The following is a 226,874-nucleotide window of genomic DNA, read 5'->3' on the forward strand; positions in this document are numbered from 1 at the left end:
GGCGCTGTATGTTGGTTAAATATAGTCAACCTAACGGACTGTCTTCAAAGAAGAGTAGAAATCTCTAATCATCCTCTCGGTTCTAATTTATATTAGGTTAGTATAGTTAATCAGTTCGCCTTACAATGGCAGCACTGATGGAGATGGGACATGCAGTAATGGTGGGATTCAAATAATTTCGAACATTTACATTATAATACTAGGGCACAGCGTTCATGTATTTATCCTCCGTCAAATTCAATATAATTTCTTTGCTTTACTAAAGCAATAAGAATTTAATTTTTAGGCTGCTCTCATCTCCAAATTTGATGCAGTGTAACAATATCCGGTTAAATAAGAGATTTGGATAAAAACATGTAAGAGTAAAGCTTCTCAGAAGAGTGGCGATTGTGATAATAAATGGAAGGACGATGTTTCGATTAAAATTTATCGCTGCATTTGACTGCGTATAGTCTTTAGCAAACGATGCTCGTTTGTTACTCGTTGTGCCATAGATTCGCTACGTCCCACTTTGTCATGTAATGGAGGTTCAAATAAATTGCCCCCAGGGGAGGAAATTGGTGTCGCGAAGTTTCAACTGTCGGGCAGCAGCGTGAGAGGCTATGGGAAGGGCAAGAATTAGGCTGATGTTAGGAAAAAGAAAAGTTGTAATCGCTTCTGATACTCGACTGCCGACGGGTATTCGAAAAAAGATAACCCAAAATCAATGTCCAGTGGGTCGCCTCCACAAGAACAACCGCAAGCACGAGGTTGCTGGAAGTGTGCCAATTTATATTAGGTTATCGCGAATCGATGCAATCAGCATAATCCCGACCCATTTGAAATCAAACGGGGTCTCGCTCCCCCGCCACTCATTAGGGAACATTTCAAAGGAGGAGAGAAGCAAAATCTGGGAAAAGAAAGATTCGATGACTTTGAGAAGGAACCGTGAGGGAAGGAAGGGTGGAGGGCGGCTCGGTACGAATGTTGGCACAAATACGAAGACCAAACGGGCAGTTGAAAATGCCGCCATTTAAGTTTCTAGCTTATAGTTATAGTAATATTACTCGTGTCACCAAGAGAGAAAAAAAAAAAAGACGAATGCAGTAAACCTAGCATAGTTATTTCTAGCAGTTTTTATTCTTTTGCAGATTTCAAAGGTCATGCAGTCCTGTCAACAATGTTCAACTCTACAGCCGCCGTCTAAATATATTATTGAAAGTTATTCATAGCCACAAAGAAACACGGGGCAGCATAAGAAGAAATGGATACGCATAGTTTGGTGACGCCACCAAAAAGAAGGAAAAATAAGATGTCTCTACCGGGGCCACAAGTATATCTATGATGAACCAACAAGCCAGCCACTACGTATTAAGCAAGTGTAAATGACTTAGAAAATGGATACAGTGGTTTTAAACATCGTAACTAAAAATTCATTACTTAAGGAGCAAAAGAGAAAAAGGAAAAAAAGAAAACAGTCTAACGCTCGAACCGCATGGCCATCGCCTAGCGCATGCTCCAGCTGGCTGGACTGGATGATCTCAGGCCGCTGTTTGCCTCACCCCCGTTCCCAAACTTCTCCATATAACTCCTCCCCACCTCCCCTCCTCCCTACTTCCCCTTACATTTAGTGTAGGTTCTGGGTCTGTTCTTACTTCATGGAACTCCGTAGCCGCCCGCACGCTACGACCTTCCGCACTGCCGGATGACGCCAACACCGGTGGTCTCCGTTAGGGAGGCTCTGCCAAATTCAGCAGCACCGATGAGAATGACGTGGAGGATTGGCTCACATTCTTTGAGCAGGTGCGTGCACACAATAAATAGAACGCTGCAAACAAACCGAAAAAAGCGATATTTTATCTGACTGGAGTAGCAAATCTTCGGCATCGAAAACAAGAGACTGATATCAGATCATGGCCCGTTTTCAAAACTAGCTTCTTAGAAATCTTTTCAGAAGACTCCGCGCCGAACAGCGATTGTGCGCGCGGTCTCAGCGGGTCGGTAAGAACTTTACGAGTTGCATCGAGCATGTTTTCGTTCTGTGCAAGCGAGTAGACACATATACGGGAGAAGCCGACAAGGTCAGGCACATTTTAAACGGCATCGAATACAACGCATTTCGGATGCAGAACATCGCTGAACTGCGCAAACAAAAAGTTCTTACTCGTGGGGACTCCACGCACATCGATTCGCCTTCTGGCCTGACAGATGCCTGCGGCCAGTCCTCGCTGCAGCCGCACATCAAAAGCATCATACGCGAAGAAGTTGCTTGAATGTTCGCTCTTATTTCCCGCCATCAAGAGCCATCAGCACACCTGACTCCCAGTCTCCGCCGGATTATTCAGGAACAGGTCATCGAAGCTCTTCTGCAACTACGAGCGCGGGTTAAAAGAAAAAAGTAGTTAACTAAGTTCCCCGCTTCATACTTAACCACAACGCAGGTCCTTCATAGGAGGAAAGCAAAGGAGTGCGCGAATGACCTGTGTGAGCCATTTTATCATTAGGGATTTTCACAAGTAGACATGGAGAGTTAGCTCAACACGACCACCTCTTTTAAGCCCGAATTTGTCGATCCATCGTGCAGATCGATATCCAAACGTTGGGAAATAGCAAACAGAATAAGACAGCTTAGGTTTCAGTGTAGAATGAATAGCGCAAACGGAAACTTTGAGCCAACAAAAATTTGCCAAAGTGAGTGGCGCAGGATTTCGCACATCGTTAAGGCTGCGGAATCCCTTGAGAAACTCGTTAGAGGAGGCTGCGTTGTATACATGAGCTCAGTGCAAAGACGAATTTCTGGACGCGGTGGAAGCACGAGATCTAACAGCCTTCTTTTCCTGTCATGTCTGTCCACCGGTTAACCTAACCTTACGCTTTGCTACGGACGCCGTACATAGAAAAGAGTATTTACCGAGCACTAGCGCTAGCACCCAGAGTTTTCTTTTTTTTTTTCTCGGATAAAACTTGTGAGCCAGAATTATTTAATCTAGGTATACGATTGAAAATGGTTCGCAAGTGCATTTTTTTTTTTTTAGAGAGAAGAAAAGTAAATAGATTTCCTGAGGAATAGAATGAGAATTAGGTGGAAAGAATTTCAGTTGAAAGCTTTAGTGAGCGTTTTTAAAGTCTCGGGGTTGCCGTCTTCACACTGCTGTCAAGGAAGGCGGCTAAAATTCACACTGAATTCTGATCTATATACGACTACACGTTGACCTTTCAAGGTTCCCATTGACAAAAGTATTGTTTGCGAAGAAAATGCAAACATGAATCGTTGTTTTCATAAGTTATACCAAATAATTCCCCAGAGCTCAGGAAGCGGAGTTGCTCTCAGGCGTTATAAAGTCGATGCTTGACACTATTAAGGTGCACTCTCTTTCTTCAGGTCTATTACCAGAAATTTTTACAATACGTATCATATTATCGTATCCTTTTCGTTCATGACACTGACCTTCGTTACTATTAAATAATTATATAGAGATTACACGCCTCTTCATCAAGATGCTTGTTACGCACGCATACACACAGCTTCTTGGCACCAGAAGTGGCCCCTGTCGAGAATTACACTGACGTTTCCTTCTTTCCTTTACCTGAACCAAACGTATGCTAACTATCACTAACTGCATCACGATGTCGAGCAAGCACTGGGCGCAACACGTCCTTCCCGCCTTCTGGCCTGTCGAGACACGGGTCACCTCATTACCACTGTCGAGCTCGTTTGTTGTTTGCGCATTCAAGGGCGCCGTCACGCATGCACACAGACACAGAGGGCTCACTGTACTTACAACCGGGGTCCCAGCTCACCGGCCCATCCTGAATGTGGAAGCTCCCACCCTAAATCCCCAGAATCCCGTTGCGAGTTTTAAGGAAGGAATCGTGCTCCCGAAAACCAAGCTCAATGCTCGTTTCTTCCCCTCTTGCCCCGTCCCATCTGACCTGGATGGTCCGGTGCACTCGACAAAGCAATTAAGTGGCTCCTTCGACCGGAACAGAGCCTTCGAATTCGTCAGGGAACCCTAACTCGGGTTTCCCCATCGCACACTGCTCCCTCGTTTTCCATAACGGCATGCCCATGCTCTAGGGTTCCTATAATTATATGCGGCGTGAAGAAACAAAAGGGAAGAGTAGGGAACAAAAGGCACCCACGCCCAGGCAGGGGCGCTGCGAACTAAAAAGTACCTGGAACGGAGGGGCCGGGAACACTGGGATTTTCCGGATGGAAGTAGATAGCAGGAGCTAGAAAAAGCGAAAAAAAAAAGAAAGAAACAAGACAGAAAAGTAGAGGCGAAGGGGAGAGCACACCTGGAGTTAATAGTGAGCCGCATATGAACGGGGCGCATCTCACAGCTTCCCGGTTGGATATCTGGCGAGGAATTCTCTTTAGCGCAACTTTTTTTTCGTTTGCTTTTTGTTTTTGCTCATCCTTTGTTTCATGGTACGGTTAACACCACCTTGCAGAGGTTAGGAGTTGAGAGGCCAGTTTTTTTTTTTTTTTTCTTTGTCGGTGCTCGTTGTATTGCACGCAGACATTCCCTAGAGTCACTTTAACTCGTGGGGCAAGGTGCGTTGCCCGGAGCGTTAGTATCTAACTTCCTTCCACAACGAGGAGCATAAACATTTCTTGCTCACGTAAACAAAAAGAAAATGTTGAAAAGTTTTGCGAAGTTAAGTTTTATCTCGTGAAGTCAAGTGTCGACGCAATTTTTATTGCCGTGAGTGTGGCGCTGTCGATGAGAAAATTTTCGTTAGCGGTAAGCTTGAAAACACGTTTATTGCAGGAATGGGTACAGGTGGGTTCTTCGTCTACAGGAATTTGATGCAAACGTAGCGCTCTGGCTGCAAGCATCAAGACGTCGATGCCCTTTCTCGCTGCTACCTTTCAACTGACGTCGCCAGCCTTTCCACCTTGGACGCCTCGGCAACGTCACTTCCTATCAATGCCATTTCTTCTGCGCAGCCAAGAGACCCCTGGGTCGCTTCTCTTATCGAGCTCCTCTCAGATCCATCGGTTGCTTCTCCATCACGTGCGCTTCGCCGCCAAGCATCACACTTCTCCATTCGCGACAACCTTCTTTATCGCCGCAACTACAGTGCTGGTGTCCGCAAATGGTTGCTAGTCATTCCTCGCCACCTACGCTCGCAAGCCTGCGACTCACGCTGACCCACAATGCAGCCATGCGAGAGTGTTCAAGACCGACCATCGCCTACGCTTACGATACTACTTCACGTACAACTTCGTCCTGAAATACGTTCGCTCATGCCTCGTCTGTCAACGTCGCAAGTCCCCTACTCATCTTTCTGCTGGCGAGTTTCAGCCGTTACCATGCCCATCACGTCTATTTGATCGCGTCGGTATTGATTTATACGGCCCGCTCCCGTACACTGCCGCTGGAAATCGTTGGGCCATCGTCGCGGTTGACCACCTGACGAGATATGCAAAAACCGCTGCCCTTACGTCTTCCACAACGTCAGACGTAGCCTCATTAATTTTGCAGAGGTTCGTCCTACGCCAGGGCGCACCTCGTGGACTACTCAGTGACCGAGGACGCGTCTTTTTTTCTGACGTTGTATCAGCTCTACTCAAAAAGTGCAGAATGCGGCACTCAGGCTATCGCCTTTCACTACTTTAGTCGCTAAAGTCCCAATTTTTTTTTTTACTTTGGCTTGGTCAGTGTCTGTTCTGCTCTTTATTCAAGCATGCTTGACCAGTCCAACTTTCGTCGAGCCCTTGACTGTTTCCAGTGACTATTAAATAATATTAATACAGATTCCAAATAAGAGAGGTGTATTTCAGCTATGATCTGACTAGTGCATTGTGCACCAGGAGTTTTGTGACAGATGTGGCCGTGTAGAGCGTTTTTCGTATTAATCCTAGCGATTTACTTGCCTTGCTGGGGATGTGCTCTATGCGCTGATTCTATGTTAATTTGGTTGACATGACGACACCGAGGTATTTCAGTTGACTTACCCACTAAAAGTTCAATTACTTAGCAAAAACAAATTGATATTACAAGATGAGCGGCAAGTCATGAATGTTATTGCCTTGTCCTGTTAATGTGAATACGTATTAGCCACTGGTCTTTCTGCTGGAGATGAGAATGGCTAGGTTTAGTATTCTGGCGAAAAATGATACAGTAATCTCCATAAGACAAATTTAAGGTATGATTTAGATATAAATTTATATGCAACAGGGATAGTAGTGGGCTTAATATGGATCTCTTAGGAACACCATATTTATCAGCAGTAAAGGTTGAAACAACGTTGTCAATTGTATAGGAAAGCCTGTGATCCATCTGGCAAAAACGTTATAGATACAAATTAAGTCGTTTTCATTACGATTGTAAGTTCGAAGTTTTACAAGTAGGCTTTGATATGGAACCTAGCCCAACGATCCCGGAAAATCTATAAACCCGGTATAATTTTTTTTAATGGGTGGATAATAACGGAGTGAATATGTATGATAAGTTCAAAAACCTGTATGTTCGAGGAATTATCACACTGAAAGGCACGCTGGTTTGAGAAAAAGCTAATTATTGTTAGTAAGTGCTGCATATAATTACTGTACAGTAGGCATTCAACAATTCTACGTGAGGTAAAGGTTAATAATTTCGGTCTATAGTTACTGCAGTTATTGCGACCGCCGGTTTTGTAGATGGGAATGGCGAATTAACAATCATAGGTCAGATGCTCGCCTCTATGAATTGCTGAAATAGCTTGAAAAGAAAAGCGAATTACTGGGGAGCACTAATTTTCAGTATTTTATTGGACATAATGTCAGAATTTCACTGCATTAGTGGGCATGTGCGGAGTCACCTTCAACTCTGAGGCGTTGTAAGAAAAAAATATGACTGGTCTGCGGGAGCGTTTTTGCTCCAACACCAGCCAACGCTTAAACATTCGTTTTAAGCAGTCACAACCACATTGTGCGTTTATTTAACATTACAACAGTTGTGCTCTTAAAACGGACGGTATCGCATTACTAATCGGTTTAGTATTACGAAAATGATTTTATTATTAGGGGATAAAAAATAGGCACATTTCCCGCTTATAATTTTTTTTTAAATGTTGTCTATTCTGAGGAAATAAGAATGGAATCTCTACTACTTTCTCCATACGACTATTGTCAAAATTGTCTAGTACTGCACTCTGTTTATTTGACCCTTCGCAGTTAGTTTAACGGCAATGGCGTTCCGCTGTTCAGAATGAACTTATGTGTTTCATCCTGGTTGGCGCAGCAAAATTACGACCAAGGTAATTGAGTAAACTGCAAAGACTCCTCGTACTGAGAAGCTCTGTGCATGCCACAAAATACCGTGTGATCGAAACTAATTGGGATAGTATAATTACGGCGTTACTCAATATCCACGATTTCATTTCGGCACGTGAAAGGTTATTAATCAAGCTTCATCTTTTTAGATACCTGTTTCGTTCATGTGCTGCTTCTGTAGCCGCACTAACGCACTGGCCAAGAGCGGAAGAGCGCGAAAAGCGTGATTCCCAAGAGCAAACAGTGCAGACAGTGCACGAACAAGGCTTCCGGGTTTCGGCATTGCGCAAAGGGGAACCTAGCGGCACTGCTTATCGGGTCCTCGCGTTCGTGCCTGGCAAAGCCCTCCGACTGTCGGGCTCTGCAGCGCGCTGCTGCCTTTTGTAATAAATGCTTTCCAGCACCACCACCTCGGCTTCGCCGACATATAGAAGCAGTGACGTTCCCCAGGCGTGGAGGCAGGTACTGGAGAAACGACAGCCAAAGATAACGCTCCTATGGGCACACCGTGAGACCAAAGTACAAAGAAGTCGATGGTGCACCAGCCCATGTTTGGCTTTGTGGATGTATGCATGTACGCGCTTGCGTGGGGTAAACGAAGTCTTCAAAAGAGAACACATCTTCCGCTCTTTCGTGTTCTTTCCAATGTGTCATGAACAGAAGCTTCCCCCTTATCTTGTATAACTTACGATGTCTCATTTTCCTCATTTTCTAATTGCTGTTTTTTTTTTCTCTTCTTGTTTAGGCAAATCATGGCGAGGTTTCTGCTCTTTCTTTGCGACTTGAAGAACCGGTTGAAGAAGTCAGTATACAAGAGCGAGAGCTGCAGATGGAGGGCTGAAGAAGAAAGTGGAGTTGGCGGCATCCATACCCAGAGTGTTTTCATAGAAGATAATTACCTTCATATTAAAAATATTCAAAGCAAACGAGAAAATAAAAGCTCACAGGCACAAATGCTTTTTGTTACTGGAACGCGCTTTTTAGCAGCCTTGATTTCAGTTGCTAACAGAGAAACCACATTTAAGTTCGGCATCACAGTAAATTTGGAGACATTTTCTTCACGTAAAAATTTAAAGCTCTGGTTGAAGAAATGGGCTCATAATTTACTATACATTATTAACTAACCATAAAAGTGATGCTGTCGAAGCACTTCGAGTTTATAAAAAGTTCAGCATATCTGCTCAACTCACACTAACCAGCCTTCATATCACCGCAGTAGGGATGATCACCGCCTACATGCCCACTTGTTGCTGACTACATCACTGGGCACAAAGAGATGGGTAGAAATATGTCACTTTATAGCCCGAGTGTTACGCCTCATTCTGCCTACTATAAGGGCTGAAAATAGATCAGTAGGTTTCCTCTGAAAGTCGAGGACATGTACCTAAATTATCGCGCAGCTTCTTGCCATTCGCTTTGGAGTACCCGCGGTTAGCACAAACCTAGCGTCACGGCAGCTAAACACAAGGAACGGAGTTGCAAAACAGTAAATAAACATTCAGGTGACATTTATGCATGATCGTGTTATCATTAAAACCTGAAGTCCTCTCAGCCTGCTCTTTCTCTGTCAATGGGGGTCGAACGGTGCGTTGAGTCTGAGCAGCCGCCGATACTCCGTCTTTCGTGGTCGTCCTCACCTCTAGCAGGATTCTTTTTTTTTTTTTTTTTACTGTGGTAGACACCGCTGGTGCTGACTCTGACGCCATTCCTGCCTGGTACGAGGACGACTGTACGCTACCAAGCGTAGCTGCCCACTTCAGCCGATACCTCCACCATACTCGGCAATGCCCCAAGACCGGCGCACATGCCAACTACAAATTTCCACCTGCCATCTGCCAACACTACCTAGACTACTACAAGGCCTGTGCAAGCTTATGTGACGTCATCGTAGCGAGATCATACTGAAAGTCGGCTTCACCCTACGCGGTTGCGTTTTTTATTGCGAAAGCTATACTACTCGCACTTTCAAGCCTTCGCGTGATGCGGCCGCAGTTAAGTCTAACCCACGTGACGCTGTGACGTCACATCCCACGTGACACACGGGCTGGCAGGAGCTGCCAACTTGGGTCTCTCGTATCACATGGGACGGTTATGTCAGAATCAGCATGCTAGGACCCTGGCATTCACGTTACCCCTATAAGCCACTAAGGCACGTCCATATGGGTTGAGTAAAGCTTTATATATGGGCTGAGGAAGAAGAAAAAGAGAAGAAGAAGAACATTCGGTCATCCGCAGCTAATAATTTCGCTCAATATTTGGTTCAGCAGCGTTGAACCCTTGTAATTTTTTCTATTCAACGCTGCTCTGGAGCTACCTCTTGAAATTTTTAGTGCTAGTGACGAAGAGTGTTATACTTGTGTTACCTGTGTTATCTAACATTGCCAGTCATTTGAAGTATATGGGAAGTTTAACCCAATCCACTTGGCATTTATTTCAATAGCAGAAAGGAAGTTGGGAGGAAATTTTCATCTTCATTCAGGGTTGCTTGAATAAACATTAAGACAGGCACAAAATTTATCTGAGAGCGCATTTGTTGTTAGATGGATAGATAAAGCTAAGAATGGTAGGCAGAGATATTACTCGGAACGGTGACCTTGACGACACTCGATGTAGCTTGGCGTGAATACGAGGTCGCTTTCACAGAAGTGCTGCTCACAAAGCTGTAACGTAAATATAAAAAACGCCGCTTAAGCTGAGAGCAGCGATTGCCATGAGTATATTAACGCAGCGAGCAGCTAACTCGGCTTTAAATTAGTCATTTACTACGGCAACTACGATCCCGTGGCCACTAGCGAAATAAATTTGTTTCCATAAAAAATAATTTAGGTTGCAAAACAATTTTGTTCCGCATACAAAACAGGCCGAATGCTGCTCGATTATTAGTAGCTGTGCTGTCTAAATTGTGTACTCGATATAGGCGTGCCTACGTTTTAATACACTGTGCTAAATCAAACAGTGGTGAAAAGCAGTACGAGTATTAGGAAGCAAACAAGAACGCTTCCTTACCCCAGTGCACTTATCGGTATGAAGTTTTTCCATGGCCCAGCCTTTATCCACGCTGCATTTTGAGCCGAGTCCGGCGGAAACTTGCACACTTGCGCTTTGGATCCATTGGCATAGTTAGAGCAACAGTTTAGCGCACAACACTAAGACGACATTGTAGATACCTTGCTCGCAAGCGCCTATGCATCACGGATTAGGAACACATCAAACACAGGCTGAAAACATGCACACTCAGGCCGCGTCGTTCCAGATCGCCTTGCTTGCGTACGCTTGCGCTCGGCGCCGTCGATCTATCCCCGGATCTCACTGTCGTGACGTAGGACTAGTGGAAAGAAGGACTTGCGCTAGCCTTCTCTTAATCTAGGGGGTGTTCCATCTGCCCGCGAATGTGGCAAGAGTTCCGGGAAGTTAACACATGTCCTGTATATATGTTTTCTCCCCATTACTTGATGACGTCACTATCAGGTGGTGACGCTCAATTAATGAAAATTAAGTGATAGCAGGGCGCCAGACCTATGCTGGCTTCCCATCAGTCCGTGGCGTAACTTTGCGTGATGGCGTCACAACCCTCTCAGTAAATGGGAACTAAGTGAGCCAGCATTCTTTCCCGCCAAGATTTTCAATTTTATCGCACTGAAATGAATTAAGAACGGTTTAATCCATGTCAACTAAACAAATCAGGGCAGGTGGACGTTTGGACGTTATTTTTTTAAAATGGAAGAAAACCTTCAATCTTGTTTTACATGCCAAACTGATGCATAAACTTGAAAATATCGGGCCTCCTTCTTTTATAGTTACCTGGGGTACCGCTTACCTTTCTAACCGCGCCTAGTTCGTCAGTATTGATGCCCATTGTTCAAACTGCCTTCCTGTATCTTCTGGTGCGCCGCAAGGAAGTGTATTGGGACCGTTACTGTTTTTGGTCTACATCAGTGACATTGTGGGTGTAATTAGTTAACCAGTGCAAAATAGTCTTTTGCTGATTATTGTGTTTTGTTTCATGAAATCAGACCTTGTTACGACCGAGTCATTCTTAACTCTAACCATCGGAACATTCACTCATGGCGTAGTCGATGGGAGGTGAAACTTAGCTATGGCAAAACAGTCTTTATGAAAGTGACCAATAAACAAAGTAACCTATCATTTCCATATGCCCTTCCAAATCATCTGCTTGAGGAAGATAGTGAATGCAAATACCTAAGTGTTACTATAACCAATAGTCTTAGCAGGCATAAACATATAACCAATATATGTACGTCATCCTTTCGGAAACTTGATCTCCTCGGGCATAGATTAAAAGGTGCCCCTTCTAGGGCGAAACATTTAGCTTAAATGTCCATCATCAGACCCAAACTTTAGTACGCATGTACCATCTGGGACCGTGACCCTTACACAAAACATAACATCGAGGCACTGGAAATGATCCAGCAAAAACCTGCACGAATAATCTTTAATAAATATTGTTCTACTGACTCTCCAACCACACTTATTACGCAACATAACATATAGACATTACAAACACGAAGAAAAGTTCAGATGGAAATTTATTTCTTCGCTCAAAAATAACACTCTCCGTGAGCCCTGATTTATTTCTTAAGCCGATCACAACGCGACTAACATGAAATCGTCACACGGAATCACTAACACCGTACAGCGCTAGAATCAATGCTTTCAAATGCTGATTTTTTCCTCGCACAATAGCTGAGTGGATTGAACTCTCATCTGAGATTGTAAACAGCATCGATGCCATTGACAAAGTAGCTTATTGATAGTAGCTGAGTTGTGTTTTCCTGTTCTCTATTATGTCCTGTATTACTCGTATGTTTTCTGCGATGTAATTTGCCGCGTTTCTCTTATGTACTTTTACCCCTCCATTTTGGACCCATTTAATGGCCTGCAGTATTCTATAAATATCAATAAATACCGGTACACGAGGGAAGGCACGCGGTATATCATCCAAGCCGTGTCAGACACGACGCATGAGCAGGATCGGAGCGCATATTTAGCCATAACTCGTCTGATAAATCACCAACACAGCAGCGGTGACTGTACAAGTGGGCTGATCCGTAAAATACGAGTAACTCACACATTGAAATAACGCCCTTATTCATGAAACTTTTTTTTTTAGCCATGTGTACAGGTAAGCTAGCGCCCTAAGCAAAGAAGGGCCTAAAATTAAAAGGCGACAACTCTATCTTAACAGATAAGTTTCAGCAATATATGGGCCGCCATAACACGTAGCATATGAGGTTATTACCGAAAAATAATAGCTACAAAATGTTACAAAACAGTGTTTCACATGTTTATAAAAAACGCAGGCCGTAATCATTGGCACAGAGCATTGGTACTGGAAATCGTTTTTGTTCATATATTCCTGTTCTGATTGTGTGTGTGTGTGTGTGTGTGTGTGTGTGTGTGTGTGTGTGTGTGTGTGTGTGTGTGTGTGTGTGTGCGTGTGTGTGCGTGTGTGCGCGCGTGTGTGTGTGTGTGTGTGTGTGTGCGTGCGTGTGTGCGTGTGTGCGTGTGTGTGCGTGTGTGCGCGTGTGTGTGTGTGTGTGTGTGTGTGTGTGTGTGTGTGTGTGTGTGTGTGTGTGTGTGTGTGTGTGTGTGTGTGTGTGTGTGTGTGTGTGTGTGTGTGTGTGTGTGTGTGTGTGTGTGTGTGTGTGTGTGTGTGTGTGTGTGTGTGTGTGTGTGTGTGTGTGTGTGTGTGTGTGTGTGTGTGTGTGTGTGTGTGTGTGTGTGTGTGTGTGAGAGTGAGTGAGTGAGTGAGTGAGTGAGTCGCGCGCACGCACGCACTCAATGACTCACTGCAGCGACTTGCTCACGGCCGACGTTTCCACTAGCGACAGGTCATTAGGTTTTACGTTCATTGTAATGATTGACATACGCAGGCTAATGACCATGTTCTCGAGCATAACATTCCCTGCGTATTCATCCTCTTTAATCGTGGCATCAAGTAGACCACGTCACCGTAAAAGAGGTTAAAATTTAATACTCAGAAAAATACGCTGTCAATGCTTTTGCAAAGATTTCGCTCTAGGCTTGAGATAAGGCGGCCGATGCTCTTCGCAACCCAGTGTGGCCATGTTCATGGTTGGGCTGCTCTTAGAAAACGGCCGGTGGGCTCTTATCGACAAGCCTGACTGCAAGCAGTCCATCCGACGTTATGGGTACGGTGGACGGATATCACTTAGGCGCGAGCTTGATGATCCGCAATATTTCTGTATTCGTGACGTCGACTTTTCTTCGGCGTATTTCAGTCGGAAAGAAAATGCATTAGCTTGGCTGTCCCAGCCAAACTTATCCTTGTACAACTTGCTTTACCACTGCAGTCAAAATTAATGAACTACAGAAAAAGTTTAAGACGGAAGAAGGTACTGCGGCGACTTAAGTGAAGGCTTTCGATCTTGGCGCTTTAGTAGTGGAGGGAATGATTCGCTATAGAAAAGACATTCTCGTGAACAAAGCACAATAAATTTTTCAGAATCCTTCATTCAGAGAAAGGCTACTAGTGCTCAAGCAGCGCGATTTGGAGAGAAGCGAAATGAATAAAAACACTATATTTGACAACTTTGCGGATATAAATGACGGCTAAAGAAACGTTGCGAGCACCGATACTCAGAGTTTTGATCTGCGATTTTCGTAGTTGCGAAGACTCATTGAAGAATTGCGTATGCCTCCTATGCTAGAACGTTTTGGTTTTGTAATATGTTTGACTGCAAGCAGTTTTATAAAGCATTAAATTATTGCGGGCGTATTCTTAGCAATTGCAAGAAAACATGTCTTTCTCAGTTTCAAGGAAACGTAGTCTCTCACGGTGCTTTTACACCGGTTAACAGCAAACAGATTCCGAGACAACTGTAGAATCTACACTGCAGAAATGTGAAAGTCTGAGTGTTGCTGGTGCTCACGGTGCATCTCGTTTGTTTTCATTATTATTATAAACTAAATGCACCATCATTATCACTAATTGCAGCATCATTATATTGTTACGGTACGCAGTGAAAGAGACGATGACGAAGTGCTGGGCTAGTAGAGAAAGACGACGCTGCAGCTACGTCTGGTTCTCCTGTGAGTGTGTCCCTGACTGTGAACTATTGCGGCTACGACGTACCATCGCCTCCTAATATCTCGACGCGCCTCGTAACATCTTGGTGGAGGTGCTGGGTAGACACCAATACCACAAGCTGGATCTCCGTAGTGGCCGCCAACTTGGTGCTAGCACTATGCAGTCCGATGCAGCTACCTCTACCGCGGCACAACCAGCGCCCACTGTCGTCGTTGCGCAGCCTCGTGATCCGGGAACCTTTTGCGGCACCGATGACATCGACGTCGAAGACTGGCTCGCTATGTACGAGCGAGTCAGTAAGCACAACCGATGGGACGCAACGTTGATGCTTGCAAATGTCATTTTCTACCTGGCTGGTACGGCGCGCGTCTGGTTCGAGACGCACGAAGAAGATCTAACATCCTGGGACATGTGCAAAGAGAAGCTTCGGGATCTCTTTGGCAAGCCAATCGGACGCAAGCTCGGCGCTAAAAAGGACCTGGCATCGCGAGCACAGTCGTCGACCGAATCATATCTGTCGTACATACAAGACGTACTAGCTCTATGCCGCAAAGTGAACAGCGCCATGCCCGAGTGTGACAAGGTGGGCCACATCTTAAAGGGCACTGCTGACGACGCTTTTAACCTTCTATTTTGCAAAGATTGTACGACGGTCGACTCCGTCCTCGAGGTATGCCGGCGGTTTGAGCAAGCTAAACATCGTCGTATTGCTCCCCGCTTCGACCGCTTGCCAAACACAGTTGCTACGTCTTCGTGCGAAGATCTGCCAATACTACAGCAGCCGTCCCATGAGCCAAACTTGACCAGGATCGTTCGCAGAGAGCTGGAGGCAATGGCCCCCGTCGCATTCACCCTCAGCCGGCGGATGCTACTATAGCACTGATCCAAGCTGTCGTTCGGCAAGAATTCGCGAACGTGGGCCTTAATGCGAGCGTAAGCCAGAGCTCTGGTCAGCCGTCCGCACAGCCATCTGTCCAGCCCTCCATTCCGGTGGTAGCTGCTGCGGCTCCGACTGCGCGCTTCCCGACGCGATACCCCGAATCTACCCGACGCTACCGCAACCCAGAAGAATGGCGGACCTTCGGCAATCGACCCATCTGCTTCAACTGCTCACGTGCCGGCCACATTTCTCGCCATTGCCGCAGCCGTTGGGTTCCGCCACCTCGACCTCGCTACTATCATGATCGCAGCACCGCCTACGGACCACACCCAACCTCTCTCCGTGATATGCCCTCTCGTGACTTTAACCCGCCATCCCCGCGCATGTCCAGCCGATCGCCGTCTCCCCAGACTCGCCATTCCCGCTCACCCCTACCTCACCGTTCCTCGTCCCCTAACTTATCTGGCCCGCTCCCGGAAAACTGATCAATGCAGCTCCCGGAGGTGAAGCTGCATTGACGACCCGGCCCGAAAATCCTCTGCTGACCCTCGCTCATCGCCGCAATCTTCTAGATATCTGTGTATATGGTGTGCCTGTTACCGCCCTCATTGACACTGGTGCCCAAATTTCCGTCCTCAGCTCTTCGTTTCGCCGCCGACTCAAAAAGTTGTCACACCCGCCTCTTCATCAGCCGTTCGTGTCGCCGACGGAGGCGTCGCTGCCGTCGTGGGACTTTGCACTGCGCGCGTGAGCATTTGTGGTCGAACTACCCCTGTGCTCTTCACTGTAATCGACCGCTGCCCTCACGATGTGATCCTCGGCATCGACCTTTTAACGGCGCACTCTGCCCTGATTGATTGTTCAAGTGGCCTCCTTCGCTTAGACCTGCCTTTCTGCTCCGACCGCACAGATATCAAGCCACGCCTCTGCTCCGCCGAGTTTGTTCGCCTACCGCCCGAAGCTGCCATGTATGTTCCTTTGGCCCCGTTTCCTGCTATTCCTGATGGTACATACGTCACTTGTCCAATCACCGATGTTGTTCTCCCCCGTAACGTCATACTCCCTCACACTGTCCTGACCGTCACGGATAACAGAACCTATCTTCCCGTCCTTAACTTTAGCCGCTCTGTCCAAGTTTTGCCCCATGGCATTGCACTCGCTGACTTGCTTCCGTTGGCTGACTGCGAAGTTTCTGCCCTCAAGCCTGTGCCTCTGTCTGAACCTCCCGTATCAGCTTCTCGTTCAACCCTTTTTACTCCCATGATAGCACCGGATTTGACACCTCAGCAAGCCGGTGCTCTCTCCGACCTTTTGCTTTCGTACAAGGACATTTTTGATTTTGCCGACCGACCTTTGGCCCAGACATCTGTCGTTACCCATCGCATCAATACTGGTGATGCCAGCCCTATTCACAGAAGGCCTTATCGAGTCTCTCTTGCTGAGCGCCACGTGATACAGAAGGAGGTCGACAAGATGTTGACAAATAATATTATTGAGCCTTCCTGCAGTCCCTGGGCGTCTCCTATCGTTTTAGTCAAAAAGAAAGATCAAACTTGGAGATTCTGTGTAGATTACCGCCACCTCAATCAGATCACTAAAAAAGACGTTTATCCGCTCCCGAGAATTGACGACGCCCTCGACTGCTTGCATGGTGCCAGCTATTTTTCCTCGATCGACATGCGTTCCGGCTACTGGCAAATAGCTGTCGACGAACGGGATCGAGAGAAAACCGCATTTGTCACCCCTGACGGACTATACCAATTCAAGGTCATGCCATTTGGCCTCTGTAACGCTCCTGCAACCTTCGAGCGCATGATGGACTCGCTTCTCCGTGGCTTCAAGTGGACAACGTGCTTATGCTACTTAGATGACGTTGTCGTGTTCTCTCCCACGTTCACAAGTCACCTTGAACGGCTTTCTACGATACTGGCAGTCTTTCGCCGCGCCGGTCTTCAACTCAACGCAAAAAAATGCAGCTTCGGCCGCCGCCACATCAAAATCCTGGGACATTTGGTTGACGAAAATGGTGTGCAGCCCGACCCTGATAAAGTTCGTGTCCGCGAGTTCCCTACACCACGTAATACAAGTGATGTGCGAAGTTTTCTCGGGCTCTGCTCCTACTTCCGTCGCTTCATTCGGAACTTCGCTGACCTAGAACGTCCCCTTACCTCCCTTTTGCAGAAAAACGTGAATTTCTCGTGGAGCCATGAACAAGCTCAGTCCTTCACAACGCTCATTTCCGCGCTCACCGCTCCTCCTGTACTGGCGCACTTCGACCCGTCTGCGCCTACAGAACTGCGCACCGACGCTAGCGGACATGGTATTGGCGCCATCCTTGCCCAGTACCAGCACGGCCACTCTCGTGTGATTGCCTATGCCAGCCGCCTTCTATCTCAGTCCGAGCGCAATTATTCCATTGCGGAGCGCGAATGCCTTGCACTTGTTTGGGCGTTGACCAAATTCCGCCCTTATTTGTTTGGGCGGCCCTTCAGCGTAGTGACGGACCATCATGCCTTGTGTTGGTTGTCATCGCTTAAGGACCCTACTGGCCGCTTAGGTCGCTGGGCCTTGCGATTACAAGAATACACGTTGACTGTTGTGTACAAGTCAGGCCGTCTACATCAAGACGCCGACTGCTTGTCCTGCCACCCCGTTGACCCTCCTGAACTTCCTGACAATACTGCTGACGACTGCGTTTTGTCCATTTCGAACTTTCTCCACATCGGCGTCGAACAGAGTCGTGATCCTTCCCTGCGCCCCATTATTGATCACCTGCGCAACGACAGCACTGATCCGCCCATCAGTATGTTTGTGCTGCTTAATAACACATTATACCGACGCAATATGCGCCCAGATGGTGTAGACCTTTTGCTTGTTGTCCCGACACATCTACGCTCTGCTGTTCTTGCGCACCTTCATGATGCTCCTACTGCAGGGCACCTAGGAGTGTCCCGCACATACGACAATGTTCGACGGCGATTCTACTGGCCTGGCCTCTACCGCTCTGTCCGTCGCTACGTCACCGCCTGTGAGCTGTGCTAGCGCAGGAAGACCCCGTCTCTTCAACCTAGTGGGCCCCTGCAACCACTCGCAGTTCCAACTGAGCCCTTTTCTCGAGTTGGTCTCGACCTACTCGGGCCATTCCCCACATCGACTTCAGGGAACAAATGGATTGCCGTAGCGACCGATTACGCCACCCGGTATGCCATAACCAGAGCTATCCCCACCAGCTGTGCCTTCGACGTTGCAGACTTTCTTTTGCATGACGTCATCTTGCTTCATGGTGCTCCTCGTCAACTGCTCACCGATCGTGGTCGCTGCTTCCTTTCCAAAGTTGTTAATGACCTTCTGCGCTCATGCGCTACGCGCCACAACTTCACAACGGCCTACCATTCGCAAACGAACGGTCTTACTGAGCGCCTTAATCGTACCCTGACCGATATGATGTCAATGTATGTTTCTGACCATCACCGTGACTGGGACATCTCTTTACCTTCCATAACATTCGCTTATAACTCCTCACGACATGATACCGCCGGATACTCTCCCTTTTATCTACTCTTCGGCCGTGACCCTCTACTTCCCTTCGACACCTTGCTGCCTCTTGACGATTCCTCCTGCAGTTACGCTTCTGACGCCATCGCCCGCGCTGATGCCGCCCGTCATATTGCTCGAGACCGGCTTCGTGCGTCCCAGCGTTCTCAAAAGCACCGTTACGATCTCCAGCACCGTGACGCCTACTACCCTCCTGGCTCCCTCGTACTCCTCTGGCTCCCTGCTCGACGTGTAGGCATGTGCGAGAAGCTTCTGCCCCGCTACGTGGGCCCTTACCAGGTCTTGCGGCAACTTACCGACGTGACGTACGAGATTATCCCTGTGAACCGCCACTCTCCGGCAAACCATCATCCAGAAGTCGTGCATGTCGCCCGTCTCAAACCTTATATCTCGCGCTCACCTGTGTAGTCTACGCACCGGGACTGTGCTTATTCCGCAGGGGGGTATTGTTACGGTACGCAGTGAAAGAGACGATGACGAAGTGCTGGGCTAGTAGAGAAAGACGATGCTGCAGCTGCGTCTGGTTCTCCTGTGAGTGTGTCCCTGACTGTGAACTGCTGCGGCTACGACGTACCATCGCCTCCTAATATCTCGACGTGCCTCGTAATAATATCATCGCTAGACAAGGAGAATTATGATGCTCATTTCACGATCCCCGACGTGGCGCAGTTGGTTAAGGCGCTCGGCTGGGGATTAAAGTGTTGGTGGTACGGTTCCTGGTGGAGATGGGATTTGTTTATTTATTAGCTATCTTCCTCATGACAGGAAAGGAGAATTATGCCGTGCGTTTCACGATCCGGGGCGTGGCGCAGTTAAAGCTCTCGGCTGTGGATCAGGGATGGAGGTTCGATCCGCAGTCGTTCGATCCCTGCAAAGCATCCAATGTCGCCAGTGCAGATCAGAACACTCACCCAGCATTACTACTATCATTAGCTTGATTCCACGAGATTAGCTAGCTGCATTTCTTTTTGCAAGTCGTTACGCGTGCAATCGCACGTTCATATTTCCTAAACTCACTGAGTGAGCGCTATTGCTTTCCACCTCCAAACTGAAAAGTTGAATGGCTGGAATATACATATGTGTGTGTGTGTGTGTGTGTGTGTGTGTGTGTGTGTGTGTGTGTGTGTGTGTGTGTGTGTGTGTGTGTGTGTGTGTGTGTGTGTGTGTGTGTGTGTGTGTGTGTGTGTGTGTGTGTGTGTGTGTGTGTGTGTGTGTGTGTGTGTGTGTGTGTGTGTGTGTGTCTGTGTGTGTGTGTGTGTGTGTGTGTGTGTGTGTGTGTGTGTGTGTGTGTGTGTGTGTATGTGTGTGTGTGTGTGTATGTGTGTGTGTGTGTGTGTGTGTGTGTGTGTGTGTGTGTGTGTGTGTGTGTGTGTGTGTGTGTGTGTGTGTGTGTGTGTGTGTGGATAATTTGGCACACTTTCTTTCTTCACCCCTTCATGCGACGCCACAATTTTGCAGGGGCTTATTTTGCCAATCTGGCTCGGCACTTCTCCCTCCTCTTGCGGTTGTCTTCGGGGGACGCTCGACAGAGCAGTTACAAGTGAAACAAATCGTCCACCTCGTCAAGCAGGGAAGGCGCCAGAAAAAAGTTATTGATAAAACAAATGCAGCCCACATACGCATACATAGAAAAGAACAGAACCCACGTGAGCCCCGATCGACGCCGGCGCGGTAGGCGCAGTAAGGCGTGAAGTTTCTCTGCGCCCCCCCCCCCCCCTCTACTCCCTGCCACCTTTCATTCTTCTAGAATCACTGTGGGAGACTTTGTGGGATAGGGGAGGAAGAAAGAAAGGGACTGACCGGCGAAACGGCAAAAATAACGTAAATATAATACTGACACAATGGGGGGCGGTGGGGGATGGCCATTTGGGCGAGATAGAGCACTGTACGTGGGCGAGACAGATTAAAAAAGGAAACAAAACGAAGAAAAAGAGACAGCAAGGGAGAGAATCTTGGTCCCAGCATCTGTATTGTCGGTGTGTTGTACGCTGCATATTTTTCCATTATACTCGTATAGTGGTACTCAAGAAGGCTAGGAAATCTTCGAGTGCATTTTGTTTTTTATTTTCGCTAGGTCTGTTCTTCTTAAAAGTTCTGTGATTTTGTTTACTTTTTGTACGTCTTTCTTATTGATGTCATAAAGAGCTCACGATAAGGGTAGATAAGGAGCTTGCGTAAACACTTAAGGCCAGCCCATGCCTTCAGCGCTTGGCCGGCTTCCCGGGAGAATCACGTCCATGGTTGCTCAGAAAGAAACGAAAATACACGAAGCACGCCCTTACTATGCACTGCTGTTCCCGAAGAAAACGCAATCACCAAATACACGTTGGTGGCGTGAAACCGAAAACAGGAAAGAAAAGGCTCCGGGATCCCTGCTCCGCCCTGGCGTACGGCACCAAAAATGCGTCGCTCGGCGCTGCAGAACATACTAGCCCTTATGGCAGCAACAGCAGAAGCAAGAACACAGGCTGCAGGCGCTGACCGGCAGCGTGGCCGATGCCTTCTTCCGAAAGCAATCCCGCTCGCTGTGTTCGTCTGCTGACTTGAATGTTCAAAATGAGGAGAAGAAATAAGAAGACCAAAGCGATCACCACGCCAGCCGCGTGGATTTTCAGTTTTTCGGCCCACTCAGCCTTAGCGGCGGTGCGGTCAGCAAGAAATACGCCTGATATCGCGCCCACCGCCGCCGCCATGTTTTTTGCCCCCTATCTTGTTTTGTGGGCTAAAAGTCACGCCACCATCAATGGCTCCAGACCTTCACCACCAAGTTTTTTGTTTTTGGTTATTTTGTTCCCGGATAGGGGGAGGATCCGGCGTAAGAATATGTTTTGTATTTGGAGGACGGTTGGGGATGTTGAGCGCGCTGTTTTTCGCAGACCGCACTCCATGGTTCTGTAGCGGCTGCTTTTACTTTATATGCTTACCTCGGCCCCTATGCACCGCCCACAGTTACTCCGAATAAGTATGCAATACACAATGTAGAGAATGTAATAAAATAGATAGTCGAAGAGGTAAGCAGTATCTCTGGGCAATTAACAACGCCAACCATTGCAAGTTAATTTTGTTCGTGTGACAGTTTTAATCCCCCCCACACACACGTTTTCGGTATTTCTCTGTGTCTTTAGAACTTTTTCTTTGTCAAAATGGAGTCGATTGTATAGACAGTACAAAGCTATCGACCTCTGGCATGTTTGCAAACAAAAGAGGTGGGGATGTGTCGACAGCGGGCTCGTGGTAGGCGGTAAGCAAGGAGCAGCATTGCGTGGAGATCTCAAGCACAGGTCTTCAAGACGTCTATAGGTGTGTTTTTAACTCCTTCGAATCGCAAGAGTAGGTGCCACGCTGAACTTAATAGTTTGGCTCGAAGTACACTGGAGTGCGTTGACAACTTGCGGCTTGTACTCGGAAATAGTTTGACGCTGTGTATTCTAATGTTTGTTGGTAAGCGGAAAGCCTAGCTGGCGCGGATTTTCCCCCAATGTAGAGAATAGAAGCACTAATCTGCGGCGTTCTGTACACATAGGCAGGACCTTGTTACGGCCGAAAGTGGTGAGGACTACTGGTATTGCCTGGGCTGAGCAGACGTTGTCTTCGGACACACCTGCCGCGTAGTGTGCATGGTAGCTCCCAGTCGAAAAAAACTACAGAACTATATCAAAAATACGACAAAATATTCTGTAGTTCTGTCGTAAATGTGAGATTTTTTTGTAGCTCTGTAGTACTTTTCTGTAGTTCTGCAGTTTTTCTGTAGTATATTTCTGTTGTCTGTAGTTCTGCGGCACTTTTCTGATGTAACTACAGAAATTTCTGGTGTAACTGCAGAACATTCTGTTGTCCCAACAAGTTTCCTGTCAAAAACCGCACAGAAATTCTGTCGTAACAACCGAAAAAGTCCTGTAGTTCTTTTCCGACAGTGTTTGAAATGCTCAAGCGCCAATACCTGGCTCAGTGCTTCATAAGGAAATTACTTCTATTTTTTCTCCAAAGCATCGGTTGCCGAGCAACAAGAGTCTTTAAAAGCCGCCAGTAGCTCAGAAAGAGAAAGACCACTCACCTGCGAAAAACCTATGCTGGACCCATGGTAAGCGTGACCGGATTTGTTCTCTCTCGCTTTAGGCTACCCATTGCCCGCCACTTCCATGCGATGGCAAAAACGGAAACAAAAAACAAGCTGCAGCTCGGACATTACCCGCCCGTGGCCGTTTGCTGCGAACAAGGTTGGCGATCACGCACCGCTTCCTGAAACAACTTATGACAAATCATACGATTATCCCTACCCTGCCCTATCTCCCTATCGCCCCCCTTTTTTATTTCCTTGCACTGTCTACTCACTGCTGCTTTGCTTCCGCCACCGCAGATGAGATGCCTCCGAGCTCGAAGGCAGATGCCGCAGCTGTCACAAATCTTTTCCTTCATTACTTTAGTTCATTGCAATAAAACCACTTTATGATGATGACATCATGAAATAGAAATGACTTAACATCCTCACGTGGCTTGTAGTGCCCGGGAAAAAGCAGGTGCGTCGAATAAAAACATAGTACGCAAGCGGGTCAAGAATTTTTTCGAACGCGTTGTAGCAGGAGAAGCGCGTATAGGTAGCCAGAGTCCGGAAGACCAGTCCTGCGGTTCTGATACTCGGTTTGTGGACGGCACTAGCGCAGCAGCGCTGCTTCCATCAGCGTTGCTCAAGGGTGATTTCAACGCTTCATGCGAGAGTTTATCTATGTTAAGCCATGATTCATTGTTTTGAGAATAACCACAAAACGAAACGCGAACCACGGTAGGCACGCAGCAGGCACACTGAAAGTGGTCGCACAGCCAGAGACAACCTCTTTCGGCGCGATGAATGGCAACGGTAAATCCCGGAGTGAAGCACTAAAAACGCCCCTAGCGGGCACTAGTGGAAGAAGCGCGGTTTCACTCCCATGCCGGCTATGAGGAAGATACCAAAACAGTAGGTTGGGTCCGCGGGACTCTCGAAGTCCGCATGTTCTTTTACTGCTGGAGCACGCTGCAAAGCAGTTTGTCTACATTCCGCGAGCACAGTTTTGCATTTATTTCCTCCGCGCGCTACTAGAAATGCACCAACGTGACTGTGCTATAGTGACACAATTTAGCAAGCTTCTTTCGACACGAATCAATGCAAGAAACTGCTCATATTAAGAACAATTCGAAATTACAAGGCCACGCTCGTATATATTAATGTAAATTCATCCCGCGTTCAATACAGCTTAATGTATATGTGCTAATATATAGACGAATATTGGCGATAACTTTGCCGCGTGCACTGGTTGACAGCGGCGATTGAGACCAGGATTTCATGGTCTACATACTACAGCCCATTGTTATGATCGGGCTTCTAGCCGTGGTTCGCGCGGCTGCTGCAAAAGAAGGCGCGCTGCCGCTTGTCGAGAGAAACCATCGTAAGCTTCCGTCGAGTGCTGTGCTGCATGCTTGCTCAGAGGGGACATGGCGAAATCTACCTGGCCGAAGCTGAAAGCGAAAGAAGCTTTGACACCCAGAACCGAATCGTAATACCATGGCTTCTGTGGTATTTGTGAGCGAGAAATGTGCTTAGGCCTACTTATTCTTGCTTATTGCTGTTCTGTTTCTGTTTTAATGCAGCGTGGCGCTTCCTAAAGGGACACAGTTGGTCAATACATGCTGCTTGTGCAGTGCAATGGCCCGATGCAGCCACGTAGTAGGCACGGACTGGCGGCAGGCGGAGCATATAGCTGTTTTGCCTGACAATCGCCTTGAAATAGGCTGGTTGGCAGAAAACAGCACGTAGAGACGGAGTAAAACAGCTGTCTCTCTAGTCCCGTTTCTACGCGACGTTTTCAGATGTCTGCAATATTTACCGTTTTACATATGGTGCGAAAGGCGTTATACTGATATCAGCGCCGACACATCTTCGTGAAGCCACGATGGGAAAGGAGTGTTCACATAAACTTGGGTCGGATCTACTATCTGCAGGGCCATGAGACACCGGTCTTTTGACGTCGAAATATTGAAAGCAAATATACTTCACAGTGGCCCGTGAGATGTAAGTTCAGCGAACGCCTCTTCAAATGTATTAAAATTTCCCATGGATTTACAGCAAGTTGGTGAATAGAAGAAATAAACACGACTTACAATATTTGAAAGACGGCAGATATTCTCCAAAAATCTCATATACGGGCTAGACACTGTTGCGCAGAAGATGGTCTTTCTGACTTCGATGCTCCCGGTTCGTAAAAAAAAAAAAAAAAAAAAAAAAAACACCTTAATAGCGTGGCTTTATTTAGGCATTAAAGAACTCAGAACAGGGTGAATGCAATGCGGCATGAATACAGGATATCTTTCGTGAGAACAGAGCATTTCCTCGATTCGGTTTTGCTGGGCCTTCTTTGCCCCAGCGTCGTGACCGTGAAGATTGTAACAAAAACGAATGCAATCTCACCCCTGATGTTTCCGAACGGAATGATTTCCTTTTGGTGTGAGCGACAAGCCACTCATAACAAAGAAAAAATAACCAAAATTGAAGTTATAATTGTTTTATAAAAAGTAATTGAAAATATAAAAAAGCACGGATAATTAAATAAGCGAAAGAGGTAGAAAAGACCTTCAAAATTCCCCCTGCTCCATGAATCCAAGTTGTTCCTCGGCGCCGATGGAGCATCAGCCCCTCTTTCTTTCTTTCTGAAACGGGAAAACTTCCGGTTGACCGGAGGTGCTAACGAGAAATTTTCACGACAAACAACGCCATATCTACACGGACAGGGATCGAACAACGGGAATAGAAGCAACTGGTTCCTTTTGGCCAAAGTGAATTTCTTTCGAACAAAGGGGGTCCTGATGAAGGATCATTGTCTCCGCCAGCAAGGTAAACAAAAAATTATACACATTATTGTAGTCGTCGCTGAATCAAACTTAAACCATCCAGTTTCTGCAGCCTGTGGATTGGTATGTCTTTGGAAAACTCTGAAAGCAACGAGCGCAGCAGTACCAACAGTAACAAGAACGGAGTCATGCGCGAAGTGCGTTAGCCAAAGCGCAAAAAAAGCAAGCTAAAAAAAAGGGGGACTGCCGGAAGCTAAACGTAAACAGGAAAGGGCAGAGCACAATAGGTGCGAACAAACATAAAGTAAGTCACAACCAGTTGTGTACTGAACAATAAAGACGTCGGCAACGCGGCTTGCCAACTGTAATGACGCCCACGGCGCGTCTCCCTCTGCACTCGCCTGCCTGCTTTGCCGCTTCCTGTGTCTGGTGCGCGTCTTTCGCACTGGCTGTTCTTTCTTTCTCTTTTTTTTTTTTTTCGTGACCACCGAAGCGTCTATTGGAAAGCAGGAAAAGAATAAACCTGTCATCTCGATTGTACACCTGGCTCGCAGCAGTAGGATAAAGAACGAAAGACGAAAACTGGAAATAGAGCACACGTCACATGAAGCGTTTGCTTTGTAGGGTTGTAAACATGTACATGCAGCTAGTCTCTGTTTTAACCTTTTGTTAGCCTCGTAGTAGGAACGAATTGCGCGGTTATGATCGAGTCGTACGATTATCAGTCGATACAGAATTGCGAGCAGTGGTCTATCTCGTAAACAGTTTGCTGAAAGGAAGCAGGCGCATCACTACTTTCGGAACAGAAACCAAAATAACGTATACCTACTACCAGATTAAATTCATATTTGCACAGACAAGTGCAACATAAATACAAAAAGACACCCACATTAGCTGCTTGAGAGGAAATACAAGCGAATTGAATTAATTAATGTTTTGAAAGTGAAGTCCGCAAATTATAGCAGTGAACATGATCTTCTCCAGCATTCCGTATTCAATTTCATTTTTGTGATTGTATTGAACTTGATGCTTACTACAAATGTTCATTTATTCTTCTAATTTGCACCTTCGTACATGTTAAATGAAATATAGATGTTGATTTCATTGTTCAATGGTAGATTACAGTACACATTCCTGCTTGCACTATAGGATCACGGTATTGAGCGAGCACACTGGAGACGCATATACTTCCACGGGGTTCTACAATTTTCATAAATTGTGCACAGCTCTCTCCGTCAGTTGTTTTGGAGCCAGAGTGCCTTAAAGAATGCTCCATATTGTACTACATCGATAGTGCGCACGTTTATATGAAAAAGTCTCTTCTGCACTCATTATTAACTTAAACAGCGCGAACAAGAAGACAAAGGACAAGGTAAAACGAAGCTGCAGCCCCTGTAGCACAGGTAATCGCAAGAAATTGAGTTCGGATCCAGAGATGGGAAAATTGGCATAAGTTGATGCGTTTAGATGCACACAAGAACAAAGGAGGAGAAAATATACGCATAGGACGAAGATGCACACGACATGTGCAAGAACTCGGAGAAAAGCAGCACGCCAGTATTTGTTCATCTACGCAGTTGCTCTGCTGCAGGAAGGTACAGTCTTTCTCAAAGGTATAGATGTCAAGGTGTTTGCTTCTAAGCCCTGTATAGGGCTAGCTGATCCTCTCTAGCCTCCATAATCTCTCAGGTGATGATAAACCAAGTCCTCACCATTCTATAGCTGAAGTGTTTCAGGAGAGCGGCCTGAAGTTCGGTTACATGTTTCAGGGTCGAACTTGTATATTTATGGTAAATGCTTGTGCTCAAATATATGTTGTGCCGTAACATTCTGGGTACATTAAGTAATACGCAGGCTCCAATTTAAAGCAGCATATTTGTTTATTGGTTATCTTAGCGAACGTATTGTTGTTGCGTGTGACAATATTAAATTTGTTGTATTACACAGCTTCGGATGTGCACCGGTGGCGTGGCGGCTACTTCCCATAAGCGTATCGGTAACCAAGACCTCGGAAGTGTTCCGGTATAAGGATACTCGGGTCGAAGCACAGTCCTTCTTCGACGTGGGGGAAGTCTCCCCTGGAGATGCAGATGCAGTTTCTTCCGCAGCGGTCGTAGGCATCACACTACAAGGAAATGATTTGTTCAAAGTAACTGTCGCAGCGAATTTCAATGCAAAAACTTTCGCTACACTTTATAAGAAAAATGAGCCCAGATGGTGATCAACTTATCCTTGAAATGGACTCTCAAACGTTTTCTGCTGTGCTTTTCTTTACTCTCGCTCTGTCATCTTTCTACGAAAGTTAAAGCAGAGACAACGTAGTAAAATGTTTTCGGTGATTCACGTTCGTGCCGCCCAAACAGCGAAATGAATTGCTCTGCCAGCCTGTCATCACTGTGGACGACAATTGGTGTAGCAAAAAGTTTTGCTTTTCCTGTTGGTCTCATAGCCTGCTCATTACCGTGAACGCTTTAGTTCACGGTGATTACAATACTATGAGGCCAACAGGAAAAGCAAACCTTGACAGTGAAGGAGGCTGATTAATGCTACCTCTGTAACAAAATTTACAATTGCACTGCAGAATTCTAATTGGCCATATGTATGCGCCAACCAGCTCACTTATGGCTTAGGTTTATGCTTTTCTTTTAGTCTTCGGTCTTTCATCGCACTTCGCTTAAATATGAGTTACCACCCTACCTGAAGACATGCTCGTTTTCTCTTATTCTTACTGTCTATTTTCTTTGCAATAGCGCTGCTACAATATATTATGGAAGGAAGTACAGTAGAATAAAATCCGTACTCTTCGAAGGCAGTGGCTGTGTCGCAGGTAGAGCTCGTAGTCCCTTTGGTTTTGTGACCTGAAATGAAAGAAGCTTCTTCCTTAGTGCACCGGTGTTCCTGGGCAAAAAGTTTCACCGCATACAGTCCTCACAAGTTACTTAGTTATTTGCAGGAGATGCATCAGGCCTTTCGCAAGATGGTCACGAGGATATTTTGTTTCTACTGTGTTGCAAAGCTACATTGTATCCATCCTTTTCGTAGCTTTAAGCACTAATGCTTTTTATCTCTATTATCATTCGTCTTAAGGCCCGAAGTAAATGTTACAGTGCATGTAACCAGTTTGGGTGAGTTTGCTTTTGCCTCTCAACAAGTGTCGCCTCCTTTTAAGAAGAGAAGCCTGAGAAGCCTGAGTCGAGTATTTATGAGTCGCACTGGCCCCCTGACTTCATGCGATGGTGATAACGCGTCATGGTTGGTAGTTAGTAGATAAATTGGTGCGACACATTATTACTTTCCGTGCTTTCGATCGCTTACGCTTCATGCTAAGACTGCACGTCTTACCCAGCAACGTAACTGTTGACGTCCGTGGTGTTCACAGTAAATGTACAGTGATGCCCTCTTGCGTATATAACACTAAATCCTGCTGTGCTGAATTCATCCTCATTACAAGTCTGAGTGAAATTTGAGAGCAGAATTTCAGGGTAACGCGTTTAAGACAGCAAAAGACTGATCTATACAGCTTTCCCGCCAATGTCCCGTGCTGCCATTGCGTTGGCCATTTCCCACCATAACGTGCCAATCTAACGGCAGACTATGCGACAAAGTCGCGTGCCAGACGTGCCTCGTAGGAGTATGACAGAGTTGCACTTATAGACGTGCATATATGGGCTATAGCCACTGGTATATCGTCCACTAATATGCTTAAATTAGCCGGCTCGGTACACAAATGTCGTAAAGCAATACAAATAGCCAGTTATCGAGTTGCAGCGAACAGTCAAAAATGCACGACATAAAAAAATCATCCCAGCATTGTTTTTTTTTTTTTTTTTCAGCGGTAGAGCTCCGCCAGCTTTTCCTTAGACGCCCGTCTAACAAGCAGAACCAGGTATGAAAGACTAAAAACTCTTTACCTCATTATCAATAATTATCTAAAAATTAATAAATCATACTACTTTGAGATCAAAACTAATGAGACATCAAGGCATCGTCATAGTAGGTTCATTCCATTGCCGGCTATAAGAAATAATTGCTTCAAGTTTAGTTATTTCCCGCGAACTTGTAAGGACTGGAAATCTCTTCCAGATTCTGCTGTTCGATCATCATCATTATCTGAATTTGTACGCCATTTAGAAAATTTCATCTATGGCACTACCACAGGGTGATGAGGTTCTATTGCTGTTGTTTAGGATGGCTGTTGTTCCGATTTCGGTGTAATTCATTTTTGTTTTGTTTGTGTGTGCATTCAGAGAAAATTTTTGATTGACTATTGATTTTCATCGTGTTCTATATTGCTCATTTTTCATTTTGTATTTTCCACTCCTGTTACAGCCCCTTATGGTGGCTGACAGTATTAATAAATGAAATGAAATGAAATGCAAATAGCGACATTTATAAAGCTCAGAAAAGAAATGACAGCACGAAGTATACAGTCAGCTTGAATATCTAACGCAGATGTCCCAAAAAATATCCCCACATATGTCGAACCACTGTACGACTTGCAGCGACGCAGATTTGCGATGAAAACTAAAATAAATATACGCTGATAGTAAGTGCGTTGCTTTGCGCATAATACATACGGGTATGGCTCCGGGTATCGGTATCGATATGGGCTTCGCTGGGCTGCCACCGCGAAGGCACTCAGTACCACGCAAAGGGTTACGGCAGGAAGTAACTTCATGCTTAATACTATTGGTGCAAAGTACTTGCTGCGGTCTTCTCTCTTTCAGGCACTGTGGCTGTGACTAACGACCGGTCTTCTCTCTTTCAGGCACTGTGGCTGTGACTAACGACCGACCCGCTTTTTATTCTGGCCGTATCCTTTTTTACAATGACTAGATAGGCCGTCTTAGTACATTGTTTTCCTCAACGTCCGAAGTGACATGTGGGATTGTGAAGGAATGTATTGTGCGATTTAACTCTATCTTTAAAATTGCGGCCCACTTTGATATCGCCGAACCATGTGTTCGCTTATGTTTTGATCTATAATAGCAATGCGCAGCCATTGTTTCCCAAGTTTCTTTTAAACTTCCTATAAAGCACAGACGCTGTAGAGAGGTTCATAAGAACTGTGCTCTTACCTGTTTTAAATGCAGTGTAAACTCCGAGTACGCTTGTCCTAATTATATGGAGCAATAAAAATCAAATGAAAAGATTACGGGCTGTAGTGTTAGCAATCGATGATAGGAGCCTGCAGCAGCTCAGCTGAGGAGGATCGTCTCAGAAAATATACGCAGCCTCTATAAGCTTGCCAGAGCACAATAGGTTTTGCGATTACTATACTGCTTTTTTGAGATACTGTCTGCTATCAGGTGGCTACGCCGGTTATGACGCTTATGTTCTTGGCTAAGTAAATACATTTGTCAATACAAGGAAAAGGAGAAGTCTAGGGATTGAAAGGAATGCCACTTGTACAGTTTTTATTGTGTTCTTTTCTTTCGCTACACTTTATCACTTAGTAAGTCTCATCAACTTGCACAACAACCAAAGCTTTTGTTCGTTTCTGGTTTACGGAAGCCATGGTTCACGCGTAGACTTTATTTCCGACGATGCTACTAATCCACGGCCAGTGGTTTCAGCTTGCAGCTGTGGTATGACACTGAGCAAATAAACAAAGAAGTCGAGAATAAGTCGAGAACAAGTCGCATTTTTTTTTTTTTTTTAACGGCGTGTGCCTGTAGGTAATACACGAATAGCCCATTTTTCAGCTCTGAATGTTTTAATGTAAGCAGTGAAATATATATAGTCTATCGGAAACGGTTACTGATTGTTGGGTAAAATAGCACACATATGAAAAAGCTGGCTCTAGTGCTCGTTTATCGGAAGCTTGAATTTCGACCGGGACTATTAGAAAGACGTGCTGACGTATTGTGTTTTACGCAACAGTACCTTTGCCTCTAGCAGTTTTCTTTAACAAGTTTTCTGCAGCATGCATTTACCGATTTCAATAGTGTAACGCTCTTCTCGGCATGACGGCGGGCACTTCCCACTAAGCCATGCTATCCTTTACCGGATCGCAGCATTGTTCGGATAAGTTTCGCTGCTTCGCGTCTAGAACACATGTCACAATTGCGGCAAAAATCTGTAGCGATTGTAAGTCTGTAAGGCGATTGTAAGTCTCGTCCTACTTGCGCTCTCGGCGCTCTAATAAACATTGGTTCGGTGAAAGTAGAATAGATATTGAAATTTCCAGTCATCGAAAGTAGCCGTTCGTTAATTTAATGTTAGAGTGCTAGCCCACATCATAAGCCGTGCCACCTATATTTGTGTGTTGTTTGCAGAAACTGATTGCAGTTCATGCCCAAATTTTTATCTTGGTGCCATCACCTATGATACATCCTAGAGCGTGTAAAGCCCTCCTTGCAATGAATTTCATCCCTGCATATGTGCACTTCACACCCAAATAGACTAGAACTTTTTTTTTGTTAGAAAGTACAACTGCTAGTGCTATTAAATTATATTTATCCTACATTACAGCCTCACTAAGGGTTGGCTCTATTTTCGAATTCTGTCCCCCGCTCAAGTTAGTACAATTCCTGACGAAGCCATGGCAGCCTTCTGTTGGCATGTGTCTACTGTGCAATCACTACTTCCCTTATTGGCGACCAGCTCACGACAAGTGTTGCCGTACTTGTACTCTTGCGGCAAAGCACAAAACTCCTTTGAAGTGAGAGAAGTTTGCTCTCCAGACGCAGATGCAGTTTCTGCGGCAGAGGTCGTTGGCTTCACACGGGAGAAATAGATAATTCACAACCACCATCGCCGAGGTTTTCTACGCGAGGAGTGAGGTTTGGCTTTGCTGTCGTTATGAAAACTCCGTAGAATTTCTAAACACGCTTGATGATCACGAAAGCTTGTCTGATGAAGTTAATTGCTGGGGCCATTCGTTGCAGAGCCGGCTACAACTTTTCAAACGAATGCACTACAAATTAGTTTGGTTTGGCTTATGTGGTTTAACGTTCTCAGGCTATGAGAGAGGCTGTAGTGGAGGGCTCCGGAAGTTTCGACCACCTGGAGTTCTTTAACGAGCACTGACATCGCACAGCACATGGGCGCCTTACTTTTCACCTCCATCGAAAAGCGAATGCCGAGGCCGGGATTCGATCCCGCATCCTTGGACACACTAGTCGAGCGCCGTAACCACTACGCCACCCCGGTAGGGGACACTGCAATTTATTTTGATCTAAGCATGATGGCCTAGTTTTGACCCGTTATTTCAACATTTCCAATGCAGGCCGGAGTAAAGCCGACTCCGCCGTTTGACCACAGCTCCTCTCGGTGATATTTTGTTAATGCGCGATTTTACTCAGACGATCACCGACTTTACCAAAATAGTGAGTAAAGGTTCAGTTCAGTTCAGTTCAGTTCAGTCGCTCAGTCGTGTCCGACTCTTCGTGACCCTATGGACCATGTCACGCCACGCTTTCCGGTCTCTCGCTATCTTCCTAACATCACATAATTTCATCTGCAGTGCCTCGAGGATGCCATCTAACCATCGCGTTCGCTGCCTACCCCTTCTCCGGCGACCCTCAACCTTTCCCAGCATCAAATCTTTCTCCAGCGACTCGACCAAAGTAGCTGAGCTTTAACTTTAGAATTTGACCCTCCAATGAGCAGTCAGGGTTTATGGTCGACAATATCGACTGATTTGATCTTCTGGCAGTCCAAGGAACTTTCAAGTCTTCGCCAGCACCACAATTCAAACGCGTCAATTCTTCGGCAGTCAGCCTTTTTCACAGTCCAACTCTCGCATCCATACATCACAACTGGAAAGACCATAGCACGAGGTATACGGATCTTAGTTGGCAGACTAATGTCTCTGCTCTTTACTAGGCGGTCAAGGCTAACCATTGCTCTCTTTCCCAGAAGCAGGTGTCTCCTAATGTCATGGCTGCAGTCTCCTTCCGAGGTAATCTTGGAGCCCAAGAAGAGAAAATCTGTCACAGCTTCCACTTCTTTTCCAATGATGCTCCAGGACTTGATAGGGCAAGACGCCATGATCTTTGTCTTTTTAATGTTCAGTTTAAGCCCAAACTTCTCACTCTCTTCTTGTACGCGCATCAGAAGTCTCTTGAGTTCCACTTCACTTTGTGCCATTAAAGTGGTATCATCCGCATATCTAAGGTTGCTGATACGTTTTCCAGCAATCTTCACTCCAGCTGAAGACTCGTCCAGGCCGGCCTTCCTCATGATGCACTCTGCATATAGGTTAAATTGGCAGGGCGACAGTATGCAGCCTTGCCTCACTCCTTTCTCAATAGGAAACCAATCAGTAAGACCATGCCTAGTTCTGACTGTGGCCTCTTGCCCTTCATACAGGCTCCTGAGGAGACAGATGAGGTGAATTGGGACTCCCATCTCTTGGAGAGCTCGCCACAATCTGCTGTGATCTACGCAGTCAAACGCTTTCGCATAATCAATAAAGCAGAAGTAGATGGGTTTCTGGAACTCTCTTGCTTTTTCCATGATCCAGCGAAGGTTGGTAATTTGGTCTCTAGTTCCTCGGTCCTTGCGAAAACCAGCTTGCACGTCCGGAAGCTCCCGATCCACATACTGCTGCAGCCTACCTTGGAGGATTTTCAACATCACCTTGCTAGCATGCGAAATAAGCGCGATCGTGCGGTAGTTGGAACAATCTTTGGCACTGCCTTTCTTTGGAATGGGGATGTAAACTGACCTCCTCCAATCCTGTGGCCACTGCAGGGTTGTCCAAATCTTCTGACATAATGCATGCAGAATGTTAACAGCGTCATGGTTGAGGTTTTGAAGCAACTCAGCTGGAATGCCATCAATTCCGCTAGCTTTGTCCTTAGCAAGGCTGGCTAAGGCCCATTCAACTTCACTATTCAGGATGCCCGGCTCGAGATCAGTAATCACAACCGTCTTATGTTATATGGGTTTGCACATTCGGGTCCTTCTTGTACAGTTCTTCTGTGTATTCCTGCCACCTCTTTATCTCTGAGGCTTCAGTGAGGTCCTTGCCTCGTTTGTCCTTTATCACGCCCAGCTTAGCACAGAAGCTTCCTTTGATATCTTTGATTGTCTTATACAGAGCTCTTGTGTTCCTTAATTGGCTGTTGTCCTCAACTGCTTGGCACTGTATGTTCAGGAAGGCATTCTTATCTCTCCTTGCTATTTTCTGAAAATCCGCATTGAGAACATTGTATCTTTCTCTTTCCCCCATAACTTTTGCCATCCTCCTTTCTTCAGCTATTTGCAAAGCCTCTTCAGATAACCAGTTTGCTTTCTTGCGTTTCTTTTGCTTTGGAACTACCTTAGTAGCAACTTCTTGTATTATATCACGAACATCAGTCCACATCTCTTCGGGCTCTCTGTCTTCTAGATCTAATTCTTGAAATCGATTCCTCACTTCCACAGCATATTCTAATGGAATTTGATCCAGATCATACCTGAAAGGCCTTCTAGTTTTCTGCGTTTTCCTCAATCAAAGCTTAATTTTGGCAACAAGAAGCTGATGATCGGTGCCACAATCGGCCCCAGGCCTTGTTTTTACTGCTTGTATAGCGCTTCTCCATATCTGCCGGCAAAGAATATAATCGATCTGATTCCTGTACAGACCGTCCGGTGAAGTCCATGTGTACAGGCGCCTCTTGTGCTGTTGAAAATGAGTATTCGCTATGGTCAGGTTGTTTTCTTGACAAAACTCTACTAGCCTCTGCCCAGCTTCATTTGGCTCGACAAGACCGAACTTACCTATAATTCCCGTAGTTCCTCGTTAATAAGCGACCATGTTCTGGGAACCAAAATTTAGTTCCGAGCACACTGAAGTCAACCATTCATTATTGCATCGACAGCTTTATTCCTGCTGAGCAAGTTCGAGTCAACAAATCAATCCGCTGGATGACCTGGGAAACGATACATAATCGCATACTTAAACTCTCTAAAAGATTGACAAACACCTTGCTGCAGCCCTGGGTGAGTTAACACACGCGCGCGCGCGCACACACACACACACACACACACACACACACACACACACACACACACACACACACACACACACACACACACACACACACACACACACACACACACACACACACACACACACACACACACACACACACACACACACACACACACACACACACACACACACACACACACACACACACACACACACACACACACACACACACACACACACACACACACACACACACACTTGCGGCGCCTCCCCTGTTCTTGTTTATTTCCTGAGTTTGCTTCCGCAGCGTGTCTCCTTGGTGCTGGTAGAATGAAAGGAAGAAGATGGTTTGGACGGTACGAAGTTGAACTGAACAAGGGTAAATGGGGTACGCCTCAGTTCGCAGATGAGCCAACGTTTCGACAAGTGGACTTGTCTTCGTCTGGGCATATAGCGATCATCACTGGCAGGAGTTTAAATACGCTTTTGCTTCCGGAGAAGAAAAGCTGGGGAGGGGAAAGTAGGTGGGAAGGAGTGGGGAGGAGAGGATGGGTGAGAAGAAAGTGGGTCATGAAGTGAAAGAAAAAGAAAATCTTTAGTATGTATTTATCAGCCTGGAACAGGGATTCTGTGGCCTAGGCACATACGAATTCAAGTCCTCCTTCTTGCGACTAGCCGAGTCAGCGAATTGTCTCTCGACCTTTCCTGCTGCAATGCTCGTATACTCTCGGTAGTCAGTGAACGAAGCCTCGTTTCTTTAGCTGCATTCGAACCCACACTGCTGCTCACTCTGGTGGCGTACACTGCGCCGTGGAAGTGGATTGAGATTGAGAGTTACGAATACGAATGGGCAACAGCGAGGAACCATGCGTAGGCAATGTTGCCGGAAATGGTTTGGCGGATCAACATGGTCTTTCTGAAAGGATAAACATTTTCGCTTTCACTTCCTTCTTGGGCCAGGACAAGTGTGAGCTTGCCATTTTTACCGAGCACTAAGAGTTGGCCTCTCCTCATTTTTAATCTTTATCTTATACACTTGCTATACTCATTAAGAAAGCCGTTATAGATGTTGCTAACTCTTCCTGTGAGCATGCTCAGTGATGTATGTTTTGTTTGTTGTTATGGTTCACCATCTCGACGCGCTTTCTATGTTGTGTCCCGTCGCCGCACGAGGACTGCTCACAACTAGGAAACAGCGGAGCTTTGTTAACTTTGTTCGCTTGCAGGTCTATTTACCGGCTTAGTTGGCTGGTTGGATTTCTTACTTTTGCAGCACTGCCCAGGATATTTGTCCTTGAAAGACTTCTTTCTGTTCTTCTGCGAAGCTTCCGCGCATTATTCGCCAATGCAAAGTCGTGCATGTGGGCAGAGCAGGAAGTGTTATACTTTCCAATGTTTTCATCACAGAGTATCCGTTTTGATAGCTTAGAGTCCCAGTGAGATAGTACGCTCACATGAACGCATCGCTCTATATATACCGCGCGTTTCTGCGAACGCTTTCATAAATGCCGAAAGGAAATATAAATAGAAAGTTAATTCAAAGAAATCTGACACCAGCGGCAGAAGTTATTTACTGTAAAATATTACAATATATGCATAAATAGGTGAAATTCTGTAAGGTTTTAACTAATTCATTCAGTTCAGTGGTTAACGCCAACGTGGGCAAAACGATGCCAGGTTAGTTTCTGTAACGAAAAAAATTTTCATTTTTAAAAGACCTGTAGTGAGCGTGAATCAGGTGCTTTTTTCTGCACAAAACAGAAACTGAGCTCATCAGACACGCAGGAAGGTAGATCGAAACGCGACGTCAGCTGATAATGCCCCGTAGTGACTACGGTGTCCAGTTCAAATTTCAGGCGCTATTGTGCCGCGTATTATGTATTATTTTGCTTTTCAGATCCTCGCAAGGAATATCGGATGATCATTGTACACTACGTGCTCGTTTCTTCTTGTGAAGGACGCAACAAAATAATGTCTATGGAACTTCAAAACAGCGCAGGCTGTTCAAATATGACACCGTGGTCGCTTCTACAGGTCAGCAGCGGACGTCTACTTCCCACCGAGCTAACTGCGCGTCTGATGCTCCCAGTTTCGAATTTGTGCGGGAAAAATGCAGTATGGTTACAGAATATGTCTTTTTTTTTTTGTGTGTGTTTCAACAATTACATGGCATGATTCTTGCACACGGCTTCAAAATTCCGACTGGCACTAACCACCAAACAGGCTTGATTAAAAGGTTCTTTTTGAGTTTTTCGTAGTAAGCAGTATTGATAGAAGAGCTTTGACAGTAAAATAGATCCGTAGCTGTTGAGGAAATATTTTGTTTCTATTTCGAGCTTCTTGTCTTCCTTGCCTATTTTCGGGAATTTCGAAAGTGTTTGCTTAAACGCCCGCCGTACAGAGCTCCGGCCCGAGGATGGAGGTATCTGGCTTCGTTCTGAACCTGCCAACAAAGTATTTTTATTTCAGATTTTATTTGTTTTATTTACTTTAGTTGCCTCATTTTCACTATGATGTATCCGTTTTGTAAGTGCCGCTCTGTCCTGAAATGCATATTACTGCAGTGAAATTATATCAGCTGTGTTTTTTTTTTCCTTTTTTGTTTTCATAGTTTGTCAGATTCTAGACAGTTACTCAAGCTTTCACAGCGGCAAGAGTGAGGCACGTTTTATGTCTCACCCCCCCCCCCCCCCCCCCCCCCCCTTGAGATAACCGATATTTATGAAACTCGTGCAACTGTTTGCATTCGACGACTAGCACAGCAATGAGTTCGACCTTTTTATTCGATCTCCGATTTCTATAGTACAACGGAAACCGATCACAGTGTTGGGCTACATAAAGGCTGCAAAGTCAAAAGTACGAAGGAGAGGTGAAGGAGGAAAGGGCAGGCGGGATGTGCTTTTCGGAATCGCGAGATCTCATCAGGGCTTATTTTGTTGCCTTTGTTTCCCTCTTTTGACGGACGCTCGTTTGAGGCATATAACGGCATTAGCTGGTCGGCGCTTCAGAAGCGGCCGCGGGCCGGGAAACAGTTGTCAGGGAGGAGCCGGTCAATGGTCCGTGTTTGTCCAAGCAGCACCAAACACCTGCGGCCTGACAGGCCACGCCCCTTCACCGACCGTGCCGCACAAGGCTCCCGGTCATGGATCCCGCGATTTGCGGCACTTAACTAACAGGCATCACACTGAGAACCGATATCGCTGAAATTCAATTTGTCGTAATTCGCCATTTAAAGGATTAAAGAGCAATTTTACTTCCTAATAAAGTGTGCTTCGTCACATTCGATAGTTTTCACTGCGGTGTTGTTTCTTTCGGATAACACGAAATGTGAGTTAGTAAGAAAGCATAAGGAACAGTTTACAAATTTCCGTCAGGATAGATTTAAAAAAGCAAAAGCCACCCCTGAATAAATATTTACTGCTCTGAAAGTTTTAAGAAATGTCCTGTGAATTCCGCAGAGAGAAAGTTGACAGGAAGGACAGGCATTAACTATGCATTCTGTTCTCAAGGCATCAAGGCCCTTTAGTGAAGCATCATGCCAATCTATCGGAGAACGCAGCACAGAATAATGTGAATAGATAGAGCATACCCGGTAGCAGACTCTCGGGATTATCCCAGACAAATCTTTCTGTCATTGGTTCGAAGCTCCTCATCATGACAATCATGCAGAGTCAAGCAAGTTTCCGTTGGATAACCATGTCTGTCTGTCTGAAGCTCGGTATCTCAGTGGTACGTCTCCGCCGCTTGCTTTTATTTACGGCGGATTTAACCTAAACGTACCCTACGGAAACCGATCAAAGGGTCAGGCACCCATTCGCAACTTTGAGCCGAACCAGCCGATTTGACCGCCAGCCTTGGGCGCTCAATAAGCTTTCTCCCCTTGTTACCTCAGCAAGTGAGTCAGACATGCCAGAAGAAAGACAGAAACCAAGCGCCTATCCAAAGGTGAGCGAACGCGACCTACATACGAATCGGTCGTTCAGAAATATAGAGCGGCGTCTGCTAGGAAAAGATTCCGCTTTCCTAGCGTCCCACGCTCCGTCACGTTTCAGTTGCTTCTTTGTCTTTTCAATGACGTCGGCTCCGTGCCACTCTTGATCGTGCTTCAGCAGCAGGAAGCCTTTGTCTTGCGCCTGCTCAGTTCGCCAATCAATCGGCTTCGACGCGCCGACACCCTCGCCATCTCTCCCAACGGGGCTATAGACGCGACCGGCGAGCCAATGGGAAATTCCATTATACTCACTTCTCCCCTCTCCCGCCTATACTGAGCAGTCTGCTCCGCTCGATTGAAAAGAAATTTCTCGCTCTTTACGAAGCTCTATTTCAAGCCGTTATAAGTGAAGAACCTTCCATCCAATAAGCGCAAGCAACTCATACAAAGAAGAATCGACAGCAGCTTTGCTTTGAGCCATCTCATTCGCTCTTCGGCTTCCAGAGGGCGCTCCCGTTCCTTTGGGCTTTATTTGCACCGACGAAGGTAACAAGCAAGGCTGATTTACTTTCATTGGGCTCATAGCTTCCGATTGTCTCCAGAGCTCTTTTCGCTACATCGGTTCAACACGGACGTGTACGCACACAAATCCACTCTTCTCTCCGAACAGTACAGTCCAATTGACTCCGCCTTAGAGTTCGTCGCTCGATTTTTTGGCGTTTAGGAACTTCTCTTTCCGCCGCTTACTTTCTTTTCTCATCTTTCGTTATTTGATCAGCCATACAGCTTTTCTATTTTAGTTCGGGTTAGAAAGTGGGTGTTTTATTACGTCCTGTGATGTATTGGCTGTAAAAGAGAAAAGAATCAATAAAGAAAACGCGAAATATAGGCGACCGGAAACATCTTCTGCTAGATAGATACAGCGCGTACCTCGATCTTGCCTTGTAGAAGACTTCCAGCAGAGCACACTGGCAGATGTGAGAGGTAAATGGTCGTTTCGTTCAGTGACTTTAACTACCGGCAGATAAGTACATGGTAAACGCACGGCATTTTGGTCACAGCTAAATGTGCCGTGAAAGAAACAAACTGCCGTCGAGTGAGCAGAATTGAAATCTTGAAATGTTCGTCGCCACTTCAGTCGGTGACTTGTTCTGTGCCTACCGCTATCTTCTTCAAGGTTGAGTAGCCGCACAGAACGGTGTGCATAAGTTTCTCCAGTATGTTTCATGTATGTCTATATTACATTTACGCCGAAAACTACTTTTCTCACCGGGCACCAAAAGATTGCGTTTATATGTCGAAACATAGCGAATAGCTCGGTTATCCTTGCATGACCTTTAATACAGCGGCTGTTATCGCAAATATTTACGCAGGAATAGCATTAACAACAGTCATGTACAATATGTGTCGCAGTGTTAACTTGAATGATCTTCAATTGGTCTTTGTGTTGATATAGTGTTGACATAGGCAGACTTGTGCATGTTGAGTCAATCCCCCTAAAATGATTATAAATACCTGTTTCTTCAAAGCAAGTGTGCCATAATATATATATATATACTTCTCAAGCCTTAAAACAACGATGTCAAGCCAAGCCTTACGACAAAGGCAACAGACGAGAGATCGTTTCATTGGATGAATGACCTGAGAATACAAAAAAAAAAAAAAAAAAAATCTGGCGGATTTGAAATGCATTAGGAAACGTTGCGAACTCCTGTTTCCTCTTCAGCGTGACCGAGTCCTGAGCTATGTTATTAACTGATGCTTCTAAAACAAAATATCAGTTTAAGGACAAAGTCAAAGCAATATAAACTAAAAAGTGGATTTTGTCTCGTTTCTTTAAGATCAGAACAACGTCTGGCTTGTATCTCTTGCTATGAGCGACCACTAATAGGCATTAACGCACAGAAATTTTCGCGCAGCGATAAATATTCTAAAAATTCTAAAATTACCTCTGCTTAGGCTTATTGATCGCAAATCACGGAGTGCAACGAGTGTGAGCATGAACGTTTTTTTTTTTCTTTAAATGTCAGCTCCTTTGACCTCTTAATCGCTTCACGGCACAATAAAAGTGCAGACACACTAAAAAACTGATAAAAATTATCTTCCTTATAATTCCTTACAACACATATACAGACGCACACATAACGCCTGACAGCTGTTTCGAAGCGTTTGACCTTGTTTTGCGACCCGGTGCCTCACCCTATGACATCAAAGTTTGCAAGGAGCCGCTAGGCCAACACCACCTGGTAGTGCTGGCTAGGCAATGGTTGTGTGCGCAGGCTGGTCTCTTCATCGCGGACAATATCTACGCCTAGTCCCGTGACCACAAAGGGCAAAGGTGAAGTAGTACGTGCCCGAAGTGGCCACGTGCTTAAGAAGGAAGGTACGCGCAGGCATAGGGAACGTCGGAGAGACAGCGCTCGATGGCTCCAAAATGGCAGGAATATAAATTTTGAGAATAATTTGCTTTTCTGATTTATGACAGGTAAGTCCAGCCCCAGGTCCATTTTGGTACTTAGGGGCTGTTGCATTGTCCTGGTAGCTTCATAACCGGAGACACGCGCCGCTCCAAGCGATTCACACCCGACTGTATTGCTAGTCACCATGAACGGCTTGCAACGTGTCTCAACAGTGTGTGCTTTGCGTGAATTCTCCTGAAACGACAATGAAATGAATGCTATCAGCATGATCAGCATACACCTACACAGAGCATCGCGTCAGGCAAACGTTCCAAATATTCCAGCGCAAATATTCCGCATAAGATGATGATAATGATGACGAATTTTAGGAATTAGACATGCACATCGGGAAGTTTATTTCCTTAAAATTGTTGCTAGCTGAATGAAATCATACAGCCCGATCCATTCTTTCTAAATCTGTTGTTTTTTCTAAGATTTCACGCTTCTTTCTAGCTGTGAATGCTAAGCATAGAGGAAAAACACCGTAAGCTTTTCCGCCTGCTTGTCACGGCGGTCAACTTGGCAGAAGAGTCTAAAGTGGTTTTTCTTCTCTCTAACACCCACGTGTACAATTGAATAAATTTGTCATGCCTATCGCTTTCGACAGTTCTAAAAGAATTAGACCTGATTCGCCGTCTTCAGTGACTCGTGCCTGAATACTTAAAGCACTGCTGTGTTTAAAATAGGTCTGATTTCTGTAAAACTTTCATACTGCGTTACCAACACTGTAAAATGTACCCATGTTTAATTTAGTCTTGATGCGACACAATTAGGTACATGAAATATGCACAAAAGCTGAATTTGATCGAAATTACCAGTCTGAGAATAACGCAACTGAAAGTTTTAAAAAGATTCAAGAAATAAGCTCAGTTTTGGAACTGAAAATCTTCCATTACTCTTTGTATTATCTCCTGGGAGTGTGATGCAGCAAAGCCGGCCTTGGGGATACAAAACACAGGCCTATACCTACCTGCGAAACGCGTGACTGCGGGCGGTGCCGTGATTTCACGCATCACGCGTTTGAAAGTGGTATAGTACCTGCATCTCATCTATCTTTGCCACCACAAGTGCTTTAATCGAGTTTTTAAGATATTTTCCCGATGGCCTCTGACTATGCGTCTTATTTGTGAAATAAAAACGATCAGGGCCCGCTTGCAAAAAACAATCTTAAGACTGTCTTAGCTAAGTCCAGACTTAACTGGAGTCTAAAGAATAGGCCACTAGCATGGCCGCTTAAGACTGGAGTCAAGACTGGGCTTCAGTCCTGACTTGAATAAGTCGCTTGCATGATTACGACTCTAGTGCTGTCTTGGTTAAGACACAAGGACGCCAGGTGTCTAAGTAGAGAAATTAGGGAAATACAGGGATGCGCTGGCACTGTCCTTGCTGTACGATGTACACATTCCGTCAATTTTGCGTTGTGTAAAATCCGTGCCATTGCTTTTTGCGGCTTAAGATTGTGTTACGAGGAAAAATGCCCCAAGTGGTTGCTGAGGCCGTTCTGGGAAGCCACTCTGGTGAACATGAACCCGAAGCGTTCAACGTTCGGAACACGAGCCGTCTTAAATAAGCTTGGTCTTTCTAAAGACACCATTTAAGTCTGGACTTAGCTCGGACTTTATCGTGCAAGCCGGCCCAGGTTTGCTCAAAGCGTTCAAGCTAAGAAGACTCAATTTTGAAAACGAAATTGCCGCTTTTTCATGCGCCTCCCATCCTTTTTGGTGTACGAATAGCCTTAGCCAGCTTCACCGAACAGTGCAACGGCATAAGGTATACTTCACGGACACAGGTATATGCGAGGCGCCACAATGAAAATAATCCTTTTATACAAGAGCCGCAGCAAAAAGCGTCGTGAAAAATGTCTTTTTTTTTGTTCTTCTATTTCGTTCAACAAATGTAACATTCACAATGATCGCCACTTAAGCAGCAATTGCTCATTGACCCTCTGCTTTTTTTCTTCCCCATTCATGAAGCAAGCATCCTGAAATCAGTCTCGAATGACTTGGATGCAGTTCGGAGCAGCTAAGTTTATCCACAAGGGTCGCACGTAGCTTTCTCTTCATCGTTTGATTGCAGAGAAATATAGGGGAAAAGGGGCGTAGCACTTATGGCAGATTCGCGAGCCGCACGTACAGGTCGCAAGGACACCCATGCCGCTCGAGATCAAGTTCGGTCTCCTATGGTGTATTCTAGAGCTTTAAGAACCGCATAAAGAACTTGATTGTGAAAAATATTGGACGAAATGTTTCTTTTTTCATCACATATTTACAGGATCCATCTACAGCGTATATTAAGTTTTCAGCAATTCTGATTACATTTCAACATGTTTAAACTTTTGCTTACAGGGTTTACACGACAATCAGAAAACATTTGCTTTTCGAGCTTCGCTATAAAAAGCAAAAATTAAAAAGCCACTGGTTAATTAAAATATAAAGGATCGCTAAATAATTCAGGGTCCATAAAATATGCTGCATTGTCTGGCATCAGTAGTCACCACACAGTTTTCACAGCGTCCACATCAGTAAAATGCAGTGAAGCTTATTACCGAGATTATTACTTTGTGGGGGAGTACGTCCATCTTGAAGTTGTACTGTTGTAATAAAATTGCCAAACTGCAGTTGACGTTCGTTTACAACTAGGTTTTCTACTCATAGCAAAGCTTACAATTCTTTCGTTTTTGCCTCTATGAAGATTTTGGGGTTAAATGTCCGGCCAAGGAATGCTAGCTGGCTTTCATCAAGATTGAAAATCTGCGTAAAGTGTTCTTCTTTGAAAGCAAGTTGTTCAATCTCCTTCTCGATGTGTATGAAAATTTTCAAACTTGATTGATATTTTGTAGAAGCTACAACACTTAGCTTCTTTTCTTGTGACTGCTGACTCGTATAGTCCATTCCTGCTACTTGTAGGAACAACAATAAATTTATGAAATGGTTTCGCAGCATTTTGCGTAGCGGGCGGAGACCATGTAGAAACTTGTCACATTCCATTATATAGCGATACCTGTGTATACACTTAGACCAATTTACTATCTCGCTGGTAGCATTCCTTCCAGGATCCATGCGAGCGAGCATGGGTAGGTTTTTCTAAAATGTAAGCCCATGCATATGTATTCTTGTCAGTGCAAACAGTTTCATTGCCCCGAGTTGCGAAAAACAGAATAAAGGAGCCAGAAAGCTGAGAGAAATATTCTCCCTCCTTTTCTGAGCACCACGACCACATGGTCGCCCCGGTACACGCCAGCTTCCCGTCTCGGCAGAATTGCGATACGCAATTAAGCCAGCTGCATTTTACTGCCGCCACAGAATGCTGAAACTCTATCGAAAAAAGATATAACCGTGGGAACTTGCAGTCAGCATGCGGAACTCCTCAATAGCAAGCTGAAAACAAAATTATGCTCACCTTGATGCACAAGCTGACAATATCGACTGATCGTCAGCTGAATGTTCATTGGAGCTGAAGTCGCCTACGAGAAAGACCTCTTGCAAAAGTCTCTAATTCTGCCTGTGTGACGATAGCTGAAAACATATCTTCAAAGGGTTTTTAATCTCATTTACTTTCACAGCGAGAGCAATAGTAGAACACAAAGACAAGGAGGTTAACTAGGCGGTGTACAGTAGGCTAGCGTACACGTGTGGGGGGGGGGGGGGGGGGGGGGGAGAGAGCAAAGAGAGAAAAAGGAAAGGAAGAGTTGCAATGAGATGAATTTTTCCAGTTTTCATAGACTCCTATGATAAACGGACAGAGGGAGCACAAGTCGAAGCGGCGGAGTGTAGCAGCCAGTAGGGTACTTTCTCGCTTAAACCGAGGGCAGCCACATAGTATGTACCCAATCGTTCCGTAACACCCGCGTTGCTCACACCTTGGAGAGTCTGCCATTGCGATAGGAGGGGAATAGGCATCAGTAAACGCCCCTCTCAGCAACAAGTGGCATCACAGTGGGGAAGGTTGAATTGTATTTGCAGTTGAAGTAATTGATCAAATTGATGCGAACGGAATGTCCAGCCTTCAGGGGTAGATCATGACTGTGTAGTCACGTTTCGGGAAGCAGTCGAAGGTGTCTTGCTGTGTCGGCTGTTGTCAGTGGTATCTGGACAATGTTGGTTGTATCGTAAGCAGATCGAGCAGCATCGACATCGAAGTCGTTGCCAACGATGCTACAATGACCTTGCAGCCACTGGAATAATATTTTATTATTTATTTACTTTTATTTTTGATAATGCCAATGCCATCAGGGAACGTAACAGGGAAGACATTCAAATGCACACTGATATACAGATATAACAATGATGATTAATCAAAGCATATATCCATACATTACATAAAACTGTACATCAGATAATACGTATATGCATGCGTTAAACAAGAATGAGGAATATGTGACAAGAATTAGGCGGAGAGAAGGTTATACCACGAGAGAAACAAGAAAGGTAGGAACAAATTCGCAATGACATAAGAACGCGAATATTACTGATATAAGCAGTTCATTTTTAAACAGTGTAATGAAAGCATTTAATGCTGGACAACTAACAACGTGCGCGTTCAAAAAAGTTCCATTCGCGGCGTATAGCACGAGGAAAGTACTAATATTTGAAAGAGTCAGTGCAGAATGAAACCTCCTTTAGTGCATGAAAGTGGTTATAATGTGTTTGTCGCGTTCGTGATTTTGATAGGTATTTTGAACTGCCGATTTTTAATTATTGTGTATGAGTTGCCACATAGCATTAAAGCGCAATATTTTTACTCTGTTTCGATGGTTTAGCAGTTTTGCTGGTTTGAGTAGTTCTTTTGGTGAGTATTTTAACACTGATTTGTTCCTCTTCCTCTCCACTGCTAATTGCTCAACAAGGTTGTTAGTGGAAGGAAATCAAACTGCATTAGCATGTTCTGAAACTGACCTGACAACAGTGTTTTATATTCAAGTAACTATGCTTCATATGGTGCTAGTTCCAGGCATCTGTCATTAAAAAATAACTGTTTTAAGGCGATTTATGTGGCATTGTTAGAGTGGGAATCTCATCTCAGGTTAGAGGTAAGTGCTTTGCTTTTAGTATTCGCACACCGATGCAAGAAGAATTTTGAGTAGGGTGCACTCAAAAATTGAACTAACTCTCTTTCTTTTTGCTTATTGGTAAAGCAAGTGATTTTTTTACGTTGATCTGCCATTCTTCACACCACTTGGGGACTGCTGTTAAAATGTTATGTAAAGCTATATGGTCATTGACACGGGTAATATCCTGGTAAAATACAAGGTCATTGGCAAAGGTTCAATATTGCGGGAAATACTCGCCGGTAAATAGTTTATAAACATTAAAAATAATAGGGGCTAGAACACTTCCTTGTGGTACACCGGATGTTACTGAGGCGGTTGCGGACTTCTCGGTGTTAATTTGAAGAAATTGAGTATACGATCAGTAAGATAATCAGCAATTCAAACGACCATGAGGCCAGCGCCTGCTACCCTGTGGCAGCAGAAAAAAAGTTATATGTTTATTATGTGACACACAGTCGAAGGCTTTCGAAAAGTCTACGAAAATGAGGTCAGTTTAGTTCAGCTGATCAACAGCGATAGATATATGTTAGTTCAATTGGTGGGGTGAATATAGAAAATATTTTACCAAAGCTGCACTGAAAAGGTGGTATTATTCAATTTTCTTCCAAATAAGCTGTTATTTGCTTTAAGATAATGTGCTCGAGTAGCTTGCATAGTGCTGGTTAGTGAAATTGGTCTGAAGTTTGAGGGATCTGACTTGCTTCCTGATTTGTGTATTGGTGCTACCAGGTGTTACTTCAGTTGTTGTTCATCCTTTGGGAAGGGTGTGGAATGACAAGGACTTGTTAAGCAGTATTACTAAGAATTTTGCTACCTATTGCGGGAATATCTACGCAAAAAAATGTTAGAGATGTTATCAGGCCCTGATCCTTTCTTCATGTCAAAGTTTAGCAAAAGGTTAAATAGGTTAGAACAGATGCTTGGGCGTGTTGGTGTGACATTTTGAAAAAGAGCACCACGACTTAGACGAGGTGTTTTCCTGGTGTGTCTTCCTTCCGCCCACGGCTAAGTGGCGCTGCTCTTCTTCAAAAAGTTTAACTCCGGCCTCTGTTACAGTAAGGGTCCCTACATAAATAATTGTCTGTGCAGCAGCTGCTATGAGGCGTATTTCCGTTATGTGTAGTAAAAGCAGAGGAAAGCTTGGTCGCAATATTTCGGTTTTCTCTGGAGACGCTTGGTTTCCATTTCGCGTTTCAGCGTTTGGGTTACGCCAGAACGTTTGCGGACAATTTTTTAAAGACATGGGTATGCCTATTTGTAAATAAAGTAAAATGTTTTAGCTGTTTTTATTCTGAATCTAGAATCATCGATGGGCAAAGTTAATTTTGCAACTGCTCTTTGTGAAGAATGGCGTTTCTGCGGTTTTCTTTTTCAGTCATGGAACTTCTTACTTGGCGTATATTACGGTTCGAATTGCCAATGAATTATGCTTTCGTGTTTTCTTAACTTGGTACGTATGTTGATAATGCTAATGCTGTATAACACGATCTTATTTTTTAACTTTATTTTTTAGAACTTGTCTTTCCAGGGAGAGGGGGGGGGGGGGGGGGGGTCAAGTTCAAAGCGTAGAAATGTCTGACAGCACCTCTGCCCCTCGTACGTATATTAAGCGCAAAAAAAAAAAAAAGAAAAATCGATGAATACAATTCGGCAAGCGGAACTTCTGCCACAATGTTTCCATATATATATATATATTAATTCTTGTGATAAGGTATCAAATATGGTAGTGTCTGTCGTCAGCTGCCGTACTTGACACCTTAGGGAGCAAAATGGAGGTCCTTGAGAAAACTCAGACTTCGCATTGTTGCAAATCGGTTGAGGTGTATGTCATACCCCAGAAACTGTTCGCTTGTTACATTCATTACGAATAAGGCAGAAAACACGGGGATTGAAAAACCCCGCGCGCTCAAATGTGACAGCTAGGGCAACGTAGCTGCCGCCATCGCGCGGCGGTTTTGCCAATCTCTCTGTGCGATATTTGCAGCGGGTGGTTTCAAATGCCTAAAAAAATAACGGAGGTGACAATGGACTATTAATTGGATGCAATAAAGTATTCGCGAGAGCTGTAACATTACAACTAGATGTAAAAACATAAATGACTGCGACAAGAAGTAACCGCTTTTCCGCACTAGTTGCTATGTCGCAATTTGCTTAATAGCAAACAATTTTAAACGCGTATTTGACAAATTAGCGTTTGCTGAAGCCCTTTCCCTAGCTACGCCCAGGCTAAGAAAGGGAAACCCTTCATTGTGAAGTCGCCAACTATGGCGAACAATGTGAAAGTTGTTTTCACGTTTCAAGAGTGCAAATTTCATTTCCAACGAGACCTTTACTTTAGCCGTATAAGCAGACAAATAGGACAGATCAAGAGCTCGCTCGTATGCATGCACAAGTAGAGTAAGCATTCTTTCCAACCGAAGCTTATTTGAGATAGGAAATAGTGAAGTAACCACAGAAGTAGTATCTTAAAAGATGAGTTAATTAAGTCATTCTACTTTTTATAAATTTAATTACTCTCAACACGCTGCATATTTTTTCTGGCTATAACGAGGAGTCACGTGTCACACACATTATAATGCATCACTTTCTTGCAGGCAAGTCTCAGAATATTCTAAATTACTAATGATAAGTGCTTTGTGATCGTCTTCAAACACATGTAATTTTTGCTACGTATAGAGACATTCGGAGCAATAATGCTTGTCATATTGCACGTTTTAGCTTCACATTCTAGGGAACAGTGACGCCAATGAATACACTTCCGACTGCGCGTTTTGCTTATGTGAACACTCAAGGAAGTGTCGCCCGATATGCGGCTGTCTGTGCATATTACGATGGTCAGCGATGTATTTCAGTTATGCTCGAGCATTCTTTTTGTCGCTAGCGATACGCTACGCTCTTCCTTGCACTTTCGCGTTAAAGGCTCTTCTTCAGATGCAGATATGGAAATGCACCGCAAGATTGGATGAGCTGCAGCGACTATTGCACGCGCAAAAGGGATGCAGTGCGCGTATGTACTACTTACTTGCTAACTTACACTTCGGTGGCTTCATATCTTCGAGGTATTGTAAACAGAGAAGTTTTAATGTATGTTGAGTATGCATTCATACTTATTTGCGCGCTGGCATGCTCCGGCATAGTCATTCTGGTTAAGCTTAATCGCTCGGTCCGGCTTGAGTTGAGAAGCGGAAATACTCTGCCCGGTATCAGTTACATAAATGACAGGTTCGTCCGGTGTGAGTGAAGCCGCACATGGTCTGCCCGGTATATAAGCTCCACACCGCGCCGGTCCGTTCGGTTTCAGATCCATACCGGACCACCTTGTCCGGTTTAAGATGATTACCGGACACGGTTAGTTCGGTATAAGCAAGCTTCATACCGGACTTGTATAAACCTGTTTAAATTTCATAGAGGACTAGTCACACCGGTACGAGACTTATGCCGAATAATACAACAGTGGTAAAAATCGGTAGGGGGCCATACGGGATTTTTCACTAGGGTCTGGTATATGAAGTCTAAGGCCATGTTAAACGACATGGGCCAAGGTGAAGGACCCACCCTGTTGTTACTGTGGTTTGACTTTTAAGTTTTGATTGTGAGGTTGGCTGAAGGTCAGATGTGCGGCATTACATGAAACTGGTTAGCGTTGGATAGTTATTTCTCTGGCATACAGCTGTAACGTTAAATAAGACGAATTCAGATAGCAAAATGGGTCAGCGAATAAAGACTTGAGTTATTTGCACCTTAGTATAACTGAACAAAATAAACGGTCATGAATAGGGCATGCATTGTAGCAATGTCATCGATGGCAGTTAAGGGCAAATAACTGGATTCCAAGAGAAAGCATGCTTACCACTGGGCGCCAGAAAGTTGGGGATATTATTGGGAAGTTTTCGGGGATGAGGTTGCCGCAGGTGGATTGGGTTAATTGTAGGCATGTGTTGTGGCAGAGCAGTTTGTCTTGCTATACACCTATTCAACTGATGGTGATGAATAATTGAAATCGGCGTTGCGTAGGAGCATGTGCAGCTCTGTACTTTCGGCTGCAATTTAAAAAAAAAATAACCAGAGAAGTATAGATATCCATGCACTTCTTAGTGCCTATGTTTAGCCGGATCAGCTGGTCGGTCACGTATTTAGCGCACAGGAGAGGGCTGACTGCGGAGAAACCTTTTTCTGTTCGAAACTTTTCTACCCAACGTGCAGTCCTTCTGCTTGTAAGAAAAACTGCGTTGAGCCTTTTCTGGTCAAGCCGTCGTACGTGCAGCCGGACTTTCGACTACAAATTTGCACGAGCCTTGTATGCGAGGTTCGAGCCTGTACCTTTCTCTGGGCTCGACAGTGGGTCTCTGCCCTAGTTAAAAGTTTCACATGACTAATTCTTTAATTCTATAAGCATACCATAAGGACTAGGCATGTTAAAAAAATTAAAACCATATAACAGTCGCAAAGAACTTATAGGGAAAGCATATGGAAACTATTCTGAATGGAGGCCCTATACGACAGCATGTAGATAAGAGGCAACTTTAAATGCGAGTGCCGATGGGGAACATGATGCCACTAGCACGCTCACACGACTAGAATACAGCGTAGATAAGAATTAGTCTATAAAGGTGTAAGAAAGAGATAATAATTTCTCTAGAGCGCTCCCTAAACGAGGCCCGGTACGCCTACCTGGCGCTGAGGTAGCTTTAGATCAGCAAACATGAAGAATGCTAAACTGATGGCAACACAGACATATTTCCGCCTCAAGTCACATTCATTTGAGGCGGTTAGCAATGCAAGGAGCTTTTAAACGTGGTATCATAAGTCTTGACGTTTCATCGTGAGGCAGTTTAACCTAAGATAAATACTTTGTAATTACAACAAATTCTCACGTTTTGATAACATAATGTGCTTCCGCTGCCTGCCGGTATTTGATATTTTCAGTGATGGCTTTGTAGCACAGAGCATGGGTAGCTTGCCCAGCTCCAATTAGAGAATATGCTATAGAGCACGTGTTCTGAAGCGAAAGTTTCACTGGCATAGTTAACTCAAGGTCATCGGCTCCGTGTTGTTCGTTTCGCAATTGGACAACCGTAAATCCGCCTACTGCAATAGAAGCCCATTATGTGCTTCTTTTTTTAAATGACTTCTTTTGGACCGTCACCCCTTTCCCCAGCATTTCCCCTAGAAGAGCCGAGGACCAGGCCGTGGGGATTCTTGTACCCATTGGAAACCAGTGGGTACCCGGCGGCACCAGGAATCGAACCTGGTACCTCCCGAATGCGACGTGGGTGCTCTACCACAAGGCCACAGTTTCGGAATTCACTCGCACTCGGAAAAGAAAGCGCGCGTGAGAGTGCACGGCGCATAGGATAGTGTGCCGAGGCGTCAGTGGGTGAGGAGGGCCACAAAAATAATGATTAAGAGAGCGCAAAGGGCAATCCTCAAGGGCAGCATGCAAGCAGAAACCATTATCATTGTCGTTACATGGTCCTAAAAGCGGGGCTTAGGTGTCCTCTAAATGTTTCCACAGCCCAAGTTGTCGTACTGTTCACCATCGACCAGGATGGGCTCACATTAACCGATAAGCCTGGAGAAGCCCCAGACAGTTATTTCGAATGTAGAAAGAACTCTGTGTCATGCTTTTGCCAGTGGGAAGACATGCTTCCTATTTTTACTGCAAAGAAAAATCGCATAGAGCCATTGTTCATTTATTCATTGTCCTGCTTCTTTCGTCTAAAAATATTTTTATCTTCACTGCCAACTTTCGGTTCGCCGTGTTTGGTTTAAAATTTTAACGATCCAAAGCCCAAGTGCCTATGGGGAATGCGGCAGTGGAAATATCTGCAAATTTCGACCACATGGAGCTCTTAGCATGCACTAGCATCGTCATTTCACCTGCATAACGCAAAAATGCTTACACACACACAAAAAAAAAAAAACAGCATAGACAGAGGTCTATTTATGTTTATGAACGCGAAAGCGTTAGTGTCGCGGGTGGATGTTTTCGGGTGAGGTATTCGACACTCCCTTTCTTGCCCTGTGCGTCTTCTGCAGACTGCCATAGGTCTTGGAGACCCATTGGATGTAGATAAATTGGGGGTTCGAATCATTGTCGCGAGCTGTCCTTCTATTACCTAGACGCGATATGTGCTATAAACAAACAGAAATCGTATGGCACTACACGGAACGGTTTGCCATGAACGGCTGCGTCACAGGTTTGATATCATACTTTGGAAAACTGCTCCCGCATGGAGGTCCGCCAGTGGCGAGCATACAGATGTTCAAGCTAACTTAAGCCAATGATTAGAAAGTGAAATAATTTAGGGAGGTTAGTGAAACCTGATGATGGGTTGGTGAATTATGTGGCTTTGCGCAAGCCACTTTCGGGTGTCAACACCTCTTTCCATCTGACAATAGTAACGAGTTCTTTATACAGCTACTAGACATCTTGTGCATAAGACCCAATTTTCTTTTCGCAGTTAGTGAATGTTACATTTAGAGTAATTTTCCTAAACCTATAAATATTAACATTTGAAAATAAATGGGATATGCAAAGAGGGAGAGCACCTTGTGAAACCCGGTCCCCTTCTATTATCAGCGATAATGAAGACTTGACGAGCACCCTTTTTTTTTCTTTTCTTTTTTTTCATGCTCGAAAAGAAAGCCCGCGAATAGCAAGAAAGAAAACCCTCGTGACTAGAGCCTTCGCGCTATCCAGTTTATGCTACTCGCAATCGTGATTTCAGCTAACGAAATCAGCTGCGGTCGTAGGTTTACGGCCTGTTAAAGCGGCAGGCCGATATGTTTGCTATGGTTTCGTATCCGTGTGTAGGGGGTACTGTGTAGGGGGTAATGTGTAGGGGGTAACGTGTAGGGGATAACGTGTAGGGGGTGGGGGTTTAAGGGTGGCCTGCTGAAACCTCCGAGGGTGGTGAGAATCAGGCGTTGAGAGCCGGCTTGCGAGGGGTGCTTCAATGATCAACTTACAGTATAGAAGTTATGACAAAATAAAGGACCCGATTACTGGGCCGGTTAACGCTGTACGATTTGTAGACTGCGCCATACTGTATTTATGCAGCAGGTGCAGTTCCGACTGAAGTTGCTGGTGCTCATGATCATTAATTTAGGACTCATAACTAACACTGTATCAGAATATGCTGTAAAGTTTTTATTTTGACTGTTAAGTGCGCACGGCCAGATTGCTGCCAGACATCAGTGATATGGATGAAGTATCATGAGAGAGGTGGTTCCTCTGTGAGGGGTGAATGGAATATCTTCCTTATCCTGGTACCAATATAATTGTGGTCTATAAGGCCGATGCCTTGACCCCTTGATGATGACTGAGTCTGGAAGGCAAAGGATCATTGTTCAGGAGATGTGAAATGTCTTGATTGTTAGGACGAGGTCGGTTCTGAGAGGACAACAGTTACTAAAAGGGTCCTGGACGAATCTTGAAAAGTGGACAAAATTCCACTTGGCAAACAGGGCCTGAAATGAGTCGCCCCTGAATAAATGAAAGAGGATATCCAGGTTAACTATACCACCTGCCACAAGCAAGCCCGTGATTTTTTGTTCGCAACGCTGGAATTCTGGCCAGTTTGCGAACTGCCGCTTAAAATCCCTGGACCCTGACCTTAAGCTCCGGCTTCCACCTGGCCTACCCCGACGCGAAGAAACTTTACTGTGCCGCCTGTGGGTTGGTGTAGCATTCACAAACTCGTATTCTTTTATGATAGGCATGGGAAACAGCACTGCATGTACAAACTGTGGATGCTAAGAGTCTATAGGCCACATTCTTTGCGAGTGCCCCATATACAGTGAGGAAAGACAGTGTCTATGCCGTGCCTGGAGCATCTAAATGGACGCCCATTGATTGAAATTAAGACTTTAGGTCCCTGACCACGGCGATCTTCTGCGGTGAAGGCCTCCCAGGCACTGCTCCGCTTTATGAAAAGCACAGGCCTAATCGAAATACTATGAGTTTGCTGTTATCTTACGTGATATGACTGTGACGTGATGTGATGTGGTATGTCTGTGGTGTGACTGTACTAACTTCACCCATCCCTCTCTCACAACTTTTATATCCACTCACCCCCTTTCCCCAGTGCAGGGTAGCAAACCAGTTTGTTTCACGGGTTAACCTCCCTGCCTTTCCTTCTCATCTTCCTCCTCCTCCTGTTGTCACACACAGAACCAAAGTCGACGCTCCAGACGACTGCTGAGAACGAAAATCGTCTTTAGCGGCGAAGCTACGGAGTGCATGCTCTCGCTGTGTGACCTGCGCCGGGAGGGCGCACCCTCGCGTTCACATTAAATGGTTCTTGGGTGCGCGACTACACGGCGCCATACAAGGACGCCGACAGGGGATTTTGTGGAAAACGATGCCTTTTTGACACTGTCGCGTTAAACTCGGAGGAGACGTTAGACTTCACTTTAAGAATATTACGCAATATCATTATAATATTCTTTTCCGTCGGCGCTCTTGTGAGTTATAGATATAAATGTGCATCTCGCGCGCCACAAGGCGGGCACGCCTTCTGAGCTTCTTGCCTTTCTTCTCCCGCTGTCCCCTTCATTGCACAGAGACAATGATTCTGACGGTCTAGAACACTCTAACGGAAGTGGAACCTTCGCTTGACGAATGGCAGCACTCTTATGGCGTGAAGGCTGCATACGCGCGTAATTTGCAACTTTGCGTTTCCTCAAGATTTTAATCAGTTATATTTTGCTGCCCGTGGTGTCTAAATATGATAGCCTCTTCGCGAGAAGTGGGGTAACATTTTTTTTTTTCAATAAATGTAATTTCACGGATTTAAATCATGGCCGAACTGGTCGCCTTTAAACAGAAGCGAAATGCAATATAGCTGACTCATTCGTGGTGTGTCTCAAGACTGTAAACGGCCTAAATTAATATGTTCTTTTTGAGTAAATTTCTAATAGTGTAGAGTTATGACAGACAGACGAAAATTCACACTGCCGTACTCAGTCCGAATCCGCGCGAGTCTACCCGCATGCTTACGACCACTGCGATTTGGATTCTATGGCCCCATAAAGCCCCTTTGGTGATGATGATGATGATGATGATGATGTGAATTTCCCCTTTGCATCGGGTGGGCGCAAAAATGTATCTTAACCGAAGAAAAAAATGTACCCCGGGGCACCGACCGCAAACAGAATCGCTCCGCCTGTCGGAGATCAGGCACAGCGAAAAGTACGCATCTCCATGGAGCGTCTCTGACGCGTACGCTACTGTGTCGATCGTCTGTGCGCACGTCACTACGTACCGTTGCACCGATGTCAAAGAAAAAAAAGCAGAGACCGCAGAGACGGCGCGAAAGGTAGTTCCGGAAGTCGCTAGAACTCCATCTCCTGACGCCAGACGAAAACTGGCGAGCCTCTTCCGGCGCCAGCGCGAGCGCGCAGCGAGCGCCGCGGAAATATCTGATATGGACTGATACCTGCTCCGCGCTCGCGCCTGGCACCTCACGCATGTGCAAACCGACTCCAGCATACGCTCGTGCGCGTAGGCGCGCCGCTCGTACGCCCCGTGGAGCGGGGCCTTCCAACACCATGGAAATGGACACCATGGTAAGGGGAAATACAATATTTTTTGAAAACGACGCAAACTGGCGATGAAGTTCCGGTGGCTGCCGCATTGCGTGACGGCGGCATTCAAATGTTTGCGCCGGCACAAATTGGAGTCCTCATTGAAAGCTTCCTCTCAAACTAAGGTGCGGCGACTGCTTTTTCACGCCACGAGAACAGAACGCTACGCGTTATATTCGGCATATAGCGCGAAAAATCTAAGGAACGGACCAAGGCGAAGCAATACTGAGCGACCACAGACAGCGCTTGTTATAGGGTGCCTCGATACCCTCGCCTCCGCGCTGGCCGTCGAGGCACGCCATTATGAGCGCGCGTTGGGAAGCGGATGACCTGTAACATACTCCCTCGCTCGCCGCTTCCACCTGGGCGCTGCGAAAATACCACAAGATAAGCGCATCTAAGGGCGTCTCGGACTGGTACTGACTCCGGCTGCACAATTTTGCTTCCGCCGGACACTGAAAATTTTTAAACACTCCATACACTCTCCATAGACTTCTTTTATTAAGCTCCATTGATTATCTATAGATTTATGGCCCTGTACTATTCTTTATTAGGAATGTTTTAAGAATTTAAGACTGTCTATAGATGGCACATAAATTGCGAATAGAGAAAATGAAATCAAGACTGTTATCGACTTTATTCTAAGGGATGTCTACAGATTGTCTATAGACAAGAGGACTATGGACTTTACCCGATACGTATTCCATAGAAAAAAAAAAAGCAATAGATCCAAAGGATGACAATACAGACTATGAAAAGTAAGTAGTCAGTTTATAGGCCATTTTTATGAGTGCGCCCCAAAATACATTTCGCCGTAGCTACGAAGAATACGGCATTTTCGAAAATCTAAAAACTAACAGTCTTTACTTGCTGCAGGCTACAAATCTTTCAATAAATAAATGGCCTAACAGTAATGTGTAAAGACGAAAACATTAGTCAAATAGCCTGCTAATTAGTATCACATAGCTGTATTCTGATAGCCCTCTACAGCACCGCTGAAATATGACGCCGAGGAAAGCGTTTTTCTAACTCAACATTTTCTGAAATGCTGACAGTTGACACTTTTATGTAAACACACTGTTTAAAGCCAGTTATACCATCAGAATATTGTCTTACATTAGCAGCATCCTAAAACTGAGGCTCTTGTGATTAACAGGGTCGACGCAGCTTTTGATAGAAGTAAATGGGACGAGCGGCAGTTGCAGGCACTATGGATCAGAAAATGAAGCGAGATTGAAAAAGGAAGTCTTTCTTCTTTCAGAGCTTTCTGCCTCAATCTGCGGCTCGAGGGTCACGCGCTCTCCCATTAGTAATAATTACAATTATTAACCGGAACGATGAGGGCGATACTTCCCATCGCCCATCTGTAGGCCTTTTCACTCAAAGCGTCTTTAGAATACCGTTGATGTTTAGAGTATTACGCGATTGTTGAGCAACGTACGCAGAGGAAATGCACAAGGAAGGGTAGAAAGTCGACACTATATTTTTTTCATGAATTGCTTTCCTTTCTACGCGTGCCGGCGTAAAATTCCCCAATAAAAAAAAATGCCCTTATGAAGTCAGGAAGGGTGACGCCGGCGACGGCTGGGAGATAAACGATGTTTCTTTTTTTGTGTCTGCGTGCTTTTGATGATCTCAGCGGAAGGCGGCTGCGCATGGCTCTCCCATAGCGTGCTCGTGGGGTTGTCAGCGTCTGCAGTAGCTGCGGCGAAGAGAAGGCCACATATCGAAGGAAACACAGCGAAAAGAACAGAGCTCCTAACAACGGTGAGTATATATAACAGCAAATGAGGAGCGTATAGGTGCGTTAAGAATTTGCGCATCTTTTCAGTGGGCTAGTGTCAGCCTCGCGTTTGAATTTCAGACTGATAGTGTAGTTTAAATGAATTGTGGCAGCTGTCGAATCATCCAGGCATGAAGCTACGACAATTTCAGGTGGAATAACTTCGACTTGATGTTCGAACGCATGCATGCCGAATCCTTGCAATATCGAAAGTACTCGAAGGGTGTGGCTACCGAAGAAAATTTAAGTTTAATACTGAACTGAAAAATTTCTTAACTCAAGACAGAGTACAGAAAGAGACGAAGTACAGTGAACAAGGTGTTCCACGTATTGCTTTTTTGTGCTTTGGAAAATTCCCACAATTCAGGTGATCACAGTTAGCCACGAGCATAGAACAAATAATTATTGGAAGCAATTTTTTGACCATAAGATTTAGTGTCAGTCATCGGCAGAGCAAGGCTGTCGCGTGAGGCAAAATTGCAGCCAGCAATAGCGACGACACGCAGCAGACGGCCCGCACATGTTTTGCCCTCGAAAATGCTGCACGTGGGTACGAAACACGCTCGATGCCAGTAAGCTTTATATACAAACTGCAAAAAAAAAAAGAAAAAACGCATTTCGTACATTGAAAACGCAAAACTAAGCCCCTCTAAGAAACATGTTAGCCCTCCTGCTTTGCTCAATTGGAAGAACGACTGCAGTGGGCAGCCGGTGGTCCCGAGTTCGAATCCCAGGTATGGACGAGTCTTCCGACTACGAAATGTATACGTGAAATGTGTATACATAGCTTTTCTCTTTGGCCGTATGATTGTTCTTGGGTCGATGCGTATATGTCATTACTGCAGCATTTAACCTCTGCATTTTCAATAGCTGTTAAGACTGTGCCACCCTCTTCTCCTAGGATATGTTTCTAAATATTACTACAGTAGAATACCACTTGAACGAACGTCCCTTAAAGAAATTATTCAGTTGTGCGAACTTTATTAAGTCCCCACACAGAAGCTCCCTTCATTTCAACGAATTTCAGTATACTGCTCATTTCAGTGCTACGAACATTTTCCGCGGCGCCGCGTCTTACACGTCATACAGAGCACTCCAACAAGCACGACCAGCACATTTTGTTGCATATTTTTACGTTGAGAACCACACTTCATTATCGCGTGACAAAAAATGGCTGTTGTTTAGCTTTAAGGTTAATTGGCTGTCTAAACTATACCTTGTAACCAGCCGAATTCATAGATGTATTTGCACGCCTAATTGGCTGTACAGTCATAACCAGTCATAACCAGCCATAGCCACATCTTCAGCCCTACTAGGCCATTTAGCACCAAGAGTTGCGTACGTATGCATGCTGGTTAACCACGATCTGCTGAAGTAATGATCTGCTTGGAGAAAATGAAAGCCTTTGCTCCTCAATATGCCGTTGTGATGGGCAAGGTTTACGGGAGCTTGCACGCAATGACTGAGTTCAAAACCACTGTAGTCCTCTCAAAAGCGCTGCAAAAGGTTACGCGTTCTTCGCTTGCAAATGAGCGCAGTGGCAAATAAATGGGCTGAGATATGATTTGAACAACCGATGTTATCTTGGGGCTAATGGAAACAACCTTTCATATACTTATTTCCGTTCAACGAACTCTCACGTTAAGAAACTTTTTCCTAAGGTTCCTTGAAGTTCTTTCAAGTGAAGCTTCACTGTATTTGAGTGTTGGCTAATGCAACATTAACTGCCCACTCTAAAACAAAAGACAGAGATAAACACGCAGTCACCTTTGACTGCACATAGATATCAGTATTTCACAAACATGCAAGCGTGCAAACAAGCCCGCACATGTAAGTAAAATTCTTCGAAAAGAAATGAGTTTCGTTTTAGACAGTTAAAAAAAAAAAAAACAAGCTGTCTAGGTTTGAAAAAATAAATAAAACATTCCCGAAAACTATCTAACAGGCTTACCGATTCGGCGCGTCGCCAAACTCGACGCCCGACTTTGCAATGCCTACTCGAGAGTCGCTATTAAGATTGGAGGGATTAGATGCCTATTAAGACACGTTGCCCCAAGGCCACGTAGGCACGTTCGTATGGCGTGTTAAATTTCCCCTGTGGTCTATCAAAACAAACTAGTGCCTTCGCACGTTATACCAAGTTTAGCCAAGTTAAGTATTTGCAATGTTTTCTTAGCAAACCATCATGAAAAACCAAAGTAACAATTCAGACAAACGCTCGAGGCCATAGCGTTGAAGTCCGCAATTTCCTAATTTAGCACGTGTAGCACCTGAAAAAAAAAAAAAAATCGCAACACGTTTACTGGCCCTTATTTATTTTATAGTTTTTTTTTTTTTTTTTTTACATTTCAGGCGATCGTTTTCAAGACGTCGTTTATGTTAGTTTGTGCTATTTCGAAGTCAGCGACGTCGACGAAAGGGTCTGCGCACGGTCACTCAAAACGGCTGGCGACTGACAACTTGACGCCGATGAAAAAAAAAAAAAAAACAGTCTGGATAGCTGCGCCTCTCCCTTCCTTATCCGTGTGTCAAATAGGCGAAAATAGAGACGTGCTGCACTCCATAGGCTCCTGCGTCGACACTCGCTGGCGGTAAACACTTACCTGATATTTATATTTTCCTCGATTTCGGCTTCGTCTGTGTGACGTAGACTTATTGTACAGGTGAATTCACGTGTTTTAGAGAATGAAACTAGTCGTTGAACGTATACAGGTTTGACATATGCAGTGGACGAGATTAGTTTGTTTTAAACATATCTCACTGTCGACAGAGAGGTGCTAATAGGACTTTCAGTAGCAGCTGGCGTCGCTTGCGGACAAAAAAAAAAAAAAAAAGGCAGTTGTAAAAAAAGTGAATGGCCGTTGAACATTCTTGGGTAGAAAACAGCTTAAAATGGAGTGGTATTCACAGTGAAATTGGCCTAGCCGTCGCTGAGTTCCATGCATACCAAGCAAACAAACAGCATCTTTCTGTAGCCGAAACTATGTGAACAATACGGCAAATGTGCAGTCTTTGTAATCGGGGCATTCCTTGGCGAAATACTGTACGACCGCGGCAAACGCTACTAAGTGATAGGTGTGTGCAACCATTAATTTTGCGAATGCATAGAAGCTGGTTGGTTTATGGGGTTCAAAGTGTTAAAGCAATCAGGCTACAAGAGACACCGTAGTGAAGGGCTCCGGATATTTCGATCCCCTGGGGTTGTTCAATGGGCATTGACATCGCAGCGTGAATCGCAGAGAAGTTATTTTCGAAACAAGCACTAAAGGAAAACCGAGCAATATATATATCGCTGTTAGCAGCCACTAGGTCAGGATCACCACGCGACACGTTTGTGGATGAGCGAAGTGGACGGCAACGGCTACTGGTCGATGGACACAAAAAAATTGCGACTCTATTTATAGACCGTCTGCCTCCTGCGGTCGGCTTGGTCCGCAAAAGTAGATTAAGGTCGATAATAAGCATTCTGGCTACCAGCTTATTGTTCATAATACGGACAGTGTCAATGCCATAACAAACCAACGTTCCCATTCTGATCTTTTCGTCAGCATCGCCGCTCCTCGTGCAGGACGGTTTGGTTTGGTTTGTGAGGTTTAACGTCCCAAAGCGACTCAGGCTATGAGAGACGCCGTAGTGGAGGACTCCGGAAATTTCGACCACCTGGGGTTCTTTAACGTGCACTGACATCGCACAGCACACGGGCGCCTTGCTTTTCGCCTCCATCGAAAAGCGGCCGCCGAGCCCGGGATTCGATCCCGCGTCCTTGGGAACAGAGGTCGGGCGCCGTAACCACTGTGCCACTCCGGCGTGGCCGTACAGAACGGGAACGTGCTCTGTGGTTAGATATCGCTCTGCATCGGAACAAACCCATTGAATATGTGTAAATTTGTCGCAGTGAATATTGCAATAGATCTTCCTTTTTTTATATAATAATGACAACATTCCGACCTAAAATCAGTGAACTAAAATGCTTACTCCTCACAATACCTGAAAACTTATATTGGCTTGAGCAAACCCATTAGATATGCGGTTCAGCTCATTGAAAACTCAGCTTCTTAAAACAGGGACTGAAATATACAACACCGAATGCTAAGTTTCATGCATATTAGAGCGTTCAACCAAAATGAGACTATAGTAGCATAATATGGAACCCGTATTGCCAAATTTCAGAAGGTGCAAAGTGAGCTTTAGAATAAAGGCTTGCGGGGAGAGTTGGTGCATAATACCCAGAACTGGGGCGCAACGTATACAAACACGTAGATAGAAACACAACACAGGCGCACACGTGGGCGCACACTACCGAGTTACAAAACGGAACCCGAACTTCCTCTTTCACACTCAACCACAACTTCCTCCTCTACTCCCAAGTACATGACACTCGCACACCACTTCCTTCCCAAGCAGATATGGCACGATGATGATGATGATGATGATGATGATGATATGGCCCAAACCCTTTTCAACGGGTGATCACAGTCAGTTCTGAATCAGAACTAAAACAAACGTTCCATACAACGCTAGTGCGTTGTTCACAAACAATTATTGTCCAGACGTCCTCGCCACGCTACCTCGGATGTGAGGGTTGCTAACATTTATTGTTGGATATACATATACGCTTGGGAGGGAAGAGGTGTGCGAATGTGATGTACTTGGGAGTAGAGGAGGAAGTTGTGGCTGAGTGTGAAAGAGGAAGCTCGTGTTCCGTTTTGTATTACAGTTGATAGTGTGTGCCTGTGTTTTGTTTCTCTCTACGTGTTTGTCTAAGTTTCGCCGCAGTTCTAGGTGAGCTTTAGAACTTATATATTCTGCTTACCGAAAAACACAGCCAGTGACAGCTTTACGCATCCAAGTTCATTTTCTCCAACTAGTCACACGCAGAAAAACAGATTTTCTCACATTTGTTTATGTTTGTTAGATTTGTATAGATAATTGTAATATACATTGCGTTGTGTACATACCCGATCCCAGGTATCGTCAAGCCTCTTCGCTATTAAGCCGTATATAGCCTAGCTGTATATGTAGTGTTGACCTTGTCAAAAAGGTCTCATTTATTTTTAAAACCATTGTTGCTTTTAGTAACCTGGATCCGCACATGTTTTGACGCCTATTCAGCAGAGATGCCTGAAAATAAAAACTGGAATTGTGCTTATTTGGAAATTTCTTGTTCTTTTCCATTTCTTCTTTCCTTCGCGAAGGACATAGAAGCCTTTAAAGCAAAATAGAGAAAACGAGACGACTGATTATTTGGTCCCGCTGTCAGAGAGGGAGTGTGGTGCAAATGTTTAGAGAAGAAGACAGCGATGATCGTACGATCACACTACGATAGTTGGGAAGACGAGAAATGGGCTGGAATTGGTCAAGAAAACTTCTCACGTCATAGGTGTCTCAGTTTAAGTCATCAGGAACACGTTATCGAGTCGGCCATGACGACAAAGCTCTACAAAGCTGGCAGTGACTAAAACAAAATCAAAATAAATATAGTTTGAAATTATTAACGCTGCGCTCCGGTTATTCCAGCTCATTTCAGCACCAACTAGGTCTGTTGGCCTCTGTCAGGGCACAATGAAAAAAAAAAAAAAATCCTATAAAAGCTTATCATTTTAGAGAATTATGCGACGACAAAGAGCCGGGCGGGCATTTTCGCGTTGGAATACACATTGGAACGAGCAGAACGCTCGTCAGGGCCTGACTAACAATGCAATTGCTTTAAAGTCATAGCAGAACAGTGAACCGAAGATAATTGGCGTAATGTTTATACAAAGCCAACAAAGCAGGCCTCGTGATCCTTCAAGTTCGATATAACTTTATTGCCGTCGTTGTAGAGGCCCCTCCGCTCCCTCAGGAAGACCCTAGGGGGCTTCAAGGGAGAGGGAGCCCCGCAATGTCCCGTGCCCGTGCCAGACGGATTACTCGAGCTTGTTGCTCCAGGGCCCGGCTCCGGAGGAGGGCATCCCAGGTTTCTTTGCGACCATCTGGCGCGGCTAAAAATCAAACGGAACACTCACCTCTTAAAGCCGATGATAATAAACGTTTTCCCATCCATCCGTCTCTCTGGTTCCCTCAATATGACCGGGAGAATCAGGGCATTCCCAAATGAGATGGTCCTGATTGGCTATTATCCCGCATTTGGTGCAGAACTTTGGAGGTTCCTCTCCCTCCCTGTATAGATAAGATGGAAAGAATCGGTTTGTTTGTAATTTTCTCCAGTCTCTGCACTCGTTAGGTGTGAGAAACCCATCTGGAGGTGGGAGGTCTAATCTTTCACTCCTGTGTGCAGCCGGGATTTCAGTGTACGTTATGAGCGGATCCTTCGACCCGGGTAAGGGTGATTCCACGGCCGCCCGGGTGTAGATATCTCGGGCGAGGCTTTTAGCAGCCTCATTTACTGGAAGCTGTTGAACGCGGGGGTACATAATACGTGGCGTGAAATCGCTACAGCGGTGAGGGAGGCGCAACTCTGGAAACTGAGTTCCACGAGGGCAGGAAGAAAGATCCTGGCCAGAATAAGGTAAAACCAGAGGGAGCTGTCATACATGGCATCAGAAATAGACCTTGAGGTTCGAAAAAGACTGAGAGAAAGAGAGAGAGAGAGAGCGAGAAATACTTTATTTAAGAGCGCAAAAAGACTGAAGGTCGCTCCAATTCCGAAGAATAGCACCTGACTCACAACTAGGAGCGCAGGGGACATAGAGTTAAAGTTATAAGAAAAAGACTACGAGGGGTAGACTCTACTCAAATTGCGTACTGATGCGGCATGCGGCCTAGAAGGGGCGGCTGTAATGGCAGTAATCAATGGAGACTACGAGACATAGGTCCCCGGACCCCTCAACTCTAGAAACTCGCTCATAACGGAAGAGGCTGCTCTTGAGTGTGCACCTGACAGCATCGTTCAAATTCAGCGCGCCGTGTGCGCGATCACATGTCAAAGGGAGCTCCGCCTCGAGTGGAATTAGCGCGCGCAAGAATGCATGGCCACCCATGCCGCGCGAGGTCAGACGGGAGAAGGAGCCGGCCGGCAAGCTGCCAGACAGGCAGACGCCCGCTGTGGAGGGTAGAGAAAGGGAAGAGTGTCTGGCCCGCGCAACGGCAGTGGAGAGATTGAAGACGAAAACAAAGAAAAGATGGCTAGAGAGGTCGAACGAAGATAGCGAAAGGGTTTGGAGACAGCGCGGCGCCGCCAACGTCAGACGCAAGCGAGGCATTTGTTTGTAAAGAAAATACGGAACAACATATCGGTCTGTTTTGCAGATGAAAACCTCACAAAACCTATCGCTGAAGCGAGTATCGTCTGTTAGACTGTTCTGCCTAGTGCGAAGCAACCCGTGCTTTTTATCTGTCGCTGAGACACAACCGGGCAGTGGAGCGCCAGCGTTATTTCATTTGGTGGCCGGATACAGTGCTCTGTCTTGCCTTGAAATAAGTCTTAGAGAACAGTTCCAGTCATTCCGAGCAACAACAACCAAACACCACGCGTGCGCTATGAAAAAGCCCGCCCATAACAGCGGTACGATGTTTTCTCCAAACCTCCCCTCCTACTCCTTTTGTGAGCCTTTCATTCACGGTAGTGGTCCATCATATTACAACTGCTACGGCAACAACTCTTTTAACTTTGGTCCCTTCTGAGCGTCCGAGTGACATTTCGAAGCTTTTCGCTGTATCCTGCGATGATGCGTTCCACCCGGTGGCAGCAGGCAGCATCAACGTCGGGCAGCATGCACAAAGCACGGTTTGCGTGCACGGTACGGTCGCGTGATCGCGGTGAAATGACCTGTGGTCTGCGGGAGCTATGCGTGACTAGCGGTTGAACGTGTTACATGTGCAGTTTATGTTCAAAACGAAAGCAAGTTCACGCAAACGCAGCTGACGTGGAGCGTTGTGCTCGGAAAACAACATATGCGACAAGCCAGGGCCACCAACACGTGGTAGGCCGACGAGAGGATGAACGCTGAAACGCGGTAGCCGCCTAACCAAACCAAGCTTACAACCTTACAAGCCGCAGCGGAGGGGTCGGTGTGCATTAAGGACGACAGCATAGCAGACGACGCTCGCATCCAGCCGCATGCTTTGTGTGCCCGACCTCATTCCTGATTTCCTCTCGCCCTTCGCTTTCCGACAGCGCAGTGCCGATCAGACGACGCCCGCAGCATATACCGGATATTAGCCAAAAGTTGGAAAACGCCGCAGCTCCGGTTCGAATAGTAGCAGTATTGTACATTGAAGTAGCCTGTTAGGACCAGCGTACGTGCGGGGCAGCTAACGATTTTCCAAGTGCTTTAGATAACTACACACAGAGGCGGATCTGCTAAATAGGACAAGTTGGGAAACTCCGTTTCAAAAAGCAACCTCTCGAATGACCAAGCTTCGGCGCCTTACCGATAGCAGCGCCACCTGAAAGTTTGGGAAGAAGAGATCTAGTCGAGTAATTTCATCTTTTCTCTTACCTCTTAATTTTTTCATTAGGCTGTTAAATTTGTGCAGCTTTTATAGATTATCTGAGCGAGGGATTTTGTTTCCAGACGGGGATGCGTTTAACAGCAATCTTCAAGTTTGCGTCTTGAACACAGTTAAGCTACTGAACGTGGCGTCGCGACATTCTGTAAAGGCACGAACTTGCCGCCGCCACTTCACCCTTTCTGATACCTTGACCCCGCGTGAAGTTTCGCAACTGTTAGCACAAGGGGAATGGTGACGTCACGTCCCATCGAGTGCAAAAAACGAGACGGAGGAGAGCGTCCGGTCGACTAACCGACGTTTGCTGCTTACTTACCCTGCGTGCCCCCAAATACTGCGAGCGAATGCCAGGTGGTGTAAACGTGCCGCAAACGTGCGCAGTTGGACCTGACTATTCGTGCTGTAAACGTGCCGCAAACGTGCGCAGTTGGACCTGACTATTCGTGCTGTAAACGTGTGCAGGCGGTGCTAGAGGCGGCAACCCTGGCAGAAGCGGCAGCGGCGGCGGATGCATGGAGATAAACAAGTTGCGTTTGTTGCGGTTTTTTTGACGTCTATGGGAGAGGCTAGTGCAGCCTTTCTCATTGCGGCCTTGCGGTGTTGCCGGCAATGCTAGTAGCGGCGAGTCACAGAAGGCCACTTCAATGCGAACGGAGCCAAGAAAATGCACCTCGCTACAACGGTGAGTATATTACCACATAACAAAATTCATAGGCGGAATCAAATCAGCATGCATATTTGAATGCAGAGGCGCGTTAAATATCCGTCTACTTTGTCATGTGCAACTGTCAGTCATGTTGATATTTTAGGCTGATGGTGTAGGCAGGGTACTTGAATTGTGACAGCTATCGAAAGCATCCGAGCATAGATTTGCGACAGAAGTGGTACTGCCGACCATACCCTCGAGCTGGCAACGAAACATTTCAAAGGAAAACTGTGCGGGTAACTCTGTGCCCGCGCTTTTTACTTCATTTGGTAAGTTCCGCTTTGCCTTAGTACAGTATTTAGTATGCCCTAGTCTGCGTTTCATTCCTTCCTATGTTCTGTATGTTTTATGCAAACATTCACTTCAAATGCCATCCTGCATCACCGCACAGACTGCGTTGCCGAAACCTTCCGCACCAAAACATACTCGAAGTCTGTGACAGTATAATGAATTTTCATTTGAGAATTTATATAAACAATGTTTTAAGACTAAGCGAAGATGTAATACCGTGGGGTAAAGGTTCTGACTCACTAAGACACTCTGCCACAATCTCAGAATATATATAGAACCAAGAAGTTGTGTATATATATATATATATATATATATATATATATATATATATATATATATATATATATATATATATATATATATATATATATATATATATACATATATATATATATATATATATATATACACAAGTTGAGCGTCCTTCATTACAGGGCGTCCCAGTTAACTTGAGTCAAGGGTTAAAACTAAAATAGTTGAGCTAGCCCAGGGGAAACCATACATCTGTCAGCCGTATTGCGCACCACATGCAATTTTTGGTTTTGCAATGAATTAATTAGTTAACAAGGTGAACTTTACTAAAATTATTAAACATTTATTTTAGACAGTAAGTTGTTGAGTACCGTCTGAAACCCCCATTACATTATTTGTGACAAAGAAAGCTCCCCTCAAATATTGTATTTTTTTTTTTTGTTCAGTTTAGCTTGGACACCCGGTATATAGCCTACCGAAATATACGTACTTGGGTTCTAAACGGTTATATACAAGTTGAAAAGTACCTCATACTGATTCCTCAATTTTAATGTTGTTTGCAGTCAACAATCCGTCCGGAGCACGGCTTTTGTCATGACTCTTGAGAAAGGCCTGGCTCCGGCCAAAACGCCTACCCCCTATATTATCACAGAATGAGAATGACGCACTTTGCATTTATCACACAAGTATATATATATATATATATATATATATATATATATATATATATATATATAAATATATATGCAAGAAGTCAACAGTCGGCTGAGGTCAAGGAAAGCAAGTGTTTGCTCCTTTCGTTATTGTGTTATTGTATTCGAACGAACCCTTCAGTTCCTTTTCAATTTTCTGCTAAAAGGCCTCTATTTAGCGTGGTGTGTTCAGTTTTATGTCAAAAAGATATAACTAAAGCCACCATGCGCCGAATGCAATGATTGATTAGTCTATCTCGAGGCAGGAAGCTAAAATATCATTATAAGATGTTATAGCCGGTCTAGAAGGTTCTGCATCCTTAAAAAACGAAACACTACCTTTGCTTATGACGTGTTCTTTACAAAATTGCGGGAAACGTCTTTTTGATTATTTTTCCAGGTTTTCTCAGCAATATAGAATCCGCTTTATAGTCACTTCGCAAACAGCTCGTATGTTCGCAGCGCGTCATTTTGACTACCAACTATGGGTCGTGGTTAAATTCGCGGTCACGTTGCTCATTGTAAAAGAAAACGAAATAAATGTTTTGAAATGTAAAAAAATGGTGGACATTATTCTGCTCCATACCTGAAAATAACTGAAAGTACGCAGAAGAGAGCACAAGGGGACGCAAGAAAAGGTACAGTGCGCAATTGCGAGAAAAAAAAAAAAAACGCGTAGTTAATTAGTAAGGACGCAGTGTGCGCAAAAAAAAAATAATAATAATAATACGCAAGCTTGTGTTAGGTGCAGAATACTTAGAAAATCAACGACCATAGTACGAGCGAAATCATTGCAACACAAATAATCCACTTTGGGTGGGCTCTACGTCAGCACTCCTTGCCTTGCAGTATCGGGTAGGGGATTTGAGTACTTGTCAAGGAGTGCAAAGGGCGATTAGCATGAGCTTTCTTGCTTGCTTGAACCTTGTACTCGCCTTTCTTCCTGACGTAAACGGTTTATTTTGTACTTCTGACGTGCAAGCGTTTTTTTGATAACATGTCGGGATAAACAAGGTCAGAGTCTTAGAGATTACTCAAGCAACAGGCAACTCGTGGAATGCATAGGCAAAGTTTTAAAATATTCTTGGAAGTGCGTAGCCTTTTTTATCACAAAGTGAGGTGTGGAGCTGTGGTATGCAGTACATAAGGTTTGACGTTCGAAAGCGGAGCAGGCCGCAGTGGAGAGCTCCGGAATAATTTCCACCACTTGGGAATCTGCAACGTGCACAGACGCTGCAAATCACACTGGCGGTTTGTGCGCGAGGATGCGGGATCTAATCCCGGCCGCGCCGGTCGCTTTTCGACGGAGGAGAAAAGCAAGGCGCCCATGTGCTCTGCGATGTCCGTGTGCGTTGAAGAACCCCAGGTGGTCGAAATTTTCGGAGCCCTCCACTACGGCACAAGTTATAGTATAGGTCCTTTTGGGATGTTAAACCTTATATATAGTACCAAACCAAACCAACCCAAACCAAACACTTCTGGCGTCTTTATTTCACTTCCTGCTGAATGCGGTGGCTGCCGCTGCTAAGATTGATGCTGCGTCCTCGGGCTGACAAGTCGAGAACGCTAACCTCTGAGCCAGAGTGGCGAGGCCATGAAACTTGTTAACTTGTTGTAAGGATGAACCTTGTTAACGCGCACATGACGGATACTCCCCTATTATTGGTACTATCCCTATCCGTGCTTTTTTTTTTTCTTGCACATTGGGTTCACCGAAACTCGTTATCCGTATTACGCCTTACCTTTGAAATGTTATAAACTCGATACAGTTATAGCAAAATAACTGGATCTTTCAGGCTTGCTCCTACCTGGGTGTTGCGAGACTAAACAGAGGGCCCTTTAACGTAATACTACTCATCGCTAGCACAAGAAAATGGACGGGCCAATATTTGTTATTTTGGAATTTTGAATCTGATACCTACTCATTATATTAGCCCATCGAATCAAACAGTACATTTTCTAAATATTCGAAGCTATTCGCCAATTTCTTCACATATCTCAATAGTTTTCCAACAGATAGTATCAAGAGCAGACGTATAGTACGGCGTCCACTCCAACACTGTGCAGCATGTTGTTGCATTCAGTCTATTCTGTTAGGAAGGTTCAGTACTGCGGCACACTGCTTTCGTGCGGCAGCGCTGATATTGTCAAGTAGGGGTTACAATGCCGTTGGTGAGAAAAGAGGAGACGAGTTGCGTTTAAGTGAACTCTTTATTGGGCTGACTTCCCCCGCGAGCAAGCCTGCTCGGTGGTCGTCGATCTACGGATGCCCGTTGCAATCAGCAGCACTCAATTGAAAGTCTCCGCAGAAAAGTGTAGATAAACCAGCCAAGAGATACTGGGAAATTCCGGAAAGGTACGAAAACACTTGCGATTGCCTGCGATCATTCCAGCCTAATCTCGGGCTACAAAAAAGAGCGATAAAGGAGCGTTTCACGATATCAAGCATGAACAAAAATGGAGCACAAAATCGGTCCGTGCGCCACAATCAAAGCGACAAGGTCGCATGCCGGTGGCTGTTGACAAGCAAAAAATAAAGTTTTAAATGACTGGAGGCATTACTCCGCGCTTAAAAGGCATCGCTTCGATGCTTCCGAAATAAACAGAGAGAAGAATGATAACATAAAAAAAAATGAAACAACTCGGGTTTTTAGCGTGCGTAATAAGCTTCAGACGCACAACATGCACGATTTCTAGGCGCACCCTGCGCCGCTGGGATGTGGTCGTGCCGTCCGTCGGTGATGATTCCGTAGTCAAGTTGTCCGATGCGTCGAAGGAAAGTTGTATGGACGGAAGTACTGCCGCAAGGGCTTTTCTCTCAGGTCGCGACGGCGTATCGCCGTCCAAACCAACACTTGGTCTCCTGGGTTGCACTCTGCTTCGGCATAGCGTCGTCGTAAACTGTAGCGTCGGGCGTCGGTGCGTTGCTGGTCTTTAATTCCCATCTGGGCCAGTCGTCGGGCTTCCTCTGCACGCCGAAGGTAGGCGGCGACGTTCAGGTTTTCTTTGTCGGTTACGTGCAGCAGCATTGCGTCCAGTGTCGTTGTGGGCTCCCTGCCGTATACAAGATTGAACGGGGTCGCTCTGGTCGTCTCCTGGACGGCCGTGTTATAGGCGAAGGTCACGTACGGCAGGATAACGTCCCAAGTCTTGAGTTCGGCGTCGACGTACATGGCAATCAGGTCTGCGATCGTTTTGTTGAGGCGTTCCTTAAGGCCGTTGGTCTGGGGATGGTACGCTATTATACGCTGGTGGTCTGTATGACTGTAGGTCAATATGGCTTGCTTCAGCTCCGTCGTAAATGATGATCTCTTGTCCGTGATGAGCACTTCGGGGATTGCGTGTCGTTGGAGAATGCTTTCGACGAAGAACTTGATGACTTTTGCCGCGGTGTCATTAGACAGGGCTTTCGCTTCGACGTAGCGGGTAAGGTAGTCAATGGCCACGATGATCCACTTATTACCCGCAGATGAAGTCGGAAAGGAGCCAAGGAGATCCATGCCAATTTGCTGCAATGACCTATTCGGTGTGGTATATAGGGTTGAGTAGCCCAGTAGGTCTGATTGGAGTGTCTCATGTCGCTGACACTCACGGCATGTTTTTACTAAATGGGCAACATCAGCAGGCAACCACGGTCAGTAGCACTTCTTCTGGATTCGCTGCAATGTGCGCGAAAACCTGAGATGCCCTGCTGTGTGCTCATCGTGCAACGCCTGCAGAATTTCCTGCCGGAGGCTTTTAGGCATAACTAAAAGCTGCGCTGTCCTGTTGGGCGCGAAGTTCTTCTTCATAAAGATGTCATTGCTTAAAGCGAATGACGACAAACGACGCCTGAACACTGCCGAATGGGAAGCGTCTTGCCTTCCAGGTAATCGGCGACGTCTTTCACTCCAGGATCTGAGCGATGCTGTTGTACGAAACTGCTGGCGCTTACCGGTCCCAAGACGGCGTCGTCGTCGTCTTCTCTTGGGGGAGCCTCGACGGGGGCTCGGGATAAGCAGTCTTCATCTAACTGCTTGCAGCCTGACTTGTACACTACATAAATGTCATATTCTTGAAGACGTAGGCTCTATCGGGCAAGATGGCCGGAGCAGTCTGTCAAATTGGCCAGCCAGCACAGCGCGTGGTGGTCGTTTACCAAATTGAATGGTCGAACGTATAGTTACGGGCGGAACTTCGAACTGGCTCAGATGATCGCAAGGCACTGCTTCTCCGTCGTTGAATAATTGGATTTGGTGTTTGAGATGAACCTGCTAGCTTACATGGTAACGTTCTCTTCTTGTCCGACACTCTTCTCAACGATAACGGCGCCTAGGCCCACACTGTTTGTGTCAGTGTGAATATCAGTCTCAGCGTTGTCATCAAATTGACCTAGGACAGGAGGTGGCTGTAGGCGGCGCTTAAATTCTTTGAAGGCTTCTGCTTGCAGTGCTTCCCATCTAAAAGATACGCCAGCCTTTTAGATGGGAAGTTGCGTGAACGGTTCGGCGACGCGCGAAAAGTTCTTGACAAAGGTCAGTATACTAAGCGCATAGACCAATGAATCTGTCACTGCCTTTTTGGCGGCAGGCTGTGGAAACTGTGCCATCGAAATTGTTTTATGCAGGTTTGGGTTAACTCATTCTTTGCTTACAATATGGCCTAAGAACAGCAGCTCCTCGTAGACAAGGGACATTTCTCTGCTTTCAACGTTAAACCTGACAACTTGATTGCGTCAAGCACTATTCGAAGCCTTCTCGGGTGGTATTCAAAGTTCGAAGAGAAAACAACAACGTCGTCTAAGTATACCAGACAAGTTTGCCATTTGAAACCAGCCAGTACGGTATTCAATACTCACTCGAACGCCGCTGGTGCGGAGCAGAGGCCGAATGGCAGTATCTCTTGAACTCGAAGAGGCCGTCTGGTGTGATGAACGCGACCTTCACGCGGTCTTTTTCGTCACCCTCAATTCGCCAGTACCCGATCTTCAGGTCCACGGACAAAAAGCACTTAGCGTTGCAAAGCCGGTCTACTGAGTCATCGATGCTGGGGAGCGGGTAGACATCCTTCTTCGTTACGTTGTTCAAGCGGCGGTAATCTGCAGAAGCAAAGTGTGCTGTCTTCTTCATCAGAAAGACTCATGCCGTCCAGGATCTCTTCAATGGCTGGATGATGTCTTCGCGAAGCATTTGCTCTACTTTATCGCGTATGGCATAGCGTCTTCGGGACGATACATGGTAGGGGCTTCGACGAAGCGGTCTAGCGGGCTCGTTCCTGATAATGCGGTGCTAATTGCCAACGGTGTCTGTCGAACCGTCGACGCTAATGAAAAACACTCGCTGAAGCTCTCAAAAAGAGTGCGAATCCGGTATTGTCTGTCCCAGGGTAGTGCTGGGTTGATGTCGAACGCGGCCTGCTTGGCACGGTTCGCTGCATCGTTAGCGGATTGGCTGGGTAGGACGAAGACATCTCGGGTGTCCGCTAGATCGTCAAGGAAAGCGATCACAATGCTTTTGTTCGGAGGACGGTATTCTTCGGTGAAGTCCAAGACCAGCACCTGAGCTTATACATGTCGGAAAATGACGACACCTCTTGTGATCTTCAGTCCACTTTTCAAAGGCAACTGGATGTTTCCTTGGACGACTTCTTCAGTGGTTTCGATGTCGCCAGTACCCACGGAGACGACGACGCTTGATCGGGGCGGTATGCTCAATATTTCGTCAAGGACGTCTTAGAGCAACGTGACGAGCCGAACTTGCCGCAGAAAGTATGGATTTATCCGTAGAAAGCTTGATGAGCTTTGAGCGAAGGTCGATGTTCGCCCGATGTTCATTGAGAAAGTCCGTGCCCAAAAATCATGTCTCGCGAACATACTACAGGACCACGAAGCTCGTAGAGTAACAGCGTCCATTAACAGTTACTCTTGCTGTGTATCGCCCTGTGGGGGTTCTTATTAAGCCGTCGAGCCTCTTCTGAGGTCTAGGCCGCAAACACAGAGCTCCCGCGATCACACACCACGTGCAGCCGTTCTCACGGCCGCAAAGTAGTAATGCAAAATACGACACAACACAGAACAGGACTTTGCCCGGAACCAGATGTTTATTGGGTCTTCCCAAAAGAACGCTGGTGAAGGTCTTGCTGGAGACCCTATCCTTTTGGATGGGGCCTGACACTTCGAAGGGCAAGATGGCGACAACAAAGAAGTATAGCGGGGAGGTATTTACCTTGCGTCCTTCCGTAGTCGCGGCTCGCTGTCGTCTCTCCTCGGCGGTAGCCGGTTCCCGCCGATCTCGGCGCATCTTGCCCTTTGTCCTTTCTCGGCCAATGAGCGTCGCGTCTGCGACGCCTAGCGGTGCGCTCCTGCGCCCGGCGAGGGAAGAGGGAAACGCGGCGCTATCGAGAAACCCGTTTGGGTTACTCAACCTCGGAACAGAAGGAATACTTTTGTCCCCTTCATCCTCCGCGGCGCGCGGTGCTTCGGAGGGATGCGCGGTTCTCCGCGATCGCTACACTCCTCCTCCCTAAAGACCGAACGTCACCTGAAATCAGGCGACGGTAGGCCGGCAACGACTTCCTTGCCGCCTTGTTGTTTTGCATCCAACGCTCCAACGCCGCTGTCCGGGTGGCTAGTTGGGAAGGGATGGTCGGGTAGTCCGGTCTTCCGTACAGTTCTTCACTGCGCAGGTGTAAGCGCCGCCACGGCGGTTTCGCGACGTCCAGTGCCTGGAGGGTTGGTTGCGCCGTAATCTTTCCGTTCGCTGCTCCACAGCTACTCTGTCTGCCGTGAAGCACGAATTAAGTCCCTTGCCTCGAAGCTCGCGATGATCCCATGGCACCGCTCGTCGGTACGCCGACCGCATGGAAATGCTGTCACACAGCTGCGACGACCGCGGTCACACCCACACGCGCGCACGCACGCACACACGCCACTTGCCGGAAACACGGCGGCGATATCCGAAGCGCTTATCTCGAGAAGTGTCCCTCCATGGCGATCCGGCGCTCGAGAGGCAGCACTGCAGCCGGCAGCTGCTGCTCCTACAGCCGTCCAGAACCGTCGCCGGGCGCTGCTTCCTGACGGCTGGGCGGCGGCGACTTGGGTTGTGGCACGGCCGGTCTCGAGGGAGTGCGCGCTTCTCTTGTGGCGGCTAGAGCTGCGACCGTCGCTGGCACCCAAGGCTTTGTTGCTGCTGACTATCCGATGCTTGTGATGTCGACTGCGTCAGCGAGTTCGCTGGGAGACGACGCCTGTCTTCGCAGCGCCTTCTGGGAGACCCCTTTCGGATTTCCGACTAGTTTTCCTTTGGCGCTCCTAGCCAATAGTTGCCTGCCATTTGGCCAGGTCCCTACGGCAGCGAGTGGAGAGGGGGGACAGCTTGGTAGCGTCTTCGCCACCGCCCGCTTTTCCTTTCCTTCCCCCCCTTTGTTTGGCACGAGGGGACATACTGACAATACTGCTAGATACGACCCTCCCGTAGCCAGCTCGCTTCCTCACAACCGGTTGCTTCCTTGACCACTCGTCTGAGCGGTCGAGGTGTTGTTGTCAGGCCACTCACCCCGTCAAGGTCGCTTTCGCCTAGAGCGGGTATTGTATGGGCGAGCTTTGGGGGTAGGTGGGGGCACTGACCTTTTCCCGCGTCTTCGCGAAATCGGCGCTGCCGCCCTGCCAGCCACTTCCCGTTGGAAGTACTGTTTTAGCTCCCCGACGTGGATCGGCTTGCCGAGTCGACCCGTGTTCGGATCTTTCAGCCTGTAGTTCAACTGCGAGAGCTTCTCAGCAACTATGAACGGCCCAATCCATTTAGGCGCAAGGCCAGCTGCGAACCCCGTGCTCGCATCGCTCTGCACATGGCTACGCTTTAGAACGAAGTCTCCCACTTGAAATTCCACGTTCCGATGCGCGCGATCATAGGCAGCCTTCTGGCTAGCCCTTGCTTTAGCGCGATTTTGGCTGGCCTCGCTCACTGCTTTTTGCAAGCGATCACGCATGCGCCGCGCGTAGTCGGCTATTGCCGTTTCGCCTGACGAAGCATCCTTCCTTTTGGTCAAAATGGTGTCAGTTGGCGTATTTAGTTCCCTCCCGAACATCAGGAAGGCAGGCGTGAAACCTGTGGAGCGATTCTCGCTTGTTCGCAGTGCAAAGGTGATCGCGTCGAGGTGCTCATCCCAGTCGTTGTGCGTCCGGGCGTATGCCCCGAGTAGTGGCTTCACATCGCGATTGCGGCGTTCGGTCACATTTGACTGCGGATGATAACACGTCGTTCGCTGCTGCCGTACGCCCATGGCGGCACACGTATCACGAAAAACTTTCGCCGTGAAATACGAGGCGTTGTCAGTGATCAGCCTCTCCGGAAACCCGTAGCGACAGAACAATCCTGAGAGCTTCGTCAGGATTTCCTTCGTTGTGGCGTTTCGCAGCGGATAGAGTTCAGCGATTCCGCTGAAGTGACATGTCACCACTAACACAAATTTGTGCCCTCTTTTGCTGCGCGGCAGCGGTCCGATCAGATCGCACGCCACAGTTTCCCATGGCTTTGTGCTCACGATCGGTTGGAGCAGGCCAGGCGGTTTTCCACCTCGCGGCTTCCTTTCTTGGCAGACGTGGCAGGTCCGTACGTACTTACATACATCAGCCTTCATTCCTGGCCAGGTAGCGAGCCGACATAGTTTCTTCCATGTCTTTGGTGCGCTTCCGTGACCGTCTGCGTCGTGGTAGTGCTGCAAAGCAGCATGCCTCAGTTGGCCGGGGATGACGGCTTTAAAGCACTCGTTTGAGTCTTCTTTGCCAGGCACGTATTTCAGCAAAGCTCCATCAGCGTCCAACAGGAAGCTCTCCAGCTCACTCGCAGCAATACCAGCTGCACTAGAGCTCGCGCCTACCGCGTTCTCCGCGGATTCTGGGCGCTCTTCGACCAGCGGTGTCGATTGGTCCGTCTCTTCACGCAGACTGGCGACCATCTCACGACAATACGAGTCTTCCTGTTGAGCTTTGATAAGCTCTTCCCTGCTGAATGCAATCTCGATCGGCGTTTTCGCTGTCACGAGATGCGCGTGCTCCGGAGGCAGGAATTTCTCCTTTCGGCCCTCCTTTCCCGACGAGCGGGGAAGTTGCCGCGCCTCCTCTCCCGCGGCTGGGGACGGGTCATTCACCGGCGCGCGCGACAGCGCGTCCGCAACCACGTTTGTGGCACCTTTCCGGTAGCGCACCTCGAAATCGAAGCGCTGTAGCGTCAGTGCCCAGCGCGCGAGCCTCCCGCTCGGCTCGCGTAAGCGGGTCAGCCATGTCAAGGCCATGTGATCGGTTTCGACCGTGAACCTTGTACCTTCCACGTACATCTCGAATTTTCGGAGCGCGAAGATGATAGCGAGGCATTCCTTCTCCGTCACTGAGTAGTTGCGCTCCGCCGGCGTCAGCGCGCGGCTGGCGAACGCCACGGGGCGCAGTTTCTCGTCCTCCTTTTGGAGAAGCACTGCGCCCACTCCGAAATCGCAGGCATCTGTCTGGATCAAAAAGGGCCTATTTAGGTCGGGGAGTTTCAGTGACGCAGTATCGGCGATGGCTTGCGAGAGCTGACGAAAACTCGCCTGCTGTTCCTCTCCCCATTCCCACGGGGCTGCCTTCCTTAACAATTTTGTTAGAGGGGTTTGCAGGCGGATGCAGTTGGGAATGAATTGGCGATAGTAGCCCACCATGCCGAGAAAACGGCGCACGGCCTTTACATCGTTCGGCACCGGGAATTCCAGGATAGCGCGCAGTTTGTCAGGGTCCGGGGCTACTTTTCCTCGCTGAACGCGGTAGCCGAGCAAACTGACTTCAGCCCTGCACAGCTGTGCTTTAGCGGGGTTCAGCGTGAGACCTGCTGTTCTGAGTTTTCCCAGAACGTCTCGGAGGTGTTCGAGGTGTTCCTCGAATGTGCGGGAGTAGATGACGATGTCGTCCAGGTAGGCGAGAGCGTGATGCCATTTGGCGTCGCCCAGTACACGGTCGATCAGCCGCTGAAAGGTGCTCGGACTTCCGGACAGACCGAAGGGCATCCTAACGAATTCGTAGAGACCCCTGTGGCAGGTGAACGCCGTTTTACACTCGTCGCCTGGTCGCATCTCTACTTGGAGATAGCCTTTGCTAGCGTCCAGAGTAGAAAAATACCGCGCTCCGCCGAGGTTCGAAACAATGTCGTCCACGCTCGGGAAGGGGTATGCATCCTTTTGTGTGACCGCATTCAGTCGCCTGTAGTCCACGCACAGCCGTGAGCTACCGTCCTTTTTGGGGACCAGCACCACTGGGAATCCCCAGGGGCTTGATGAGCGGCGAACAATGCCCGCATCGATCAGTTCTTGCAGCGCCGCGTCAATCGCCTGCCTTTTGGCGGGGCTGACCGGTCTCGGGTTGGATTTCCAAGGCTGCGCGTCTCCTGTCTCGATGCGGTGCTGTACAAGCTTGGTACAGCCGGGGCGGTCCGTGAACATCTCTTCGAAGTTTCCTAACAACGAAAAGACGCGGCCGCGCTCGTGGTCTGTCAGGTTATCGGCGTTTGCCAGCAGACCCTGTAAACGCTCTTCCGCGCCCGCGCGCAAGGCATGGGGACGGGCTGCAGCTGCTGTATTCAGCGGCTGAGGGGGAGCGCCGCTTCCTCGGGAGGTATTCCTCCTTTCCACCTCGGAAGCTGTCCTTTCGGCCGTCGTGGTCGGTGCTGTGACGAACGGCTTGAGTGGCGCGAACGGGCTTTCCCGATAGCCACCATTGCCGATATCAACCACGATTCCCGTACGGGACAAGAAATCTCGGCCGAGAATAACTGGTACCGTGAGTCCAGGCAGATGAATGAAACGCTGTCGCCGGGTGCGCTGATTCCAACGCGCGACGAGGCGCACATCACCGCCGGAGCATACTTCTCCGCTCGCCAACTGGAGGGGCAGGCTGCGTTTTCGCACCCGAATGCCTCTCTGTCGAAGGCGGGAAACGACTTCGTCTCCGATTAGAGAAGTGCTAGCACCAGTGTCAAGCAGTGCTCGGAACGTAGTCCCTGCTATCGCAAGGTCTATGAACGGAGCCCTGGTAGTGGTCGGTGTTCCGATCCTGAGAAGTGAGGGTGCCACTATTGCAGCTCCGTCGCTCGGATCAGCTTCGGCCGCCGGCGCTGCTACCGGCGGCCTACCTCGTTTCCCTGACTCGCAGGGCAGGCACGAGCCAAGTGACCAACTTGGCCACAAGAGAAGCATGGCCCGGGATTCCGGGCTCTAGGCAGACGAGGCTGCTCTCGCGTACGGCCGTCCGTGAGAGCTTGTTGAGCCGGTGCCACCGCCATGTTACGCTGCCCGTCCGCACGCGTCACCAGCGCTCGATCATTTGACCGTGTTTGGTAATCTCTGTCGGGCGGTCGGCGTGAGGTTGACCACGTTTCCTCTCGCACAGCTTCGATGATCCTCGGCCCGTTTGAGTAGGGATCAAGAGCGCGATCCGAGATTTCCGGGAAAGCACCCTCACCTGAAACACGTGACGTTCGAGCGTTTTCACTCCATGAACGCGCACTGCCATTCCAGGCGCAGCTGGGCTCCAGACAATCCGATGGGGGTGGCGGGGGCCGGTACGCACGGGCAGCTGAAATTTCGGCTTGCACCCGACGCGCTTCCACGGCAAGCTCATTCAGGTTCCTGCAGCGACTTCCCCGCAGGTAAAGAGCAAAGGTGGGGTGGCTCTGTCGGATTACTCGTTCCACTTGCTCCGTGTTCGAAGCGTTGGGATCGGCGTAATCGTAAAGCTCCTGCATCGCCCTGACATATTCGACGAGCGACTCGTCGGGAGCTTGGGTTCGGAGTTCCAATTCTCGCCGCATTCGCTGCTGGTAGTCGTGAGGAAGGAATTCCTCCCTAAACATACTGCGGAATTCAGCCATAGTGCTCGCTGTGTGACTTACCAAACGGTGCCACCGAGCGGCTTGGTCAACCAGTGCCACTGGTATCACCCTTCGCAGCATGTGGGTCTCACTGCAGCCGTTGACTTGGCCGTACTGGTCTAACGCCAGGAGAAAGCTGTTGGCGCTCATTTGATCGCCGTAGCCGCTGTAAGTTGGGATCGGTGTTCCGATCCGCGGGCTGGGTTGCAAGGACTGCAGCGCTTGCTGGAACGCGTTGGCGAGGACTCCTGCGAGGTTTTCGGCGTTTGCCGCTGCCTCACTCTCGGGTGCCGCGACGAGTGGCGAGATCGTCGGCGGGGTTGGCGCGGCCCCTGTGCTGCCGTTTGGTAGCTGCGAGGGCGGACATGGCGTGCCTGGCGCTTCTCCCCAATCCGTTCGCGCGTAGTGCAGAGGCGCGCCAACTCTTGAGGGTGGCATTTCGCGGCGTCTGCCGGAATCTGCCTGCGGGCGTCGTGTTTCGCTGGCTGCTCCTGCAGCGGCGAATTGTCCCGTCTGTAGAGTCGCGTTGGCGGCGAGCGAGCCGTGGGCCGGGCTTTCCCTGTACTCGGGGCTGAGCTCTGCGAGCCACATCAGATCAGGCAGATTACTCTGCTGGTCTGGCATTGTGTCCGGCGGGAGCGAGTAGCTCAAGTGCTTCTGCACGAGAGAACCACGTTGGGGCGCCAGTTGTGGGGGTTCTTATTAAGCCGTCGAGCCTCTTCTGAGGTCTAGGCCGCAAACACAGAGCTCCCGCGATCACACACCACGTGCAGCCGTTCTCACGGCCGCAAAGTAGTAATGCAAAATACGACACAACACAGAACAGGACTTTGCCCGGAACCAGATGTTTATTGGGTCTTCCCAAAAGAACGCTGGTGAAGGTCTTGCTGGAGACCCTATCCTTTTGGATGGGGCCTGACACTTCGAAGGGCAAGATGGCGACAACAAAGAAGTATAGCGGGGAGGTATTTACCTTGCGTCCTTCCGCAGTCGCGGCTCGCTGTCGTCTCTCCTCGGCGGTAGCCGGTTCCCGCCGATCTCGGCGCATCTTGCCCTTTGTCCTTTCTCGGCCAATGAGCGTCGCGTCTGCGACGCCTAGCGGTGCGCTCCTGCGCCCGGCGAGGGAAGAGGGAAACGCGGCGCTATCGAGAAACCCGTTTGGGTTACTCAACCTCGGAACAGAAGGAATACTTTTGTCCCCTTCATCCTCCGCGGCGCGCGGTGCTTCGGAGGGATGCGCGGTTCTCCGCGATCGCTACAGCCCCGATAGAGTATTGAGGTTACCACAAGCTCTGCGAATCAGCGGGCCATCCCAAAAAGTCGTTACTTTCTTGAGCTGGGAGCCAAACAGTCAACTGATGACTAAATAGTCAGCTCCGGTGTCTACCAGGGTAGTGACGGTGCGATCGTCGACAACAACTTCAGGGTCGCTTGTTCGCGTCCTCGCATTGCGCGTGGGCGTTGGTGTCCGATCTCGGCTCTGTCGTGCACTGTAGTAGTGGCCGGGGCACGCCGTCTTCACTGCGTTGGGCGACGGTGTCGGATTGAACTCTGGTCGGTTGGTCGTCGATGTTGTCGTGTGAAGCGGAGGTGTAATGGCTTGGTCGTCGTCTATCGTCGTCGGTGGCGGAGAATCTTCGTCTTTTCGCCGTTGAGAAACCTCGCCTCCAAAGATTGCTATCTTCAGCTTCCCCTACGAAGGCTGGGGCCCTTCCTTTCGCAGTGCCATCATAGTTGCTTCCCGGCGACGCAAAACGAGCGCTGAACGGAGATGGGGAGCGGTACCGGCGTTTTGTTGACTCTCCCCTGCACAGGAAGGCATAGATTTCCTATGGTCGTTCTCCAGGACGGGGTCGCGGGGCGTCGATGGTGAAACCATGGAATTCAATCCGTCTCTACGGGCAATGAAGCAGGATGTGACTGGCTTCACCGTAGTAGAAGCACAGCGGACGGTTTTTCGAAGTCCTCCAGGCGTCGCCTTTTCATGGGGTTTGAGTGTCGTTTGCAGGCTCGGAGGGCGAAGTCTAAGCGGCTGCTTTAGGGAACGGGGCAGTAGCGGCGAGGGCTCAGTGTTTCACGTTGTTGGGGCGAGCTACGTAGCGCGTCGGCGTAGCTCACGGCTGGTGGCTGCTCATTAATGGCCGCCTGGGCTGGAGTTGTATCAAGGGTCTGCTGTACCTCCTCGCGGACGATGTCTGTAATGTCTCTACTTTGGGCTGTTAACGTGATGGTAGCAGCCGACGCAGTTATTCTCGGACTACTTCGCGTATAAGTTCCGGTAAGGCATTAGTTGTGGTCGCCGCTTCTAGGGTAGCTACGCTGAGTTGTGACGGGATGTTGCACTATCGAGTACGGGCGTCGAGGGGCCGTTCAGTGGAGGACGCTTCTCTGTAAAGTTAGGCCACGGTTCTGGGCGGGCTTCTAACGAGGCAAGCAAAAAGGAACTCTACGCCTCGCGCCAAGAAATTGACTTTATTTTCTCCTGCAATGTTCGGGTTAACGCGGAGAAAGAGGTATTTCATCTCTTCGACATAATTTAGGGCGGACTCGCTTTGGAGCTGGATCTTGGTCTGGAGGAGCATTTTCGCTCTCCCTTTCTCGCAACGCTTGTCAACACGCCTAAGAGCTCCTTCTTGATTCTCATATCAAGTGCGGGCGCCCCTATCCAGTACAAAAAAGACGTTCTCGATCTTTAGTACATCGTCCCAATTGTTAAATGCGGCAACTCGTCCGCACTGATCGAGCCAGTCCTCTGGATCTTTTTCGGGGTGCCATTGAAAATAGGGGCTGTCGGGGGTACTGAATCACAACCGGAACTGGCACTGTGGACTAAGCCATCGTCCCTGCAGGATCCTCCTTCCAGGTTCGGGTGGAGTCCGGTAGTAACCCGCTGGCTCGGTAGGCTGTGGGCAGGTCTCGAGGTGAAACACTAACAGAGCGGTTGTCTCCCCTTGCAGAAGTCCAAATCATGAAGGCTTACCGGATTTCCTATAGTGTTGAAATACCTTTGGCGACAAATGAGAAGTTGCGCTTAAATGAGCTATTTATTAGGCTGACTTGCGCCCGCAAAGAAATAAGGGAACGGCGGCGGCGATAGCAGCAAGTTTGCTTGGCGGTCGTAGGTCTACGAAAGTCTGTTGAAATTGGCAGTGCTTAATTTAAAATCGCGGCAGAAACTTCTAGATAAATCAGCCAAGAGATACCAGAAATTCAGGAATATTAGAGAAACACTTGGGCTTGCTTGTAATCATTCTAGTCTAACCTCGATGCATCTCCGCTACAAAAAGAGCGATGAAGACGCGTTTCACAATACAGAGCATGAATAAACAAAGAGCACAAATTCGTTCCGTGCGCCACAATCACAGTGATAAGGCCGCATGCCGCTGGCTGTTGAAAAGCAACAAAGGTTTGAATGTTTCGCGCAATATACTGTATACGCTCATGGCCTCCAAGAATAATGACGCGACAGGCTCCACTCAAGCTTAAGTAACTTTGTCGCAGTGCTCTATGAGACAACATTTTTCGCATCTCGCGTACCTCTCATCTGCTGAAGTGTGAGCGGGAACAGAAGTTTATTTTACTTTGCTCGTGTGTCACATGGCGTGGTCATAGAATTAATACAGCTACTTTACGTTACGTCTTCACCGCGGAATTGACCATTGATTCCTTAGGTGGTTAAAGTTATATTTCCACAAGTACAACGTCGTACCGCAGAGCCGCGGGAAGCACTTCGGTGTTTTCGCTTTCACGATAGAATTCGAATCGGATATCCTTACGATTATCCGATTGGTACTCGATTCGGTTGTTTGCTGGGCTAGCCTTAGTAGATTCGGTAGAAAAGCTGCGCTATTAGTATTAGTTTGAACTTTGCAGAAATGCTACTCCCACAGCCCTGAAAAACTGTAGGTTGCTCTGGTTGGTAGGAGGGTTGCCAATAACAGAAAAAAGTCAATAATTCCGCTGTATTCGTTTATAGTTGCTCCAGTAGTTTTCTACAGCGGGATTCTACTCCATTATAACAGCGTTTCATTATTATAAACGCACAATGTTAAGCTGCTGTTGTTAATAAGCCTCAGATATACACGCGAACATTACGTCATTTTGCGCAGCCCCTCGTTTTTGTCAGGTAAGAGGGAGTCTAGGCACATGAAATTACCCCGCCTCAATGTGACACACAGCCTCATCGAGTCATGTAGCGACCTTGCTATACATACATATATATATATATATATATATATATATATATATATATATATATATATATATATATATATATATATATATATATATATATATGTTTCCCGGGTTTCGGCACCAAGGATACAGTCGCGGGAGCAGTCAGGTATCACAAGGCAGCTGACAACAAACGTGGAGTTGCGAATTTGGACTCTCGCCGTGCACTGACCGCTCGGAGTTACGACACGTCCGCCAGCGGTTCGAATCTGCGTGCCAGACCATGGCGTCATCACTTTCTTTAGAAGCGCCGCTAGCTTCCCGCTTAAAATTGAAAAATCAGCACCAGTGTCTACCAATGCGCTAACCTTATAGCCGTCGAGGAGCACGGGTATATCCAGCGAGAGTCTGTCTTCCCGTGTACGAACTGTCGTCGGGGCCGTCAAGTCGCGGTCACTCACAGGTCGCGTTGTCGGGGGGTCTTCGTCGCGTCGATTTGAAGCGGCCTCGCCCCCTGAGGTCGCTGTCTTTAGTTTTCCCGGCTCGGACTAGGCGACCGTCGCTGCGCCATCCCGGATGAGCTGGGCTGCGAGGATAGTCGGCGTGGAGACGGAGATCGTGACTGTCGTCTAAAAGTTGGCGCCATGCGCTGCTGGGCTACGTAGTGCTCAATATCCCGGGGTCGTTGGCCTAAAGGAGGGTTACGCATGTCGATGGGGAAACCCTTCAGTCCCAGTTGTCGATATGGGCACTGTCGATACAGGTGACCAGGTTCCCCGCAGTGGAAGCACAGGCGCTGCCGATTTGGGGCACGCCACAGGTCTGCCTTTCGCTGGGGCGGTCGGCGGTTGTCGATGTACGGCTCGGGGTGGGCTGAATAAAGTGAGCCTTGGTCGGGTGGCAGTAATTGCGTGGAATCAGTCGGGGGACGTCGCAAGATGTCCGCATACGTTGGCCGACAGGACTCGGTGGAAAAGGATGGCGGGTTAGCAGCTGGTACCGAAGGCCAAAGTGCTTGCTGGAGTTCTCGGACAATACTAGCGACAGAGCTGACCGTCGGCTGGGGAGCACCGAAAAGCTTCTGGAGCTCTTCACGCAAAATGGAGTGGATGATGTCGCGAAGAAGATCCGGACTAGCCCCGAAGGCCGAATGCGGCTCAGTGAGCGAAGCGGCGAGTACCGGCCTGTCGTAGGTCGCAGACCGCTGCTGGAGCATCCTTTCCATCGTGATTGCTTCCGAAACAAACTCGGCAACTGTGCTCGGCGGGTTGCGCACGAGCCCAGCGAACAGTTGTTCCTTAACGCCGTGCATGAGATGGCGCACCTTTTTCTCTTCGGGCATGGCCGGGTCAGATCGTCGGAACAACCTAGTCATGTCCTCCACGTACATGGTTATGGTCTCGTTCGGCATCTGTATTCGAGAGCGTAAGGTCCTTTCCGCTCGTTCTCGGCGATCCGGGCTGGTGTAGGTGTCCAGGATGCAGCGGCAGAACTCGCGCCACGATGTTAGCACGCCTTCACGATTCTCGTACCAAGTACGAGCGCCATCTTCCAGGCTAAAGAAGACGTTCCTGAGCTTTGCGGCGTCGTCCCACTGATTAAATGCGGCGACCCGTTCAAACTGGGTGAGCCAGTCTTCGACGTCTTCCGTCTCACAGCCGTGGAAAGTCTTAGGCAGTCGTGGGCTCTGTAGAGTGTAGTACGTTGGAGTTTGCATGACAGGTCGAGGGGCGGCTGCGGTGGTGAATTCCAACGGCCCGTGCTCAGGTGGTAGGCCTAGGTTCCTCCGGCTAGCACGGTGAACAGGAGTGTCGATTGGCACAGGACCTGAATCCTGGGTATGCGGAGGAGTGCGGGACATATACTGGGATCGATACCCTGCGCCGACACCAAAATATGTCACGGACAACAGGGCTAGACTTGACTAAAACGCCGGGACGAAGCTGTACCAGCAGGCGAAGTTCGGCACACAGCACGCGAGAGTCAACTTCAGTGTCCTCTTCTTCCAGGCGCAGCAAGAACATGGGGACACCAGGTGGCAATATATATATATATATATATATATATATATATATATATATATATATATATATATATATATATATATATATATATATATATATGTCTCACATTTATATGGCCTCTCACATTTTCCTCCAATAATCCAGTCCTGTGCTAGCTGCATATACTTCACCCCTGCGAATTTCTTGACTTCAACCAACCACCTAATTTTCTGCCGCCCCCTGCTACACTTCCCTTTCCTTGGAATCCATTTAGCTACTTGAGACCTTCGGTTGTCCTATCTTCGCACTGCATGTCCTGCCCATACTGATTCCTTCTTTTTTAATTTTAACTAAGGTGTCAGTAACTTGAGTTATTTCTCTGACCCACTCTGCCCGCTTCCTATCGCTTAACGACACACCTACCGTTTTCCGTTCCATAGCCCTCTGCGTTGTCCTCAACTTAAGCAAAACCATTTTCGTTAATCTCCATGTTTCAGCCCCAAAGGCGAGTACCGGTAGGATGCAACTGTCACACTCTTTCCTCTTGAGTGATACCGGTAAGCTGCTAGTCCGAATGTTTGAGTACCTTCCAAATGCGCTCCATCCCAATCTTATTCTCCCAGTTATTTCCCTTTCGTGGTCCGGATGAGCGGTCAGTACCTGTCCTAAGTAGACATATCCGCCTACCAAAGCGATTCGCTATATACCTATTTTAAACTGCTGTTCCTTTTCCAGGCTGTTCAAGATTACCTTAGCCTTCTGCTATTACTTTTTAAGCTTACCTTTCTGATTTTCCTGTCTAGATCATTAATCTTTAGTTGAGATAGGTCACCTGAGTTACTTAACAAGGCAATGTCATCAGCGAATCGCAGATTACCGAGATATTCTTCATCGATCCTGATGCCTAACTGCCTCTACTCCGTGTCTTTGAATACGCCCTCTAGGCAAGCTGTAAATAGAACTGGACAAATCATATCTCCTTGCCTAACAGCTTTCTTAATAGGAATTTTATTCCTTTATTCATGCAGAACTATATGGTTGCTGTGCTTGCCAGTGTATATATCTTCCAGTACTTTCACATATGGCTCACCTCCAACTTAATCTCGCAATGCCTGCATGGCTGCTGAGGTTTCGACCGAATCAAATGCTTTCTCCTAGTCATTGAATGCTGTCTATAGGGTCTGGTTATATTCCGAAAATTTGCCTATCATCTTGTTGATAGTGTGGATGTGATCGATGGTAGAGTACCCTCTCCTAAGTCCTGCTTGATCCTTTTTTTGATTAAAGTCTAAGGTTGTCCTGATCCTATTAGCGATTACCTTAGTAAATACCTTGTACGTAACGAATAGTAAGCTGATTAGTCTGTAATTTTCCAACTCCTTAGCGTCCCCTTCCTTATGAATTACGATAATCTTAGTGTTTTTCCATGACTCCGGTACTTTCTATGTCATCATGCATTGCGTATACAGGGTGGCCAGTTTTTCTAGCACGATAACCCCTCCGACCTTCAACAAATCTGTAGCTGATCCTCCCTAGCTAATCTCCCCTTTTCATAGCTTCTAAGGCATTCTTAACCTCGTCCTTCGTTACTGGTGGAACGTCTGATTGCTCTTCACTACAGCCAATTTCATTTTTGTCCTGACTACTAGAGGTCCGTATATAAGTCCTCGGCTACCTTGATTATCTTGTTCATGTTAGTAATGACACTGCCCACCTTGTCCATCAGTGCACACATCTATTTTCTGTGTATGCCTAATTTCCTTTTCACCACTTTCAGGATACGACCATTCTTTAGAGCATGCTCAATTTTCCCCATATTAAACTTCCTTAAGTCGGCCAACTTGCACTCATTAATTACTTTTGATATCTCTGCGAGTTCTATCCGGTCTTTTGGGTTGAAGACTTTCGTACTTTGGCGTTTCTTAATCAAATCCTTAGTCTCCGTTGATAGTTTATCAGTACCCTCTCTAAAAATTCTACCTCCTACTTCTACCGCGCACTCAGTAATGATAACTCTGAAATTATTGCTCATTGATTCTAGGCTAAGGTCGGCTTCCTCGGTTAGCACTGAATATCTATTCTGCAATGAGATCCTGGATACTTCTACTTCTCTTTATCTCTAATTTGTTGATGGACTTCTTCCTCCTCACTAGTCTGTTCCATTCCCTCTTCAAATCCAGATTATTTCGGGACCTAACCATTCTGTGGTCACTGCATCGAACATTTCCACTTGCCTCTACATCCTGCACAATTACAGGGTTAGAACAGAGTATAAAGTCAATTTCATTCTTAGTCTCTACTTTAGGGCTTCTTCATGTCCACTTCAGTTCTTCTGTTTGCTGAAGAATGTATTCATGATTCGCAAGTGATTTCATTCAGCAAACTCAACTATAATACCTCCCCCTTGCTATTCCTTAACCCAATGCCATAGTTGCCCACTGCATCGCCTCCAGCTGACTTTCTGCCTACCGTAGCATTGAAGTCGCCCATCAGAACAGTATACTATGTTTTTACTTTTCCTATTGCCAATTCTACATCTTCGTAGAAGCCGCCTCTCTGGTCATCATGACTGCATGTAGGCGCGTATGCTTGTACAACATTCAGTTTATACGGCTTATTAAGCTTAATTACGATGCCTGCCACCCTCTCAATAATTCTATAGAATTCATCTATATTGTTAGCTGTATCCTTATTGATAAGAAGACCTACTCCTAGTTCTCGTCTCTCCGGTAAACCTAAGTAACACAGTATATGCCCGTCCATTAGTACAGTATATGCTTCATTCGGCCTCCTAACTTCACTAAGTCCTTGGATATCCCATTTCATATCCTCTAGTTCCTCTAATAGCACTGCTAAACTAACCTCAAAAACTAGGGTTCTAGCATTAAACGTAGCCAAGGTCAGTTTCTCATGGCGGCCTTTCCGCAGCCAGAAATTCTTAGCACCCCTCCGCTGCGTCACAGGTCCGACCGCTGCAGTGGTAAGTTGCGCCGCAGGCTCTGCTAAATGATTGCCGGGGTTTTATGAGACTATTAGGGGAGGTTGTGGCTAGTTACTGCAATAGGTTGGCCAACTTCTGCTCTGATGAGGGAATGCGTTCCCGGGGGTATTCACCGGTTCCAGGTCGCACTAGATTCTTTTTCACGCGGATTCTTTTTTTTTAATCCGGTGGAGAATTGCGCGGCACCGGGATTCCAACTACGGTCCTCTTGCATGCAAGGCAGATATTCTACCTCTACGCCACCGCTGCACAGAACCCACTGAAGCGCGAATAACTACACAAGTTTCTGTTGTGGCATATCCGTAACTGCATTGCGTTAAAAACAAAGCAAAACACGAATATAAAAAAAAAACTTAGCATCCTGTCAAATTAGTCTGCACGAAATGCCTAATGAATGTTCAGATCATCCTGTGCACAAACCTACTGCTATTGGTGCACCTTTGCTAGCGCAACTTCTTAATGCAAACAAATAACTGTAGAAATAACTTCACTGAATTTTACTTTTCAGCGGTCTAAGATGAGATAAATCTCAGGCTGGGGACATGGACAGCGAAGATATACGAAGTGAGTACACTCTGTTTTTACTAAGCGGTATTTAAAAGCCTAGAAGTCACTTTGAATCAAGATTCATATGATTTTGCGCCACAATAAATACAAGCAAAACTGCAATAAAGGCGTTGACTGACACTTGAGGAGGACAATAAAAAGGAGAAAGACTCTTCTTTGCCATGGAGCTTCATCTGGAGTCTGTCTTCTTTCCTTAAGTGTCCTTCGTGAGATGTAATACTACGTTGAGAATGCACGAAACGTTGCGGGTGGGCAAAAACCACCTACCAGAAGAGAGCGAAGGATTGACCATGTATGAGCAAATATGAACATCGTCAGTGTGTTACCTGTTAAAAGTAAACTTTACGAAACAGGCAAGGCGAACGTTGCGTTTGAAGACACTTTCATTGGAATAATCCACGCTTTACCGGTTTGCAATGGTAAAGAAAATCCTTATGCCGTACACCGTACTATCACGCCTAGAAGTAGCCGAGAGCATCAATGAATCATTTAAATTGGCGTTGTGCAGTGAAGCTTATGTAGCACCGCCGTTGGATCAGGAAAGTCATATCGCAGGTAGATGTCTGAAATACAGGAATAAAAATAATTCACAATAGAAATTTTAACGTAAACTAAAGGTCGGCGCATGTTTAAAACGGCTGAATTTTATATGCATAAATAAATTTGGGTTTAAGTCTAGATCACGACGACGTGGCTGTATGGCTAGTGGGGTTATTTATATTCGTCACTTTATCTTAACTGATGGAGCGCCTCATGAGTGTATGTTAGTAAGTGCGTGTTTAATTAGATACTTCTAATTTCGGAAGTAGTAGTTAAGCGAGAAGCAAAGTGTGTTTTGTTTTCTTGGTCTACAGCTGTATATTGACTGCAATTTAGGTACGTGATACTTGCGCCGGTGTTTAACATACTTCCTATGCACCGGCGCAGATGCACTGTGTCACAGCTAAATGCACCATTAGAAAACAAAAATTGAACAAAGTGCAAACGAATCAGAAGTACATTAAGCGTCAAGTGTTTGTAGAGGATACGGGTGTATCTGTAAAAATTGAAAAGCACCCCTTTGTTTTGAACCACACCCAAATACTTTAACCAGAAAAATTGCATTTGCCTCATTTTACAGCAAAAAAAGACTTCTCCCAAGGCCCTGATGCTCGTTTCTGAGTTAGCAGGCTTGCCAAATAACGATTGTTCATAAACGCGAGCTCATGTTTCAAACTTCGTATTACCTTTGATAACAATAATATAAAACTCACAAGAACATCAGCTGGTAACATGGCTAAATCATATTTACAAAATGTAAAACGTGTGCCTAAAATTGATTCCGCACAGTCAATTGTGTACATCGCAGTTTCTTCGAGGCTTCCCCAAGTATATGGTTGTCAACAATGCGAATTTCTCAGTGGCCTGCCCCTGTGGTCATAGAAAAATACATGAGGTATTTGCGCAAAGCTTTTTCCTGCATTTGCCTGTTTCTGTTCCAGCTTGCTTTCAGTGCAACAGGCAGTTCTTTGAAGGTTCAGGGGGACATGTATTTTCAGTCCGCGGCTGAATTTATTACATGCGGTGTATTCCCCTTCCCCCCGTCTCGCCTTTTTTTTTTTTCCCCTGTGCAACGTGAACTGCCATAAACTGACCAGAAACGCAAAACATCTTGCAAACTTCTTGAAATAGTACTAAATGACTACAAACGTTTTAGACAATAGTAGCATGCATGATACATTTCGGAGCAATATCTTCACTCAGGACTGTTGTCAGAATGCTCCGCTCATGTCCACACGAAGGGCAGTCTTCAAGCGACACTGGGTACCTCTATCTGTACTTAAGACGAAGTATTTATAAGTTAGAAGATGTGGAGAAAACAAAACGCAGGTAGAAGCACCGCCGGATGTTTCTGGAATAAAACTGTATGCGGCGGCAGAGTTATTAGCGCTGGTCTGAGAATCTATGTGCTAACGCTGTTAACCGCGAAACGCTATCACGGAGTCTTTTTCAGCATAGGCGTCGCAAATTTGGATGTATGGTCGGGAAATTTTCAATGTACTTTCCTTAACAATAGGTAGTTGCTGCGGGACAAATATCTAGGCAGCCATAAAAACGATAAAATAGATTTTTGCTTAAATATTCTACACAGGTGTTTTCTGTGTCCCTTTAGCCTTCAAGAAACTGGCAGACAAACAACAGCCATCAATAAGTGTGAGCTACGCCTAAAGAATATGATAGCGTTTTCACATTTGGTTCCTACATATATTTTAGCATATAATAGTTAGGAAATGTGCGACGTATACATGTTTCTCATAAAGGTGAAAACTAACTGCACCGAACGTTTCTTCGAGGCCAATTACTAACGTCACTTCCAAGCTACGTGAGCGTTTCGCTGCTAAGTTCACGTTTATGGGGCACATTGAGCGGCTTTCTAGACCCTACAAGCTTCCATGCAGCAATACGAAGAGAATTTCGCCCGTTTTTAAACCAGTAAGTCTTATGTTATCAATGTGGCGAGGCTGGTACTTATCGCATTGCGGAAGTACGTTACTGATGTCACCAGCTCTTCCACAAACAGTCCAAAAACAGCTTGCACGTCAGTTGGTGCTGCTCCTGGATTGCCATACTTCATGAAGTGCAGTAATGTGTTCCTTTCGCTGTAGGTGCAGCCTTCATCAAAAGTATAAACCCAGAAAGTTTGATTCCGTGCTATGAGGGCAAGTCACTTCGCCTCGTCAGCGTTCCAAATCTCTGGAAGGTGAGAGGGTGAAAGAAGGGGAGAGGTGATCTCCTCCTCTACACTGTGAAGCGGAGGACTGCAGTAATTCAACAAAACAATGCGCAACATGGCATGCATGAAGATGCGACGCACGAAGCTCTGTGTACGTCACATCTTTATGTATCCCGCATTGTGCGCTGTTATCTTAAATTATCGATCAATGTGTACTGGCTAATGTATATAACATTCTTCTTCGAAGGTTTGAGGGGTACTACCAGAGCCCTACTACATGGTCTCAGTCCTTTGGCGTAATGGTTTACGTAGGAAAGCATTTAAAGCCTGCCGTGTTGCCACATTGTGTACATGAATTTTTGTCGGTTAGTCCGAACGCGCCAATAAAGACTTCTTAAAGAGAAAATTTCAAAATGTCTAACTTCACGCTAGACGAAAGGGATCAGCGTGAGCTGAGGAATGGTTATTACGATAATGATGCCTATTATGATGCTTCAACGACCGCGTTTGTCCGAAGGAATAGAACGTTGTGGAATCATTAGAAAGGCTACGACTGTATTTGACCATATAAACACGAATTGTCGCATTGGGGGGATTCGTGGCTGAGGACACTCGTGGCCATGGACGCGTTGGTTAGGTTGCTTGGCTTGCGAACGTGGGATTTGACTCCAAGGGCATTCGTGTCTGACGCCACTCAGTGCTGAAAGGACTCTTGGTTGAGGGGACTCGAGGTTGAGGGCCCTTGGGGCTGTGTTGACTCGTGGCCTATGGGTCTCCAGGCTGAAGTGACACGTCGATTAAGGTTCTAGGGTCTGGGGGACTAACTGCTGATAAACACGCGTTTCCAGTTTGAACTAGATAGCCTTAGGTGGCCTTTGCCGGAAGGGGTAGAGACCGCGACAAAAGCGCGACAGAAGAGACCGCGAAAGGAGCGAAACAAGCAGAATTAGGCAGATCCAGCTATTGTACAATGCATTAGAAATATTTAGGTCTCACTGGAATCAGATTTAAAAGTCACTACGGGCGCCACCTGAACGCTTGTCTGGCAATTAAAAGTGCCCGGTTGTCGACGTCAGGCATTCTGGATGGCTTTTAGGTAGATATTTTCGGTTTTAAAAATTTGCGGACTACGGTGTACAATGAGCAATGAGCAGAAATGAGGAACGTAGCCAAAAAGTGAACCGTAAGTTAAAAACTCCATGAATCACAATAAAGGGCCCTTGAACACAGTCTGGACGAAAAATCTGGTGCACTGCTTCGGTTGTCACGCATCTTCTCAATAATACACTGCTGCAAATATTATGTGAAATGATTAATTAACAGCAGGCTTGCAGACAGATCAGTCAAGTGTTCAGCGTGACATTCGGTCGCAGAGAAAGGGTCCTGCATGACAGCACGAAAGAAATTGTAAGCGCAACAAAATGAGTCGTAGAAAGGTATACATATATATATATATATATATATATATATATATATATATATATATATATATATTTGTGTGTGTGTGGGGGGGGGGGGGGGGCTGATAGCACTCGGTGTGTACTTTAGGTTCAGATAAAGACTTTACGTTCCCAATAAACTCCCAATAGACTTTTAATGAAGCGTTGCTCATAGGCTATTCTTGGCGGTTATAGGCGAACCTGACGACATGGTCTAGCTGACGAGTGGCGGAAAGGAACTGATGGTTAAGATGATTTAAGTAATCATAAGTCTGACTTCGGTGACTGCAGGACCAGGGCCAACCCCTCAGCCCTCCAACTAATCTTGTTCTGTGCCAGCTGCGTTTTTTTTGATCCTCGCAAAATGCATGATTTCATCCTCAACTTGATTGGCGCCCCTGCTTCGCTTACCTCTTCTCGGAATCCAGTTAACTACCCTTAGCGACCAACAGTGTCCTCGCCTTTGATTACCTGTATTTCTCGTACCCATTATTTCTTTTGATTTCGAGTAAAATGCCATAAATTGGTATTTGTTCTTTAAAACACTCCGGTTTAATCCTCTCTCTTCACGTCCGTAATTTTAATTGCCATAGCCTGCCGCGTTATTGTCAATTTAGGTTGAATCCTTTCCCTTACCGTCCACGTTTCTGCCCAGTGCTCTGTGCGACTTTTCCGATAAACAAAATAGGGCGGGCAAGGGTGAAGCGGTCAGTGCTGATTCAGGGAAATGCAGTATGCAACTGAACGAGGCGTAGAATGCTTTCAAGCGACATCCATCCGCCTGTCGTCACTGTTTGAGATCTCTGCCTTTCAGTTTGTATCTGGACCTGTAATTACCTGGTAGGAGTTTTCCTGCGCCCGCGTCATATTTCGCGTAGTTTGAGCTCGCTCAGACACCGTTCTGTGCACGTGGATTAAGGATGGTGCTGTTTTTGATATTCTTCATTACAACGCAGCCGTCAAGTTTCCCTACATCGGTTGCAAGGAATGCGGCGAGTTTCCTCTCATCGGCGCAAGATGGAGGTGCGACGTGTGCCATGAACACGACGCCTGCACCACATGCTACCTGAGTGGCAAGCACAACGCCGACCATACCTTCGTGCGCTTCGATGCTCCTGGTTGTGTAGGGTGAGCGTTGGCCTATTTACCTGGATACCTACGCGGTGCGCACAGAATGGCGAAATCTGCCCAGTCGTAACATGTTGACCCCGGTTAGCACCAGTGGTAAAATGTCTTTCGCTTGCGGGCTCATCCTTCATAGGATTTAGGATAGCAGCATAATCTTTTGTAGAAGAGAGGTTGACTAATGAAGTTGTCTGTTCAGCTTTTTCCTACCAAACATCTTCGGCTCCTAGCTGCTTATTTTAATCTGCGCCACGTATTTTTTCAATGAAAGCACATTGTCTCCTGGTTTAAGAGCAAATACTACAGGTAAACTTTTTTTTTTTTCAGAATAAAGATCATTTCGTTGCAAAGGCAGCAGATAAAACAATACGGAGGCGCGTTCGATGAAGCCTACGCTGAGGAAGGTGTCAAAAAAGGTAAGCGAGGTCGTGTATATATTTTTTTTTTAACAGAAGTTTCACTTCTAGCATGTAAGGCTCACGGTTATGTCATCCGCACCATTAAGCTCGAAAGCGTGCTGCTAACCACGTGACTCGCCGCCTCGCACTCGCTTAATAATAATAATAATAATTGGTGGTGCCCCACCGGGGTGGTGCAGTGGTAAGACGCCCGACTACTGTGTAACAAAAAACAAGTGAGACAGTAACCGTGCCTTTCCCTTCCTATAAAGCAATCAGCAATCACAGGAAGGGAAAGGCGTAGTATCTGTCACACTTGTGTCTCTGGACACCTGAACCGCGCCGTAAGGGAAGGGGGAAGGTGGGTCAAAGTGGAAAGAGAGAAAGAGGAGCCGTAGTGGAGGGCTACGGAGTGATTTCGACCACCTGGGGATCTTTAACGTGCGCTGACATGGCACAGCACACGGACGCCTCTTCGTTTCGCCTCCATCGAAACGCAGCCACCGAGGTCGGGTTCGAACCCGGGAATTCCGGACAGTAGTCGGGCGTCTTACCACTGTACCACCCCGGCGGGGCGTTCTCGCACTCGCTTCGCATAGTGGCCTAACCACGTAACTATAGCCGTTCGGCGGATACAAGCACGGGTGCTGCTTGGTGCTTCGCAGAGCTCTGGAAGAACAGGTTGCAGGTACTGGTCGTTGGGATGTGACGCCAGGCCGAACCTCTGCCCATCAGGTGTTGCGCGCTGCCTAATATTTCAGTTCAGTTCAGTTCAGGCGTTCAGTCGTGTCCGACTCTTCGTGACCCTATGGACCATGTCACGCCACGCTTTCCGGTCTCTCACTATCTTCTTAACATCACATAGCTTCATCTGTAATGCCTCGAGAATGCCAATATTTAGGTATAATAAAAACATTCTGGAATGAAAATGTGATGTGACCATGACCTAATTAAGTGTAGGTGTTCACCCAAAAGTGAGATAGACATGGCGCCTTCCTTTACCACAAAATTAAGTTAAAATAAGAAAAAATGCGGAATGAAAAGGCGGTCCCCACCGCGGATCAGTGGCCAACACGCTCAACTACTCAGCCAGAGTATCCGGATTCGAACCCGACCGCCGACGGCTGTGTTTCGATGCAGGCAAAACGGAAAGGCGGCCGTGTGCTGTGCGATCTCAGTGCACGTTAAAGATCCGCACTTGGTCTAAATTACTCCCATAGCACTCCACAACTTCACTTTCTCTCTTTCCGCTTTCACTCCCACTTCCATCCGTTTCATTACGGCGCGGTACAGGTGCCAACGGAAAAAATGTGACAGATACTGCGCCTTTCTTTTCCTATAAACCAATTTAGTTTATTTAAGGAAGGTGTTAAAGGGCCTATCGCGTCTACTCACAAGGTGAAGCTTGACCGTACCCCTAATTCAAATCGTGAGAACCCTAATTCAAATCACCAAAACACTAACTCAAATCGTCAAACTATGGACAACGATGCTTAACAGACCTTTCGCTGGTATCATGAGGTTCAAATCATGCTTAAACCCACACAATTCTTAGTGTACAGACAAAACACTTAAAGTTGACATCGTCGTCGAGTATAGACGTAAGCGTGAAATACGCCACAGGTAAAGTGCACTGCATTCCAGGGCATGTATAGTCGATGGTATTAGCTGCGTTCATTATGTATAGCCATTGACCACTGCCATTCTGGTACAGAAATTTGACGGCAAATCAGATTGATTCGGAATGCACAGAGGTCCTCTACACTTTCGTACACATCTTGTCTAGGAAGCGGTCCAACTCCGCAGTTTTCGTCCGAAACGTCTACAGTCCCCATAGAGATAGGGGTACTTAAGCGAACGCCCTCCTCAGGAAGGCGCATATTGTCGCCAAGAATGAACGAGATGTTGGTAGTAGAAGGTGACCCAACGCACCACACTCGGCTTGGGGGTATAAAAGATGCAGGAATAAAAGCACTAAGATTTAGGAAGCAGCCCATAATCTAGGCTTCACGCTACTTCTCTATCCTGAGGGACCAACAAGAATTGGTAACAGCGTCACTCAAGATACCTCTCCAGATTTTAACCTTCACCAATAACATCAGAGCCGAACAGTGGGAAGATAGGAAAATGAACATTGGCAGTGATCACCCCGTTCTCTTTACCATGGTCGCGGTGGAGAATTACGGGCCTAAGATATCTAAGTTTAAGAAAAATAGATGGGATACGTTTTGATTCATACGAGGTCAACTCTCATCGACAGCATATTCAATCCTGACAAATGAGCTGATGAGCTGCTTAGTAATGCGGAAAATGCCACTACTGAGACTGAGCAGACGGAGGATGGTCCAGTCCCAAACTCTAGACTTTTACATTTGTGGGAAGCCCAAAAAAAAGCCTCAAAATTAAGCAAAAGTAGAATCGTGGGCTCGGTAAGCGCCTGAGTCAGTTGGAAACGGCCATAGAAACCTACGCCAAAGAATTGAGTCGATACCATTGATATCAGGTTTTGATCACCTGAATGGTCAGCTTGGATGTGAGAACACTTGGCATTTACTTAAGCATTTTCTGGATCCGGAGAATACCAGATCGACGTGTCAAAACAACATTCAAAGAATCATACATGCGTATTACAGGGACAATGACTCCTTGATGGCTGCTCTTAAAGAAACAGCATACTTGAATACCCAGACTTACATTCCTTTGCCACAGGTTTATCAAGGGAACGAGAACCTAGACCTTGGAAAAGATATCACAGAATCCGAAGTCGGAGTCGCTCTTAACCCAATTAAATCTACCGATGCGGCAAGTGAGGACCGTATTACTAACAAAATGCAATGCAATCTGGACAACCAGTCAAAAACGGAGACCACTGATCATTTCAATAGACTTTGGAAGGGCAGTGTTCTTTCTCCAAGCTGGAAATATGACCGGGTCAGCTTTATTCCTAAACCTGGCAAGAAATTCAAACTTTGATGAAATTCAAAATTCGAACACTCAGTGCAGTCGCCCATAGTCTTCTGACCCTTGGAAATAAAGTTTTCTCTTTCTCTCTCTCTCCCTCTCTCTACTCACGTAGGCCGCGCGCGCGCCAGTTGCTGTGGAGAGGAGAGTAGAGGAAGCCTCAATACGAACTCCGTTCTTAGTGTGGCGTCGACTGAAATAGGAGTGGCCCGAGCGGGCTCCAGATTTGACGAGCCAAGCACAGTGTGGGAACAGCGACGGCAAAATGTAGCGGGCAGCCGCCATTTTGTTTCACGAAATTGTAGATTGGTTTATAGGAAGGGAAAGCTCAGTATCTGTCACACTTCTGGATGGACACCTGACCTTCACCGTAATGAAAGAGAAGATGGGATTGAAAGAAGGGCAGGCATAGTGGAAGGCAGTGGAATAATGAAATAAGCACACGGACGCAATTGCATTTCTCCATCGAAACGCGGCCGCCGCGGTCGGATTCGAACTTTTCGACCAATCCAGATTTTGTCCTCGCGCCAGCACCTGTTGTCGGCGCCGCCGGTTTCTCAGCTGACGTGCCTGTGATGTTAACAACAGTTTGTTAGCAAAGAATATTTTGTTACAATGCCTTTGTGAGCGAGTAGCGTAGTTTTGGAAAGTAAGACAGACGGGGGCAAATGAATTAAGAAATAGCGCTTAAACGTCGGTGGCCGCATGGAATGAATTCTGACTTGCAGGCGCATTTTCTCTTGTGTATTTTGCAGATGTAATTTTCAGGACTGTTTACTGCGACGCTTGTGGGCAGCGTGAAATTTTGGGAACACGTTGGAAATGTGCAGAGTGCTTCAATTACGACCTCTGCACGACTTGCCACAGGGCAGGCAAGCACAACCTTGGCCATGTCTTCTTGCGCATCGACATGCCCGGTGTACAGCGTGAGCCCAATACCGCATTTCTCTTCGCGTCGTTGATACATACACTGATCAGAAAAAGAAATAATAAGATCAGTTTCTCCTAGGCGTTTTGGGAAACCAAATTTAGTTTTACTGGGCTGGCAGTGCTATTTTCACGACACCTAATTCATTGCATCACGGGCCTAGTTTTTCCACTGTATGCAATTCTACAGTTGCAAAATTTCACAAAAAGCAAGCGCTGCATCATCCTATGTTACAATAATGCCCCTAAGTGGAAAGCTCGAGGGTGGCAGAGTGTTTTATACAGATGTTTAAAACAAGGGACTAAATGTCGTAAGAGCATTGATGCTGGACAAGTAAGGAAAACACGGTTAGGCTGTATCGGTGCCCGTGAATCCTCACTGTGGAATTTACACAGTTTCAGTGCTGTAGGTAAACTATTGAAGCTATTGAAAACTGTTTTCTATACATGCTCGTAGAACCCAATCACACCAATGCTTTTCAAATATTTAACAAAACTATAAGGCACGTAATTTCAAATTGTGGCGAGAACCGAAATACGAAGAGCGGTAATAAATTTCTGCTGGGTCCGTAGCCAGTACCATACGTGCGCGTAATGACACGACAAAATAAGACTAGTAAAGCAGCTCATAAATATCGCAAGAAGTGTGTATAGTAAACGGAGGCAAGACTGCAAGCTTCATGGGACAACAAAGTAAACAACACACTACTGCAGGATAGGCCATTCGGCGCGTGGAAGCATGTTTTCAGCAAGAATGTTTTATCGAAATTATTTTATGACGTCTTCGCATTCGACATGCATGTCTCGTTTAAATGCATACTTTTGAAAAGGATAAACCTGCAAAGGAAGGATGTATACATGAGCTATCAATTAGATTTTCTCATAAAGTAAGAATTCTGAGAAAATAAGGAACTGTTTTACATGAATGTACTTTTTCTTCTAAAGAAAATGAAGCTTCTAAGTTAACTCACGAATATTACCACTCATCACTGGGCTTGGCATACCTTACAATAAGCAATAAAGCACACAACGACAAAACGACATGTCCATAAGTAGCTTATATATTTTCAATATTTTGTTTGGCAGTGATTTCTTTGGTTAATTATAAAGCGGAATAGCAGCATGGGCTCATTTTGCGATTCAGTAATAGAACGAGCATTAAGTGCTCAATATGAAGCATGTGTGACTTTTTAAAGAATGCGGTGCTCACTATTTCAGGGTTAAGGTGGCACCGAGAAGGGGAGCAGTCACTGCCGAAGGTGAGCCTCAACGAAACTAAAAAGTGTTAACATGTCACCACACATTAAATGCATGTGGAATACGTCATTGAGACGGTCCACTACGAATGTATCACTATAACTCAACACTAACGGCTGCGTCATGAGCCTAGGCCTACGTTACGTACATTGGTCTGATAATTCCGAAGTGCAGCCAACAGCATCAAAATTTAGTCCTAAAGTTTATAATCACGGGGATGAAGCCGTGAGGTATACACTTTGGCATGTGCATTTGCTCAGAAAGAGTCGGAAGTTTCTAAGGTTTCTACATAAATATAGCCTCCACCTATCTTCTCAACGAAACACGCAGCGTTTTGACAGCACAAGGAAAGACCAGCGATGGGGTGATTATCAGGTTTTTCAAGGTATACGCGTGCGCGTCGTTGCTTAATTATGGGACATTTTTCGTCGTACGATTTCATTCAGTTGTAAGTTGTAGCTCTATCCTGTCCTCGTCTTCCTTATCATTTCAAAACGCTACGTTTTTTGTTGAGCCAACGCCTCATCAATTGGTTTCTCAGTATACTCTGTTAAATTTCCTAGCTTATATGCCAAATGTCAACTCCTCGATATAGAAAAAAATAACTTTTCTAACCGCCATGCGAATTTTCCAGCTGTCCAGTTCGAAGGAATCTACTGCGACTCCTGTGAGCAGCGTCCCATAACTGGCACGCGCTGGAAGTGCGCACTGTGCATTGAGTATGACCTCTGCACGACATGCTACGTGGGAGGCCAGCATGACCTCGACCATACGTTTCTACGAGTGGACGCACCGGGAGCTACTGCGTAAGCACTCGTTCGCGTTTCTATTCTAATATGTAGCTCTGTCCACTATAGAGAGGTTAACAAGAGTGCTTCTTTATAAATAATTAGCTATACATAGCGACACGAAAAAAAAAATGTGCGACACATAAGCTCAGCTTTTGAGGGTATGACGTAACAGCGATATTGGCTCCTGTCTACGGGCTCACTCTGGGATACTCGTCCGCCTACATGGACTTTACTATTCGCATATTCACTGATCCCTTAATTTTTTCCTCTATTGTCTCGCATAAACTCGTTAACATACAGCTGTAAGTTACAGCACTATGTGAAAGATCCCTCAACATAGATTCACAACCTGGCTTTACCCTTGTCATACCAACGTGCCTCCATGGCCTACGAGCGTGTCTGACCGTCACCACCGAGATTCTAACAAGGCCTTTGCATCACCCTCTCTTCCATCGAACGTCACGACAAGCGGGCGAGCGATAAGGTGTCAGCCACTGAATCTGCGCGTACAAGCTTGGGTAAAGGGGCGAGATGACATCATGTGACTAGACTCGGATTCGCGCTCGCACCTTCATTTGCTGCTACTTTATCGCCATCCGCCTGTCGTGACGTAGGCTGCTGGGGTGCGCAGGCCTTGTAAAGATCTCGGTGGTGTCGGTCTGACACGTAATTTAAAGGCTCCGGTGGGTTCCACTCCTACAGCACTCACGCATCTCAAAGGAGCAACCTGAGTTCACAGCTCCTGCCAAGTCGGCCTTGCAATTTAGCCTGGTGACGTCACAAAACTCGCCGATCAATCAGTGCTCGGTCATGTTACCCACATGCCAGAGGCCTGCTCGTGATATTTTTGGGGGCAACGGCGACAGATACGACGCACCGGCATTCCTGCAGAACCGCGCCCTTAACGTCCGATTTCTGTTAAAATGGCACAGGACAAAACAGCACGTGTGTGGTCCCCGCACAAAAACAACATATTGATAAAACAGCAATGGCATAAAATATCAAGGCCATAGTTGATACCGCATATATCGAATTATTGCTTATATCGAACTCTCAGAATATTAATTTGAAAACTCCCATGATATTTGCATATTCGTATACGAGTGATATCGTATTTATAGAACTCCCGTTCAGCGGAAAACTGAATATATCGAACTGTGGACCGTGCCCTTGAAAGAGGCGCTTCTCCTAATGGTGCTACCAGTCGCCGCGCGCGGAGTCTGGTCGACAGCGCGGCCTTGGCCTCTGGTCTGACATGATTGTTTTCTAGGCAACATTAGAGCCATGCGATGAAGCCAGGGTTCGGAGCACTGGTTGTCGTGCAGTGAAGCCAGCCTTCCTACCAAATGCTTGCGGCGGCTTTCGCGGGGCTTGCTTCGCTGCTGGAGAAATCAACTATGTCGTATTTGACCTTTTTGTTACATTTATATTGTACCCACAACAGGATTAGACCTCTTGTGATTATCAATGACTTTCTCCGAAGCAGTTTCTGCAGCAGCTTTGATATCATCCCCAAACCCAAAGGCACTTGTGCCACGTGGCGCAAGACGCAAGCATTGACACCTCGATCTGTTGCTATGAAATATTACGAGCGCTTGCTTGCTCCTACGGCATGGCACGTAGAGGTGCGCACCTCTTTTGAACGCCTGGTACGAACTGACACTCGACGCGTGGGTTCGCGCACGTGCACTTCTCAACACGCTGCACTCCTTGAGAGCGGTGGGTAACTAGTAAGCCGGCTGACGAGTACACGCGTAGCTAGCGTGAGTGCGCGTGGACATGCTCATCGGTTACAAAGAGCCAATTAATTCGCACGTTTTATATACCGAAATATTGATATATTGAACTATTTCGCGATCCCCTTCGAGTTCGATATATCCGGAATCGACTACATAACTAAACAGCCCAGGGAACATGCAGCACGCGTAAGAGCTGCAGGGCAGAAAATGACAGCACGACGTCAGCTTGAAAACAGAATGACATAACAAGCCATATTTATAACAAACCTCTGCTTCATTGCTTACTATTTCTATCCGCCGGCTGACTGTAGTTAGCGCCAGCTACCGACAAGCCACGATTAATTCATATTTATCCCCTTATTTATATCTACTTCGCAAATTTTCACCGAAAACATATTTCTGGAGCGCTCAGCAGGGCTGAATACATTGTCAGCCATTTTTTTTTTTGTAGAATGAGCTTTTTGGACGCAGCTTTTGAGATAGGGGTTCATTTGAATGCAACGTGCAGTGATAGCAAACTTTCCTGCTGAGTATTTGCGCTCAGGTAGGAGGTCGCAGGCCACGCAGAATAATAATTATCATCATAGGCCTGACAGCGGCCAATGCACAGCTAATACCTATCTCATATTCCTCCATTTAACCTGGTCCTGTGCAGCTTCATCCGCTTGATCTCCGCCCACTTTTTAATTTCATCCACCTACCTATCGTGACCTTACATCTAATATTATCTGTTCCCGACATAATAATGTGGACCTAAACTCGATGAAGAGCCCTGACACAGTTGTTGCCGACAGCAAATGAATGCTCCAATTACGTCCCCACTGCACGTCCCCGCTGCACGTGTACTGATCCACGTACAGACCTCGCTGGGGTGGCGCAGGGGTTAGGGTGCTCGACTACTGTGCCCAAGGATGCGGGATGGAATACCGGCCTCGGCGGCCACTTTTCTGTGGCGGCAAAAAGCTAGGCGCCCGTGTGCTGTGCGATGTCAGTGCACGGTAAGAACCCCAGGTGGTCGAAAATTTTGGGGCCCTCTATTGCCGGGCGTCTCTCATATAGCATGAGTCGCTTTGGGACGTTAAACCCTAAAACCAAGCCAGACCGAACCTGATCCACGTACAGGGTGAACAACACTGGCGGGAATACGGCTTCTTGTGGCCACGCTTTTGTGGAGCACCATTGCATCTAATCCGGTCACGAATCAATTCACAGTGGCGCACGCGAAAAGTGTCCTCGAGATGGGGCTTCGTGTCGGCTGTCATTTTGCATGAGGCTGCTACCAGCTTGGGGGCAGTGGTGCTCCCCATGGGCGCAGCCACATCGAACAATGTTCGCGCTAAATTTTTGAGAACCTTGTACATTATCATACGTGAGCCTTATGGCAGCTATATACAGAAACGATTTGTGACCGCGCGCTATTTCTCACGTGCGGCAAAGGAGCCTGAAAGCTGGGCTAAGGTGATGTCACCAAGGAGAGGAGCTAAGTTTTGATGCGTCTGGTACAGACACATATAAATGTTTGCGGGAATTAAGGTTGAAGAACTAGGAATAAATAACCAGTTTGCGATAGGGCCAGTTAGTTTTTGTGACGAAGTAAAAGAAAAGATGCATCATTGATTTGCTCGAGCAAATAACAACTCTCTGCAACTAGTTTTTCTACAGACAACCAACTTCCCAAAAACGTTTCTCCTATCGTTTTCAATCTGTCGTTCATTACGATAGAAAGCGTTTTAAACCTACCACAAATCTATCGATATATACTCTATTCGCCTGTAGTTCGTCGTTATAGAATATGTTATGGTACGGTAAGGTATGGTATATGGTATCATATGGTATACCATGCTATTTATGGTAGTCTGTATATAGCAAGACATCTTACGGCATGGTATGGCTTGTTATGTTGTGATATTTACTGATAGGATAGCGTCAGCCGAAGCTTTATGTGGGTTTTGATAGGCTGCAGCATTCTCGACGCGTACGCGCAGCTGTTTACGGTTCTATGTTCATGCTCTTTAATTGTAAAACGGGGATGCGAACCGTTTAAGCTGCGTAAAGGCATCACTTCCTCTTATCTCTTTATGTCCGAAATATGGCAACAAATTCAAGCCATTTACGTTCAGTGAAGGAATCTGGTCAAATGGCGATGGGGGATCCGTCATAGCGCCTGCGACCACGGGCCGCGGCATCGCGACGCCGAGTAGTAGCGAGCAAATTTAGAATAGTGCCGTACTTGTGCTGAAAAGGGGTACGGCAAGTGATCAATGTCGCGAGAATTGTCCGCTCGACAACTGATGTCGTTTCCAGCAGATTGTCGACCATGCGTTCAGCTTGAGAATGGCAGTGGTGCGGCGGTGTCTCGGTGCGTTCAAGGCCCGGCTGTCTTAAATGAGGAAAGTTGCAAGAACGTCAGTTTTGTTAAATGTACATCTACCGGCATATAAAATTCTAAGTAGTGACAGCCTTTGCCTCACCGGCAGCTTCCGACGTCCGCCATGTATCTCCTAATGCCGCTATTCCAGTACTAGTGCTCGTACTAGAACAATTCCGTCGACAAAGTATACTGAAAATGGAGATAAATCGTGACACGGTAGAAGCTCCCGAAATGCTGACTTTATTAAAGGGATTAACAACTTCACCAAATCGAGGAGGTTAGAAAGAAAAAATAGTGTGCTTTCCTTCGATTAAACTACCGAGGGACCTGTATGAAGTCGTTTTTAGTTCGACAGCTGATGTTTTCGTTCAGTTCGGGGCGCATAGCACGCTTTTCGTATCTGTGACCATTCAAGGTATAGTTGCTGACTACTATTTGCCTTGTATTGTTCACCATTTATGCTGATTGAGTTAGGATTCTCGAACAGGCGAGTCGGAGTACCCGATTTTGAACTCGGCCGTGCTACGATAAATACGAAATGCGAAATGTGACTTTGTAAGGTATGACGTCAGCGTACGGCAAATATCCCCATGTGGACGTAATTACGACGGGGCCTTCAAATACGGCGTCCCTGATAAAATGAGTGGTTTCAGGACATCAAATCGCACACGCCGTGTCGCATACCGTACAATCTTGTTAATTCAGCACGTTTATTTTCTCAGGTGCATTACTTGTGGGAACACGAACGAAAAGTTTGCGATAAGGAAGAAGTATTCAGCTTGACGTTTTCTTCGATTCCAGTGAAATGGTGGCCTCGGGAAAAGGATCCCAAGTGCGACAAGTTGAAAACGTACATAACAAAGGTAAGATTGTCAATTTCGAGTGATTTGTATAGGACATTAATTTCGTTAGTTGGTCATGTTCCGTGATATATGGGTTGGTTATGTTACACACTATACAATTCGTAAAAGACGCACAAGCTTTGAAACGGCTAGAACTGCAGAATTGATTGCTTTCCTCATTGGCTCTGGGTAGAGACTCGGAGCAACTTTAAACAGTGGTTGAATCAAGAGCACCAGTCGTTTTGTGTTCAATTCACATATGAAAGAACTCCTCTTAATGGTATGGATTCACATTCGTTGATAATTTCATAACATGGCTAGTCTCTGTTCTTCACAGCAAAGCCTAGTAAATGACTGGTTGACATTGTACATAGCTTAATGTAGTAAGAGTAAACTATAGAAAGCACAGCACTCTACGAGGCTAGAACCCTCGAGTTAGCCAATGACATAGAGAGGAACCGAGCGAGGGAGTAATGAAGTTTCACGCACGAGGACTTCGTTAGTCTGCTGAGAACGTACGCGTGTTGATTTTCATGCATAGAAATATTGATAATTTGGATCTGGAACCGTGCTGCCACCGTAATCACTATGCAATGCAGTTCACGCATTTAATGCTGCGGTGTTGGTCGAATCAGCAGTATCCGTTTGGTTACTTATGTATACTTATGGACGCGCATGTCCCTATACTTTCCACAGAGCGCTTCCCAGTCCTCAAGCGTGACACGGTGTGTGGTCCTTGAACATTAACAGCTTGTTTCCTCAACTAACAGATGTTATATTCTGCGGTGTCAACTGCGACGGCTGTGGGAGACGTGAAATTGTCGGAGCACGCTGGGAGTGCGAAGAGTGCACTGACTACAACCTGTGCACCTGTTGCTACATGGGCAACCGGCACAACCTCGACCACGTCTTCTGGCGTTTTGACTCTCCCAGCAGAGAAGGGTGAGAGCTGATCTGCTTTGTTGACAGCATGCATGGCGTGAACTTGTGTCGGCCGGGTAAAAGTATTTTAAAGACATAATGATCGAGCTTGTTACTGAGAAATTCATTTTATGCATAACGCATAAAATATGGTAAATAATAAATTAAGAATAATGCTCTTATATTCCATGAAAGAGTGCCAGACTGAAAATATTGCTACTTTCTCCGTTTAGCACCTGGACGGTGCGTTGGCCGCCATGTATTGTGTCATGGCAGTTAGTCTAGGGAAATGTTAGGACAAAGTGCTTTTTAGCACTGGGAGCCACTTGGCCCTAGCTGCTCGACTGCACCTGCATCAGCTATACCTCTGTAAATACATTAATCATTCCGTAAATTCGTATATATACAGATCTTTACATTACAACATAAACGCAAAAATATAAAATAGTTTTTTCTAGCGTTGAAACTAATTTTTATTGTCCAAATTTGCACTGGATGTTAAATGGTCCTGGCCACTTTTTAGGCCCATTGTATGGGCGCCCTTGAGGACGAAATTAAACGTTTATCTCAATTGAGTTGCTGTCATACGAGGGCCATAATGAGCCGAAAGAGAGAAAAGTCAGCTTGTTGCCTCATTTATTTGCGTTTCAGGTTAAATATTTCACCGAGGAACAAATCTGCCAAGGTGGATGCCAGAGCAGTCCTCAGAGGTGAGATATAAAAATGTGTGGGACGGGGATTGTTGCGAGTGATGTTTTATTTTTACTTTCTCGCCATAACAATTATTATGCAATCGCGTGCAGTTTGCGTCCGGCAATGTGGCATTTTGTGCACGAGTAGTGCAGATGTGCTGATGATACCACTTTAAAAGCAGAAAGTGAAGTGGAACTCAAGAGACTTCTGATGCGCGTACAAGAAGAGAGTGAGAAGTTTGGGCTTAATATGAATTTTAAAAAGACAAAGATCATGGCTTCTTGCCCTATCAAGTCCTGGAGCATCAAGGGACAAGAAGTGGAAGTTGTGACAGATTTTCTCTTCTTGGGCTCCATGATTACCCGGGAAGGAGACTGCAGCAATGAAATTAGTCTGCCAACCAAGATCCGTATAACTCGTGCTATGGTCTTTCCAGTTGTGATGTATGGATGCGAGAGTTGGACTGTGAAAAAGGCTGACCGCCGAAGAATTGACGCGTTTGAATTGTGGTGCTGGCGAAGACTCTTGAGAGTTCCTTGGACTGCCAGAAGATCAAATCAGTCGATATTGTCGACCATAAACCCTGACTGCTCATTGGAGGGTCAAATTTTAAAGTTAAAGCTCAGCTACTTTGGTCATCGGATGAGAGGTGTCGCTGGAGAAAGATTTGATGTTGGGAAAGGTTGAGGGTCACCGGAGAAGGGGTAGGCAGTGAACGCGATGGTTAGATGACATCCTCGAGGCACTGCAGATGAAGTTATGTGATGTTAGGAAGATAGAGACCGGAAAGCGTGGCGTGATATGGTCCATAGGGTCACGAAGAGTCGAACACGACTGAACGACTGAACTGAACTGAGTGCAGTTGCAGTCGGTGCACGGTGAGGTACAATTTTCGGTCCATGATTTCAGATTAAACCATTAAGGTATTTCTTACTACTGATTTACCACTGACCTGTTTGTTTTTCTTATGTTATATGTAAGACTGATACAAAAATTAAATCTGTGAAAACAACCTTCATGAGGGGTCTTCGCATTATGGACAGTCGCAACATGAAAGCATGTACACAAGCCAGGCACCTACTCGTTCAAAGCGGCTCCAACATCTTTAAAGTCCTACCTCTTTTCTTGCGCATGCGGAGAATACTGTCATTTTGCTTCGCAAATGAAATGTTGTAGACGAAAAAGCGGTGAGTTACCAAAAATAACGCGCAGCTTCTGAGTACAAAATATAATATCTAGTGCAAGCAATATGATTCGCGCGTGTCGCTTCGCTACATTCTAGCTCAGATCTATGGAGTTACGAGCGTGTGTGTTTTGTCGGCAATAGTGATGGTCTAGTTGGGAGGAAAGAAGCTGTGGTAGACTCTCAGCTCGGCACAAAACGCACTTATGGTTTAGGCCAGGCAAATGTAGGGATATGGAGAGCTTGTTAAGGCCTACATACGAAGAAAGCGAACACTCAACGAAATCGCTGAAAGCATAGAGTAGTGTTTGTATTTGTTTAATCTGTTGTGCAGTTTAAGAGAAATATTAGCGTAATCGTTTTATGCCTGGAAAAATATTACGGGCACACTTAAGCTCTACTTTCAAAGGTATGACGTAACACGTTAAGACTCCGTTCAGCGTCTCTCCCTGCGGATTCTCTTCTCTACACGTGAACTATGCTACTCAATTGTTTAACCACTGATCCTTTAATTGGGCGTCGATCAAGTCGATCGAAATGGAGCTGGATGCGGATTCAGCGTTGCTGCACGGCGAATTCAATCGCGATCGCCTGATATCCTTATTCTCGACCGCGGTCGAACTGTCGTTGCCACCTTCGTTCCCATACATTAATCGAATATACCAACTTATGTAATGATTACTAAAACGAATTATTATAAAAACGCGCAATTTAAAAATATATAACTATGTATTTAAATTTATATGATTGGAACTGCAAAGTATGTTCATGCTCTTAACGCCACAGACGTGTTTTAGAAGTGGTAAACAAACGTGCTGGCTCGAACAGGCTTCCCAGTTCCCACGTGTGCTAGTCGCCAGGTGTCTTGCCTGCGTCTGCAAGGTTGCCCATCGCTCTTAGCTGGACGGCACAGCGATAGGAAAACGTACACCTGCAGTACAGGCAACTTTCCACAGCTAGAGCACAGAAATAAGGAGAACAAACACAGGAACAATTCACGCGACTGAACATGGATCTGGCTACTGCCGACTATTGCAGCAGGTGTCAGGACATCAATGGAATGGCAACCAATTTCTGTAACCAATCTTATTAACCAGATTTTTTTTTTCCTGCGCATGATTTAGAATTTTCCAACAAAGTTTTATTCAAGATTTTTTTTTAATTTTCTACTGACTGCAGACGATGATCATCGTGTACGCAACACTGTCTCTTGTGTAGATCTCGACCGCACTTTAAATCTCAATCACGATCGTTACCGGCAAGATCGCGATCGAAAGTGGCCGCCTGACAGCGATATTACACATACTGACCAGCATAGAGCCGCAAGCTACCGGCATATGCAAATGACCGCTCGAAATATATACACATAAAACACCGCCTTTGCCAAACCTTACGGACGTGCGTCCGTTGCATACGGGTAGCACGCGTCACGCTCAAGGTTCAACGGTTCTGGTCGATTCGATCCCAGCTCCTCCTCACATCGCATAGGAGATACCTGTGTTGGCAGCGCCTGTCAACTAGGTCATGTCATAAAGGTTTGTGAGGTCACACAACCTGCAAAAAAAAAGGAGGAAAAAGAAAAAGAGAAAGAAAGAAAAGAAAAACAAAAAGGAAAGAAAGACAAAGAACAAGAAAAAGAAGAAAGAAAACTCGGTCATGCCATACAGGTTCGTGCCGTCACGCAACCGGCCAAAAAAAGGGAGGAAGAAGGAGAAGAAGAAGAAAACGACAGAAAAGAAAATCAAGAAGAAAAGGAAGAAAAAGAATATGAATTAAAGCAAGAAAGAGAAAGAGAAAGAAGAAGAAAAATAAGGAATTGAAGAAAAACAAAGAAAGAAGAAGAAGAAGAAAAGAAAGAGAAAGAAGAACAAGAAGAAGGAAAAGAAGAAAAAGAAGACAAACAAGAAGAATATGGATAAAGAAGAAAAAGAAGAAGAAAAGGCAGGAAAACAAGAAAAGAAGAGGAGGAAGAAGAAGGAAGAAGAAGGAAAAGAAAGAAGAAAGCAGATAACACGATAGTTGGTAGAGGCGAACGACAACAGCGAGTTACTAGGACAGAAGGTTTGTTCGAACGTTGCGACGGCGGTGTGCCCCGGAGTTCGACGTAGAGACGATGTCATACCACTAAAAGTCTTCTACGCGCGAATGAGAATGGTCAGCGACGAGAGGCAAGGGGTGCTCATACGCGAAGTGATTCCCCTATGACATAAATAAAGCTGGAACCATACAGTAAACCACTATGTGCAAAAGCCATACTTTTACTTTCAAACCGAACCTAAGCTTAGCCATGCAGATTGCATTCGCGTAACTCATGGTTTAACCACAAGCTAAACCACAGCAAAATTTTTTCCAGTGGTGTGACCTAAGTGGATATGTCCGGAGAGCATTTTACTTAATAAATCTCTTCTGGCACTAAAACAGTTTCTTGTGCTACTGTGACGAGGCAAGAAGCGGCGAAGTTTTACAGAGGCTTCACTAAGCAAATTTCGTAAACTGTGAAGGGAAAAAATAGCGATAATTGTTTCCATTTCATTAATAGTAATTTTTTCAAGGGAAATATGATAACCTATATTAGAACTCCAGGCAGAAGAGAGTGATGTCTGATGGGCAATTGTTCCTATTAACACCACAGACCTCAAATTTTGCCTGGCTGTTTACAACGGATAAAATTTATTTAGGGAAGATTGCGTCCCAATAACTGCTAGCGTAACATTTCAGCTACAAACTTGCTTCCGCGTGTAACCCCTACCCTGTTTGATGAAGCGCCGAATAATTCTGAGAATTCGAAAGGAAACTAAAGAGGTAATTATAAACATGGTGAATTACTGCAGGTATTCATTGCAAACCTTTGTGAGGGATTGAAGCGAAGTGTAACACATCTTAGTACTGACTTGCCCATCACGTGGTGGTTTAGAGTTGCGGGCAGGCTTTTGAATGGCCAACAGAATGGCTGCATCCTAAGCGGCCAAGAAAACAACCACAGGAAACAAGGATCCTAATCGAGGCACTAAGAACAAAAAAAGTGGCGAGGTCAGTACAATCTACACAGTCAAACAACATCTACTGAATCAATAACTTGTTTTAGGATTGCTTAAGTGGCTGTGGTTAGAAATTTGTTAACGTTGACAGCATCATTCTAGAATTTTTAACATATTGTTACGGTACGCAGTGAAAGAGACGATGACGAAGTGCTGGGCTGGTAGAAAAAGACGACGCTGCAGCTACGTCTGGTTCTCCTGTGAGTGTGTCCCTGACTGTGAACTGTTGCGGCTACGACGTACCATCGCCTCCTAATATCTCGACGTGCCTCGTAACATCTTGGTGGAGGTGCTGGGTATCGATCCCAGTACCTCTCGCCACTCAAATCCGCATCTATTGCTGTCTAAAAATTTGGCAGAGGCTTTGCAGAGCTAAGCCAGGATATGCACGGCGAAAGTCTTTCACGCGCACCATACACACTGCCAAATGGATTGCTTACAAAGTCGACTTCAAATTTTCTCGTCGCCGACTCACTTGCTGTGTCAGCAATCCGGCGGGTCTTCTTAGAATCTCCTTCATCTGGCTGTATTGCAGTGTCTTCTTGTACACGCGACGCGGCTTTGAACCCAGCCACTCGCAGCTTGCGTTCCGCCTTTTCACGCCGACGCTTCACGGGAGGTTCCTTACGTGCCTTGCGCGTCTCCGACACGCGCTTAGCTCTCCTCGCTTCATTCTTACTCAGACGGGCAGCCTGCGACCTTGAAAACTGCACATTTTAAAATCGGGTTCACCGCAAATGGATTATCGCACGGCACCCAAATCTGTTAGAATGCCTAAGGGAGGAGAGAAAAACGTATAAAGTAAAAGTTTTGCCTGAATCCGCTAATGTCGAAAAATATACGGAGTTGCCCTCTCAGAATGAAGCAGTCTTTAGACATATTGTTAACTGGATATCTTTAACAGACTTCGGTAACCGAAGACTCAAATGAAAAACCACTTACATGCAATGCGAAGCTAGGAGCCGATTATGAGTATCCGTTAACGATAGATGTGTTGAAGGATAGAGGGGGGGGGGGGGGGGGGGGGGGCATTTTGCGAAAATCTTTTTGACGCCCTGTACATGCAACCCCTTATGACAGCAACAGCATTGGAAACTTGGAAGAGCGACCAGCTTACTATGCGTTGTTTATAAAATAATTACTAAGGTAGTCGCTTATTCAATAAGGTCATCAATAGGTTTCCTGCCACAAAGAGTTTTCAGCAGATCCAGTGCAACGACAGCTGTTAACAGAGTGTACCAAACGAGAAAAACAGAATTCTTTGATGCTCACTTTGCCGCATTACGAATCAGTTACTGCATGTTCACTCCGTTGTGTTCTCGCAGCCCGAACGCCGAGAGAGAGCACTGACGGAGACAACGATGCCCAGGGCGAACTGGTGACGAAGCTGCGAGAACTGGAGAGTGCTCTAATGTGCGCCATCTGCATGGAAGGGCGTCGCAACGTGGCCTTCCTCTGCGGCCACAGCGCATGCGCGGATTGTGCGAAGAAGCTCAGTACCTGCCACATTTGCCGCAAGGCCATCACGACAAGAATTGTGCTCTACTAAGCGTCCAGTGTAAAATAAAGGCCTTATTTGATTGTGTTAAGCAGTAGAGATAATTCGAGTGAAGACGAGAATGTGTACTAAGGTTAGGCTTTTTTTTTTTTAATAATAAGAGCCGGTACAACGCAACAGGTTAAAACTTTCCCAAGGCCTGTTTATAAGGTTTCAGCTCTAGTCTGCTAAGTGTAATTTGTCATCATCACTATTATTCTCAGCCTGACTATACCCACTGCAGGGCGAAGGCCTCTCCCATATTCCTCCACAGTCCTGTGCGAGCTGCATCCACTTGACCCCTGCGAACTTCTTAACCTCATCCGCCCACCTAATTTTCTGCCGCCCCCTGATACGCTTTCCTTTCCTTGGAATCCGGTTTGTTGCCCTAAGCGACCATCGGTTATTCTTTATTCGCGCTACATGTCCTGCCCATGCCCATTTCTTCTTCCTGATTTCCGTTAGAATGTCACTGACTTCACTTATTTCTCTGACCCACTCTGCACGTTTCCTATATCTTAACGTTATCCCTACCATTTTTCTTTCCATAGCCCTCTGCGGTGTCCTCAACTTAAGTAGAACCTTATTTGTTAGCTTCCACGTTTCAGCCCCATAGGTAAGTAGGTAAGATGTAGCTGTTGTATACTTTCCTCTTGAGCGATACCGGTAAGCTGCTAGTCATAATCTGGGAGTGCCTCCCAAATGCGCTCCATCCCACTCTTATTCTCCTTGTTATTTCCTTTTCATGGTCCTCATCTGCGGTTACTACCTGTCCTTAATAGATCTATTCGCCTACTACTTCTAGTGCTTCGCTACCTAACGTAAACTGATGATCCTTCCCTAGGCTATTGGACACTACCTTAGTCTTCTGCATATTGATTTTCAACCCTACTTTTTTACTTTTCCTGTCTAGGTCATCAATCATTCTTTTCAATTCATCCCCTGAGTTACTTAGCAAGGCAATGTCATCAGCAAATCGCAGATTACTCAGGTATTCTCTATCTACTCTCATCCCTAACTGCTCCCATTCCAAATCTCTAAATACTTCTTCTAGGCAAGCTGTGAATAGTACTGAGGAGCAGACATGGCAGTAATTGGATTAAAGTAATGAAATTACTGTAATTTAATTACTTTTCTCGGTAATTTGTAATGTAATTAATTACTTTTTCGGTTTGGTAATTTACTAATATAATGAATTACTTTTTGGTAGTAATTTCGCAGCAAAGTAATTAATTCCTCTCGAAATTACTTTTACTAAAGTGCGCCATCACTCCTTCAATAGACAACAAAGTAGAGTACGCGAAAGCAGGAACGATGTGCTGCAATCCGAAGCCAGCGTAACGGATTGGCAAAAGGAGACAGAATTGAGCAGAACTATAGTCAACTAGAATACTCTGAAGAACAAGTTGTTGTTTTGTTTAATAGCTTTACTTGGTTTTTGCATCTATGGAAACTAGAAAGTAATTTCAAAGTAATTGAATCACTCAGTAGAAGTAATTGTAATGTAATTTCATTACTTTTTGGGGAGCAGTAATGAGTAATGTAATTTAATTAATTTTATGTGATCTTCCGCAAAGTAATTAGTAATGTAATTTAATTCCTTTTCAAAAGTAATTGTGCCATGTATGCTGAGGAGATCGTGTCTCCTTGCCTAACGCCTTTCTTTATAGGAATTTTGTTACTTTCTTTTTGCAGAACTATGGTTGCTGTGCACCCTCTATACATATCTTCCAGCACTTTCATGTACGGTTCGTCTACACCGTGGTTTCGCAATGCTTTTATGACCGCTGAAGTTTCTACTGAGTCAAATGCTTTTTCGTAATCAATGAATGCTATGTATAAGGGCTGGTTATATTCCCAGCATTTTGTTATCACCTGGTTGATTTTATGGATATGATCGATAGTAGAGTACCGTTTCCGAAACCCTGTTTGATCTTTTGCTTGGTTGCAGCCTAAAGTTGCCCTGACTCTATTAGCGATTGCTTTGGTAAATACCTGTCAGTGCACGTTAAGAACCCCAGGTGGTCAAATTTTCCGGAGTCCTCCACTATGGCGTCTATCACAGCCTGAGTCGCTTTGGGACGTTAAGCTCCACAAACCAAACCTTATACGTAACAGACAGTAAGCTAATCGGCCTGTACTTTTTCAAATCCTTAGCGTCCCCTTTCTTATGCTACGGGGACGCTAATTTATTCTTGGACGCAAATTGGGCGCGTTTCATGAAAATAAGGCACCGTACCTTCTACTAGTAAAATGTCGAGCTAGCTTCGTAAAATGCCTAAAAATGGAGATGAGTGGTTGGCGCTAAATCAAACACAAATCGGGCCCGGGCCTGGCCCCAGCCCGGCTCTCGCCCACATGTACCAGGCCCAGACCGGTTCCGGGCTTGCGCGACCAGAACTCTGGCAAAGTAAGTCTTGGCACACGCCTTAAAAATGTACTACTTAATCACGGCTTAAGAATGAATCAAGATGGGAGAAAAACCGTACGAGATATTGTTCTCAGTAGAGAAGGGTACGCTTATAGTACTGGCAGAAGGAAAGGCTTGGTCAAGAACGTTTTTAGAAGACATTTTATTTAAAGCTCTCGTGCCCAATGTACGTTTAAAAACTATGCTTAACAAGCACTTTAAATATTGCTCCTTATTGAAAATTAGCTATTGAGGCAAGTTCTTTGCTTAATCACACACAAAAATAGTGTCTCCGGCAACCCTGTAACAGGAACATGAATGGGCAAAAGGAGAAAAAGCAAAAATCTACATATTCTTGTGGAGAATTAATGGCCACATATATATATATATATATATATATATATATATATATATATATATATATATATATATATATATATATATATATATATAGGTGTACATGTATAGTTTGCTTTTGACTAATGGGCCAGGTAAATTCAAACAGGATGTCACACAACTTTCCCGATTCTCCTGTTTTATTCTAACAACTGTTTCGGACTGTGGACTGTCCTTCTTGAGGGTAGAATATATATAGCAGTTCAGGAGAAAGCACTATGAACCAGAAATTATATGCTTATAAAGTAGACTGACACACGCTTAAAAATTGTCGACGATTTCGTTACTTCCTAATGCGAAATTTGAGCGCAGCTCATCAGCTGTTCCACCTTTTCGATAGATTGAGGAAATGATTTCGAGCAAGACATGTGTGTACAATCATAGACAACTTTTTTTAATTTTTCACCCGTATTATTTCGAGAAGCACTCCACTAACAGTTCTTGGCTGTCATGAAAGAAGCTTTGTGGTCGGAGAAATGAAGAGGGCAATTAAGTTATCGGGAGGTTGTGGGAGGCAGTGCGTGGGCCCATAGGAACGCTGCGCCACAAACAGATAGCAGCGACTGACTGATGCCGCTGACGCCGCTAGCGAGTGAAGAGAACGTGACTCTGCGTTTTGGCTTGGGATGCACGCACCGTGATCCGCTGATAGCGAGCCGGCGTTTCGGCAACCGGAGAGTACCCTCGCCGCCACGCAGGAAGAAGGGGGGAGGGGTTAAGCAGTGATGAAGGGGGGAGCGCGCGCAGCAATATTAGATAGCACGCGCGGTCGGCGCATCGCAATAAGAGGAGGCTTAGCTGGGGGGCTGAAAGGAGGGCGGAGCTGGTTGCGATGCCGACGCCGACGCGAAGCCCTGGAATGGGCGCCAAAGAGATGTGCTCTAATACATAAGGTTTTCCTGACGTTGCGACTGGTTCCCAGTTGGCTGGGGAGCAGTCGAAACGCAGTATATATATATATATATATATATATATATATATATATATGTGTGTGTGTGTTTGTGTGTGCGCGTGTGTGCGTGTGTGTGTGTGTGTGTGCGTGTGTGTGTGTGTGTGTGTGCGTGTGTGTGTGTGTGTTTGTGTGTGTGTGTTGGATATGGATTTCCCTTTTTTCTGGGGGGGGGGGGAAGGGAGGCGAAGACAGACAATCAAAGACTACCTTTGAACAGACGGTTGCCTACCAAACAATCGCCTGAGTGTTCTTCGGCAGCTTGTATTAGGCTTCAGATTGCCAGTTGTTAGCGGTAACACAAAAACAAAGGAAGATACAGAGCGCCTTCTGCTAGATCCGACAGTGTGTGCGTACTGGTGTTGTGTACTTTAGTAGGCGCATGCTCGTGCAAACGAGCCGTGTGTCATGTGTTACATCGCTCCATAAGGCCTTCAGTGTAGCACAACGCGTTGCTGGATTTTCCGATCTTTTTCAGCGTGTGGCGTTGAATGACGCCAGGCCTGCACGGCCGAAGTTACCTGGACAAACCACTGAGTGGCGCTGATTAAACGCAGTCTACAAATGAGCTTTCTCTCATTCGGCGTCAACAAACGTACTAGTATGGTTTATTCATAAACCACTGGGCTAAATTTAGTTGCGTGAGTCCTTCACCCTCGATAGCCGTGCATAGTTTGCCCGGTCTGGGCCCGCACTCCAAGCCTGCAGCCGGCCCAGGCCTACAACGTCAAATCCGAGCCCAGCCTGGATCCGAGAAAACAGCAATACTCCGGACCTGCCGGGACGGGCCTGGGCTTTCGTGCAGGCCCGAGCCAGTGCAGTACTCTATAGTTTACACAAAGATGCGATGGTACGGAGTTACATGGAGGCGCTGGAACTTTTCGCGTTCTGGATGTGCTCGCACTGGGATGGGATGACCCTGCAATGCTTCCTGGCGACTCTATGGTCAATGCGCGCAGCCGCATCTAGAAACTTGTTGATTTCTTTAAAAGCTTTCAACTACTATTTACGATGAGCTGAGTCAGGAAACCGCGTACTTTTTGTACGTTTAAAATGGAAAAGAGCACGACTTCCGAAGCAACTTATATCAGCGCTCTAAATTTTATATCAACCCGTCTGTTCAAAGTTAATCATAATGATATTAGCGATATCATTCAGGATGTAGAGACCGCTAATCGCATGGGTATCTCTATCAGTTCAGTTCAGGCGTTCAGTCGTGTCCGACTCTTCGTGACCCTATGGACCATGTCACGCCACGCTTTCCGGTCTCTCACTATCTTCTTAACATCACATAGCTTCATCTGCAATGCCTCGAGAATGCCATCTAACCATCGCGTTCGCTGCCTACCCCTTCTCCGGCGACCCTCAACCTTTCCCAACATCAAATCTTTCTCCAGCGACTCCTCTCTTCTCATCAGATGACCAAAGTAGCTGAGCTTTAACTTTAGAATTTGACCCTCCAATGAGCAGTCAGGGTTTATGGTCGACAATATCGACTGATTTGATCTTCTGGCAGTCCAAGGAACTCTTAAGAGTCTTCGCCAGCACCACAATTCAAACGCGTCAATTCTTCGGCGGTCAGCCTTTTTCACTATCGCATAATCCCAATTATTTCTTGTGCCACCTGGAGGGGCTGTTACTTCAGCAACTGTACTTCAGCAAACGCTTCGGCGGACATTTTTGCGACGTGCCGGTTTTAACCCGGCTTCATTGAAAGCATCACTCGCAAGAAAATTCGGCATCGGCGTTGTGGGCGAACAAAATATGGCCATGGCTCTGGTAACTGGTATGTGCCAGGTGATATTGTCGTGTACTGATTGGTCGTTGAGTTGTGCGACGTTGCTAGACAGCGTGACTTGGTCGAGTTGGCAGGCGCTGACAACTGGGCTTTCGCTCTTGAGATTCGAGGTCCTTTTGATTCCGAGTTATAATAGACACTCTGCCCCGTGATTGGATGAACAGGCCTATACCACGTAGAAAACGTCCGAGAAGGTCGGTTTATAGACTCTGCAGCCTCCATAAAGGTCTATATTGAAGTGTTTCAAAACTGCCGGGCACAGCATTGTATTTCTAAAACTTTTAAGAAGGAGCCTTTCTTCCGGTGGCCCTTACAGGGTTCTGGAAAATGGCGGTGGCTATGCTTATAACACGTTATTATGCCTTTAAATGTGACCAGGTATTCGTATCTTGCGACTGCATTTAGTGACTACGCGTGGGAAAAGAGAGGTATACAAGTAAGAGACTATTGATTAATCAAGTAGCAGTGAATGGAAGCGAAAGAGGAAGCACAACGGGAAGGGGCAGATGGGAGACATTGAAACTGTTGTATCATATCTTTGAAGGCAGAGTTTAACTGCCTGTCCTGTTGTTTCCCCCCAAATTATGGTAGCGCGAATTCGTGCATGCCATAGCTAGCTGCATGCGTCAAACAAACAAAATGTTGTTTTAATGGAAAACTCTGATTCAATACACCATGTTAAAAACATGCTGGAACCTTACAATGCTTGCATCGCTACAGTTCACACACTGAATGCCAACTACAGGTTTCTAAGCTCCGGCACCAACGGTATAGTGTTCAACGGAAACTACTTGCTCGCAGTAGGCGAGTGGCAGAATCGCAGAACTACCAACGCCACAGCAGCATCGACTGCGTCCCGTTCCCGGTGTCGCTCACTTATGAGTGCGAAAGCATTAGTAGGCTATGTAAAAAATAATGATAACTGAGAGTAATGGTAGTGATAAATATAATAAAATAAAAGGAAGAAAAATAAACAGTAATTAAATAAAATTTAATAAAAACATGAAAATAACAGACTAAAAAGTAAACATTACTAAAGCGTCGTGGCAGCGCTAATGCTTTCGCATTCTCCCAATGCAGTTTTCGCAGCGAACTGAAAGTTTTTCCTGCTTAGTGCGCTCGAATGCTGTGCCCAAGGATGTGGGATCGAATCCCGACAGCGGCGGCCCCTTTGCGATGCAGGCGAAATGGAGAGGCTCCCGTGGGCTTTGCGATGTCAGTGAACATTAAAGAACTTCAGGTGGTCGAAATTTAAGGACGTTCAGGATATTTCAGGAGTCGCTTCGGGACGTTAAACCATATAAAACCATAACGAATCTACGTTTTCCCCCTAGGTTGTCTAATTCCCTGCTTCGGGTTAAGATAAACCATTCATCCAACCTGACGATCTCTCCTATTGCCGCGTTTGATCCCATAATCGAAAACGGCTAGTACAGATGTGTTTCCGCAAAGGGGGTAGCCCAAATCCCGATTTCGTATGACCAGGCGGGAGCGCTGTTGCAGAAGGAGACCAGTTCGCTTGCAAACCATTTCAAGGTTCAGTGGTTACACGTCTTCTTCCACGAGCGACGCTCATGTCCACTGTGCTGCCCATTTGGTGGAGGTGGTGGGTGTGTAGATACGGTCTCCTTCAGGTGCGCATCTCTTGAAAACTGTACGGCTCGAAAACTTGAGTGAGAGAGCTCTCACTTTTGCTGACGCTATATAATGGCGCACTGAACAAGGTTAAAGGGGGGACGCCTCAGTTCGCAGGTCGAGCCAACGTTTCGACAAGTGGACTTGTCTTCGTCTGGGCCACTTGTCGAAACATTGGCTCGACCTGCGAACTGAGGTGTCCCCCCTTTACCCTTGTTCAGTGTTCCATCATACCGTGTAAACCATCTTCTTCCTCTCGTTCTACCTTTGCTGACGCTATTAATTCATACAATTAGGCCACTGCATTAGCTTCGAAAATTACCCAGGGCAGCTGTCGCGATGGTGCCGTACAGGCTGTTGTCAAGTGTATACTGTATATAATATCTTCGGTCTTACTGTAGTGATTTCGGAAGCAAATTATGTAGTGCTCTGTCTTGGCATTCGTTTTCTTTCACATCTGCGTAAATGGTTTGCACCATGACAGTAGCCCTTCTGCTCATATTTTCACCGATGATAGCGTCGTTTATCGTCTATTATACCACTCTCATGAACCCAGTATCTTGCAACATCACTTCAACTCTACTCCAGATTGATGCAAAATATTCTACTCATTTTAACGCAATATCAATAAACGTCCCGTTCGCCGGAAAATGCGCCGTCGGCGTTGTCGTCGTCGGTGTTTTGAGCGAAAATTCAAGAGCATGGCGCTGGAGGCCGGTAGCTGGCAAGTGACACGGCCGAGCACTAACTGGACGTATAGGTTGCCTGACATTGCGTTTGGCAGGAACTGCCAACTCGGGCCTCACCTTTCATATGGGATGGTGATCTCAGAATCAGCTGGCCAGGACACTTGCATTCACATTACTCCTAGTCTACGCAGGCACGTTCATACGGCTTAGCAAAAGCAAGGCTTTATATGTGGGCTGGTAGCTTACGCTATCGCGTCATACCCTTAAAGGGCAGCTGCATCACTTTTTAAAAAGAAAGATTTCGGAATACAGATATAAAGTTTACGACCCCCTGAACACGAATACGACGTTAAATTTAGTCATAAGTGACCACAAACTACTTTTTAATCAGAAAAACGTGCACCAACGCCGTGGGGCGTTTTGAAAGTGGCTCTCTTGCCTGTGATTGGTCAAGCGCGTCGTGACGTCAACGACGGCGTGCCATTCAGTGATAGCGGCGGTCCAAGCGATTGTACATGCACGCACGTGCTTTTCTGTGGATGTATCCTGCTGAACATGCAACGATCACGCTGCTCAGGGGAATATGATATTGAGCCGTACTTGTTCGAACCAGCGGCGGCTTCGGAACAAGGTGACACTGGCGGCAGCGGCGACATGACGAGAGAGGAGACAGCGCTAACCTTTTCCCGCATGGGAAATTCACACTGGTACGTACCGCTGCGCTGCACTGCTGTATGCGCCTGTGATCTGCTCTCAATTGAACATATCTGCGTTACTCGTGCCCTAAATCTCCTGCCAGACTCGAGCGAAGCAGTGTCACGTCAATGCGCTTGATGTGACGATTGTAAACACATGAACTCATCCAGACGAGCCGTCGCCCCAGTTTTGTTACATGAATTTTGTCATTTATATGTCAGCAAGAGCAGCAGAAGTCATGCTCTCAGCTCTCGCAACCTCGAGAACGTATACAGTTTAATCTGGCGGGATTTAGCAAATTAACGCGGGAGCGCGGTATCGACGAGAAGCCAGGCCGCTACCTTGCTGCGCGCGCGTAATCCCATTTAGAACACCGGTAAAAATACCGAAACGCTAGGACAGCTACCGGCAGTCACGCGCTACCATGTCGCAAGTTTAGCACACTTCATTTAGCTGCGCTTAACATCACGACTTCGACCACAGACATCATGCTGCCCCGATTTCTTTTCTTAATTGGGATAGTTGAATTTCCTAGGAGCTCTCCAAGAACCTGAAAATAAGAAAATAGCCATAACATATAAACATGACATAAGAAGCCTAATTTAACAAAGCAGAGGCAAGTTTAGGATGTGCGTTCTTCTTTATGACATAGGTTTCTGACTTCCATTTTAAAAAGTTCATACTATGCATGTGCAAGCAGAATCGGATCGCCAAGTGCAAAACGTATAGAGGTCCAAAACTGCTCGTTTTCCTGAACAAAACTTTTTATGAGCAAATAAGGGCTGCCTTTCCATTCGTCAATTCAGCAGTGTGATGACTCTCCACATCGCACCGATAGCCTAATCATGAAAAAAAAAAAAAAAGTTCTACTCTCTCACAGTTTTCCAGCTGCGTCAGCGGGCGCCAATGCTGAGCAGTTTTACTTTCACCTGTGCCTTCATCTGCCCGGCCAGCCATTTGCCCCACAGAACAAAAACGTAAACAGAACAGAAGAGCAATATGATGTATTGGACCTCTTACCTCGAGTTTTCCTCTTTTTGCGAAAGCAGCTCTTGGCGGCGGAGAGGTGCTCTTGTGTGCGAAGACAGAAGGCACAGCACCGGTTTTCAATCGCGCAGATTTGATCGGTATCCCAAAAGATCGCATCAACGACAAGCTTTGGTGATAGTCACTGTCACGAAAGTGATCTGAGCATATCACCGACGATTTTGTTGGCTTGAAATCATTCCTCTTGACCGCGGCAACCCAAAGCGCCGATAGCTTGCGCTCCTTTGGGAATTTATGAAAGGCGACATCCTCTCGGCCGCCAGTGTTCGTGCAGCCATAGGCTGCGCAGAACCACGGCATGGTCGTTCTTTTCGTGAAGAACGGTGCAAGATGCACTGAAAAAGCTTGCGGTAACGTTCGCAAGAAGAAAACAAGCGCGAGACAAGAAAAAGGTTGCACTGTGTAGCCTGCAAGCGACAGGTGATGCACGGCCTGCTCGGGCAATAGAAGCGGAAGAGAGGTAGACGCCGTCCTTGACGTCACTACCGCCTGTCGTACTCCTGTCGTCTGCTACTGACATCCCCCCTCCAGCGCTGTGCACTGCGGAGAAGCCTGAACGGGGTAGCAACTTTAATCGATGATTACGTCACTATTTCAAAAGCCAAAATATTTCGTATACTTAACATACAAACCCTGCAGATTCGACCCTCTGAAGCGCATCAAATTCTAAAACCGGTGCAGCTTCCCTTTAAAAACGGATCTTAAGTGTCCCCCATAATTTTATTCCCAAATTTCTTAATTTCTTCCTTTATTAACTCACACATCTTTATAACCATGTAGTAGCAGGCGACCACTTTATGTGAAAGGCAACCTGTCATAGATAAGCCTCGCTTTAACAAGGAGGAGGAAGATGAGGGGGAAAGGCAGGGAGGTTAACCGGCAAAAGAAACCGGTTTGCTACCTTGCACTGGGGGAGAGGGGTGAACGGATATAAAAGTTGTGGGGAAGAGAGAAATGGGTGAAGTCAGTACAGTCACATCACACACATGTCACATCACGTCACGGTCATATCACGTAACATAACAGCAAAATCATAGCCTTTCGGTAAGGCCTGTGCTTTTCACAAAACAGTGCAGAGCCTGGGCGGTCTTCACCGCAGACGATCGCCGTGGCTAGGGGCCTATAATCTTTATTTCAGTCAGTGGGTGTCCATCTAGATGTTCCAGAGCACGGCATACATACTGTCTTTCCTCACTGTGAGTGCTTTAACAAAGCCACACGAATTAACATGCCTGCATGGACTAAGCCTGGACAGCGTGTCTAATACGGTATCCAAGGGTCCCAGTTACGAATCCCATCTCCTGCCAACACGGCCACGGCACGTGGTTTTATGAAGTCAGACCTACTGCCGAGTAATCTGTGCCAGACCACATCACCTGTAAAGTACCACACGCCAAGGCAAGCTCGTAATGTTTCGCTCAAAACGTCGACAATGCCGACTTCGGATGCTCTTCAGAACGAGATTATTAACATTGTCGCGTTAATATACAAAGGTACATTTATCTTCCCACCTTACGAATACTAATCAGGCTGAACATATCATCGCGTCTTAAAAATGCCGATGGTATACACTGTACTCCCTCACACCGGTATCAAGCTAATAAAGGAATAACCGCCGACTTACCGTAGTTAGGCAAAATGTGAATTAGGTGCCCTAGCAGCTCGGTTCATACTTCGGTTTGAATTTCGAGTCACACATACTCATTGGTACACAGTCATAATTTACTACATTATGTGAAAGACCACCCGACATTGGTAATACGCACTGCTTGTACTAAGCAGCACGAACGCATCTGCATGGCGTAGAAGTATAGCATGTTTGACTCGGTACCCATGGCCCCATGTCTGATTTTCATCTCAAAAGGGCTGCCCATGTTAGAAGCTCCTGTCCGTTCAGCCATGACATATGGTCGCATGACGTCAGGCAAACCGACGGCGAATCAGTATCCGGCCATGACAGTTGTCAAATATTGGCGGAATGCTGAGCTTGGTCTTCGCAGTACTGCACTAAAGCAAATATGTCGGAATACATATTACTCGTCAGCTCTCAACTTGAGTTTGCATCATTCATCTAATAACTTCGTCAAGCTTACTTAACAAACACTCTTGAATCATTTGTCGGTGTCTGTTCGCGTTAAAAGAGAGAAAAAGCCTATAGAAAGGCTCGCATTGCCTTTTCAAACTAGACGACCAAAAATAGCGCCCCCATACGCTTCATTCATAAACAATAACGCTGCTCATTTTACCCCCGAGATAACGCGACAGCCTTTAAGGGCACCGTTTTGCAAAAAATCCGGCGTGGGCTTCTGAGTTGTGAGTGAAGCAGAACACTGACCAAAATATGTCATGAGATTATGGTCGAAATGAAAAGATCTTGCCTGATATAGTACAGATCGATCACTACAATAGCAAAGAAAAAAGACTTTATAATTTTAGGTCGACATTGAAAATCGTATAAAAACAACTGAGGCGCTATTTAGCGGAGAAACCCTATTACTTTCAATGTAGTAGCCCACGTAACTACATCTCAGCAAAATATCGCTGAATTTAGTAAATGCACGTTGTTCTTTTTTCTTCTAGGAGTGCTTGTCATAACTTATTATATTCTGTGGCCTCTCCAGTGCGTCCTTAAATAAAAACCACCTCTCCTTTAGCACCGCGAGACGCGAGAGGCATGCTTTCAGCTTTTTCTACTAGATGGCGCCACAGGGTTTGGAATTCCGTTAATGAAGCGATGATATTACCCACTAACCCTTTCATCGACGAGGCGCACGTTGTTCTACCTTAACAGCTTTAAGTGTGGAAACTGAAAAAGACGATACTCTACGCAAAAAGTATCTAATTACTGTCTGGCGAGGTAAATTCATATTTGCTTTCGGTACGCCTTTTTTGTCGACCACCAGTCGTCATCGCAGTCGCTGCTCATGGTTTCCAGCATCGGACTACATAAAAACGGGCGCATGCACTGACCGAAAAATTCCGGTAAAAATTTTCTACAGCGTTTCTACTAAAACCGCTATGTAATCGAACATTGTAGACATCAATCTTTCTATTGCGCCGAAAAAAAATTCGAGGCCTAAATTTCAGTGTTCTGTTCCTTTAAGAGCTTAACGGCAGGTGGTAGTTGGCAGTTGACGTGGCCGTGAACTGATTGGTCTCTATGCTGTTTGACGTCACGAGATCACATTATTTTGACGATTGACAGCAGCTGCAACCCGCCTAAAGCTTCTGTGAAGCGGAAGGGTAAGAGAAGAATTAAACCTACACTGTAAGAAATGTTTGTAAAAAATAATATTTTCTTTAAGCTGTCCTGCTAGAAACTTTCTATTCTGCTATGTTTGTCGTTTTTAATTCTTTAGTGGTTTCACATGCTTTTTCTGCTTAAAATTAACAGAAATGTTCTGTGAAATTGACAGAAATTATCTAGTATGCTGTTTTCTGTTTACTTTCTACATTTCCGCGAGTTATGTTTTTCATGTAATTTCACACAATTTCTAAGGTGAAAATGTGAATTATTATTCCGACAGCGAGGAAATCTGCTTGTCAAACTCGATGGCACATGAAAAGCCGTTGTCTAGTGGGACGACGGTATGCACAACGGATGCAACTATAGCATGAACTAACCGCTTATATCTCTTTAGGTCCACTATATATGCCCGTAGGTACCACTAACGAACCTTAACATGATGCTACATTTATTATTTCACGCATCAAAATTGTAATACAACTGTTCTTCGCAGAGTGTTTGGGGGATGTCATACTGTTTACCTACCAATCTGGCATGCAACTTATTTTCATGTAAGAAGCAGATTGAACCAACGACATATGTTTCTCTTCCAACCAAGGTTGTGGACCGAAAACAGGGAATTACTGTTTTTTTCGTAAACGTGTTTTGTTTAGTGGCATGTAACAGATAATTTTTTTGTATAGGAACAGAGCTTTTCCTTAAAAATGCCTGTAATTTCGAACTCATTTCTTACGGTGTAAGACCTTTGGACGGCCAAGTCAATAACACTTTGAAGAACAAGGCTACACAGATACGCTCGTATGGTTTCGTTAAAGCGGGATTTATATATTTGTCAGGTGGCTTCGCACACTCGCACACGTACGACTCTACGTTGATCCGTGCGTATGAGATAACAGAGACATATTCAATAACGGATGGTTAAGCGAGTAAGAAAGAAAATCTGCAGGAAAAAAGATACGCAATGCCGATCACAGGAGCTGTCATGTCATACTTTCAAAAGAGAAGCTTAAGAGTGTACCAAAATATTTTGCGCCCTGCTACCCTTATTTATTTCGCTCTGAGAACACATTTAAAGATTGCAAGTCCCGGAATACTGTAGCCAATCTCCATCACCTGTCGTGGTTTCTTCCGAACTGCCGCACAGTTAATCGTATATTGTTTGGACTCAGGGACTGTATCACCGATCACTACGTGACTTTATCAGATCAGCCAACCTTGTTTTATTTAATTAATGTCACTCTTCTTTCATGCATTATCATATGGGGCGCGACCTCCACCACTGGAGCGGGCGGCGCTATAGTGTTGACCTATGGGAGCAAGTGGGATCACGTGACTCCGCTTACTGCTGCTGAAACAGGCGCTGGATTGAATTTGTGCGTTTTAAAAATAAATGCCGCAGTTTTCTCCGCAGTTTTGCTTTTTGACGTATACCAGCATCACACACTTTCATCTTGCGGCGTCGCTGTTGCTTCAGTTTATTTATGCTGTTGACATGGTCTGTTACTGCTCTGTATATGCGACGGAACCCTGCGCAAGCTCCCATTCCTAACCGAAAAATTAGCTGAAGGAAGCTTGGATAAACAAGCTCCCAATATATAAAGAAGTGAGTGGTTATTCTTGTGCGTGCAACATGTGTTTAATTTAGAAAGATTTCACCTATGTTAGAGAGTTCCGTGAGTTGAGGCCGAAGGACTGGCGCTATAGTTTATGCTTTTGCGCTTATCACTTGTGAAGCTAACGAAGTCTATTTGCCGACGGTATAGAAAATATATTGGCTTCTTCGCCGAGCAGTACTCACCCAGATCAAGAAATATTCGGCTAGAAGTGGGGAGGCGTCAAATTTCTTCTCAGTGAAGGCATTGATGCCCGAAACTAAACATTTCTGCTGCCACGCGCAGCGGTAAGCATTGTGAGTTGCCTTAGGTACAACTTCAGCAGTAATTTAAAATGACCGAGAAAACAAGTAACCGTGCGTATCTGCTCACATAAGGGTAAAAAAAAGAAAGAAAAGCTACGCGGGAAAACACGCAACCACTCGAAGCTCGAGTGGCAATGATCGCGATCAGTGTGTATAGAAGGAACACACATCTGCACTGCACATTTGATTTAAAGATTTCTTCGCGTCATCTGCTGTGTAAAACTTGACTATTCAAGGATCAGCGGAATGGCGCCGCTTCTGTCGGCTCTGTACGAAGTGCCTGACATCTGTCTTCGCCTGAGAGATCCGTTCCTCTAGCAAAGAAATGTGATTACCTAGCAAATTTATAGCGAAGTAGCGGCGCAGCTCGTAATTTTCTCAAATGATTACCATAATTTATGACCGCTTGTTTCTTACTGGATGTGTGACATGATAACTTTATTTAAAAACAGCGACAACAATGCCGAAGGTGTAGTAGTAGTAGTAGGTGTATTAGGTCATAGTAGTAGTACAGCCGCCATAGTAGTAGTTTCAAACTCGCCGGGCTACGCTACGGCAGCTTATGGACTCTGTGAAATGCCTTCTTGCCGTATAGTGCTGGCCTAATACGACAAATCGTCTTCAATAAGCCTAGACCGAAGTGTATATTAAAGAAAAACATACATTCTGCATTAACGCGCAACTAAACTGCATAGTTTAGTTGCGCACGTTGCCTCACTTATACGTCACGCGCCGCTGTCAAGAGGTGGCGCCATGGTATGTGCTCGCGCCAAATATCCCCTTCAAGCTCTGAGACAATAAGCATTGCTTAGAATAACTGCGGTCTATTAAAGTCTTAGATCACCCATACAACCTCCCGCAAATTTGCGTGCGCGCACCGCTAAATGGTACACGGCTACATTATGTTGGTCTATGCTTAGCGCACCCTTTATAAAGATCCCGAAAAAGTCAATGAGAAAGCTGTCTCATTGGTGTGTGTATAATATGGCTAGTGCAAGTTTGAAACTGCAAAATGCTAAGAAGGTGATCAGGTAGAAAGGCACTCTCGAGCAAAGGTTGTCACACTACGTAAGGCAGGAGAGTGTGCTGTAAAGGACGCACCTTTTATGGAAGACCATCTACAACCTTTAGTGAAAATATGTCTTATTTTCATATCACTACCGCACTGAGCAGTGTACTGCTATGAAGTTTCTTTGAAAGACAAAAAGAAGTGCCGAAATGATCCAAGTCCTGTAAACAATAGAAGCCATATTTTTTTTTCCGACAGAGGATGTTTACGCACGCATAAGGAACATCTACGGTAAAAATCCCGTTGTAAAATTTTCATTGCATTTATTCGTGTACTCCTAGAAAATATATTAGCGCAACATTTCTGATAGTGGTAAAAGCACTGGTAAAAGGAGTTATTTCTAATGACTAAAAAGAGAAATTAGAGATTTTCTTGCCTCCAGTAAGGTTGAGAACGGCAAGCCAAAGACGCAACAGTAGAAAGTAAGCCTGCAGTACTTGATGTCGCAATCAACCAAAACCGTCATACGTATACTTATAAGTATAGTTAAGCATGATGTCATGCTAAATCTTGCACGATCTGAAACTGCAACAGAACGGGGAAAAGCACATTTCGTGCTTTTTCCTCGCTCTGTTTTGGTGCAGTTTTTCATTATCCACACCACATGGTGACAAATATTAAATTCTAAAATATTAATGACCATTAGCCTTGCTATGGTTTGTTTTGCGAAATTCAACTCTTTCTTTTTTCGCCGAAATTATGCTTTTTCCCGAGCCCTCTTACCACTTCTGCCGAAGATCAGATACATGCAGAAGCTTTTTCGGGGCGCTTGATTGCCATTCTACCGAAGCCGCCACAAATATAGAGTTCGCGCGCAAGCAGCATGCGGAGAGAAGAAACTGCCGAGACATCCGGCGCCCTGCGATGTCAGTAGATGGCCTTTGCCGCGATGTGTCATATCTATTACCCAATGCTCCACACGGCGAGGGCCGCCGGAGAATCGCCTCCTCTCTCGGCGTCATCGGAGCTTCGGGCCATGTGACTCGCGGCCTTCAGAACTCTGCGGCCGCAACGGTAGACGGGTATTTAAAGAAAAAAAAAAAAAAAGCCTCAGTGTAAAGATATAGATTGCACTCGCCTTTCGTCAGTCACTTCCTTGTCAGCGCGTGCCCGCTGCAAATAGTTCAGGATAAAAAAAAAAAAACGCAGTGGAAATGGTGGCGCTGAGAGCGGCGGTAATGGCGACAAGATATACATGTGCGCGTTTGTTGATATCAGTTGGAGAGGCGGCGTCTCATATTGTGGGCGCGCCGTGCTGCCGGCGGCAGCAGCTGTGACGAGGAGTACGAAGCCGCGTAGCAGCAGGAGCAGTGACGCAAAAGGAAGCTTGTTAACAAAGGTGAGTACAGTAGACTGCCTTACGTATGAAAACATAGATGAATTGCATCATTGCTTTTGTGTGTTTGTCAGTGTTAATATGCCAGTCTGATACAGTTGCGTACGCAAGTATCCACAGCTATCAGAAGCTCTACAATATGAAGGTAAAATAATGTGAAGCTCAACATTCGAGTGAATCCTCCTTGCGCCACAGAGTGCTTCCCACAAAAAAGCACTCCAGGGGTGTGACTACTGAAGAAACTCTTTTACTTTTTAATTTCACGGAAAGGTTGAAACAGGGCTGAATGTTAATATGCCGCCTATGCTTTATTTATTCTTCATTCTTTACTCACTGCTCAAAGTTTTTAGCTTTTTCACGTTTAACAGGTATGCGGGGTCTAGCTTAACTTCGCTTCAATTTCTTTGATATTTTAGGCTTCATTTACTTGTTTTCTTACTATTTTGCTTGTTTATTTGCCTCGTATGCTGTAAGCCCACTCGCGATGATAGACTTCTTGAGGTCGCTGAAAAACATATACGACCACAAAACAGCGTAATTTAAGCCATGTAAAACGGCTGCCTGAAGAAATCAACTAACAGATGCAGTGGCTGAGTGGCCTATGTTTTCCCCATAAAAAGTTCCAGGTATCTATTACTGAAGAAAACGAAATACCTTTCTGGAGGGGTCGAATATAGAATACAATTGAATTTGATTTGAATCTGCATATACTCCAGGATGGAGGGCAGAAGGCACAATACCTGGCAGAAAGAGGATGGCAGAAAGAGAAAGTCGATTTTAAAGAAATGCTGCGCGCAGAACCGTTGCCTGAACTCTTGTTTATGTAAAATCCAATTAAATAATAGTTTTCGCAAGAAGAATCATTAGAGAAAAAGTAAGAATATCTTTGAAGAGCGTTTAAAAAGGTTCTCATAAATATAGTCTATAAAATAAAGCAGCAGATAACAGAAGTACGTAAAAAAAAGCATGCTAGGCGTGATCTTCATCATGCACCAGCATGAAAGTAACAAAATTTGTCGCAGTGCTCCACACAGATTAATAAATAAAATAACGAGATCTTTCCGCAGATAACTAATCTAGAAACTCTGCGGCCACATAGCCGCGCAGCTCGTTCTGTATTGGTATTGCTGGTGAGAAGAGAACTGATTCCACGGAGAAAGCTAGATAGTCTGATATGCTGTTATGTTTAACACTGGCAGAGTGGTAATTATTGGTGTGGTGTGCAAGCTGCCGCGCACTATTTTAATATTTATTTGTTGCTGCCAACAGCCTCATACCTGCTTTTTGTCATTTTGCTTTTAATTATCTAATCATTGGCACAATGGTTTTTGTTCTGTTTGTTTGTGCATGCCAAAGCCGTGCCACTGCTTTCTCATTTTGCGCGGCTCGTGTTCCGAAAGTTTGAAGCCCCTCGGGTCTGTTTCCACATTGTTCCAGGTTACTCTGTCACCTTATCACCTTGGCGGCTTGATCTAGATGTTCCTTCACCGAAGTTAAATTGAGCGCTGACGAGCGCAATAGGCATTCTCGTTTCGACAACCGACGAGTACGCTTGCTGTTATCGCTGCCGCCGTGTTGCTTAATTCTTTTGAGGGCGCAAGTCAGCACAATAAAGAGTTAATTTAAGTGCAACTCCAAGCTCTTCGTTTGTTTGGTGACAGTAATTTTGTCAATAGAATGTCATTATAAATAAATTCCCTAGAAGCAACACAGCGTTGGATTAAAATTCCTGAAGCACTGCGGATATCAGTTCTGGTGTCACATCGTATGACTGTATATCACAGCATGCAACATTTAGGAAACTACACTTTAATGTGCATTCAATGACTCAATTGCCGCTATGAATGCACATTTTCCATGTTTCTTTCAAGTAGTTTAACGACTTCCCTCTGAACGTACTTCTCGCATACTTTTTTGAGCTCGTGCTGAATAAAAACGACCTAACATCTGGTTGCGAATTTCTTTGAATTAATCAGTGAGACTATATATAGGTTTGAATTTCAGATTATCTTAGTATTTGAGTTGACACGGCTAAAAAACTGCACCTTGCTTACTCGGCATTCCAAGGTGGTAATGGCGGTGCGGGTAAACACATTTATTTAATATTAGTTAGTACAAGAGTTCATGCTGGGTGAGAACCCCCATTTTTGGAACCCGATGGCTGACGTGATCTGGCGCGCCAGCTGGATCAGCGATTGATAGTCGTTCGTGTCCGAGCCGAACAGGGCAGCCCCCCATGAAGAGAACGCAAGTTTTTGCGCTTATTAAGGCGAAAGACTTGGTTGGCTAATGACATTAATGCGGATGGAAATGTCAGTCAAATCTGTCGGCAGAAATGTCCAGGAAAAAATCTGTCTCCACCGGTATCTCTCCGATCCTCATCCGAGCGCGCAGGCGGGTTCATGAGAAAAAGATTGCAATGCTCCTTCTCTAGTGTAAGGTTGATAATAAAGATGACAGTGAAGATGCCGTTAGTGAAAAAAGAAAAGCAGTCCTGTAAAGTGGCTTTAACCATTTCCAGATACAGTCCCGTAATTATTATACGATGTCATGAGGAGGTCGCTGAGTCGTTTTCCTGGCGTTGTTATTTTGTAAAAGTCAAGCACAGTCGGTAGTTTGTGCGTTTTCATGGTAGCAGTCAGTTAATTGGTGGTTACTGTGGTGCATGGGAACGTATCGAAGAGGAGCATGACACGTGATGCGTGCATGGTCGTAACAAACGTGTTACGTCATGAATCAGCATGACTCATTTACGCCGTTCTGATTGCTTTAAAAATATGTGATGTGGCGGGGCAGTGTATGTGTGTCATGGGACCGTGGAGGAAGCATGCGGCCAGTCATGGCGTACACTCATGCGTCATGTTATCTAGATTTGCTTGTGCACTATCAAACAATGATAAAAATTTCATTCACGCGCTTAAATCCCGCCAAGAACAACTGAGGCTTAAATTTCTTTCTGTCCTGATTGGTAACAAGCTTGAAATAAATCAGCCCGCATATATATCGTCTGCAATAACAGGTATGTCCGCCACACAAGATATAATCATATTGACTCAGTGACACCCTATTGTGTTCGAACTGATAGATTTGTTTTCCCTTTTCCCTCGGACAGAAACAACGTTTTGCACATGGCTATGTGGTCTGATTAAAATTGTGTAAATGTGTGGCAGTTCTCTTTTGTTCCTGTGTTGTCAGCTCTTTTTGTATGTACCTGCGCCTCCCTGCTGGGACCCAAGGGTCCGCAGTATCTAATAAATAATTAAAACCGAAAGTGACGTCTATATGACGAGCCCTGAAACGGAATGGAGCATAATGAGCCGCTAGTGTGCCATCAAAAACTTCTATATGCTTTGTTAGGCTTCCGCTAATTTTATGCGGAAAGAAACCCTGACTGATTAAAATGATTGACTGACGTCAGCATACTGCTTTAACCTGTTCTTGATCGCATACCATCTCAATGATTTAACTTAGCGTCGCTCTTAACGCACGTTTTTCCTCACAGGTATGTCACAGATGTGGTCTTGGGTATGGGAAATTTTCTTTCCGTGCTTGATTGTAGACAATGACTGCTAATCTTACCTACACGAGAGTTTAGTATAGGTATGCAATGGGGCTGACGTCAGTGCTTCTTCTTCTTCTTCTCTATATATATCTTCTTTAGAAATCAGGCGCAGCGTTTCGGAATGTCACTGAGGCCGATAGACATCATTTTCAATGACTTTCGTAGAACACCATAGCAGGCTTGAGTAAGTGTGAATTAAGAGTAGTTTTTTTCCTGCCGCCGTAACCCATCACTTAAGCCGGTCGACTACGGGACCGGGCTACTCGGACTTTCCCGGAATACCGACCTAACCCTCCACAAAGGCGCCTATCATAACCTGATTAGCTTTGGTACATTAAACGTCATAAACCAAACCAGATTGAATTCGATCTCTTTAATGGCAGTGGTTTGAGAGGTGCGCAAGTGACTAAGGAGTATATTGCTTAGTACAAATTTATTTCTTTCAGTATAAGCTTGCCGTTTATCTTCAAGGAGTTTCGTACAAGATGCTAGAAAAGGCGGTGCTTTTGTTTTATTTTCTTGATGTTTGTGTAAATTTTAAAAGGGTTATGGTTGTATATTTTATCTTAGAGAATATGTGAAAGCTTGAAAATTGTTGCAGCAAAAGCGTAGCCCATCAAAAAACTCTTCAACCTCACCTAGGTGTTTAGTCGGGTATGCCACTGCATTCTCCTGCTTCTATTTTTTTGACCCGGGGAACGGGTATGGCCTCCCTGGCTGCTTTCACAGTTTGAGGAGCTGTTGCTGTCGACCACTTTTCTTGTTTCGTCTACACACGCAGCGCCCCTTGCTGCTTTTGGAGCCTGGCTTGAGGGGCTGCTGTTGTCAGCCACTTTTCTACCAACCTGACAACACACGTGGCGTCTCTTGCCACATGCTTTTGGAGCCGGGCGTATTAACGATGCACAACCCTCTTATACCGCTTTATCACTTTAGAGAGCAGCTGCATAAAGGCCCTGTTGGTAGCACAACCCAGCCTATAATCTCTTGCATCATCCGGCACCATTACGCGGCCACGGTGGTAACGCTATACCGCCCACTAACTTTTGGCAGCACAGAACTAATTAACGAAAAATGACGAAGACAACGCTTCAATAGGATTACGGCACCTGCGAAGGCGGACTCGTCTAAACATAATTGAACGGAGCTCCCGTGCTCGTGCTACATAGCGCTGGTTCAAATCCAATTGTGGACTGTAGCACGGGATGTTTTATTTCTCCCGGATGTCATGCTGATGGAATAATTCCTAATTTTTCTGTAAGATTTGGAGCTTTATGTTGGACCTGCAGGTTAGCAATGGTTTCCGGACGATGTTAGCTTGTTTTGTCGGAAACGTAAGATAAATGATTCCACCCTTAACAGCTAAGTGGGATAATAAAATAAGTATGCAGCATGTGTGTCGTCTTTTATTCACTTTGATATCACTTACTGGTAGGAAAGAAGTAAAAAATATAACAGAATACGGTTGTTAAAACAAAGATGTTTTCCGTTTAATGTTAAGAGTGGCCTGCTGACGGGTTGACTGCTGGTTGTACAGTCTTTGTCAACAGTTTAGAGCCCAATGAGTCTGATTCTGAGCCGTGTAGTGGTGCTGATTTAGTATTATTGGAAGTCCTTCCCATTGGTGAGGGTAGGACAAAACATCATCTTACCGTCAAGAGATTCGGAACATTGGAAATGCATTACAAGCTGCACGAGTTGGCTCAGAAGGAGACCCCTTGGGCTCCACACTTTGTTATGCAAACAAATTAAGAAAGAAGTAATTTTACTGTAGTTTTTCTTTCATCCTTCTAGATTAAGGGAAATCTCAGATCGACATGGCTTGCCCAGAGGCACGAAGTGAGTACACTATGTTCTTATCTTGCTAGAGTTTAAAAGTATAGCTGTCTCTTTGGGGCACCATAAATTTGTTCTCAACACTGACCGGGAAAAGAGTTTTAGCACTCTGCTCTTAAGGAAGACATTAAACCTATTCTGCTTCACCTCTGAGCGTGCAAAAAGGGTGCGGCTGACGTAACGCAACGTGGAGCAAGCATCAGTTCAGCTTCTCGCACGGGCTTCTCTTCCCTTCCGCAATTGCAGCATCCTCAGCTCTCCACACGCTTCATCGCTCTTACCATGTCCTCTCGCATACCATTCCAGAAGGCTCACCTTCTCTCCCCCCTATTAATAGTTTATCTGATCTTGCATGGACAATGCTTACTGACTATACTCTATGTTAACTATTCAACCGACGTCGGAAACGGTCTATAAGTAAAGTGCTGAGGACTAATCTTGTAGAAGAAAACGCTAAACGGGTCAAATGGCCACTCATGACAAGCTTCTACGTTCATCGCAAGCAGTTGGTTCCTTATGAAATTGGCAGTTTAGGTGAGCGCTGTTCTGAGAGGCTAGAGATGGCGGAGTAATGTTTTAGCGAGCCGCAATTATACACAATCGTTACACATATGCTTTGCTGCCGTGCCGAAATGCAGACGGTCGCTCTAAAGCCAAAGCGTCACGTATCTCGTTGACATGCCTAAGTGGCAGCCTCTTGCTTAACAATTTCTCGACATTATGAGTTCCTCGACTTCGCAGTTCGATGCGTAACGTATGTCCATTTGTACAAAGTACTCTTCCTTCCTTCGCCCATTTGAACTTCACCAGGTACAAGAAGCCTCCATTCAACGCAACGCTGCTCCTTTTCGCGAAATACAACCGCGACTCTCAGTTTTGGTCTGCTAATTTTTTTTTTATTCACGTTTCTTCCTTACCTCGTTCCTTTAGAGCCTAAACTCTGCTGCGTTCATTTGCGAGCTTCTTCAATTCATTCATTCATTTTTTTTTTTCACTAGGATCACCTGAGGCCGAAAGGGGAACTAGGTGGGTTAGGTGAGGGTGAGGGCACCAGACTCCGAAATGAAGTCTAGCCCGACGCCATGGAAGTTTCATTCATTCATTCATTCATTCATTCATTCATTCATTCATTCATTCATTCATTCATTCATTCATTCATTCATAAATATTTATCCGTAAGGATGACTTGAGGAGAGGGCAGTGGACCTATGAAGCTATGCGTTACACAGATGGCGCCACGTACACGTGCGCCGCATGTGTCATCTCGTGCTGTGCAGCAGACATCGCCGTCATCATCTCACGCTTTGTGGTAAACATGATCTTCATTATCGTCGGGCCCGCGCACGAGAACACTAAGCTATCACCGCTCTCAATATATGTTCGAGAAGTTTTCATGGCTCAAAAAGAGCCACCTTCACGATGTTCTGTTAGACGAGTTGGCTGATCTCAAGCGCTTTTAGTAACGTGACAGCAGCCAAAGTGTGGTTGTTGTTTTTAGAATATCTGTTTATGCTGCAATAAAAAAAAAAAACATGCTATCACCGCAGCCTCTCGCACGTTGTGTAAACCTGCAACATTGCATCGTCGTCTTTATCCAGTTACAAATGCAAAGCACTATCGCGCTGTGCATTGAACATCGTCGTCTTCATGAAGTTCCATCTGTGTCCCTCCTTCATTTAACCTAGGTAAATATGCCATACACATACGTCGCCTCGCGAAAGGCAGAGACCGCAGCCGTGCCAAGGAGGCTGCTGAGACAATCCAACGACGAGAAGTCAGACTTGCCCATTGTCGAGAAGCTTACCAAGGCCGGAAGCGAGTCAATTGCGAAGCGGCAGAAGCGACTGCGTTTGCGGCCAATGGCTAACGCTCGTGAAACTTCGTTCAATGGTAGTTGAACCTCTACGATATTTAGCACAGTTTAAATTATGTGCAGTGATGGTCAAATTACCTTAAATGTCTCAATCCAGCAGATCACAATGGGTTTCATTTCGTGCAGCGAAGCGGAACTAAATTCAAGTACCTGTGTACCTTCAGATCTCGAAGTGCCAGCCTCGGTCGGCACCTGCCCTTATTGTCTGTAGCGTCACCGATTCGGCACGCGTGAATAAGTCGAAGAGACCTTCTCGAGCCGACTATAACACTATAGTTAGACATTTGGCTCAGCTGGCAGCCATAACATTTTCTTCCTCGGTACTTGCCTCACCGCCTTCTTCCACGACTGGGCTCACTCAATAAATGCAGCCACTCTGCTCCCAGCACAACTGCGCGCCGCATATCCACATTCCTTGTTTCGTCCACACTTTTTTTCGCGCAAATGAGATCCATATATAGACCTAGAATGTTGTAGGTGTTAAGTATCACTTTTTATACCAACCCAGGAATCGAATTCCCCGGTGTCGCTTGTGACGAATGCGATGCGCGTCCCATCGTTGGTGCACGCTGGAAGTGTGACGTGTGCCAGGATTACGACCTCTGCACCGCATGCTACCTGAGCTGCGAGCACAGCCTTGAGCATTCCTTCGTGCGCTTCGATTCACCGCAGCGCAAAGGGTGAGTATACTGTCAATTTGTCTTCGGTGTTTAGGGTGTTCTGTCATGTACGGGGGATGGGGATATCAGCACAGCAACAGTATATGCTGCTTCTGGTGTTATGCGGAAGGAAATGCACTGGATGTCTCATACCCATGCTTATCTCTCCATGACTAGGCGGGTGTTACTTATTTCAGTCCCCTTCAACAGCTGCTAGTTTCACCACTAGCACGTGCTAGTATCACAAACTGTGATGACTAGTGCACATTCAGTTCTCCATTTTTCATATGCTGTGGTACAGTACCAGCGCATGCACTGGGGGTGAAAACGCTTCGTCACACCGATGCCTCAGCATCTGGAGACTAGTATATGAAGTATGTAGTGGGACGCCAGCATCAGAAATGCAGCGGCTGCATTTTATTCTGCCTGTCACATTCGGCTGTAAAAAGTATAGTGCTTCACACTGGCGCCAGGCACCTTCTAGACTGGCCTACACCTCTTTCTTGCTGCTACAGCACCCTGGCTTGCGGAGAAGCCCGCTGTACTTGACAGCTTGAACTACATACCTGTCGCATTAGGAGAGCTATGTCACAAATTCTGCAGGGCTAGCGTCTTGATAGTTTGTACAGAGGTAGAGTACAGCAAGGCGGAGTTTAGACAACGTCCTCTTTGAACAGCTGGTTTCAGCCGGCCGATCGAAATGGAGTGGTGACATTCATTGGAAAATGTTAAACTTGAGAGCGAAGGTAAGTACACAGCATGGAGCCGTCGTATAGCTGCTGAAGAGGTTTGCGGATAGAGTTTGGACGAACAAACACGTGCTTAAAGATCATTAGGGCGCGCGGGACATAAAAAAGCGGACGGTGCGGTTCGCGGGGCTCAATCCCGAACATGAGAGCAGAAATCGCGATTTTGGTAAGGTCGGGACACGGTGGCGAGATAGCTGAGTCAGTTCATTCACCGGCAAGTCACAGCGGGGACCCGAAGACAAGGTGGGATGAAGTACCGAGGCAACCCTACTTCAATGTGGAATGAAGGCTGAGAAGGAAAAACGGTAATAATATTGCTGCGTGATGAAAAGAGATGTGACCCGACGACATGATACGACATGATTACATGATTATGAGGTATTCCTAATCGGCGGCGGACCTAGCGTGAGCGCTTCGCCCCGCGCCAATGCCCTTTTCGGGGTTTTCGTATTGATAACAAACAATATTGTCCACTGACCCGTATCAGGTTGTACCTGTAGCGAAGTTTCAAGTGAGCGACGGGGCTCTTCATTCATGCCGTTTGCAATAGGGTAGTAGTCCGTAGCGCGGGTTACCACCGCTGTTATGGGCTGTTATTAGCTCGCCACTAAAAAAATGTGAGATTAACCCTGCAGGGCTAATCTCACTGGCGGGCTGAGCGGTCGTGACCGCTCAGCCCGCCATCGGGCACCTATCGTAGTGTGGGCGCCCTACCGAGCAGCCCCTATTGCCTCCCCACATCGGGGCAGCCCATCGGGGAAAATTTACATCCTGCCTCTCATACGTATATAAAACATATCACTCACCTACGGGTCCAGCACCAAGGAGTAAAACTATCATCGGTCACAAACCAGCAAAAATTTTGAAAGCAGCTTTAAAGTACGATCACAGCACCTGCAAAATACTTTGTGGATACGCTGACCATATGGCCAGTGGTGATGTTTTTAGTAGGACATTGACTTCAGTAAATCACAACTAACACTTCTCTATTTCTTAGCAATTGTCTCACATTAGGTAATGCTGGGAGATTCACGTTATAAACGCTTAACCATCCCGCTATTTCTCTTCGTTTTTTTTTTCTTACAGAATAAAGGTCACTTCAAAGTTAGAATCCTGTCCAGGATCAGACGAAGACACTTTTGCAAGATCGAATGGTGAGGAGCATATCACGCGTCGTGGCCAAAGTTGCCATAGGTACAGCCAACAGCGCGCTTGTCTAAAGCTCTAGAGCGGGGCTGCCGTGCTAAACGAAGCCGAATATAAAGTTTATCAAACTCGTTAAACGTTTGCGGTCGACTGCAGAAACAGACGCATTTGAGCGACATGTGAACGAGCACATTACCACGAAGGCAGCAAGTGCAACAGATTTCCACTTCACTTAATCTGCAACGTACCATTCTAGCGTTCCAAACAAGCCTGCTGACGTTTGTACTTAATTCCAAGCGGATATGCGATGCCTTGTTAAAACTGCATGCGGTCCAGTACAAGAATCCATCATATAACGTTGCGACGAGGCCCAGCTCAAGTTATGTCGGATTGACAAGGTATGTGGTTTTGCGGCAGGTATTGTTTCTGTGCTGCGGTGAAAAGAAGCCACTTCACATAACTTCACTGAGCGCTGGTAGAAGGCACGTGACAGCTTAAAAGGTTAGACATGCCATTGATGATTTGCTGGCTTTTATTCGAGCATAGTTATACAGCCTTCATAGGAGAGAAGCATAGAAGACAAAATGTAGGTGCTGACGTCTGGAAATGTTTCTTTTGCATCGTATACTTAGGAGAGGATCGTCGATTTAGCGTTCAAGATGTAAAATAAGCACCCATAGCATGAAAACTGTACGTGAATACAAGTTCGAGAAAGCAGCTGAGTTCACGTTGTGGGCTATAAATTTGTTGGATCGTCGTATTCATAACCTTTTTTTAATTTGGAAATTTTGCATCAGGCATATTTGACCTGAAACTATGCGGGAAAACAAGTGCATTCGTTGGGCGTTTTTTAAAAGCTGCATAAATTCAGACAAATTTCCGAGAACACTGCAGAATATGCACTGGAGAAATGCGCAAGCCTGAACGTTGCTGTGTTGTCCGCGAGATGCGTCAGCATGTTATCGTGAGTGACAGATAGTGCGTCTTTCATTTCCTGTAAATCAATTATACAACGCCGATGAACTTTGACGCGTTCAACGGAATTCTGGTTGTGTTCGATAAGGAACGCGTGATGTACCGTGTGCTGCAGCAACGCTTAGGCTTTCGCATTTCTCCACTGCAGATTCTGCAGTGCTCTCGGAATTTTTCAATCTGCAGTTGGTTGATTACCTCTCTTTACACACTTTCTAACCATTTCCACAATTTGTAGACGCAAATCATACTCTTTTCCGCTCGTTCACGTCCAAACATCTCATTTTTCCCGCCACGGAAAGTTAGGCCTCCGTCACCGGAAGTGAAGTACCACATGACCCCATTTGGACGTCGCCATTACCCCTTTTTGCTGTTCTGACGTCTGATTGACTTAAGTGGCTCTAATCAATTAACTAATTAACCCACACGCACACGCACCCAAGCGAAATTTTCGGTGCTGTTTTAATGCAATCATTATTTTGCTTATAACTCGTTTTCTTCGAACGCCATCGTGATGACAATTTTAGTGGTACGAAACTGCTGACAAACGTACTTAATGCTTACGCATTAAAGAAAATAGCTATTGAGTCGAACTGGCATTGTTCTTAGTGAAGAGTGACTTGATACAGGGAATGAAGATTTGAAAGGAAGCCTCATTTCGCGAGCCAAGCCGACGTTTCGACAAGGAGACTTGTTTTTGTCATGGGCTGCAAGACAAGTCGCTTTGTCGAAACTGGCTCGGCTTGCGAACTGATGCTCCCCCTCGACCCTTGTTCAGTGCTATTTCACACTGTGTAGCCATCTTTTATCACTCGTTCTACCCTGGATCTTACCCTGGATATAGGGAAGACATGTAACCGACGGAGCAGGTCTTCACTGCCGGAAGGTAAGAACCAAGAGGATGGCTGCTGTGGATAGAGGCAGGCCAATCAGCCAGTGTCCATTAGTTTCTCCTGAATAATGCACTAAGGCGGCAAGTTCCACTTTATATTTTGTTTAATGTAGGTGGTCGGGGCGGTGGGCATAATATCTCCTTAATAATTTGCTCACGTTCGACGCAAACGTTAAACGCATCGAACTTTCTCGATTATGTTTGAGCGTTCTCTTTCTTACTGCTAGTCCCTTACGTTGCAAGTCACGAACGAGTATTCAATATTTTAAGCATCCATGGCCTTAAACTATTTCTTTGCATCTGTTTAATTCTGGCTTCTCTTTATACTTTCATTGCTGTCTTACAGGAGTGACTTTTAAATTCATCTCTTGTGACGCCTGTGACCAGCGAGAAATTGTGGGACTGCGCTGGAAATGCGCAGTATGCTATGACTACGATCTATGTACTGCCTGCTTTAGGAAAGGCAAGCATAACCACGACCATGCTTTCTTGCGCATCGACGTGCCCAATGGTGAAGCGTGAGTTTTGGTTTTAACTTTTCGACGCGTAGCTGCTTTGCTTAGAACAAAAAGAGCGGAAGTAATCTTGGCATCGCTACCTTGTTCACGTTTAGAAACGCAGAACGGCAGTTTTTGTTCACTAAAACTGCGTAGAAACACTCGAATTTGCAAACGCAAGTCAGATTACAAAAAGTTATGGGCGACACTTCCGCCCTTAACGGTATGACGCGATAGCGTAGGCTACCAGCCCACGTATAAAGCCCTGCTTTAACCAAGACGTCGTGGCCTACGAGTAACGTGAATGCAAGGTTCCTGGCAAACCGATTCAAATGTCACCCTTCCATATGAAAGGAGAACCCCGACTGGTGCAGCTCCAGCAAAACATAACGTAAGGCAATCTTATGCCCAGTTAGTACGTGCCCATGTCAGCCGCCAGCTATCGCCTCTCAGCGCCATGTTCGTGATTTCTCGCTCACAAAGACGACACCATCGCCGACGCCGAAGTTTTGGTGAACGGGGGCCTTTAAGGCTATCGCATTATGGTGGGAGCTTATGAAGATTCCTTTAAGAGATGTGTTCCGTACGAACTGCGGTGTTATGGATTAATGCGAAATGTCAGCCTTGTTTTGTTATCCTCCTTTCCTTGTTTTGTTAGCCTTGTTAGTACATAAACGGTGTCCTGGTAGTATATATATATATATATATATATATATATATACTACCAGGACACCGTGGATGTACTCTGAGGATAACAAAACAAGGCTGACATTTCGCATTAATCCATAACACCGCAATTCGCACGGAACACATCTCTTAAATGAATCTTCATAAGCTCCCACCATAATGCGATAGCCTTAAAGGCCCCCGTTCACCAAAAAATCGGCGTCGGCGCTGGTGTCGTCGTTGTGAGCGAACAATCACGAACATGGCGCTGACAGGCGATAGCTGGCGGCTAACATCGGCACGATATGTCGTTAATTTTTTCGATGTTTTTTTATTTTCTGCCAACTTTGCCCAGGCCTCGAGAAAGCTTTTCGAAGTAATTCCCCTACAGGTGTTGTCCTCACCAGGTATTATTACATATTTGAAAGGCACAAAGGGCATTGCTTAGGACTAAAATACAGCACACTATAGATGGGCACAAAACTTCACACAAGTTGCTTGCAGCGTGACAATCTTAGCAATGATAAAACAGGAAAGATAATTAGAGAAGCTTCAGGTTACAGACGGCAGGCAGTATAGCGGTGGCATCAGAAGGGGCAAATAACAAAAGTGCCCCTAGAAACATAGAAATATGTCAATTCTCGAAGGTTGAAACGTTTGAAGATTGCGGTGCCCTACAGAAGGGTTCCTCAAACTAGGTTCCGCGAGATGCTCTCAGGGGTTCCGCGACCTCCCTCGATGCTCTTGTCCCGATTCTTGCTGCCCATGCGGGTCAAGCACAGTGCAGGATTCTTTTAAACCCATTTTTGAGCGTTAATTTCCTTAATTTAGCCCTTTCCGCATCATCGCGCCATCAGCGTAGACACCGTCCACAGCACAGGTCTTGGCGTCGCGCCAATATGTTTCGCACCCAATCTAATTACCAACCTCCAGAAAACATGCTTACGAAATAACTGAATGACTGAAAAGGAATGAAAAGGCCAGAAGAGGTCCATGTAAAAGCTTCACCGCCTGATTATGAGGGAGACGGGGGGGGGGGGGGGGGGGGGGAGGTGTTCCATGATGCATAATGATGGCTGGAGCTCCTTGCGGCAGAAGAGCTTCAGAACTCCTGTCCTACAGTAAGCAATGAGCCAAGGACTTTCATACTTCATCGAGTGCAGCCACTAGCGGCGAGAAAGAAAACGATGATGTGTGTAAAGAGAGAAAAAAACGATGGTGGTGTGAAAAGTGGGAGAAAAGACAAAAGCATTGTTGGCGAGTGTCTAAGTGGACTGAAGTTCTGACATTGAATGATCGGAATATGTAAATAAACATGATATTTTTACGGGTAACAAAAACGTACGTACTTCGCGAGGCGCGCTGCCATGCTCACTATTCTGAAAAAAATAAAAATACTGTTGGCTGCTCAACTCGGTTAAGCCCGGATATGCGTAGCGAATGCTACGAAATGAATTGTGCACAAAATCCGCCTCGAACGTTCTCGTCGCCGATGCACTGACCACAAACCGTATGGTGTGATCGGCGATTCGGCTCGTCTTCTTGGCATCTTCCGAACCTTCTTGCTCCAAATGACCGGCTTCTTGTTCTTCTTGTTCTCCTTCTTCTCCTTCTTGGCGTCTTCTGAAATTTTTTTGCTTCATTTGAGCGGCTTGTTCTTCTCCCTCTTCTCTCTTTCTTCTTTCTCTTCTTCTTTTCCCCTTCTGCTGCTCGCAGCAACTAGTTGCCATGGTTACCGCGCATGTGCAGTAGTGACTAGCGTCGTTTACCTGAAATGCGCCGCTGACTAGCCTAGTGCACGTAGATTTCGCTACGAAAATCTATCTTGGAATCGGTGGGTCATATAGTTTGCATATCGACAATGCTAAAATTGTCTGAAACAATGAGGTGAGTGCTATAGCTGCGGAGCAACCCATGGATGAAATCGAGTGTGTACAAAATTGTGTGCTCAGCGCCTTTAAGGGCTATCCGCAAACTTGCTCCATGCTCTCGCTATCGCCTGCATTGCCGTCGTCTTAGTCTAACCACTGAGTCCTGCCGTGGCGGATGGTTATAAAGCTCGGCTAAACTGCGCTGCAGTTTTAGTTGTTGATCTCGTACGTGGCTGCACATTTCCGTGCAAGCGAAACGCAAAAGGCACTCGTGTGCTGTGCGATGCCTTACCTTGCCCTGCCTTGCCCTGCCGTACCCTGCCGTGGCCTATCGTGTAGTGTTGTGTGTGCCGTGCCGTACCGTGCCGTACTACATCGTAACACACCGTACCGTACCATATCATATCGCACCACACCATACCGTATCATATCATACCATGCATTTTGCGTTTAACACAATCACTTACAGTGGCTCCGCAGTCGGAGAATGTTAAAGTGCTGGTGGAAACTCTCCAAAACAAAAGTTCAATCTCTGTCGCATGTCGACTAAGTGACCTCGACATGTTATCAGCACAGTGCTTATGCCTGATTGATGCAAACGTAGTTAACTATTTATTTGTTTCTGACATCATCTTTGACATCAGTGTGACAGCGAATTGTGACATCTGAATGTGTGACAGCAGAACAAGTTCATTCTGTATACGGTGCCAAAACTAGCGCGAACAGCTGGGGATGTGATATTCGCGATATAACGCGGTATCTAAACACCGATTATTAATTATTTCAGGGTTATGGTGCCCCCGAGGCGAGGATCAAGAACCGAAGGTAACACTTTAAACAAAAGTTTTAAGTAGCTAAAATAGCATACTGTCACCTACTCTTGTACGTGACAGTACTGTATTAATTTCTGCTACTGCTGTGCATCATTTATGTGGTCCTGTCGAAAGGATCCACTAAAATGGAATAACTTTCGACTTCTGTTCCACGTGAACATGGCCTTAGGTGCCGCTCAGTTATCTTTACAGGGTGGAGAAAAAAAAGACTTTATACTCCAGTGCACAAACACTCAACCTTGCCAACGCACACTGCAATGCAATGCAAAACCGTTGAATAGAAAGCAACCTGATACAGGGAGAGTGAACCACTCAAATAACTACTGTCTTCTTGAACTTAAAATAAACGTATGCATGCGCATTTCATCCGTTTTCACAACAGTGGAGTGGACGCATAACTACGTGCGCGCTAGTACACGCTCATGAATTTACATAATGGAAGTGGGCATTTGTTCTTTCCGAGCCGTAGCATCGTTTTAAACGGCACCTTTCTACCGGAACAAGCTTCTCCCACATATAACGAAACAGCTATGCAAAAACAATATAGGCTGCGTGCGTAGTTCTGCAGTGCAAATGACATTGCAGGAGCAAGCAGCAGCGGATCATCTCAATAAACGTAAAACCTAGAATAGATACAAGAATGAAAAAAAAAAAAAAAAAAACCGCCTTAGAGTAACCCAGAAGTAAAGAATAAAACATAAAGAAGCTCTTGAGGAGGGTGGATATGAATAAAAACAGGAGAGACTGACGTGCAACCTCAGAAACGAAGAGAAGGACTAAGCCAGAATTGGGGTAAGGAGAACTTTACCGTGTCAAAGACCGGGTGGTTTTGAGGCCACACAATTCTGAAGCATATATTCCTTCTGCTTCTAACAAATTTTCGTTGAATCACTTAGGTGGTTGATGTTCAGGAGTCCATTGCAACTTTTTCACAAAACGCGATTGAAACAAGCCAAAATTCGGAGGACACTTAAGCTCGGCCTTTACGACGCGACAGCGTTAATGCTCCGGTCAGGAGTTCCCATCGCGAATCTTTCTTTGTTAACGTAAATAATAACAATAGGAAGAAGCAGAAGAAGAAGAAGAAGAAGAAACTTTTTTCATGTAATATTTATATACATGCCCTGCTCACTGCTCGCTTACTCACTAATCTCTTAATCTGCGCCTCTATTATCTCGCACATACACACTGGCACATGCCACATCATGTAAAAGACCAGCAGACATTGGTAGAAAGTCCCGCTTTAACCATGAGGTTCGAACGCGCCTGCGAGGTCATATAGGGGTAGCATGTCTAATTCATGAATATAGTGAACTATAATAGTGATGAGCATTCTAGTTCACTATACTCATGACATAGACGCCCCGTTTTGATTCCCATCTCTCTGCCAGCCCCCACCAACTTCTCATGTCACGCGGTCTCGTGACGTCACAAAAGAGGCCGATAAAGAAATGAGTGACCATGTCACCTGCCATCCACTACCTGCCCATGTACCTCCCAACGCCAGCATCGGAGATGAGATAATAATAATAATAATAATAATAATAATAATAATAATAATAATAATAATAATAATAATAATAATAATAATAATAATAATAATAATCGGTTCCCAGAAAGGGAAAGGCGCCGTAACTGTCACATTTTTTTCAGTGGACACCTGAACCGCGCCGTAAGGGAAGGGAGGAAGGTGGGAGTGAAAGTGGAAAGAGAGAAAGAGGAGCCGTAGTGGAGGGCTACGGAGTAATTTCAACCACCTGATGATCTTTAACGTGCGCTGACATTGCACAGCACACGGACGCCTCTTCTGCTTCTGCTAGGCATGTCTCCCCTGATGGGGCTGGTACAGGTGGGTCTCCGCCGCTTGCGACGGGGGCTAGCCTGGCACCGAATTTTTATCTGTTCTAGGCCGTCATTGCACACGCCACCGCTGGTGGTGGACGACGGCTGTTGTTGCGGCGCGCGTCTTTCTTTCCCTCTTTCTTTTCTTTCTTATCTATATTCTCTTCTATCTGCACGAGGCAGCGGAGGTGGCTCAGCTACAGAGCCAGTAGCAGGCACGTGCATTTTCTTTTCCTTCTTCCTACAGCCACAATAACAACAACTCCATCGAAACGCAGCCGCCGAGGTCGGGATCGAACCCGGGTACTCCGGCGCAGTAGTCAGTCGGCGATGAGATGCAAACGCAGGATTTTATCCACAATGGGACCTTTGAAGCTGCCGCGTTGGAATTAATTGCTAATCCATGGTCGCGTAGCAATGCCAGCAGAGCCCTTTTCTCGCTCTCTCTCAGCGATAAAAGCGAAGCTCCAAGTTTGCGGGACTGTCTCGAATATTTCACATGCGCTGAAGCTCAAAACATTATTCCTAGCCGTTCAAAACTTCAGAATTGCCGCTATATGTGCGCGCGGTGTGCTAACGTAACTCAGGTTAGCCGATAAAAAGAAAATTTTCTAACGCTGTGAAAACTAGGAACTAGATTGACAAGGCGCGTCGTAGCAAGACGTCTTTATTTAATTCGTGCTAATAACGTCTATTTTATTAGGGTAAATGAACTCAATACATTTAAGCCATTAAATGTGACTGAAAAATAAAATTATGTTTTGCTCATAACATCAAAATCAGTGACCTATAGACTAAGGTTCTTACCAACGGCGTTGGCAAGGTGCTTCCCGCAATATAAAACACGTCCGAACCACTAGTGGTTGTATCAATCATCCCTCGCTAGGTTGTGTTGCTGTTCTGGCGGCGAATATCGTAAACCCAAGTTCTCGGAAACGAGATTAGCATCTATACACATTATTGAAAATATGGAAAAGTTAGCGCTTTATGGCTTTCGCGCTGAAGCCTCCCACAACTATCTTGCAGTTCGAAAGTACGGCTACATAATTTATATTTGCGTCCTCATTCATATCAAATCCCGTTATTATTTTAGTTGCCCTTGGTTACTCTCAACTTTGCTCTTAAATTTATAACTAGATGGATGCAGCAGTTTATTTTTTGCAGCTCTTGTCACATGCCTTAAAGACAGCACGTGCACCTTACATCGAAAACTGGAATTGGCTGTGGAGGTTCAATGTCTGTGTCGTTTTGCTTGTCATCTCGACATCGCAGTTTCCTTCCCTGTCGTGACAGCCTTATTTCAATGGAGGCGAACTAGAGAAACAGCCGTGTGCTGCGCGATGTCAGTACAAGTAAATGATCTTCAGATGGTCTCAGGACAACAGGGTCCTTCCACTGCGGCGTTCCTCGTAGTCCACGCGTCGCTTCAGTGCTTGAAACCCCACAATTTGCATATAGGGTTGGAACTCAGTTCAAATGTTGGTATCTTGCATGCCCGCTTTCATTCTGCGGTTTACAGGTCAGGTTTGGTATTTGTTGTTGTTTTGCTTTATTTTGCTCCGAACTATCGACACGCGATTTATCTGTGTCGAATAATTATGTGCTGGAACTTACTACACCATAATTTAAGATTGAACGCGGTCATGAGCCGCCAATGAGAGTAGGTTATTATTGAGCGCTGACTTGTTCATAGCAGTGTTTTGTGCCACCATGCTTATATATCCCAGCCAACAGGTTCTGTGGAATCTATTGTGACTCCTGTGACAAACGTCCGATATCCGGCACACGCTGGAAGTGCGCACTGTGTGTTGACTATGACCTCTGCAACATCTGCTACGTGCGAGGCAAGCATCACCTAGAACACACATTCCTGCGGTTGGACGTCCCTGGCGGCATTGCGTGAGTGTGCATCCATGTTTCTATGAAGCGATCCGAGCCAGCCACGGAAGCTAGAAGGCGCCGCTGCTATTTATGCGCACTCATCGTTTCTTTTGTAGAGTTATACTTCAAGTAATATATAAGATAAATAATCCTCGCTTACCACGTATTTACTGTCTGCTTCCGCGGGTTGGCTGTGGTCAGTTGTGAACCATACGAGCATACGGCGCCAATAAGGAAGCAACCAATATTCTTCCCCTTCTTTAGGGCTTTGCTATAGACAATTTAGAGAGAGCAGTTCCCACTTTCTACGACAGGTGGCACCATTAGGAAGGCCGCCATTTTCGGCCTTCGGATAATTATTAATAATTGGTTCACAGGAAAGGAACGGCGCAGTATCTGTCACACTTGTTTCTGTGGACACCTGTGCAAGTAGATGAGATCCGAATTCTGGGCATGCTCATAAGCAAAACAGGAAACAATCCCACGACTATAGCTAAGCTAGACGCGCATGCAAACCAAGTGGTAGGCATCATTAGAAGAATCTCGGCCAGAGGTAGAGGGCTAAAGGAGAAGAACAAGTTGAGGCTGGTCCAGGCCTTTATCTTGAGTCGGATCTGCCACTCAACCCCATTCCTTAACATCAAAAAAGCAGACAAAAACAAGTTAGACGCCATAATAAGGAAATGCACGAAACGAGCAGTGGGACTCTCAATCTCGACCTCAACCCTGGCACTAGAGGGAATGGGTTTGGTTTGGTTTGGTTTGTGGGGTTTAACGTCCCAAAGCGACTAAGGCTATGAGAGACGCCGTAGTGGAGGACTCCGGAAATTTCGACCTCCTGGGGTTCTTTAACGTCATGGGAAGAGTTAGCGGAAGCAACGAGAACGGCGCAACTCGAACGCCTAAGTCTAACTGAGACGGGGCAGAAAATTCTAAGCTGGGTAGGACTACAAGGGAACAGAGGCACTAAACATCAGACGTTCCACATTGAGTCCAAAATTAGGAAAGCCCTCACGATCTCACCGATACCCAAGAACATGCACCCACAACACGATCAGGAAAGACGCCAGCACAGAGCCAAACACTTGGTAACAAAACTAAGCAGAATGCCACCCGAGACGGTTGCCTACACAGACGCCGCTTTTGACGATGACGGGAACTCTATCTCGGTGGCAGTCGACTGGTCCGGAATAGAGCAAGGCAAGATTTATACAAGCGGAGTAGACGCCACGGCAGCGGAGGAAGCGGCGATCGCCCTAGCGTGCGTTAGTACGATCGCGAAGGTGATCATCAGTGACAGCAAATCAGCAATAAGGAATTTCTGCAAAGGCAAAATATCACACTACGCGTTGAACATATTATCGAAAAGCAACATAGACAGAGCGATCACCCTAACCTGGGCCCCCGCTCACACCAACATACCAGGAAACGAAGCGGCCAACGCCCTTGCCCGAGCGCTCATTATCCGGGGGGGGGGGGGGGGGGGGAACGCCGTCCTCAACCTAACTTTAAGGTCGAGACGCTCGCGACCTACAACGAAGTCATTGAGCACTACAAGTTAGGACGGCGGAAATATCCACCCCCCAGATAGGTCCCTCACATCCACAGAGGCAGTCACCTGGCGCCGCCTGCAAGCCAAGAACCACAGGTCTCCCAGATGGAGATACCTCACGCAAACTGGAAATCCGGAAGACCAATTCTGCAGATTCTGTAGCGATATGGGAACTTTAAAACATATCCTCTGGGAGTGCAGCCACTCCCCGGGCTACAATTTATTCAAGGACGCAGAAGCATGGGAGACCGCGCTTCATAGCGAAGACCCGGCGACACAGGCCAACATTGTCCGTCTGGCAACCGAAGCGGCGAACCGCTTTGTCTACTAGCCCCTGCCTCTTGGGGTGACATCGGGCTCCCTGGACGCCTGCGAGTGGTGCCGGAGCTCCGGTGTCGCCTCTTCCGGACAATAAAAGTTTTCACCACTACCGGCGAAAAGCAAGGCGCCCGTGTGCTGTGCGATGTCAGTGCACGTTAAAGAACCCCAGGTGGTCGAAATTACCGGAGTCCTCCACTACGGCGTCTCTCATAGCCTGAGTTGCTTTGGGACGTAAAACCCCACAAACCAACCAACCAACCATCCGTTTCACCTCCATCACGGAGCAAGAAACCTTGCTCCGTGACCTCCATCGAAAAGTAACCGCCGGCAGTCGGGATCGACCCCGGGAACTTCGGCTCAACAGCGGCGGCATCTTAACCACTGCATGCACCTCAGCGACGGGGAGAAACTTATAAGCCGCAACCACTTTGGGTAGCCATGGACTCGGAGGAAGAGCCGCGGCTGCTCATTACGATCGTCGGTTAGATTAGCCTTGCGAGCTGAAAGTTTGCGGAGAAGAGAAGGGGTTAAAGCCAAAAGAGCGGCGGGAATGCCGGAACAACCTGAGCAGCGTCTTGCGAAACGTCGCCGCGATGATGCCGCAAGGCGTGAGCGACGAGCAGCACAGATGGCCGCCGCCACCGCCGCACAAAAGTGGTCTATGTACTTCAATGGAAAAGTTTATGGTCAGCTATGTCTATCTATGGACTTTTATAGTCGGCTATAAAGTGCCATTGAAATATCTACAGGCTGCTTTAGAAAATTCTATCCCACTTTGTCTATAGCGTCTGGACCATACAAAATCTATTTAGCTAACTATAGAAAACCGTATGTCCATGAAGCTATAGATTATTAGACATACAGTTATTTTTAGCTGTCTATAGAAATTTGAATGGCACTAAAGCTACAGACAGCAAGCCATAGAATGAGTATTAGCAAGCTATAGAAAAGTTTATGCTCCTGAAGCTATAAAATATTAGTAATACAGATATCTTTAGCTGTCTATAGAAATTTGAATGCCTCTACATATATCCCATGCAGAAATTTTCTATTGTCAGCTATAGAAAATCCTTTGCATGCTCGGCTATAGATATTTGGCCCAAATATCTATAGCTACTTATGGCTGTCTATAGGTTTTTCTATAGTCTGTTCTGTAGAAGTCATTAACCTGTTCTATGGTCTTATGGCTCCCTATTTACTGCAGTCTTTAGCATTTTCTATGGTCAGGTATAAACTTTTATGGTCAGCTATAGAAAATCCTTTGTATGGCCGGCTATAGATTTTTGGCCCAAAAAGCTACAGCCGTTCCTATGGTAGTCTGTTCTATAGATGTCTTTAACCTATCTTGTAGGCATATGGCTCCCTATTTACTGCAGTCTTTAGCATTTTCTATGGTCGCGTACAAACTTTTATGGTCTATAGAAAATCCCTTGTATCGTCGGCTATAGATATTCGGCCAAAAAAGCTATAGCCTGCTATATAACCTATGGACTAATTCTGATGTCCTAGTGTAAGTACTGCAGTCTTTAGCATTTTCTATGGTCAGCTATAGAATATCCGCGCGCGCGCGCGCGCGCGTGTGTGTGTGTGTGTGTGTGTGTGTGTGTGTGTGTGTGTGTGTGTGTGTGTGTGTGTGTGTGTGTGTGTGTGTGTGTGTGTGTGTGTGTGTGTGTGTATGTGTGTGTGTGTGTGTGTGTATGTGTGTGTGTGTGTGTGTGTGTGTGTGTGTGTGTGTGTGTGTGTGTGTGTGTGTGTGTGTGTGTGTGTGTGTGTGTGTGTGTGTGTGTGTGTGTGTGTGTGTGTGTGTGTGTGTGTGTGTGTGTGTGTGTGTGTGTGTGTGTGTGTGTGTGTGTGTGTGTGTGTCATGCTCTATATCTTCGGACGTTTATTTTCAATTCGATGCCTAAATAACTGAATATTGGCCAGCAGTCCCCACGACTAAAACCATCATGGGTCGGAGATACTCACCGCAGGCGTACTTCTATGCGGCGATAGTGCTCCCACCAGTTATACCCAGATTGTCAAGCAAATCATTTGTCGTACAGCATTGGGGTTGGTGACATACGGTTTCTCGTTGCATGCAGCACACAACTCATAATCAAGCTAGAGGACAAGTCGTACGAGAGATTCGAACCAACGATATATGTACGTTCAGATAAGGGTGTACGCCAACTGGTCTATAGCTTTTCGTGTATACAATATTCTATAGCCAGCTAAAACAGGTTATACGGCTTGTAGTATGTGGCTTTAGAGGCATTGACATTTCTATAGACGGCTAAAGATAACTGTATGCCTACTAGTCTATAGCTTTTGGTGCATACACTTTTCTATAGCCAGCTAAAGGAGCTTATATGGCTATCAGTCTGTAGCGTTAGAGCCATTTAAATTTCTATAGACAGCTAAAGATAACTATATGACCAATGGTGTATAGCTTTAAAAGCATACACTTCCATATAGCCAGCTAAGCAGCATATATGGCTTGTAGTTTGTAGCTTTAGAGACATTCACATTTCTATAGACAGCTAAAGGTAATTGTATGACTAGTAGTCTATAGCTTCAGGAGCATACTTCTCTATAGCAAGCTAAATCAGCTTATAGGTCCCTTCTGCGTCAGCACCGACAGCAGCAAAAATAACCGAATAAGAAGGGAGGCAACTTCCATCGATTCCATGTGTACCGATCCTTCAGCTATTGCTTCGCACTATGTAGGTTTAACCGAAGCTGAACCACAGTCAATTCTTTTGTTCTACTTTCTGATCGATTCTTTACGCAATGATATACTTCACACTGATCGGCGCGAAGAAAAAAATTCTAGTGGGCACTTTGGACCACTAAACTGCGATGAGGCGAAAGCCTCTATTGCGCGGGGGTCCTTAGCCCTCCACTACCGTCACCTCTTTCTCTCTTTTTTCGCTCCCACCTTTCTCCTTTTTCTTATGGATCTGTTTAGGTGTCCGCGGAGAATTGTAACATATGCTGCGCCTTTTTCATTCCTGCAAACCAATTTGGAACACCGCTGGGCGTTTTGACGGAGACGGAACAAAGAGGCGTCCGTGTGCTGTGCATTGTCAGCGCGAAGGCCCTGATGGGGCTGGGACAGGTAGGTCACCACCGCTTGCGGCGGGGGTTAGCCTGCCACGGGATTTTATCTGTTGTAGGCCGTCATTGCACCCGCCACTGCTTCGGTGGTGGACGACGGCTGTTGTTGCGGCGCGTGCCTCTCTCTCCCTCTTCTTTTCCTTTCTTCTCTATTTTCTCTTCTGTCCGCACAATTGGTTGGTTGCACAACTTTTATTTCCATCGGAAATGGGCGTCCTCTTCCCCGCCCCCGGCACGCGTGCCGGGGAGCGTATTTGGGTTTGCTTGGTACGGTGGCTCCGCAAGGGACAAAGCAACCGAAGATACGAAGAAAACGGGCTGTTCCGACTAGCATCTACCGCCCCCAGGAGCCGAGCAGCCTAGCGATTAGCGGCGCATGCTTTTTCAATGGGCGTCACGTTGGACGCGGTACTAGCTTGTGAGAGCCTATAATACTACTACTACTACTAAATAATAATAATAGTAATACACAGTAATATTTCTCTGCGAATTATTATTAATAATATAATATTATCATTAGTAATAGTAGTAGTATAGAGGAAGGCTCGTTTCACGAAGTTGGGACTGAATTGTCTAGTTAACGGCCGAATTAACTGGCTAAATATTATCTTCACAGTTTTAATTACCAATAATAATAATAATAATTGGTTCACAGGAAGGGAAAGGCGCAGTATCTGTCACACTTGTGTATGTGGACACCTGAACTACACCGTAGCCCTGCGCTACGGTTCCTCTTTCTCTCTTCCTCCCTTGTGTCTGTAGACACCAAGGGATGAAGGTGTCCAGAGATACTGCGACTTTCCCTTCCTGTGAACCAATTATTATTATTATTATCATTATTAATTAAAACTGCGAAGATAATATTTAGCCAGTTATTTTGGCCGTTACCTACAGACAATTCAGTGCCAACGTAGTGAAACCAGTCTTACTCTATACTACTACTACTACTACTACTACTACTACTACTAGTACTACTACTATTACTACTACTACTACTACTACTAATAATAATAATAATAATATTAATAATAGTAGTAGTAGTAGTAGTAGTAGTAATAGTAGGAGTAGTAGTAGTATAGGCTTTCTCAAGTTAGTGCCGCGTCCAACATGACGCCCATTGAAAAAGCATGCGCCGCTAATCGCTAGGCTGCCCGGCTCCTGGGGCGGTAGATGCTAGTCGGAACAGCCCGTTTTCTTCGTCTCTTCTGTTGCTTTGTCCCTTGCGGAGCCACCGTACCAAGCAAACCCAAATACGCTGCCGGGGAAGACGGGGAGTCGTGCGCCCGCGGATTAGAGGCTGGCAGGTAGCCCTTGGCTTGTTGTGGCCTCTTCCGCCAGATGGACGGTACGGTCGAGACAGCGGAGGTGGCTCAGCTACAGAGCCAGTAGCAGGCCCGTGCACTTTCTTTTCCTTCTTCCTACAGCCACAATAACAACAACAACAACATGTCAGCGCATTGTGTCTCTGACACATCTGAACATCGTTAAGATCCCCAGGTGGTCGAAATTACTCCGTAGCCTTTCACTACAGTGGCTAGAATAGTACTTCCACTAGGGCTCCTCTTTCTCTTTTTCAACTTTCACTCCCACCTGCCTCCTTTCCCTTACGGCGGGGTTCAGTTGCCCACAGAAACACGTCTGACAATTACTACGTATTTTCTTTCTTGTGAACCAATTATTATTATTATTATTAAACGCCGCCGATACCTGCTCTACTGCGTCTTCTGTATGCTGTTTGGTGCCGCGTTCGAAGAACCGAGAACCCAGTATTGTAAGGCCGAGGCCCTTAAAGCTCCGCGTCAGCGTCAAACCTCCAAATATGCAATAAACTTTTTCACCACCACCATCAAATGAAAGACGCAACACGGATGCCTGGATCGGACGCCAGGCGGGTTTAGCTTCGTATATGTGTGAATGTCATCATGACTGGATGTGACGTCATGATGACGTGAGTTTCGGTTATTAAATATGACCGTATGTGATGTCATGATGGCGTCTAATTCGGTCATGATCACATCACGTCGCGGTTGATGACGTCACAGCCATTTCTGTCATTATCATCATCACTATCGATAACTACCACTACCATTATCTTTCACTTCTACCACTGTCTAAATAAAGTTCTTCACTGACAGCTTTAAAGGTAAAAGCGGCCCTGGTCTCCATGACAACCGCGTTGGCATGAGGCTAGACAAGGAGAAACGTGCCCGGCGTGGCTGTCAGGATGATTGGCAGCTATAGAGTGGCCGAACGAACAGACGACAGTATCAGACAATAACGGCTTTGACTTTATTATACGAAATGTGAGAAGGGGTCGCAACAACTGACCTCTGAAGCGGACGCTTCATATCGCTGCTTTGCCCCGCTCCACCACTCACGATAGTACAACATTTTGCTAATTTTATTTTAATGGATCTTGTATTTTATTGACTTGCGGACCGCAGAGAAACATGCGGACCGCCGCTTTCTATGAAAGGGAAACCTTTCAGCTTTATCACACCCAGAAATACCTGATATTTACACGCATTTTTCAAAAGGAAGTTGTTTACAAATACAATTTTTTCGGATATTGTGGGGCTCCAATATAAAAATAATGAAACTTTACAATCCGCAGCACTTCGCTCGGACGGCTTGGGCTTGATATTTTTTTGCTGCTGATTTTTTCTCTATCGTCATAGACATTCACTATTAGTTTTCTGCAGTAATTCTACCAACTCAATACAAGGCCCAATTTTAAGAGAAATATTTTGTTAACCACAGTAACACCGCAGCTTTCCCTTAAATATTTCCATAACAATGTCAGGCAATATTCCAGAGTTGCATATTAATTTGTTTTGTACTATTACTTTTCTAGTGAAGTGGTGGCACCGAGAATACATCCGGGCAGGATGCCAGTCGGAAATATCCAGGACAATGGTAAGATATTAAATAATAGATTGTTCAACGTACTTATCCAGAGCATTAATTAAAGTCCAGAAGATTAAAAATGAAGGAGTAATTAATTATCTGTTAGCGTTTTTTTCTTAGCTGAATTCCATGGCTGCACGATTAGCTTATCCCGTCGTGCGACTGCCCATGTAAGGTGGTGAAGGATTATGTTCGACACTGTTAGTATCGTTCGAGACAGTAATCAAGTATAATTTTTCAGTACCAAGGCCCTGTGTAAGGCGTTCAGTTTATTTTTTAGCAGCTGCATGGCTGGCTACTGTGCAGCGGCATATAGCTCAGAAGAGGCGCCCAATGTGAAAAAAAAAAAATGACAGTAGCTGAAAGGCGAAGTGTGGAGGCTCGCCAGGATTTTGAGCAATATGCTAAGGCAAAAACCTTGTTGGCCTTTCGATAAGTGTAGATGGGAACATCTCCAACTGGGAAGAGCTGCCACTAATTTAATCACAGAAACGAAATCGTCTTACCAGAACATTGCCTAAAGAAACAACCGACAGCCAGCGTGAAAATTAGCGCAGTGCCCGGCTTACAACGAATCAGTGATTGAACTGAACGAAGACCAAGAGCGCGTCTTATACAAGTTATGCTCGTTGTATGCAGCTCATAGCGACGAATAGCCAGCGCATAGTTTGAGATGTGTGTTCCAGTCTCTGTGCATTTGCAAGTTTAAAGCGCGTGACGTTCAGCGAAGCACTTATGAACGGTTCCGCGTCACCTGACTGACAGATGTCACATTCCGGGGAATCAACTGCGACGGCTGTGACAAACGGGGCATTGTCGGGGCACGCTGGAAGTGCGAAGAATGCTACGACTACGACTTGTGCACCGCGTGCTACTTGGCCAACACACACAATCTCGATCACTGCTTCACACGCTTCGACATGCCAGGAAAGGAAGGGTGAGCGCTGGTTTATTTTGTCGCACATGGCTATTGTGCGATCTTACATATACCTCACGACAGCAGGTTCTAACCGTTGGAAAGTGTGCTCTTGCATGCTACTTAATTACACCCATACTTCTACACTTGCATGACGACCAGCTTTTATATTTGTTCCCGACATGTTGACATTATTATTCTAGTCTACAGATTGCTCCGTACAAATATTTAGGGGTCGAGGTCTTACGTTTCCTCGCTTAATTTATGGCAATCAATATAGATATGCTAGCGTGTGAGCGATCTTCAAAATAAATGCTAAAAGAAAATGAAGCGCTGAACTCTGATAAGCATGGTCGGCAGTGCGTGAGGTGAAATGGCCCTAGCCACTTTTCGGGCACCTCACTTTAACAACTCTAAAGAAAAAACTGAACGCCAGTTAAGCTTCTTTTGTTATGCTGCAAGAACCATGATAATAAAAACAGGAAAATAGACTTCACCTTTCACTTATACTACATTTCAGGATAAAGGTTTCACCGAGGCAACGAACAATTGAGAGAGACGACGGAGCTAACGTGCAAGAAGGTATGAAACACAGACGAGTATTGCGAAGGTTATTGACTCTCTCCACTATTTCTTCATTATTGTCAGAAAGTTTATCATGTGATCACACGTTGCTTCTGCACGGCACTTCTTATCACACACGGTTTACTAGCAGATCTTGGACATCTAGATCATCTTAAGGTCGCGCACTTGGGTTTATCTGTCCGCTCCAACATGGCAGCTAAAGTACCATTCATTCAAATCAGGAGGAAGAAGGCGAGGAGCCAGTTTGGTTGACGCCTAACGTCGTAATGAGTACTATTTCGTTGCCAACACGCATTTACTTGAAATTGAAATAGGTGTTAAAATACGATGCGCAAATGATAGAAATTTGGGGGACACCAAAGCTCCGCTTTAAGAGCATGATGCCACAATGATAATGGCTCTCCTATACATTGTGGACCCTTGTTCGAGTCAATACACTTTGCTACTCGCTTAATCACTGATCCCTAATTAAGGCGAAAGTCTTTCTAGGCTCACGGGTGTGCGCAGAGTGTGGGCGTCCGAGTGAGGTGTCCACCCCTGCTAGCACTTGAACGAATACAGATAGGAGAGAACGAATGATTGTGTGAGATAGAGGAGGAAAAATATAAACCTAGAAGCCAAGTTTGATGATTGTAGTGTTATTACTTAATTAATTAATTAGATCCACAAATGTCAAATTTGCGTCGAAATATCGACGGACGTCGATATATTAAGGGGACGTGAAAACAGCTTGAACACCGAAATAGTGCAGAAAACGTCAAAATTGGCTCCTAAAAGCGAATTAGATTAGCAACGTGTAATTAAGAGAAATTAATACTTAAGATGATCGAATGACCTATAATTTGGGCCGAAAAAATGTGGTCACTTCGATGACGTCGTCATGTGCGGCGGAAAGACGTCGAGGCAGTTTGAGATCTCAGATAATGAATAAAAAAAGCCGGATTTGAAACAGCGCAAAAATAAATATAAACAAAGAAAAAACTAAAGATAAAAATTAGTTAAAAGGCGGCAAATTAGTTCAAAGAGTCGCGTAAGGGCTTTCGCCTCACACCGCACTTAAGAGGCATCTAAGTGGCTCCAACGAATTTCCGTGCCTATATGGCGCTCGTACTCATTAACAAAGAGTCGTAAGCTGCAAAGTTAAAAAACCAACCAAGGCCGTCAAGCCGTACGAACATTGCTTGATGGGCAGTGTCTGAGCAGAAATGAAACCCGGACGGTTCGGTTCAAGTCCGTCTGACAGGAGCTATGTACACTAGCAGCTACTGGAATTTCGGCCACGTTATGTGGTGTCTGGAAGTCACATAATCCGCTGACCTGTCAGTGCACGGCCATGTCACCTGCCGATTACCACCTGCCGATTACCACCTGCCAGAGTGCTCGTGATTTGCCCTTAAAAACTCCAGCGTCAGCTTTTCTGGAGAACGTGACCTTTACGGCTGCCGCGTTAAAATGTGACTCGCCTACCCACAGGGTACTGAACTAGCAGGCAGTCGGCAATATTTAGTAGTTAAACACACCTTAATAGCTAAAGAATGAACTTTCTAGCGAAATTGGAAAAAAAAAAAAAAAAGATATGAATGAAAAATACGCCAACTCTATATTTATGGAGGTATTTTCATTTCGCACTAATTGCATATATGACAGACTACTCTCTTTATTCCGGGCGTTTCAACGATTTTTTTTAAACTGTTGGGTAAAACACTCTAAAAGCTACAAAGCACTCATTTTACAAGTCAACAACAACTAATGCTGCTGCTGCTGCTGCTGCTGCTGCTGCTGCTGCTGCTGCTGCTGCTACTGCTACTGCTACTGCTACTGCTACTGCTACTGCTGCTGCTACTGCTGCTACTGCTGCTACTACTACTACTACTGCTACTACTACTACTACTACTACTGCTACTACTACTACTACTGCTGCTGCTGCTACTACTGCTGCTGCTGCTGCTGCTGCTGCTGCTGCTGCTGCTGCTGCTGCTGCTGCTGCTGCTGCTGCTACTGCTGCTACTACTGCTACTGCTGCTACTGCTACTGCTACTACTGCTACTGCTACTGCTACTGCTACTACTGCTACTGCTACTGCTACTGCTACTGCTACTGCTACTGCTACTGCTGCTGCTGCTGCTGCTGCTGCTGCTGCTGCTGCTGCTACTACTACTACTACTACTACTACTACTACTACTACTACTACTACTACTACTACTACTACTACTACTACTACTACTACTACTACTACTACTACTACTACTACTACTACTACTACTACTACTACTACTACTACTACTACTACTACTACTACTACTACTACTACTACTACTACTACTACTACTACTACTACTACTACTACTACTACTACTACTACTACTACTACTACTACTACTACTACTACTACTACTACTACTACTACTACTACTACTACTACTACTACTACTACTACTACTACTACTACTACTACTACTACTACTACTACTACTACTACTACTACTACTACTACTACTACTACTACTACTACTACTACTACTACTACTACTACTACTACTACTACTACTACTACTACTACTACTACTACTACTACTACTACTACTACTACTACTACTACTACTACTACTACTACTACTACTACTACTACTACTACTACTACTACTACTACTACTACTACTACTACTACTACTACTACTACTACTACTACTACTACTACTACTACTACTACTACTACTACTACTACTACTACTACTACTACTACTACTACTACTACTACTACTACTACTACTACTACTACTACTACTACTACTACTACTACTACTACTACTACTACTACTACTACTACTACTACTACTACTACTACTACTACTACTACTACTACTACTACTACTACTACTACTACTACTACTACTACTACTACTACTACTACTACTACTACTACTACTACTACTACTACTACTACTACTACTACTACTACTACTACTACTACTACTACTACTACTACTACTACTACTACTACTACTACTACTACTACTACTACTACTACTACTACTACTACTACTACTACTACTACTACTACTACTACTACTACTACTACTACTACTACTACTACTACTACTACTACTACTACTACTACTACTACTACTACTACTACTACTACTACTACTACTACTACTACTACTACTACTACTACTACTACTACTACTACTACTACTACTACTACTACTACTACTACTACTACTACTACTACTACTACTACTACTACTACTACTACTACTACTACTACTACTACTACTACTACTACTACTACTACTACTACTACTACTACTACTACTACTACTACTACTACTACTACTACTACTACTACTACTACTACTACTACTACTACTACTACTACTACAACAACAACAACAACAACAACAACAACAACAACAACAACAACAACAACAACAACAACAACAACAACAACAACTATTAAAACTTTACGTAACCTGGTGTACCTAATTTCAATAGCAGTCACTGGAAAATGAGACAGATGTATATGTCCTCTTACTGATCATCCCTGGCTTTAAGAATGCGTTCCTTATTCCACCATATCTCTTCTTTACCTTTTTCAAAGCGAACACAATTCCGGATCATATGCGCGTCAACCGCCCTCAGGCTACTCACCACTGCTACTATTAGTAGAAGAACTGAGACCAAGCTAAATCCAGTAAACGGACATTTAACAGGTATCGGCCTAAAGATACTCATAAGTAACCTTTCTGCTGAGCGGGTGCGCCATTCGTTCTTTCCTCTAACTCTTCACGTCTTCATCACTAAAACCTCGCGCAAAATATACTCTCTGAAAGTACATAAACCTCATTTACTATCTAATAATCCAATAATTATTTAGGTTGCCCTGTGTCAATATCAACACTGCTCATCAGATGTTAGTCTCGCGTCATGCAACACTATAATTTAAAGGCCCTTCGGCCGTGTTCCGAAGGGCCTTAGCCCTATATTAGCACTACATTACTAGCATATTATCGCGCTTATCATCCCTGCATTGTCCATGTAAACCTGGGGCTAGCATGGTGCTTGACAGGCTTTTCCGTTCGGCTTCTGTTTCGAAGGTTGCGGGTTCAATTCCACCTAACGGCTTCCGTATTTCCGTGAATGCGTAATACCGAAACGCCTGTGTGCTGTGCGATTTTAGCGTACATTGACGAGCCCCAGCCGATCTGAGTTGTAATCGCGAGCCCTTCCGTGACCACAGGGTTTCTCATAGCCCGTGTGTTATTTTAAATCCCACAATTCCCATGTGCAGTTGTAGCTGAGTTCAAATTCTAGTACCTTGCGTGCATGCAACCACCGAAACTGCGATGGCGCCACCGGTGTAGTGAGGTCTAGCCACATGAAAATCGAATATTTCTAGCCGTTTTCAGCTCACGAAAGCGCGCTGTGTTCTGAGCTCACGCTCGCCAGGTGCCTCCCTTCCCCCATTGCCCCGCTCGCATTCGAAAACAGAAAGGAAAGACCGGCCTTGCAATGGCAGTGGCTGCTGCAACCTCATTCCGCTGCACATAGGGGCAATACTCCTTACAATACTCGTTTAGTTTGCTCCGAATTGCCGCAACACAGTACATATATCCGTTGCATAATTCACAACCGCAACTTACAGCGCCATAAGTGAAGACTGAACGTTAAGCATAAAGGAAAAGTGGTTATTACAGACGCTGATTGATTTATAGCAGGTTTGGGTACTACCATCCCTGTTTTCCAGCCGTCAATCTCTATGAAATCAACTGCGATTCCTGTGAGGAGCATTCCATATCCGGAACACGTTGGAAGTGCGCATTGTGTGTTGATTATGACCTCTGTACGACATGCTACGAGAGTGGAGAACATAACCTGGACCACGTGTTCCTGAGAGTGGACGAGCATGGCAGCACTGCGTGAGTGCTCATCCATTATTCTGTGAAGCGGTCTGAACAAATGAGCGAACCTGAAGGGCGCCATCTCTAGCTGCACATCACTTTTTTATGTAGAACTGCAAGACATGAGTTTTATACGGTAAACTTTTCTTGCTTAATGTATTTTACTTAATGTATTTTTACATCACTTTGTTGGGGTCAGACTAACTTGGGTGGCGCATTTCTTACTTTAATTGCAAGAGCTGGTAGAAAGCATCACCGGATGACCTGGAAAGACATGGCCCTTTAATAACCAAGCTGCGGGGAAGTAGCTTTAGTTCTTACTCTTAATTGGCACGTTTAAGACAGCTGAGGTAGCAAAGAGCGCTGCTACATGGCCTAAAAGCTAACCTATTGGACTGAGTATCCACGTACGTGGCAACAGCGATGATGTAGTATGTGCAACATAGAATCTTCGCCTGTTATCCGCGCCTGTGCACAAGCCTTTGTTTTTTTTATATCTTTTAGTATCCAGTTGTGCCCCGTGTTCCAAGTGAGGGATGTATGGCGAAAGCATGCAAAGAGAGCGCTATGCGTTGACAAGGGCACAAGTAGAGACGTTTTATGAATTCGGCGACTCATCTAGACACGCAAAAATAATCACACGCACCAACAAAACAAATGTGGCCGCTGCAGTAAGCACGTTCCCCATTGGGTTTTGCAGTAATCTTACGAACTCGATGGAAGGCCAAAAGTAAGAGAAATGTTTTTGATCATGATTTTTTTAATGTTCTTAAGGGAATGGTTCGAAGATCAAACCATTCCCTTAAATATTTTTATAACATTATCAGGCAATATTTAAGAGTTGCTTATTAATTTAAGTCACTATAAGAATGCTGCTTGTGTTTTATTTTTGCTTTTCTAGTGAAGTGGTGGCACCGAGAATACATTCGGGCAGGGTACCAGTCGAAACTATCCAGGACTATGGTAAGATCTTAAATAACAGATTGTGTACCCCCAGTACGTATCTAGAGTGTTTAATAAAGTCCAGCAAATTAGAAATAAAGGAGTAAATAATTACATTTTAGCGTTTTTTAGCACATCTGATGTTAGAGACTTTGATCGGGCATACGTTTTCAGCACCAGGGATCTCGTACAAGACATTATGTCTATTTTTTAGCAGACGTATGGCTGGTTGGTATTCCGAATGACACGCCATAAGGCACCTGTCGCTGGTAAAGCACTGGCACTGACATGTAGCTTAGAACAGGCGCGCAACTTAGAAAAGAAGCCAGTGATGCAGGAACCACTTTTTCCTGTGAGGCGGAGTGTGGAGTCTTGGCAGAGAGAGAGAAAATAGAATACAAATGCAGGGATGGTAACCAGGCGATGCCCAGTAGGCTACCCAACACGTGGGAGGGGAACAAAGGAGAAAAAAGAAAAAACGTGCGACGATTTCAAACAATTTCTATAAGGCGAAAACTTTGCTTGCTGGCTTTTAGATACATGTAGATGGTAACATCTTCAACTGGGAAGAGCTGCCGCTAATTTAACAACGGCAACGAATTCATGTTACCAGCACATTTCTCAAAGAAAGAACGCACAGCCAACGCGAAAATTAGCGGAATAGTTGCCTTACAACGAATCAGTGATTGAACTGAACGAATACTAAGAGCGTGCCTGCGCAACATGAAAAAATTAGCTGTGGTTTATCTTGTGGTTAAACCTGCAGTTACGCAAGAGCAATCAGCATTGCTACGCTTAGGTTCGACTTGAAAGTAGACATGGCTTTTGCACATATTAGTTTACTGTATGGTTTCAGCTTTATTTACGCCATAGGGGAATCACTTCAAGTATGAGCACCCCTTGTCTCTTGTCGTTGACAATTCTCAATCGGGTCGAGAAGACTTCTAGTGGTATGGCATCGTATCTACGTCGAACTATGGGGCACACTGCCGTCACAACGCTCGAACGAACCTTCTGTCCTTGAAACTCGCTGTTGTCGTTCGCCTGTACCAGTTATTAGAGTATTTTCTCCTCCTTCGTCTCCTTCGTCTCCTTCTCCTCCTTCTTTTCTCCTTCTCCGTCTTCTCCTTCTTCTTCTTCTCGTGCTATGTGACACATAGTATAATATAATTTCATTTAGTGCGGCGACGAATAGCGAGCGTATTGTTTGCGACGCGCGTGTCTGTCCCTGTGCGTTTACAATTTGGAAGCAATTCATGACCGTTTTACGTTCCTTGACCGACAGGTGTCACTTTCCGCGCAATCAACTGCGACGGCTGTGACAAACGGGGCATTGAAGGGGCACGCTGGAAGTGCCAGCAGTGCTCTGACTATGATCTGTGCACCTCTTGCTACGTGGCCAACACGCACAGTCTCGACCACTGTTTCACACGCTTCGACGGGCCAGGAGATGAAGGGTGAGAGCTGGTCTATTTTTGTCTGTCGTGGCTGCTATACTATTTTACGTATATCTCATCTTCATTCAAGTGCCAAGAAGGAAAGAAAATTTTTTTTTGGCTTGAACGTTCAACAACAAATGCAAATAACCACTTTGCGCAAAGTTTTATGATGATCGCAAGGTGGAAATTCAATTTCACTTTAGCTTGCTTGCCAGATAGCTAGAAACGTAATGCCTCACTTAGGGAAATTAACATCACCTGTCATCCATCCGACATTTCAGGTTAATGGTTGCACCAAGACACGGAGCACTCAAGATGGACTCCAGAGGGGGCGCACAAAACGGTAAGAAGCAAAAAATTAGAGGGACACTTAAGTTTCGCCTTTAAGGCTATGATGCGATAGCTTTGATGGCAGCCGTTTGCAAACTCTAGTTACGGGTCTTCGTTTGCGTACACAGACTTTGGGGCTCTCCTAATCAATAATTCCCTCATTGGTACCTCTATTATTTTAAAATACTCATTAGCAAACAATCGTAAGCTATCATATTATGTGAAAGATCACCCAACATAGATATTAAGCCTCGCTATAGCCAAGCCGTACGGAGTAACTGTGTAGCTTAGGAGTAGCGTTTCTGACTCGCGATCCAAAGGTTCGGTGAGTTCGATTCACATGACATTCTCCATCTATCAAAGGAGCTACTCGACTTGGTGGCTCCTGTCAACTAGTCCACACTATATATAATCTCGTCACGTCGCACAACACAGTGAGCAATCATTGCCTGGCTTTGTCACCGACGAACACCCGCCGAAGATATACTCTTGATGTTTCACTCACAATGGTGACGACTACGCCGCCGACGCCCCATTCTTTATATACACTAGAATGTGAGAATTATTCCAAGTGCCCCAATGTCCATTCGTGAGTACAAGAGTGTTTATCATCTTCTGCTTAATAATCGTCTTTATACACATGGCTTGCAAACTGATCGTACACATACCACACACAGATATCACTTAGATTTACGTGGTCGTGTTTGATGAGGCTGCTAGTCTAACGGTCGTTCGATTCAGAAGCAAAAAGGCAAGGAGCATTTTGTTGTTTTATTTATAGGAGAAAATGCTATTGTCCTGAGGAATATTGGTTTATTGCAAATATTTGGAATAAAGATAGACGTATAATTAACGCACCATCGCACGATACGAACGGGAGGGTCCTAGCAGACGCAAGGCGCTCAACTGTAGCAACAAAAAAATTATGAAAATGACTGCATAGGGAGAAAAACGTTATCCTTTTTAAGAATGCCCAATATCCTTGCGAGGTCATGAAAAATGCTTTTTAAGAAAGCTGCCTTTTATCATTTTTGTACGCGCAAGATGTCTTTGTGATGAGTTCTCTGTTGCGTTGCACCACGCACTTATAGCCTCTTTCCCACATGTTATGCGTGCTCACATGCGCTCGCTGTGGCCGCGTTTGTTTTCTTGGTTTCGTGGAAGGAAAGGCGCAGTATCTGTTACACTTTCTCTGTGGGCACCTGAACTGTATATATATATATATATATATATATATATATATATATATATATATATATATATATATATATATATATATATATATATATATATATATATATATATATATATATATATATATATATAAGCACCACGCACGCACGCGCGCTGCTTCGAAAGAGTGGACCGCACGACTGACAGTTAAAGTACTGTCTTTATGGAGAAATAAAAAGGTCTGAAGTTTAATCCTGCTAACCCTAGTTCGGCGAGGCAAAGACGTCGTTTTGTTTTGGCTAGGCTTAGGTTTAGACACGGGTAGCAGACAAAATTTAGCAGCAGTTAGATTGACGAGGCAATGGTGTCGAGGATGCCGTTAACTACAAGAGCGAACACGTGATGCTGTATCTGCCGTCAAAGGATAAAGCTCAAGGTTAAAGGTCAAACTTCAAGCGGTGGTGCACCAGGTGGCACCAATCTCGCAGGTGTCGGCAAGCCGCATGGCAGGACTTCGAAGCGAACCCTTGGGCTATATGTTTATGAATAGACTGCAGATATATATACTGTAAACAATTAAATGAGATATTTTATACTATTCTTCACATGTTACAGCTATCGTGTTTCACGGCATCTCCTGCGACTCCTGCGACGAACATGACGTCATAGCCGGCCCGCGCTGGAAGTGTGATTCCTGTAGCAACTACGATTTATGCACCACTTGCTACATGGCTGGTGCGCACGACCTAGACCACGCCTTTCTGAGATTTGATGCTCCCAAGAAAAGAGGGTGAGAGCTGGTCAGCAGTTGTGGCGCTATATGAACCACAAAACTTATGGTGTATTCGGCTGACGGCACTCGTGGAGCACTGTTGTGGTGTCTGACAAACCAACACCGACACAATCGCAACATTTCGCAGCATGCGTCGGCGTCTCTAGTTAGCGCTAGCTCTACACACCATTTGTAGGAACGTAGGATAGTCTTCGAGACAGATAACAGTCTCGGAGGCTATGCAGGCCCCCAGTCGAAAAAAAGTACAGAACTGTGTCAAAAATACGACAAAATATTCTGTAGTTCTGTCGTAACCATCAGATTTTTCTGTAGTTCTGTAGTACTTTTGTGTAGTTCTGTAGCTTTTCTGTAGTATATTTTTGTTGTCTGTAGTTCTTTAGCGCTTTTCTGTTGTAACTACAGAAATTTCTGATGTTACTACAGAAAATTCTGCTGTCACAACAGGTTTACCGTCAAAAACCACACAGAAATTTTGCCGTCAGCCGAAGACACCATTAAATAATTCAAAGCAGAAGTGTTCTAACTATCTTAGGTGAAGAAGCGTCTTCCTTTGTGTGTCAGTTTAGCCTATTGCTTTGCTTTGCAGCATGCGTTTTTATTTTCAAGGTGCAAAATTGTATTTGAAACATTACTCGTGAACTTGTATGGTTGCTTACACTCATCCACAATTTCAGGGACAAGATCCTGCCTCGGGTAAACTCGGCCCTGTTTGTCGAAGTGCCGGACGCTTCTGAGATGGCGAAAGGAGACCAAAGAGGTAATTAGGAGAAAGATAAACTCCCAACGTATACGCCGCCAACTTTTACGTGTATTTTAAATCATGCTTGTGACGTCATTGCAGCTGCATGGCACATGGTGGCTTCGACTTTGAGGCGCGGATTTTCGGGGTGTCCTGTGTAATGCAATTCTTTCAGCACAAAACAAGTTCACAATGAAAATATACATGCTACTGAAGCTCAGAGCGCTTGTTGAAGCTGCTTAAGCATGCCTATATTGAATCTTGCGGTTTCATACCAGTCAGTGCCATTTTAAAATTTAAAAAGTAAACTAATCACCAGTTGTTGATCTGCATGCAGCCGTCAAGTTCAACGGAATAAACTGCGATGGTTGCGAACAGCGTAGCATCGTGGGTACGCGCTGGAAGTGCGCACTCTGCATCAACTACGACCTCTGCACCGCATGCTACAGGGGCGACAAGCACGACCTCTGCCACTCTTTCTTGAGATTCGAAATGCCTGGCGCTGGAGGGTGAGGATGCTTACCGAAATTCGTGAGCACAAGGAATGATGCCTATTGTTATTGGAAAGCTGCCCTCGTGCATGAGACACAAATCCTGCACGCGTGCTCGCCTCGAGGCAAAGGACGGAAAGATGAACGGCCAGAGCGCTATATTGAAGCAGCTCATTTCAGCGGGAAATCACTGCAGAAGGAAGGAAGAACACATAAACAGACGCACCGCTGTACCTTCGTATGCTAGGAAACCCATCAAGGCATTCCGCAGACACCTGAGACTCACGCCTAACTGCGCACTGTAGACTCATTGTCAATGTTGTTTGCACATCGACAGGTTCCATGCTGTGAGATGAACCGAATTGCAATTCTTCTCTTTCGCATCGTTCACGCTGCCTCACACATAGAATAGCCAAACGGCTGTGCGAAAGGTTAACCTTCCTGGCATTGTTTTCTTCATTCTCTCTCTCTTCCAGACATGTCTCTGCTTCTGAACAGTTCACGTAAAAGAACACCAGATGGTCTAAATTATTTAGGAGTCCTCTATCGTGGCGCCTTTTGATATTCCTTGTTTCAGTTTTTCTTTCGCCTCTCTTCTCACACACAAACTCATTGAGATGTTAACTAAGGCCAAGTTAGTGCTTACATAAACATTGTGCACTGGGGACACGACGCTCTGTTTATGTCCCCAAGCTGTTCGGTTCGTGCGAGGGCGTCAATTTGGTAAAAAGGTGAATCACCAAGCTGCCCCACATATCACCTTCTCATTCATGTGTGCTCCGAAAAATGATAAGTATACTGCAACCTTTCCTCCCTCAAAACTAATTTCTTTTTTGTAGCACCTGCTTTTTTATTTTTTGTTCTCTCTCCTAGTGCAGATCTGGCTTTCAATAAATGTGAAGTTGCAAAACATAACGACGATTGCTCTTCGATTTCACCTACTTGAGTAAATAAATCGGCATTCGTACTTGCGGGAAAAGAATTTGCGATGCACTGGTCTGTAGTTTGTAATTAAATCGCGGAGGGGAGAGGGCAGTCTTCCAGTGGAAGTCACGTGAACACTCAGTAATAAGGAGAGAGAAAAAGAACACGCACAAAGTGTCTCATGCTATAACCACGTTTGTACAAACCTTGTTCCAGCGGGTCCAAAACGTGATATATCAATGGTGCAGGAATACTTGTGTCGCTGCGATATAATATACGGCAGCAGATTGAAAAGGGATTAAACCTGAGAGTTTCAGCTCCTCGTACTCCGAGCGTTGGAAGCAAGAATATTCACAGAGGCGTTTCCGAAAGGATATATACAGGAATTTTTTTCTGGTGGCGTAGCTGGTGTCCTAATGCGTCTATTTGCTCAGGGTACATGTACTTCCGAGAGAGGCTACGAGGAACGTGCATACCGAGGCCCCGTCTTCCGAAGATCAGGAAGTCTGGGAAAACCGGCAAAACGAAAAAAGCGGTGAGGTTTTGTTTGTTCTGTGTCAGCGTTTTTTTTCTAGTTTCGTAACACATTAATTAATAAATTAATTAATTAATCATTTTTATTTACAGTACCCTTAATCGCCGAAGCATTTCAGTGGATAGTGGACTTGATATGGTATTACAGACAAAGAAAATGAATACGCGGCGACATTTGCTACAACTGAACATTTGTGAGGCAGCTTTGTCAAAGACTATATCAACGCTGTATACAGAAGTATTTAGAAAAACCAGTATTAATAACCAGACTGCAAAATTTTTGGTCTAAAATATAACTAAGCATTCAAAGGCGCGGCATATTAGCGACAAACACCTAGAAATAAAAAAGGAAGATAATTAAAAAAAAAAACGCAATTCGAATCGGCTACTTATCAAGTGCAAAACAATGAGGGTACAGACAAGGGAAAAGAGGGAAAATACGAAACCAACTATTTAAGCACCTCTTTTTTTATAACATAACAGGATTAGTAAAAAAAAGATAAAAATTATGACGACTTCGGATGAGTAACGTAAACAAAGCAGGCGCTGCAAATCTTAGGTCGCGTCGTCAACAAGTATAAAAGCGGATAAAGCTTTTCTGAAAGAGGCATAAGATCATCAACGCATGCTATGCGATATCGGGCTGGAGGTGGTTCCAGTCGCGGCATATACTATCGGTGACAAGTATGTGGACCACGCAAACAGCAACCAAAGCGCGTATCGACCAGCAGTCTCTGACCATTCTTGTCGATGTGAAAGTTGGATTTAGTTCTTCCATACGTGCTGGAGAAATAAGATGATAATTCGCTTGCATCGTGCTTATCGCCCAAGATTTGTGGTCCAGAGACTTTTGTCACCGATAGTATGTGGCAAACACGAGTGAAAAAAATGGGTATGCGTTACAACGAATGTATCCAACCTTGTGGCCGTGGTAAACCCGTGATGAGCAATAAGAGGGTTCCAGATTGAGCTGCCTTCTTAAAAATATGAGTGATAGTAAATTTTATGGAACAGACATAAACGAATAAAATTTGTACGCAGGGACAAACAGTGTAAAGAATGTTTTTCATGCTTGTTACGTTTGACGTATGATAACTGATAGAATGAAAAGAGCCGCATATTTCCGGACAAATTCTGGAGTCTGGCTTAAGTTAGCTTGGTTTGGGTCCTATAGGAAGCGGTCTCATAGTGAGGCGGTGCTTTTCACACCATTCTGAAAGAGGATATTGCTTTGAAATTTGCGCTAAGTCGAGACAAAAAAAAAAAAAAAATCAGGCGGCTTTTCTGCAGTAGGGAGATAGAATCTCACGGATCGAAACCAAATGCGCCTGAAATGACTTGCGACAAACACTAAACGCTCGAGAAAATAATGAGGTAAAAACGATAAGAGAAGGACATCTTTACCTGCTAATTAAATCACCGCTGCACGAGCCTTGCCACTTTTCGCCCGTCGTATTATGTTTCTAATCTATACTTGTTTCCCCCTCTCCAACTTGAGTGATCATTTGCCGCTTTTCTACCATCTGCAATCTTGCACAGACTCTTTGTGATGACTGCCCCTGACATAAACAGGAAATAAAAAGGGTAAAATATTTGCTTTTCCTGGGATTTAAATGGCCATGTAGAGCATTATCATTTAGGCCTTCTACGAAACAAAATCCATTCAATTGGTATTTTTGCATATATGACGTTCATTGGGTAACTAAAGGCACTATCACTACTGAGAAATTTAAGCTTCAATATTTTCCCGCCAGTCAGTTTACACCCTGACGTCTAACATGGAGAAGGGCTCCAAAACCATCATTTTGAAGTCAGTGACTGTTTAGTGTAGTCTCTTAATGCCGTGCCCAAATATGTGTGTCGAGGCACGTAGCTCACTTGCGAAAGTGACGATAGTGGCGACACCTTTGTACCTTTTATGTCATTTGTAACTTATAAAAGCGCCATTTTCAGTGGTCGTGCCCAGTCCAATGGAGCTACACAGCCGTTTTAAGTATACGATAATATATTCTTCTGTTCTATCGCAACGCCAGATTTATTGTAGTTCTGTGCTGCTTTCCTCTAGTTCTGCAGCTTTTCTGCAGCACTTTTCGGTTGTCTGCAGTTATGTAGTACTTTTCTGTTGTAACATCAGGAAATACTGATGTTGCTAAAGAAATTTATATTATCACAGCAGATAGTTCAGACAAAAACCGCACAAGAATTCTGTTGAGATGACAGAAAAGTTTCTGTGGTTTTTTCTTTTCTTCTGACGGGGTAGACTTTGCGTGATCAGAACTCGGTATGAACTCCTGATACTAACTTCTGTCTGTCCTTAGGGTACTTTTCGAGACAGTTTACTCAAATTTACATTTCTCTCAGTACCGAAACCGACAGAAACCCCTGATGGAGATCCTGATGCCCGCGAAGAACTTGTGACCAAACTGCGAGAGCTGGAGGATGTTGTACAGTGCGCCATCTGCATGGAAGGACGTCGCAACGTGGCCTTTCTGTGCGGCCACAGCGCATGCGCCGATTGCGCCGAAAATCTCAGCGTTTGCCACATGTGTCGCGAGACAATAACAAAGAAAATTATGCTTTACTAGATGGAGCGTATAAGTGCCTGACACACATGGATTAAGATTTGTACCAATGTGCCCACAATGAAGAATTAAACCGTGCAAAGATTTAAATCAGTTGTACTGCGTTCGTACTTCGAAATAAATATGTTTTAAGTTTTTCAGTCTGACTCTCTGAACATACTATACGCATATATGTATATATAGGATCTGGCCCCGGCTTGTGACACAGAAAAAAACAGCAGGCTATGGAAGGACTGCTCGTACCTTTGGGATTTATTGGGGCTTGTGTTGCGACTGTGCCATCTAAACGGTATTGCTGGTGTGAAAGGAACTCGATAAGCCCAAGCCAAAAAAAAAAATAATAATTATGCGATGAGAGTGGTCCACTCAGGTCTTTTGCTTGTTATGAATTGTTCCCTTTGTAATGCTCAATTAGGATTGGACTAATAGCACGTTCTCCAAAACTGGTGGAGTGCAAATCTAAGAGTGACAAAATCAAATCCATGACAAACAATATTTGTGTTCAGTATTCGCTTTATTAAAGAATTAAAGTTCCGCGGCGGCGCTGCTTTAAGATGTTATAAATTGCTTAATATGCTAAATATCTGAGTGCCTTATTATTCGAGCTGTCAAACTGCCCTTTTTACATTAAGGACACAAAGAATAAACTAGACCTACAACTCGGGACTCGAGAAAGGCGACAGCTACTTACAAGGAGGAGGATGAAACACTCTGCTTAGCCATGTCTTCCAAAATCGACAAAAACGCTGGAACGCTCTCAACATGCTTGAGCTCGACTGCCACGTCGTCCAGATTATGCGGCCAAGCGTGTGAGTAATATGAACGCCATCACACGAATGGAGCGTGTAGCGGAACCGAACAGTTCATCTCGCGTATACTGGTTGCTGTAGCAATGCATGCGGCTTCAGTTTTGGCCCTGCTATATCGATTAGTCGTAGAAGAAAAATACCTAGGTGGCACTTTTTCAAACCTCGAGACAATTATTCGAAGAAATATTCAAAAACTTCAAGGCATATTCGATTAGTTTCGATTAATTTTAAAGATCGATTATTTTATTCGTCCGCATAATATAATAGGAGCACAGTATTTAGTATGGCAGCAACCTTCCGGCCTCTTCTTTCTCTTCCCTAGCCCGCGGTCACGGCGTATAGAGTGCCCCCAGTACTCGTGGCTGAGCACGGCACAAGCCGGCGGTTTTAATAAGCCCACTCTGCCCCTTTAATGCACTCCACCGAGTCCAAGCCCCGCCCTTCAATGAGGCCATGCCGACCCGGGCCCGTTCCTGCAGCAGCTCAGAAGGTAAATTGATCACTCAGTTACCAGCAGTCTCTTGCTATACAGGTAAACCCAGTCGGGAAAAACTACACTGTAACACCTAAACATTAATCGGGAACACATGATAAGAATATGAGGCAGGTTCGCATTCTCGACCTTCAGAGTGAAAGCCCTAATCCGGAGGCTCCTATACCGTCAGTTGTTATTAGGAAGGACGTGTTGGTTTGGGTGTGGAGTTGGCGAAAAACATTACGAGAGTACTGCAGAATTTTCACTAGAGAAATGCGAAAGCCTAAGCGTTGCTGCTGCACAAGGTATATCGCGCGCCCCTTGTAGAGCTTTTGCTAGCAAGGCCGGGTATCGTGCCGCACAGTGGAAATTTCTTTCCTCGGCGCGCGTTCGTTGCAGGGCTATATATAATTTATATAAATATAATTGGTTTACAGGAACTAAAAGGCGCTCTATGGGTTGCAGTTTCTCCTGCAAGCGTTATATTGGCTCTAGAGCACCTGGTACTCCCCTGATGGGGCTGGGACAGGTGGGTCACCGCCGCTTGCGGCGGGGGCTAGCCTGCCACAGAAGTTTTATCTGTTGTAGGCCGTCATTGCACCCGCCACCGTTTCGGTGGTGGACAACGGCTCTTTCTTTCTTCTCTATTTTTTCTTCTGTCTGCACGAGGCAACAGAGCCAGTAGCAGGCCCGTGCATTTTCGTTTCCTTCTTCCTACAGCCACAACAACAAGCATTATATTGGACAGTGCACCCTCGCTCCTGTCGCGTGGCGTTCTGATAGCCACGCTCCACGATACGCTACGACGTCAGCGGCTGTCGCCATGAAAACCACGCTGGCTTGGCATCACCACGAGCGCAGCCCTGTTTTTAGATATTTTTCGACGTTTTTCGTTCTTAATTTTTGCCGCGTGATTAGGTTCATGTTGATTAATCATTTTATAATCTATTTCAAACATTTATCCGTCTTGTTTGTGTTTTTTGCGGCAATTTCGACTTTCGCGCATTAAATGGATCGCGCCCAATTCGAAGGTCAGCACCAAAGTTGGCCCTGACCACGCTCAAAATTTGCACGCAAATAAAATTCTGACAAACTGGAGCGAATTCAATATCCAGGTATCGACTATCACACTCAAGATTGGTCGCCCTCCCTCCCACCACCCCCCTAAAAGAAATATTGCATGCTTCACCTGAAAATTGACCAAAATAGGTGCACCGAATGGTCCGTGATTTAGTACCAGTTAGCGGTGTAAACACATTCAAGTTTGGAGCGGCAATCCTCTCTGAGAGCCAAAAACTTCCAATAGCCAAATGAAAAAGATTACACACGTGCCTAAAAAAAACCTACGCGCTACATGTGCATTTTAAATCAGGCACTCCTTACGGCACGCGATGTCTAAATGGTATAACCTACTCGAAGCCTCGGCAATGATGAATTTTTTTACTGAGTACGATTTTGGGTGTGAAATCAGTGGCCGCACTGGCCGCATTTCTACGGACACACGCAAACAAACACAACAAGCAGAAGCACCTGCTTATTTCGTAGTATGTATTCCAGGGACCGAAGTTTCCCAAGCCAAACGCTCTTTGAAAAGTTAGCAATACCTTAAGAGTAGACGCGATAGCGCATTTACCACCGCTTTTTTGAAACCTTGCACGATTTTCTGACATTGACAGGCCCGTGCAGAGTGTGGCTAAGTGTTTGTTTTGTTTGCTTAGACTTATGAGATAGGGACGAGAAAATTGGCTGTCTCATATTGTCTGAACACCTACTCCTATCCCTATCCTAAACCAGCCTCCAGTTTGACTAGCAGATGATTGCTAAGTGGAAGGCGAAAAGAGATGACGTCACCCAAAAGCGCTGCATAAAGAACGCTTACGTCACATAATTGATACGAAAACACGTGCGTATTTTTTTCTAACCTGTTTTCCTCAACGGCAGGTTACGTCAACGACGTCGACGCCACCGCGACCTTGGTTAGAAGTCGTTCCTGTCAGACGCCTGACCTTGAACTCGAAACCCTTGTGTCATTACCCTGCCTTGAGTCCCCAGCATTAAAATCCTCAACGCCAACGACCACAAGGCTCGTAGGCTTGCTTCATCGTCCGCGCACGCCTTGATACTGAGCTGTTACTCGCGACTGTGGTTGTATTCATTCACCGACTAAATCAGCTTGCGACAATGTTACCGCCTCCAGCACATTTAGCGCATTGGCAGGAAAACAAGACAATTGTGGCATCCACGTATGAAAAAATCACAGCGATTTAGTACAGTTACACCGGTAACTCGAGCGAAATCACTGTCCACTCGGGGCATATATGTTGGTTAATTTTCGGTACCGTGGGCCAAATCCTAAGAGTGCCCCGGGCAAACATTTAGGTGCGAGCATCTAACTGGGCGCGGTTTATTAGTGTAATTTAACTTTTGGTTTACTTTGGAAGTGAACCCTTTCCAGGTGACTCAGGCCAATTTTTAGGGCGACCTTCGAACTAGCCGCAGTCAGTTATGCTTCGATGGTAACTGTGGCTCAGTTTCGCCCGGATCAAGTTTTCGTTGAGCAGGACCAATTTCTGGGTACGGCCCGGGCCAAATTTAGTTTCAACCATCAAACTAGGCCGTGCTGCATTGTAATTCGATATCAATTTTAGTCCAATTTGGCCTAGGTCAATTTTGGGACGTTAGGGGCCAAAGTTTGGGAACGGCTCGGGCCTACTTTGGTGGTGACCATCGAACTGGATGCAGTCCATTACCTAGAGAGCAATTATAGTCCAATCTAAACGAATACGATTTTCGAATCTTATAGGCCAAATTTTCATTGTGGCCCAGACCAACTTTAAACTGTGTGCTGTCGGTCAATTGCAGTTATATACGGTGTGCCCTAGTTATAATTTTGTTCAATCTAAAGAATGCCTGTTGCTATGTCAGATTCCACAAGTTCAAACGAAGGTCGACACGGGCACAAAATTGGTGAGCAACTTTTGCATTCCGTACCCGTGCCGCAGTCGTGACCTAGTTGCTTAGGCGTCCGTCTCGGCTTCGGGAGGTGTTTGGTTCGCACCCCGTCTCCGGCCACCCGTTCGTAAAAATGGGCAGAAGCGTGCCCCTACTCGGCGCCCGGCTCTCACGAGGCTGCGCGCTTGGCTGCTAACACCACTGCACCATTTCGATGACAAAACCAGTTTCGAACACTCCAGTCTGCTGAGGTAGTCCGAGTTACCGTGTTTTACAGGATTGAGAACACCAAGAGTCTGTATTTCTTACACGGGTTTTGAAAAACCGAAAAAGCCTTGAAGTTTCAAATGCGAAAAAGTTTTGACCAAAGTGTATCAAAGTCACAATGGCTCACTGTCGCTACTAATGTTCACTTCTCAAATCATGACTGGAATCCTAAGCAACTCCGGAGTTCCTCATGTCTGACTTTGCGAGCAAAAAAAGTGGATGGACACTTCAGCTCGGCCTTTCAGGATACGAGGGATAGAGCTATCGCTCCTGTTTGCAATCCGCGAACATGTACTTCGCTATCGCCCGATTAGTAATCTCTTAATTTATTTATCTAATATCTCACACGAGCTCTTTATCACACAGTCGTATGTGAAAAGGCACCCGACATAGATATAATGGTCCGCTGAACCAAGCCGTACAAATGTATCTGCGTGACCTATGGGTAGACTCAGAAGGAAGAACTACAAGGTTAACTCTGATTTCACCCTCGCATCTGATAGGAAAGACGCGAGTTGGCAGCTCCTGCCAAATAAGCCATATCATGTGGTTACGTGACATTAGACAAACTTAAGTCCAATTAGAGGCCCGCCATATGCCACCAATCACCTGCCAAAGCCGCGACCGTGATTGGTTCACAACTCCAACAGCACCAACCTCGCTACGGCGGACCTTATAGCACATGATGATAGGTTTGGCACGTGTAAACTTAAACAATGCTTCACAAACATCCGTGATTACGAGCGTAGTGGGTCATCGCCACGATGAAGTGAAGCCCTCCCAAGCCCCGTCGCGGTGACTCAGTCATTAGGGCGCTCTAATATTGAACTCAAGGCTACGGGATCAAATCCGAGCCCCGGCGGACACTTTTTGATGGAGGCAAAAAGCAAGGCGCCCGTGTACTGTGCGATGTCAGTGCACGTTAAAGAACTCCAGGTGATCGAATGTTCCGGAGTCCTCCACTATGGTGTCTCCCATAGCCTTAGTCGGCTTGGGAAGATAAACCCTACAAACCAATTCATCCCCCTTCCGAAGCGTTATTGCCTCGTGTATGCTTGGCGTTAATTTCCGTCAACAATCAAAGCCCAGGATTTATATTTTTGAGGTGTGCACGAAGCTAGAGTAGTACAGTCGTCAGACCGGCTGTCCAGCTCGCTCGAATTGTGTGCTTTCGCCTACATAGGCAACAAATATATATAACGCCTAACTGAGATAGCCGACCGCTGAATATGCGTCATGATACATCATTTCTGTCGCTTTGATTTCCAGCGCTGCTATCATCAGTGATCGCCCCTGCCAGATCTCCAGGACCGAGGAACAAAAGGAGAGATAGCGCATCTCTACGCGCTGCGGTAAAACTATTTTGAGCAACTACTTCGGCAAACGCAATTCACAATTCTGTCAATATATATGGCTAACTCCAGATATCGTTTTACACACACTGTGGTCTTGTCTTCGCAATAGGCATTTGCACTGTCTGTCATAACTCGACCTTACGCTAACTTGATCGTGAACTTGCATCACCAATTAAAGTGAACGTGATAAGCACAATTAGTGCAGTATATTTTCGTCCTTATAGGCTACAAGCCCTCAAAAGACTTCTGCGTATAGACAGCTTGATCCAAGATGTTTTGGTAGACATGCCGAAAGCAGATGTGCAGTTCAAGTAGAATAATCGATAACATGATGATGACGAAGGTGACTGCAGCGTAGTAAAGTTGGAGCACGAAAAAGTTGAGGGCAGCGCAGGCTGAGACTTCAAAGCGTAACGCGGGTCCCCACCAGAGAGTAGAGCACATGTTTTGGAAGTGCTACCATCTAACAGGAAGTCAATAAAAAAATAAGGCTTAAAGACGCATGTTACCAGATACCGTAAATAAACTACACAAAGTAATGACGGTTGGGTCGAAGCAACGCTGCTGTACCTCTGGTAATTTGAAATCGAGGAAGGCACGCATTGACCGCCAAATGTAATTAATCCGCCCCCGTTCTCCTCTTGGTGCCTATCCCATATAAACAAAGACTTACTCAGTCAAACGTAAAAACATTAAAAAAGAAGCGTTACATATATTTCATTATCGTGCAGCACACTGCTTGTTTGCAGCGAGATAGAGGGACGGAGCTTTGTGTATGCGATTGCTGCTAGCCGTGGAAGAGGCACCGCAGCCTTTTCCAGAGTACTGTTGCAGAGCTTCCAGCAACACAAGCGCCAAAGGAGTGTAGAACATCGGGTAGACGGAAAAGCAGCATGTGAAACAAACAGGCCTTCGTAACAAAGGTGAGTGTATTGCCTCAAACAGAAAAATACAGGGCTGTTACTCGCTCATTGGGACGCTAGGTATGGCCAAGACGTGGTGTATAGTGAGGGCACTGATAGATAAAAAAAAAAGACCGAAACCGGTAAAGCCATAGCCAGATTGGTGTACATCTTTCAAGGCACAGATGAAGAGCTGATCGCGAAGACCAAGCTCAAATACTATGGAGACAAAGTACACCCGGGAGCCAAGGACCGGCCCTACAGAGGAACAGACAACGAGTACCTGGATAGACCCGTCACCAAAGAGGAGGTCTATGCAGTCATGAGAAAGGGTCAAAAGAACACGGCTGCGGGGGCGGATAAGATTAACAACGCTCTGATTTGGAACCTGAATGACGAGGCGATACAGGAGCTCACGAATCTGATGAACAAAAACTGGGCGGATGATACGGTGCTGGAGGAATGGAGGCATTCGGACGTGGTCATGATCCCCAAGCCAGGAAAGAAACTGCAATAGAAAATCTGAGACCGAACTCGCTAACGTCTTGCCTCGGCAAACTCTATGAGCGGGTGGTCACCGCAAGGGTGTAGAATTACATGGACGACAAGGATCTATTTCCCCAAACCATGTTCGGCTTCCGAGTGAAACTATCAACATAAGACGTCCTGCTACAGCTAAAGGAGGAAGTCAACCAGAAAGCAACGAAGGCAAACGAGGGCGTCGTCATAGCTCTAGACGTCAAAGGTGCCTTTGACAACGTGAGTCATGGTGCGGTCCTCGAAGGGCTTTAGAAGCTCGGCTGTGTGAAGAAGATCTACGATTATGTCAGGGTGTTCCTGTCGGACTGGCCGTACGCAGTGACTGGGCTAAATTTAATCTGAAAAGTTCCACGTACCCAACAAGGGCACGCCGCAGGGGTCAGTCATTTCACCGCTGCTATTCGATGTAGCAATGATAGGGCTGGCCAGAAAATTGGAGAAAATTGAAGGAATCGGTCATGCCATGTATGTGGACGATATAACAATTTGGACTAATACGGGATTCCTCAGAGAGAAAGAGGAGAGGCTGCAAGCGGCGGCCACCTGCGTGGAAGAGCACGTCCTGGCGCGGGGGCTGCCGTGCTCGAGAGAAAAGTCGGAGCTGATAAGAATCTGGAGAGGCAGCAAAACAAAAGAGCAGATCGCAGCAGAACCGGGTCTCAAGATACTGCTGCAAGTCATACAAGACCCAAGTGCTAACGTAAGTGGGCCCTTAATCCAGAGCCACAAAAAAATGATAAAAAAAAAGAATTAAGCATCCGGAAGGACCCTGTTGATATGGCACACGAGGGCCCTCCAACATGCCACCGCGTCTGCCCCTTCAGGTGGAGCGAGCCACTCCCGAAGTGAACTAGGTCGATAATTGGGAGGGAGAGAGTTTATGTACTGTTGGCGGGATTGGAGGCTGTGTGGGCAGTCCCACAGCACGTGCGTGGTGTCAGGGTATCCTGAGCAGTAAGAGCATTTAGGGCGGGAGGGGCATCCGGCTATATAATGGAGGATGTGAGGGGTGAGAAGACTATGTGTCTGTGCTTTTCGGACAAGACAGGAGTCTCGACGGGAAAGGAACTTGGAAGGGGATGGCAGAAGGCAGGAGCCTTCCAGGAACTCCTCCAGGAGTTCCTGAAAGGAGCTCCTCCAAGGAAGGAACAGGAACTCCTATGGTCGGGGGGTGATAGTGGGTGGGCCAGGGAGTGCGCGAGTCTCCCGGAAGAGCTGCTGCACGGGAGAGTTGATCAGCCAACTCGTTGCCCGGCACTCCATCGTGGCCTGGAACCCAGTCTAGTGTATAGGTCGTATCCTGGTACTGGGACTAAGTGAACTGAGAGTTGGTGGAGGATGTGAGGAGGAAGCGCGTGCTCAAGAAAGGCACGAAGCGCGTCTTGGCTGTCAGTAAGTATGGTGTGCTGGCTAGGAGTGGTGTGGCAGAGTATGGCTGAGCTTAAGGCCTGAATCTCAAGAGATAAGGAGGTGGGAACATGTGAAAAGTGGGTGACAATAGGCAATTGTCTTGGGGCTATAACAGTCACTGTGCCTTGCTGAGTCTCGGCATGGTATGAACTGTCTGTATAGGTAATATTTTTCGGGTCGGGGTAGCGGTAGCGTAGTGTGCAGATGCGAGCCTTCCTGCGGCCGGCATGGTTTACTGGGTGCATGTTGCGGGGTAAAGGTGGTATATGTATACGAGGCGAAACTTTCCAAGGAGGTGGTTTTGGTGGAATCGGGAGAAGGTCGTTGGCGTTGTAGTGAAGAGAGCTGAGAATTTGTCGGCCATGATGCGTCAGGCGGAGGCGCGATTGCTGTGCTAGGAGGTGCATGTCGATTCTTACGTGGAGAGGTGTGTGGAGGGCGGTTTTTTCGAGTTTTGAAAGCGGGGTGTAGCGGTGCACCCCGAGTGCCAGGCGTGTGGCGGGGCGCAGGAGTCTGTTAAGTTTTTGTTGTTGGGAGGGGGTAAGTCGTATGTATGGGAGGACATACATGACTCTAGTGTAGAGGAGGGCCTCTGTGAGGCGGCGTATGTCATGCTCCTTGAGGCCCTGGCGTCTACGTGTCATGCGTCCGATTATGTGAATAAGTTGAGTGAGCGTTCGTTGGCATCTGTTAAGCCATTCGGTGGCTTTGCCATTCTCCGTGAGGTCGAAACCGAGTACTTTGATTTTTCGCTCACGGGGAAGGGGTGTGTCGCGTAGGGTGAGGTGAATAAGATCGCGATCGGCTTGCGCTCGAGCTCAGTGAGGGTGATTAGTGACCACTACATATTCAGATTTAGTAGGAGAAAGGGCTAGCCGTACCTGATGAGAGAAGTTGACAACTATATCAATGCCTTGTTGAAGGGTAGATGAAATAGTGCCGGGGCTGCCTGTGGACGTCCAGAGAGTTACGTCGTCCGCGTAAAGCCCAAAGGAAAGTGACGGCACCCTTTCGAGGAGGAGGGGTAGAGGGCGAAGAGCAAGATTGAAGAGGAAGAGTGAGAGAACAGAGCCTTGGGGAACCCAGCGAGTGGAAGTCCAATAGGGTTGAAGGTAGTTAGGCAGCTTTATAGCGTGGCGACGGGTCGTGAGAAAGTTGTGAATGTAGTTGTACAGGCGGGAGCTGCAGGTTAGATGTTTAAGTTGTTCAAGAATGGCAGAATGGTAGATCGAGTCGAAAGCTTTTTGGAAGTCGAGACCTACAATGCAGCGGAGTTGATGACTGCTAGTGTACTGATAGACCTCTTGCTGAATATAGAGCATCGTGTCTTGCGTGCAGACATGAGCTCGAAAACCAGTCATGGTCCAATGAAGGGAGTCGGGATTATCTGTGAGCCAAGTGAGGCGACCGAGAACCATCTTCTCCATAAGCTTGCCCACACACGACGTGAGAGAAATCGGCCGAAGGGTGTCTAGGGTTGCTCTTTTGCCGGGCTTCGGAATGGGAACTATATGAGAAGTTTTCCACTCCTCGGGGAGGATCCCTGTACGCCATACTTCGTTTATGTGACCAAGCAGGACTTCTAATGCAGTGTCAGGGAGATTGCGAAGGTGGCCATATGTTATGCCGTCGGGGCCAGAGGTCGTTCGTTGTCGAGACTGAGAAAGAGTCGTGCGGAGTTCAGCCATGCTGAAATCCACATCGATGGGAAGGTCAGTGGGATTGCTTTTAGGTGGGTCTGGTACAGGAGCTGCAGAATGGGGAGGAAAAAACTTAGTGTGGAGTTCGGAAGAAAGCGTGGAATCAGAGAGTCCGGTAGATATCTGTAACTGCGGAATGTGCGTGTGAACACGTGCCTGCCCAATCATTGCTTTGAGTATGTGCCACACTCTGGCCGTGTGCAGCTGGCCGCCAAGCGAGTCACAGAACTGGAGCCAGTTGCTGGTCTCCAGCTGGCGTGCGTAGTCCAGGGCCTCTGCTGTAATGGCCTCTAGCTTAGATCTGAGCAGACGGTTCTGCGTATTTCGCCTCCACTTCTTTTTCAGCGCGTGGCGTTGCTCCCAAAGATGGAGCAAGTGCGAGTCGATGGCAGGGACTTTGTCAGTTATTTTAATACGTTTAGTCGTTTCGTGCGCGGTCTGTGTGACATTTTCTTGCCATTCGGAGTAATTTTGAGGGGACATCGATTCAAGGCGCCTTCTGAAAAGGGCCCAGTCCGTCAAGTGAGCTCTGCGGGCGCTTTTTGTACGTTTGGAACATAGTGGAAGGTGGTAAGTGATAATAACGTGATCGCTGCCAAAGGTGAGATCAGTAGTTTCCCATACACCGCCTGGTGTTCTCAGGGACCATGTGAGGTCAGGAACCGTGTCGCGCTGGACGCTGTTGCCCTGACGTCTTGGTGATGTGAGGTCGTTACAAAGGCTAAAACCGAGAGTTTGTGTCACCGTGCGTAGGATGCGGCCCGAGTGAGTAGTACGCGTGTAGAGCCAGTCGGGATGGGGAGCGTTGAAATCACCAGCCCGTACCACTGGACATAGAGGATACTGCTGAAGAAAAGGAGTGAGCCATTTGAGAGAAGGCTTTGCGGATGGTGTCCAATAGGTATTGAGTGTTAAAATTGGCTCAGGTATGTGAGGAAGCTGGGTTAAAGTGCATACATATTCTGTCTCTGACGTGTTGTAGGGACTGGTGTCGATTTGAACGGTTGGCAGGCTTTTGAGAACATAAGTGACGGTGTAGACAGGGGAATGTGATTGCCGTTTGGTACGTAACCTTGGTTGGATATATGAGGTATATCCTGGAATATTGTAACGGCCATGCGCTTCTTGCAAGATAATGATTGCAGGGAGATTGTTGAGGGATCCTAAGTACAGGCGAAAGGCAGCGGCCTTCTTGCGAAGTCCCCGGCAATTCCATTGTAGTATGTAAGGGGAAGCCATGATCTAAGGTGTAGTAGCGTGTGCGGCGGGTGTTATAGGTTGACTTGGGGGAGACTCAATGGGCAATCGCTCCATGATTACACTTAGCTGTGCTTGGAGCTGAGTTTGCACAGTAGTTATGTGTTCGAGAGCAGAGTAAATCTGCTCCATGCGTCTGTTCGGCTGCTCTTTCGTAGCATTCAGTTCTTGGATGGTTTGTTCCATCCTTGTTTCGACGGTGCTGACACGAGTGGTGAGCTGTTCGATAGCAGCGAGGACGGTGGCTAGTGTGGAGGGGGTCGACTCGACCTCCATGTTTGTAGTGACGGGGGGAGGAGAGGGGAGTGTCTGAGTGACTGTGAGTGAGGGAGGGGGTAGTGGGGCTTGGATAACTTTTTGGGGGCCGGCGACTGATTAAGTGGCTCGCTCACCTGATTGGTCGTGCTGTGCTCTGCGTATGGCATGCGGCGTTTGGGAGCAGCAGGCTGTACAGGTTTAAGGGCCGGCTTGAGTGGTTGCCGGGATGGTGACGACGACGGCGACTTCTGGCCCTTTCTGCGGCGCGGTGATGAGGATGAAGTGCGGGAGGCAGGGCCAGGAGAGTTGTTTGCAGAGTTGCTGCGGGCGTTGTCGGTCAAGACAGCAAAACGGTTGCTAGTGCGGATGGCGGTGCGTGATAGGTGTGATGAGTTTTGAGGATCATCTTGTACATCGGATGCGGACTTGGAAGAGTCTTGGTCTTGAATGCCACCGTGGCGTTCTATGTAAGGTTTCTTTCTTGCTTCAGTGGCGGCTTTCCTTTGAGGGCAGCAGAGGTCTGTGGGAGGGTGGTCGTCTCCGCAGTGATGGCAGTGCGGTTCGCAAAGGCTTTGGCTATGGCCTTCATCCACTGGCCGGCTGCAGACGGCGCAGATCGGTGCTAGGTTTATATTGGGGCAAACGTCCAGTCGGTGTCCGATTTGGTAGCAGTGCGTGCACAGCTGGCTCTTTGGCTGAAAGGGGTAGCATCTGTAAGGGCACCTATTGACCAGTACATGGCGTGGAACCACTTTGCCATGAAAGGTGATTTTTATACTTTTCGTTCGGCCCATCTGGTGGGCATCGAGTATGATATGCTCGTCCACTTGCAGCATTGCTTGCAGTTGAGGTCGGGTGGCTTCGCTGATCCCGTGAATTACACCGTGGCAGGTATTATATCCCGAGGCAGCGTAGGTGTTGACGGGGACAGCGCTGTTGTCCGGTAGCTTGATTTCAGTAAGCTTTAACAGCTTGGGTTTGGCGGAACAGGTACACACATCTGCCGCTATTAGGTTCTGCGTTGGTCGTAATTTGAAAATAGTTTGGTGGACTTAATTCGGTGTGAGTGCCGCGGCCGGGGCTATGAGCGTGTGAAGAAGGTGGCCCGGGATGGTACGGACGGAGAAGCCTCACTTGGGTCTTATGATAACTGTAGCCATTTCCTTCTGGGGAGGGTGACGTGGCGGAACGGTCTTCCATTCCACAGCGGGGCAGAGGGCGGGCGAAGCGGAATTCTCTGCTGTCATGGCTTGAGCTTCAGTGGGGTCAGAGGGCACCTGTAGGCGTCTGGTCTGTTTCCCTCAGCGGGCGCGGTGCGAGGCGGCGGGTGAAATGGAGCAGCACGGGCGAGTAGGTGCTGGGACCGACGCTCGCAGCCGAGGAGCTGCGTGCCTGCGGCCCAGCGACGCTGCGGTGGTGGTTTTTCGGCGTCTCGCTCGGAGTTCTCGATGTCGCGGAATTAACTGCAATTTGCGGGTGAAATTTGGTGCGAATCTTGCCGGTTTTGCGCTGGGGTGATCCCTTAACTTGCGCCAGGCGATGGTGATGCTAGCGGAAGCGTGAGTTGAAGAGATCCGGTTGATATGGGGTGAAGAAGCGGAGCTCGATATGGACGCGTCCGTATCGTGCGGCGACGCAGCGCCCCTCACCGCTGTGAGGACCAACGAGGTCTGATATAACGTGCTCTACGGGCGGCGGAAGCAAGTGGAGCCCTGCAATAAGGACACCAACCAGTGCCAAAGGCTCCACAAAACGAGCGATTGCGAAGAATAACCTGATCAAATAAAGTTACTCAATCAATCAATAAATGCTAACTGCTGAGCAGCAAATATCATCATGTCACGCGTGAATAATAATTGCTTCATGGGAAGGAAAGGCGCAGTATCTGTCACACGTATTTCTGCAGACACCTGAACAGCACCGTAAGGGACGTGAGGAAGGATAGAAGAGAGAAAAAGAGGAGCCGTAGTGGAGGGCTACGGAGTAATTTCGACCACCTGGGGATCTTTAGCGTGAAGACTCCGTCATTTTGGTGTACAATCGAGTCCACACGCCGGCGACTGGATTTTTGCGTAATTGGGCTAGTAAAGCTCTCGCTTAAAAAACAAATAAATAAAAAGAACACGCGCAACCTGAGGAGCATCTAAGCCATGACTGGCCGCTTCAAACCTGTTTATAGATAACAACATTCATTTTATAAACACCAGAACAAACGGCGTTAAAATCTCTCTCTTATTAGAAGCACATCACTTCGTTAATTTGTTTGTCGACGTTTTTCTCTCGTCGGTCTTTGGTTGCGCGGACTATGCTGACCAAGCTTGTCGTCGGCCTTTTGGACCAAGCAGATTACCCAGGACGGCCCCTACTCTTGTACTGGCTAAGCACTGCGAGGAGGGCCTTCACCCCTCAAAGACATCTGGGGCCGCGAGCGGAAACACCGCACCCTTTCTACCAAGCGGCCGCCAGGTTCCAGGAAGCACTTAATGTAGAGCTGCCAGAGGTAAACATAGAGGAAGTGCCGCCAACCGAGATAAGCGCCCTCATGGCGTGCGCTCGCCTCAGCGCAGAAGAGGCGGAGCGAACCGATCCTAGGAGATGGAGTACATGGGCAGCAAGCACAATGCCAGACCAAGTTAAAGACTTCGAGTGGCGACGGCGGTGGGGCGTACTCCCGACCCGGGATCGCCTCTATCGATGAGGGGTTGTCCCCAACAATCAGTGCCCGCAGTGCGGAGCACCGGAGATTGGCGATCACTTCGCTTTTGAGTGTCGGGTGTCAAAGGTTATGTGGCACCTAGTACACCGTATGTTTTCGGTGCGGAGAAACCAACCGCGGGGTGCATTTGCGCGGCTAGTTGTGGCATGTACCCTTTTTGTCTTGTGGAAGCGCCGCTGCCTGGCGGAAGCACGCAGGCAGCCAGTACGAGCCATGTACCCGGCGTTGCAGAGCCTGCGCCTCCTGCTCTGGGAATACCTGTCAGAGCGGCTCGAACTAGACGGGGAGGCGCGGTTTCTGCAGCGCTGGCACACACGGTTCTTTGTTGTGAGAGCAAATGGGCTAACGATGCCGACATTGTTGTATTGATGACCAAATGTAGTGTGCGTTGGATCATAACATGTATGCATGTACATCCCCCCCCTTTTTTTTCCCTTTCCCCCCTTTTAGTGCATTGGGATGGAGAGATTTGAGTGGTTCTCCCATTATTATTGTATATTCCTTTTTTGTACCAATTGATTGAAATTGTATAAAGGGTAAGCAGACTCTGATACGAAGATAAGACTGTTAATGTAAAGCGACTTACAACATCTGTATTGTATCGGCACATTATTCTGCATCCTTTAAATATGAGTGTATGTATTTATGGGTGTACATTGTCAATGTATCGTGCTTTATCAGTTTGGAAGTCAATAAACTTCTCTTTGTGTAGAAGCACGCTGATTTGTCACGCGCTCCGTATACTCCTCAAAGCGAGCGACAGAATTAAAAACCACGAAGAAAACAAAACCAGACACAAAATTATATGGGTGCCGGGGCACATGGGGGTGGCAGGGAACCAAGAGGCTGACAGGATAGCTCGAGCATACACTACTTTCCGAGCATCCGACGGGTCCGCGGAACTTTTGCCAGCACCCAAGGCATACTCGGCCATACTAGAAAACTATAGAGGAAGAAGTATCCCCCCCCCCCCACAGTTCTCTCACCAGAGAGGAAACTGTCATATGGAGACAATTACAGACGGGTTCATACCCAAAGCTACACATACTAAACAAAATGCACCCTACCATATAGGCTGACAGATGTCCGATGGTGCGATGAAAAACCAACACTATATCACATCACATGGGCATGTCAAAACGTAGATGTGGTCCCCAAAATTCGAAACATGAGTGCGGAGCAATGGGAGACTGCTGTCCAGTGACCGCTGCGTAGACCAGCAAAGTCTGGTACAGCGAGCCCAACGGGCGGCAGCAGCCAGCGGAGCCCTGGACTGAGGGCAACCGACCAATGTGAAAAAGTGGACGAAGTCGACGGAGAAGACTCTTGTGGATACAACAAGCAGACATCTCTGAAGACGTCCAAAAACCGCCAAATAATATAGGGCTAAATAAAGTTTTTCCTCCTCGTCCTGCTACTTCATGCTAACAGCTGGGTGGAAATGCTAGAGCCCGCCACAACGGCGCCCATCCTATCCCATGAATCTTCCAGACGTTGTCCCACATACCATTCCACAACTTGAAATTTGCAGCCATTGTTGTGCTTTTGTCGGTTCTGCCTTGGTATAAAAAGTGTTAAGACGCCCGACTACTGTGCCGGAGTACCCGGGTTCGAACCTGACCTGGGCGGCTGCGTTTCGATGGAGGCGAAGAGGCGTCCGTGTGCTGTGGGATGTCAGCGCACGTTAAAGATCCCCAGGTGGTAGAAATTACTCCGTAGCCCCACTACGGCTCCTCTTTCTCTCTTCCCTTGCGGAAAAAACCTTATGAGCGGCGGCTGCGTTTCGATAGAGGCGAAACGAAGAGGCGTCCGTGTGCTGTGCGATGTCAGCGCACGTTAAAGATCCCCAGGTGGTCGAAATTACTCCGTAGCCCTCCACTACGGCTCCTCTTTCTCTCTTTCCACTTTCACTCCTACCTACCTCCCTTCCCTTACGGCGCGGTGCGGTGTCCACAGAAAACAAGTGAGACAGTTACCGCGCATTTCCCTTCCTGTAAGTAAATCAGTCACAATAACCTCATAGAGATTTCTCACACAAAACTGGTATCGGTCTCATATAATCTCATACAAATATCATTCAACGTATGAGAAATATATGAGATTATATGAGATATATGTGAGTTTAGCGTGAGTTTTGTATGCGAAATCTGTATGAAGTTATTGCGACTCGTACAGTTTTTTCGCTAGGGTTTCCACTTCACTCCCACCTTCCTCCCTTCCCTTACGGCGCGGTTGAGGTGTCCACAGAAAACAAGTGAGACAGTTACCGCGCCTTTCCCTTCCTATAAATCAAATCAATCGGTATACGCATTGCATATGCCACGGCAGCGAAGGCTGATAAGTTACGGTAATGTTGCATACTTCCTGAGAACTTTCGCAGAATCCAGGAACGGATGGCGGAACAATTTCATTTAGCGCGTGTTTGAAGTACATTCGTCCTCTATCTAAGAGCTTGATGGGCCAGCGGCGGAGATAGGCATTGATAAACGCATGCAAAACCTAGCTCTTGCTCAGCATTCTTTACCTTCGTCACAAGCTCTTAGACAGACGACGAAAGAAAATTGTGCCAAGTGAAATTTCCCTCCCTCCCCCCCTCACCTTGCATATCTGGAATGCTATCGCGCACTGATAAACCCGAACACCGGCAAGGCGTCAATGTATTTAACAAAGCGCGGCAAATTATGTTGCTTTCCTGAAGCCTCGGGGAAATGACACAGAAATATGCCGTCAAGTTTGCTTTAGCTCTAGACATCAGCACCAAACTTCCTCTCATTGTCATTCACGCTCTTAATCAGTCCATCGCATTGTTGCCTTTCTCCTTGCTATGTGTAACGATTTTTGGCACACCTAAGCTTGCATGCTGATGGTAACGGTTTAATGGCTGATAATTTGCAAAATCTGGCAAAGCAGATAAGGTCGATTTCGTAGCCATCAGTGAAACTGCGGTTTATTTCATGTGTTGTCATAAATAAATGTTTATATGCTAATTAGCGCCAAGAATTCTCGATCAAGCAAGTGGTGCTCGCATGTCTCCGCATTGCAAGCTTTTCAATGACCCATTTTGTGCGACCTCGAAAAAAACAAATTCATACCGCGAATTCACATCTCGCGCACTTTTTGTCGTACCGATACTGTCAGATATATAGCGAAACATTGGCAATTTGTGTTCGGCCCTCCAAAAACATGACGCGCAGCATCTTGGCTTTTGGCACTGCCGTTCGGATTTCATTATTAATGCCGGAAGTCCAAAGTTTAGAGGAAACCCCCAAGGCAGAGTAGAATTTGTAATAAGAGAGTGGTTGATCGTTGGCCTCCAGCTGAGCATTACCATACGAAGGAAAGTTATACAGCTTTCTCAGAAAATTCGTAATTAAAGAAAAATACGTCCTATCGAGGACGCTGCTGAAGGTGGCTTTGGGTTGAAATCCGTGTAGCTGTTAGGGGCAATGCGTTTAAGTGATTGCAGCTGCAGCCATCTTTCATTAATATATTTGTTTTCTTGTCAGGGCAAATTCAGATCGGAAATGTTTCCGTACACTGAAAAAACGCTATAGTGATGTGCAAAAGGGCGGAACTTAGTACTTCATCTCCAGATATGACAAAAAGGAGCAATCTAACGACGCGAAATTTTACGCACACCTTCAAACTGTGTGCTCAATAATTTTTCAAGCAATTATGATGATAAGAATAGCATTTAAGAAATTTCACATTTTGTATATCAAGCTTGAAATACTGACTGAACACGTATATGTATTATATTTATTTTGAAATATTTTTAATCTCACCTGCCAGAGCCTGGCATGATGCTAAGATAAATTGAGGCTATTCGACTTGCTATTGCGGGGGAGATTAGCGCCATTTTCTAAATGGCAAGAAGTTCACGCTCACACATACTACACTCTGGCCTGGCCTAGGTAAGTTTTAGGAGCATGCAACACTGCCATCCCCAGCCAGAGTCGGAAGGCATGTAACGTACGTATTTGTTGTTGTTGTTGTTGTTGTTGTGGCTGTAGGAAGAAGGAAAAGAAAATGCACGGGCCTGCTAGTAGCTCTGTAGCTAAGCCACCTCCGCTGCCTCGTGCAGACAGATTTGATTGATTTATAGGCGCGGTAACTGTCTAACTTGTTTTCTGTGGTCACCTGAACCGCGCCGTAAGGGAAGGGAGGAAGATGGGAGTGAAAGTGGAAAGAGAGAAAGAGGAGCCGCAGTGGAGGGCTACGAAGTAATTTCGACCACTTGGGGATTGTTTGGTTTTCGATTACCATTTCTATGCATATTCCTCGGAGCGTGATCACGGGGTTTAACGTTGTTTTCGCTCGCTATTCGTTTATTCTTTGTCACTCTTGTGGACGCAAGTGCGGTCGTTTTCAGCGTGTTCAAGATCTTAAATAATCCTTATGCTGAGTTTGTGGAACTTGCAAAAACAACGTGACCCACAAGACGACACACCTACCAGTTCTCTTTGTTTTCGCTGTTTCCACCATGCCAGATGTATACGAGCTATCCCACTATGACACAAAGTAGTACACGTTGGAATTAGCTAGCGGTATCTGCGTCTTCCCTTCTTTTCAGTTATTTTTTCGTGCATCGGTCTGAGTGTTTCTAGAACCTTGCTTTTCTAGTGGTTTTTATGTGCCCCTTTATTTTTGTGGTTCCGATGAGGAAATTCGTCTCCCAGAAACCACTTGCTCTATTTCATCACAAGTGTACCTTTCTGAAAAAAAAAAAAAAGAAAAAAAAACGGCGCTCTCCTTTCTAGCTTTTTGTGTCAGAAATAAATACATAAGTTCTTTTAATCGTTTGTTTTGTCGAATTATCATTCGTGAGGTACGTTCGTTATGTGCAGGTCTTGAGAAAGAACACCTCTTTGCCCCCCTCCCATCTTATAGCCAAGCTACCGTTTTCTTTGTGGTCATGACGCACTCTAGTGACGTCTTGGAGAGGCTTTCCTCCTTTCTAGAACCCTCTCTTCCTTCAGCGCTTTCCACGCAGTTAAGCCATACCTCTCCTCCAGCCTCCCCTTGCCTGTGGCGCTGCAATGCCGAGATAAGCGAGTTGTGCCTGACGTGTTATCGATGGGGGAAGTTTCATAGGCCACTTAAGACTCTCGCAGGACGTCCTGTCTGCTGCCGGCAACTGTGCCGCGACGGGGATGTTAAAGCCGCCTGTACAAGCAACTCAAAAAGAGTCTATTTGGCAGAGGTAAGCGGATTTTTGACTTGGAAAGAAAATAAGAGGGCCTATAAATATTTTTTCTTGTTCTAAGTCCATGTTAACTTTTCGTTTACAACACTCATTATTAGCTCAGCATGCCCAAACAGTGATAGCTACATCAAGTGCTGCATAGGATAAATATGTGATGACTTGAGGCAAAAACTTCGACAAAGCGTTTTTGCAAGCATACAGTCCTTACCTACCACACCAATAGGTGTGTTGCAAGTGCGACCAAAACTTTATTAATGATTTATGCCGGCTGAGTTGGCGACAGCTGGAAGTTCAAAGGAGGTAATAAACTATGGCTAGGTGCCGGCATGTCAACAGATATATAGATGGATTTATTGAAAGGAAAAGTTTATTTCCGTTCAATTTATGCTGTGTGAAGAGGTGCATAATAGCCTTCCTTTTTATTTAATTTCGTTTATGTTAAAACATCCAGAAGCACAAACAGGGTAAATACTATAGTGGAGCGCGATTTCTCTGATGCTAATCGGATATTCACGAATTCGATTGTTTGAACGAATCAGATAATGCATTTGGAAAATTATCCAAATAGAATTGAACGTTTTACGAACGTTTAGAGTTTTTCGAATAGTTGTCACGGGGTTCGAAGTGGTTCGCTGGAGTATTTTTGTTCGACGACTACTAAAAAACGAGGGCCCAAACAAGAGCTGCGTACCATCCTTACGCGGTCACCATGCACGTTATGAATGTTAGAGTGCCACTGTGCCGTTCATTTGTGTGGAAGATTTCATAATGCTCATACATGGAATCTATGACTGTAACCCCGGCCAAAAGTTTTAGGAAAGTTTAGCAACATTCTTTTTATGCCTGATCTTGAATTTCATCACTCATACTCGCTATTAACAGTCTCAAATCCTGAAGTGTGACCCCTAATTTATTTTCTGTGATCAATAAGAAAAAGTAATTTTTTTTTCTACATGTATAATACGACTCCGAATAATTAACATATTGAATTAGCTTTGCAGCCCCTGAGTAAAGATTATTGTTGCGTATTTCAAAAGCGATATCTTTCATTTCAAAATTACCGCCGCAACGCAGTGCCCCCCCTGCCGATTCAATGCTTCGCAACCTTGTTCAATTTGTATAAATACTCGGAAAAAGAATATTAGTCGAAATCTTTGATTCGTGTTAGATTCGATGCTGTCACTACTTAACTCGTATTCAGTTAGTAAGCAGCTACATTATTCGTATTTTATTAGGTTGAAAAAAAAAGTTGTCACTACACTCACCTAGAAAATTTCCAACCGCCGAGTCAACACACAACCTTCGCTTTGCATAGTTTCGGATTGTCTAGACTGCGCTATCGCTGAATGTACTCGTGGTCGTGACTGTACTCGTGGAAGGCCGCAGTGTGCAAAGGTAGGTGTGATATTTATTACAATTCCGAATGAGCACTCACACGGTTATCTTTGCAAACGCAGGCGCTGCGCAGGGAAGGGCTTCCAGCCTACCTCAGAGCAGCGCGCGATGTGCGTTTCGAGATAGGCGAGAACAAGCATGGTCGGCTTTCCTTCTTGCTTTACATCCCCAGTCAGACAGCTCTAATATATATTAAAAAAAAGAGAAAGTAATGCGGGAAAATGGATTTCATTTGACAGCATTCACCATCGCGGAGTCAAGTTCGTACGCGTCCTGCCTCCGCTCCCATCTTCGCAGTTTGGCTGCTTCGGATAATTTGAGGTGGAACCTATAGAAATATTGTTACATACTCAGTACGTGCCGAAGGCGTTTATAGTGTGAGTAGAGGGATTTCCCAAGGTTAACCAACTTCTGCTTCCTGTATCGCAGTTTCTTCTTCCGCATTCCACCTTCGCAAACAAAGCTCCCAGGGTAAGCATTCTGAGCAAGGTGCCGGCAATGGAACATTATTAGCCGAGCGAAATGCACCACCTGTGTTCCGCGCGAGCATCGGTCACTTTCAGTGAAGCGTGATATCACATAGCTCAGACACTTGGGTGCTCCAGATAACAAAAGTGCCGCTATAGTTGTTATTGGTCTCTTGAAATGTTGCACCGCTATAGCCTCTATATGTAACTAACGTTTCTAGAATAGCTTCGCTAATTGAGGAGCTTCTCCTTCCTCTATCTTTGTTCAGCTTCTTCCTTCCTGTTATGATGCCCAAAAACACGTGACAATATTAAGGGCGAAATGTGAGGTGAGTTTGTTCTTCGTGCAAGTGACGACTAATTGATGCGCGAAGGGAGCAGAGCAACGAGAGAGAGAGAGAGAAAAAAAAAATGGTACTCCAAGCATTATATTTAAATCCGGTGAAAGCGGTGGCCATGGTCTTTTGTTTTTTTTTTTTTTTTTTTTAATCATGGCACCAAAACAGACGCATACTTGTCGGCCGTTTCGTGGGCGCCGCTGCGCCGAGGTGATTATATTATTACGAATTCCTGGCTTGCACAACGAACTTAGCACTCATATTTTTCTCCTGAAAATGGAGATGCGCAGTTTGGCCTTCTTACAATTACATTTTATGCAATAACATCAATAACGCGTGGCAGAGATTTTTTCATTTGCATCGCTTTACTGTGCTATTTTCGACTAGTTCTTTCTACCGGGCACATCGGTGGATTTAGTGGTTCGAACGTGACAGCGTTAAAGTCCCCATTCTCCAGAAAATCTGGCATTGTCGACGTTGTCGGCTTGGGCGTTACGATCGAAAGATCACGGACGTGGCTTTGGCAGGTGGTAGTTGGTGGCTGGTATCGCCGGGCGCTGATCGGTTGTAGGGTTGTGCGACGTCACGCGGACACGTGACATGGCCGATTTGACAGGAGCTGCCACTTAAGCCTTTTCTCTCAATGGGAGGATGAGATCAGAATCAAACCTGCCGGCACCAGTGCATTCTGAGCCAGATACGTTACCCGTATATGTTGTACAGGCACGTCCGTGCGGCTTGGTTAAGAGGAGATTTATGTTTACTGTATGTCGCGTGGTCTTTGGCATACGACTGGACGCTTAACGAGAATGCGCGATATATTAGAGGAATTAATTAGAGACTAGTAATTAGGCGAGCAGCAATGTCTTTATTCTGTGCGCGAACCAAACAGGAGCCATTAACGCTGCCATGATACACCCTAAAGGGGGAGATTAAGCACCCCTACACCTTCCCCATAATTTTTGCTTACCCAGATTTGTAACCATGACGATATTTTTCGCTATTTAACTTACGTATTCTGTGTGGTGTGTTCTTGGGTAGGTAAATAACTTTGTTTTCACTGCATTCCTGCAGTCTTTATGAATTATTTGGCGTAGAGAGTTTCTGATGCTTATTGTTCCTTGTAAATTACGACGCTTGTGCGCTGAATGAAAAGAGCTGCTTTAAGGGTTCTGCTGCTGCATATTCATTTGCGACACTAAACTTCACAGCAGTATTTATGGAAGCGATGAAAGGAAACATACCTATACTCTATAGTCCTCCAAATTGTTTTTTGGTTATACTGAATTTCATTTTATTATCATGTTTCTTCCTTTGATGCAAATAAATGTGTGATTGAGTTTGTCTTTTAAGCTTCTGCTCTGACACTAAGGTTTCTGCTCAGACCACATTGCACATGCCACAGATATTTAAAATTTTAATGCCTTAGTGTTTCCTCCAGCACACTCTTATATATATATATATATATATATATATATAGATCAATTAAGGGGAAATGAGGGTGCTCGTTATAATACATGAAGGAAAGAAGCCAACAGTCGGCGAGGCCGAGGAAAGCGTTGGGGATGGTACTTTTGTGTCTTTTTTTTTTTTTTTTTTAATGTTTGCTTAGATAATCACAGAAATTAGTAATGTAGTCTGTTTGGGGGAAAGATGATTAAACACAAAGTAGATTTTCCTTCATATATATATATATATATATATATATACCTCTAATTTTCTCTAAATATATTTGCTTATTTATGTAATTGCATTGTCGCTAAAAACGTTTGACAGGCTCTGTCAAAAGTAAGCGTGATGAAATCAAGAATGACTAGTTGCTGGAGAAGTATGAAAGTATCTAGACGGGAGAGCCTATATAAATACAGATTGTCAAAGCGAGATAGTATATTTTTGGACAATATTCCCCACCTATTTTTTCTAGATGTGTTTATATAGTTATGTCATTATTTACCATCTAGACAGGATATAGGAAGCGTAGATGTCGCGAAACTAATGGCTACTAATTGATGAAAAGTATTAAAGTATGAAAAGATCGAACCGTTATCAAGAGAGATTATCAATGCGAGAAAGCGTGTTGTGAAAGAAATAATATCCGTAAAATACGCGCACAGAACACCGCACCCTTTGTATCAAAGAGGGTAAAATTCCCTCAAAGCATTCTTTCTAACAAGTGAGTTCTGTACATATATTTGACGCCGAATGATGCGTAATTATTATGCAGTCATATTTTGAAAGCTATAACTACTTGTGATTTCTTTCCTCCTGCCTTGCAGATTTGCGGGAAACTCTGGCTTAAATGGCTAGTTCAAGAAAACCAAGTGAGTACATGTTTTAAGAAATTAAAGTGTTCCAATGTTGCATCCCACAAGCGTTCGAAATGCCAATCTTTTCTAATTCGTTCGACATCAGAAGCAGCGAGACAAACTGAAGCATAAGAATCAGCCTTCAGATGCTTATTTTTGCCTCCCAGCGCAGAGGGGAAACAAGTATTGTCTTAAGTGACGCAACCACAGAGTATTCATTCGTGGATAACAGTCTATGATTAACTTCAAGAAAGCAGCTGGGTGCAAGTTGAATGTCGCGAGACCCTAGCTCTCTCGTTCAGAGAACAGAATATTGTCACCATGCAATCTTGTTCACGTTACAAAAATGAGTAAACGATTACAATTGCATTACTTAATTTATTTATTCATTTATTTATTTATTTAAAAATGCTGCAGAGTCGCTTGGCTCCAAGCAGGGGTGGACACAAATAAAAACTACAGTACAAGAATACATCAACAAAGGCAATCACAATCAATTACAGAAAGTCGAAGCATGAAACATATCAAACAACAACAAAAAACAATGCAGGAATACAAGTACAACTTCACCCAAGAATTTTCAAATTTGCGACGAACTATTCGGCACTGGCACTGTCCACAATATTCCTAGGTAATTTATAGCAAGCATGTATGGTTCTAGGAAAAAATGAATACTTGAAAGTATTGTTCAGGGGGGTATATTCCTCAATCATTTTCCCGTTATCAAAACGCGAGCTTGTGCGCAGACTGTGAGGGGTAATAAAATTGTGATTGTTGATTTGAATTATGTTGTTATATATTAAATACAAGTATTTAACCTGCATTCAGAACGCCTCGCTTGAAGTGTATCGAGACCAAGATAATCAAGCATTTCTGTCACGCTATCAGTGCGTTTATATTTGTTGCAAATAAATCTGGCCGCTGTTCTTTGAACTCTTTCTACTTTGTGAATATTTTTCGCCGCATAAGGGTCCCATAGACACGAAGCATACTCAAGACATGGCCGGACTAATGCTTTATATGCTGCTAGCTTCACATGTATGGGTGCTTTTGAAAGCTTGCGTCGAATAAACCACAGAGATTTAAAGGCTTTGGTGCAAATTGTATCAATATGAAGATCCCAACTCACATTGTGTGTAATAGTAACTTCGAGGTATTTAACAGCAGGCGATTCCTTAAGTGCAATGCCATCCACAGAATAAGAATGTTTTAAAACGGTTTTGTTCCTAGATATACGGAGGACTAAGCACTTGTCAGTATTTAAAAGCATGTTCCAATTTGTGCACCAGCCTGAAACATCAGCGAGTGCTTTGTTAAGTTTAATTTGGTGAGCTACACATTTAACTGAGGTATAAAGAACTCAGTCGTCTGCGAAAAGCTTTATCTTAACATCACCGTGTATGACTTTCATGATATCATTAACATAAATAAGGAATAAAATTGGTCCCAGAACCGATCCTTGCGGTACCCCTCATGTTACCTGCAGTGTCTCCGAGCAGTACTTGTCAACTTGGACGTACTGGTACCTGTTTTCTAGATAAGCCCTAAAGAATTCGATAAGTCTGCTATTTATTCCGATCTCATAAAGTTTCTGTATTAGTTTATTATGAGGCACTTTATCAAAAGCTTTCGCATAGTCCAAAATATAGCATCGATCTGTTCCTTGTTATTATTCGCGAGTGCAAAATCATGGCATGTACTAAGGAGCTGCGTCACAGTCGATAAGCCATGCCGAAAGCCGTGCTGTGCGTCTGATAACAGTTTGTTTTCTTCAAGAAATACGGTCAAGTGTCGACAGATTATATGTTTTATTATTTTGCAACTTGTTGAGGTCAAAGAGATTGGGCGGTAATTGGATACACAAAGGCGATTAGTTGACTTGAATATGGGTATGATACGGGCACCTCTCCAGTCTAGTCTGCCGGAAGAGAAAACTGCGCTAGTGACGCGTTAAAAATGAGGAACAAGTAGTGCGAAATACATTCCGCGTAACGGCGCAAAAAAATTGTAGGAATACTATCGGGTCCGTCAGCTTTTTTAGCGTCAAGATTAAGCAGTAAGTTTAAAATACCTTCCTGGGACACAATAACATATCAGGCATAGGAGAAATGTACCCTTCAGGCTTTGTAACAAGATTTGTATCTTTCCTGGCTTATACGGATTGAAAGTAACTGTTAAAATTATCGGCAACTGCATTTGCCTCTGAGACCGAGGAACCATCAACCATTAACGAAATACTATTTGATTTGTTGCCGCCCATATAGCTCCAAACTTTCCCTGGCGCCTCTTTGAGGAAATTGCCTTAAGTGATAGTGAAAAAGGTTTCCTTAGCTTGTTTAACCTGAGTGTTGATAGAGAGTTGTTGATAGCAGGGTCTCGAGGTCTGCCTGAGCGTCTCATTCTCTTAAGCTTTCTTTTCATGTGGATTCTTTTCTGTCTCGTAATCCATGGTTTCTGTTTCTTTTTCTTAACCCTATCAGGGACAATCATGGCAATACAATGAATACAAATTTGTTTGAATTTACATTACAAAACATTCACATTGTCGTTAACATTAAAACCGTCCAAATTCGTTTCTAAGTAGTCTAGGATGGTCTCATCATCTGCCCTGTTGGAATCATTCACAACAATCACTGACTTGTTTTTGCTAGAACACCTCTTAAAGGAAAATGTGCCAAATACTAAGTTGTGATCAGAGAGCCCATTAATGACATCAACCGTGTCACATTTGATAGCGGAACTTATAAACAACAAATCAATAATATGTCTTGCAGTTGCAGTGACTCTGGTATAGGGCCAGTAACAATCTGAGCTTATCACATGAAAATGCGATGTTCAAAAGAATCTCTGAGTGTCTAGCGTTCATGCCCATCGTATTCATGGTCGACCAATCGATTTTCGGTGAATTAAAGTCCTCGGCTAAGACGAACTTCACGTGCTCACCCCAGAAACGCTGTACATAATCGTAGATTTGCTCAAGAAATGCGAGATCTGCTGTAGGAGGGCGGTACACAACTCCAAGGGCAATGGAATCACCGCAAAAATAACTTTTGCAAAAGACGCTTTCGTGATTATAGGAATAGTTGGCAAAATTGTCACAGTAATGTTTTCCTTAACTACAATAGCAACTCCACCCCCTCGGGATTGTCTATCACATCTGAATATCGTTATCCAGCACTCCGGCGTGCAACCAGGTCTCCGCCAGCAGCGTGACGTGTGAGTCAAGGTCATAAAGCAGCGCTTCAAATTCGGCAGTTTTATTCACAATACTTTGCACATTTAAAGGAAGTAACCGTAGAATACAATCGTAATTTTCTTGTCAATTGGATGTCCCGCTTGCTGCCAACCGCCGGGTTCTCATTCTGTTATTCTGAGGTGCAGCCTGGATTTCATTATCTTGTGTTATGTCTGAATCTGTACCGGGCCCGCAAAGTATTCGTCTTTCGTTTCTGTTGTCATCCCACACGTACGTCACCCTGTTGAGAACCAGCTTATCGTACTTCAGATACGCTTTATCATCAGGCGTGAGGCTGTCTTTAACGGTCTACCAAAGCTGTTTTCTCATTTTTTGAATTCTGGGCGAATAGTCCTCCGACATTGAATAATCAGTATCCTTCAGTTTCTTTGCATTTCTCAGAAGTTGCATTTTCTCGCCGAAATTAAAAACGCGCATTATCACTGGCCGAGTTTTGTTTGGTCCCTTTCTTCCCAATCGGTGTATGCAGTCAAGGTTGTTTACTTTTATTCCCAATGTCTCTTCAAATATTTCTGTCAGGACAACATCCCTGAGCGATACCATTGTTTTGGTCGTGGATTCAGCGATTCCATAAACAATCAAGTTATGGCGTCGACTTCTATTCTCAAGGCCTTCATTTTTTTTATGAGAAATGCAGTCTCTTCACTGAACTTTGAAATAAGACGCTCACACTCTTTTACCCTTTGTACGGTTTCTGAAAATGACAGCAATTTCTGCTCAATTGAAGCCACCCTTGTGTTAGTTTCAGTAACATGACATTCCAAGCTTTCCCGTATAGACCTAAGCTCATTTGCTGCCTCCTTTTCGTTATCAAGTATAGCTGCCAGTTGTTCAGAAACCGTAGGGCCAGGGTTCATTTCTATATCGCCACTTAACAAAAGAACAATAAAGCACAAAGAGTCAAAACAACTCGCGACACATTCACACAACACCCTTGTGCAAGGGACTACAACCAGACACAAGGAGTCGCTTTTAAATTCGTGGCTACTAGATTTTCTACTGACCTGCGCAAAAAAGACGACCCAGGTTAGCCGCATCTGCATACTTTGGTTGGTCCCTTGCCCATCGATGAAAAAAGCTTGAGGGGAGGTGCCGGTTGGCTCGGGTGATGACGATGTTGCTCCGATGTGCCTTTGCAGAACAGAAAAATGTCCGAAATTCGAGGCATTTCTTCCAGTCCGCAAGCTATCACTGTCATTAAGCGATGCAACTTTTACTTGTGGATGTTTACTTGTAGATGAGCGATGGATTTCCGAAGCGGAATTCTTGAAATGTAACCGGCTCATTGCATGCTGCAAACACCTGCGCAAAAAATACGACCCAGGTTAGCCGCATCTGCATACCTTGGTTGGTTTCTTGCCCACTCCAAATATAACTGATTGTAGCGGTCAATAAAGGATCCCAAAAATTAACTGATGACTACATAACGGTAAACGACTGCAACTGCGTTACTTTCTTTCGAACTTTATGTTCATGACACAAACTCGCTCAAACTCGCTCGTAAAGTAGTGCGGCTTGCTTGAAGTTTTTTTTTTTTTTTTTTGCATGCTCTAACATTATAAAAGGAGTTGTTGTTCAAAGTTGTCATCACTGATTTTGCAACGTTTATTCATGAAGGCATCAGTTTCTACACTGATCACTCTCTAGATGCAAGCGCTGGAGGGTAGCGCGGTGTTACACCGTACGAACTCTTTGCGCACCCTCTCGTAGTTGCGTGAGGGTTTTGTTTGGGCCAATGTACACATAAAGAACGTCGTGGGCAGATCGAGCGTATTGATTAGCGCAGATAGTATAGTTTCCAGTGTCGACACATTGCCTTGGGCTGCCACTGGCACAATACATCGTATACCTTCATATTATGGCACTGACGATTGACTTTTGGAACATTAGAAGTACGTTTGCGTATAATCACTTCCTTCGTGAAAGCGATCCATTGATGTGGTACCCCACCAAGCGGCTCAGAAAGGTACATTGACTTAACCAGCGACATGAATCCACCTCTTGACTTCACTTGAGAGAAAGGAAACATGCTTTCCAGAAGCCCGTCTGTTCTGCTTCTTTATATACGACATGGCATAGTGCTCGTGCGTCGTCTGTTACGATAGTTCCGTAATTTCGCGAGATTTTCCAGTGAGCGACGCAAGCCGGCGCTGCTGATTTTCGCGTTACAATCACACCGACGCTGACGCCGGTTTTCCTGAGACGAGGGGACAACGGTGCTTTCAAAGCTGTTGCGTTAGTACTAATCGTCGCGGTTAGTCTCTTTTTGTACAAACGTGACGGGCAATTACACGTACGGCATAAGACACCACTCTGTTTTGCATAAGCGCCACAAGCGAACACTTTTTAGTAGAAACTTTAGTTTTGCTGACGAAGGTAAGATAAAACGAGCGTTGCGTGTTTTGAAATCTCAGACGATCTTTAGATCGCGGCACATGCGACGCAAATATCATTTCGGAATATTAAAAGTATGCACGATTGTGGCAAGAAGCTGATAATAATAACAATCAATGCCAGGTTTTAAAACGTTCTATGATTGATTGATTGATTATTAGATTGATTGATTGATTCAATGATTGATTCAATGATTGATTCAGTCAGTTTTTCATGATGCGAAGAGAGTTTTATTGCGTCCATGTTTTCAAAGGTTCATCTTGAACAAGCGCTACTAGAGCGAAAATCTACCCTCACCCCATATACCCCTCAATTCAGCTATTCTGATGGCCGCAACTAATTCGCAAATAACTGCATTAATTTACAAGAAAAATAACGGCCTAAGGTTGCATGATTTCATGCGCTTCTAATCGCAGACGGTTGCCGTGTGACAACTGCCGCTCTACAGTGAGGCAAATCACTCGCGATTTTTTTCAACTACCATTTTCATTAAGAACCACATCACTTGCAGAAAGTCTCAACTGTCTGGATAAAAATTTTCCTTGAAAAGCTCGAGATAATCTCTCTCGTCCAGGATGCAGCCCCTGCCTTCGAGTACTAGACTCGCTGCTACGTCGACGACGTTAAGTGAAATGGAAAAGCAATCTTGTGTTGCGCGACGTCTGTGGACGACGTTAAAACAATGAACTAAGCAAATATTGAACCAAGGGAGTAGTCGCAATACAACCCGACTCCTCCACTACGGTGCTTCCCCGTATTCTTTCATTCCCTTTATCTTTCCTTATGTGCTGCAAAACACGGTCAAGGAATCATCCATGAGTGCCATACAGCTCTGTGCCTTACGTTTCTCACTGGCTCTGACAGCAAGTACCATTATACGAATTTAATATCACAAATTATTTTTCATTTCCAAAACGAAAGTGCCTGTCATTAAAAAACACGTTGAAATAACTCTTGTAATGCATTTCTTGTATCGCAGCTGTCAAGTCACCAGGAACGACTTGCAACTATTGCCGCCAGGTCGACATAGTCGGCGTCGTATGGACGTGCGCAGCCTGCTCCGACTGTGATATGTGCACCAATTGCTTCTTGAGTGGCGCTCATGAGCTTGACCACATGTTCTGGAGGTGTGATACGCCAGGCAATAAGAGGTGAGGGCCACTTGTAATGATTTTATTCACCCACGAAGCACCTAGCAAAACAGGAGTGAAGGAATCTTGCAAGCTGAAGCATCCCAGACTTGGATGCTGTGTTTTCTTGATGTGGTACAAAAGCATAACATACAAATAAAAGTGGAAGTTTTATTAATTACTGGCATAAAATTTCAGGCACCTCGTTTTCCCGAGGGTAACTTCTCTCTTATTTGGCGGAACTCTCGACGGGCGTCAAGATGTTGACAGCGGTAAAACAGGTAATTACAAACAGGTTTCGCTTGTATTCTTCATGAGCTGTTGTTTCTAGTTAAAATGAAGCTTTCCTCATTGAAGAAGTGGATGAATTACTGCATGGGGGAGGCGACTTCAGCGAATGTTTTTGTTCCCACCACAGAAATTGATTTTAGTTATCTCGAGAAGAAAAATTCACAAGAAAAAGTGGCATATCTATTCAAGATGCATAACATATAAAGTAGCGTTAGCGACAACTGTGCTCCCAACTCCAAGCAGATAAATAGTTTTCAACAATCAACCTCGGGCGCTAACGATCCTTCAAATTGATTACGTTTGAGGATCCTGTAGCACTGTCTGGAAAACGATTTAAGCCATCAATCGGTATGCGTGCTCATTAATTTCAGCACAATTCTGCTGCCCGCCTGCTAAGTATTTCCTCGTGTGGATAGCTTTGCCCTTCTGAATTTGCGCAGTGGCAACGCGCCAGAAACCGGCCGCAAATGTCTGTGGCACATAACGTTCTATGCGGCAGAATGAACTCTGGCAAGAGGGAGGTAACCACAGAACCGAAAAAGGGGCTACCCCACATGGACCCCTCAAGGTGTCGATGTTTCGACATGCCCTCCAGCGGATTCGGACTTCCCATTAGCAGAACTGAGAGTTGGGCGATTTGGATATAGTTCATTCTGCAAATACTCAGCGCACACGGGCGAGGCCAAAGACGAGTAGACACACGAGCGATTTCTCGCAACTAATCTTTATTGTCAAGAATGGCACGTATATGTACAGAAGATCGGCGCATGTGCAGAAAAACACGCATTGCATACCAATGATGCATACATGGTGAAGCCAGGAGATGCACAGCAGCACAAAAGCAAAAACCCCGAAAACACTTAGCCATACAAAAATGTATATCTAAACCTCTGCCAAATCATTATTTAAAGAGCCTATCTTCGTGTTGTGCAACGTGATCGACGGTGAATTAATAAGTATAGGTTTTCTCTTTTCAATAAAAAATGCTTCCATAATTGCCCCGTCCTCTGATCACGATGCCGGCGCACTAAAGATGTCTTTTGGAACAAATCTTTATACATCTTGATATTCCACTTACATTCTGCGCAATGCGCTGAATTGTTTGAATTCATTGTGTCTGACGACAGATTTTTGTGATCCATGATGCGGTTCTTCAGGCAGCGCCCTGTCTAACCGATATACACTTTCTACACGAAAGTGGGACAGTGGGACTTCTTACACAACGCCACATACACATTCCACGTACAGTGATATGTTACGCACTGTGCATGCATAAGGGCTGTCTCCTCGTCTGCGTTCCAAGCTATACAAGTTTGTTACGTATACGTGCTGCACAATTAACGGAACTGTGCAAACAATGTTGAATTCGAACCTTCTGGCGACGAATTCCTTAGATTGTGCGACATGTGATGCTCATATAATAATTTCAGCTGCTTTTTCTTTGTTCTTCTTCTTACTTCTCTCCCCTTCATCGCCGACCTATGCGTTTGCGGGAATGACCTGTCTTTACGCATGCGATAACCTTTTCACGTGCCCTTTCCACCACCATCAGCCCCTAGCTCATTTTATGTTGTAAAAGGTGTCATCTTTTGGCGCTGCCATTACAAACCAGTTTCATGATGACGCATTACGTATATTCTACCGTTGCTAAACACATTCGAAACGCATGATTTAAACACGATAAACAGCAAGAACGACAGCCGCAGAAAAATAATCTTTTTGCTTTCTATAGCTGGCTACAACTAAAAGAAAAAAAAACTGCAGTTCATAACTATTAGCAGTGGTACGCTTAATGTGTGTTACCCGCTGAACGTTGAATAAAATCAGTTTTTGATGTTTAACTACACCAATTAACAGAAGATATCAAAACTACTGATCTGATAGTTTGATCTGGGCATTATTGTTTATTAAGCACCTTTTATGCTAGGTAATCTTTTATTAGGTAAACAGAAAAGCCTTAATAGCAGACTACTGCATGCAACGGCGGAATTGTACGTGGCGGTTTGCGCATACTTGAGTTTTACCCTCGGCTATAGGACAGAAATCTCCTCTCAGTGCCTTCTAAACAAAATAGCTTCAAGATGTCTTTGAAGGGCCGAATGTAATATAAGTTTCCAACCAAATGGTATTGCTTGTTACCTTTTTGTCCTGCAGGCGAGATACACGGCGTTACCTGCAATGGCTGCCGTCGTGGCATCGTGGGCACGCGCTGGAAGTGCGCAGTGTGTTCACACCACGACATCTGCTCCAAATGCTACGGAATGCATGTGCACAGTTCCAGCCACGCCTTCTTGCGGATCAATGCGCCCGGCAGCCGCGGGTGAGAGTTTCCCGATTGCGCTGATGAAATTTCACGGAATACTGACACTTTTGATTGATTTGGTCTATTTTATGGGGTTTAAACTCCCAAAGTGACTCGGGCCATGAGAGACGCCGTAGTGGAAGGCTCCAGAAGTTTCGACTATCTGGGGTTTTTTTAACGTGCACTGATATCGCACAGCCCTTGGGTGCCTTGTTTTGCGCCTCCATCGAAAAGCGGCCGCCGCGGCCGGGATTCGATGCTGCATGTATGGGACCAGCAGTCGAGCGCCCTAACCACTGCGCCACCACGGCGGGGCCCAACACTGTTGACTATTAAGGGCACCCCAATGGGAACTTTGGAATAACCTTATTACTGGGCTATCCTACTGCTTAATCTTAGTACATAGGGAATTTTAGTGGGATCCAGGACAGCAATGTTGGGCTTAGCAGCACAATCCACTGCTACTGATTTACACAGGAAAGAGTAAGGATTCGGCAGTGCTGCAAAAAACATTTCGGTACCCTAGTCAGTTAGTCTTCAGGAATAAAGTTTAAATTGGGAAGTTGTCGTCGTCCGGAAGGCGAGCTGGCCGAATGTGTCATTTACGCATGTTGTTTGTTTATTCTTTAGATAATTCACAAAATCCAGTCAGAGACAGCGGCGCTGCTTCCACGTCTCAAGACACGTCTCAGGAAAGAACATTCACACCAACAGTCACTGAAACATTTTGCTTACATCGCGCAATCACGACTTTATTTTAAGAGAACGAAAGCGCATGTGAGTGAAGATTTTAAAAATTTGTCAATCAGTACGTGTTCTTCACAGTCGCCGTCTGCGTGCAAGGCTACAGCGAGATAAAATAAAGGAAAGAGTGAAACAGATTACAGCCATACGTTTCTTGTCATTCACATTGTAACTTTACTATTTCCGGTTTGGGCAGCGTAAGTTTCGGAAAATTCGACATGAGAGTTTTCTGGTATGCGGTATAGCAAAGCCTTGCAGCGGTGGTGATGGCGACACGGATTCTCGGCCTCTGAGGTCCCATTTCTGCTTTTGAGATATTAAAACAATAACAACGGTTTGTTGTGTGCTGTCAGCAGGTCTAAACCAATCTTGAGTGTTCCCGTCAAGACCAATGGGCAGCTTCTTTGAGTTTCACTTGTCGTAAGTCACTGCAGGTTTTTAAAAAAGAAGATGAAAAGAAATGCTTGACTTTTAATAATATCTGACCTTTCCAATGACTTTATAGGATTCTGGTACCTCCAAGCAGCGGGGCTTCCGGAAGCCAACAACGTGCGGGCGATTACGTACAAGAAAAGATTGTGCCTGAGGACCGACAGCAGAACGATACTGGTGAGTCGTTGCAGCGTACCAGTGGTGGTATTTCTATTGTAGTTGCTTGAGACCTGGCACGCCTTTGCCACTCAGAAAAATGGGTTCATGTTCCTCGTTTTTTGTATTATGCGAGAGTGGAAAAACGAGCTTATAAATATAGTGAGAAACTCCATGTTGAAATCAGCGGCAGCAAGAACATGTAATGTAGAATGCTTCGACGAAGTCCTTGTGCCACGCTGCATGCTGGTGTCACTTGAGGCCCAGACGGGCACGGGGGGGGGGGGGGGGGGCTATAATTGTCACTTTCGTTTTGATTGCGGTTCGCTGACTGCCGTTGCCTCAGTACCTAGAGCGCGTGGTCATTGAGCTAGCAATCCGCGCCTTAAGGCGTCGAGCTCATCATTGACACGTATGAGACAACGATACCATCGCGTGCGTTCTGTGCCTCAAGTAACACCAGCTGTGTGACGCAAACCCCTGGATTGAGCTAGCTTCAAAATTTCACGTCATTGACGCCGGACAGGAGACTAAGCGACAATGCATCCGGACTCTTCCACTACGATGCATCCCCGTATTCTTTCATTCCCCGTATCCTTCATTATGTGCTGCAAAACAGGGTCAAGAAATCATCCGCGAGTGCCATACAGTTCTGTGCCTTACGTTTCTCAGTGGTTCTTTCAGCAAGTATCATATACGCATTTAATATCGCAAGATTATTTGTCCTTTCCGAAACGAAAGTGCATGCCATTAAAGAACAAGTTGAAATAACTTTTGCAATGCATTCCTTGTATCGCAGCTGTCCGGTCACTAGGAACAGCTTGCAACTTTTGCCGCCAGCTCGACATAGTCGGCGCCATATGGACGTGTGCAGCGTGCTCCGACTGTGATCTGTGCACCAATTGTTTCTTGAGTGGCGCTCACGAGCTTGACCACATGTTCTGGAGGTGTGATACATCAGGCAGTAAGAGGTGAGGGCCACTTGTAATGATTTTATTCACCCACGAAGCACCTAGCAAAGCAGAAGTGAAGGAATCGTGCAAGTTGAAGGCTTTCCAGACTAGGCTGCTGTGTTTTCTTGATGAGGTACAAAGCATATAGCATACAAATGAAATTGAAAGACTTATTAATTGCTGGCCTAAACTTCCAGGCACCTCGTTTTCCCGAGGATAACGTCTCTCTTATTTGGTGGAACTCTCGACGGGCGTCAAGAAGATGCTGACAGCGGTAAAACAGGTAATTGAGAAAAGGTTTCGCTCGTATTATTCATGCGCTTTTGTTTCTAGTTAAAACGGAGCTTCCCGCATTGAAGAAGTGGGTGGATCACAGCATGGTGGAAGCGAGTTCCAGCGAGAATGTTTGTTCCCACCACAGGATTTGATTTTTGTTGTCTCGAGAAGGAAAAATTCATAAGAAAAGTTAGCATATCTATTCAAGATGCAGCACTTATAAAGTCGCGTTAGCGACAATAGTGCTCCCAAATCTCCCAAATTCAAGTATATAAATACATTTCAACAATCGACCTGGGGCGCTAACGATCCTTCACATTGATTACTTTTGAGGATCCTGCAGCAATGTCTGGAAAAAGATTTAAGCCATCAATCGGTATGCGTGCTGATTAATTTTAGCACAATTCTACCCGCATGTTAAGTATTTCCTCAAGTGTATAGCTTTGCCTTTCTGCATTTGCGTAGTGGTAACGCGCCACAAACCGGCCGCAATTGTTTGTGACACATAACGTTCTATGCGGCAGAATGAACTCTGGCAAGAGGGAGGTCACAGTACGGCAGCCACTGAACCGAAAAAGGGGCTAGTTCACATGGATCCCTCCAGGTGTCAATGTTTCGACATGCCCTCCAGCGGATTCAGAGATCCCAATAGCATAACTGAGAGTTAGGCAAGTTGGATATAGTTCATTCTGCAATATACTCAGCGCACTTGTACGAGGACAAAGACGAGTAGACACACGCACGCTTTCTCGCGACTAATCTGTATTGTCAAGAATGGCACATATATGTACAGAGGATCAGTGCATGCGCAGAAAAACACGCAATGCATACTAATGATGCGTACTGGGTGAAGCCAGGAGATGCACAGCAACACTAAAATAAAAACCCCGAAAACATCTAGCCGTACAAAAATCGCTATCTGGAACAGCCAAATAACTAAGTATTTAGATAACCTGTCTCCTTGTGTGCAACGAGATCTACGGTGAACTAATACATATATGCTTTTTCTTTTCAATAAAAAAACACTTTCATAATTGCTCTCGTCCGCTGATCACGATGCCGGCACACTACCGTTGCCTTATGGAACAACGCTTTATACACCTTGTTATTCCTATTACGTTTTGCGCAGTGCTCTGAATGTTAGTATGCATTTTGTCTGACGACAGATTTTCGTGATGCGGATGTTCAGGCAGCGCCCTGTCTGACCGATATACACTTTCTACACGAAAGTGGGACTTCACACACAACACCACGTACACGTGCACGTACGGTGATATGTGACGCGCTGTGCCTACATACGGGCTGTCTCTCGCCTGCGTTCCAATCTATCCAAGTTTGCTGCGTATACGTGTTGCACGTTTAACGAAGCTGTGCAAACAGCGTTGAATTCTAACCTTCTGGCGACGAATTCCTTAGACTGTGCGGCATGCGGTGCACATATAGGAATTAGGAATTGCAAGTTTTTTTTTGTTCTTCTTCTTCCTTATCGCTGCCCTATGTGTTTGCGGGAATGATCTGTCTTTACGCATGCAATAACCTTTTTCAGATGCCCTTGCCACCACCATCAGCCCCTAGTTCATTTTTTGCTGTGAAATACGTCATCTTTGTTGTCGCTGCCGTTACTAACCAGTTTCATAATGATGTATTTAGGCATAATCTACCATTGCTAAACACATTCGAGATGCATGATGACAACTCTAAACAGCAAGAACTACAGCAGAAGACAAAAAATCTTCTTGCTTTCTCTAGCAGGTTACAACTAAACAAAACAGGAGTTCGTAACTATTAGCAGTGGTACGCTTAATGTGTGTTACCCGTTGAACAGTGAACTAAACACGTTTTGGATTTTTAACGATACTAAATTACAGAAGACATCAAAATTACCAACCTGATAGTTTGGTCTGAGTATTATTGTTTATTAGGCATCTTTTATACTATGTAGCCTTTTATTAGGTAACCTGAAAAGCCTTAACAGCAGACTAATCTGTGTCACGGCGGGTATGTGGCGGTTTGCGCAGACTTGAGTTTTACACCCGGCTATAGGACAGAAATCTCTTATCAGTGCCTTCTGAACAAAATAGCTGCAAGGTGTCTTTGAAGGCAGAAGTTGATATAAGTTTCCAATCCAATGGTATTGCTGGTTACCTTTCTGTCCTTCAGGCGAGATACACGGCGTTACCTGTAATGGCTGCCGTCGTGGCATCGTGGGCACGCGCTGGAAGTGCGCAGTGTGTTCAAACTACGACATCTGCTCCAAATGTTACGGAACGCACGTGCACAGTTTCAACCACGTCTTCTTGCGGATCAACGCGCCCGGCAGCCGCGGGTGAGGGTTTCCCGATTGTGCTGATGGAATTTCACGGAAGACCGACACTATCGATTGATTTGGTTTAGTTTATAGGGTTTAACGTTCCAAAGCGACTCGGGCCATGAGAGACGCCGTAGTGAATAGCTTCAGAAATTCAACTACCTGGGTTTTTTAACTTGCACTGACATCGCACAGCACTCAGGACGCCTTGCTTTCAGCCTCCATTTAAAAGCGGCCGCCGAGGCCGGGAGTCGATCCTGCATCATTGGGCACAGCAGTCGAGCGCCGTAACCACTGCACCACCACGGCGGAGCACAACAGTGTTGACTATTAAGCACACCGGAATGGGAACCTAGGGGTAACCATATTACTGGGTTGTCCGCACAGCTAAATCTTACTACATAAGGAGTTTTGGTGGGATCCAGGACAGCAATGTTGAACTCAGCAGCCCAATCCACTGTTACTGATTTACACAGGAAGGAGTGATGATGCGGCACAGCGGCAGTCCTGCAAAATACATTTCTGCCTGCTCATCTAGCTGTACCCTAGTCAGTTAGCCTTCAGGAATAAAGTGTAAATTGAGAAGTTTTTTAGTCGTCTGGAAAGCGAGCTGGCAGAAAGTGTCACGCAAGTAGTTTGCTTATTCTTTAGATAACTCACAAAATAAAATTGTGACAGCGGCGCTGCTTCCACGTCCAAGCCACGTCTCGGAAAAGAAAATTCGCACCAGCAGTCGCTGAAACATTTTGCTTAGATTGCGTAACCACGGCTTTAATATTGGGGGAATGAAAGCACATATGAGTAAATGGTTTGGAAATCGGTCAAGCACTCTGTGCTCTCCACAGTCGCCGTCTGCGCGCAAGGCTACAGCGGGACGAAATAAAAGAAAGAGGGAAACAGATTACAACCATAAGGTTTCATGTCATTCACATTGTAGCGTTACTGTTTCCGGTTTGGGCAGCTCAATGTTCGGAAAATCCGACATGAGAGTTTTCTGGTATGCAGTATATATCAAAGCCTAGCGGCGGTGGTGATGGCGACATTGATTATGGGTCCCTGCGGTCGCATTTCTGCTTTTGAGAGATTAAAACAATAACGTCCGCGGGCTGTGTGCTGCCAGAAGGTCTAAACCAATCCGGAGTGCTCCCGTCAAGGCCCATGGGCAGCTTCTAGAAGTTTTACGTGTCGCAATTAAATCACTGCAGGTTCTTAAAAAAGAAGAGGAAAAGAAATGCTTGACTTCTAATAATATGTGACCTTTCTAATGGCTCTATAGCATTCTGGTACCTCCAATCGGCGGGGCTTCTGGAAGCCAGCAACGTGCCGGCCATTCCGTTCAAGAAAAGATTGTGCCTGAGGACCGACAGCAGAATGATACTGGTGAGTCGTTGCAGCGTGCCAGTGGTGGTATTTCTATTGTAGCTGCTTGAGACCCGGCACGCCTTTGCCACTCAGAAAAATGGCTTCATGTTCCTCGTTTTTAGTATTATGCGAGAGTCGAAAAACGAGCTTATAAATATAGCGAGAAACTCCATGGTGCAATCAGCGGCAGCGACAATGTGTAATGTAGAACGCTCGAAGAGGTCCTTGTGTCACATTGCATGCTGGTTGTCACTTTCGTTCCGATAGCAGTCTCGCTGACATGCCGTTGCGCGAGTACCTAAAGCGCGCGGTCATTGAGCTCGCATTCCGGGCCTTCAAGCGACGAGCCCACGATCTAAACGAATGAGACAACGATACTTCCGCGTGCGTGGCTGGGCCTCAAGCGGCGCCAGCTGTGTAATGCAAGCCTCTGGATTGAGCTATAGCGTCAAAATTTCCCGTCAGTGACGCCGGACACGAGACTAGGCGATAACTCGTGCCCCAATTTCACCCGGTAGCACAGGAGATCGAATCTTGTGCCCCGCGCATGACAGACATGTGGTAAAGGTACTTATCCACCGCTGCCATAAGTTACAAAAACCTGAATGAAATTTACATTTCATGTAATATTACAGCTGTCAAGTTCGCGGGAACCGCTTGTAACTCCTGTGACGAAAGCAGTGTACAAGACGCGCTCTGGAAATGCGAAGACTGCTCCGACTACAATCTATGCACCACTTGCTACCTTACTGGCGTACACGATCATGACCATATTTTCTCTCGGTTGGATGCACCACGAAAAGAAAGGTGAGGGCAGTCACAATTTCTCACAATTTCAATCACTTCTATTAAACTAAACAGGACAGAATCATTGCAAGCCTCCGCGTTTGAGGTGTCTGGTAGTCAGTGTCTAGCATCTTGATTCTGTACCAACTTCCGACGCTGACTGGCCAGTTTGCGAACTGCCGCTTAAAATCCCTGGACCCTGACCTGAAGCTCCGGCTTCCACCTGGCCTACCCCGACGCGAAGAAACTTTGCTGTGCCGCCTGTGGGTTGGTGTAGCATTCACAAACTCGTATTCTTTTATGATAGGCATGGCAAACAGCCCTACATGTACAAACTGTGGATGCGAGTCTATAGGCCACATTCTTTGTGAGTGCCCGATATACAGTAAGGAAAGGCAGTGTCTGTGCCGTTCGCTGGAGCATCTAGATGGACGCCCATTGAGTAAAACTAATATTTTAGGTCCCTGGCCACGGCGATCGTCTGCGGTGAAGGCCTCCCAGGCACTGCTCCGCTTTATGAGAAGCACAGGCCTAGTCGAAAGACTATGAGTTTGCTATGACATGATTGTAACGTGATGTGATGTGGCGTGTCTGTTATGTGACTGTATTACCTTCAACTATCCCTCTATCACAACTTTTATATCCACTCATCCCCTTCCCCCAGTGCAGGGTAGCAACCCGGTTGCTTTTACTGGTTAACCTCCCTGCCTTTCTTCCTCATCTTCCTCCTCCTCCGACGCTGAATACGAGAACGCAAGCTTAAATGACGATTGCTCGTACATATTTTCAGGTACCAAATCGTTCCGAGGATATCATCTGTCATATATGGAGGCACCCTGAATGGTCATGAAAGAACATTCAACGAGTGTACAAGTAAGAATGATCGCGGCAAATGTCTACAAGTACATGCCCATTCTCACATGCCCCTCGAACTAAGATTGCCGCATTCAACCAGTGTTTCGGCTGCCTTAAGTTGGCATCAATTTTCACTTGGATTTTGTTTTCCAGCAAAATTACATTTTTTTTTCGGGCCGAAAAATGCACAAGTGAAACTGGCGCCTTAATGCAATGTGGAAACACCAATACATTAACTTTCGTGAAAACTTTGAGCGGAGTTCAAAAAGCTTTTCAGCAATAAACGTTTGTTTTAGACGATGTGCGCTATGTATTAATAATATTCTCAAGAATTGTTACACCCTCGACATGCTCGCTCTTTTCTGCGCTCATCTGTGTATATTTGAAGTACGCTTTGATTACACAGCATGCGGACAGCGTCGTCTTTCTGTATTTCTGTATCACCGGGCTTTCAATACGCCAAGCTGAATCGGTGATGTCATTCTTAGTAATCAAACAGGACTATTCGTTAGTTACTTCAGGACACTTGAAAGCGATTTCACGTGCCGGGAAAACGGACGCACAATGCAGTTGGCTGGTGACATGGCTTGTGTACAGGTGCGGTTTCACTTTTTTCCACTGTTTGTAAGCACGACGAAGATACATGAGACTGATGCATGGCAGCGATCCTGAACGTTATTTTCAATGCACCATCTGTCCATTTGGCCCCAGTCCACCTCGCGTTTCGTCACTCGTCCTCATTATATTCGGTGCTCCAGTGACGCTGGCCTTCCACCCCATGGGACGGTCCAGTGAGACCAGTGCCGCAAAAGTAGACAAAGCGAAAGCACGCGACTCCTCCATGGATGTCTGCAAACCTCAAGGACACCACAGGCAGTGTTGTATATATGTGTAGATATGTATCGGTATGAATGCAGTTTGTCCATGATACTACAGCGCTTGGACTAGAACCCGTAAATAGCAAGTACGTACCGGTCGTCCTGGTGTGCTTCAGGGGAATTACAGAAGCATTCACGAAGTAAGGAGAGCTCAAGACCCGACTAAGAATTAACAAGCTCTGAGTGTGGGCCATGCGGCTGCAGGACACCAATGCATTACCATCATTTCCAAGATTTAGTGGCTACAAGTCTCCTTCCATGACCGACCATTGTGCACGCTGCTGCTGCCAGAGAAAGGCAGCGGTATATTTTGATACGCGCTTTCTTCATGTACGCCTTTCTCTAGAAACGACATTATATCAAAAGGTATAGTGGCAGTGGCTGTGGAATTTCTAAAGGGAACCGTTCTGGTTGTTTTTGTTTTACGTTATACCTGCACGTTGCAACCCGTCCCGTATCAATAATGGGGGTTAATTGACCGCTGGAATAGCCCGGGTGTCCAAATTTAGTCGGAGACGACCTCAATGTCCCTCACCTGAATTGACTTCAATGTCACTCACTTCGAGCCCTCGTGGCAGGCGTGAGTGGGATCGCGGATCCCCTGTTCGTTCTATTCGACCATCCTGGCACAGCAGCACGGCCTGTGTTTCACACACATAGTGCTACCTATGTTCCAGACTTGACTTGGTGGTCGGGTCCGGGTACTCCATTGTGGAACATGGAGCCAGAATTCTGGGAAAGTGATCACCACCCTATCCGGCATAAAGACGACTTTGCTGCTCTTGAAGCTGCATTTTGCAGACCAACATTTATCCGCATGAACTCTTTATGCCCTAGAGCCATTACGCATTGATTTTCGAGTAATTGAGGTTCATTCGCATTTATGTTCGAGGTAGCTCAGGGTTGATTGAGTTCCGTCAAGGACAGATCATTGGTCACCACTCCTGACGTATCCGGCCATTATGCCGCAAATGTTCTATGATTAACGGGGAGAGCTTTCCCCTCTTTCTGGATAGGCGGGACCGCGCTCCTCCTTTCGTGACATATGCCACCATTACCGCCTCAGTCGCCCTGTGTATCCCCTGGCACACCGCAAAACATTTCGTTATCACGAGATTCTATGATTCGAACTTCAGACTCGCACACTTCCCACTCCTGCCTTTCGTTACTTCATCTACCCAGCTACCGATCCCTCCTCAGCTTGTCCTTTCTGCCCGGCCAGAAACAAGCCTTGACTACATCATGTGGGCTGTGCTCGCCACCCCCATCAAAGTCACTCAATATTCATTCAAAAGAGAAGTGGGAGGCTGCTCTGCGCAGCCCAGCGCCTGATCTTCAGGACCAAATCCTGGATTGAGCTTAGAAGTGTAGCGGAGGCCTACCCACCGTAGACCCTCCCTCCTCCACTGCCCTTTTCCATTATAAGGTAAATAGTCGTTACTCACTCACTCTGGCTAGGATCTCAGGAGAACGTTCGACCCAAAAGAATGGTTCAGACGCCAGCTTTACTCGCACGGATGCTCATGTAATAAACCCACACCAAACAGACGCCACAAAAATTAGCTGGTGGTTTAACTTTTATTAATCCTGGAGGGCAGCCAAAGCTTCATGTACATGGCTAAGCTCATTGCCAAGCTTGGATTAAACACTTACGTTTCTCCAAACGTAAAGCCTGTTCTTCATCAGCCTCTTCGACACGCCGTCTTTTCAGGGCCTCATTTCGACGTACTTTCGCTTTCCGACGCGTTACTTTAGCAAGATGTTCATTCTCCTCCATATCGCGCACTGTTGTAACCTGGGCAAGAGCCCGGGGGCTCTTATTTATACACGTATCGTCCCTCTAGCGCCGTCTGCTTCCATGTCAGACTGACTTCACCTCATGTAACTTTGACCATGACAGTGGTCACAGGCCACTTAGTGCCTACGTGACTATATATATGCCGTAATGTCACATGGCGGCCACCAGGCTTAGCACAAAAGTTTGACCTCTAAATCTCCCTCAAGGTGAAAACTGTGCATACACGACGCACCGTACGTGACCTTGGCTTTGACCTGAACAGTGGTTACGGGCCACTTGGTGGCCTACGTGATTATGCCCCAAAGTCACATGGTGACCATCAGGCTTTACACAGAAGTTTGACCTCTAATTCTCTCTGAAGGTGAAAAGCGCGCATAACCGACCGCTCGAGCTACCTGGCGTAGCTCGATTTCGCTTTAAAAATTGTGTAACTACCACCACTTCGACTGATGTCGGTCGACCGTGACCATATCTCGGCTTGCTTAACTTACGGTCTTTCAAGCGTTAAGTCGAGCTGGCTGCTACGCTGTACTGTACAACGGCGCACGACTGAATTATCTCACTGCTAAGGCTCACAGATATGAACGCGATCTCACACGGCACCCAATGTATGCGTCATGTTGGCAATGTTCAGCTAAATCCTCGATTACCTCACTCTGATGAACGTTCCATGCAATGTAACATGGCAGCCGCTCTGTTGACGCAGCAGCAAGCGCTTACTTTACTTCTAACTTGCCGCCGGACGGTTTCGCCAAAGCAGCAGCCCGAAAAATTTTCTTAAATTACGGCGTTTGCCTTCTTCAACTGCTAGTTTTATATTTGACAGGTATCCCGATATACATTATGCCAGCAAATTTGGACAACCCTGCAGTGCCCACAGGATTGGAGGAGGTCAGTTTACATCCCTATTCCAAAGAAAGGCAGTGCCAAAGATTGTTCCAACTACCGCGCGATCGCACTTATTTCGCATGCTAGCAAGGTGATGTTGAAAATCCTCCGAGGTAGGCTGCAGCAGTATGTGGATCGGGAGCTTCCGGACGTGCAAGCTGGGTTTCGCAAGGGCAGAGGAACTAGAGACCAGATTGCCAACCTTCGCTGGATCATGGAAAAAGCAAGAGAGTTCCAAAAACCCATCTACTTCTGCTTTATTGATTATGCGAAAGCGTTTGACTGCGTAGATCACAGCAGATTGTGGCAAGCTCTCCAAGAGATTGGAGTTCCAAATCACCTCATCTATCTCCTCAGGAACCTGTATGAAGGGCAAGAGGCCACAGTCAGAACTGGGCATGGTCTTACTGATTGGTTTCCGATTGAGAAAGGAGTGAGACAAGGCTGCATACTGTCGCCCTGCCTATTTAACCTATATGCTGAGCGCATCATGAGTAGTGCATCGCCGGTCTGGACTAGTCTTCAGCTGGAGTGAAAATTGCTGGGAAACGTATCAACAACCTTAGATATGTGGATGATACCATTCTAATGGCAGAAAGTGAAGTGGAACTCAAGAGACTTCTGATGCGCATACAAGAAGAGAGTGAGAAGTTTGGGCTTAAACTGAATATTAAAAAGACAAAGATCATGGCGTCTTGCCCCATCAAGTCCTGGAGCATCAAGGGACAAGAAGTGGAAGCTGTGACAGACTTTTTCTTCTTGGGCTCCAAGATAACCCCGGAAGGAGACTGCAGCCATGAAATTAGGAGACGCCTACTTCTGGGAAAGAGAGCCATGGCTAGCCTTGACCGCCTAGTAAAGAGCAGAGACATTAGTCTGCCAACCAAGATCCGTATAACTCGTGCTATGATATTTCCAGTTGTGGTGTATGGATGCAAGAGTTGGACTGTGAAGAAGGCTGACCGCCGAAGAATTGACGCTTTGAATTGTGGTGCTGGCGGAGAATCTTGAGAGTTCCTTGGACGTCCAGCAGATCAAATCAGCCGATATTGTCGACCATAAACCTGACTGCTCATTGGAGGGTCAAATTCTAAAGTTAAAGCTCAGATAGTTTGGTCATCTGATGAGAAGAGAGGAGTCGCTGGAGAAAGATTTGATGTCGGGAAAGGTTGAGGGTCACCGGAGAAGGGGTAGGCAGCGAACGCGATGGTTAGATGGCATCCTCGAGGCGCTGCAGATGAAGTTATGTGATGTTAGGAAGATAGTGAGAGACCGAAAAGCGTGGCGTGATATGGTCCATAGGGTTACGAAGAGTCGGACACGACTGAACGACTGCACTGAACTGAATCCCGGTATACGTGCTTATAAACTTCAATCTGCTACAGCGCCGACGGAATTGCAAATGCTTTCTCTATGCCTGAGTTGCTGGCTGTAATAGGAAAAACGCGAAACAGTGCCCGGCTCGGACAGTATTCAGCATGAGGTTTATAAAAACCTAAGTAGCACTTCACTATACCTCATTTACTTGACATCCTAAACAAAGTATGGCTGGACGGTTTCGTGCCGGGAAGCTGCAAATCTGCTGCCTGTAATCCCTATGCCAAAATCAGGAGAACCTCCAACGAATCTTGCTAACACACCACCTATTTCCTTAACACAAACACTGTGCAAGCTTGTAGACAAAAAGCTAGCTGCACGCCCTTTGTGGTCGCTTGAGCAGCACGGTCCCCATCACCCCACTCAAATTGGTTTTCATCCGTATATAGTACAGAGGACTGGTTGGCTGTTTGGTATCAGTAGTTCTGTCACCTACCCGCAGCCGCAATGTCCGTACTATTTTAGCAATGGACATTACGACAACATCTGTCACTCTGCTTTCCTGAACTCGATTGACATGTTATCCTTATAACAGAGCTTGTGTGATCTTTATGTGCACTTACTACAGATGTGATTTATCCCAAGGAGATTCCCCTGACCTTTGGACGATCCTAACAGTGTTCCCACATTGAGCGGTATATCAATTCACTCTCACCCTTCCATCTACTTACTGACTATTCTACTTAGGTGAGTTGGTAGAGCGACTGCCCCGGATAGGCGGCGATCTTGGGTTCGATCCACGGGCTAGGACAAATTTAAACTACGAAGATTATGTGAAAGCAAATTAAGCCTTCCTTTGTAGAGATGTGACTGTGCTTGGGCAGATGCCTATGAGTCATTGCATACTTATTAACGAAGCAACAATGATAACTAGCTACCAAATTACCCACTGAAGGCATCGTTAACAGCTTCTAAGATGGCGGTAGGAGAAACAGCGCAACAGGTTCAACAAGTCAGGCAACAATTACACTTTTTATTACAAAAAAAAAGTAAAAGTTGTAAACTTGCTCTTTGCAGTCCACAAGATCCCTTGCAAAGGGTGTCGCCATCATCGCATCGTGGGCGCGCGCTGGAAGTGCGCTGTGTGCTTCGACTACGACCTATGTTGCAAGTGCTTTAGGGATAACGTGCACAACCTCGACCACATCTTCTTGCGATTCGACGAGCCCGGCAGTCCAGGGTGAGGACTTCTGTGCAACATGAATGGGAATTTTACATCCTATAGCTGCAATGTGTCGTACAGAACATGTCGTAACAGAGGAGACCGGATTATTTCTTACAACTGGGTAGTCACTGATTGATGCAGTGAAATTAGAACACATGATCCGTGAACCACAGGAGCCACCGTTATTATTGCGGGACCACGATGTTCCAATAAGGAGCCGAATATTACAGCCACAGACCCTCAGTGACTGGCTATGGTATATTATGGTCTCGCTTCGCACGTTTGACGAGCAGAGGCTAGAATTGGTGAAAAGGAGTAGCCCAGCCGCTATGCGGCACCAACCTCTTCTTTATCGTTTATGTAAAAAAAAAAGAAGCTTATAAAGCACATTATCATTGCAGTAGGGTAAAATATCCGAAATCACCCATTACGAGGGAAAGCGGTAAATATAGCGCCGATTCATCTCCGCTTCTAGCTTTCTTGTGCAGAGATGTGCTTTCGTGTATACAATTTGCAGCTCGCAAATTTATCACGCACGACTCAAAAATTTTCGAGGAGCTTCAGGTGCGCAAGATACCATTTGGAATGACAAGATTTTAACATTAACCTACACTAATGCCGGAAAAAGATAATTGCTTATCCGCTCCTTCGGCCGGACTGGCAAATGGCAGGGGCGGCTGGAACAGCGCCGCCCCATGCAACACCACAGGTTGCACTGTTTACCTCAAGTATAGTCACTCATTCACCTACCCCTCTTTAAATATAATGCGTTAAGGTGACGGGGCGAGTTACCTCAAAGACACTGTTCGTGGTAAGATGTTAAAAGATGAGAATATATACAAGAAGGATGTTTCCTACAGCTGTTGGACTTATAAAAACCAAGCGTCTACTGAGTTATGCAGTGTGATGTTTCGAGCATTCAGAGCGATGTAACGCTTGAGGAAAAAGAATGCATCGCTGGCTATAAATTGGCAGTAAAAACTTGTTTGTGGTTCCAGCGTGCACGTAGTTCCACTGGGAGTTTATGGACGTGAGCGAACTACAGGCGCCTGCTCCGAAGATAACGATGTCTGTGCACCGCTTAAGCCGGATGGTGAGGAGTCTGTGTTATTTATTTCTTCATTTCATAAATGTTTGACAAAGCAGCCTTCGATCCCACCAATTAGAACATTTTACCTGAAGTTTTCACACAAAAGCAAGGCATGGCCCTCCCTTCCTGCTAAAATGAGAGTGCATGTAAAATGTTAATGTTCATTTTATTTTCGACTGCTGGTCGAAACAATACTTGGCTTATGCAGCTACGCTTCTATTTGCAGCTGTATTTATTTTGTAAGCAACGTATAACAAGAGCGCCGTTGTAGCTTTGGGAACTTGGCCATACACGCAATTCCCTCTTGAGCGGCAATACTCCTTCACGGAAGAGAAAGTACAATGGTCACAAACATACGCATAGTAATGGTTGAGCAAATACGATCGGGGCTTCTCAAGATTGGTGGCTAAAAAGCACAAAGATGGCGTAAGTGTAGAAATAAAAACTTAATAACTAGAATGACGAGATAGTTGAGGGGTGTATAACAGCATTCAAGATAGAGGGGCAAAACGTCGAGCATAATGGTACACCCCCCCCCCCCCCCTCCCCGTTTCATAGCACAAGCTCTAACGATCTATGCTTCCACCCAACGCTGAAGGCAAGAATAGAAGAAATTTGGAGTGACTATCCAAACTACCTCGGTCTTGCCGATTCTGCTCTGGCATTTCCTACTGAAAAAATCGTATAAGGCAATAACCTCACATTTTCTCACACAGTCTCACTCAATTCACGTAAGAAATCACATACAAGTCGCATATAATTGAGTAAAATTTCATAGTTTCTTATACATTAACTTAAATTATGGAAGACTTTTTATGATAATGATGTGCAACGTATGAGAGTCTATGTGATTTGATGAGATTGTGTGAGGTTATTGCCCGGTAGAACTTGTCGTTTTTCAGTAGGGTAGCACTTATCTGAGCATGCTGCAGGCCCCTGGGCCGGAGCAGTAGAATGGCAGCTCATTTACAGTTAAATAACTTAGCGCTTAAATTTTAATGAAGAACTGCATTTTTTTTTTCGCTCTTATGGTAACCCATGATTTATTTAGAGACTGTCATTGAAAGAGCATATAGAAAATACTGCAGTGGTGGCCTATAGTGGAACTAGCATCCACCTCTCATACAATAGGTTCTGGGTTCGATCCCTATGAGCACAAAGAATTCATGTATGATACAGGGGGTATAAGCATTGTCCTGGGCGAACGCTCTGCTTATCTGGATTAAATACCCGAAGAACCGGTATTCCACCCCACGTCGTATAAAACGATACGCGCTTTTTTTCATATTCCTGCTTTGGTAGGCTACCGTTGCGGTAATAAAATAGGTCATGATAATCATCGAAGCGGACACATATTCTGTTTATTTTGCCCAATCACTGTTCATCTGCTGCCATTAATTCGTTTCTCTTCGATTGCCTACAGCACAAAAGCCGAGAAAGCGACCCGACGGAAATCGCAGTGTCACGGAGGAGCTGACGACAAAACTGCAGGAGCTGGAGGAAACCATACAGTGCGTAATCTGCATGGAAGCACGGCGCAACGTGGCCTTTCTGTGCGGTCACAGCGCGTGCTCGGATTGCGCGAAAGAACTCAGTGTTTGCCACATATGCCGCGAGCGCATAAGAAAAAAGATTACTCTCTACTAGGAGGAGCTTGCTAAGAAGTGCTAGTACACGAGGAAGCTGAGTGCGAGACTCCTTACCGTAATAAACTGCGCCGCTCAAAATCACCATTCAGTTTCAACCTTTTTTATTTACGAGTAGCGTCCCACACAAGGCAAAAAGCGTACAGTCGTTCATCACCATTTTTTTTTTTTTTTTCACAGTGGCGGTCCCGGGGATTGGTTTTAGAGGAGGGGGTGGACAGACTTCCCAACACCAAATCTGAAAGAAAATTTAAACCTTATTTTTTTACTTTTCATGTGTAAAATGTTTTTTATACCTTGTTGTTGAACAATAAATAGCAAACGACACTGTTGTTTTACCGTAACGCATGCTTTGAATATTAGCGGTTACGTGAGAAATATTTATTTATAATTGCTTTATATCTATCTCGCAATATTAGAACATGAACGAAAATTCCAGTCATAAAATTCTAAATAATTGAAAGTGAAAAGGAAATGACGTAGGAATATTTTCTTAATTATAGCTCTTGGTACGAATAACTTAACATATGTGAGTATATTGTTTTCCGCGGAAGCTTATATCACTAAATAACATCTTCCTAGCTAGGACACCGGGAAAGCGTGACAAAAGATCAAACAAAATACTTATACTTGTTCGTGCTTGTTTTTTTTTTTTTCCGAAGCAACTAAGAGGAAAACATTTTTTTTTTCTAGTACAATGCTTTCCGAAGATCACGCATTGCCATATGTGGTAATTAATCTATTCACTTGTAATTTACATGGGAAAATTGCTACTGAATATGAGCGGTTTAGATACAATTTCGCTAACAGCAAGACAGATATCAGTCACTGATTGCAATCGAGCAGGATACGACGCGGAAACGCTATGGGTGGGGAAGCGAGCTCAGGACCCGCTGGATTTGTTGCACCCAAAGGTACGGGATACCGCGTAATATGCGCAAATAAAAATAAAAATCTGTAGGCGACTACGATATTCCATAATGCGAAATTTGAGCGCACACCTTCGGCTATTTTTAACAGCGAAAGAGAACGCGAGGTAAGTAAAGCGAAGCTCTGTAGTAGTCAGTGCATCTGTAAGCGGCATGAAGCTGGTACCACTTTGCGAAGTCGCGGATGGGATAACGGTACTTAGAGCCCATTTCAGGTCACAGAGTACGCTGATACGCAATAGTAAGCTCGGAACGATTTCAGATACCGTTGTCAGTGTTAGTTCAATAGCCTTGGCGCCAGAACTGGGAAGGAACATGGCGCCGAATCTAAGCGAATATCAGCGAAACTTTCCTCATCTTCACAGGCGCGCACAGTACAGCGAATGAGCTAACAATGCACATAAGAAGAGAATGGTTGCTGTTTGCCTCGGTGGGGATGTCGGGGCCCGTATGTCGCGGCGGTGACGTCGTGGCACAGAACAGCCAATGAGGGAGAGCAGAATAGCATTATCGTTTCGAGCTCTTCAAAACCGGCCGCTAAGCGCTTGGAACGCCA

At 45.7% G+C, this 226,874-nt stretch overlaps 5 protein-coding genes across 11 annotated transcripts; 4 read left to right on the forward strand and 1 right to left on the reverse strand.

Moving 5' to 3' along the window:
• Positions 1 to 27,438: 27,438 nt before the first annotated feature.
• LOC146196786 (uncharacterized) lies at positions 27,439 to 196,169 on the reverse strand. 3 transcript variants are annotated; one of them, XM_084598527.1, is made up of 4 exons: positions 196,062 to 196,169; positions 64,317 to 64,470; positions 28,373 to 28,430; positions 27,439 to 27,697 (listed from the first exon to the last, which is right to left on the reverse strand). In XM_084598527.1, exons 2-4 carry the CDS (start codon positions 64,352 to 64,354, stop codon positions 27,548 to 27,550), a joined length of 246 nt encoding a protein of 81 aa, XP_084454653.1. In that variant the 5' UTR covers positions 64,355 to 64,470; positions 196,062 to 196,169; the 3' UTR covers positions 27,439 to 27,547. The 3 variants fall into 3 exon arrangements, with proteins under 3 accessions (XP_084454653.1, XP_084454652.1, XP_084454651.1); XM_084598526.1 differs by lacking the exon at positions 196,062 to 196,169 and adding an exon at positions 67,079 to 67,173; XM_084598525.1 differs by lacking the exons at positions 64,317 to 64,470; positions 196,062 to 196,169 and adding an exon at positions 30,150 to 30,329.
• Positions 58,164 to 99,962, forward strand: LOC146196787 (uncharacterized). Its single transcript, XM_084597074.1, has 5 exons — positions 58,164 to 58,295; positions 90,259 to 90,314; positions 95,426 to 95,597; positions 95,922 to 96,010; positions 99,709 to 99,962. Exons 2-5 carry the CDS (start codon positions 90,293 to 90,295, stop codon positions 99,960 to 99,962), a joined length of 537 nt encoding a protein of 178 aa, XP_084453200.1. The 5' UTR covers positions 58,164 to 58,295; positions 90,259 to 90,292.
• On the forward strand, positions 108,399 to 114,288 carry LOC146196788 (E3 ubiquitin-protein ligase mib1-like). The gene is made up of 2 exons (XM_084598524.1): positions 108,399 to 108,511; positions 114,041 to 114,288. The coding sequence occupies exons 1-2, from the start codon at positions 108,400 to 108,402 to the stop codon at positions 114,262 to 114,264; spliced, it is 336 nt and encodes a 111-aa protein (XP_084454650.1). The 5' UTR covers position 108,399; the 3' UTR covers positions 114,265 to 114,288.
• LOC146196789 (uncharacterized) lies at positions 131,304 to 175,086 on the forward strand. Its single transcript, XM_084597075.1, has 19 exons — positions 131,304 to 131,445; positions 136,799 to 136,843; positions 139,222 to 139,393; positions 141,208 to 141,275; positions 143,478 to 143,649; positions 146,953 to 146,990; positions 150,568 to 150,739; positions 158,548 to 158,609; positions 159,366 to 159,537; positions 160,037 to 160,098; positions 164,849 to 165,020; positions 165,904 to 165,965; positions 167,230 to 167,401; positions 167,665 to 167,726; positions 169,502 to 169,676; positions 170,354 to 170,436; positions 170,756 to 170,927; positions 172,268 to 172,368; positions 174,729 to 175,086. Exons 2-19 carry the CDS (start codon positions 136,822 to 136,824, stop codon positions 174,950 to 174,952), a joined length of 2,163 nt encoding a protein of 720 aa, XP_084453201.1. The 5' UTR covers positions 131,304 to 131,445; positions 136,799 to 136,821; the 3' UTR covers positions 174,953 to 175,086.
• Positions 194,681 to 225,524, forward strand: LOC146196790 (uncharacterized). Of its 5 annotated transcripts, none has more exons than XM_084598522.1 (11): positions 194,681 to 194,793; positions 199,273 to 199,317; positions 205,932 to 206,103; positions 206,281 to 206,363; positions 208,528 to 208,693; positions 209,925 to 210,028; positions 215,542 to 215,713; positions 216,483 to 216,565; positions 222,506 to 222,668; positions 223,652 to 223,746; positions 225,167 to 225,524. In XM_084598522.1, exons 2-11 carry the CDS (start codon positions 199,296 to 199,298, stop codon positions 225,388 to 225,390), a joined length of 1,284 nt encoding a protein of 427 aa, XP_084454648.1. In that variant the 5' UTR covers positions 194,681 to 194,793; positions 199,273 to 199,295; the 3' UTR covers positions 225,391 to 225,524. The 5 variants fall into 5 exon arrangements, with proteins under 5 accessions (XP_084454648.1, XP_084454645.1, XP_084454646.1 ...); XM_084598519.1 differs by lacking the exons at positions 208,528 to 208,693; positions 209,925 to 210,028 and adding exons at positions 213,397 to 213,562; positions 214,821 to 214,924 and having other exon boundaries at positions 194,682 to 194,793; positions 225,167 to 225,519; XM_084598520.1 differs by lacking the exons at positions 194,681 to 194,793; positions 208,528 to 208,693; positions 209,925 to 210,028 and adding exons at positions 196,117 to 196,191; positions 213,397 to 213,562; positions 214,821 to 214,924 and having other exon boundaries at positions 225,167 to 225,519.
• The last annotated feature ends 1,350 nt before the right edge of the window (positions 225,525 to 226,874 follow it).

Source organism: Amblyomma maculatum, chromosome 3 (assembly GCF_055883805.1).
Source record: "Amblyomma maculatum isolate TAMU_Amacu chromosome 3, ASM5588380v1, whole genome shotgun sequence".
NCBI classification, from domain to species: domain Eukaryota; kingdom Metazoa; phylum Arthropoda; class Arachnida; order Ixodida; family Ixodidae; genus Amblyomma; species Amblyomma maculatum.

Coding starts and splice junctions, on each gene's coding strand:
- LOC146196789 (XM_084597075.1), top strand. CDS start 136,822: ATGGCTTGCCCAGAGGCACGAA. Junction 160,099..164,848: donor CGGAGCTAACGTGCAAGAAG/GTATGAAACACA, acceptor CCTGTTTTCCAG/CCGTCAATCTCTATGAAATC. Junction 169,677..170,353: donor GATGCTCCCAAGAAAAGAGG/GTGAGAGCTGGT, acceptor CCACAATTTCAG/GGACAAGATCCTGCCTCGGG.
- LOC146196788 (XM_084598524.1), top strand. CDS start 108,400: ATGAGCCGAAAGAGAGAAAAGTCAGCTTGTTGCCTCATTTATTTGCGT. Junction 108,512..114,040: donor TGCCAGAGCAGTCCTCAGAG/GTGAGATATAAA, acceptor GTGTTCTCGCAG/CCCGAACGCCGAGAGAGAGC.
- LOC146196787 (XM_084597074.1), top strand. CDS start 90,293: ATGGACAGCGAAGATATACGAA. Junction 90,315..95,425: donor GGACAGCGAAGATATACGAA/GTGAGTACACTC, acceptor ATTACAACGCAG/CCGTCAAGTTTCCCTACATC. Junction 96,011..99,708: donor TGAGGAAGGTGTCAAAAAAG/GTAAGCGAGGTC, acceptor TGTATTTTGCAG/ATGTAATTTTCAGGACTGTT.
- LOC146196790 (XM_084598522.1), top strand. CDS start 199,296: ATGGCTAGTTCAAGAAAACCAA. Junction 199,318..205,931: donor GGCTAGTTCAAGAAAACCAA/GTGAGTACATGT, acceptor CTTGTATCGCAG/CTGTCAAGTCACCAGGAACG. Junction 222,669..223,651: donor GACGAGCCCGGCAGTCCAGG/GTGAGGACTTCT, acceptor TTGTGGTTCCAG/CGTGCACGTAGTTCCACTGG.
- LOC146196786 (XM_084598525.1), bottom strand. CDS start 30,250: ATGAAGTTACTTCCTGCCGTAACCCTTTGCGTGGTACTGAGTGCCTTC. Junction 28,431..30,149: donor CGATACCCGGAGCCATACCC/GTATGTATTATG, acceptor CTTTCATTTCAG/GTCACAAAACCAAAGGGACT. Junction 27,698..28,372: donor ACAGCCACTGCCTTCGAAGA/GTACGGATTTTA, acceptor ATTTCCTTGTAG/TGTGATGCCTACGACCGCTG.